The sequence below is a fragment of the Boleophthalmus pectinirostris genome, unplaced genomic scaffold (assembly GCF_026225935.1).
Source record: "Boleophthalmus pectinirostris isolate CB_2022bp ecotype Guang Dong unplaced genomic scaffold, ASM2622593v1 HiC_scaffold_1, whole genome shotgun sequence".
Taxonomy (NCBI): domain Eukaryota; kingdom Metazoa; phylum Chordata; class Actinopteri; order Gobiiformes; family Gobiidae; genus Boleophthalmus; species Boleophthalmus pectinirostris.
In genome coordinates, this window is record NW_026570970.1 from 34,692,385 (window position 1) to 34,949,641 (window position 257,257).

Consider the following 257,257-nt stretch of genomic DNA (forward strand, 5'->3'; position numbering starts at 1 on the left):
TTTTTTCACGGTTTGGGTGTTTCCTGCGACTTATACTCTGGTGCAACTTCTATATTAAAATTTTCAGACTGACAGTCGCGAGAGGGCGCTCTAGGCTCTTGTGTCAGTTTTCTGCGTATGTCTCCGGCAGAAAAAGACGCTGTCCTGCTGCAAGTAGTTAAATGCAGCAGAAAATACTAATTGAGCAGCAGAAAGAAAGTTTGGAATGAGCAAGAACCTTGTGAGGGACTGACAGAAAGCGGGAATGGAGATCACAGCTTCACGACAACCGGGAGGGTGCACCATGCAACTTTCCTGGAAGTCATTGGATGACAAAGCCTGGACTACAGTGACAACCAAAGCTGCCTCAGTTGCTCAGAAGTGACACCGAGGATGAAGATTTCAATGGATTGAATGGATTTAGTGATTTGGGTTTGGTAAACTTATGTTCTGTTGTTTATGCTACAGTTATTTGAAGAACTGTTAATATGTTACCTTAACCTTAAACCCTTAAACCTTACCCTAACCCTAAACCAGATGCCTATTCAGCCTGTTGTTCTCTGTTCTATTGTTATTGCTATAACTTGCCTTTCAAGATAAAATGTCTGTTCCTGGTCCCTGCATTTATAAAATGAATTTCCCCCAAAAAGTGCGACTTATATAAGTTTTTTTCTTCTTCAAAACGCATTTTTTGGCTGGTGCGACTTATATTCCGGAGCGACTTATAGTCCGAAAAATACAGTATACATGTTTTTAGGTTTAGAGGGTCTAAAACCTTTTTGCCTGGAATATTCCACAGAATGTCATTAAACTTGGTTCTCTCCTTGGTAACAAGGTGTCTCCACCAAACCGAGTATTCTTCTGTAAGCCTGTAATAGAATTTACAGATAATTAACAAAACTGTGGAACATTCCAGGCAAACATTTTCCTCTATAGAGTACAACCATAGACTGTATGTAGAGCTTTGCAGATGTAGACTGAAACAAAACACAGCTCCAGGTAACTACATTCTAACATGGCTATTGGCTAAAAGCTCACAAGAATCCATTTTGTGTAATATCGGACCTTTAAATGTCATTCTTGTTTTCTTTTTCTTGTTGGTGCAGAGAGGCCATGACTTCTACGAGGGCGTGAGAGCAGGTACGTTCTGTTTACACATCAGACCCTGTGTCTTCTCTGGCTCAGACTTGTTCAGTTCCATAGATTCGCTGTAGAAAAGGTCTCAGAGGTGGTTCATCTGGACACTTTTTGTAATCAAAACGTTCAGAAGCCATTGTCACATGTCCTCCACGCTTGTAAGAAGCTACAAGCGCTGATACTTTAAACATAATTTCAGTAAAATAAAGGTGTTTTCTTATAGATTCATTATATTATATGTACATTCGGGGAGTTTTGGCCCAGCGTACTACATGGATGCTGTGGAATTCTTTAGTGTGATGCCATGTTTTCAACCATGAAGTAACATATTAAACCTAAAAAATGGAGAATTGCATTTTTGTTTTTAAGTAAAATCTTAAATATTATTATCTTAAGAGTGTTTTTGTAAATGGAGTTGTCCAACGCGCAACGAGCTTTAATATATTTATGAGGTTTATGAGGTAATTGAAAAACAGAACAAATAGCGTGAGGCTGTGACATCATGTGAAACCAGCTCAGTGAAAAGTTTCCATAAACAGACGACAGAGAGTTTACGTGCGTCTAATAGTGTACGCTCTGTGTACGCTCTGCACACCATTACCAACCATCTATGGTACATTTACTGTAACTGTGCTGTGTCTGGAGAGCCAACACAAAACACACACTACAGCTCAAATCCTCCAGTCCTGATCAAGACTAGTTCAACATCTGGAGATGGTCCCACTGCTCCTGACAGGTTTAACCCAGACTCACTGAGGGACGGGTCAAATGCAGGTTTAACCCAGAGACATTGGGCATCATTAATTAATCTTTTCTTAACACTTTTGCGTAACTTCCACTTTAAGAAGATGCTGAGAGAACTTTGCGTCAGAGTCTCAAAGCGTTCTTAAGGTCCCAAATTCCTTCTTTAGTGGCTGTTGCGCCTAATTCACAAACATCCAGCTACAAACACTTCACACTCATTTATATTCAATTTACATAGAAAATTACTATGTATTTGGTTAGAAACTCCCTCTGAACTTCCAAATATGGCCAGTATGGGATGGATGTTATGACATGTGAAAGTGCGAGGGAGAGAGTGACTGATGTTTTTCAGCATCAGTGGTGATTTCAAATGTCCAAACTCACATGAACACACTCAGGGAGGGAATATTTAAGTTATAAACTTATTGAGATAAGCCAGCACTTTTATCATATTTATCACACTTTCCACGGTCGCGGGGCACATAAGAGTGTGCTCTGATCATGTGGGGGTGGTGTGAGTGATGGGGGTGTTGAGTCCAGCGTGGTGACCAGGCACAGGGCTGTAACTGAAGCACATATGGAGGCACTTGGGCTGGGACAGACTGAGGCTCACTGCAGCCTGGAGAAAGTCTGTTCGACCCAATAAACACATGCTCTATAAAACTCCTCATAAATGTTATTTTATCACATAGAGATCTAGGTATAGGAAATAATTTAAGAAAATATATAATTTACAATCATGGAGGAATTAGATTTTTTAGTTCCATTATCAGAGTAATAATATTCTAAAACAGTAGAATTTTTGTTCTTATGTCCTGACCGTTCGTAGGATTTGTTCTTCCAGAAGAACATTTTCAGTTAAGAAAAAGATTTGTGAATGCCAAAATGTTCGTAAGAAGGACTTAAGTACAAATTTATTCATAAGAACGTTTTATGAATGAGATCTACTGAAGGATGGGTCAAACACAAAGGACAAATATGGACAGCAGATATGACATGTAGCAGTAACTTCATAACTGTTACCTAGCAACCATCAAGTTGATAAAGGCCAAAAAGGGTCTAAATTACACAATAGTTATGATTAGCCTTATACAAATAGATTGTAACACTTTTAGGCAAAGACAAATGCCTTTTTCTTGTGTAACTGTCTGCACTGTGGATGGAATTGATGACATAGGTAGATGGATTCTGATTAAGAACTCAGAGCTACTTCCTGTATTTTTGTACTTTTCTTCTCACCTTTTTTCACAAACTGTCACTTGCATTTGCAACTGTCTCATTGCATTTGAATGTGCTGTCCTTCTCTGCCCAGTGCTGGTGGATAAAGACCAGAGTCCTCACTGGAGTCCCAGTTCTCTGGACCAGGTGTCGGACCAGGACGTGGACCGCTGCTTCTCTCCTCTGGGACCCAAAGAGCTGATTTTATGAACGAGATCCGGGTCTGAACCTGCCTCTGCAAACACCATATAAAACGCCTTGGACTAACAGAAGCACTTTGCACACTCCTCAATACAAACATGGACTTGGAGCTTTTTACTGTTTTATTTGTCAAACTCATACCTGGGTTTGTGCTGAACGAATCTGGAAAAAATATCAAATAGTGTTTTTTCTGTAGTGTACCAGTAAGTTATGGATGCACCCGTCCAACACTGATACACTTGAAATTTCAAATATCAGTTCAGTTGATTAGTTGGACACTACCTGTAAAAAGTTTGAGCACACCTTCTCATTCTCATGTGTTTTTTCTTTATTTTTACTACTTTTTACATTTTAGATACAAACAGAAGAGATCACATATATTATGAAGATATATGGAATTATGTGAGGAAGAAAATAAATAAATAAACTCAATTAAATATATTTAATACTGTAATTTATGTTCAAATCCTCACAGTCTCCACCCTTTGCTTTGTGGACAAACCTGTGGCCTTCTCTCAATGAGCTTCATGACGATGTCTTCTGAAATGGTTTTTACTTCACAGTTGTGCCTCATCCGGGTCAAGAAATGTCAAAATTGCAAAGCAGCGATGAAAGCAGAGGGTGACTACACTCTACACGTGTCATTCATAGTTTTGGTCTCTTTCAGTGAGAATCGCAGTGTAAATCATCGTGAAAATAAAGAAGAAACATACATGAAAAAGTGTGTCCAAACTTCTGACTGATGCTGTACAAAGCTGCTCTGTAGTTACTTCAATTTAAATAACAATTACATGTGGATAAATTTTGACTTATTTTGTTTAAACTAAAAGAAATAAATGTTGTTTTCAGTTTCTGCTCTGGTGTCGGTTAATATCAGGATTTGACAGATACTTAAAGTTATAGTATCGTATCAGAACAGAAAAGCTGGATCCCTTGTATGCAGTTAGTATTTTTACCATTAGATTTGTGGTTTTCAGAGTTACTGTAACACTCCTAGTATCCTGTAAAAATCTGGATTTAAAGCACATTTCAAGACACTGCATTTAGGCCTGTCAGGAGGACACATTTTGAAGTGTGATTTATTTTGCTGAAGTAAATAGATGATAAACAATAATACTGAACCCAAATCATAAGGCTAAAGTATTTCAAAAGTATTCTAAATGTACAATATTGTTAAAAAATGTGAGCCGCAATAAATAACACTTAAGTTTTGTATCTATCATGAGTCATAGAAGTTCATTGTGCAACCTTCTACAGCTCAAATTTAATCATCGTACAAAAAAATCAATAAATAAAACTAGCACAAAGAAAAAGTACCCATGATAAATATTGACCTCACAAAAGTATTGTTCCATCTGTTATGTACTGAACAATAAGCTGATATAGTAATTATCACGACAGACCTCAGTGCAGTATTCATTCACTCTACACTCTGTGGTGGTAAGCTTCTATTGTAGCCTCAGCTGCCGTGGGACAAATGCGTGGCTGCCAATCTGCTCCATCAGCCCCTCTGACCAACACCACTCACACTTTCACCCACAGCCCGGGCCCAGTGCAGGGAGGGGCCCTCACAAAGTGCATTTTTCATTAGACATACAAACATGATTAATATCCAAGGCTCAGAACTTGGTGCTACACCCCTGCACACACCACATTCACACTAGGCATTGTGGGTAAGTGTCTTGCCTAAGGACTCAACAATGGTTTGCTCTAGAGTCTAGACCAAGGGTGGGCAAACTATGGCCCGGGGGCCATATGCGGCCCTCCTATTGTTTTAATCCTGCTCGCTGAACTTAAATAATGACAATAATAATTTTCAGTGTTTTTAAAGTCATTTCAGTAAATAGTAAATACCGTGGGACTTGAAAGACAAATATTTTGTTGTAATGATTTGTAATGATTTTCAATTATGGGATATATATATGTTATATTTATATGTTTTCTACATATCCCATGTTATTTTTTTCTCTTATGAGGTGGATTACCAACAAACTCCATCCATCTGCCCCATTTCTGGCCCTTCCATCAAATTTTAGAACCCTTTGTGGCCAACGAGTCAAAAAGCTAAACCCACTGCTACCCCACGGTGGCTCTTGATTTTGCCAGTGGTCTCCCATCCAAACACTAACCAGACCCAGCCCTGTTGAGCGTCTGAGATCAGAGGAAATGAGGTTTTCTCCTGGTGGTTTGGTCAGCAGTTCCACAGTTTTGAACAGGAAATCTGTTGATACTTTGCAGTGACATCACACTGGGGGTGTTCTACATGTATGTGTTTTGAGGAATATTCATCAGTTAACACAGGGTGACCAAACATCCGTTTTTCCCCGGACATGTCCGTTTTTTGTTTCCTGTCCTGGGCGTCCGGGGTTTTAATTCATAAAGTGATGCAACTGTCCGTGTTTTCATTATCTTTCATGGGGCTTTAAATTGAGCGTCTCTTGTATCTCTCTGCACTCAGAAGGAGCGAGCAGACACAAACAGTTGGTCAGTCTGCAACATGCCGAAGCACAAATGCCCATTTAATGATGATTGGACAAGAAATTCCCAGTTTTCCGTCCTGGTCGAGACAAGTGGGAGGCACAGTTTGTGAGGTGAGAGTAGCTCAGTGTTGACCCGGTAAGGTGTTCAGGTGTGCACATTAGTAAACACTGCCAAAAAAGTTTTAAATTTGTCTGAAAAAAAATTACAAAATTGATTTAAACAGCACATTTTCCAGAGGCTTTTGTTGATTTCCAGCAAAAAGGTGAAAGCTGGCGAATGCTAGATTCAGACTGTAATTTTAATTGAGAGAGACTTGTCTTTCTGGTCAGATTGTGTTGAAATAAAGATCAGATTACAGCCTAACAAAGCCTCAGACAGAGCAGTGCCTATAGTTAGCATCACATCCACAGGAAATATTGATGACATCAGCTGAAAAGTATCAATACACCAGCTTCAATTATTCAGCCATTTTAGACCAATATAGCTGTTTATAATGAATACTGACATGTAATTGGATATATAATTGTTTATTACTAACTACCAGAAATAAAGCAATTGTCTATAATATTATAACATAAAAAACACAGAAATAAACTAAAGCTAAGTGATTAAAGCATAACATGGAACATCGTAAGGACATGACAGTTGAATTAGATAAGCCAAATGCATTGTTTTGAGTGCTAGTTTTCAACACCTATAAGCAGAGAAACTACTGGCTACACGCATAAAAACAGACAAAACACATTAGTGACATACAGATAAGAAATACATGGCATTATTACATTGTCAACGAGAGCATTTTTGGTTGGAAACATACAATAATTTTAATTTACTTTTAAATTTGTTGCTTTTTGTTTCCAATTTTAAAACAGTTCCACTTTGACAGAGAAAGAGGATGGAAGAAGAGCTGTCCTGTACAATTACCTCTTGTCCACCTCCTGTAGTAGCTCTGTGTGGACAGTTTGTTCACCAAAGTCTGATATTTTGAAGCTCAACAAAGATAGCGACGGGAATTTGAGTCTCGGTTCAGCCTTTCTCAGTTTCGTGTCCTTGAAAATGGCAGTAAAGTGAATTAGAGCGAAGTGATGTGAGTCGATCTGGTCACTAAGAGCTTTTGGACATTTCCTCTGCTCAAAATGGACAAAATGAAGAGTGGATTTTAATAGGAGTGCACAATGTAAACACAGCCTACTTTTACTCCTGCTTCAGTAATATTTTTATTGAAGTAACAGTACTCTTGAGTAAAACTTCCCAATGTGCGTTTCTGCAGCGCAAGAAACACAAATGATTTCTTTTCGCTCATTTTTGTGTCTGTCCTTTGAAAATACCAGGTTTGTTTTGTTGTTCAAATCACTTTAAATTCAAATTATTAGTTATTCTTTATTTTATTCTTTTTTTCCTGAGCTCCATGTATGTCATAAACTTCACCAAAATAAAAACAAATAGAAAAAAGATTGGGAAGATTTATTTTTGATGGTTGTCTAATTTCTACTTAAAGCTGCATTGTGTAACTTTTCTGGTCAAATGCTTTTCTCCATGGAGACATTATTGCTTTGTCTGGAATGTCTCACAGTATGGCATTAAACCTTTCTATCTTCATGGAGACAAACCAGACCAAGTTACAGGTCAGACCTGTGGAGAGGCGAACCTGCTCATAGTCAGAATGTCTCTTTTTCTAGATATTTTTGAGCTATTAACCCACCTGTAATTGAATAAATGCAAAGTAGAGCTGTTTAATGTCATACTGTGGAACATTCTAAACAGAGCAATGACATCTCCATGGAAACAAGCAGTTGATGGACCTCCAATGAAAAAGTTTTACACAAATTAAGAAGCAGTTTGTGAAGAAAAGTTGAAAAATGTGTTGCAAATGACAGGAAGAGAGTTCTAAAACATGGATGAGAAAAATTCTAATCAATGTTTTGTTTTGTTTTTCTGATTATTTCAACAAAATAAAGGTGTTATAATTTGTCAAATAACAATTTCTGTGTTCATCGGAGGAGTTGTGGCCCACTGTAACAGAATTCCTTTGTGTGATGTCACAATTTCATAGCCTCATTCATCAGCCGGTTTCATTTTGTAGAAACCATCTGACCTCGCAGTGTTAGAATTCACCACCTTCCACCTTCAAGACACTCAAAGCCTTGAATTCATTCGCTCGACAGTCGCCAGATACTTTTTATCATTTAACCAATCGCTGCTATTTGGTTGTGATGTATGTAATGCAACGCTAACAGGCCTAACTGGTATATTAAACTTTTCCCAAATCCCGTAAGAAGAAGGACAATAACATCTTTCCCCTTGATAAAATTTACCAAACATTCTCTTGGTTCTGGCTTTAAATCCTCGATCTCCTGAATCGTTGACAACACAGAATGTATGGCTCTTCGCTGTTTGGTTGGTGCCCGAACTCGCACTTCCGGAGTTTTTGCAAACCGTCTAGTGTATTCTGATTCCTGACCTTGTTGCTGAAATGAAATTGAAATAGAGGAACTAAAATTTTAAGCCTAAAAATATTGCCAAACCTGGAGAAAATGCTCAAATTTTTTTGCGAAATCTTGAAAATAATGATGTTAAAGGTACATTGTGTAACTTAAGTGAAGTTTAAGTGTGTTTTAACAAAATGAGTAGTCGAAACTGTCATGGGCACTTTCAGAGAAGAGTAGTTGAGTGTTTAGGTGCACTTTGAGCCCATGCACTTTCTGTTGGAGTGTTTGTTGACAGTGCGTGACACTCGTGATAAACCACTTTTATGACTTAAGCTCGTAAAAGATAACAGCTAAAGTGGCTCTTATCGCTCAATACAGCTTTAAGTGCACCACCGTTTGATTTCACGACCTTTGTTGACAGCTCCAAACTTTTTTTTTTCTTTAATCTATGTGGTGTAATTCTTTGTAATGCTTTTGTAAAGAAACTTGCAAAATGTATTTACACAGAGAGATATCAGTCCAGTCCCACGGCCTCCATGGAGCTCAGCAGTGATCGCCCAGTCTGGTTCCCAAAGTCAATTTTCTCATTCATTTTTCCCATAGATTTTTTTTAAAAATTCAAAAGTTTAAAGGCATCACAGAAGTTAACCTGTGATTTGTTAACTAATAACATAACACAGTTGTTCTAAGTCCAAAAAGCACATTTAAAATAAAAGATTCCTAGAAATGCTTTAATAACGTAACAGTCATAATGTTTCTGAAATAAAGTTATGAGCTCCATAACGTCTCGAGTCTGACTAAACATGATTGTCCAATCAGATTCATTTATCTCAGTGACAAATGAAGGATCTCATTGGTCACCTTTGATTTACAAACTAAATGACACAATCTCATCAGATAAACGTGCTTCACTCTTTGATTCTGCAGAAATCCACAATGTTTTTCAGTTCACGGTGGGTTTTATTTTCTGTCTTTTTCCCTCATGAGCAGCCATTATGTGTGTTTAAGATGACGAAATCCTCTCCTGGATTGTCCACAAAAGCAAGAGGCTGCAGCCGAAGGGAGGAGGAAAAAACACAAATCAGTTTGGACCATAGACTCTGTATATGTATACATAACTGTATATATGACTCTATATGTTACTCTACTGTATATATGTCTATATATGACTGTTTATATGACTGTATATAACTGTATATATGACTATATTTGACTGTATATAAGACTGTATATGTGACTCTATATAAGACTGTATATATTACTCTATGACTGTATGTATGACTCTATATGAGACTGTATAAATGACTGTATATATGACTGTATATCATGACTATATATGACTGTATATAAGACTGTATATATGACTATATATGACTGTATATATAACAGTATATTCTTTCTATCGTTTATGTCTTGGACACTAGTTGTGCCTGAGAAGAGCCAGGCTCCTCAGATCACACACAGTCTCACAGACACGACAGATCTCATGTTTGTTGGAAGTGTTGCTCTGAATAAAACTACATGAAACTTTGTGAATGCATTCTTCTGTTTCCACTATAGACTATATATAAATGGACAGAGTTAACATGCTAGCCACTGCGTTCCAGATAGGAAGAGTCCATGCAGCTTTTCTGGCTCCTACTGACCCTGGCTCCCACTGACTTGACTTGGTGGTAGAATATTATCGTCCCTGTCTCTGTACATGCTGCTGTGAGACTCGTCATTTTGGTCTTAAAATATTCATATTAACCGCTCTACATGATAATGTTTTGTTTTTTTTGTCTATTTTGTCCCTCAAAAAAGTCCTAATCATAATATAAAGTCTGACTCCAATTTTGCCCCTGTAACTGAACTTCATGTGAGTGGAGCTGAACACTATGGGTGACGTCACACTGGCTTAGTCCACTTCTTTATACAGTCTAAGGTTTCACACACACACCACAGTCTGACCCCACATCACCAGAGTGCATAATAAAGTCCACACACTTTGGCCTGATCTGCAGTGAAAATTGCTTTTAGCTCATGGAGATCATACATTAGCTGTGTGTGTTGTGTGTGTGTGAGTGTGTGTGTAGTGTGTGTGTGTGTGTTGTGTGTGTTGTGTGTGTGGGTCATTTTCTGTCTCATTTGAAGCAAAATTCATTTAAACAGCACATTTTCCAGAGCTGAGTGTGTTTGTGCTGTGAGCCGCTCAACTCTTCACCTCTCTCTGCCGCTCTATCACTACAGATCTGTGCGTGCGCCGGGGCCAGACCAGGACTATTCAACACAGGGCCCGTGGGCTAAAACAGGCCCTCCAAATGATCTGATCCGGCCCGCAGACCATCTTCCAAGTGTTAAAAAATGTGTCTTGTGTTTACTAGTTTAGACCTGGTTGGTTTAGACCTGGATGGTTTAGACCTGAATGGTTTAGACCTGGTTTAGACCTGGTTAAGACCTGGTTTAGACCTGGTTAAGACCTGGTGTAGACCTGGACAGTTTAGACTTAGTTTAGACCTGGTTGTCTTAGATCTGGTTTAGACCTGGATGGTTTAGACCTGGTTTGACCTGGTTGATTTAGACCTCGGGTAAACCTGGATGGTTTAGACCTGTTTAGATCTGGTTTAGACCTGGTGTAGACCTGGTTGGTTTAGACCTGGTTTGACCTGGTTGATTTAGACCTCGGGTAAACCTGGATGGTTTAGACCTGTTTACATCTGGTTTAGACCTGGCTTAGACCTGGTTTGTTTAGATCTGGTTTAGACCTGGTTTAGAAATGGTTTAGAGCTGGTTTATTTATTCTGGGTTAATTCTGATTAAGTCCTAGTCTAACTCTCATTTAGTTTATTACTGTATAGCCTGTGGACTGTACATATAAATGGCCAAAACTAACCTGCTAGCCGCCGTATTCCAAATAGGAAGTGAACGTGGGGGCCCTTCTGACTCCATCAACTCTGGCTCCAGTTCACTTTACATCTCTCTGTAAGAGCTGCTCTGAACCTCCTCCTTTTGGTTCTGGTTTTAAAATGTTCGTATTTACCCGCTCTACATGATTCTGGTGCTTTTATTTCATTATTGTGTCTAGAAATCAGTTTCTATTCCTGAAATGAAACTCGGCTCCAAATTCACCCCTGTAACTGCAAGCCTTGATGAGCTTCACTTGACTGGAAGTTATGCAGAAAAGCATTTGATAGATCCTCCATGACAAAAGTTACACAATGCACCTTTAAATGACATCCAAAACTGTAAAAAAAAAAAACATTCTAATCATTCTTCTCCCTCCTTTTTTTTCCAGTCCATATTTTGGCTCTGGTCATCTTGGTGTTAGTGTTGAGTTGAGGTGCAGGCTGGTTCATGGTTTAAATCCTCTACAAAAGTGTGTCAATCCTCTTTAATGCCAGATCAGCTCTGAGCCACGGCACGCTGTGAAAAGTTACCAACGGCAACCACAACCGGATTAAAGAGACAGTACACAAATATAAGCCCCCAGACAGAGGAGGGGCAGGGACATTTACTTGAGTAGCTTTATGTTCTAATGTTGTTTCTTCATCACAAACAGACCTGGAGCTGTGTTTTGTTTCATTCACACATGTTTAACACACAAACTCTGCAGATTCAGGCTGAGTTCTTCTCTCTAAACCTGAAAACACTCTGTTCCACCTTGTGATGTCATGTGGTGATACAGGAAGTGCTCCATTGTGTTTTTAAACTCCATACACCTTTAATAGAATCATTTGGATGATTTCAGCCCTGGAATCGACAATCTCTGCTGAACAAAAGGTAAAAGGCAGCCTGATTTATCAGCTGGTTTCACCGTCTGACCTCACAGCATTAGGATTCGTTAGTTCGCGCGACGGTAGGTGATGCTTTTTTATTTAACCAGTCATTGCTGTTTGGTCATTCCACTTGATAAAATTCACCAAACATTCTCTTCGTTCTGGCTTTAAATCCTCGATCTTGGGAATCGTTGCCAACACAGAATGTCTGTCTTGGTCTACATCCATCTCGATGCTTTGTTCACTGTTGTGCTGTTCCACAAAAGGGACCCAGACAGACGCAACAAGTTTGACATCATGGATTCACAGCTCTTCACTGATTGGCCGGGGCGCGGTCTACAACTTCCGAGATTCTTGCAAACTAGTGTATTCTGATTCCTGGCCTAGTCGCTGGAGAGAAATGAAATTGAGCGGAGACACTAGGTGGTGACAACCTGGCTATGTAAAAGGAGCTGTTCACTTGAAAACTATCACTACATGACATCACAAGGTGGAACAGAGCATTTTGAGCTTTAAAAATGTAAGCGGACTAATAATAGAGCTACATGAAACAATGAAACAAAACACAGCTTTTTTTCTTTAGATCAATATTGCAATTTAAAAATCTCAAGTATTGTCATGATACTAAAATTTCAAACTCGATGATATTAAGAAATAAACTTGATACTCAATACTAATTCCAATACCGCAATGATAATAAAAACATTCTTTATTTAAACAAAACAAAAGAATGTGGTTTTCAACATTAAATCATAGTACTTTCTTTTCTATTTCCATGTGTCTTTTCCACAGGTTTTCCAGGTTCCATAACAGTCCATGGGCGCATAATAGTCTATGTGCTCTTATATTTGTTCTGATCCAGCTCAAGATCATTCTAAAGACATTCAGGAAAGGTGCATTTCTGTCCTGTGAATGTGACTTTTTTAGTATCGACTGCTTAAATGAGTATCTAGTTTCGATATGAGTTTTAGTATCGATTAGCGCCAGATTCTCGAAACTTCTGCCAGCCCAAAATGCCCAAAACATAACATAATAATCCACGTGAGTCATCGATTATAACTGTAGAGCTCATCTTTTTGTGCATTGTCTGTAACCACGATTTCCTGGACACATTTGAAGCGGTGGCTGCGGTCAGGTCTAATACTCGTACGCAGGCGTTCTGGTGAGATCTCTGTAGGTCTCTGGGGACGCCATTAGGGGGCACTTTACTCAAACACGAGGAGACAGACTGACTGACTGACCCAACGGCATTAGGGATGATGTTGAGCGTAAGTTGTGTTCATGTGAAATCCCAATATCGTAGAGTTCCTATAGTTTAAAGGTTCTTCTATATTACGCAAAATGGACTCTTGTGAGCGTTTAGCCATGTTATAATGTTGTTACTTCATCAAAAACAAAACTGGAGTTGTGTTTTGTTTTATTCACACATGTCTGAGTAACCCTTTATTATTATTCTGTCTGCATCTCACAATGTTCTGTTGCACCTTGTGATGTCATTAAGCGGTAGTTTTCACATTAACTAGGGTGACCAAACATCCGTTTTTCCCTGGATATGTCCGTATTTTGAGTCCTGTCCAGGGCGTCCGGGTTTTTTTTTTTAAGTGATGCAAATGTCCGGGTTTTCATTATCTTTCATTGGGGGCATTAAACTGAGCGTCTCTCATAGCGTCTGTGACTCAGAAGGAGCGAGCAGATACAAACAATCGGTCAGTCTGCAACATGCCGAAACGCAAATGTGCTTTTAACAATGACTTGTACAAGAAATTCTCCATTTTCCCGCCCGGTCGGGACAAGTGTGAGTCCATGTGCACAGGTTGCAAAATGTGGTCCCTCGTTTATAGGGGGGGTTACGTTCTAAAAATAACCCACGATAACAGAAATCTGCAAAGTATCAACTTTATATTTTCCAATTATTATATTTGTTTTAAGGCTGTAAAACCCCTCAGCACACACTTTATACACTTTTCTCAGACAGGACAGGTGAAACCCTTTATGCATCCTTCTTAAAACTTATTGCTGCTGTTGTCCTTATGTTATTTTACTCCTTCTTTATGTAACGAACTGAAGATTAATTTATTCCGTAATGGAGCCTACAGCGCAGAGTCCTGCACAGGTCCATTTTGGAGACCCCCATTTTTGGAGTACAGCGCAGTACAACGCCGCACTTGCCCATTAACCCGAGATTATATCAAACTTTTGCGCTGCCTACGCCCTGGACTGAATTAAGACTAACCCAGGACTAACTAAGGACTAACCTAGGACTGAAGAGGAGGACTAATCCAGGACTAAACCAGGACTAAACCAGAACTGAAACAGGACTCACTGTCAGGACGGGCTTGGAGGTGACCGCAGGAGACAGGAGCGATGGAGAGCTCTGCACCTCACAGAGGTAAACATGGCAATTGCTCAATTGCGCTTTGCGGACAAACTGCTTGGCGTTCTCTCTCTTAAGTCAAAGATTAGTCCTGGTTTAGACCTGGTTTAGTCCTGACCCACCCGTGTGAAAAAAGAAAAAAAAAAAACATGCAAAATTTACACACACACACACACGCACAAATCTGCAAAATGGTGAGAGCGTTAAAGGTGAATGTCCAGGCCCTACCTCTCACCCCCGGTAAGGTGTCTGGGTTTCACAAATGGAAATATGGTCACTCTACATTAACAGCTACTCTTTTACCTTTAGTTCAGTGGGATAAGTGATTCCAGGACTGAACAACAAACTGGAGCACTTGCTGTACACACATTTGCGAATCGTAGGACGGTACGGGAAGATACCGCCTTTCTTGCCTCTGATTGGCTAGAACAGCTCTCCTCCAACTGGCTATTTCATTTGTCCACAAAAACGTCATCATCAACATGCTATAACCTATCCATGGGTTTCAAGAATGAAGTCAGTTGCCATAGAGATGAAGAATTGAAAATAATATTTAAGAAAAAGTTCTCAAAACACTTCAAATTTCTTTGATCTGGCCAAGATTTTAAAACGTAAATCAGGTTATTCATCTTGTTTTCAGATTTATTATCTAATTAATAGTTCTGGGATGCTTCATTCTAGTCTAGACGTCATTTATTTTAAGAGAACTTGTCAAGTAAAATGATCTTGCTGCATGGACAGATAATTTCACTACTTTTAAGACATTTTCTGATAGATTTAAATGTTTATATCTCACATTTTGGCCAAGCTTTTGTGCAGTGCATCTTTAATTATGACTTTACTGAATTCTAGAAATGAACACAAGCTTTATCATAACATTAGTCCATAGTTTTATTGGTGTATGGAGTTTATTTTGCAGTTTGCATTAGGGCTCCAGGAATACACAAAGGCTGCAGTTTTTCTAGGACTATAATTTCCTCCACAAACAATTCTCAATCCTTCTGAGTTTAAAGGGCCCATGTTACGCTATTTTATGATCTATGTTATAATGTTGTTTCCTCAGAAAAAAACAGACCTGGAGTTGTGTTTTGGTTCATTCACACATGTTTAACACACAAACCCTGCATATTTAGACTGAGTTCTTCTCTCACACTGAAAACACTCCATTCCTCCACGTGATGTCATGTGGTAATACAGGAAGCGTTCCACTGTGTTTTTAACAGGGTTCCTACTTTTTTTCACAAAATTTCTAAACTTCTGTATGCCTTTTTTTAGCCTGATTTGCTGTTTCTACGAAGTGAAACCGTCTGATCTCACAGCGTTAGGATTCGTTCACTCGATGGTAGTTGGGAACTTTTTTTAATTTAACCAATCGCTGCTATTTGGTCGTGACGTATGTAATGCGTCGGTAAAGGGGCTAACTGGTATATTAAGCTTTTCCCAAATCCTGTAGGAAGAAGGACAATAACGTCTTTCCACTTGATGAAATTCACCAAACATTCTCTTTGTTCTGGCTTTAAATCCTCGATCTCAGGAATTGTTGACAACACAGAATGTATGACTCTTTGCTGATTGGCTGGTGCCTGAACTCACACTTCCGGGGTTTTTGGAAACCGTCTAGTGTATTTCCATTCCTGACCTAGTCGCTGGAGAGAAATGAAACTGAGCGTAGGCACTGGGTCAGCCTGGCTAGACTTTTTCATGACCTAAAATGAATTTTCCATGACTTTACGGCATCTACATGTGTAGAATTGATCAGACTTTTAGGGCTAAATCTGAAATGTTAACTCTTTCCACTTTCCATGGTTTGGGATTATAGTTTTTGAACATTCAAAATCCTGTCAGTGCATTTATTGTCGTCTCTTTTAAACAAAAGGTGCAGACGTTCAGAAATAATCATAACAGCCTAATGAGAACTTAACAAAACGCTGCAGTTGCGTGAAAGAGATACTAAAATTTCATGACTTTTCCTAAACTTCCATTGAATTTACTAAATCTCATGACTTTTCCCGGCCTGGAAAATGACATTTTCAATTTCCATGACTTTTCCAGGATTTCCATGATTGTGGGAACTCTGTTTTAAACCTGACACACTTTCATTAGAATCATTTGAATGATTTCAGCCCAGGAATTGACTGTTTTTACTGAACAAAAGGTAACTTAAGGTAACTACCACTTCATGACATCATAAGGAGGAACAGAGCGTATTGAGCTTTGGAAATGTAAACAGACTAATAATAAAGGACATGGGTCTGTTTTTGAGGAGGTAACAACATTATAACATGGCTTAAAGTTCACAAGAGTCAGTTTTGCGTAATACAGGACCTTTGAAATACAAACTCTGAGCCAGATTGTTTTATTGAAAGACAAATGGCAAATATTACCGCAAAGCTCATCAGAAAAAATGCAATTCCATATTTTACCCAAATCATTCAGCCCTAGTTCGCGATTAAAAACAAAATCTTCCAGAGTTCGACCAGCGCTGGCGTCGTCAGGGCACGTCGCACTCAATGTACGGTATATCCACGTATCTCCTGTCCACCTCCACCCACTGCTGCACCGCCCGGCTCACGATCTCCTCCGACAGTCTCTGAGCGAAGTCCAGCAACGCCGGGCTCACGGGAGGGCGGCCGTCTTGGGAATGCTGATCCGAAGGCACCAGGTAAACCTTCTCCCCTCCTCCCACTCCTCCTCCTCCTCCTCCTTTTCCTCCTCTGTGACCGCGCCCCTTCTCCGCGGCGTTCGCGTTTTGGTCGCGCTTTTTGGACTTGACGCACCCCATAGTTCGGAGAAGTCTGTACATCTAGAGGAGCGCTAGAAGTTCATAGACGCAGTGTCATGGCGATGATACAAAAATGAACCCAAGATTGTCAGAAATGTAGAGGGAAATCCAAAATAGTAAATGGCATCAAAATTGTAAATAAAATAAAATTATTCTATAGAAGTAAAGTAGAAAGTAGCAGTAAAAATGACTTAAAATTCAAAATATATGAGGAAATCGGGATAAATATTAAGTTGTTGAGTTACCTGAAAAGAAATTATGAATAAAATTATGTATTAAATATGTATCAGGAGAGTAATGTAGATTATAGCACTAAAATTTCAACGATTTAAAAATACTTATATCATGATTTTGGCAATTCAAAAATAAAGTTTGGCGGTAAAAGAAATGCTCATAACACAGCTACAACTTCCTAATATAACAAAATAGTTATAGTGCAATATGTATTTATATAATTTTAAAAAATCAGTTTATGGAATTGTTTTGAGTTTATAAAAGTAGGCTACTATGGAATATTTTCAAATATGTAATTTAGAATTTTTTTTTACCTAATTTTGAAGGTTCAGGTTTATGGCTTCAAATTTTAAGTGTTACAAATTTTGATGTGGTAAAAATAAAGTTTTAGCTTTGAGTTGATCAAATTTGAAAGAAAAAAGTGTGAAAATATTTGGAAGATGAAGCTGGTTCAAAAATAGTTATAAAGTTGCCAGATAATTAAGGAATGGCTGCCTTTCAGAGTAAAGCTTGAAACAAATAAAACTGATTCTACACTCAACAAATAAAGTTAGAAAAATCCGGAAGACAACAGTGAAAAAACCTATTGAAAAAAAAAACTGGTGCCAAACAAACAGATTACAGAATTCGTAGACGTTTTCCCGCTCAAATGGATTCCGCCATCTCGAATACAAAAATATAAAGTAGCTCCGAAGTTAAACACACATTTCCTCTTCTTTGTCCTTGGTTTTGGCGTATCATCCGCTCTCTTCCCTTGTATCCGTGTTAACAGTTGAAAATGATGTCATATTATTCCTTATAAGGCGGCTGCTTGGAGTCCAAATTCCCATCGTGTAGAACTGGAACAATCCTGGAAGACTTCAGCTTTCTTCATGGCAGATTCAGATCTGGCAACTGCAAAGAAACATGGAAAAAATAGTATTAGAACGATTAAAGAGCTTGTACCATAGACTGTATAAAGACACATTAGACTCCAGTCAAATAAAGCTCACTGAGGTTTGCAGTTATAAGAGAGAATTTGAAGCTACTTCCATATTAGGAATTGATTTACGGACAAAATAGCGAAATAAAAACACCAGGGACAATGTTTCAATGTAAAGTGTAGTGAGGCCAGAGTCCATGGAAGCAGAAGCGTGCCCATGTTCACTTCCTGTTTGGAGCACGGCGGCTAGCAGGCTAGCTATGTCCATATATATGTATCGGCAGAACATTTTGTCGGTAACATACAAAACAATATACATTTTATATAATATTTTCTAATAACTAATACAGAAGTGACTGACAGGATCACCTTTTTTCATCCAATCAGGTGGATTGTTACTAAGAATCATGGGAGAACAACTGTTCTATTCCAGATTAGGGACTTTCGGCTCTTTCATGAGATCCGAATCTTTTGAATCTGTTCATGTAAAAGACCGGCTCTTTTACTGTTTATTTATATGACAGTTTACCCTTTGAAATGATGAAATCCTAAATGGATTAGGCCTGAAATTTCCAATCTCTACTGAACAGACAGTAAAAGAAGCTGTTAGCCTCCTGGAATCTGGCGTCCACATGTGTGCACATTTATGTCCAACACATTTTGGGTTGTTTTGCAAATCATTATTCAACTATGACTTTACTGTGTTCCATCAAAATGATTAAAACATAAAATTATTGTTTTATATATAATATGTGGACATATCAAAATATTATAAAATATAATTATTTGTTTTTGCACTAATCAGGTCCCAATCAGCCCAAATAACAAAGAGAAATCAATAAAGCATGTCAGACAAGAATTCGGGCCTTAGGAGGTTAACTTGAAAACTACCACTTCATGACATCACAAGGTGGAACGGAGCATTTTGAGCTTTGGAGATGTAGACAGATCAATAATAATGAATTACACAAACATGTGTGAATGAAACAAAACACAACTCTGTATGTTTTGAGGAGATCACAATATTAAAACATAGGACCTTCAAATAAATTTTCTCAAAAAAAAAAAAAAAAGAAAAAAATCGTTGATTAGCGGCTTAAATCAGTTAAAATATATTGAGTAAAATCAAAAATGTTGTTGTTTGTCTATCACCATTATCAAAATAAAACTTTGAAAAAGAGCTTAGAAAATAAAATAATAAATGGTAGTCTTCCAAACAAGAGTACTGTGTGATTATTACTTTTTTTTTTTTTTAGTTCATTCACTTGATGCATCACTTGAAGCTCATTTACACACAGGTCTATGGTTTTAACAGAGTATTGATGGATTGCAAAAAAGTGGGTTCTGATTTTTATTGTTTTTGTTTCAGTTGGAAATAATAATTGGTTTATTCAGACTGTGATAAAGGAACTGACTTAGAAGAATTTTAAATTCTATAAACATGGTCTATGTGTGTCCCCAGATACAGGATAAACATGTTTAAATATAGCTTTTACTGGTAACTACGGTAATGCTGAGTTATTCTTAATCACAAAAACACTGGACATAGTTTTCTATTTATATATTTATATAAATATTTCTATTTCCAATAGCAGAATGAACCTCATATGAATCTCTCATTTGGGTTGCCAGTTTCAGTGCTGAAATGTGTTTAAACTTAAAATGTCTCTCTGATCTGAACGGTCACCACCTAAACCCCAGAAAATGCACCAGTCATAAGTCAGTGCTAGTGCAGCTTCTGCAGCTCAGGGAGGGAATTCTGGAGGTTCTGAGCTTCACATGCGGCCTGTTCATAAACTATTTTTTTTGTAGTACTTTTTATTATCCCTGTAAGGAAATCCTCCTTTGCATTTCACTCATCCTTTCAGGAGCAGTGGGCAGCACATGGGGCGCCAGGGGACCCATCTCCATGATCTTGTTGCTGAGTTGATGGGGGAAACCCATGAAAGAGAATGAGATAACTGCAGTGTCTATCTGCAGGTTAAAGGGCCCATATTATGCTGTTCTATGTTCTAATGTAGTTTCCTCATCACAAACAGCCCTGGAGTTGTCTTGGAAGACAAAATTACCCTTACAGGAAAATGTAAAAATGGGTAAGGTACAAACCCGAGGCACTCCGACTGAGTATATTTAAAGTCCTTTATTACATGAAGGGATGCCAACGCATTTTGACCAGCAAGGTGGTCTTCGTCAGGGCAAAGTAGTCAACATGGAGTTGTGTTTTGTTTCATTCACACGTTTAATCCATAAAACCTGCATATTTAGGCTGAATTCATCTCTCAAAACTCTGTTCAACATTGTGATGTCATGTGGTAATACAGAAATTTCTCCATTGTGTTTTTAAACTCCATACACCTTCACTAGAATCATTTCAGTGATTTCAGTCTTGCTATTACCCATCTGAACCTTTTCTGACCAAAAGGTAAAAGGAGCTGTTAACTTGAAAACTACCGCTTCATGACATCACAAGGTGCAACAGAGCATTTTGAGCTTTGGAGATGTAGACAGATTAATAATAAAGGATTACTTTCCCACATGTAAACATCCTATTTGGAAGCAAGAGCATTAGTCGTTTATATATACAGTCTCTGAGCGTACCAGAGTGTAGGATCCATACAGTGTCTTTAATTATGCTAAAAGTTTTGGCCAGATTTTTTTATTTCTTTATTTTTTGCTTAAAATTGTTGTAATGGGTTGTGAACATTCTACTTTCTCATCTACTGTCTAATAAAGAATAAATCAAAACTGCGTAACATTTCAAGTAGAGGGTCTGCCAGCTGGAAATGTCATTGCTTTGTCTAGAATGTTCCACAGTATAGATCATTGTTTCCCAAAGACTGGGTTGTGATCCTCAGGTGGGTCGCAAGAGATATTTTTGGGGTCGCCTTGTCATGATCTGCATGTCAGTCTGCAATATACAGTTCTGACACATGAGAGAGCAAGTGAGTCAGCAAATCCTCTCTGTCTGCCCTGAATGAGTCTTTCTATGCATATTCCTTTCACTACTACATATATGTGAGAACTGGGATTTTTTTCTGCACTCACAAAAATGAAGACAAAGCACAGAAACAGACTGAATGCTGCACTAGGGTTGGGTGGTGTCCAAATTTTGATACCGTTAAGCCTTCTCAGGATTTCACCGGGGTATGCGGTATTACCATATTACCAAAATGTTTTAGTACAACTTTGGTAAGCTACGAAACTGCACCGCTGTACGATCTATGCATATGACCTGCAGACTTACACATGAACCATCTCCAACGCGATAAAAGAACAGAACAGACTCACCGTCAGGCGCAGTCGTTTCTGTAAAATTTAACTGTAATAAACAATAATAAACAAATGTTGCCTGAAGCCAAAATGCTGCCAAATTGTAGACTTGTAGACTGTACTAGTAGTTTTTTGGGACCAACTCGCTTGTGGTTGGACTTGCTGTCTTGTCTTGATCTCCCTTATGAGCGTCACGCGACAGTGGAACGAAACTAATCGAATGTCATCTCCCCACGCAGTTAAAAGAAACATTATAGACACTATTAGTTTTAAATCGTGATGCATTAAATTGAAAATACAACCACACATTCACTTGTGCTGTGCAAACAAATTTAGGTATCAATGAATTATAATATTATCATAGGTCCTTATGTGCTGCTGATTTTTTTAATGATGCAAATGAAACTGATACTGTTGCTACTTTTTGATACCGTGGAATACTGTAATATCATATTAACTTCCAACCCTGTGCTGCACCTGATGTGTGTGCTGTGCTCTCCCCCTGCACACTGGACTGGAACACGCTACAAAAACACAGACAGACCCACCCATCTCATTAGAAACATGTTTTGTAATTATTTTATTGACTATTTTGTTTCAGTATTGCTGGCTCAATTGAATGCTGAAAAGAAAAAGAAACAAGCTACATTTAATGTCCAAATAGGCGACTTATGGATCCTTTTCTTGCTGCTTCAGTGTCTGTTTTTCATTGTTTAAAACTTGAGTAATACTAATTGTTCAGAAAAACACGATCACTCAGTCAACAATAAAATATCTTCATTAATGTTCAGTAATGGTCAAATCCACCTTTATTTTGTAATTTATGACTAATGTTTATTGACTTGGGTCATGAAGGTTTGTGACTTTTAAAATATGTGACCCCAGAAAAAAAGTTTGAAAACCACTGGTATAGATTAAACCTGTCTATCACAAAGGAGAAAAGCAGGTTACAGCACTACGCTACATTACAGTTCAGATCTGTGGAGAGGCGCCCCTATTCACAGAAGGAATTATTGTATTTTTGAGCAACAGAAACACCTGTAATGAACAAATGCTAGATGTTTAAAGTCAAGGAACATTCTAGACAAAGCAATAACATCCCCATGGAGACAAGCGAGTAGCGGAAAAGTTGCGCAGTGCTGCTTTAACTCATAGGGATTCTCATTTTTCACAGCGAAGCCAGTCCCTACCGTTCTATCGTCAGGGGAGTAACCTCTGTGTGAATTGTACTGTCACAATCTAGGTCAGGTTTATTTATTATAGTTCATTTATACCCACAAGCCCCAGCTGAGAGCAGGGGACGGGCTAACCACTCTGCCACAGTAACGCAGGGACATCAGGAGACAGGAGCAGAGGGGAGGTGGTTAGACACGCGGCTCTTGGGGGTCATTCGAAACCCGATCGAAGCCTCTCGTCACCTCACGTCGCCTGAAATATTCCGCAGTACGGCATTAGACTGATCTATCTTCCATTTAATCAACTACTGATGTTTGAACGTTCAAAATTAACCTCGTAAAACATAAATTCTTACCAGACGTGGGTTAGGGTTAGGGTCAAGCCTTTGACCTCAAGTCCAAGTCGAGTCTCGAGTCACTGGCCCATAAGTCCAAGTCAAGTCCAAGTTGTCTGCTTTGAGCTTCAAGTCATTTCAAGTATTTAAACCAAAGTACCCAATATAGCTTAGATTTTTGCAATTTATATGACTTTTAAGATCAATTGTACTTCAAAATTCATAGTATATTTATATATGAGTATTTATAGAGTATATTGAAGTTGTAGAAATGCTACTTTTTTCCTTTTTAAATGTCTTGTCAAGATCTTAGAGTGAATCATTACAGTCAGAACAGAGCAAATTCTGATTTAAGTGCTTCTCAAGTCACAGGCCTCAAGTCCGAGTCAAGTCCCAAATTACTGACCTTTAAGTCAAAGTCGAGTCCCAAGTCTTTGTCCATTTTACCAAATCAAGTCTCAAGTCCTAAAAAATAGTGACTCAAGTCTGACTCAAGTCCAAGTCACAACTTGCATGTCCCCACCTCTCTCTGGTTCACCTCTGGTTCTCATTGTGAGAGGTAGTGGGCTGACTCTCCACAGATCTGACCTGTAACTTGGCCTATGGCGATCAACTCCCGGTCTTCATTCAGATAGATAAGTTAAAGTGATAAAGATAAGTTAAAATGCCATGCTGGGGAACATTCCAGGCAAAAGGACATCATCTCCATGGAGACAAGCAGGTGAGCAGACCCTCCACCATAAAAGTTGCATATGCAGTAATAATTTTAACTACAAATATAAAGATCCTTTTTTATGCAAAATTGACCTTTGTGAGATTTAAGTCATGTTCTAATGTTGTTACCTCCTCAAAAACAGACCTATATCCTTTATTATTAGTCTGTCTACATCTCCAAAACTCAAAATGCTCTGATCCACGTAGAAATAATCATTGGTTTATTCAGATTGTGTTAAAGGAACTGCAAGAAAGAGTTTAAATTCTATAAACATGGTCGAAGTGTGTGTGTGTACAAGATAAACATGTTTAAATATAGCTTTTACTGGTAACTACTGTAATACTGAGTTGTTTTTAATCACAATGTTCTATTTATAATTTGGTGTTTTGGTTCTCAAGACGATTATCCAGTCAAAAAGCAGAATGAGCCTCACATGACTCTCTCATTTGCGTTGCCAGTTTCAGTGCTGAAATTCAATGTGTTTAAACCTAATTGTGTGTCCTAAAACCAAAAATAATGTTGTTACCTCCTAAAAAAACATACCTATATCTTTTATTATTAGTTTGTCTAAATGTCCAAAGCTCAAAATTCTCTGTTCCACCTTGAAATAATCATTACTTTATTCAGATTGTGTTGAAGGAACTGTAAGTAAGATTTGGAAGAATTTTAAATACTATAAACATGGTCTATGTGTGTCCCCAGATACAGGATAAACATGTTTAAATATAGCTTTTACTGGTAACTACTGTACTGCTGAGTTATTCTTAATCATAAAAACATTGGTGATAGTGTTCTATTTATAATTTGGTGTTTTGGTTCTCAAGATGATTCTCCAGTCAGAAAGCTGAATGAGTCTCACATGACTCTCTCAAACTGGCAACCCAACTGACAGTTTCAATGTTGAAATCCAGTTGGTTTAAAGGTAAAATGCATGTCCTAAAACCTAAAATAATGTTGGCACCTCCTCAAAAACGTACCTATATCCTTTATTATTAGTCTGTCTAAATCTCCAAAGCTCAAAATGTTCTGTTCCGCCTTGAAATAATCATTGTTTTTTTGAACACTGAACATTTTTACTGGTAACTACTGTACTGCTGAGTTTTTCTTAATCATAAAAACATTGGTCATAATGTTCTATTTATAATTTGGTGTTTTGGTTCTCAAGACGATTATCCTACCCTGATTCATCAGCCGGTTCCACTTTGTAGAAATCGCCTGACCTCGCAGCATTAGGATTCGTTCGGCGAATCATTTAACCAATCACTGCCATTTGGTCGTGACGTATGTAATTCTCTAAATCCCGTAGGAAGAAGGGCAATAACATCTTTCCCCTTGATAAAATTCACCAAACATTCTCTTTTTCTGGCTTTAAATCCTAGATCTCGGGAATCATTGCCAACACAGAATGTCTGTCTTCGTCTACATCCATCTCGACCTTTTTGTTTACTGTTGTGCTGTTCCACAAAAGGGACCCAGACAGACACAAAGTCATGGCTTCACAGCTCTTCGCTGATTGGCCGGTGCACGGTCTACAACTTCCGGGATTCTTGCAAACCGTCTAGTGTATTCCAACTCCTGACCTAGTTGCTGGAGAGAAATGAAATTGAGCGGAGGCACTAGTTGGCGCAATTCTCCAGTCAGAAAGCAGAATGAGCCTCACGTGAGTCTCTCAAACTGGCAACCCAATTAACAGTTTCAATGCTGAAATCCAGTTGGTTTAAATGTAAAATCTATGTCCTAAAACCTAGTTACTTCCTCAAAAACAGACCTATATCCTTTATTATTAGTCTGTCTACATCTCCGAAGCTCAAAATGATCTGTTCCACCTTGAGATGTCATGTTTTCACTCCTTTTACCTTTAGTTCAGTAGAGATCGGCAATTCCAGGGCTGAAATCATCCAAATAATTCTCATGAATGTGTATGGAGTTTAAAAACACAGTGGGGCACCTCCTGTATTACCACATGACATCACAAGGTGGAGTGTTTTCAGTTTGGGACAAGAACAAACAAACCTTCAATGTGTTTATGATGAGGCGACAACATTATAACACAGATCAGAAAACGTAGTGTAATATGGGCCCTTAAAATGAAATCAGTTGTGTGCATGTTCTCCCTGTGCTACTGTGGCAGAGTGGTCCCCTAGGCTCCTGATTTGTCCCCTAGGCTCCTGATTTCTCTGAGGGGAGTGTGCATGTCCTCCCTGACTCCAAACGAGAATAGAATTTTAAGTTTTGTCTACAGAGTGAAAAAAAATCCCAGTTTTGAATCAGCCCTGGTTTAGTTTTGGTTCATTTTATTTTAATTTTTTTAACATTTTACCTGTCATTGTTCCTATTTGCTTGTTCTTAGCTCGCCCCACAGAGGGTCACTGGCCTTAGCATGACCAAACTCGGCGCATATGGCACTGACAATCGTATTTACGTTACCTACTTACCAAAGTGCGCGAAGGTCACGTCCATACCGCCAGAAAATAATCCACGCACGAATAAAACCAAGGTCGTCCATGTGGATAATAATAATTTGCTTCATCTAACGCGGGCTGTTCCGTCTTTACGTCGCAAAGCAAAACTTGACAACGTCCAATTCGGAATGCGTCTCACGACCGAAGCCCCCGCGATCCAAGTTCCAGTGTCTCTCTCTTTTTTTTTTTTTTTTTTTTTTTTTTTTGCGAGATTCCTCAATGATAAACCTCTCCAACGTGAGCCAAGAGCGAAATGATGCGCGTCCCGAATGTTAAAGCGACAGAGCGGGTACATCCAGGGCGCATTGGCGTGTCGTTTACGCACGGAGACGCAGGTGGAGAAGTGGTGAAGCGGTCAGGGCGGGCTCCCGTGCTCCAATCCCGAGTCCGAGGCGCGTGCGGGGGGGTAAAACTGTAAAACATAGTCCAGACGCCGCAGCTGAGACGATCCGAGCGAGTCTGGAAACGTGAGGTCCGCTGTGCGACAGTGCCATCTGCTGGTCAAGTGCGAGAACTGTTGTCTGAGCTTTGTTATTTAAAGTATTTATTGCAATTCAAGTCCAACGAAGAGCTTGAAATGGTACAAAAGTAAGAACTGAACAGACAGAGGTTAAAAAAAGAAGATAAAAGATACAAAACACAAGTCCAAGCTCTGTCAAAACTACCTCAGGAACAAGATGGTAAAGCTTGAAAACATGGAGTGTCCAGTAGCACAGTGTCCAGACTTAAACCCCACTACTTTTAAGTCATTTTCTGATAGATTTAAGTGTTTATATCTTTCATTTTGGCCAAGCTTTTTTGCAGAGTGGAGGAAGGTAATGAAGTACAAGTAGTAAAGTAATAACATTTTTAGCAGTCCATACTTTACCTACACTTACAGTCAAAAGTTTTAAAACACCCTCGTTTTTTCAGTTAGTTATTGCAATTCAAGTCCAGTGAAGAGCTTGAGATGGTACAAAGGTAAGAACTGAACAGACAGAGTTTACAACAAAAAGATAAAAGATACAAAACACAAGTCCAAGCTCTGACAAAACGACCTCAGGAAAAAAGAACGAGATGGTAAAGCTTGAAAACATGAAGTGTCCAGCAGCAGCACAGTGTCCAGACTTAAACCCCATGGAGCTGGTTTGGGATGAACTGGACAGAAGAGTGAAGCAACCTACAAGTGCCACACATTTATGGAAACTTCTGCAACAGACTTGGAAGAACTTTCTGAATAATATTTGATTTCTATTATAAAAAGAACGAGCCACGAGTGTGTTCAGCTGTTCTATCTGCCAAAGGTGGACACACACATCAATCAAAAGTTTAGAATATGTTTTGGTCAACAGTAAACAGTAAAAAACTGTAAAAAGTGTGGTGTTCTAAAACTTTTGACCGGTAGTGTAGTTCCAATGAATATCACAACACGTACTAGTTCTGAAACTGCTTCATTCTAGTCTAGAGGTGGTTTACTCTAAGAGAATTTGTGAAGTAAAGTGATCTTGCTGCATGGACAGATAGTTTCACTACTTTTAAGTCATTTTCTGATAAATTTAAGTGTTTATATCTTTCATTTTGGCCAAGCTTTTTTGCAGACTGGAGGAAGGTAATGAAGTACAAGTAAAGTAATAACATTTTTAGCAGTCCGTACTTTACACTGCCAGTCAAAACTTTTAAAACACCCTCATTTTTGTAGTTATTTATTGCAGTTTAAGTTGTGTAAATCCAATGAAGAGCTTGAAATGGTACAAAGGTAAAAACTGAACAGACAGAGGTGAAAAAAAGATAAGATTCATTCACTTTCATGAATCAAAAGTTGAAAATATGTTTTGGTTTACAAATTGATTCCATGATTTATTTTTCAACTCAAACTGCTTATTTATTCTATGCTTTTTTTTTTAAGTACAGGTTTCTTTTTTGTCTCATTGCACTCTGAAATGACATTTCAAACACAATAAACAGTAAAAAACTGGAAAAATGTGATGTTCTAAAACTTTTGATCGGTACTGTAAGTTAACACAATTTAAATAAAATAAATAAATAAAAATGCTTGAATGTTCTTACCTTATCATACCTGTATTATGTTTTGTTTCATTCACACATGTTTAAGTTAATAATAACTTAACTTTATTATTAGTCTGTCTACATCTCCAAAGCTCAATATGCTCTGTTCCACCTAGTGATGTCATGAAGGTGTTTTTCATAGCAGCTACCTTTTACTTTGTTTTGTTCAGTACAGACTGGCAACCCCAGGGCTCAAATGATCCAAATGATTCTAGCGTCTAGTGTTTGGTGTATGGAGTTTAAAAACACAGTGGAGCACTTCCTGTATTACCACATGACATCACACAGTGGAACAGAGTGTTTTCAGTTGGAGAGAAGAACTCCAGGTATGTTTGTGATGAGGAAACAACATTATAACATCAGAAAATCGCATAATATAAATTAAGATTTTTGTAAAAATGTAAAATCTTACCCTGTTTTTAATGTTAGTTTTAATTGATGAAGTTTATCTTTTTGTTCCTGGTTGAACATGGGCAGCAGGTAGATGTAAAACTGTTCAAAAGTGAAAAAATGTATATCACACTCAGATCGTGGACCACAGTACACAAAGAAGAAATCCAAAGCAAGAAAAATATTTGACGTGCTGTGCATTTTTTATCCGCTTTTGTCTTGCTGCTCCCTGCATTTGCACCTCTACAAGAATTTTGGTGTGCGTTCTCTGTTTCTTTAGATGTAAAACGGTTACCTATAGCAACCATACTAGAAACTATTCCACCAAACCAAATCAGAATTTTAGAAAATCATGAAAACATCAGGCAGGCACTACAAAATAAACAGGGCTCTGATCTTAATTTGAGCTTCAGTTAAAAGAACTGCCAATGGAATGAGTCCTGAGGAGACATGTTCAGGTTATTTTAACACACACATACATATCAGAGAGACAGGTAGTGCTCACTGACATCACCTGACCCCATATTTTTACTACTTGAGTAATATATCAAACATTTATAAGAAGTGACTGCAATCACAGCTGAACCTGTGTCCCCAGAGCCTTAACCTGCAGACACAGGACACATACAAGTTTGTCTCATTCTCAGTTTATGGACATGTGACATGTCGTGCCATTTTTTTCTATCACGTTGCACTTCTATTAGTTTATGTAATGTCACTGTTAAATTTTTTTGATGCAGGTAAACAAACCTCTGTGTGCAGTCTGCTTACATTAGGATACTAAGTGTTTGTCACAGGAAAAGTGAATACTTCCATCAAACACTCAAAACTGAATCGTTTGGTGTCGTCGCATCTTCACCACGCGCTCCTTCGATGTACTTCACTGTGCCACTGGAGGGCGCCATGTCTTTACACGCAAACCTGAGTGAACTCTAGTGACCCGTGAGCAGGTTGAGCTCGGAGGAGCGCTTGTTTGCATCAAGCACCTGCAGCAAAGACGGGATCGGACAACGCGCGCACAGCCCTGGGCCGCGCGCACAGGACCAGGCCAGGCTCGTGTCCGCAGCTGAAAGTGCTTCATCCAAACCAATTTTGTTTTGGAACGGAGTTTGACAAAGTGCCAAGAGTGTTGAGTTGAAGCACACGTGACAGCCTGACCTCTGCATAAGTCTGCTTCATGAATGTCAGTGTTATTATTATTCCCGGGGAACCAAAGTGAATCAAGTCATATGAAGTTAAAGTATCTTAAAATTTATCTCGCGTTTAGTTGAGCCCAGCGCTCGCTGGGCACTTGTTGCGCACGCACGCGGCTCACGCGCTCACAGTCCCATTGGACAAAAAAGTGTGGGTGACTGTCGGTCCGGAGTTGTTGCTGTCCAGCCAATCAAAGTTTCAGACGACACGAAGCGGTGGAAGTTTCGGTATAAAAGGCGCGCGCAAATGAAGCGTGATGCGACATTTCTCCATCTCCTCGGTCCAACAGAGAGATGCGCGTGTCGGAGCTGGCGCTGTGCGTGAGTGTGCTCGTGGCTGTGGGGCTGCTGGTGCTCGGTGAACCGGAGCCTGTCCCGGAGGAGGCGGACCGGCCGTGCTCTAGCTGCGAGGCCCGGCAGCACATCCGCACTCTGCGGCTGAACGCGATCAAGACGCAGATCCTGAGCAAACTGCGCATGAAGCACGCGCCAAATATCAGCCGTGACGCGGTGCGCGCACTGATGCCACGAGCGCCGCCGCTGCAGCAGCTGCTGGACCAGTACGACGTGCTCGGGGATGACAACCGGGACCCGGGGCTGCACGAGGACGACGAGCACGCGACCACCGACACCATCATGTTCATGGCCACGGAGCGTAAGTGTTGCACGGCTTTTACGCACGGCTTTTACGCACCGAAAAGTCCAGTTTAGAATAAACTCCACAGCCTGGAGAGCGCATCGTTTCATCTAAATCTGCTTCGTATGTCTGGAGGCTGTTCCGTGATATATTCTTTGTGTCATGTGTTCTGTGTGATGTGCTGTGCTGAGTATTTAGAGCTTAACAAAACTTTACTTAGTCATCATTCTGGACGTGGACCAGTCGCGTTCACTTAAAACCACCAGAATCTGTTTAAAACATAAGTAAACGCGTCAGGCCGCTGATTCGTTTGAATTCACTTATATAGACTTTAATTAGTTCTTTTTCTGAAGGCTTAGAGCACCGCTTAGATTTAGTTGCACTTTCTTTTTCTTTTACTAGAAGCTTAAACAAAACAAAGAAAAATAACAAGTAAATTATAAACAGGAGAGTTTAAAACCACAACGCTCAAAAAGAATAGGAAGAAGTTTAAAAAATCACGGTGTCCTTCCCCTCTCGTTATGACTAGATATATATTTAGACTATATATTGCTTTAATAAATTGTTACTTTTAATTTGAACTATTTAGAACTGGTTAATTAATCTACAAATAACAAGAATAATGTCATGTTGCTTTACTGAAAACTAAATACAAAGCAGGACAATGTATCCTGTTTCCTTCTTGTCGTGCGCTCTGAGGTAAGCTGGAAACTCCACGTGCGTGTGGATAGAATAACACTCATGACTCACGCGCTTTCATGGAAATTAATTTAATGCCAAACAGAGATTAGAATGTTAGAATGTAAATGTGCTTGGCTCTGGCTCCATGACTTTTATGAGTAAAATCACATTACGGTCCGCTCTCTCCTCACAGCGGACCAGCGGGTGCAGGTGGAGGGCCGGCCGCAGTGCTGTCTCTTCTCCTTCGGGCAGAGGCTTCACTCCAGCCGCGTGCAGCGCGCTCAGCTGTGGGTTCACCTGCGCCAGTCCCCGGAGCCCACCACGGTGTTTCTGCAGATCTCGCGCCTGGCTCCGGGACATGCGGGCGGGAGACACATCCGGATCCGCTCTCTGAAGATCGACGTGTCGGCGGGCGTGAGCTCGTGGCAGAGCATCGACGTGAAGCAGGTGCTGAGCGTGTGGCTGCGGCAGCCCGAAACCAACTGGGGCATCGAGGTGCGCGCCCTCGACTCCAGAGGCCGCGACCTGGCCGTGACCACCGCTGCGCCCGAGGAAGAGGGGCTGGTGAGGCGCTGCTCTCTGCACACATCACGGGTTTAGCTGTGGGCTGGTTGAGGTATGGATTTATTCAGGGTATCAAGGCTGTAGATCTTAGACTATAAGCTACAGCAATCACTGCCAGTGCGCAAAGCAGACCACAGCTGCCCTGGGACAGACAAACAAACATGGCTGTCATTCAGTGCCCGTGGAGTCTCCAGCGGCTGTCCACATTACACTGAAGTGGCACCAGGCCAGTCCGTCTCTAAGGCGATGACTTAGATTACATATTTGAGTGTGAGTACAAACAAATAGGCTTTGTCTGTCATTTTATAGATACAGCATTATTAGTCAAATGTGTTTAAATATTTATTTATGTGATGCTGCCTCAGCCTCTGTGTGTGGAGTGGCGTCTGGAGCAGCCAGTCAGATTTCAGCGGTGCCCTGTGCCCCTCCCTAAACACCTAAACAGTCATACATCACATACACTACAGTATATGAATACAGTGAGCTGCAAACGCCTTGCTCAAGGACTTTAAGCAATGCAGTAATGGGATTGAACTGCCAACCCGGTCAGGCCATGTGTGGCTCTCAGTTTTAGACTCAGGATATTTGAGTGTAGAGCTCCTCACAGAGGCACTGGGACCGGGCCAGACTTGTACATGTGAAGGACTGGGTGTTTTGGTCCTCTTTCCATGAAAGCCTCTGTGTGCTGTGCCCAGTGCTCAGTCAGCAGCTTTTCTCCATTCAAGCTCAAGACTTCAGTGAACTGTGCTAATCAACACTTCACCTGCACATTCCTGTGAGTCACATCCACTTCACTATCAATGACACAACACAGCCACAGCAGCAGGGCCCCATCTACTGTTTCATATCATTACTGACATGTATGAAAACTGCTGCCAGAGGTGGTGTAACAACTGCAGCCAGAAACAAGAAATACTTGGATGTGTGCTACACATTAGCAGGCTATATTTGTCCAGCAGAGAGTTACACACTATGGGACTGCACTGCTGTCAAAGGCAGTGAGTGCACTGGTCTCATAGCCCTCTCTCTCTCTCACAGATGCCCTTCCTGGAGGTGCAGCTGGCAGAGCCTCCAAAGCGTCAGCGTCGAGACGTGGGGCTGGACTGTGACGTGAACTCCTCTGAATCGCGCTGCTGCAGATATCCTCTCACCGTCGACTTTGAGGACTTTGGCTACGACTGGATCATCGCCCCCAAACGTTTCAAAGCAAACTACTGCTCAGGCGAGTGCGAGTACATGCACCTGCAGAAGTACCCCCACACCCACCTGGTGAACAACGCCAACCCCCGAGGCACCGCCGGCCCCTGCTGCACGCCCACCAAAATGTCCCCCATCAACATGCTCTACTTCAACCACGAGGAGCAGATCATCTACGGCAAGATCCCGTCCATGGTGGTGGACCGCTGCGGCTGTCTCTGAGACCGCACCGGGACTGACCAAAGATGTGGCAGGTCGGCACCTGTAGACAGTGACCAGAGTTTTTATCAAAGGAGGTTGCACCAGGTTTCCATATTTAGGACACTGCAAAATCTGTTGGGGCCAGCACTTAAGATTCAGGGTTTACTACAAACTAGTATCACCTCCAGACACAGAAGGAATTGGCTTCAATCCAACTCCCATCATCCCCTTTAATCATGCTGATGTCCCCTGGTGGTCACTGTTGGCAGGTGCAGCTGAACCAAAGTGGAGGCAGGAGCCCAGGGCTCAAAGTGAATGTAGGAAAACAAGTGCAATTTACTGAAGTCTCATTTTCACAGCACCATTCCACTCCAGCTTCAGCGCTTGTGAAACCTTGTGACTAAAGGGCTAAATCACTGCAGTAGCACCTCTGGGTAAAACACAGCCTAGTTTAGCTTCGCTCTTCTCATCTCAGACACCTCGGAGGGACTTGAATCGGCCGCCACACGGCTGTGTGCAGAATGACGCAGTTTGCACTATGGCACGCCAAAGGACTTGGTGGCTAACAGAGTTGTAAAAAGTGATTTTGTTGTTCGCTAACTTGTATTATATTCATGTGCCATTATTTCCAGTATAGATGCCTTTCAGCGGCACTAAATGTACAAATGTCAGTCTAGAGTGATGTAAAGCAGCCACTGTATATGTGCAAATAAAGTCTCTATAAAGAACCAGTGCTTCTGTCATCTGTGGAGCACATGAACAGAATTCATCTGACTGATCAGACTAATCAGGTTTCTCTGTGCCCGCTGCCCTCTCTCCCTCTCCCTCTCTCTGCAGCAGCTGGGAATCTTTACAGCTCTGACACATGGACCTGAGGCTGATTATGAGCTGCCTGCACCTGTCGCTCCTGCCCCTCTGCACCTGTCGCTCCTGCCCCTCTGCACCTGTCACTCCTGCACCACTTCTCTGCACCTGTCACTCTGCACCTGTCGCTCCTGCCTCGCTGGCTCTGCGCCTGCTGCATCTCAGTAACCACCATCAGTCACTGGCTGCATTTACACATACACACCGAAATCTGATTATGATCTGATTTGTGCACCCTCAGTAATAATCAGATTTTGAGTCTTACGACCTATCTCTTTCCTCCCTTCTCTCTCTCTCTCTCTCTTCCTTCACCCTCTCTCTCGTTGCCTCCTCTCCCTCGTCCCTCCCTCTCCACACTGCCCCCCTTTCGCCCTGCGCTGTATCTGCTGGCTCACACTGAGAGGATGTGAACTGTTGGCCCTGACAGCGGGAGGAAGATCTGACTTCCGTCCAGTAGAGGGCGCATTGAGACACTTCCTGTCCTGCTGAGAGCTGGAGCACAGGCACAGTTCCCAGAGGCCTCACTGAACAGAACAACAGAAGCTAGAATAATATTTAGGTATGGCCAACAGAGGTGGGTAGTATTCAGTTACAATTACTCTCAAGTTACTTTTACTTGAGTAACTTCTTAAAGGTCCTATATTACACAATTAACTCTTGTGAGCTTTAAGCCATGTTAAAATGTTGTTACCTCATTGAAAAACAGGTCTGGAGTCGTGTTTTGTTTCATTTACACATGTTTGAGTAATTCTTTATTATTAGTCTCTCTATATCTCCAAAGCTCAAAATGCTCTGCCCCACCTTGTGATGTCATGAAGTGTTAGTTTTCAAGTTACCAGCTCCTTTTACCTTAAGTTGAGGAGAGATGGGCAATTCCAGGGCTTAAATCATGCATATGATTCTAGTAAAGGTGTATGGAGTCTAAAAACACAGAGGAGCACTTCCTCATGTATAACCTCATGATATCACAAAGTGGAACAGTGTTTTCTGTTTGAAAGAAAAACTCAGGATTAATATGTTAAACATGTGAGAATGAAACAAAACACAACTCCTCTGTTTGAGATGAGGAAAGCACATTAGAATATGGATCAGAAAATGTAATATGAGCCCTTTAAAGTAATGTTATTTTACAGTGTACTTTTCTAGCAGCATATTTTTACTCCTACTTCAGCAATATCTTCAGAAGTAGCAGTACTCTTACTTGAGTAAAAGTTATGGTTCCTCTTTTCCTTGTGAGTGAGTACAAGTGACAAAAGCTTTATGTTGACAATTAAAAATTATTTGAACATTTGTGTCTCATTTCTTCAGATATGGTTTAGTTTTTTCCCACTTTTTGTCCATCCTTTCAGAATACCAGATTTTGGGCATTATTTAATTTAATATTTTGTTCTTCTGATAAAATTTACTTTAAATTATACATCAGATTTTGTCCCCAACAGTTACTCTTTATGTAACTCTTCCTTGTGTAGTGGTTTTCCCAAATAACTCTTATTTGAGTAATTTCTTGGACCAGTAGGTAATACTCTTCTCATCCTTGATGGCCAGATAATGATTCCTAAAAATATATAATTTGGGGAACAAATGTTTTTTTTTTTAGGACTGTGATTAGTTTTAAATTCAATGTTCAGTTCACAAAGCCAAATCGTTAAGACTGAAGTGTGGAATAAACAAGAACCACGGGCATTTAAGAAGAGCTCTGTGTCTAACCACTGACGGATGTTAGGATTTATCTCAAGTGACCTTACAAAAGACATTAGACATATAATGCAAAATCACTCACCCCCTGTCCCCACCCATAGCTTTGGGTGGGTAATACAAATTATTACAAAGTATCAATTAACCTTCAAAGCCCAGTAATTTTACTTTTTTCATTTTGGTTATTTATTGCATGAGTTAATTGCATCTCCACAAACCTGACTCTTATTTGACCTCGTCCTGCTTGTTTCTATGCAAAGGTCGTTTCTTAGGCTCTAATGTTCCACACTATGGCACCAAATGCACCTATGTTCCAAAGTATGGACTAGACTGTACCTGTGAAGTCTTGGTTGATAATCAAGTATTGTGCTACCTCATTTAACACTGTTTGGGGTTGCACAAAATATTCCCAGCAATCCCCAAAACTCGATCTGTTTCAATAATAATAATCATAACATCTGCTGTATTAGAATTTAAAAAATAAAATCCAATAATCCAGTCCAAAAGGGATTCAACATTGCTCTGTGAAAATGTCAGTGCCACAATTCTACAGTTAAACTAGGGCTCAACCAGAACTAACTCAGAATGAATCCAGGTCTATATGATCAGTTTTCACACACATACCGAGTTAGTGTTCACAAAGGAGTGAGAGGTGAGCGTTGGTGCAGGGGACAGTGAGACAAACAGCCCTGTGTGAGTGTCTTCCTGTCATTGATCTTACAGGAGCAGCTTTGGAGCTCTGGGGGACTCCTCTGACAGCATCAGCACATCTGCGCAGAGGGCCACGTGCCAGTGACATTCCTCTGAGCGGAAGAGCCAGGCAGCTGCAGACACAGTTATGACACTGCCCCAGTCACTCACCCAAGTCAGAGCAACCTGCACATCCATCATCCGCGCACCGCCGATCCACACACCGCCAGCCGTCATCTACACACCGCTAAACATCATCCGCGCGCCGCCAATCCACACATCTCCAGCTGTGACCTACACACTGCTAAACATCAGCCATACACCGCCAATTGTCATCTACACACCGCTAACCATCAGCCACACACCGCCAATCCACACACCGCCAGCTGTCATCTACATGCAGCTAAACATCATCCACACACCGCCAATCCACACATCTCCAGCCGTGATCTACGCACCACTAACCATCAGCCACATACCGCCAATCCACACACCGCCAGCTGTCATCTACACACTTCCAGGCATGATCTACACACCTCCAGGCGTGATCTACACACCGCTAACCATCAACCACACACCGCCAACCGTTATCCACACACCACTAACCATCATCCACACACCGCCAGCCGTGATCTACACACTGCCAATCAACACATCGCTAACTATCATCCACACACCTCCAGCTGTCATTAACACACTGCCAATCCACACACTGCCAGCCATGATCTACACATCACTAACCATCATCCACACACCGCCAATCTACACACCACCAGCCGTCATCTACACACCGGCAATCCACACCCCACCAGCTGTCGTCTACACACTTGCTAACTGTCATCCACACACCACTAACCATCATCCACACACCACCAATCCACACACCACCAATCCACACACCGCCAGCCGTGATCTACACACCGCTAACCATCATCCACACACTGCCAATCTACACACCACTAACCATCATCCACACACTGCCAGCCTTCCTCCACAAATGACCAACCATCATCAAAACACAACCAATCCTCACACCAGCAACCATCATCCAAACACCGCCAGCATCCACACACGATCAGCCATCATCCAAACACTGCCAGCATCCACACACAATCAGTCATCATCCAAACACAGCCAATCCAAACGCCACCAGCCATCATCTACACACAACCAACCATCATACAAACACGCCAACCATCATCCACACACCGCCAGCCATCATCCATCACCCATCACCGACACAAGAACAAGCACCAAACCAATATGAGGACATCAGAGGAACAGTCACTATTTGGCTCGTCACGATTACACATTTTAAATTGTTTGAAAAAAAAGTTAAAATGTTGAAATGTAACAGACATGATAAGTTACAACCCAACAGTGTTGTTAAAAAACAGCTGCAATAAATAAAATAAACTATGTCATAGAAGTGATTTATTCAACCCTCTGCAGCTCAGACCTTAACATATTCATATTTTGATCACTATATAACCTTTTATTGTTTTGAAAATGCTATACACAATGAAAACAACATTTCAATGAGGGTGCATCCTGCTAATGACACCTACAAATCACATCAGGTTTGTCAAGTTGTGTATAATTTTGTATCATGTTTTTGTATGTTTATGGCTTGTGGGCTAAGCACTGCACAGAATCAGGACAGTTCAAACAGGACCCAGGAGAGATTGTTTAATTACTGAAACATGCGTGGATGACATCTAAAACTTTTTTAGGTGTATTTTTTTGGTGAAGGAACAATGTTATAACAAAAGCTCAAAAAATCCATTTACCATAAAACCCCCTCTTTGAGATTCATTGAAAAAAGCTAATTCTTACTTGTCTCCACAGCAAAACATCGAGTTTGAACTTGTGCAAAATGAGCTATTTCTGTTTTTCACATTTTTGGAAGAGGCATTATCAGGTGCACGGCCTTTAAGACAAATAATGACGGGGTGAGGGGCAGGTGCCTAGAGTAAGGAGTGTCTTCCTGAGTAGAGATTGTCAAACAGCTCCATAAACATGTTAAACTCTCTTAAGCGCTATTGGAGAGGTGACAAAGAGCTCAGAATAGAGCCGCTGCTCATATTTGGGACAGGCTGACAGGGTTTGTTGTGGATCTTGATTCTGTTGAATGTAGTAGAATGATTCCAGGTTTGTTGTCTTAGCGTATTAGACGTTTACTACGTAATTTCTTAAAATAGTCCCAGAGCTGCAGTTAAAGTGATGCAGCAGACAGCAGCACATGTGGCTGTGGTCAGGGAGAGGCAGGTGGGAGAGGAATGGGCTTTTCCAGGAGACCCTGAAAACATCTGGAGGAGCAGAAACCTCAAACCATCTGGAGGAGCAGATGTTCAAACCAGGAGGCTGAAGTGTGAGTGTGACAGGCCCCAGAGACCAGCCCCAGGTCGACACGTGTCTATCAATCAATCAATCAATCAATCAATCAATATCACTTTATTTGACCCCGAGGGGCAATTTAGGCAAATGAAAATACAATAATAAGAGAAAAGCTTGTAAAATACAGTAATAATAGAAAAAGCTCAAACAAAAGTCTCAGCTCAGCAGGTCATCAGATCCACTGTCAAGGCAGTTTGAGGAGCGTAGCAGCCCTCAGGACTAAAGTGTCCCTCCTCTGTTTAATGTAGCATCACAGCAGCCTTCAGGGGGCACCAGGTGAACTCTGGAGACACAGGGAAACCTCTCCTAAGCTTCTGTCTACACTGAACAAACCAAAACAACAGTGTTTACTCTGGAACATCTTCTGTCATAGTTGATGTTAAAAGTCTGCATTCCAATCTTGTAAAAAGTCTAACATTTCAGAGCTAGCTGGTTAGCGTCGCTAGCTCCATGTAGAGTTGCCATAGATAAAGGAAAAATAAAACTGCTGAAATCACCAATCAAATCGTCTTAACTTTGTTGTTTGATGTGTCCATGTCCAAATAGTTATAAGTACAAAATTTAAGGAAATCATTTTAAAAATGCCCAGTGTGTCAGTCAGTCACAAGAGCAGCCAATCATCAATCACCATGGCAACCACAGTCTGTGGACTGTTCAGACCAGAGCTCCAGGAACCAGACACAAGAACAACACCTGTCCATCACAGGTGTAAGACCTGTCCATCACAAACAAACTACTCCACACTTCAGAGCCACAAGATTCATCTCATTCAAATCTAAATGACTCAGTCAATTTGAAAAACGCAAATAGCAAATGACAAAGGCTGCATTTTTTTTTTTAAAGTACCATAATTTCCTCTACAAAACAATTAAATCTACTGTCACACACATAGAAAAGGTTAGTTAAATTGAACATGTGCCACAGATGCTCAACACTCACGCCTCAAGGCGAGGAGGTCACAGGTTGAATTAGCGCTTTATAATATGCAAGTAAATAAGTAAATAAATAATTAGCTTTGCACAATTTCCATCCCGCTAGTCTTGGTCAGGACTACCTTCACTGGAAGATTTGACTTGTTGTGCATGTTTTGGGTTGATGGAGGAAACTGGAGTGCTCAGAGGAAACTTACCCAGACACAGGGAGAACATGCAAACACCACACAGAAAGGTCGAATCAGAGACAGTGCTGTGAGGTGAGAGGTGTTTACCACCACCGTGCGGCATTCTTCTTCTCTCACCTCATTCAAGTTTCTCCCATGAACCCAAAACATGCTGCAGAGACCCTGAAGGTTGGGTCAAATGCAGAGCACAGCATGGACATGGTTTGGGGATAATTATGGACAAATCAGAACTCAAGATAAAAACAGCTCTGGAACATTCTGAATTTGTGTTTGTGAGCAGACTTCATTGTGAGAGTATTGCAGTGAACAGAAAACATAGTGTGACCTGCTGCTCAGCTCCTGATTGTCGACGGAGCCCAATGAAAAGTCATAAAGTGGGTGTTGTAGCGGCGAGGGAGCCGGGTTCCTCCTGCTGCTGTCTGCACCTCCAAACTGATTTATCCTTTCCGTCTGCTCGGCGCGTGCTTTTCCGCTCAGGGACCACGGCCTCTTCCGATCCCTCGCCTTTGGGATAGTCTCTGATTTATAGAGGGACGGATCGCTCCAGTCCAGGTTTGTTTATGGACTGTTTGTTAGGCACATGGATGCAGACACGTACCAGTGTCCTCCCTAGTGCATTTTTACATCTCACAAATAACACAGGATTTTACAGATTATCATGGTGAAAAAAGAGCTGGACACTCGCTGAGTGACATTTATAATGTTGATGATTAGAACTTGGTCCATAAAATGCAGATACTGTCTAGACTTTACACAGAACGGAAAAAACAAGATCACAAAAACATATTGCTGGCATCATCACCAGTGTTGACATAAATGTGAAACATTGCTCCTGTCGATGAATGATGAGGTCACAAAAGGTTGTAATTTTTAATACTGATGCATTTGATTCGCAGCTGTTTTTTAGACACTCAAAGAGGATTTACCTTGTGTTACTCATTCACTCTACATGTAGTGGTAAGAAGCTAATACTACTATAATCCTGTTCAAGTGGGAATCGACCCCACGACCTTCAGGATGGTGGATGAGTGCTCCACCAGAGCCGTCGCACGCCCTGCTTTATACCAAAGTGCAAAATGTGGACCAGCCTCATCTCTGAAGGACACAGCTCGAATCTTTTTGTGAACAGTTGAGGTGGTTGAGTAAAGCAGCCCTTTGTTATGTCACTTTTAAACAAACTAATATAATGTATCACTTCAGGCTGCAGAGGTTCCACAGGAGCAGGAGCATAAAGCTGAAGTGTACAGGTGGAGGGACCTGATGATAGAACACACAAATCTGATTCTTCTTAACTATTGTCATCTGAGATTTATTTCATACTTCATATTAAGTCAACTCAAAGAAAATTGGCTTTATTGCATGTAAATTATATCTGTAAATTATATCTCTGATATAATTGTTGATGACATAGAGTGAGAGATTCTCTTTTAGAACTCGGCACCACTTCTTGTATTTTTTACCTGTCTTCTCAACTTGTTTCCAAAAACTGCAACCTAATTTCTACAAAACTATGACAAATATTGATCCCAGGTACAAAGTCAGAATTAGAAAAACATGAAAACCAGTTATTGCACCGAATCAAAGCTACACACAAAATGCTAAGAAAGGATTGGCTTGTGATTCGCATACAGGTCAAGTACAGAATGCCTGCCCTACTTCCCACTCTTGTTTTTATGTTTGCGTGAGTGCTTTTCAAATGCGAGCAGGTGTCCTCGTTGAGTAGGAACCGCCTCTGCTCTTAAATGGGACAAAAATAGAGAGAGGAGGGTTTAAATTTAGTCACGTCGTGTTATTTTGGATTTGATTTGATGACGCTGTTAAAGTCCAGCTCTTTAACTGCTACATTCGAGCTGTAATTTCAAACTGAAACATGTGAATGACGCGGCCTGGGTGGATAATTCCAGAGTCAAGTTGGGCGCCCATATTCCCACCTGAGAGAGAGCGGCTTTAGGCAGGATTGATTTCAACTTCAGGTGTCAGGGGATGAAACAGAGAGCTGCACGCCGACACTGCAAAAACCACAGTATGACGACATTTCAAATCAGGGCACATTTCAGACCAGGACAAACATGGGATCACAATGTTTATTTAGTTTTAAGTGGTTCAGATTAGTTTCAGTTTGAGCTGCAAGATGTGTCACAATTGGGTCAAAATCCGAGTCTGAGTGAATGCTAGGACTGAATGAACAAATAAAATTGTAAATTTTTCTCAAAAAATTGGATGTTCTATCTCTGAACTAAAAATGTTCTGCAAACTACAGAAAACTGTCAAAACAAATTATTTGAATGAATACATTTTTTTCCAGCCCTAGCAGATGCAATTAGCAAATTGCAAAAGATTAAATTTTTGCAATTTGTTAAGTACGAAAACTTCCTCCACAAACAAATCTCTTTTTGTTCTTATTCTGCATAAAAACTGTGAACCCTGTAGTTTAGATCTGTACAAACATGTTCTGAAATGTGATTCTTGGGTTTGTTTGTTAGTTCATAACTGTCTTTTTGTCAGTTCTTTTTGTCAAAACTTGGAACAGAATCCTGTTATTAAAACAGAAACTGCAAATATACTCGCAAATGAAATGCTTATCAGAAAATTCACATGTAGGCAGTTTCAGTTTGTTTTGTTTTTTGGATAGATATGTCAAGTGAGATTGACAGTTTGAACCCCGCTTGAACCAGTGCCTTTTGGAGAAGTGTCCTTGGGCAAGACACTTTGCCCACATAGCCACAGCCACATAGCCACACAATGAATGTGGTGTGCGTGAGTGACGTTGGTGGTTAGAGGCGCTGATGGTGCACACCGGCAGCCTCACTTACGTCAGTCTGCCACAGGGCAGCTGAGGCTAGTCCACTGGCTGGTCTGCAAATGAGTCAGAGTTTTAAAATGGAACTCTTACAGTTTAATGAAGTTTAATTCTGATTCATTCAGTTTCATCATCAGAATCAGAATGTGTTTTTGCCATTATCAGTGAATATAAACTACGATCAAATAAAAATAAGGCCATGCATTCAAATAAGGTAAATAAAACCTGTCTCAAATATGAGGCCACAAATTATAAAAGAGACACCCATTTGCACCCTGTAGACCTGACTCTGAGCTGTAGAAGTACACAGCTACAAGTGCTGCCAACAATAAAGAGTGACTGAATCATGCACAAATGTGTAATGAGTTTCTCTGGAGTAATATTACTATTATAATGATTAAATCATCTTAAATTACATGGAGCTTTTCTATTGGACGCTCAGAGCTCTTTACACCAAAGACTCTTTCACACTGTTGCTCAGGTGAAGACAGACAGTGCAGGACAAATGTGTCCTTGCAGCACCAAAATGAAGAAATCTCGAAAGGAAGAAGTGATGTCAAGTTAAGAAGTTAGGTCTATGGAGCGTCGCTTTGTTGTGATGCCGTCAGCTCCCATTGGGCACTGCACTTTTCACTTTTACATACTGTGGAACATTCTAGCCTAAGCAATAACGTCTCCATGGATACAGCAGGTGGTGGTCACTCCACCAGAAAAGTTCCATAGAGAGTTTTAGGAAGTGTCTTTTTTTGCAGTGTGTCCTGCAGGGCGTCCGTGAGAGGCCCCAGGTGTCTGTATCTGTATTGGAGCGTTCTGCTGCGGAAGCCGTTTTCCCGGACAGCGATGCACATGTGAGAGCTTTTACACAGAGGAGCAGGCGACGGAGGAGCTGAACTTTCCACGAGGTGATTAGCGGAGCATTAGCCCAATGCTAAAGCCATCTGTGGCCTCTGAGCGCAGCACGTAAAACAAGACGCGCTAAACCTGACCTTTCACGGCCTAACTATAATATTATCATAAGACAAGTGTCCAGTGACAGAGGAGGAGGGTCCATGTCTGTGCACAGCGCAGGGAGGGGGACAGAGAGAGGGAGAAGAGAGGGAGGAAGAGGAGAGAGAGAAAGAGTGACAGAGAGTGAGAGAGCAAGGAAGAAAAGAAAGGGGGAAGAGCAAGAGAGAGACAGAGAGGCAAGAGATTATGAGAGAAAAGCAAGAGAAGGAGAGGAAAGGGAGAGAAAGAAAGAAAGACAGGTAGAGAGCAACAGAAATAAGAGGGTCTACAGAGAGAGAGAGAGAAGAGGAGGAAGAGAGGAAAGAGAGAGGGATGAGATAGATAAGAGTTATTGGAGTGTGGAGTTTGGCTCATCTTGTGTTTAAATGACGGTGCAAAGTCTCCAGGGCCGCTGGATCTGTCAGTGCAGCCTCAGAGTCTCTAATGGGACTGGAGCATGATACATTTCAGGCTGTTAACATTCTCTGGCCCCCAAAACTATTTAAAGTGCATATGACAGGTTAGACTTCTCATTTCACTCTAACACAGTTAACATAAGGTATTTCTGCTAATTATTTAGAACGTATATATGTTTTCTGTTCTGTTGTTGTCATAATCTATTGTGAAGTGTGAGGCGCTGTTACCTACCAACCACAACAGTCTGCAGTCATCCAAAAGTTATTCCTAAAAAGCTTTTCACAACTTTTGGAGGCCAGAGAGGAGTTTTGCCTTGACAGTAAATCTAACAACTAGCATGCTACCACGTACTTCCTGATTATCGGACAATAAAAGTCTTTGTAATTAGCAGACAGTGCAGACAGACTTACCGTATTTTTGGGACCAAGTTGCACTTTTTTCATGCTCTGGGTGTTTCCTGCGGCTTATACTCCCGTGCAACTTATATATTAAAATTTTCACCCTGACAGCTGCGAGAGGGCGCTCTAAGCTTGAGTGTCAGTATCTGCTACTCCTATACCTGTACCACTGTCACTTGGCTCTACTGCTCATGTCTCCTGCAGAAAGAGCCTCTGTCCTGTCTGTATCATGTCATGCACCATTACTTCTGTACCACTGAAAATGTAACATTTCACTTCAGTGTGGGGATTCAGAAAGGCCTGAATAATTCTAACTGGAACTGATGTTGAGTCTGAGGACAGCTACACAGAAGAGGAAGAGGTGCTCTGTTTACCTCCGGAGGTCGAGGAGTTGTTCAGAAGTGACACCGAGGATGAAGAATTCAATGGATTTAGTGATTTGGAGTGAGATGGAGAGTTTGGTAAACTTGTTCTGTTCTGTTGTTTATGTTATAGTTTATCTGAAGAACTGTTCATATGCGACGTTAACAGTCTGTTGTTCTCTCTTCTATTGTTATTACTAGAACTTGACTTTCAACATGAAATATCGGTTCCTGGTCTCTGATTTTATAAAATAAATTTCCCCCAAAAAGTGCGACTTAAAGTCCGGTGCAACTTATATATGTTTTTTTCTTCTTCATTACGCATTTTTGGACTGGTGCGACTTATACTCCGGAGGGACTTCTAGTCCAAAAATACTGTACATGAACCTCAAGAGCTGCTTATAAAATATATCTGTACTGAGGCAAGACACAGACAAAAACCTTGAAGTTTAAACATATGTTTATTCCCAGGGTTCGCACTGCAGAGAATAGTCTAAATGTGTTAAAATAAAGTGATGAAGACTTGGTTTGTTTAGCGTTATATTTCTTTATGGTAGCTTGAGTGGTAAATGTGTGAAATGGGTATCATAAAATCATAGAGGTGAGCGTGACAAACAGCAGCACCAGTGTACATATTATACGCAGGCTTCTCTTACCACTCAATGAACGTAACTCTAGACACTCACAACAACTCATCAAGTTCAAAACATAGAAACCAGGTGCATTTGGTCTGAAAAACACACTGTGCAACTTTTCTGGTAAAGGATCTGCTACCTGCTTTTATAGTAAAAACAAAAACAAAAACACACTGACAAACATGCTTTCTTTCGTGAGCTCTGACCTGTAACTTGGTCTGATGTGAAAGCAGTTACATCTCAATGGAGCTCACCACAGCAGAAAAGTTGCTTAATGTGCCTTTAAAGTTCCTATATTACGTAAAATTGACTCTTGTGAGCTTTAAGCCATGTTAGAATGCTGTTCCCTCCTCAAAAACAGACCTGGAGTTGTGTTTTGTTTCATTCACATGTGTTTGAGTAACTCTTTATATTATGAGTCTGTTATTATTAGCAGCTCTTTTTACCTTTGGTTCAGTAGAGATCAGCAATTCCAGGGTTGAAATGATCCAGATAATTCTAGTGAAGATTTATGGATTTTTAAAACAAAGTGGGGCACTTCCTGCATTACCACATGACGTCACAAGGTGGAAAGGAGTGTTTGCAGTTTGAGAGAAGAACTCAGCCAACATATGCAGGATTTGTGTTTTAAACATGTGTGAATGAAACGAGCAAACAACATTATAACATGGATTCGGAAATAGTGTAATATCCTATTATGTAAATTATGGCTGTAGTCCTTTAGTCATTTGATTAATTATTTGATTATACAACAACAGAAAGTAAGTGAGAGAATGAGAAATCTCTGTAAAAAGTCAGATTAAATTCATGATTTATTAATTTTATCTGTCTTAACATAAATTCACTTTTTCCTAGTACTTTTCTCTGCATAAATAGTAGTTTTTGTGTGACCTCTCCCTGCAGGTGTAGTGTTGTGAGTGCACTTTGAGTGAGATAGACAAATATACTTTTTATATAGATTTGAGAACTTTTGCCTCGCCTCCTTTTTAGTTGACTAATCGATCTGCGGCACGTGTCTTTAAACCAAGAATTTCTTTAGTCGAATAGAGGCCTATGAAATTCATATTTACAATTCACATAAGACAGGCTTCTTTGCTTTACCAGCTGACAGTCCATGTTGCTGGTTCGCACAAATATCCCGTAATGTCTTTATTCTGACAGGATGGAGATGTCCCACCTGGTCAGAGAGCGGCAGGTGCAGCCAGGGCGAGGGCCTCGTGGTCAGTGCAGGGCAGGTCCACCAGGGGGAGCAGGAAAGGTCGCCCGTGGAGACAGGTCCTGTGGCTCTGCTCCAGCTCAGTGTGCATCCTCTGCAGAGTCTCTGTCACCTCGGCTCTGGAGAAATGGGAGGGCATCTGACGCACCAGTCGCACAGCTTCACCCTGAGGAGGAGAACAGTGCAGAATGTGACCAGGGTATCTCCAGGTTTAACTACCCCAAATTTAAGACTTTTTCAAGACCTTTTTAAGACCACTTAAAAGAAAATTAAGATCAACATCGCACCCATTATGCAGGCGAAAAACATCAGATTCAATTCTATTAATGACCAACCAACCAAGACCAAGACCTTTATCAAAAAAATAAGATTTGGACAACATAATTTAAGAAATTTAAGACCTTTTTAAGATTTTTAAGACCCTGCAGCTACTCTGGTGACAAAAACATTACAGAAAATAATCGATATAGTAGCAGTGGGAAATATGCTTAAACAATAATAATTTGCAGTGATATCACGCTGGGGGTTTGTCACTGAAAACACTGAAAAACGATTTGACGAATGTGTGAGAGACTTGTTTAACAGCACAAATCACCTGTTGTAGTTCTAAGTAAATCAATTCTTTTTGGTCAGATTGTAAAGTCTAATTTGTGTAACAGAGCTTCAGACAGAGCAGTGCCTCTAGTTAGCTCCACCTCCAAGGAAAAGTTAATAACATCTGCTGCAAAGTATCAATAAAATAATAGCCTTAACTATAGAAGACAAAAAATATAGTATCAGTAGTAAGTAGGGATCTATCGATATCCAAATATCTTGGTACGATATCACGATATGCATCTCACGGTAAGATATTTATTGCGGTATTTTGGAGAGGCTAATAGAATTGTAGATAGGAAACGTATTTACTTTTAAAATGCCTTGACAAGTTTTTGGTATGAATTATTTCTGTCATAATAGCAAGAATTCAAGTAAAAAACATTTTTCTTCATGTTGTTTGCAGTGAAATGAATCATGGGATATGTAGTTCCCTATGTTCATAAGCTGTTGCTACTATAAAACCATGTATTTAAGCAAAGGAACTTGTAATTCAATGTTGTGACAGCCCATGATATTATCGTGAGACTTTTGACGATACAATATCACAGTATTTCAGTTATTGTTACTTCCCTAATAGTAAGGCATTAATCTTTTTCATCACTAGACCAAAATACAGGTCAGATCTGGGGTGAGGTGAGCCAAGTCATAACAAGAGTAGGTGCATTGCTCTTAAGCCTCCAACCCTATCAAAAAAACGACTGCACACCCTGCAATCCAGAGCGCCCTATACACAAATCCACTCGGGTGTCCCAGCACGACTTCAGTAAACTACATAGCCGCACCAACCGCAGCGCACACAAACACGCATGGAGCAGACAGCGACTGCGCAGTGAAAAACACCCGCAGCCACACTCGTCACTCCACGCAGACGAGGAATGAAATGGAGGAACGAACCGAAAATCGAGTGCAATGTGCCACTTCTAGCCACAACTGACCAACTGAGTCACTGCAAACCAGTGCGGTTTATTTGTGAAAAAAGTTCGAAAATAGACCATTTAATGACAGTGCGCCTTATAATCCAGAGCGCCTAATAGTGCGAAAAATACGGTACATGTATAAAGCCTGTGTAACAGTCAACACAGTCTATTTTTTCTGCTTTTTTAATTCATCCTCTTGGTTGGACACATGCAAAAGATACAGCATAAATAGAGGCATGTTACCTAGCAACCACAATGTTAAGAAGGACCACAACTTGACTAAATTATGTTACCAATAAAAATTTATGACACCACTTTTATTTTGTCAAATCAATGTTTAAATTGTGAGAAAAATGTCTTCCTTGTGTGTAAATTGTCTCTTCATTTTGGATGGAATTGATGACAGCTGCGGGATTTTTAGAACTCACTGCTACTTCCTGTATTTTTCAACATTTTGTTTTCTACTTTTCTTTGCAAACGGACACTTAACTGATGTAAAATGATGATGAATATTTACCACCGGTACTATCCCACCAAACCAAGTAATACTCTGAAAAATATATGAATCTGTCAAATGCTCTTCCAAGGCTAACACAGTAAAACATTGATTTACTTTGAGGTAGTTGTGGACTTTGAGCGGCCTGCATTGGGACACGGCTCTGCTCCTCTTCTGCACCACGGCGACGAGGATCTCCCTGAGGTCCGAGACGCCCACGAACGGCACGCACGTCGCTGCGGCAACCACCTGCACCTGTCCCGCACCTGTCGGCCAAAACAAGCACGTGGCTCTGTTAATGCACCCTCCAGACCCCGCCGATCTCCAGGAAAGAATAATAAATAAATGTTGTTGTTCACGGCCGAGACGGAGACCAAGGTAAACACGAGCGGGGCCAAATGGAGTGTTACTTTACTGAGAGGGGCCCCGGCGGCAGCAGTGAGAGCCAAACACATGAGTTATGACAGGCAGAGGCGGACTAGGCCGGTGTAAGGCAGAGGCTCTCAAACCTTTCACACCAAGATCCATCTCATAACCATGTGCAATTATTTTTAAGTCTATTTTTTAATTATTTTAAGCTATTATTTATTATCTGTGTTACCTTTTCCTGCTGTTCTGAAATTGTGCGTTGCAACACTGGAATTTCCCCACTGTGGGACTAATAAAGGCATATCTTATCTAAGTAAGCCTGTCATGATAATTACTCGAGTTTATTTAGTTTATTTTAAAAGGGGCCGTGCACAGAGTTTATATTACCTTCTTTTCTGATCATTTTATAATGTTGTTTCTTCATCACAAACAGACCTGGAGTTGTGTTTTGTTTCATTCACACACAAATCCTTGCGTATTTAGACTGAGTTCTTTTCTCAAATAGAAAGCATCCTGTTCTACCTTGTGATATCATGTGGTAATACAGGAAGTGTTTTTAAACTCCATACATCTTTATTTGAATAATTTGCGTAATTTCAGCTCTGGAACTGTAAAGATAAAAAGGTAAAAGGACCTGTTAACTTGAAAACTCCAGCATAACATGCCATAACAAGGTAGAACAGAGTGTTTTGAGCCTTGGAGATGTAGATAGACTGATAATAAAGGGTTACTCAAACATGTAAACGCACTCAAGCAGGACAGTACAGGATTATTCAAACAACTGAATTAATCAAAATAGAACCTGTTGAGGTTTCAGAATTGTACAAAAAAATTAAGGGCCTTTAAAATTTAACACAAAAGTGCAGAAAGATTTACCTTCAAGTTTTTGTTCTCTGTATTAAAGAAAAACTTATGCAGGCTTTTTTAAAGGTGCACTACGTAACTTTTCAGCACCTCCTTATCTCTGCTTAGCCCATAATGCCAAATTATGGAACATTCTCAGCAAAGCGAAGACATTTCCATGGCAACATGCAAGTGGACAGAGTGGGCAGACATTTCAATGACTTGATCCGCCTTGTAACTTAAGGCCAGAGTTTTTCCTCGAGTCCCTGATTGTTTTGAGCCAAATAGAAGTTGCATAATGTCCAGTGTTTTGCTCCTGAAGTGTGCCGTTACAGCCCCTCTCGCTCGGAGCCAAATTCTCCACATTTCTGAGAGGGCAGTGGCTCTGGTCCTCTGTACCCCACCGAGAGGCAGTGCACGCGGGCAACACGACACGGTCAGCTGGGGTCAACCACCACAACTAAGGCTGCACAATATATCTCCAAAGTATTGTAATCTTGGCTGACGCATTAATAAATATTGCAACCATAGACTGTATAAAGAAGTGGGCTGAGGGAGTGTGATCTCATCCATACCATTTGGCTCCAGCCAAATGAAGCCAATTGAGGCTAGCAGTTATAGAAGACAATTTGGAGCCAAGACCTACCCCAAACTCCTCAACCAGAGTATGTGTATCACCGCAACCAAAGAGCCAATCAGGAGCAAGGGTGTTGAAGGCAACGTCCCCTTCCTGCTTAGGTGCTTGGCAATGATACTTTGTCCTTTCTTTTTTCCGTATTAGCAGCCATATTTGTTCCAACATGCACAGACCATCTTTGTCCCTGACTGGCTAATCATTGATTGGCTAATTCTGTATTCCATAAATAAAAAATAGCCGAGACCACATGTACCTGGGTAGAGTTTGATTTTGAACCCGTTTGCCACGAGCCGGAGGTCTGAAAAGGGAATGCTTCCGTCCAGATCTGGGCTGTGCTGCTCCATCCCACACAGAGCCTCCAGGAACTCTGCTCCACCCAGGATCCTGTGGAGAGAAGAGGGCTTTAAAGAAGACCTATTGTGCTTGCTATATAGTTCATTAGTTGTTTATATATATTTGTTGTTTATATGTATATAGACACTTGTGGATCATTGTTATAATTTTGACAATTTAAATCACAATATTGGTCTAAAACGACTTAGTAAAACAATCCACTAGCTAGAAAACTGTGGTGTTCAGTGGGAGCTGATGTTGCCGCAAACGTTATCACAACAAAGAATCATCTCCTCCAATGCACTGCTGCAGATCATACTAGTGAACAGCAAACTTTTTTTTTTTCATTTGTACCATTAATACATGGTGGTGCCAAATCCTACGTGTATTATTGATTAAAAATAACATTGGAGAAGTAAGTACAAAGAAGTGGTTGTATATGTGAAAATGGTAGTTGAATGGCAATATGGCATCATGAAAATAAGCAATGTTTGAGTACGTTTTAATACTCAAACATTCACAAATCACTCTAAAATGTTTGGTGAGTAAAGGAGAAGGGGGAACAACTACAACTTGGTTAAAAGCTTTAATTTTGTAGAATAAGTCTGCTTGAAAATGGCAGAATGTTATACTGCTCGTTGGTGGTTCAATTCTGCTTTTGACATTATGTACTCTTGTTATGTCAAGATACTGAGGCTGATAATGGTTACTGGGAGTACTGGGAGTATGGTTAAACAGTTATCTTGTTAATAACATGGGACATCAGATTCTGCGCACATGAATCTTAAAGGTGCACAATGGCACTTTTCTGGTGAGGGGTCTGCCACCAGCCTGTCTCCATGGAGATGTTAATGCTTTGCTGGAAAAGCAAATGTTCCTAAATATGGCATGGAACGTCTCTCATGGAAACAAGAAAGGTCAAGTTACAGGTCAAATCTGTGGAAAGGCAACCCCACTCACAGTAAGTATGTTCTTCAAAGCAATAAAACAACTGTAACTGAATAAATGCAATTTAGATATGCCATACTGTGAATATTTCCAAACAAAGTGATAACTTCTCCATGGCAACAAACAGGTAATGATTAGCGGCTAATCTGGAGCAGAGTTCCATATTTGGAAATCCAGGTGCGCAACCTAAAGAGCCAGTCAGGAGCAAAGTTGTTGAAGGATCTCACCCCTATCTTTAGCAATGAGGCACACAGCCGTCAATCACATCTGACCTTGGGAAAAGAAGGCACCCAACTGATCTGTTATTAATGTTTATATCTTGATTTATGGAGAAAATAGTGAAATGAAAACACCTGGATCATGTAGAGTGGCTTAATATGATAATGTTAAAGAGGGCGTCTTTAATTTCTATGGGTAATATGTGCTAAAATGTAACATATTTTGATCACTATGTTTCCTTATAGTTTTGAAAATGCTCTATTCATTGAAAACAACATATAAACATTAGGGATGTAATAACAACTGAAATATTGTGATACTGTATCATTCAAGTTGTCACAATAATATCGTGGACCATCACAATATATCGAATTACAAGTGTCATTGCTTAAATGAAGACTTATGATGCAGCAACAGCTAAAAAAAAGACAGAGGGAACTACATAGACCATGATCCTTTGCTCCATTTCATTGTAGACTACATGAAGAAATAACAGTTCTAAGCACTTTTAAGTCTTAGTTCTTTGGATTAAGTCTTGTCAAGGCTTTTTTTGTTAGCCTCCACAAAAAAATCGCAATAAATACTGTATCGTGAGATGTATATCGTGAAAATATCATACTGAGAGATTTGGATATTGTTCCATCTCAAATCATGAGCCTCTCCACCATATCATGAGCTGTCCCACGATATTGCAATAAATATCGTACCGTGAGGTTCATACCGTGATGATATCCTTATCGTGAGACTTGGATATCGTTACACCCCTAAAAACAGTTCGCTTTGAGTCTCCCCTCCCTTTGCTCCCTGCATTATGATGATTGACCCCAACCTGAAAAGTTACATAGAATTAGATGTAAAATGCATTTCATTGCCACATACTCTTCTGTTAACTGTATGGGGTCCTTCAGATCTTCAGCAGGTAGTATGTTATTCTCCATCAGCCTCTTAAACAGCAATGCCTCCTCCACTCGGAACGGATTCAAGACTTGGAGTTTACGCCCAGAAAGTACCAACCATGATCCCTGTGAGGAGAGCTTGCAGAGGGGGGACAGACCCTGCGGAGGAGAGGGTGGGGGAGAAGGGGAGAGGCGGAGGAGGTTCTGCCTGAGAGAGAGCAGGCTACAGCGGACCGAGCGAGAGGGTTTGGAGGGCTTGACCTTTATCTTTTTTGGGGGCTGAGCAGAGAATAGTTCATCTAGGAGCTGCTGGTTGGACAGGGGGGCCGCCTTACGTTTCTGCCCTTGAGCGTTGACTCGTTTGGGGGTTTCGGCAGATGCAGATTTGGCCTGTTCGTGGAGGTCTGCCTGTTTTTGGGCCTTATCTTCAAACCTGAGGGAGAAGACAGGAGACAGATTAACTATCAGTTGCAATGTTTATAGCTGAAACTGAGCTTGGATGTTTCTTTCAACAATAAATTTCCCATAGAGTTATACAGGCCCCTGCCCTCCATCCGAAAATATGACATCAAAATATATATATAAAAAAAAAAATGAAGGCCACCTATTAAACTAGTCATACACACTTTGTTTGTACGTGTCTTGCCAAACCATCAGAGTATAATGAGTCTAACCCACAACCTCCATATCCAGAGGAGACAGGATAACTATCTGCCGCAGTAACACAGGAAGAACACACATATAGGCCTGTCACGATAAATACTGTATCGACATAATGTTCAATACAGAGATGTAACAATGACCGAAATATCGTGTCGTCAAAAGTCTCACAATAATATCGGGGCCATCATAATATATCAAATTACAAGTCTCTCTACTTAAATTAATAGTTATAGTAAAAAAAAAAAAAAAAATAAATATATATAATATATATATATATATATATATATATATATATATATATATATATATAGCTCGGGAGCTACCAGTAGCTCTCCACCCCCTTTCAAGTAGCTCACCAAAACATTTCTGAATTACATGTACTGTTCTGAATAACTCAGACTTGATGAATTAAATGTCTTTTGCCCATTATTATTGTCAAACTAAAATTTTGATCCCTGACTTTGTGCACTCATAAATAAATAATGGTTTATGTTTTATCTAACTGTACCCAAACTAAGTCTTGCCATGGTTCTTATGTACACTTTATTTTCTGCGATTGTTAAAATGAGTAGCTTTCTGGCATTTTCGTTTTGTAAAGGTAGCTCACCGGAGGAAAAAGGTTGGAGACCCCTGACTTAGACCATGGTCCTGTGGTTCAGTGCTAATTACTAGAACATGAAGAAATATATGAAAGATAATTTGGGTCATCACATTTTGAATTTTAAATGCCACTAAATTTCTCACACAGATTTTTTTTACTCTAACAAAACATGTTTGAATAATTTTTTATTCTGTCAGTTAATGAAAGTGTTTAAAATTCAATATAATTAAAAAAAAAATATTCATCCTATATTTTAAATCCCTCAAGTTTCAAGCAAAGATCCAAGATGCCAAGGCCTAAGGAATCGATCCAGTGATCTGATCTGATCTCATCTAATTTAGTAACAAGCAGAAAATGGTGCAGTGAAGCGATCTGATTGGTCAGAATGAGCCTTATCGAAACCTCATCTCTTTTATTTATTTTATAAGCCACGGGGCTAAAAAAAAAAAAAAAAAAAAATAGGAAACAGCCTCTGTCCTACTTATTCACGCATCAATTCTTTCTACCTTGACATCTTGGATTTTTTTGGTGAAAATTTTCACTGCGAATTTTACACTCTGAATTTTGACTGTTGAAAATATATGTGCTGAATGTTTAAAAGGTGAAATTTTTATTTTTTATTTGAAACATACTGAAAAAGTATAGCAACTGAAATTCAGAATAAGTATCGTACCTAGAGATTTGGATATCATTACCTCTCTAGTTCAAAACATGACAAATGGAACAATTGTGGCGGAGGGTCAGTGTTTATTTATTGTAGCTTTAGAATCGTTTTTGTGGTTTCAATCTGCTCTAGTCATCTGTATTTACTTCAGCAACACATCACGCTTCAAAATGTATTATCAAGACAAGCCGACATATGCACTCCACTCAGAGAGATCAGGAGTCTAACCCGTAACCTCCTTACTGACGGGAGACGACAGGATAACCACTCTGCCAGTTTCTGTAATATTTAGGTGAGAGGTGAGACAGATGGTCCCATAGTTTTCATGTGTTAAAGATTAAGTCAAATTTTCTGGAGCATGTAGTTCCTAGAAATGCAGCACCACTTGTTCACACCGGCATTAGGAGAAGCCAAGTTTCTGCCACGTCATGTTTTAAAAGGCCATATGTCTTTTTCCATACATTATATAAGCAAGAGCGGGCCCTGAGCAAGCACTTCCTATAAAGAGGGAGTATTACACGTCTATGGGGTATTAACTGCTAACACATAACATATTTAGATCAAGTTGTTACCTTTGATTGTTCTGAAAATGCTATGAGTGCCCTGTCCCTTTGCTCTCTGCGTTAAGTCACTCACCCTGGACATCAGGTTTGTGAAGTTGCAGTATGATACAGTTTTGTATCATGTTTTTGTATATTTATGGAGGATTGTTGTGTGGGAGTGTGGGTTACGTAGGCTTGTTGACGGAGTTTTACACAGAAACATTCAGCTAACGTGTTCGAAGGAGGATTTGAGTAAGCCAGGTTGACGCCACCTAGTGCCTCCGCTCAATTTCATTTCTCTCCACTGACTAGGTCAGGAATTGGAATACACTAGGCGGTTTGCAAGAACCCTGGAAGTTGTTGACCGTGCACTGGCCAATCAGCAAAGAGCTATGAAGCCATGACGTCAAACTCATCGCGTCTGTCTGGGTCCCTTTTGTGGAACAGCACAACAGTAAACAAAGCGTTGAGATGGATGTAGATGAAGACAGACATTCTGTGTTGGCAGTGATTCCCGAGATAGAGGATTTAAAGCCGGAACAAAGAGTATGTTTGGTAATTTTTTTCAAAGAGAAAAACATTATTGCCCTTCTTCCTACAGGATTTGGTGCATTACATACATCATGACCAAACAACCGCGATTGGTTAAATAAAAAAGTACCCACCTACTATCAAGCGAAAGAATCCTAACGCTGCGAGGTCAGCCGGTTTCCATGAAGTGAAACCGGCTGATGAATCAGACTAGGTTTGAGTAGGACCTGGGAGAGATTGCTAAATGACTCAAACATGCATGGATGACATCTAAAACCGTGTTTTTTGATGAGATAACAACGTTGGTACATGGTAGTAAGTGTTCTAGTGTTGAAATGAATCATACACTACAGCCAGTTTTTCACTAATGAAACTCAAACTCAAATTTCTGTACTAAAGAATAGACTTGATAATAGGGATGTAATGATATCTAGATCTCAGGGTATGATATTTAGTGCGAAATTTTGTGGAGGCTAACAAAATTGTGAATATGCTACTTTTTCCTCTTAAAATGCCTTGACAAGATTTAATTCAAAGAACTAAGATTTAAAAGTGCTTCGAACTGTTATTTCTTCATATAGTTTGGACCAAAACACAGCAAAGGATCATGGTCAATGTAGTTCCCTCTGTTTCTTTTAGCTATTGCTGCACCATAACAGTGAATTTAAACAAAAAACCTCATGATTCAATATATTGTGATGGTCCACAATATTATTGAGACTTCTGACGATACAATATCACGATATTTTGGTTATTGTTACACCCCTACATGATAATACTGATTCCAATATCACGTTGATAATAAAAAACACTTTTTACTTAAATGATAGAATGTGATTTTCAATATCAAATTGTAGTACTTTCTTTTTTATTCCCATGTGGTCTTATATCTGTGTAATCCCTCAGGGGTCCAGGTAAATTCCATAGTGGACCATGGGTGTATACTAGTCTATATGCTCTTATATTTGTTGTGATATAGCTCAAGATCATTCTATTCAGGAATTTCATTTCTGTCCTGTCAATGGGACTTTTTTAGTATCGGTATCTGCTCAAATGAGGATCTAGTTTTAGTATCGATTAGTATAGGATTTTCAATACTTTGGACAACTCTAATAGGCACATAGTATAGGTTTAGTATAATCTTTATGCAGCTACCGGCATAAAGATAACTGAGAACAGGTTGCATTCACAATATTCTCTTCAAATGCCAAATAAGAGTCAGGTTTGTGGAGCTGCAAGCCTGCTCACAGTAAGTTTTTCAGTTCAAAAAAGCATGCAGGTTTTATTTTAGACTTTTTTTTGTGGCTAAAAAGTTACATATTGGCCCATTGTTCAATAGAAACTTAAAGGGATTGTCAGATTATTTTTTTTCCTTCTTAGAAAGTATTTGTCCGGGGCAAGTAAAGTGAACATAATTCTTAACCTGCTTCCCCTTCAAATTATGACGCAGTTTTTGGTTGATTCCGTTAAGATTTACAGTTCGGATCAAATTATTGGAAACCCGGATTTTCCCTGGAAAGTTGTGTCCCTCTCTGGGTTTTGGCCCGGCACTTCCCCTGGACCACAGATTATGTTAAATGTCTCAAACTTCCACTCCCAGCCCTCCATTTGACAGACAGCTCTGCGGAAATGCGCGATTTGGAAAACTCACCTCCTCTTCTCCTCCTGGCTCAGGGTTTTCCATCTTTCGCGGACGGATTCGTTAATTTCGTGAAGAGACGCTTTGGGGTTTTGGGTTATGATTTCGGCTCTCGTCTCCTTCTCGAACAGAGCGGCGGGGGAGACTGGCGCCCTCACTCCACGGTTCGCCAAAACATCATAAGCTGTTAGCGCGGCACGTTTTTCAATGATAGAATTTGAAACGAGCTTGTTTGAAATTTCAGCTTCCTTATTCGCATCTTTTTTAGACGTTTCTGAATTTGGTTGAAGAATGGTAACAGGTAGCAATGGCTGATTCGACTCTGGATCTCTCAAAGCTTTCCCTCTGCTCCAATCTTCTGCCGTAAATTTGTCCTTAGATGTTTCTTTATTGTTAAATTCAAGTTTTTCTGGAGAATTTCTGGTTGAATTTGATTCTTTCGCACAATTCTGAGACAATTCTTCATCATCACAAATGGAAAAGTTTGAAGGAATTTGATTAACGATCCAGTCTTCAGCTATGGAGGAGGAGCTACTGTTTGAGGTTTGGCTCTGTAACGAGATGTCGCTACTTCTGTTATTGGGAATTTCCTTGTTAGAAATGTGAATATTTTTGTTGGTAGTTGTCGAAGATTCTGTAGAAATGTCTCGACTCTTCACTATTGGGTCTTGTTCTAAATCTCTGGTTGAATTCGATGCGTTATTGGACATTTTGGGACCAGGTTGCTCCTCCTTTGAATGGTGATAGGTTTGGGGCCATAAAGAGAAACAAGTAAATCTTCTACTGCAGCCAACACAGCCTCCTGGAACACAAAAACACCATAATAAAAAACAGCAAAGTACTACTGTGTGGACTTAACCCCATGTCAACTAAAACTACTTAAATAAATGTTGAAGATGGCAAAGCATTTTCAGTATTTCAGTAATACAGTTTTTGTAAATTTCAGTAATACAGTTTAAATATTGACTAAAAAACTGTAAAAATTGTTGACACGTTTTCTTTCTTTTCATTACTAATTTCATTGACTGACATGGCACAGCTGTGAGGTGAAAACCATTTCAGGAGACTTCAATTCATATATTCAAAATAACTCAAAACCTGTTTTAAATAAAAATAAATAAATAAATAAATAAAATCCACCCTTTGCTTTGATCACTGCTTTGCACTTTCGGCATTTCTTGACCCTACAGCTGTGAAGTGAAAACCATTTCATGTGAATTCATCAATTATTCATAACTGAGCAAGGGCCAAGAGTTTGAAGCACTGTCAACAAAGAAAAGGGTGGATACTTTGAGGATTTGAATTTACAATATAAAAAAATCGTCATTAGCTATACCGGCCTGTCAAAGCCTGATCCTGCCAGATCTCAGAAGCTCAGAGGTCGGGTTAGTACTGGGATGGGAGACCACTGTGAAAATCAGGTGCCACAGGGGGGCGCCAGTCACAAAAACTGTCACTGTGTCCTTAGGCAAGACACTTCACCCACATTGCCCAAAACTGGTGTGTGTGTTTGAGTGATGGTGGTGGTTGGAGGGACCGATCGCGCCGATTGGCATGGCAGCTGCGCTTCTGTCAGTTTGCCCCAGGGCAGCTGTGGCTACAATAGTAACTTACCATCACTGGGTGTGGAGTGAATGAATAATACTGAATAATGCTCTGTAAAGCGTCTTTGTGACATATGTCTGTGAAAAGCGCTATATAAATAAAGACTTAATTACTTACTATACATTTTTTCTTTTCCTACACAATCCCAAATATCTTGCATCATATATTTGATGTCTTCTGAATGTGTGTAAAATGTAGAAAGTAAACCAAAAATCACTGAATGCAATGGTGTGTCCAAGCAGTTGACTGGTAGTGTAGTTACAGTTTAGGTGTACCTGACGTTTTAGTCTAGTTTTTGTTTTCACAAGCAAAGTGGATTCTGTTGTTGATGCTGTTCATAAACTGATGTTATGTTTGTGATTATTCCATAAGCTCCTCTCCCTCACCTTGTGGTGCAGCAGGACCTGGGTCTTGTCTGGAGTCACGTTCACATCAACTGCTGCTGCAGAAACACAAACTCTGAGCATGAAGGTGGGAAACCTGCTCCTCACCTCCTCTGAGAACTGAGCAGAGTATCGCTCACGGATCAGCTGAGGGACAAAGATACAACATGATTTACTTAGTTTTATGTTGAAAATGGGAAAACGTAAGGTAAACTGGCAGATTTTTCTATAGCGCGTTTCCACCTTCAAGGCATTGAAAGCACTTTACATCAAGGAACCACTTGCCCATTCACACACACACACACACTCATACACCAGACACTGGGGGCAATGTGGGCTAAGTGTCTTGCCCAAGGACACAATGACAACATTCATCTGTGGGAAATGGAATAGCACCACCAACCTTTGGGTCAGTGGATCTGGACTTTTGAACAGTGGACAAATACTCACTCAAACAACTACACTACTGTCGCTCCATCTGGGGCTCGATCCCCAGAGGAACTGCAAAACAACAAAAGAAGTACAATGACACAGTATTTTTTTTATTTTTATATTTAAAAACTGTATTTTTTTGTGAAATTGGGTCTAATCACACAATAAATTAACCTGGCTCACACCAGATTGATGTGTATCACTCTGAATTGAGTTCTACACATTGTCCATCAGGAACGGCTCTCTCTGAAATCGTTTAGAAAAAGGATGGACTTGCAGCAAAATGCCTCAAGCTGATTGAGTGTACCACTCCAAAGTGCCCACTCACCAATTTCTTTTTAGCCAATCATGGCAAACCTGTCAAAATGACATAACCAACTTGAGCCAGGTATAACCAAAGGTGTCATGCTGGGAAGGAGAGATATCCATAAACGAATTCTGCAGTTTTTGAAATAATTAGCACATTAAGGGTGTTAGAAGACACCATCACTATCTCCAAAATGTTTGTTCTGCTCAGTGTAGGCCATAGACTGTATATATAATATATATATACAGTCAGTGGTGTAGACCTGGAGCTTGGGGTTGTCGTCATGTTGTCTGAAACTCCTCTCCCTGCCACAGAAGCCCTGTGATTGGGCCGACCACTGCTCAGGTCCAATTTAAACAGATGGAGTCGACTCGAGATGGATTCTCCTGAGTTTGTGAACTCACAAATATCACAAGTATTCAAATAAACAATATTAACTCCGATTTAACATGTTATCTCGGTGTTCATTTATGTCGGCATTGTTTTCATTTTGCAGTGGGAGTCCTGAGCTAGTTACATACTTATTTTGGGGTTTCCCAGTGTCAAATGTTTGGAATCCACACATTCAATTACAGGTGTTTTTTTCATGATCATTTTGAGCAATAAAGAGTATGATTGCCTCTCTTCAGATCTGACCAGTAACTTTTACCATAAGGTGTTTTGATTACATGTACCTTGCTGATGTCTTTGTTGTGCACAGGACGGTCGTTGATGTAGATGAAGTTCTTGTCTGGGCTGGAGGAGCTGGTGGAGCTGTAATCTGCACCAGGTTTAGGAAAAAAACCCTCCAAAACAATCTGAAAATCAAGCAAGAAAAATATTATTCAGGTGAAGGAAAACTTTATCCTCAAGGTGAAATATTTAATCCTTTTATCATGATCTGTATTAATTTATAGTATAACTTCAGTGTATTAAAGAGGGGTTATGATGCAAAATTCACTTTTTTTTTTGCTTTCGACCATGCTATAATGTTGTTCCTACATACATAGGTTTTAGATGTCAGAACCCTCCTCACGGTTAACTGTAAGATTCTGTACAAAGCTCTGCCCACAAGTCTACATCACCCATGTTCCCACATGACAATTCTCCATTGTCCACAGAGAGATTTGTGATTTATATTTTAATAATGTAGGATTCCGTTCAAACAGAACTGACAAAAAGACAGAAATATTAACTGACATACAAATAAAAGAATCACATCTTAGTAAAAGCTGTTTTTGAATTGAACTGTTTTAATTCATATCTGGCACTGTTAGGTCATGTTTATGTAATCTAAAATCAAAATGATACACACAGTTCCTTGAAGAGTCCAGTTGACCTTCTAACCAGTAACAAGAACCACATTCAGGTCTCAAACTGGACCTGAGGCAAAACTCCACTGACCCCTGTCCACCTCATATAAACTTGAGCACGTTTGGCTTTAGCCAGCTCAACATTATAGACCCATAAAGGTGCCACAAATGTGGACGGGCCTCGGGGTACATCACAGAGGTGAGCTCCTCTGCCACATGTTTCACCATTAAAACTCACTACAGATGTTTAAAGAGGCGGTAATACACTTCTATGGGGTATAAACTGCTAACACACATGTATTTAGATCACCATGTTACCTTTTATTTTGAAAATGTTATATTCAACCAAAACAAATTATTAACATGTTTAAAAAGTTTCACTTTCATTTTTAATGCTCTGAGTCTTCATTCCCTTTGCTCTCTACAAGTCACTCCCCCTTCAGAGCGCCATCACAACACAATATCATAAATATATTTATGGAGAATTGTGATGTGGGAGCATGGACTGTATATATAAATGCCCATAGCTAAATCTTGGTTCAGCCGATGTCTTGGTTGGGCTTTTTACTGAATGTAATTACTGTAGTTCCTGGCTAATGTTACTCTAGAATGCTTCATATTGTTTCAGCTTTTTGTTCAACAGCACTAGCTGGATAAATAACACAGTTGGATAAATTCTGTAGTAAGCAAACTGTGTTTTGATGGGAAAAAAATCTCTTTCTCAGCCCTTACATTGGTATTGTTTATCATCGAGTATTGGCAGATACCAATAGCAAGTATCGATATTGGAACTGAAAGAGCTGTATCAGTGCATCCCTAGTTCGAATATGGTGCAGGAGAGACACTAGATTACTCAAACATTCATGGATGAGGCCATCTGGTACGCCAAACTGTCATTCGAGGAATCTGAGTTTCCAAACTTGTTCTCCTTACGGACTTCTTGGGGCTCCGCAAGAGTTTTTCACGAACTTGTTCGACCTTCTACCAGGTCCTTTAGCCCTGCATAAGTAGCCTTCCTCTTTAAATTTTTGGTACCAAGTCCAAATTTGTTTGCCAGTTGGTGAAGTTTTTCAAATTTTGCACTGAAGGGAAGCTGCAAAGTCTTGGGTGACTGCATGCAAGCAAATTCCAAAATGCAAAATGACTTCTTTTTTTGGAGTGAAAGGCATGGCTCAGTGTGATAACAGAACAAAAATAAAACATTAAATAAAATTCTTGATCTGTTTCTATACATACATACAATACAAGAATTGTCAAAGTTATTGGCCTGCAAAATTATGTCAGCTTTTTTGGACAGCATGTATAACAAAAGTATAAAATCATGATTCTCAAGTTGAATCTGTCTTAGATAAATATACTGTTTTCTAGTATGTTTTTCTACATAAATAGTTGCATAGCTAGTTGTGTCCCCCTGCAGGTGTAGTCTTGTGAGTGCAGGCTGGATCACATACACAGAGACAAGTAATATTTAGATAGACTCACCTCAGGCTCGTGGTGCTGATGATAAACACGGAGCAGGTTGGACACAACACTCGGACCCAGAGTTGCCACCAGGGCACTTCTGAGATCAGCCATTTTGGATTTCTGCCAAACCACCACCTGTAATTATATTAAACTACAGGATTATCAAAACTTAAGTACTGAAAATCAGCTACTAATCAATACTAAAACTAGCACTGAAACAAGATCCTCATTTGAGCAGGTATTGATACTAAAAAAGTCCCATTGATAGGACAGAAATGAACCTTTCCTCAATAGCTTTAGACTGATTTTGAGCTGATTTCGTTGTGTCTTAAATTATGACTTAGATGTTGAAAATTACATTCTACTGTCTAAATAAAATAATATGTTATTATCATCATGGTATCGAGTCTATTTTTTAGTTTCGAAATCAAGTTCAACATTTTTGTATCGTGACAACACACACTGAAATATGGACAGAAGTTTCCATAAATGTAGACAGCCAACTACATTTGATAATTATTTAGCCAAATGTTTCAATAATGATCTTGATTTTTTTTTTTTAAATCAGCATAGCGCCCAGCTCAAATTACATTCACTGTGCAAATTTTACAACACATCCAAGAGAGAGAAGACGACTGAAACTGAACTGCTAAGCTATCACATGAATTTTAGAACATGAATGCAGAGGTCTAAACTACAGGGTGAGCACATTTTTACACAGAATAACACCTTATAGAAACAATGGGACAGTTAGTTCTCATAGGGGACATTATGTTGCCAAATTACTGCAGCTTTTGAGGGTTGCAATTTATGATAATTCTAATTTAGACTCAATGGAAGTTAATCTGGCAGGTTTAGACAGTCTGTATTCCACGCACATGAGCTCGAGGCACGTAGCAGCTCTTAAAGACACATTTTGACACATGTAAATTGAGAACTGTAGTAAAACTGATCGAGAAGAAGTTGTGAAATGAGACCCAGGGCCAAAAGTTCAAACCGCGTCAGAGAGAGAGAGAACCGAGAGAGAACTAAACCAGGACTAAACCAGGACTAAACCAAGACTAAACCAAGACTAAACCAAGACTAAACCAAGACTAAACCTGAACTAATAGGACCAGTGTAGTGGAGTGAAATATATATATATATACTGTATATAGTAGTCAGTTTCTTAGAAATAAATCCTAACTAGGGCTGCAACCATAGACTGTGTAATAGAAGTGGACTAAGGGAGTGTGGTGTCAGCCATAGTGTTCAGTTGCAACCGAATAAAGCTCATTGAGGCTAGCGTTATAGTGGCTAATCTGCAACAAGGAACCATATTTAGAACTCTGAGAGGGAAACCAAAGAGCCAATCAGGAGCAAGGCCTTTGAAGGCAACACCTCCTTTCCTGCTTAGCTGTCAATCAGTGTTGATAACACTAGTGGGAGCAACCTTGGGGAAAGGGGGCACCACTGGTCTGTTATTAATGTTCATATCTTGACATATGGACAAAAAAGTGAAATAAAAAACCCGGGATCATATAGACAGAGTTAATATGAACACTTTAAGGTCAGAATGATAAGCCTGACAGCAGCAGTAACAGAGAGAGAGGTGATGCTTTTTCAATAGAAGTCAACTGCAACCAGAGTTAAAGGAACCACTCTCAACCCATGCTCACTTCCTGTTGGGAACGAGGTAGCCAGCACCTCAGCCATGTCCATTTATAGATGCAGCCGAGACTGTAGACTGTAACTCTGCGTGGTGGAGAGGAAGGCCCTGCAGAGGCTAGTGAGAGCTGAGGCTATAGATACCCTGGACTGAAGACATCTACATCAGCAGGTGCAGGAAAAAAGCCTACAGCATCATGGAGGACTAGAGCACCCGCCCAGCACATGGACTTTTGCAGGTCTTCCATCAGGCAGAAAACTCCGATCATCTCTGTCATGCCGCCCTGGCACTAACCCAAAGCACTAGCTCAGAAGCACTTTATGACATGGAGGTGGGCGAGGGCTGTTTATGGACTGCACTAATTATGACATACAGTGTTTTGAACTATTTATAGAGCAGTTTTTGTGCTGCTAAAAACCTGTATTTAAACTGAAATGACAAATAAATTCTGATTCTGAACTAAGGCTAATCAATTGGAACTATCCTTACTTTACTTAATCCTTTAGTTGTGTAGATCCCAAGATGCCCGTGAATATTCGTATTTTCATTGTCCTGAATTGTATGCAGATAAAGCTGAAGTGAAGTTGATGGAGGACCTCCTGGTGGAACATATTTACAGACAAAAGAGCTTTCATCCAAAGCACAATAGCTACATATTACCTGTGTCATTTGTTTGTAATTCCTAAAGTCCTAAACCCTCTTCTCTCAGCTCATCACAAGTTTTGGAACCCAGGTATAAACCAGTTAATGATTATTTCATTACTGCAATAGCTGACAACAATTTCAATAATCGATGAGTTGGGATTAATTGATTAACTTGTCAAATCTAACCCTAACAAGACATACTATAATACAGTTTTCTCTTGATCCGATATTCATCTGAAACATGGCTCTCGATACTAATATGATTTCTATTGTTTTTATAGGAAATATCAATAAACATAACACTAGATTCAATGCCACTATCTCAGTCCAACTGTATGTGTGTGTATGTGTGTGTCTGCTGACTTGATTTTCTTGTTTTTAATGTCAGGTACAAACTAAATATTCAGCAGATTTAAACACTTTTATATTTCTTATTAAACTCTTATTAAACTGTAGCAGGTGTTTTGAGTTGTTTACGGAGGAAAATGTCATTATTCATCACTGACACTCATATACTGTTGCCTTTCTCTAAAAAAGGTCCAAAAGTTATGATGTCATCTGCATAACCTCTATTGTATTGTGATTTAAGTAACCCTAACCATGCGAAATGTTATGGTATAAAAAAGATAAATAATTGCAAACCCATATATTATTTGATATTATTGATATTTGATTTGATTATTGATTGATATTATTTGATAGAATTTTCTTCTATCTTTATGGAAAAATATCTTATAACTCAGAAATGTTTCAAGCTAGAACAGCTTATCTGGGGATATTCCAAATGTGGCTGCATGAATTAACACCATGTTCACATTCAGTGATCTTCAGTAGGTTCTAGGGATGAGACTTAAATCCAGTATGGTTCTAATACAGACAAATGAGGACCTCTAGTGGTGACTTTAAATAACTGCACATTATTGAATTGACTGATGAATCATTATAATAGACCTTTTTCACAACAAGTGCAGCGATGTAGCGTAAACATCACTTACATTAATGCTTTTCTATGGCAAAATATCTGTGGAAATGTCTTGCGTATTTTCCACCAGCTTCATAAATCTGCACCACCACCAAATCTTCATCCAATAAGGTCGACAAAGAACATACTGTGTCCATGAAGAATTTATCCACAACTATTAAGGTAAGAAAGATGAACAACAACTAGCATTAGTGAACTACTCCTGAGCAAAACTAACGTTATGGTCATGAATAAGACATAAGTAATAAGTAATTCATTAATAAATAACTTGTTAACTCAGATTGATTCTAGAATTAAAATTAAAAATTGATTTCATGATGTAGATATTATCATAAACGGAGATTTGTGCAGTTTAAATGCTACAGATGTTCACAGATTACATGTCTAACATTTAAACTGCACAAATCTCTTTGTCTATGCTAATATCTACATCATGAAATCGATTTAAAATTTTAATACTAGAATCAGTCTGAATGAACAAGTTACTTATAATTTAGGAGTAGTTCACTAATACTAGTCATGTTAGCCTTTACGCTTTCGTCTTTCTTACCTTAATAGTTGTGGATATATTCTTCATGGACAGAATATGTCCTTTGTCGACCTTATTGGATGAAGATTTGATGATGGGGCAGATTTATGAAGATATTTTGCCATAGAAAAGCATTAACGTAAGTGATGTTTACCCTACATAGCAGCATTTCCGGCCGCTGTGAAAAAGGTCTGTTGGTATGTTGAAGCTGATGTCATCAATATTCCCTGGAGGTGTGATGCTAACTGTAGGCACTGCTCTGTCTGAACCTCTGTTACTCTTTATTCTGAGCTTTGTTTTTAACACAATCAGACCAGAAAACACCGACCAACAGTTTTTCAGTCACTCTCACCATTGTTGAAAATCAAACTCCTAAACAGGACCATGAACACTTGGACTGATCATAGGCTCCTGAAAAGGTGCTGTTTAAATCCATTTTGTCATTAGATTGATGTTTCATTAGACCCCAAAAGAAAACCATGTCTCTGGGGTTTAAAAATAACACCACAGTCTGAGAGGATTTTGTGATTTTTTTTTTTCTCTGACGTTCATGTGATGAATGAGAAGATGCTGAACTTTGTGCCAGTTTCAACCTAAAACATCTGCACTTTCAAAAGTCAAACTTTTACCATAGAATTCTTATCTCAGATATGAATCGATTATAAAACTAGTATTGAAACTACATCCTCATTTAAGTAAGTATCAGTACTAAAAAAAAGCCCTGTCAACAGGACAGAAATGGAGCTTTCCTGAATGACTTTAGAATGATGTTGAGCTGTATCAGAACAAGTATAAGAGCACATAGACTAGTATATGCCCATGAACCACTGAGGGATTATACAGATATAAGGATACATGGGAATAGAAAAGAAAATACTACAAGGTAATGTTGAAAATCGCTTTCTATTGTCTAATGTCCAAACTATGGCTCATGTTCCAAATGTAGCCCTCAGACAATTTTTTCTTGGCCCTCAGGTTTCCAGGTGAATTTGCCCAAATTACCTTGCATCAATTAAAAACTATCTTTTTGCTGCAATTTTTTTGAAAATCTACCCTGATAAAGCTAATATTAATATTTACTGTGTGGTTTAAAGGATCTTAGCATGAATAAAGACTGATGAATCATTCTAACGTGATAAACATGCACATATTTCAGTTATTCACTGTATTGAGCAGCAGTCTACGGCCCTCGATCGGCCCCCTGCTACGTCTGTGTTTAGATATGTGGCCCTTGATGCAAAAAGTTTTCACACCCCTGGTATAAATAAAGTGTTTTTACTATGATAGTGATATGTGAGTCTGTATTAAATATAGAGTCTATTCCTTAGTATCGAAATTGAGTTTGAAATTGTAGTACAGATTTGTGATGACACAAAATACAATACACTATTTTACCTTGTTGTGATACAGTGTGATCCTGAGCTCTGGTTTGACGATGGCGAAGGCAGTGAGCACGTCCTGGATCCTCTTCAGCTCCTCTTTGCATTTCTTTGAGGAGGAGTAGAACTGTCTGCGCACAGGGAGGTTTTTAAACAGCTTCTGCACGCTCACTGTCGTACCTGGAATGAGGACGTGTTTACTAGGGATGGGACAAGATCTCATGAGACAAAATTGACAAGTGAAAAATAAATGATCTTGTGAGATGTTTTTTCTCTCCAGCTACTAGGTCAGGAATTAGAATACACTAGACAGATTGCAAGAACCCTGGAAGTGCGAGTCTGGACACTAGTCAATCAGCGAAGAGCCATATATTCAGTGTTGTCATGTTGTCAACAATTCCCGAGATTGAGGATTTAAAGCCGAAACAAAGAGAATGTTTGGTGATTTTTATCAAGGGGAAAGACGTTGTTGCCCTTCTTCCTATGGGATTTGGGAAAAGCTTAATATTGGTTAAATAAAGAAGTACCCACCGATTGTTGAGCAAACAAATTCCAATGCTGCGAGGTCAGACAGTTTCCACGCAGTGAAACCAGCTGATGAATCAGGCTACATTAATTGGCCCTTACAGACAAATAAAGTCATATTGATTGACTATTCCAGGATTATTCCGCTCACCTGTGTTTTTGATGTACATGCACAATTGTTCTGACTACTATTAAAAACTGCTTCACTTTTTGGATCACTAGCAGCTGCTTCCTGGGCTTTTTATTATTTCTCTATATATTTATACATTATTTCAAATTATAACACAACATACAAAAAAATTATAATAATTTGAAATATAAGACCTATCAATAAAAATGACCCTTCCTTCTCTCTGTTAATGTAAATTAGACTCATTTAGACCCTGAAAATGTTTCTACCACCTGGGCTTCTTCCCTAGAAAAGGATAAGGGTTCAAAAAAGGGCAGCATGTTTTGTAACTGTTGACTATGACTTAAGAAGCAGTATAACAGCTACCAGAACCAGAGTCTTTTCTCCAAAGGCGTGTGTCTCACCTTGTCCCAGGTGAGAGGGCTTTTGAGAGACGATGTTCCCGCTGGAGTCCAGACTGTACTGAGTGCTCACGTCATCGTCTTTTGTCTTTGTGGTCACAGTCACCTACAAGAAATGAAAAAAAAAAAAGGAATACTGTCTTGGAAAATCCAGACTGATATATCTGTATTTTTTATACAGAGGAATATCAGTCTGGTCCCCACTCCCTCTGTGACATCTTGAGCCAGAACCAAACATGATAGTCCAATCAGATTTGTTGTGACACATGTAAAACGAAGAAGCTCAATGGCCAGTATAATGTACAAAGAAAATTGTGTTTCTCAGATTCACAATAATTAATAGATTAAAAGAATAATGTGCTTTGCTCATTGATTCTACTGAAATCTGCCAGAAAGCAGCCATATTTGTTTTGAATATAGAAATATATTTATTTAGTCTACATTTGAATCAGTTCATACATTAAAGTCCTATAACTTGAGCTGGACAACATCTCACAAAATGACCCATGTCCTGATATCAGTGAACATGATAATATAATATAATTGTTGTAGAATAAATGGTAGTCACCAGAGAGTTTTAGAGAAGAGGCATGAAGATATAGGAAAAGTTTATTTACATCAGCGCACGAACTAGAGACATGAACCCTCAAGACATTATAATAGTATGGCTCATTCTAGTCTAGTATACGGTAGTCCAGTCTGGCTATGTTTCTGTTGTAGGGAGTATTATACCTCTGCTGACGAAAGCTAAGATAACAAGGACTGAGCTGGCAGTGAGAGCCCTCAGTACAATGCAGAATAGAATGTCTCTAAAAATAGAAATGACAGATCAACAGTGTTTACTGAATATTTTAGTCATGTTTTAGGCCTAATTTAAGTCTTGTTTTTTGTCTTTGTTTTGTCAATTGTTAGTTAAAATAGCGCAATGATTCACGCATTATTAAATACTATATCTACTATATCTCCAAAGCTCTAACTGCTCTGTTCTACAGTGTGATGTCATGTAGTGGAAGTTTTCAAGTTAACAGCAACCTTTTATATTTTGTTCAATAGAAACTGATAATTCCAGGGCTAAAAACATCCAAATGATTTTAGTGAAGGTGTATAGAGTTTAAAAACACAGTGGATCATTTCCTGTATTACCACATGACATCACAAGGTGGAGTGCTTTCTTTTGAGAGAATGCTGTTTGAGAACTATGCAGGGAGTGTGTGTTAAACATGTGTGAATGAAACAAAACACAATTCCAGGCATGTTTTGATGAGGAAACAACAGTACAATAACAGATTAGAAAACATCTTAATATCAGCCCTTTAATCTGGCAGCTCTACATTCAATGCAAGTTTTAGTATCCTCACCTCGGCCACAGCACAGATAGAGCCCAAAGCCTCTCCTCTGAAACCATAGGTTTGCAGATTCTCCAGGTCATCATGAGAACTGATTTTGGAGGTGAAATGTCGGACGCCCATCACAGGAGCGTCTTCGGCTCTGATCCCAGTCCCGTTATCCCTCACCTCAATGCGCTCCAGGCCAAAGTTCTCCTGGAAAAACAAACACACAAAAGAATACAGGCATTTAGGAAAGTGGATTCTTTTTACATGCATAATAAGTTCAGCTCAGTGCTTTTTATTTGAGCAACATTAAACATTGTGACATCAACATGTAATATTGTTGTACTCAAAAACGAGTAGGAAGAGGTGTAAACTTATAAACTTCTACCCCTCTCTCATTCTAGATGTTGACAGCTATGGCTTGCTTTTGTACACTGAACTTAATCTCACGTACTGTTTAATCTGCAGTTTGTTTTGTCTTTATTACTGGTTCGGACTTTGGGGAACTTGAGTCTTTGCCATGGCTGCATCCACTCTCTGGAACTCTCTCCCCCTTCAGAAACTCATTGAACACCTTAAAAAAAAACCTGCTCAAAACACACCTTTTCACATGCCTTCTCCTCATGATTGTTTTGTCTGTCCTGTCTATTGTCTGTCCTATCCTATTTTTAGTGTTACTTTATTGTGAAGCGTCTTTGTGTTACTGTGAAAAGAGCTATATAAAACTCATGTATTATAAAATAATAATAATACTAATAATAATAACAACAACAACTACAGTCGGAATAGCTGAATACTAATACCAAAACAATTATTTTACCATTAACACACAATTAGTAAGTTCCTATGCAGTAATTGTAGTACATTCTAACTTTTTATTATTGTCTTATTTTGTTTGGCAGGATTTAATTTTGTTGTTTATTTGTGTATTTGTTGTTTAATTTCCATAAATTTTTTCCTTGCTCTCAATTCATCCTCCTTCTGCTTATTTTCTATAAAGTATGCAGTATATATTTAAGCAGTTTTTTAGCTCTTCAGTTAAACTAGCTAGTGTTGTTATGATACAAAAAATTCAACAAAAAAGATTTCATCGCGTGCATAACTATTAGGAAAGAGGGGTATGCAAAAATATTGAAATATTGATATTTTGTATCATTTAATGTGATGATACAGGATCAATCTTGTGGGCTGATGTATCAATATATATCGCCAAGAGTAGTTTTTGGTATATTTTACTAAATTATTTTGTTACAGCACTACAGTTTTCTTGATTGTTCAGAAGAAAGAAGCTCTTTTCTGCAACACATTTGACATTTTCACTGTTTTGATGATTAAAATGGGTGTGCTTCTTTGCATTTTGCACAAGAAGTGGTTTAAGACTTTTAGAGATACATATTGCAATGTATCGTAGCCTATGTATCGAGGTATGTTTCGTATCAGCAACTTCTTAATGATACCCAGCCCTATTAGGCAAGTTGTATTTATGAGGACTAATTTCATAATTGAACAACTACAGTGCTCTTGCTCAATCCAAAATGTTAATAAACCTCAAAACCTGAATAACAAAGAAAGTAAACGTGAAGTTTGGCCTTTCCTAGGAAAAAATGTATGTGTACACAATTATTGGACAACTATTAATGTGCAGAATTATGTGACACTGTTGACTATTTGCAACAAAACTTCTGATGGTTCTGTGATCACGCCTCAATAGCTTTTTAACTTCAATTTCCCTCTGAAAGCCTTTTTGTAATTTTTGACTTTTCAGAGTCAGTTAAATCTCTTTTTTGGCCCAATATAGGGTGCTGATCTCCTTAGGCCACACCATCTCTTGTTAGACAAATACACATCACTTGATATGATTTAAATCAAATAAGAATTCAAATTTTTACAGCTTGGATTTTAAACGAGTCCAGAAGAAACGACAAAAAGACAATTGTGTCAATTCAATTTGCAGCCCTATTATCAACACCATAATGAATACAGACTGAGCTTTACCAGTTTGACATCAACACTGGTGGCCTCTGCGTCCAGGGCGTTCTCCGTCAGCTCCTTCACCACGTTCAGCACCGACGTGATGACCTGAGAGCTGGACAGCAGGCGCACCGTGTGGGCAGAGAGCTGGTGCATCTTCACACAAATCTACACACAACAAAACTGTCACTTAGACTCAAGTCACATTTTAAATATTGAATGCATTTAAATATAGCTCATGTCATGTCTCTCTCTGCAACTGCTGCTGTGAGCCTCATCATTTTGGTTTTAAAAAGTTATTCTGTTTAACTTTTTTAAAATATATTTATATCATAGTACATCATTTTTTAAAGGGAGGATTGTGGTGTATTTATTTACTTTATCTTACATTTCGACCAGTCTTTGCCAACTTTAAGAAACATTCATTTGGATTCATATTAAAGTATAACCATATATGTTACTTACAATAATGTCGCAATTTAGCGATCCATGCAAGTCGTGCACAATCCCTTTAACCATATAAAAAAACGGAAATTCATGCAAAATATCACCATATCAGGATTTAGATTTTTTGGTTCATTCTTAAAACAATTTCAGCAGTTTAACTTAAACTAAAATATGCAATCAAGGAGAAGAAAACATGAACATAAATGCGACTTACCTCTAGTTTTCTCTAACAATGATACTGGACAGAATATAATAGAATAATTATAATAGAATATTAAATAAAGCGTAGATTTTTTAAAGAGTGGCTTTTTCATAACAAAATCCATGAGGCGCAATGCGGAAGTAGAGCACGCTCCCGCCCCGTCTGCTGCGCGCTGATTGGCTCATTCCGGAGGCGAGACAAACGTGAGATAGGTTTTTCCCTGGGTTTGTCTTACAGGCACAAGCATTTTACCATACGCTTCTCCGTTAGACCCTCTCTAGCATCCTCTGCTCGATCTGGCCCTCTCCTCTGCAATTTCTGATTATCTAATTATATCTAAATTAAGAAATAAATAACATAAATATAAAATGTCTATTCAACATTCAAATTTTGATTAGAATATAATTAATTATTGTCAGTTTTTGTTCATAGTATATATAGTTAATAGTATAGTTATACAGTAGGAAATCCCTGTAAATGTTAGCACCGTAAATTCATATTATTTGCACATATTATTTGGTTATTGTACTTTATTATTTATTTAAGTTAAATAATGTATTAATCGTTTTGTATTTTAAACACCCGTGAAATGATACACTTAATCAAATCTACTTACAGGCAAATAGCTCTTGAGTAAAAATGCTTTTTAGTTTTAAGTACGCTGATAAATAATAATTAATCATATAATAACTTTGTACAGTCAAATATTTGTATTAATTTAGTAAAAGCTATTTGAGTTTGATGGGCGGTGCTTAGCCTGACGAGACAAACTCCGGGGTTAAACTATTTTAGTCAAAGGTCCCACGTCGATTTCCGTTCGCCTGCAGACTCAGAGCTGTTTTTGTGCAGAACTCAGAGAAGAAATCTTGCTTTTTCTGTCTTAAGCGGCGTTATTTCACATTCTCCTTCATCTGAACTCGTTTAACAGTAAGTCTGAACAATTAAACCACTTTTATTTGAAAAGAGATCACGCTACCGGTTTGCTTTTTATGCGTAATTAGGCCATTGTGAACTTGGTTTTTAAAAACGCTCCCTCAGGCCACTTCGCATCATTGTTATAACACTGTTTGGTAACTCTTTATTTACTGTATAGTCTTGTCGATGTAAATGAACAAAAGTGACTGAAATAGCATAGAGAACAATTCAGAAAAACTCTTAAAAGCTTTGTGAATATAATTTAGCTAGTAACAAATAACATCAAGATTAAAACAGGAGTGTAATAGAACCAAACCAGGTCTTTAGTTGGACAACATTAGATCTTAAATGGGACCAAACCAGAACTAAACCAAGACCAAGTGTAAATTAGGACTGTAGTGTGTGAAACCAGGTGTGAGATTGGACTTGAGGAGGACTGAGCTGAATTGGTTTGTATTGAAACCAGGGCGAAACCAGGTCAAAAAACATTGCCTGTGTAGGATTTTTCCAGGATAGTTTGTTAACTTCCTAAACATTGAATTAGGTTTTGAGGATTGCAATATTCTTGGGTTCATGATCTAGTCCGGGTACAGTTCAGGTTCAGGTTTAGTGGGTTAAAGTCCTCTTTTAGTCCTTGTTCAGGGGAAGGTTAGTCCTGGTTCATTCCCATTTCAGGGCTGGTTTAGTCCAGGCTTTGTCCTGACTTAGTCCAGGCTTTGTCCTGGTTTAGTCCTGGTTACGTTCTGGTTTAGTCTTGTTCCATTCTTTTTCAGTCCTGGTTCAGTCCTGGTTCAGTCCTGGTTCAGTCCTGCTTCAGTCCTGCTTCAGTCCTGCTTCAGTCCTGCTTCAGTCCTGCTTCAGTCCTGTTTTAGTCTTGCTTTAGTCTTGCTTTAGTCCTTCAGGATTAGTTCAGTCCTGCTTCAGTATTGGTTCAGTCCTGATTCAGGCCTGGTTCAGGGTTAGTTCAGTTCATTTCAGTTAGTCCTGGTTGAGTCCCAGTTCAGTGTTAGTTTAGTCCTACTTTAGTCCTGCTTTAGTCCTGCTTTAGTCCTGCTTTAGTCCTGCTTTAGTCCTGCTTCAGTCTTGCTTTAGTCCTGCTTCAGTCCTGCTTCAGTCTTGCTTTAGTCCTGCTTCAGTCCTGCTTTAGTCTTGCTTTAGTCCTGCTTTAGAGTTAGTTCAGTCCTGCTTTAGAGTTAGTTCAGTCCTGGTTCAGTCCTGGTTCAGTCCTGGTTCAGTCCTGGTTCAGTCCTGCTTTAGTCCTGCTTTAGTCCTGCTTTAGTCCTGGTTCAGTTTCATGGACAAACATGTGCTGAACTTTGATATTAAAAGTTAAAATGATTTGTTCCATTCAAGACGTTAGTTATAAGCTGCCGTTTCAGTTACATTTTCACCTCAGACCATAAGAACGTGCCTTATGTCATTGCTCCTGTCGACTGCTCCAAAAACTGAAAGTGTCTCAACAGTTATAGAACAGAATGTGATACCTTTCCAGAACCTTCTTTCCAATAGACTTCCTTTTAAAATGAGTTACAAAACTTACAGCTCCAATGGAAATAATATGACCTTAATTACAAATCCGGATCAGACTTTTTGTCGTAGGTTAAAGCTGCACTGCATTACTTTTCTGGTGGCTGCCTGTCTCCATGGAGATAAGTTAATGCTTTGACTGGAATTTTCCACAGTATGGCATTAAACACATCTTTTTATGTTTCGATGGCTTATAAAAAGCTTGGAAAAACATGCATTCTTTCTGGGACTGGGGGTTGCCTCTCCACAGACATGTCTCTTGTATCTCAGATTTTATTTTTTATTTTTATTTATGTTTGTGACCTAAATATAATACTACTACTAAGAGTACTCCTCGCAGATTTTGATTGATTTTGTGTTTTTGATAAAGATTTGTGTTGAATTTTGTTGAAACGACTGTTTTCAGCAGGCCTCAGACTATAATAAAAAATACTTTTACTTTGCAGTTCAGTTCAAAAATGTTGTGTAGAAAGTATAGATATGTGTTCTCTCAAATGGAGTGAAGTAAAAGTATCCACAGAACAATTTACTTAAGTACAGATAACTAAAATGTATACTGAGCTGAGGTAACTGGCTTATTGTTGCGCAACAGAAGAACTTGTTAGTGAGATGAGTTAAATTGTGTTATTATTTCACACCTATCACCCAGTTATCTTTTTAACATTTCACTTTTTTTATCCAAGTGGTTGTGTGAGTATTTTTTTGTGTGTTACTTTTTGGTATTTTGGACATGAAGCGTTACCCTGTCAGCAGTATTCTTGTAAGTGTTTTTGCACATTTGTGATAGTCGCCGGATGCCATCAATCTTTATGACACAAGAAAAAAAAGTGGCAAACTGTCCAGGATTATTTCTCATGCCTTGGGTCATATCAGTCATGACCTATATAATGTCTTCCCTGAGCACAGACTGAGCTGTTACAGTGAGCACTTCATGAAACTTAAACTCAGTAGATTATTTAGTTCTGCTGAGGAAAGTGTGCCAAAGGTCAAAGTTTAACCACATTATATAAGATGTTTGTTATCACCGCTTCTCAGACAAAGTCCAGACTGAACCATGTGTCAAAAAGATAACATTTTTATATCTTTTGCATTTTTAACTTCTCTGCCAACACACACCGTATTTAGATCACCATGTAATTTTTATTTTTTAAAAGGCTATATTTGAAAAGAACATATGAACGTGTTTAATAAGGTTTAGTTTCATGTTTTGTCGCTCTGACACCCCCTCTCCTTGCTTTGCATGTTAAGTCACTCCCCCTTCAGTGCGCTGTCATAACACAATCAGCGTGCATCCCGCTAATGAAACTACTGCACATTGGATCAGGTTTGGGAAGTTGCTGTGTAGTTTTGTGCCATGTTTTTAATAATGCTTTAGTCCTATACAGCGCTTTTCCAGTTGCTCAAAATCACTTTACAATATCATGCATTCTTCATTCACTCCACACTCTGAGGTGATAAACCACTATATGTAGCCACAGCTGCCCTGGGACAGATTGAGGGTCGCCCTTCTGACCACCACCAACACTCACGACAACAACCGTTTTTGCCACTGGCTGCCCACTGTGGCTTCAAAGATTAGACTAGATCAGGCTTTGACAAGGAGGTTTTTATGGAGAACTGTTGTGTGGGAGCATGGTTGACGTAGGCTTGTGGGTGGAGCATTGCACAGAATCTTACAGCTAACTGTAAAGTGTTTGAATAAGACCCGGGAGAGGACCCTAAATTACTCAAACATCCATGGTAACCTCTTCAGACATGTTTTTGATGAAAAAACATGTTATAATATAATCGATTTTGCATAATACCCCCTCTTAAAAGTAAACATTTAATTCAAGAAGCATTTTTATAATCCACTTTTGCTTTCCATCCATAAGATATGAGCTCTTTCAAAACTGTGAGTATGTAACAAATATAAACTAGACTGCATTTCTGGAAGTATCTCTAAAACCTGTCTCTGTTTTTGTGCAGGTGGAGATGAACGTGGGCGTGGCACACAGTGAGGTGAACCCAAACACGCGAGTCATGAACAGCCGGGGCATCTGGCTTACTTACACTCTGGGGGTCTGCACTCTGCACGTGGTCCTGCTCAGTATCCCATTCTTCAGTGTCCCTGTGGTGTGGACCCTCACCAACGTCATTCACAACCTCGTAAGGATCCTATGGTTTAGTCCCTGGTTTAGTCATTACTTTGGTTCCTGGTTCAGAATCTATTTTGGGGCAGTATCTGAATCAGCCTCATGTGTCTCTATGAGGAAGTCCTTAAGCTGCACAAAACAATTGGACTTCACATAGTTTTAACATGACACAATTACCCCGTCGCTGGGTTAAAAATAGAGCTGTTCTATAAGCATCAGAGCAGGCAGGGTCTTATATAACTTTTGTTTATTTATACTGACTCTGACACAGATGTTGAACTTTATGCCTTTTTTTGTTTCATGTGGATAGGCTCAGTAATTAGAGATATGAACCATAAACCAAGTCAGCAAATCTGTGATCAGACAGTTACACAGCAAACTCCACCTGAGAGTTATTGCGAACACTTACATAACCTAGACCAAATTTGATTAATTACTATTGTAAATAGGGCTGGGTATCATTAAGAAGTTGCCAATATGATACATACCTTGATACATAGGCCTTAATATGATAAGTTTTTTGATACAGTGCACTTTCAATTCAGTACAAATCAATATGATATATTTCAGATTGATTTGATATGGTTCAGTGAAAAATTTGTGGTGATACTAAAAGGCTACGAAGTCTATTAAGTCGACTAAGTTTGTGCAAAGTTAATATGAAAAACACCCATTTTATTCATCAAAACAGTGAAAATGTCAACACAATTGTAGTTCTTTCACTAAATAATTTAATAAAAAATACCAAAAATTACTCTTGGTGATATATCGATACAGCAGCTCACCATATCGATACTGCATCATCAAACTAAACGATACAATATATCAATATTTTTGCACACCCCTAAATTTCAATGTGTTATTTTGAACTTTGCACACTAATAAATTGACAATGGTTTTATGTTTTAAAGGCATCTAACTGTGCACCATCTAAGCCTTGCCCTCTTACATCAACTCAGTTTTTTGCCATCGGTAAAATTAGTAGCTCTCCGGCATTTTCGTTTTGTAACGCTCGCTCACTGGATGCAAAAGGTTGGAGATCCCTGTCCTAGAGTAAAGTAGATTTTATTCAGAATAACAAAAAATTTGCGTCATGTAAAAATGGTTTATGTGAATGATTTGTGACATGGAATGAGCTCCTTACTTTGGGTTGCCAGATCCTACAGCTAAAACCTATTTGTCATGTTATTTTAAAACCAGCAGGGTTCAGATCCTAATCGAGTAGTATTGTATGCTAAAAATATTTGTAGCTTTTAGAATGATCTTGAGCTGTATCAGAATAAGTGTAAGAGCACGGACCACTATGGAACCTACCTGGACCACTGAGGGATTACACACATACAATAAGGACACATGGCAACACAAAAAGCACAATTACTTAATGTTGAAAATCACATTCTATCATCATATTGAGTCTATTCCTTAATATTGAAATTGAGTTTGAAATGTTAGTATGGATTCGTGACAACACTAGTAGGAGTGCTAGTTTTGTGTTTACTTTGAGAACAAGTGTAACATGAGTGTAAAGTAAACATTGACTTTAAAATAATTAGCTTGCACAGTCTGGACGATAACATGTTTATAGCAACTTGGAGGATATTAAAAGAACCCCACAGGCTTTTAATATTTTTTTTTAATTAGTAGTTTTTATGTAAGTATTTAAACCCTGTTTCTTATTTGCGGGGTTTCTATGCATGTTATTGTTGAATGCAGATAATTTTCTCAGTTTCTTATCTTTATATTATAGTTTAATCTAGATTTTTCCCCATTTCTTGTCTGCAGGGCATATATGTATTTTTTTTTTTTACCAAGTTATGCCACACATCTGCCACTTTCCACTGGTATCTGTGCTAGCAAATGTAGATTTTTGACAATATTTCTTCACGACCAGGTTAAGGTTAAGGTTAGAATTAGGGTTAGGTTCATTTGTTTAAGGTTAGAGTGTTGTGACAGGTTAGCAAACCGGGTCTTGGCAGAATTGCGTTGGGGGAAATAATGTTAAATGTAGTTTGGTATTTCTCCTTGTTCCTTGTCTGCAGGGTTTATGTGTTTGTTATTGTTGAATGTTTTTCTTTGTTCCTTGTCTGCAGGGCTCATTATATTTAAAAGTACACTGATGTTTCTTCCTGGTCTTTGTCTGAAGGGCTTATGCGTTTGTTATAGTTGAATGTAGGTTAAGATTTGTCCCTGTTTGTTGTCTGCAGGACATGTTTGTATGTTATAATCATAGATATTGAATGGTAGATCTCACATTGACTACCACCGTCTATTGGAACGAATGCGTCAGCAAAGCCGCCATCTTGGTGCATAATTAAAGTAGCCTACCTTAAATTGGCAAGTTTTATTTTCTTAGTCTCTTACCGATGTTAGACGTGTATTTACAACTGAGTCGCCAATAAAGTGATAGAGAAGAGATTTTTGTTAACATAGCCTACTTTTATATTCAGGATGTCCATCCATCCATTTTCTTCTGCTTAACCTGGGGCCGGATCACATTCAAAATGTTATGGATATTATGACATTTTTCACATTCTTCCATTTGAAATAAACAATACAATACAATAAACTACTCCTACTACATGCAGGACAATGCGAACATCCATTTACATGTAACCAACCATTTGCTTGCTTGTATAAGAGCTGTAGACAGTGATGCAATATACAGGTTTGAGTACAGAAGCTGCTTGTATAAGTTTGAAAAGAACACTGACAATGAAATAACTACTGTATACAATATATACAGAAGCTGTCTGCTTGCATAAGTTTGGAAAAAGAACATTGACAATGAAATGACTATACAGTATATTCGGAAGTTTTGAGGCTGCTTGTATAAGTTTGGAAAAAGAACTATATACAACATACTAACTATACAACATATCGTTGCTGTCCAATGAAAACCACTAGGTCAGTTTTTTCTGACATACATACTGTTGAGTTGAGCATTGGGGGTGGCTCTGTGTCTACTATTAATATCCTTGTAACAACACTATCTTACACAGCTTCTCCCGCAAACTGCTGCGCTGTAGTTTTAGAGTATGCACTTTAGCCACATGGTGCTTTCTCAACTTGTAAAAACAAGACACGATACGTGAAATTAGATTGTAGAAAATTGTCGCAAAAGTGTGGCATCTCTGCTCGCTGATACTGTGACTATTTAGATCATGGAAGCGCTGTACCAAGAGGCTGGCAGTATTAACACATGCCAAGAGGCTGAACGCGAACTCTACCGTTTAATATTTGTTTAATATCTATGTGTTATAGTTTAATGTAGATACTTTTCCCTGTTCCTTGTCTGCAGGGCATGTACGTGTTCATGCATGCGGTTAAAGGCACTCCGTTTGAGACTCCTGACCAGGGAAAGGCCAGACTCCTGACCCACTGGGAGCAGCTCGACTATGGCATCCAGTTCACCTCCTCCAGGAAGTTCTTCACTATCTCACCCATCGTCCTGTGAGTCCAGAGGAAACACTTATGTCTAACTCTACATCACCTCCTTAAAGTGGATATGACAAGTACACTTAAAAACATATCATGAGTCCACTATTTAGTTATAATTTATGTCACCTGTCGATCATTATGCTCTAACATGTGCATTTTAAATCACAGTATTCCTCTAAAACTACTTAAAGAAACAATACTACTGACTTCCATGTTAGAAAACTGCAGATGTTAGTTGGTGTCATAATAACAAAGTGCCACATGCAGTCAGCACCTCTATTGGATAGCTGCATATCACATTAGCGAGAAGCAGATTTTTTTTTTTTCCATTTATACCAAAATGACCACCTGACGCTGCTGAATCTTAAGTTTATCACCGATTAAGAAAATAAAACTGGAGAATGAAGTAAGTACAGAGCAGAGCAGTTGATCGGCAAAATGCAGAGCCCCTGTTTTAAGCGATTAAAGATCAGTTCAGTTTAATTTCTACTTCAGATTAATAGATCCAGTAAAGACTAAATGTGCAGCTAATTTGGCATAAACACTACATTCAAATAGCAGCTTGTCTTTTTGTCTTATTCTTGTGAGGCTGGGGATGCGCGCTCAAAACCTGGCAACCTTGACACAAGCCTTCATTTAGTCAGTCAATTGTACTGGTCACAATATAATCACAACGCAAACGCAAAATATAATCATGTGAACATTTTATAAACAGAGACTAGGCTTGTCATGATAATTACTATACCCACTTATCATTCAATACACGACCGACTGAACCATAGTTTTTTGGGCTCACCCTTTATGTACATTTTCTGTGCACTACCACCGTACTATGTTAAAGGGACAGTCCGGAATTTTGGACATAGGACCTCATTTTCTAGTCAGCCAGAGTGTTGGAGACGTGTGGAGACACTTTTTAAAATATTCCATCCAGTACTTGTATTTGCAGAGGTCACTGGTGCTAGGCTAGTGCATGTCAGTGGCCATAGTTAGCCTGCCACTAAAAACAGTCTTACCCACTCCACAAAACACCCGAAGCAAATCTTTATTACACCAGACTGTCTAGATGAATGTCTGTGTCAACAGAATAATTTTAGAAGTAAAACCAACCTTGCATTTGAAGGATTTATGTCTGATCAGCAGCAGTGAGTTGTACTTCCTGATAGAAAGCTTGGCAGCGGTTGACTGATATATGAGAAAATAGTCCCTCAGCATGTGACAATTCACATAGTTTTATTTCACACGTTATTTTATCAACACAGACATTTACATCGAGAGTCTGGAGTAATAACAGATTTGCTTCGGGTGTTTTGTGGAGTGGGTAAGATTGTTTTTAGTGGCAGGCTAACTATGGCCACTGACATGCACTAGCCTAGCACCAGCGACCTCTGCAAATACAAGTACTGGATGGAATATTTTAAAAAGTGTCTCCACACGTCTCCAACACTCTGACTCACTAGGAAATGAGGTCCTATGTCCAAAATTCCAGACTGTCCCTTTAAGATTTAAGCCATAAATGGTTGACTACATAACTTCTATGACTCATTACAGATGCAAACTAAGCACTGAAGTGTTTCATTCTGCTGTTTATTTGTTGCAGCTCATGATTTTTTTTTTTAGCAATATTGTACATTTTAGAACTGTTTTTGTGGTTTAATTTTGCTCTTGGGTTTTTGTGTCAGTGCCATAAATTATTTTCAGTATTATTGTGTATTGTCTATATTTTCTTCAGCAGACTGCATGCTTCAAAAAGGGAAATCTAAATGTTAATGTTTTTTTTAACTGTCCGTTTATGTTATATTCATCATTCAGAAGGTTTGATTTTTGTGAATTTATGAGTTCCCTATATTTATTATAACATTCATTTCTTTGTTTTTTTTTAGATATTTCTTGGCGAGTTTTTACACAAAGTACGACACGACGCACTTCGTCATAAACACAGCGTCTCTACTGAGCGTGCTCATCCCAAAACTGCCCCAGCTACACGGAGTCCGCATCCTCGGCATCAACAAGTACTAGAACTTAACCAAGTCCTGGTCTAGACCTGGTCCAGACCAAGACCCCAACTCCACAGGATCCTCAGCTTCAGCAAGAACTAGACCTGAATCAAGTCCGAGTCTAGACCTGATCCAGACCAAGGAGTCTGCATCCTCAGCATCAACAAGGACTAGACCTAAACCAAGTCCTAGTCCTAGGTCCTAGTCTAGATCTGGTCCAGACCAAGATCATGGAGTCCTTATCCTCTGCATCAGCATGAACTAGACCTGAACCAAGTCTGAGTCAAAGTCTAGACCCCAGCTGCACACTGAGTCATAGGCTTCAACGAGTACTAGTTCTGGTCCGACTCTAGACCGTGATCTGGTCCAAGACCCCAGACTCCTTAGCTCCCAATCCTAAATCTCAAATCCCAAATCCTAAACCCAGACCAGTCCTCTCCTAAATCTATCCTCTCATATCCCAAAGTCCGGAATCTTCTATGGAGACCAAGAATTAAGACTTAATTTGGGACCAAGTCTAGATCCAAGTCCAGACCTTGGTCCTGGTCTGTAAGTATTAGACCCAGTCGATTCTGTGCCTGTGTGAGTCCCAGCTAACCCAGTATGATACATGTACACCGGCCTGTCACGATACACGATAAACAACAGAGGTGGTAGAGGAGCCATAAACTGTACCCAAGTAAGAGTAGCGCTACTTCAAAATAATATTACTCGAGTAGAAGTACAAAGTATTGATCCAAGAAATTACTTAATGTATTTAGGGGAAGTGAGAGTAACTTGAAGAGTAAATTGGGTATTTTCAAATGACAGACACAAAAATGAGTCCACAAGCACTGCAAGAAACACAAATGTTCAAATCATTTCAAGTATCGTGCGGGAAAAGTACTCTGAAAAGTATAATTTCTTTAAAAATTAACTCAAGTAAATACAACTGAGTACTACCCACCTCTGATAGACTAGTATACTAGTAGTAGTCCTCTTGACAGGCTTGCATATACACAGTAAATACATTATTATTGGTGTTTAGAAGAAGTAAAGGTTACGCTATGAAGAGAGTGGGGTGTAATCGTTTGGCAATATTTAAAGGTACACTATGTAACTTTTCTGATGGAGCGTCTGCCACCCGCTCGACTCCTTGGAGATGTTATTTCATTGCCCCGAATGTTCCAAAGTAGGACAGTATCTCTACGAAGATGATAACGCCACCAGGTCAAGTCGTTTTTCTGTAAGTAAAAACGCTTTTATTGCATAAAAGTGACAGATGATTTTAATGCCATACTGTGGAACATGCGTAGCCAGGCTGGCGCCACCTAGTGCCTCCGCTCTATTTAATTTCTCTCCAGTGACTAGGTCAGGAATCGGAATACACTAGACTGCAAAAAACCCGGAAGTGCGAGTTCAGGCACCAGCCAATCAGCGAAGAGCCATATATTCAGTGTTGTCAACAATTCCTGAGATCGAGGATTTAAAGCCAGAACAAAGAGAATGTTTGGTGAATTTTATCAAGGGGAAAAACGTTATTGTCCTTCTTCCTTCGGGATTTGGGAAAAGCTTAATATACCAGTTAGTCCTGTTAGCCGTGCATTACATACATCACGACCAAACAGCAGCGATTGGTTAAATGATAAAAAGTGAAACCGGCTGATGAATCAGGCTAGCAAAACTATGGACTGCAGCAAAAAAGAAACTTGTCCACTTGTAAAAAAATATACAAAAACTGTAAAAAGTCACCCTTTGCTTTAATCACTACTTTACACTTTTGTCTTTCGTTTCATCATTACATACGTCACGACCAAATAGCAGCGATTGGTTTAATAAAAAAAGAACCCACCCACCGTCAAGTGAATGAATCCTAATGCCGCGAGGTCAGACAGTTTCTACGAAGTGAAACCAGCTGATGAATCAGGCAAGAACATTCCGGGCTAGGCAATAATATTTCAATAGGGGTGCGACAAGATACAATTTCCACAAAGCGAGACAAAACATGAGATTAGATCTATGAGAACAAGACAAGACGAGCTCATGACATTCTTTACAAGAATTGCGCAATCAATTTCCCCAATTTTGGTCTCACCATTTTTGATTTACTTTTTGTGCAGGTCATCGTAGCAGCACTTTTTGGGACTACAGCTTCTTAAAAAAAAATTAACTCACCAGTACTTCGTTTTGTTATGCAATCCAAACATAAAAACATGGGGGGAAAAAATCCCACAAGATAATTTTCAGTTTGTGCACATAATCTCGCTGTAGTTTTGTCTCTTCTTGTCTACATTCCAATAGTGGCAGACTCTACCGGAAAAGCGACATAGTACACCTTTACTTTTTCAAACGATAAATTTTTCGAGTTGAAATGTGACAATAATATGACCTAAAACTTGAGTCTGTGGTACAGCTGGTTCTGTATTTTGCAACATCAACAATTTATTCCAAGTTCCAAGTTTTTTTGTTTTACATGAGCCGCGGCCTGTCCGTATACTGAGAATGAAAATGTCCTCTGTCTGCAGGTGAAGGCTCTGGCGACACGGGTTCAGTTACGATTGATGCGTTTTACAAGTCAGAACGTAGACTGCAGACGGTTCCTTTTAGAGTTGTAATTTGCTAAATGACTTTTTTGCTTTGGTATTTCTAACAGAACCTGATAACGTTTCACTTTTCTGTCGTATTTTTGCAATCCATCAGAAATGTTCTAATGTTAAATGTCTCGGTTGAGGTTTAAATATTGCGTAGAGTGAATGGTTTGTAATATTAACAGCAAACATGGAGAAACTTCACTTTATTCTTATTTGTTTACTGTATTTTCCACACTATAGGACACTCTGGATTATAAAGCGCACTGTCATTGAATGGTCTATTTTTGAACTTTTTTCACAAATAAACCGCACCGGACTTTAAACGAAACACAACGGTTGGATGGGTCAGTGGGACTTTGTTTGTTTGTGGTGTTCACGGTGACTCTGGGCTTTGTTCAGTTGTGGCGTGTAGGGAGGGTGCTGTCTGGGACCGCTGGATTGTTGGCATGTTCGGAGTGACTCAGTTGTTCAGTTGTGTCTAGAAGTGGCACATCGCACTCGCTTTTTCGGTTCGTTCCTGCGTTCCGTTCCTCGTCGGCGTGGAGTGATGAGTGTGGCTGCGGGTGTCTGCTCCATGCGTGTTTGTAGTTTACTGAAGCCGTGCTGGGACACCTGAGTGGATTCGTGTATAGGGCGCTGTGGATTGTGGCGCGTGGTCGTTTTTTGGGGTTGGAGGCTTAAGAGCGTGCCCTATAATGCGGAAAATACGGTACGTTTCTTTTTGACCTTTTTGTTTTTTTTTTACAACCATTTCAAAATGATCTTGTAGACATTTTTATCTATCCCCTCTTGTTCATATCTTACCCTGTTGAAGTGCCTATGACAGGTTAGACTGCACAATCTCTTCATATATAATTCACATCATAATATTTGAGATTTGACCGAAAATCTTGCTTAGTTTTCCCTAATTTGACAGTTTTGGTGAGGTTTATGATTTTACCTCCATAGCTGTTACCTAGCAACCACTACAATACTATAAACAATGACTAGAACTCCTCTAATTTACACAATAGTTATGATTCGAGGACTGAAAATAAATTACAACACCTTTTACTTTGACAAATGAATGTGTAAACTGTCAGAAAAATGTGTTTCTTGCGCGTAAATTGTCATAAAATTTTGATGGAATTTTCTGACGATGTAGGTACAGGGATTTTGTTTTTCACAGCTGCTTCCTGTATTGTCAACTATGGAGCTCAACAGTGACCACCCACTCAGGTTCTGAAAGTACATTTTTCCCACAGGCTTTGTGAAAAATTCTAATGTTAAGAGCTCAAAGACAGACAGCACATTTAAAAAGCAAGATTATGTGCAGTGCTTTAATAACTAAATACAAGTTTCAGAAATGGGTTTTAAATGAAATGATGAGACTTTTGGTCATTAGTTTCCTCAGATCATTCAAACTTTTAATGTTTTTTTTCCCCAGAGTCTGTGGGGAAAAATTAACGGGAATTTTACTTCCAGAACCGGGGTGTGGACAGTCACTGCTGACCTCCATTTGATTCCACAAAATGACCACAGGTACAATCCCACCAAACCAAGTTCTAATGAAATAAATGTGAAAACCTGTCATACGCACTTTCAGTCTGGATCTGTATCTAGTATCAAACGACTGGTTGCCATAAGCATTACGAACTCATGTGAATGTAATTATGTACTTTTAGCCCGAGCTGTCCCGGGCTGGCCTGGGACAGGTCTAAGGCATTTTGTGTTATTTTTGTCCTCACATTTACATGACCAGTCAAAAGGGACACACTTTTTCATGTATGTTTCTTCTTTATTTCCATTATTATTTCCACTGTAGATTCTCACTGAAGGCAGCAAAACTATAGCCAGGCTGGCACCACCCAATGCAGGGCGGACAAATTCAAATTCACAGAGGCCAAAATTAAAAACTGGGACCAAGTCGTGGGCCAAACTAAATATTTATTGAAAAATTTGAACAGCATCTGCATGTTTTCTCTTCTTTTGAGATATGTAATGTTAAACCTTTTCTTATTAAAATAAATGTTTAATAATAGTTTTTTTTTTGCTTAAACATTGAATCCAGAACAAGCAGAATATAAAATAACATTTTAGATAAATAATGTCTCTATAGTCTATCTGTAGCCGGTGGGCAGCTCTAATACATAATACTCTAATTATATCACGGGCCAAATTTGGTACTTGGGCCTAAGTTTGACATGTTTGACCTAATGTCTCTGCTCAATTTCATTTCTCTCCAGCGACTAGTCAGGAATCAGAATACGCTAGACGGTTCACAAAGCCCCGGAAGTGTGAGTTCGGGCACCAGCCAACCAATCAGCGAAAAGCCATACATTCTGTTGACAACGATTCCCAAGATTGAGGATTTAAAGCCGGAACAAAGAGAATGTTTGGTGAATTTTATTGACTTGAAAGACGTTATTGCCCTTCTACCTAACGGGATTTGGGAAAAGCTTAATATACCAGTTAGCGGCGCATTACATACGTCACAACCAAATAGCAGTGATAGAGGTTAAATTAAAAAAAAAGTACCCACCTAACATCGAGCGAACAAATCCTAACACTGCGGTTTCCACGAAGTGATGAATCAGGCTAACAAAACTATGGACTGCAGCAAAAAAAGAAACTTGTCCACTTGTACAAAAAGATATAAAAACTGTAAAAAGGTACCCTTTGCTTTAATCACTACTTTGCACATTTGCCTTTCGTTTCTTGACCCTGACGTGACGCAGATGTAAAGTGTGAACCATTTCATTAGACTTCATCAAAAGCTCAAGGGGTTACTGCTCTGTCCACAAAACAAAGGCTGGATACTTTGAGGATTTGAATGAAATATTAAAAAAAAAAATCTAGTTGAGTTATTTACCTTGTTTTCTTCTCTATATAATTCCATGTATGTTGCTTCATATATTTCACGCCTTCTGTTTTATATTTACTGCTTTCTACATTTTAGATGCAAAGAAAAACAACACACTGAATGAGAAGGTGTGTCCAAACGTTTGACTGGTCACGTGTACTGGGTTGTTCCACTTTCAACATGTTTACTTTCCATTAAAACTAGGTGCCAGTGGTGCCTAGAGTGTAGGTACTATAGTGTTTATGTTTTGTAAATGGGTAACAAACTGATTCATATGAAAGTGAATAAAATAGTTGTATTTAAATGTGTTTTTGTGTGATTTTTTTATTTATTTATTTTTTTCGTGAAACACAACTCCAGGTCTGTTTGTGATGAGGAAACAACATTAGAACATAGAACAGAAAATAGTGTAATAAATCACTTCTATCTGTAGAGTTTTCTTAATTGCAAATATTGTGAGTGAGATGTCCGGGATGTGATTCAAGGCAGTTGGATTTCAGGCTTTGTTTTGCCCACAGCTCATCCTCTCTCTTCATACTTTTCTTAATCGTGTTAGAATAGTTGAGGCCAGTTTGTGCTCGAGTCATGTGTTAAATAATGACACTATTTCAAGAATGTAAAGCCAACGTGGGCACATGTTTGTAGAAATGCTGTGGTAGCTTTAATAAATCCTAACAGAACACAGGTTATGCAGATGACATCACAGTGAGTGTTAGTGGTGAGTAAAGACATTTTCTCCCATAAAAGTTCAAAACACAAAATCTAAAGCTGCTCCAGTTTTAAAAAAAACAATATCAAAGTCCACAACTCTGCACAATATTTAGTTTGCACCTGACATCTGAAACAAGAAAATCAAGTAAACGGAAGAAAATCAGAACAGTTACACTACAGGACTACCGCACACACATACACTTTTATCACTGATAGAGACTTTGGATCAGACCATTTTGAACCTTTCTCTCCTTAAATCACATATTTCTGAGTCTGTGTTGCGGAAAATGGCTTTGTGGATAAAAATAAAGGAGAAACAAATCAAAGAAACACATTTAGTCTGTGGTGGAGCCCATAGTTGTACCTCAGCGCCTCTCAGTCAGAATGTTCAGGGGCATTTTTCAAATCAAATTGTCAGTGCAGAACTTCTGTATCAAAAACAAAAGGCAGACACTGCGGAAAAATATTTTATAACTTCAAATGTTCATATTAAAACAGGAAAAATCACTTGGTTTAAAAATGTATTCGTCTAACAAAGAATCAAAAACAGACTTGGATCATGAAATAAAAATCTTCTAGAATCTTCAAAAATGCTGAATTAAATATTACATTAAATAAAAGGTGCACCATGTGCTATTTCTGTCTTTATTTTAATGTTAGAATTTTGCCTAGAACGTTCCACAGTAGGACTTTAAATGCATCTATTTTGTGAGCTACTCATTTTTTGGTGACAAATACAAAAGTGCATATCCGTACTGTCGAATATTTCAATTGTATGTACAAGGAGACATGCACACTGCAAAAAAGCTTAAGATATAAACACTTAAATCTATCAGAAAATTACTTAAAAGTGGTGAAATTATTTTGCTGCATGGACCGATAATTTTACTTGACAAGTTCTCTTAAAATAAACTACCTCTAGACTAGAATTAAGTATTTTCAGAACTGGTAAGTAGATAATAAATCTGAAAACAAGATGAATAACCTGATATAAGTTTTAACATCTTGGCCAGAAAAGTTACATAGTGTACCTTTAACACAAATAATTATGAAAATGTCATCCTTCACAGTCTGAATTCTGCTCCAAAGAACAAATTAGGAGCAAGTATTTTGAACAAACAACAAATAACAAACTAAATAGTGCAAAAAACACCAGAATCATGTAATGGATTAATACAAACATTTAAGGACAAAACGAAGAGGCTCACAGCAGCAGTTACAGAGAGAGGGGCCCCAATATTCCAGTGTAAATCAATGGGAGCCAGGGTGAGTAGGAGCCGAAATATTTGGAACACAGCGCCTAGAGTATTAGCTATGTTAATTTATATATGCAGTCTATGCTGTGTCCTCATGTGTCTTTTGAGATGAAAGCTTACAGCAAACTCTTTCTTACAGACTGAGCAGCTGAATGGTTTCTCCCCTGTGTGTGTCCTCGTATGTGTTTTGAGAGCAGAGTTTACAGCAAACTCTTTCTTACAGACTGAGCAGCTGAATGGTCTCTCCCCTGTGTGTGTCCTCATGTGTATTTTGAGATAAGAGCTTACAGCAAACTCTTTCTTACAGACTGAGCAGCTGAATGGTTTCTCCCGTGTGTGTCCTCGTATGTGTTTTGAGAGCAGAGTTTACAGCAAACTCTTTCTTACAGACTGAGCAGCTGAATGGTTTCTCCCCTGTGTGTGTCCTCATGTGTCTTTTGAGAGTAGATCTTACAGCAAACTCTTTCTTACAGACTGAGCAGCTGAATGGTTTCTCCCCTGTGTGTGTCCTCATATGTGTTTTGAGAGTAGAGCTTACAGCAAACACTTTCTTACAGACTGAGCAGCTGAATGGTTTCTCCCCTGTGTGTGTCCTCGTATGTGTTTTGAGAGCAGAGTTTACAGCAAACTCTTTCTTACAGACTGAGCAGCTGAATGGTTTCTCCCCTGTGTGTGTCCTCATGTGTCTTTTGAGAGTAGATCTTACAGCAAACTCTTTCTTACAGACTGAGCAGCTGAATGGTTTCTCCCCTGTGTGTGTCCTCATATGTGTTTTGAGAGTAGAGCTTACAGCAAACACTTTCTTACAGACTGAGCAGCTGAATGGTTTCTCCCCTGTATGAACTCTCCTGTGTTTTTGCAGTTTATATTTAGAGACAAATCTCTTTTTACAAACAGAGCACTTGTGTTTCCTACTCTCAGCTCCTTTGCCAGTTCCTGACATGTCTCCATTGTCCACAGTGGCTCTGGTCTCTGGTGTAGACTTGGATTTGGGGGACAGACGTGGGTTTTGTGCAGTGGTGCTTCTGCCTCTGGCCTGGTCTTGGTTGCGGTGGTCTTCATCAGCCCCTGTGTCCATGTGTGCAGGTGAACAGTTGAGTGGAGCTCTCCAGTCTTCATCACTGTCAGTGTCAGAAGAGTGACCTGTTTCCCCCTCTGTCTCTAAGTGGACGTGTGTCTCTGCACTGATGTCCTCTCCCTGTATGTCCTCTCTCTGCTCAGTTTGTCTTTGTTGAAGCAGTGAGGACTCTTCTGTCTTCACGCTCACAGCACTAAACTCTGGGACAGACCTGAAAAATAGAAGATACAAATTGAAGGTACATTTCAATCTGAATATTTGTAATAGACATGAATAAGAATGATTAACAAATTAAAGAAACTGCAGTTTGAAAGTGTTTGAGACTCACACTTGCAGCTGATTGTCCTCTTGTTTGATGCTGGGTTCTTCTTTAATTTGTGGAGTCAGATCAGGACTTGGAGAGGGGAGATGAACAGCTGCAGGAGACAAGAGAATACACATTTACACAAACATGTGTAGTCTTGTGATATGAACACTCTGTGAACTTGTCTGTAGTCTTTTACTCAAGGTGACCAGATTTTCAAATTCAAAAACTGGGATTGGTGGTTGTGTAACATAGTTAATATGAACGTTGTTAAATCCTTCTGAATTGTGAACTAGCACCATGTCCTGGTGTCCACCGTATCTGCACTCACTAAACTCACGCGAACTCTGAGTCCTCCTCATTGCTATGGAGAACTCGAGACGAGGTAACGTGGCTGGGAAATTGTGTGGACAAAAATATTAATTCACTCATGTGTAGTTATTTTATTGCTAAGCTGACAGTTGTGTGTTGTACTGGAGCTATTTTATGTTTGTTTGGCCATGATCTGCTGAAGTTTGTTTACATTATATTTGATATGACTCTGTTTTTCTTAGTTTTGCTAGCGGCTAATAAATGACTTGTTTTCTACAGATGAAACACATGATGAATGTCCACTACAAATCAGTTCACAACAACTGTTTTCTATATTCTGTGCAGGTACGTAAGGTACAAATGTTTCATGTTAATGTATATCTGGTTATATTCTAAGTGCGTTGCACTTTACAGATAGAAAATATAAAAAACATGACAGACAGGCTAATTACATTAAAAGTACAGATATAAATTGCCCATTGGAAAAAATGCATTTTATTTTATATTATTGTTTTATGAAAATCCACTATGCAGTCACAAGAACTATTTACAAAGTATCGAGTAATGCTGTTCTATTTTTGTTATTACTATATTGTAAAAGACTTAAATGCTGTAATACCCTGAATATTATTACATGTACTACTCATTGCTATGGAGAACTCGAGACGAGATGAAACACAAGATGAATGTCCACTACAAATCAATTCACAACAACTGTTTTCTATATTCTGTGCAGAATAAACTGCTGTCACACCAAACTCCAGCAGCTTCCGTGGGTCATTGAAATAAAAATGAGAGGGCAAGACACTCCGGTCACAGTTGGTAACAATAAAATTGTGAAATAAGTGTGTAATTAAGGAGTAATTAAGGTTCTGCACTCGGCCCATTCATGACTAACACGAGTCAGTATAGTCAGATTTTCTTTGTGTTTTGGTCATTTGTAAGCAGCTTTTCTGTATTTTATCTAAGCAAATGGCAATCAATGCCTCTCTTTACTGTTGGCAGGGATCAGATTGATCAAAAATAGGGACACCAGGGATTTCTTGTATAAAAATGGGACAAATCAGTACTTTTGAATATATCTGAGGGGACAGGGGACAAAGTGCTCAAAACTGGGACTGTCCCGGGTGAATAGTCACCCTACTTTTACTTTAAGGGTGATGGGGTGTCTTTTCTGTCCATGAAGTTGTAAATACGTTTGAGTCAGTATCTGAAGTGATTTGGAGTCATACAGGTTCTTCTGCCGTTAGAACCATGGCGCATGTTTCTAACGAGCTGGTTTCTGCGTTCTTCATACTTTTTTTTAACACCCATGGGCTAATAATAGGATTGAGAAGGATCCAGAAGACTTACCGGCTGTGACGAGCACAACTCTCGGGCTCAGAGCCCTCAGAGCCGAGTCCAGGAGCCGCTGGATCTTCTGGTTTTCGAGTTGGGTGCAGCGCAGTTCTTCCTCATAGTCCGCTACTATGTTCTGAAAGAGCGCACATATGCCCTCAGCATCCGCACCCAGCCTCTCCTCCACAAAAGCTCTAAACCCTTCGGACATATTTGCCATATTTGTTTTACCGGTGTCCGCCTCTGCTCTACCGTTAGGCGCTGCTAGCGTTAGCGGCGCTGCTAGCGTTAGCGGTTGGTAAAAGCGAACGTCAGTTCAGATTTGAGTTGCTAAATTGCTAAACTGTTTGAACATAAACAAACTGTTGTTTTGACTGTTCTTTCAATTCTTGTTATTTTTATTTATTTTATTTTATTTATTTATTTTATTTTTTTATTTTTTAATCTTTTTTAGATCTTTTAACCTGAGACTTCAGGTTACAGTACTAACAAAATGTTCACATTAACATCCGAAATAGAGTGTAACAGTTTTTAAGGCTCAAGCTTCACACCATAGAAGTCTAATAATCAAATGTTTATTATAGATCCATGCTGCACATAGAAGTATAATAATCTAATGTTTATTATAGATCCATGCTTTACACCATAGAAGTATAATAATCAAATGTTTATTATAGATCCATGCTGCACATAGAAGTATAATAATCTAATGTTTATTATAGATCCATGCTGCACACCACAGAAGTACAATAATCAAATGTTTATTATAGATCCATGCTCTACACCATAGAAGTATAATAATCAAATGTTTATAATAGATCCATGCTGCACAGACTCTAGGAGCACGGTGGCGTGTTGCTGCCATCCACTGGTGGTCTGTGGTACTGCTGTAGACAGGTTTAGCTCACACTTTCAAATGGAGATTACTGACACAATCAGAGCTCTGGGATGATTTCATGAGAGTTTTGGTCCGTGTTCAAATAGAGGAAGATTTAATGTTTCCTATTTGTTTGTAAAGGGGTCAGTTTTAGACTAGAGTGAAGGGAAAGCTCCTTTAAAGCATTCTCATTTCGACAATTGTAGTGACTCTTTGGCACAGCACAGTGTGTTAGTAGTAGTGATGGTAGTAGTATCTAAAATAACGACTGAAAATAGACCACTTAATAAAAAAGAGGCAAGTTATGCTTTTCATTGCTTTACGGTGCTGAATGCTATGACTGACATCACACTCTCTTAGTCGACTTCTTTTTACAGTATATGCTAGTACTAGTAGGCCTGTATTTGACTTGACTTGGACTTGTGTCGGACTTGAGGTTAAAGACTTGAGACTTACTTGACTTGGTCCCAGTGAAAACAGGAGTAAATGGGCTGTCGGGATGGTAGTGTCATTTCAGCATCTAATTGCTAATTGCTTATCGTCTTCTGTTAAAAAACAGAAATGTGCACGATATGTGACGATAATATTCAGGTTCTGTCTTTTCACACAGCCCTGGACCCTCGGAAAGACCTGCAACATGAATAAAACCAAAATCTTATATAAAATCAAACTAAACTAATCCTAAAATGACTTAAAACCCAAATTCATTTGTGTGGTTTATTAATCAAAACAAGCAAAAGTATTAAGCCCTGAGGACAGGATGAAGAAGACTCACAGAATCATACATTCAGTTACACCAATAAACACATATTTGATTATTTACATGTAAATTCAAATTGATGCGTGGATTGAACACAACTCGATCCAGCTCAATATTTATCTGTGAACAGGCAGACTAAACTCTTGATTCAGAAATTTAAACCATCTTTATACAAATACATTGCATTCCTACTTTTCCCCCCATAAATAGTTGTGCAGGTGTATCTTGTGAGTGCAGTTTGGGTCGGTCAGATAGAGATACGTAATAGTCTTGAAAGCTTTTTTCCCACCCCATTTTTAGTCGACATGGGTTTAGTGAATCATGAATACATGAATCATTTCTTTAGTCCACTACAGCCTTTCAGATGTGAATTTGACTGTGTAATCAGACAATCTGAGCAGCACATATTGACCTGGGCTATATAATCCAGTATCATATATTCCACTGTGCTTAACCTGCAGTCACGCTCTGTATGGCTGCATTTTCTGACATTATGGGGACGTTTTATTGAGGGAACAGCTGTAGTCTCTCCCCTGTAGGGCTCATGGTAGGGCTCTAGTCCTTTAGTCTGTCACTTTATTAAGCACTTGATGGTGTCTTAGTCGAATAATCATTTTATGTCAATTATAAAGATTTATATGGTACAACAGAAAAGGAGAATTTAATGAGTGAGCGATCTAACTCAAGATGATTTTTTTTTTTATGTATATATGTAAAAAGGCAGATTAAAGAGATAAAATTGGGCACTGTGAGTAAATGTTTACTCAGTTTCCCAGTACTTTCTTCTTGATTTGCAGTCTTGCTAGGGCAGTTTGCAGGTTTGAGAGTTTTTGTCATGCACACTTTTTATAATAATAATAATAATAATAATAATGATAATAATAACAACGCATTGGCTTGTGTCTTATAAAACAAGACATAAGACATTTTTCATCCACCACTGTATGGTTGTATGAAGTATGGTGTGAATGTAGTCCTGTATCCCTCACTGTTTGAGTAGAGCTGTAGGAGCCTGTTGAAGAATGAGCAACTGTCCCCCCACTTTTGTCTCTAAATGCTCCTGTTAAACAAGAATCCCATTCATGTTAATGGAATTTTAAATATGACATAAAGTAGATTCATTTGTGTAAAATGTTCTTGTGTACACTGCACTGATTCTCTGAGGGGCTTTAAAACAACTTTATGATCCAGATACAACTTATTTTCTGTCAAGATCAGCAGCCCCATTCAAAATAATACAACCCCAATGATGTTTGTTTGATTGTTTGTTTGCGTGTTCATAGCTGTGATTTGATTGGTCCTTTCCAATATGCTCCACCTTCTCCTGGGCTTGTCGTTGATTAGCCTGGTGGCAGGTATGTGCATTTTTACAACCAGTCAGATTTTATTCAATGAAAAAAATACTAAGATCTTTTTGTAAGTAATAAAGTTCAGTGGTGGAACATAACTTAGTAAAAGTGGTAAAGTACTTAAAATGCATTGTGTAATTTTTCTGGTTGGGGGATCATCACCTGCTTGTTTCTGTGGAGATGTCATTGCTCTGCCTGGAATGTTCCACAGTATGACATTAAACACCTCTATCTTACATTTATTCAATTACAGGTGGCTTTAGAGCTCAAAAACACCTTGATAAACAGGCATCCTGACTGTGAGTGAGGATCTGACCTCTAACTTGGTCTGGTTTAGTCTCCATGAAGATAGAAGGTTTATATACCATACTGTGGAACATTCCAGACAAAGCAATAACATCTCCATGGAGAAAAGCTTTTGAAGGACCCTGCAAATGAAACATAACATGATGCGCCTTTAAAACATTTTTGACAGCATTTGCTAATATGTGTATTGTGTCACCGTAGTAACTGCTAAACATTCCACCAATAGATATACATGTAGAACACCCCAGTAGTATGTCATTGCAAAGAATCAACTGTCCATCATGCATATACACATTTGTTCAAAAATAAAAGTTTTAAACCTAACCCATTAGATTACATTGCGGGATTCTTCTGCTGGTTTTCCATTGACTTCATCTCGTCCATTGAGTCTAGTTCTTTACAGATTCGAGCCAAGACCCCTTTAAAAACCTCAAACCTGTGATTCAGATCTTTTTGCGTGTGAATTTTAAACTTCGTCCCCATCGCTCCATCTTCCGAACTTATCCCGAAGAAAACCCGTCCGATTCTGGAATGTACCAACGCCATCGCACACAGAACGCACGGCTCCTTCGTCACATACAAATCATACCCTGTACAAATATACGGTTGGGGCGCGCCATTTTCCAAATCTGGGGAAATGAACTTGCAACCTGGGTATTTCTCATAAGAACAGCAACCTCCACCTTGACTTTTCGCCACTAAATCTATACAAACCATTACAGCGTGTTGAAGCGGGTGATCTTTGCTACAATCGTGACTTATTGCAATAATTTTATCAGTATTTGGGTCAACGATGACTGCTCCGACAGCATTCATTCCAAGCTTTTTCCCCTCTTTTGCGGAATTGACTGCTAGCGTCATGTAATCTTGCATTTTCGTTTTTTGTTTGGCGTTAAAAAGTTCGCCCCTCAAAGCTGTGGTCACCAGTTTGTCCTCGTGGAAAGATGTCGGCCAGTGCTTGCTCGCCTGTTCAAACTGTGGCCGAGTCAAAGGAGCCGTACGAGGAATTTTCACTGCAAAAGGTTCACCGAGACCTAAATTGGAATAGTCGAAAGTACACGGTTCATTTGTGCTGTTATCCAGGCAAATTAGAATCTCCAAAGAGTGTAGGGAGTCCTTGTTTTTGCAAGGACGGACGCGCTTCAGATGAGGGAGGCTGGTGAGCGGGTGCATGGCGTTGAGTTCGAGGACCAGTTTTGAAGTTTGTTTTTTGTCCAGAATCGGGGCGGCGAAGGCGTCGATGAGTTCGATGTCTTGGGAAAGTTCATCTGACAGAACAGGAACAGCCTCCCACGACGCTATGTCACAATGTGAGATCTTGAACCGTTTCCTCTCAGGCTCCATGCTTCCAAATCCACCTCGAAAAAAAAAAAAGAAGTTCAAGAACATTTGTAACACAGCTGTTTCAAGTCCAAAATGTGCATGTAAAATGCAAGATTCAGTGAAATGCTTTAATAACTTAGCAATTTTTAAAATTTCAGAAACAGATTTTAAATAATATCTCAAGTCTTGCGCTCATTAGTTACCACAGAGATTAGCCCTGAGCTTTCAAATTTTATATATATTTTTTTACATTTTTCAGAATGTCTGTGGGGAAAATAAGCAATCTAGTTCCAAAACCAGGGATTTGGCGGTCACTGCTGATCTCCATGTTACTTAGCAATGATGTTAATAAGGCCCAAGCTTATAATATATAACTAAAATAAAGTTATGATTAGACTAATAATGATAGATGTTAATAAAGATAACACTAAAACATTAGAGATTTATTTTGTTAAAACAAAAAAAATTAAAGTGCCAGAATTTGAGAGAATTTTCAGTGTTGATGATGTGGGTAAAGATTCTGTTTAAGAACTTTTGAACTTTTCTTCTAAATTTTTTACCCCCCACAAACTGACATTTGTGTGGATGGATGTATTTTTGACTGAAAAGTTACATACTGTGGCTTTAAATTGTTCAGTCTTGAGTACATTTTGGAAAGTCAGACTTTACTTGACAGATGAACAGGACCAGTAGTAAAGGGTTTTAGAGTTATAGAAGTATGGACAGCTATGGAGCTCAATAACAGCCCACCTGTAGTTCCACATGTGAATCTCTCATTCATTTTTAAATTCTTATCTATGAGAAAAATGTATACAAAATTTACTTCGGAACCAGGGTGAACAATGAAGAGGGCAGGACTGTTTAGCTCCATTGAAGGCATCTAGTCTTGCGTCAGGATCTGGTTCTGATATCGCCCTCTTGACTTAGCTCTGGTTCATTCAAGAGACTTTTATGAGGTTTTTCTAAACCAGAGATTTCCTTTACAAACTTGTGTGTGCCTAAAAAAAAAATCACAGACTCACACATAAAATTTAAAGCTTTATTGAATATGGCATATGGTATATTTCCTCTGACAAGTAAGAATAATGAAATACCAAAGCCTGATGCAAATGGTAAAAGGTTTACAGTGCAATTTTTTCTGTGTCTTTCTAGTTACAGTATATCAAACAATAAACTGCTCAGTGTAATGTAGTGTAATGAAGATGCAATAAAGGATTAAGGAATGCAAAAAAGGCATCTAGACTGCAGCAATCTACATCTATACAAGTATAAATATCACTTAGATCTTAAACATTTTGTTACAGAGTTAATAGTGCATTAGTTTTAACATCTCAACAATGTTGAAAGTAAAATTTTTCAGTTTTCAAATTCAAGTTATTTCACTTTCAATCATTTTTACATTTTTGTGTTCAGGTTCAGGATTCCATCTCAACAACAAAAAAACATTTATTTTTATCAAGGAGCTCATTACAAATAAAGGTATGCAAAAATGTAATTGATTTCACGCGTTTTTATGTTGTGAGAATGTAATGTTCCTTCTCACAACTGATACTTTGCAGCTGATGTCATCAACCTTCCCTAGGGGTGATGCTAACTGTAGGCACTGCTTTGTCTGAAGCTATGATACTTAAGTGAAGACTTTTACCATAATCTGACCATAAAGATCTGATTTACTGGGATTATAACAAATGAGCTGATTTGTGCAAATTAACATTAGTCTCAAGCCAGCCACTCTCACCTAAACAGGACCATGAACACTCAGTATGAACGCTCAGCATGAACACTCAGTATGAGTGTTCATGGTCCTGTTTAGGTGGACCGTGAATGCTCAAATATTTGTTTAAATCCATGTTGTATCTTTCTTAAGCTTTCAGGCTATGTTAAAACTTTTTTGACAGTGGCACAGCAAAGCATCATTAATCACAGGAAATATATTACGAGACATTTGTACTTTTTTAAACTTTACTTTCTTCCCAGCACAAGCTTGTTCTTGATGACTTTTGGCACATGTCGTATTGTGAGTGAAACTCTGGTCCCTCGGCTCAAGGTATCTCCTGTTTCTCCTCCAGCTTCAGCCAAATTCACCACTTTCTCCGACAGCACGTCCTCTTCGCTTCCCTGTATCCCGTGTAGCAGTGATGTGTACATGTCCTCTTGCAAAATCAACAAACTCCTTGGCTTAACCAGCAACGAAAACAGGTAGCGGTTTTCTTCTGTCTGCGGTGGTTGCCCCTCTTGTAAACTACTGTTTATCGGACTGTAAAAGTCTAGTAATGTATGCGATCCCAAGCTTATCGTCGTCACAGTTGGGTGGTACAGTGGTCCGTCTTCATGTGGCATTATTCCTTCTCCTGCTTTGTACTCGTTGACCAAAATATGGTTAGCCGTTTTGCCGCTAAATGCACCAAGATGTGAGATTTTTTCACAGTACGTTTGCAGCCATTCCGGTATCTTTTCAGTGATCATTCCTTTTGGGTGCGGAAGTCCTCCCCAGTTTTGAAGACGTCTGCCCGAAAGTTGTGTCCATTTTGTTTTGGGAGATTTGTAAACTTGTTGAAGCAGGTACGATTCCTCCTCCTCTGTTATGAAATCAGGGATGTAATAGACCACCGGAGGAGCAGAGGTTACGATAAACGTCTTCAGATCTTCACAAATACAAGATGGTGTCTCGTCCATGGCTTCGCTGGGAAGATAAAATGCCAAATGAGTTCCTTGTCTTCACTTCCTGCTGAGGAATGAACTGAGGGGTTGTACTATTACTCAAAAGTGAACTAAAATTGCAATTTCACTTGGTCCAAAAAATACTTAGATCATAAAATGTCCTCTGGAATTAACTAATTATTCTGTCTTTTAAAGGGCCTATATAACACTATTTTCTTATCAATGTTAAAATATTGTTTCCTCATCACAGACAGACCTGAAGTTGTGTTTTGTTTCATTCACATGTTTAACACACAAAGCCTGCGTAGTTGAGTTATTTTCTTATATTGAAAACACTCTGTTCCATCTTGTGATGTCATATCAGGAAGTGCTTCACTGTGTTTTTCAAGTCAATACACCTTCACTAAAATCAATTGGATTTAATTTAAGACCTGGAATTGCCAATCTCTAGTGGACAAAAGATAAAAGTAGCCGTTAACTTCATCTGCTTCACTTCAACTACCACTTCTTGTCATCATAAGGTGGAACAGAGCATTTAGAGCTTTGGAGATGTAGACAGACTAATAATAAAGGATTACTCAAACTTCAGATATGTTTTTGAGGAGGTAACAATATTCTAACAGGTCTTAAGTTAAAGCTTACAAGAGTCTATTTTGTGTAATTTAGGACCTTTAATAGAGAAATCTTGTTGTACCTATAGTTTAAACCTCTCATAGCATTCTGAAATTAATTGAACACTTGCTGTTAATATCAGTCTTTTCAAACTATAAAATCAAATCACAATCGTAATACTTGTCCAAATTTTTTTTAAACATTTAAATTTCAAATGGATACATTTTAGAAAGAGACAATGAAAATATCACAAATAAACCTAATAAAAGTATAAATGTATAATAAATTTTGACAAATTTTGGAGTCAATAATATTTTCCCCATCTAAGCGACGTTCACTAAATAAACGTATCAGCAGATCAGGAACCAAACAGGTAGTTGAAGGAAGGCTTAGTTTACAAAACTGTGAATCACTCTCAGTGGAATAAATTACTAAATCATCAGCCCCATTGCGGGACAAAATTGTACCCAAGAAGGTGTCGAATGCATTACATTATTTAATTTATCTTGAGATAGCTTTGAATGTCTATACTTTACCACGTTTTGACATAACATTGGCAATCTAACACACCAAATAGACATTTTGGGAAGCATCAATTCATCCAAATGCATGACACGAATGCGCACAATGAGGAAATAATGGATAGAGTAAGAATATTCATTTACCTATTGTCCTTTCGACGTTTTTTAATGACAAAACCGAAACAGAGCAAATCTTCCCAAACTCCACGCCATGAGATTGCCCTGCTTCCGCTTTGGTGCAACAGTGGAAAATGTCCGTCTAAAAGTGTAACATTTTTAACACCCCAGACTAAAAAATACATGCCATTATCTTTTTTTAAATACACATACTTAAAATAAGTAATTATTCAAGTTACATGAGATCTATTATTATTATTGTGTGTGTGTGTGTGTGTGTGTGTGTGTGTTGTGTGATCGCTTGTAGAACCAATGTGATTAATTACTTTCAACTCGGGTTTATTTTTGTGTGACACCGAAAAACAGAAAGCATGGATGGACTTATTTGAGCAACTTTTTGACCATTTACAATGAAAAACACATGTTAAACACTTATTTACATATTTAGCTAATGTTTCGATGTATGCAATGTTATAGAAAAGTAGTTTTGCTTGCGATTGTGATACAAAATATTTGTTTAAAGCATGAACTAACCTTGAAGAGCTAAGCTGAGGTAACTATAGCCATGTTTCGGTCAATCTTACGCCGGGCTGGAGTGTTCGGACGCGGCTGTGTGCGCAGACAGAGCCGTGCCAAAGCCTCCTCTCTGGTGCTGGGAATCGAGACGAGTTGCGATGACACCGGGGCTGCAGTACTGGATCTCAACGGGACTGTCCTCGGGGAGTCCCTACACTCACAGAAGGAAGTTCATCTCAGGTAAAAAATGAATGATTGTTGGAGTCTAAGGAATGCGCTGAAATACACATAGCAGGGGGGAGTAGGGGGGGGAATCATCACGTATCACGATTATTTTCGGTCAATATTGAAATGACTTATTCAAACGATTATTTTTTTTTTAGTTACACAATGTATTTATTCAGTATTTCTCTCTCTCTCTCAAAAAAAAAAAAAAAAATTATCGAAAATTTTATTATTATTGAAAATTTACACAAAATTTCCAAAAGGAAAAGCAATATAGGGTACAAATTAGGGCAGTTTTGTGATGTATAAAGCATAAAATGAATAAAATATACTTTGAACATGAAATAAATCATAGAAAAACATAAATGTATCCTATGTAACTATATATCCAGCTTTTCTACATATTTCTAGAATAAATATACTTATTTATATTTTTAAAATTCCCAAATAAACAGTTAAGCTTTCATTTCAACCTGATTAAATGAGTTTGGAGATCATCTCAAATACCTAATCGAAATTGCATTCAAAATGTTATTAATTGCACAGCCATAGTCCTACATTACACAAAATGGATTCTTGTGATCTTTAAGTCATGTTATAATGCTACCTCATCAAAAACATACCCAGAGTTGTGTTTTGTTTCATTCACACATGTTTGAGTATTATTATTACTGAGTATTATTTGTCTGACTAAATTTTAAAAATACTTTTATTACAGCTAATAGTAGTACAAAAGTATAGTGCAACATAGGTATACAAAGTGAGTGCATATCAGTCTTACAGTTATTGTTATATAGGAATGATTCTGTTATATTCAAATGATTCTAATGAAAGTGCACGGAGTTTAAAAACACAGTGGAGCACTTCCTGTATTAACACATGACATCACAAGATGGAACAGAGTGTTATCTATCTGAAAGAAAAACGCAGCCCAAATATGCTGAATTTGTATTTTAAACCTGTGTGAATGAAACAAAACAAAACTCTGGGTATGTTTTTGATGAGGAAATAACATTATAACAGATCAGAAAACAGCATAATATAGGCCCTTTAATGACTGTATTTTATATTTAAATGTAGTTACTTCTATGCTAATGACAATACAAGGAACAATAAAGTGAGATTTTGTTATGCCATTGTTCTACTCATGGAAAACACTGCAGAGTAGACTGGATGTAACAGTGACATAGGGAGAACATGCACACTCCATTTAGAGAGATCAGGAGTCTAACCCACAACCTCCTTACTGGAAGGGGAAGACAGGATAACCACTCTGCCACAGCGTATTTTCTTGTATATTTTCAGAACTGGAGGCATCATCCCCACAGTTGCTCAGCAGTTGCACCGGGAGCACATTGAGCGTGTTGTGAATGAAGCTTTGGCTCTCAGCGGCGTCTCTCCTCACCAGCTATCAGCCGTGGCCACAACAGTAAAACCCGGACTGGCCCTGAGTCTGGGGATCGGACTGGAGTTTAGTCTTAAGTTTGTGAAGCTGCACAGGAAACCGTTCATCCCCATTCATCACATGGAAGCTCACGCACTGACCGTGAGGATGGAGGAGCAGGTAATAAGGTTGTTAAAATGATCGATATTCAGATACTAATCGATACTAAAACTAAACTTAAAAGTAAATAGTAATATCGATACTACATACAGGACTGAATGTCTTTAGAATGAATCTTGAGCTGTGTCAGAACAAGTATAAGAGCACATAGACTATACTATACGCCCATGAACACTATGGAACCTACCTGGACCACTGAGGGATTACACAGATGTAAGACCACATGGGAATAGAAAAGAAAGTACTACCATTAAATGCTGAAAATCGCATCCTGTTGTTTAAAGAAAGAGTATTTAATCATGGTACCAGATTAAGCATTGAGGATCTAGTCTGTTCCTCATTACTGAAATCGAGTTTGAAATTTTAGTATTGTCACAACGCTAGCAGGTAAAACTACTACTAAAAATATATATTTTATTTGTAATGCACTTTAAATTTGAAAAACAAATCTCAAAGTGCCTGTTAAAATCATTCACAGCATCGCAACTACACACAAATTTACTGTAAAAACAGATAAAAAATTGTCAAACAATATCAATTACAGTGTGTGTTTTGAATAGGTGGAGTTTCCGTTCCTGGTTTTGTTGATTTCGGGAGGTCACGCTCTCATCGCCGTGGCTAGAGGCGTGGACGATTTTCTGCTGCTTGGACACTCATTGGATGAAGCGCCAGGAGACACACTGGATAAGGTGAGATGCATTATGTCACTACCAGTCAAAGTTTGGACAAATTTTCATTTTGTTTTTATTTCCATGATTATTTACATTGTAGATTCTCACTGAAGGCCTCAAAACTATGAAGGGACACATGTGGAATGTTGTGAACAAAAAATACTCTGCAGATAACTTAAATGTCCCCCCTTTGCTTTGATTATTGCTTTGTACTTTTGGCGTTTCTTGACCCGCGGAACAGCTGTGAAGTGAAAACCATTTCAAGAGACTTCATCAAGAAGCTCGCTAAGAGAAGACCAAGAGTTTGCAGCCATCCACAAAGCAAAGGGTGGATACTTTGAGGACTTGAAAATAAAATATAAAAACATATTTAACTGTATTTTTCACTTTTTTCTTTGCTACATAATCGTGTATGTCTCCCAACATATATTTGATGTCTTCCATTCTAAAATGTAGCAAGTTTCTGGTGGAGGGTCTGTCACCTGCTTCACAGAGATGTTAATGCTTTGTCTGGAATGGTCCTCAGTAAATCAAACCTTAACCATTAAACCTATCTATTTTGCATTTCAATTACAGGTGTTTTTATTGTTAGAAAAAACAAAAAGCTTGGAAAAACCTGCATTCGTACTGTGAGTGGGGTTGCCTCTCCACAGATTTGACCTTAACCTTAAGCAAGTAACCTTGATTGGTACCACATTATTAACCTATAACCTGTAACTGTAACCTTCTATTAACCTGCTTGCCTCCATATTATTTATTTATTTTTATGTATTCAGTCTTTTTTAAAGACACAGGTGTGGACAGCAAAGCGAAGATATTCTTTTAAGTAAAAATCTGTAAATCCATTGACAATAAGCATTATTATAAGTACAGAATAAAAAAAAATAGAAATAAGTACTAAATAATAAGTAATACGTAGTTTAATGTCATACTGTGGAACATTCCAGACAATAACATCTCCATGGATACAAGCAGATAGAATATCCTCCACAGGAAAAGTGACATTGTGCATCTTTAAAACTGAATACTGAACCTGAAAAAAGCTGGACTAGTGCATCTTTAGTTTTTTTGATAGGCTAATTTCCTCCACAGATAAAAAAAATCTCCTGTCTTATTCTACGTAAAAATTGTAACCCAGTAGTTTAGATTTGTATAAACATGTTCTCTAATAGTTTGTCAGTTCAGATTTCTTTGTGTCAGTTCTTCTGGACGCGTTTAGAATGTGAACCTTAAACAGAATCTTATTGTTAAAGTATAAATCACAAATCGAATCTCAGTCTTAATACTTGTCAGAAAAATCACAATTCATTATTTTTTCCCAAATCGTTCAGCCCTGATCCTTTCATTATTTTTAGTTAGTACAATTATTCCTTTTGTTTATCTGCAGATCGCCCGACGCCTCTCCTTGTTGAAGCACCCCCTCTGCTCCTCTCTGAGTGGGGGGCAGGCTGTGGAAGTCCTGGCTCAGACCGGAGACCCAACCAGGTTTAAGTTCACGACTCCCATGGGACAGACTCTGGACTGTAACTTCTCCTTCGCTGGACTCAGAAACCAGGTGTCTATGGCCATCAAGAAGCAAGAGGAGGAGGAGGGTGAGAGTTACAGATGGTTGGAATGTCCTCCATCACACAAAATGGATTCTTGTGTTAAAAAACTTCTGTTGTTAAAAAACTGTCATTGTGTCCTTAGCCAAGACACTTCACCCACATTGTCTAATATGAATGTGGTGTTATCGGGATAAATAAACAAAAGTTACATTATTTTTTCTTAGCTTTAGAAAGTGATGTCATTATTTAACAAGAAATATGTGATTATTTTCAGAAGAAAGGACTTTAAGCCATAAGAGTAATGTACATTTGTGACAGTCATTAAATTCAGAAACTTGAACACAACTTTTACAACGTTTACATTGCACTTTGCCATTAAAACGTATCTGTATTAAATGTTATAGGCCTATAGAATGTTGTGATGTCATCTGAAACCCACTAACTCGTCTTGCAGGTGTAGAGCCCGGGACCCTGTTGTCTTGTGTGAATGATCTCGCTGCCTCGGCTCAGCACACTGTCGGCGCCCATCTGACCAAACGGACTCATCGCTCCATTCTTTTCTGCAAAAAACACCATCTACTGCCCGAACAGAACCCTACTTTGGTGAGAAGATGACACTTTTTACACTGTCCTTTAAAGAGGGTAAAACATCTAACGCATCACATATTTAGCTGTTACCTTTTATAGTTTTGATAATGTTAGATTTGCCAAATACAACATATTAATATGTTTCACTTTCATTTTTGATGCTCTGAGTCCCCCCCTGTTTTGTATCATGTTTTTGTATATTTGTGAAGAATTGTGAATCATGAATAATGAAGAATTGGAACCATGGGTGTGGCCCTTGTCCACCCTTGTCCTTGTGGGTGGACCCTTGCATAGTATTTTACAGCTAACCATAAAGAGGGTTTGAATAGGGAAACATTGATAAAATACTGATTTTCAAACATGCATGGATGACATTCAAAACCTCCTCAGGCATGCTTTTTCAGACATAGTAGAAAGCTCAAAAAGTCGATTTTGCAAAATACTCTCCTCTTTAAACACTAACAACTATCAGTGTTGTCAGATTTTCAGAGAGAAACAAGCAATGAACTCTTGAAATTCTCTAAAAAATAGAAGCAGTCATTTGAACGGTGTCGCTGCTGACAAGTAAAGAAGGTGGTCCATATCCATTTCTGTAGGTTCAATATGTAGAATTTCTTGAAGTTTTTTGCTTTACTTAGAATGTTCCAAAGTATCTATCTCCATGAAAACAGGAACAACCAGGCAAAGTTACAGGTTAGATCTGTAAGATTGCACCTTTTAACTATAAATTTTCCTGAAAAACAGTGTTATAACCTTGATTAAAATTGATTTATTACTTAAAGCCACAGTACTCAACTTTTTTAGCAAAAAAATTGACTAAAATAATAGCTTGTGTTTACCGCTCCAAGAAAAACATGTGTCTTTATTGTGAGTGGGTTTGCTTGATCCTTTGACTATGGTTTTATGGTTTTAATTAGTGCTGTCATGCGATTAAAAAAATTGAGAGATTAATTAATTATGATCTGTAATTAATTAATCTCATTAATCTCATTTTAATCTCACCTAAAAATTGCTGAGAAAAGCCTTCAATTTGAGGTATTTTCATTTAAATTCATTATTACATTATTGTGGCAGATCAAAAGACTGATATAGAAAAAGTGACTTTATAAAGTCATTTATTGTTTAACAAATCTCTCCAAATTGTCTGTTGAGCCCAAGTCTCCATGAATAAGAAACTGTTTGCTGTAAAGCAGCAAAGACGAGGAAATCTGAACATAATAACTTTTGTCTACTTAAAGACAATAAAAAGTCCAGTCTTTCCTTAACCATATTAAAAATATTATTGATAGAGAAATGCTTTATATATGAGATCACTGGTTTTAGTCCTTGTTTTAGTCCTGGTTTAGACCTGCTTTAGTCCTAGTTTAGTCCTGGAATGGATTAATCCTGTTTTAGTCCTGGTGTTAGTTCTGGTTTAGTCCTGGTTTAGACCTGGTTTAGACCTGGTTTAGACCTGGTTTTAGTTCTGGTTTTAGTTCTGGTTTTAGTTCTGGTTTAGTCCTGGTTTAGTCCTGGTTTAGTCCTGGTTTATTCCTGGTTTAGTTCTGGTTTTAGTTCTGGTTTTAGTTCTGGTTTAGTCCTGGTTTAGTCCTGGACTGGTTTAGTCCTGGTTTAGTCCTGGACTGGATTAGTCCTGGTTTTAGTCTTGGTGTTAGTTCTGGTTTAGAGGCGATCCACACGCGGCTCACGGGAGCACGTCGGTGTCCACGCAGTAACTACGGAAGGAAACGTGGTCCGCGCGTTCTCAGGTTAATGACGATGATGAAGGTGTGTGTTTTGTGTGTTTGTGTGTGTTGTGTGTGTTTGTGTGTGTGTGTTTGTGTGCGTGTCCCCTCGTGTCGCAGGTCACTATAGGACAGTAGTGCAGACATCATGAGCCTATGCAGGTTGTTTTCACCAGTGACATTTAAGTTGTAGGCGATTTTATATTTGTTATTTTCTTTTATATTTCACGTCGGGAGAATAATTTCCAAGACACGAATGCGTTTTTAGCTGTGCACTGCTGACTCTGTTCTACTGGCTCTTCGACCTCGTCCATTGTGCGACTGACGCCGCCAACGTTAACATGACGTTTACATCGCTGTTGCTGCGCACGTTTTGTGCGGGTTTCCGGCAATGAGTGGAATTACCGAAATAAAAAAATGTATAAATGTGTTTTGTGTGTGTGTGTGTGTGTGTTGTTGTCCCAAGAACACATAAAAACAGGTTTTATAATAAAGCAACTCGCATACAGAAACAGTAAAGTTAGAGATTAAAAATGAGATTAACGCGATTAAAAAACATAACGCGCTAAATATGACTGTAATTAATTAATCGCAATTGACACCCGTAGTTTTAATGTATGTGTGTATGGTTTTAACTTTGTGTTTCCACTGAATCAGGCAGCTGACATACCACCTCCAGAAAGTTACATAGCTCTATAAATTTTTTTGTGATCTCAACAAACTTGTCTATTGGAATTTGGCAGTGTACTAACATATTCAGTAAGACAATTTGAAGATATCATCTGGATGTCATAGTCCCAGATAGGGGCAAGACAAACTTTTTCCTTTTGTTTACATTGTACTTCATTTCTATTATTGAGATCAAAGTGATCTGCAAACATTCTTGTAAACGCTTCTGTGTCCAGTGCAATTTATTTATTTATTTCATTTTAGAAAAAGTTTTACTCTGTTCTGTCTCAGGTTTTGTCTGGAGGAGTGGCAAGTAACCAGTACATAAGAAAAGCCCTGAGTGTGATCACAGAGAGAGAGGGTCTGAGGCTGCTCTGTCCTCCCCCAAAACTCTGCACTGACAATGGGGTCATGATCGCCTGGTGAGGTTCCTCAATGAGACAATTCAAAACTAGTTCATTTTATTCCATATTTAAAGGAAACATATTCAACCTTTTTATTTCATGTTCAAATCAAATATGGCAACATTGTTGTTTATGATATGTTATGTTATGTTTTGGTTCAATACGATTATAAATCAGAAAGCAGAATGATTCTCACATGAGTCTCATTTGGGTTGCCAGTCTCAATACTGAAATCCAGTTGGTTTAAACCTAAAATGCCTAGTGAGGGAATTCTGGAGGTTTGAACTTTCACTTGAGACCTGAACATAAACTGTGAATGAGACAATGTTGGATGTGTCTGCAGGTTAAGGCTCTAGATTTTAATCACATTTTAGCACCATTTAGTACAGGTACATACACCAGTGCAGGCCACATACAGTTCCTTAACGTAAAATTATAATTGTAATAATTTAGTTGCTTTTTTATATTTTCATCCAGGAATGGTGTGGAGAGATTCAGAGAAAAGAAGGGAATCCTGTCTCCTGATGTGGACATCCGCTATGAACCAAAGTTCGTCTTTTTTATTGATTTTATTTTAATTAAACTTGAAGTGTTTTTGAATACTACTCAATTTCTGTTAAATATGGGGATTAAGGCTGTGAGGACAGGACATACAGTAGTAGTCCCAATTATAGTAGTTCCAATTATAAGTCTCAATACTGGATAGAGCACCAACCACACGGATGATTTTAAAAAAGTACTCGAGGATGGGAGGGCATCTGACACACAGGGCTGTAGGAGGATGGGAGGTCATCTGACACACAGGGCTGTAGGAGAATGGGAGGGCATCTGACACACGGGGTTGTAGGAAGATCTTAGGACATCTGACACACATGGCTGTGGGAGGATGGGAGGTCATCTGACATACATGGTTTGTCTTTCAGGGCTCCTCTGGGTGTGGACTTCACGGCTCAGGTGAGAGCGGCGGCCATTAAAGTTCCACCAGTGAAGATGAAGATCACATGACCAACTCCAGAGCCCTTATAGATTTATATATGACACTGTTTTCTGATCTTTGTTATAATGTAGTTTCCTCATGAAAAACATACCTCGACGGCGGTATGATTTGAGAGGCGATCACTAGCTCTAGCTGCTGTCAAATATTTTTGTGGACTGAAGACATGCCCTGCTGTATTCACCCTACAACTGCACAGGAGTTTATACAATAACAACTATTTATGCAGAAAAGTACTAAGAAACTGTATTTATTTAACACATTAAATGCACTTAATCTGCTTTATAAATATAAATACCAAAAATACAAAATCTTCACCTAACTCACTCACTTCATCTTTCAGCTGTTGTCCCATAGAAATCATTATAATCTCATTAAATCATCATATAAATCGATACACATTTTGATTGACTGATTAATTGACTGGATGACCTGCAGCCCTAAAGATCACAAGTCATTGAATACATTTGTAGTATAGTATTTTTAAATAAAGTTGTTTTTTTTTTTGCAGCATACAACATGCACACAGATATTAGACAGGATAGTACAATTACTACATTACAAAATAACACAATACAAATGCATACAGCGCCAGAGCACAGACAAGGTGTAAAGTGTGTTTGTGTGTGTGTGTGTGTGTGTGTGTGTAAGTGTGTAAGAGTGTGTATGTATGAGTAAGAGTGTGAGGTTTCAGCATTAGTAAATATAAATTACTAATTGTGTATAGTTATGTAGAGACTCTTAACGGTGTATTGGAGGGATAAGCTCCATGTTGAGAATAATGACAACTATGGAAACAATAACAGTACATATGCCAGTGTTTAAGCCTCCCACTTTTTCATGTGTCCAAAAAACTTTACCTTAAATGACAGTGTAAGAAAATGTTTATTTATTTATTTATTTTTCCCAATGTTCATTAAAAACTGTGTGGTGCATTAAAAAAAGAAACATTTGGCCACTTGAGTAGTGGGATAGGTCCTTGTTTGCCAAATTTAGATTTATTATTATTATTATTATTATTATTTTTATAGATCTGTCTACCTCTAGCTAAAAAAGGCCTTTGTTAGTACCGTTTTTAGATTGTGTACTAACTGTTGACAGAAGATGATGTTCCAGCCTTTGCCACCAAAACCAACTCCTGGCTCTCTGTCCAACAGAAAATGCCTCGGACACAGAGAAGCCAGGTTAAACTCCTGGTAAAACTGACACACCTTCAGTTCCCAGTTCTGCTCCCAGGTCCCAGACTTTGCAAAGCAGCCAGAAGTCTTCCCCTAAAATAAATGTACTTATTTACAATGTAGTTTGCATAGAAAGTGGCATTATTAAATTTCACACACACACACACAAAATTCTTTATTGAAATGCTCAGGAAAAGGCAGTCACACATTCTGTGTCTGTGACTGTAAACTGTCACAGACTCATTTCAACTCTGATAAAACGTGTGTGCCTTTAAGAGCTGCCACTTAATAATCAGATCTACACAGAGCTGTGGGTGTGGCTCCTCTCACAGCTCTCACTCCACTCTTAAGTTTTGTTTGTGTCAAACTGTAAGTGTTTGTGATCCAGGAGAGATGGCGCAGAAAACACTCGACCAAGAAGCCTTTTCCTGCTCTGTGTGTTTGGAGCTACTGAAGGATCCTGTGACTATTCCCTGTGGACACAGCTACTGCAGGAACTGTGTCCAACAGCACTGGGACCATGAGGACTACAAGCACCTCTACAGCTGTCCTGAATGTCGCTTCAGCTTCAGCCCCAGGCCTGTCCTGGGTAAAAACATCATGTTAGCAGGTTTAGTAGAGCAGATGAAGAAGACAGCGCCCCCTGCTGCCCGCTGCTATGCCGGACCTCAGGATGTGTCCTGTGATGTGTGCACTGGGAGGAAGCTGAGAGCTGTCCAGTCCTGTCTGCAGTGTGTGGCCTCTTACTGTGAGCGCCACCTACAGCCTCATCATGAAGCTGCAGTGTTAAAGAAACACCAGCTGGTGGAGCCGTCTCACACGCTCCAGGAAAACATCTGCTCTCAACACCACAGACTGATGGAACTATTCTGCCGCAGTGACCAGCAGCTGCTCTGCTCCTTCTGCTCTGTGGACCAACATAAGGGTCATGACATAGTAACCTCTGAATCAGAGAGGGCTCAAAGACAGGCAGAGCTGCCGGCCAGGAGGGCCCTGCTCCTCCAGCACAAAGAGACAGACCTGAAGAGGCTCCAACAGGAGGCCCAGAACATCAGACGCTCTGCCCAGACAGCAGTGCAGTGCAGCGGGGACAGCTTCACACAGATGGCCCTTCTCCTGGACAAAAGACGCTCTGAAGTGGAGCAGCAGACCGCTCCCAGGAGCAGACCCAACTGAGCCGAGTCCAAGAGCTCCAGGACCAACTGCAGCAGGACGTGAGGGGGCTGAAGAGGAGCCTCTCTGAGCTGGACACACTGGCCCTCACCCAGGATCATAACCAGTTTATACAGGTCTACGCTTCACTGTCCGCACACACACAGAGCACAGAGACACACACCATTCACACAGGGGACCGGAGCTACTTTGAGGAAGTGACCAGAGCTGTGTCCAAGCTCAGAGACACACTCCAGCTCACTCTGAGTTCAGTCCAGGTTTTACTGGCACCAGCTGAACCCAGCTCCAGAGACGACTTCTTAAAATATTCTACAGAAATCACTCTGGACCCAAACACAGTTAACACATGGCTGTCTCTGTCTGATGGAAACAGAAGAGTAACACTTATGAGTAAAGAACAGAGTTATCCAGATCATCCAGACAGATTCAATTTCTGGTGTCAGGTCCTGAGCAGAGAGAGTCTGACGGGTCGCTGTTACTGGGAGGTGGAGTGGAGTGGGGGGTGGGCCCATATAGGAGTTTCATACAGAGATATTCAGAGGAAAGGAAACTCTACTGAATGTAGATTTGGAAACAATGATAAATCCTGGGCTTTACAGTGTAAATCTAACAGTTATTTGCTTTGGTTTAACTCAGTCGAGTCCCAGGTTTCAGGTCCGGTCGGGTCCAGAATCGGGGTTTACCTGGACCACAGTGCAGGGGTTTTGGCATTTTACAGCATCTCTGAAAGTACCATGAGCCTCCTCCACAGAGTCCAGACCAAGTTCACTCAGCCTCTCTACACTGGGATCTGGGTTGGAGGGGGTAAGTTTGCCAAGTATAATGCTGGAGCCACTGCACATTTCCCTAAACTCAAATAGCAGCTTTGCTCTCTACAGTCTTGTATCAAATTTGTGTCTTCATATTTGACTTATTTGCAAAAATGTTTCCATAGAAATTAATGGCATGGACTGTAATGAAACAGCTTTATGAGCTTGTTAATTAAACCATACATTAATTAAACTATAAATGTATTTTTACATTTTTTCTCTGTATTTTGTTTCATTTGAAATTCAGTTCAAAAAAGTTTGTGTATTGTCAATTAGCGTTAAATAGTCTATTAATGAGGCAGAGAGACAGTAGATTAATAATAATATTTATAATCATAATACATAACACTTGCATGGCGCTTTTCAAGATACTCAAAAACGCCTTACGTGAAGAGACAAACAAAGGCAAACAAAAGAAATAAGAAAAGTTAATGAAAGGTGTGGTGTTAAAGAGATGGGTTTTCAGGGTCAGATTGTAGAGAAACGATCCCAAATGCCTTTTGCTGAACACTGTGGTTAGCGTTAACTGATAGCTTCGAAATGTGGATTGTAGAAAATAAAATCTCAAAAAAAGTTAAATCAATGATTTTTGTGTTTCTTTATTTAGCTGCTATGTAGCTACCACATTGGCACATCAGTCAGAGCGGTATTTTCGCAATTTCACCAATTTCACATCATTTAAACTGTCAGCGTCAGTATTTTTCACAAACATCCCCAAGGACCTTTCTGATGATAGAAGAAGGTGAAAAGTAAACCAGATGTCCAGATACAGTAGAATTAAGGCAAAATCTACTCAATCTATTCTCTTTAAAATAACATCCGTGTCAGGTAAGGGTCACTCATGTTCAGTATGACTACTTTTAAAATAAATTATTGTATGCATTGTCTATGGATATAGGATAATATGTTTCAAAAAAATCATAGGAGACTGCCTTATCCACAATACTGAATGGATACTGTGAATACTGTGTTTACATGGACATTACAAAACCAGGATCATCAAAAAACCCAATCATAACCAGGATACTAGGGGGCATGTAAACCTACTCATTGTTTCCTGTGAGTTATACATACTAACATTGTTCATACTATTACTGGAAAAGCTAAACTCAATCTCTACATATTTTACATCAAAGTGTTTTTAACTAACTTCATTTAAACTTTCACTTCCAATGTTATTCCTTATGTAATGTAACTGTATGTAAGAATTTGCCCTGTGATTCTGTTATATCATATCAAACTAGAGCAGTGATGGTGTGTGTGCTCTGTGTTTCTGTGTGCACATGGAACTGTGTTTTGTGTCGACTTGAATCAGAATTTTAAAAGTTGCTCAGGGTCACAGAATGAGGAACACTGGTTATATAATGATGGAGACAAACAGCACCATCTTTACACTGGAACTTTTCAATCACAAATACATTCTGAAATCAGTCTGTTTTATGTGGGTTCTTCTGACTCAAAATATATTATTATTCATTTATAGTATGAATAGAAAATAAAATTTAAAAAACCTTAATTGAAATTGCAGTGACGTGTGGTGAGGTGTTTTTCATATCCAAGCTGCTCGTCTCAAAGAAGTCACTCACTCAAAGAAGTGAGTGAGAAGTTATCTGGTCCGGGATCATGTGGGTTTCCTGGGCCATGTGGTTTCTGGCCTTGCCCTCCAGATCCCAGGAACATGGACAAGGTCAAGGTCATGGCCCACACCACAGTTGCCAACAGAGGTGAAAGCTTTCCTGGGCCTGTGCTCTTCCTATTGGCGTTCTGTTAGACTTCGCCCGCTATGCTGCCTTGCTTCATAATCTCACATGTAAAGATGTCCCTTTTGTAGGGATCAGTGACTGTGATGCTGCTTTTTTCCATTTCAAATCTGCACTCTCATCTGCTCCTGTGGTTACCATAAGCCTCTTTTAGGGTGAGGGGACATGTCCATTCACTTGGATTCATCTGGAAAAAGAGCCAGGTGGATATTGGAAGTGGACCCTTACAACTGGACTATGCACCACAAAGAAGGCCATCTTCACACTAATGCGGATGCCCTCTCCCAGCACCTTGATATGACTACAGAGGGTGCTACCACACTGGTTATTGTGGTGGATTCTTCCACCACAGGACCCCACATCCCTTCTGGTGACATTCCCCACAGTGCAGTTCCTCAGCCTGTGTCTCCTGACCCTAGGGGGCAGCACTTGCAGGCACTTATCGATGACAGTGATTTCCTTTTAATACAACAGCAGGATAGTTCAGATAAAAGTATTGTGTTGGACTGGATCAGGGCTTGGGGCTCTCGTCACCTAGGGAGTCGTTACATGGCTACTCTCGGAGACTTCAAAAGTTATTGTTGGTTGTAGACTCTCTGCCAGACAGTCTACTCTTCTCCTGTTTGGCGGAGCTCATTGTCAAGTGCTGGTGCAACAGATATGTGTTTGTTCTGGAGGATTATTTAAGTTTGTCAATCTGTATGCATTACCTATTCAGACAGTTGCTTAGTGTCTGTTTGTCTGTGAGGAATCTGGAAATGGCCTTTGCTAACACTAGGCAGAGTGCTGCTGTTGCTCATGAGAACCAGAACCTGTATCACGACTCTAACACCTGTCACAAGCTGTACTCTGCAAGGGACTTGGTTTGGCTGCATAACCCCAGAGAGGATAGGATGAAACTGGCTGCCTACTGAAGGGGTCCCTTAAGGTCATTAGTGCTGTAGGCTCTGTAGGTGCCACAGGGCTGACATACAGAATTTGTGGTCCCCTAGTTGATAATGGGCCCAAGCTGGTTGTTCATTTTGTCATGCTAAACCCTTGTAATTTAGGTGTCCTTCCCAGACACCCCTCTGGTTCCCGCTAGTCTGACCCTTAGTGTACCTGACCCTCAGGAGGATCTCTCTGCTGGGGATCCTTCTGGTGAGTATAGGATCAGGCTACAGACTCACTCCCACTCCAATTCTGTCTGTTCTCTCCATTTAGAGATCTGCACAGATTTTACGTCACACATTTTCCCCTGTAGTAATTACAGCACTGACTCGAAGCTTCATATTACTCAAGTTTAAACTGTTTTTATCATTACCAGTATGAATTTAACTGTTGCAAGTGGTGTTCTTCAAGACTTTAAACTCATTTTGTTTACATGGAGCTGCTATGATTTTGATATAGGACTACGGGTTGGCACTACTGAACTTGTTTTGAAACATTTTCTTCTGGATTTTGAGACAGCTTTGGACATCCTGACTGCGCACGTTTTGGGGGCTACGGTAGGCCTACAATTGCCATGAACCGGATCCATGGTAGAACTAGGTATAAATTTCACTAGGTACACAGTATATGAACCAGCATGGTGTCGACATGTAGTATATTTTGTTGAAATATGCGGCTCCTCATTACTGCTCAAGCGTAAAGCACTGAAGCTATTTGTACCCATCAGTTTTAGCATGTCTTATGTGCAAACTCTGTAAGTTTTGCTTCTATAAAATATATAATGCTATAAACTAACACTTATTACGTTCATCATCTAACTACATGATGGTCCATGGACTTCCGACAAACTTCACAACAATTAGCAAGACGCAATATATGTTACCTCATCATAAATGTAGTTAATATGATTAACTGAGATTCAGGAGCAGGACCACGCCTCAGCTGCCCTCTCCACTCACCAGCTAACCACAACTCACCTCGACCACGCCTCTAATTTCCCAGAAGCCTATTTGTAGCAGCCTTTCCCATCATCCCAGTTTGTCTCAGCTAACTTGACCCCACCCTCCCATCCCCTATTTTGTCTTTCAGTCATAAGACCCCTACAGGGGGGGTCCCGTTCCGGCTGGGCCAATTGAAGATTGAGACGGAACCCCCACCTAGAGTCTCAACCCAACCATCTCTGCCTCGCTTCATATATCAATAAACTTCTTCGCACTATGTCATTGTTGATGTGGTCCTAGCTCGTGAAAATGGATTTGTGTACATATTAAATAACAAAAAACATGCATTGATCTGTGCTACGAAGAGACAATACTCATGATAAAAGATTCCTCAGAATGAGAAATGGGGAGAATTGACACATGTCCAATTGTCTTTTTATGACAAAGTATGCATAGAGCATAGAGACACATATCTTAACAAGATGCATATGTCGACATCACAGAGGTGCCAGGCTAGAAATTCCATTAACAACTGTAGTTTTGCGAGGATCCATGTGGTTCGAAGGGACATAGTCAAGACAGGGCGCAATTGTTGTCAAGGCGATCACCCTAACTATAAAGCACTGCCTGAAACACTGCCACCCCAATCACGGACAAGTTCCCTCATGAATATTAAAGAGCCAAGCCTTCTGTGTAGCTGCACATGTAGTGGTGCTGTCTACTATTACCACTCACTATTACTTTTCACTATTGCTGCCCACTATTAGTGCACACTATTGTTGCTTACTATTAGGGATGGGCATGATTGGTCGATTAATCGATAATTGATCATTAACAATTTCATCAATTCATCAATTTTCATCATTACGTTAATTTAATTGACAAACTGAATGTAGGTTGCTGTGCGTAGCGTGACCAAACAGGGGTTCGTACATGTAGCTCTCTGCACTCAGAAGGAGCGAGCAAACACAAACAGTCGGTCAGTCTGCCAATGTACCAAATCGCAAATACGTATTTAACAATGACTTGTACAAGGAATTCCACGCTTTCCGTTCCGGTTGAGACAAGTGTGCACAGTGTATAAAGCAGCACATATGTTTTGGTGTCCAGTGGGAAAAAGCTTTGCCAGGTGAGAGTCGCTCAATATCGATAACGAGGCCCCACCTCCCTCCCCCCGTACAGTGTCCTGGTTTGACAAACGCAAATATGGTCACACTAACCTGTATTCACCTGAATCCGACAGAAATTGACCGCATCAGCGTACAAGAGCTGTATTTTTATCTTCACTTAGTTTATGCAAAGTAGCCATATGGTTTTAAGTTTTGTTTCTGTGAGAGTTGCGCAAAACTGAATTAAACACATTATAATCTAAAACGGGCTGATGTGGCTCTAGAGTGGTTATGGTTTATATGTCGTAAAGTTGAATTTATTTATGCAGATTACTAGTGCAGATACTAATAATAATGATGATCATTTAAATATAAAAACGTTAATGATTAATCGATAATCGATCATTAATTCTTCCGACGATCGAATAAGAAAATTTCATCGAATGCCCATCCCTACTTACTATTGCTGTCTACTATTACTGCTCACTATTGCTGCTCACTATTATTGCCTACTATTACTTTTTTTTGCGGGGTCTGGTTTATCATTGCGGGAATGATACAACTTTAGCAAGTTTATGTGGCAAATGACATCTTGCATTTCCAGTCTGGAGTACTAATTACATAATTAGTGTCAGTACATTTTTGTTTGATCTCATAAGGTCCAGAAAATTTAGCAGCAAGCACATGGCATTGGATTGGAAGGAGGATAAGCACTTTGTCACCTGCGCAAATGTCATGTTTTACAGGTTTTTGTCAAAAGTCAAAGTGATGTTTCATTTTTAAATTTTTTCATTTTTAGTTGAGTTGTTGAGTTGTTTTGGTGATTTCATTGACTTTCAAGACATGTTCATGAAATGTACTAAAATATTTCAATATATTACTAGGAACAAGAGAGGACAGGAAAAGAAACTTCTTCAATGCCTTTAGCGTACCATGAGGAGAATGGACAAAGACAACTTGGACTGGAAGTCACCAGGTGTACACCAGGGGGAGCACAATACGATGAAGGCCCTGTCTAAGCGCCACAGTTGGTATGGTGGGATAGTGTGTGGTTTATATTTATCATAGTTTTACATCAGTTAAGTGGGAGTTTTTGGGAAAAAAAAGTGGAAAAATTTAAGTTGTAACACAGGAAGTAGTGCTCAGATGTAAATCATAAAAAATATACTTATGTCATCAACACACAGACTTCCATCCAAAATGCAGGCACAATTTACACACAAGAAAGCAAATTTTAATTTCATTTCAATACATTCATTTAACAAAATAAAGACGTTAATTAACCTGCACCGCATATGCACTTTAAAGTAGTGTTCAATGTTGCAGCTATAGTTCATCGTGTTCATAAATGTTGTACACACTGCCTTTTACCACCTAAAAAACATAGCGAAAATCAAAGGTTTACTGTCTAAAGCAGACTTGGAGAAACTTATCCACGCGTTTGTCTCCAGTAGGTTAGACTACTGTAATGTTCTGCTCACTGGTCTCTCCAAACGAGCTGTGAGACGCTGCAGAACATCCAGAACGCTGCAGCTCGGGTCCTTACTCGAACTAGGAAGTACAAGCACATAAGTCCTGTGCTCAGGTCTCTGCACTGGCTTCCTGTGCCTCAGAGAATAGACTTTAAAGCAGCTCTACTTGTGTACAAGTCTCTCCATGGCCGAGCACCAAAGTCCATCTGTGACATGTTAGTGTCATATGAACCATCTCGCACTCTGAGGACCTCAGGGACCGGCCTCCTGCTGGTGCCCAGAGTCAGAACTAAACAAGGGGAGTCAGAGTTTCAGGTTCATGCAGCTAAAACCTGGAACAGTCTTCCTGAACATGTGAGACAGACTCTTCTGTGACGCTGTTTAAATCCAGACTCAAAACATTTCTGTTTAACTGTGCAAATAACTGAAAGGTTTTCATTCCGCACTCTTCTCTCCAATTTAAGTCTCTCTTTTTAAAAATTTTAATCTTCATGATTATTTATGTTTTGATTTGTTTTTATTATGATTTTAATATATTTCTTATTCTGTAAAGCACTTTGAATTACTTTGTGTACGAATTGTGCTATACAAATAAACTTGCCTTGCCTTGCCTTGCCTTGCCTACTCTTTGGTGCTGATCTGTCCGTCGCGGTTGTGGTCATTCTACATAAAAATGTCCGCCATCATTTTGCGGTAAAAAGCTTTGTCTCGAGGATTCACCACTTTGGTGTAGTCCTGTTTTCTTTCACCTGCAAATACAGCAAATGCATAACTCATTATTTGGGCTGCTGATTTTATTTTGGAAATCATTGTACCATGCAAAAACTATAATAGTAACTAGACACATAAAATGGTAAAATTTATTAAGATATTATCCAGTACAAAGCCTAATTGGTCTTAACTGAGACGAAGATGATGTTTGCCTCCTCACACCAAAGCACTGTGGCACTACACTGATCCTTTACACTGTCTTCCTCTTTGATTCTCTTTTGGAGAGTTTGACTTGTGCCTAATGACTCTGTGTCTGTGACTGTAAACTGTGACGCACTTTCATTTCAACTCTGATAAAACGTGTGTGTGTCTTTAAGAGCTGCCACTTTCTCCCCACATCTACACAGAGCTGTGGGTGTAGCTCCTCCCACAGCTCTCACTCCACTCAAAGGTTTCGTTTCTGTCAAAGTCCAAGTGTTTGTGATCCAGGAGAGATGGCGCAGAAAACACTCGATCAAGAAGTCTTTTCCTGCTCCGTGTGTTTGGATCTACTGAAGGATCCTGTGACTATTCCCTGTGGACACAGCTACTGCAGGAACTGTGTCCAACAGCACTGGGACCAAGAGGACGACAAGCAGCTCTACAGCTGTCCTGAATGTCGCCTCAGCTTCAGATCCAGGCCTGTCCTGGTTAAAAACATCATGTTAGCAGGTTTAGTAGAGCAGATGAAGAAAACAGCGCCCCCTGCTGCCCGCTGCTATGCCGGACCTCAGGATGTGTCCTGTGATGTGTGCCCTAGGAGGAAGCGGAGAGCTGTCCAGTCCTGTCTGCAGTGTGTGGCCTCTTACTGTGAGCGCCACCTACAGCCTCATCATGAAGCTGCAGCCTTTAAGAAACACCAGCTGGTGGAGCCGTCTCACACGCTCCAGGAAAACAGCTGCTCTCAACATGACAAAATGATGGAACTATTCTGCCGCAGTGACCAGCAGCTGCTCTGCGCCCTGTGTGTGGACCAACATGAGAGTCATGACATAGTGACCTCTGCCTCAGAGAGGGCTCAGAGGCAGGCAGAGCTGCCGGCCAGGAGGGCCCTGCTGCTCCAGAACCTCCAGCACAAAGAGACAGACCTGAAGAGGCTCCAACAGGAGGCCCAGGACATCAGACGCTCTGCCCAGACAGCAGTGCAGCGCAGCGGGGACAGCTTCACACAGATGGCCCTTCTCCTGGACAAAAGACGCTCTGAAGTGGAGCAGCAGATCCGCTCCCAGGAGCAGACCCAACTGAGCCGAGTCCAAGAGCTCCAGGACCAACTGCAGCAGGACGTGAGGGGGCTGAAGAGGAGCCTCTCTGAGCTGGACACACTGGCCCTCACCCAGGATCATAACCAGTTTATACAGGTCTACACTTCACTGTCCCCACACACACAGAGCACAGAGACACACACCATTCACACAGGGAACTGGAGCTACTTTGAGGAAGTGACCAGAGCTGTGTCCAAGCTCAGAGACACACTCCAGCTCACTCTGAGTCCAGTCCAGGTTTTACTGCCACCAGCTGAACCCAGCTCCAGAGACGACTTCTTACAATATTCTACAGAAATCACTCTGGACCCGAACACAGTTCACACCGAACTGTCTCTGTCTGATGGAAACAGAAGAGCAACAGTTATGATTGAAGAACAGAGTTATCCAGATCATCCAGACAGATTCTGTCACACGTGTCAGGTCCTGAGCAGAGAGTCTGACGGGTCGCTGTTACTGGGAGGTGGAGTGGAGCGGGGAATGTGCTCGTATAGCAGTTTCATACAAAGATATTCAGAGGAGAGGAAACTCTAATGAATGTTTCTTTGGACACAATGATAAATCGTGGGCTTTACAGTGTGACAAAACCAGTTATTCATTTTGGTTTAAGTCTGAGTCCCAGGTCTCAGGACTGGTTTCAAGTCCAGTCTCAGGTCTATTCTCAAGTTTGGTCTCACGTCTAGTCTTCAGCCTGGTCCGGCCCAGAATCGGGGTTTACCTGGACCACAGTGCAGGGGTTTTGGTGTTTTACAGCGTCTCTGAAAATACCATGAGCCTCCTCCACAGAGTCCAGACCAAGTTCACTCAGCCTCTCTACGCTGGGGTCTGGATTTATAATACTGGAGACACTGTACATTTCCCTAAACTCAAATAGCAGCTTTGTTCTGAAAACTGTGTTGATAAACTATATGTAGAGAGTTTAGATTATGACAAAAACCTGATCTTTTAAAACATACCACATTTGACACAATATTATGTTCTTTATTGTCATTATAGTCATTTTTATAATTTTTTGTCACTGCTGTTCTCTGGTCTGACTGTCCACCATCAAGCTCACGGACCTCACATCAGAGCCTCTGTCAGTGCAGGCCACTGTGACCCCAGCATGGTCAACATGACTCGAACTGTGGTTGAAGTCAGGCCAGAAGTGCTCACGTTATGTCTGAAATGTGCCTTGTATCTGTTTTATGCCTTATGTAACTGTTTACTTCTGAGTATACATTTTTACATTTTAACATCCTGAATAGAAAATAAGAAAACATTCATCAGAAATACAGTATTGTAACAGCCAAAAGTCAAATAAAAAAATGTTCTAGATAAATAAGTATTTAAAAAGGCCAGTTAGATGCACAAGTGGAATTGAAAAACATGATGAAATACTGAAATATACTTGAATATAATAAATACAGTAAAATACACTAAACTACACTGTACAGTAAATAACTATGGGCAGCAGAAGTGGGCCTCCTAGTACTCAGTTACAGTAACTAACTGTACTTAAAAAATGTAACAGACTGGAAAGCATGACAACAAGAACACTGCCATGTCCTACAAAAGTATAGACTTCTCAACTTTGACAAAATACATAGAACATTGGCATAGAATCCTGAATAACTCTGCAGCCCTAAAGCACTTTGATCAATCCACACCTACAGTGTTAACCAAAACCTCACATGCTTCCACCAGGGGGCAGTGTACTGTAACAAACTGCTAAACTTAATTTGCACAAACAGCCTTCTTTTATTCATACTTTGCAGCAACATGATTATAGGGGTGTTCTACAGCTGTCTCTATGGCAGTTACCATGGAGACACAATGCACACATTAGCAAACACTGACAAATACTCATTTAGAATGTGGCTTAGACCGACTTTTGTTTGTTTTCTACTGATCACTATAACTGTTCACACTATTTCAAACACATAAACACCTGTTTATGTAATTATAATTATACATGCAATAAACAGTCACATTTGGTAGCATCAGCTGTGTTTGTTTATGAATGTTTTGCTTAATGTACTGTGTAATGCTTCTGTCTGTGCTTAAGAGCTGTAAAGCATGAATGTGGAAAGCTCTCGTAAGTGCTTTTACTTCTACTTACTCCATTTGAGCATCATACGATATTGTCAGCTTTGTATGGAATTGTCTGACTTTTCACTATTACTGCTCACGTATACTGGTCACAGTACCACTGGTCACTATTATTCTTCACAATATTACTGTTCATTATTACTTCCCACACTGTTACTGTTCACACTGTTACTGTCACACTATTACTGTTCACACTCTTACAGGACACTATTACTGCTCACTGTTTTTATTCAGACTATTACAGTTCACTATTACTGTTACTGTCACTCTTTTACTGTTCACTATCACTGTTCGTCATTGCTGTTCACACTATTACTGTTCACTATTGCTGCTCACTGTTTCTATTCACACTATTACAGTATTAAGAATGATCACTGTTCACTATTAAGATTCACACTGTTACTGTTCACACTCAGTGGCAGGTGGTATAATTTTTGGGGGTGCGCATAGGCCAAAATTATAAATATATATTATAAATATATGTATTATACATAGGCTGTATTGGCTGAACTATATCCATCAGAGCGCAACACAAGCACAAAGTTTACGCAGCAGCACAACCTGATCCACAGCTTACACCCAGCGAGCCTCTTATCTTCTTCAGAGGAAAATAATGAGTTTATACTTTTTTTTTTTTTTAATCTAGGTCAAGTTAGGGAATGCAGCGCACTTGCACCCTCTATTGACCAGTCGCTATTGTTCACACTATTACTTTTACTGCTCACTGTTACTGTTCACTATTACTGTCCACTGTCACATAATTACTGTTCACACTATTGCTGCTCACTGTTACTGTTCACACTATTACTGTTCACTATCACTGCTCACTGTTACTGTTCACAATATTAACTGTTCATTATTAATTCTCACAATGTTACTGTTCACGCTGTTACTCTTCACACTGTTACGATTCAGCATTACTGCTCAGTCACTGTTCACTATTACTGTTCTATTACTATTCACTCTCACTGTTCATCATTGATGTTCACACTATTGCTGGTCACTCTTACTGTTCACACTATTACTGTCTTCACTATTGCTAAACATACTATCCCTGTCATTTAGTTATTTTCTGTGATTGTTCAAATGTGTTTACCAGCCTGGTTTTTATTTAGTTTTTCGTGTTTTTATGAGTTTTGTTTTAATGTATTCATTTAAGTGAATGAGTCAAAACTTAAGTAAGAGTACTGTTACTTGAAAATAACAAATACTCCTTGACTGTTTTTATGTTGAACACTACCCTCTACTGGCGCATGTGGTGAGGTGTTTGGGAACAACACAAATTAAAACATTAAACCAAAGTTCTTTATTGAAACATTCAGTAAAAATGCAGTCACAGATTTTTAAACACACAAATCCACAGGAACAGGAGCCACTATCAATGTAACAGCATTTCTCATTTCTCATTTTAGATTCAGAAACAAACAAATCACTCTCTTTTTTTCTTTTCTTTTATAATACCACACACATTATTCATGAACTGATCGGCACAGTGACCAAAAATTCTGCCAGTCTGTCAAATAAAGAAATGATCCATATTCATACCTAAAGTTAAAGGTGCACTGTGTAACACTAAGAATGCTAAGAATGTTCCACAGTATGACATTAAACCTATCTATCTCCATGGAAACAAGCACCGCCAGCCAGGCCAAGTTACGGGTCAGATCTGTGGAGAGCAGACCCATCTTACAGTAAGAGTGAAGTTTGTCAAGGTATTTGATTTTAAGAAATAAAATACCTGTAACTGATTAAACAGAAGCTTGACAAGTTTAATGCCAAACGGTGAAACATCTCCATAGTGACAAACAGGTAATGGACCCCTACCAGAAAAGTTACATAGTGCACCTTTAATACGTCTTCTAGCACAGTTGTTCAAAAGCGCTAGAACTGGTTGCACATTATGAACTATTGAAGACATTTTTAGAAGAGACTAAATTACAAAATTACTACCTGATGACATCATGCAGTGAGGCCAATCATTTCCACATATATAGGATTATTACAAACCTGTTACACATTGAATGGATTGGCCCTTGTGTTTGTCTTAATAATAATAAAAATTCACCACATTCACTCAGCACCATTAGAATCAGTGTGTCCAGCCAGAGCCTCCTGCCTGTAATAACTGAACCTCAGTGTTATAAGAGTGTCAGTACATCTTTAAGTGCATATGACAGGTTTTCAGGTGGTTTGGTGGGATAGTACCTGTGGTGAATATTTATCATAGTTTTACATCAGTTCAGTGAGAGTTTGTGAAGAAAAGTGGGAAAAATGAAAGTAATGTAATAGTAATAGTAATACTGGAGATGTAAATTGTAATAATCTACCTACGCGATCAACACACAAACTTCCATCCAAAATGCAGGCACAATTTACGCACAAAAATTTTCTGGTAGTTTAAATTAATTTCAATACATCCATTTAGTTTTGTCCTTTGTTGACATTATAGTTGCTAGGTTACAGTTACAGAATTACCTCTATGTATGTGCATTATCTGCTGTCTGTGTCGAACAAGGAAGTCAAATGATAAACTTCAGCAATATGGTTAAAATGGAGAAAACTAGGCAAGACTATTAGTAAAATCTTGCATAAAATCCTGTTTTAAGGACAGTGTAGTCTTCTAACCTGTCATATGCACTTTAAAGTGGTGTTTAATGTTGCTGCTACAGTTCATCGTGTTCATAAATGTTGTACTCTTTGGCGCTGATCTGTCCGTCGTGGTTGTGGTCGTTCTTCATAAAAATGTCCTCCATGATTTTGTTGTAAAAGGCGTCATCTCGAGGGTTCCCCACTTTGGTGTAGTCCTGTTTTAGGTACTCTTTCACCTGCAAATACAGCACATGTATAACTCATTTATTTGGGCTGTTGATTTCATTTGGGAAGGTCATTGTACCACACTAAACTATACTAGTAACTAGACACATAAAATGCTGCAGTTATTGAGGTATTAACCAGTACAAATCCTAATTGGTCTAGACTTAGATTAAACCAGGACTTAACCAATAAACACACATGTCCTTCTAGAAAAAATCCTGATGAAGATGATGTTTGTTGATATGTTTAGAAATCCTGCCTCCTCACACCAAAGCACTGTGGCACTGATTACTATACTGATTCTTTACCATACCATACCACACCAACTTTATTTATAAAGCATTTTATAACCTTTACAGTTGGCCAAAGTGCTGTACACAAACACAGGACAGACAATGACACCGCAGTAGCAGAAAATATATGGTACAAACACAATACAGCTACTAAAAAACATAGAAAACAGTAAAATACTCAACAAGAAATATATATGTCACTTATTAAAAGCCAGTGAAAAAAAGTGAATTTTTAGGAGTGATTTAAAAACAGGTACAGACTCGGCCTGTCTAATCTCTAATGGCAACTGGTTACACATCCATGGGGCAGCAATAGAAAACGCATGAAGCTTACGTTTAGTTTTTGGGACGGCGAGCTGGAATTGGTCTGCAGACCTGAGTGTGCAAGAGGGGACATAAGGGTGGATCAAGTCAGTGAGGTAGGAGGACACTAGGCCGTGCAAACACTTGAAAGTAAATAAAAGAATTTTAAAATGGACTCTGGGAGCCACTGAAGAGAAGTTAAAATAGGTGAGATGCTCTCGTGTTTCCGGGTTCTAGTTAAAAGTCGAGCCGCTGAGTTTTGGACACATTCCAACTGGCAAAGTGCATTTTGGCTGACACCAACATAAACTGCATTACAATATTCCAATCTATTTGTCACAAATGCATGTATGACCATTTCGAAGTGTTGTGTTGACAAAATAGGCTTAATTTTGGCCATTTGTCTTAGCTGGAAAAAACTAGATTTTACAACAGCACTAATTTGCTGATCAAGTTTTAGCTCTGGGTCCATTTTGACTCCTAAGTTTGTAACAACTGGCTTCACTAAATGATTTAATGAACCCAGATCCACAGGAATAGAAGAAGAGCTAGGGCCAAAAAACATAACTTCTGATTTTTACACTGTGTTCCTCTTTGATTCTCTTTTGGAGAGTTTGACTTGTGCCCAATGACCCTGTGTCTGTGACTGTAAACTGTGACACACTCTCATTTCAACTCTGATAAAACATGTGTGTGTGTTTAAGAGCTGCCACTTCCTCCTCACATCTACACATAGCTGTGGGTGTGGCTCCTCCCACAGCTCTCACTCTACACAGAAGCTTCATTTGTGTCAAAGTCCAAGTGTTTGTGATCCAGGAGAGATGGCGCAGAAAACACTCGACCAAGAAGCCTTTTCCTGCTCCGTGTGTTTGGATCTACTGAAGGATCCTGTGACTATTCCCTGTGGACACAGCTACTGCAGGAACTGTGTCCAACAGCACTGGGACCAAGAGGACGACAAGCAGCTCTACAGCTGTCCTGAATGTCGCCTCAGCTTCAGCCCCAGGCCTGTCCTGGGTAAAAACATCATGTTAGCAGGTTTAGTAGAGCAGATGAAGAAGACAGCGCCCCCTGCTGCTCGCTGCTATGCCGGACCTCAGGATGTGTCCTGTGATGTGTGCACTGGGAGGAAGCTGAGAGCTGTCCAGTCCTGTCTGCAGTGTGTGGCCTCTTACTGTGAGCGCCATTACAGCCTCATCATGAAGCTGCAGGGTTACAGAAACACCAGCTGGTGGCGCCGTCTCACACACTCCAGGTAAACATCTGCTCTCAGCATGACAAAGTGATGGAACTATTCTGCTGCAGAGACCAGCAGTTGCTCTGCTCCTTCTGCACTGTGGACCAACATAAGGGTCATGACATAGTGACCTCTGCCTCAGAGAGGGCTCAGAGGCAGGCAGAGCTGCCGGCCAGGAGGGCCCTGCTGCTCCAGAGCCTCCAGCACAAAGAGACAGACCTGAAGAGGCTCCAACAGGAGGCCCAGGACATCAGACGCTCTGCCCAGACAGCAGTGCAGCGCAGCGGGGACAGTTTCACACAGATGGCCCTTCTCCTGGACAAAAGACGCTCTGAAGTGGAGCAGCAGATCCGCTCCCAGGAGCAGACCCAACTGAGCCGAGTCCAAGAGCTCCAGGACCAACTGCAGCAGGACGTGAGGGGGCTGAAGAGGAGCCTCTCTGAGCTGGACACACTGGCCCTCACCCAGGATCATAACCAGTTTATACAGGTCTACGCTTCACTGTCCCTCCACACACAGAGCACAGAGCCACACACCATTCACACAGGGGACTGGAGCTACTTTGAGGACGTGACCAGAGCTGTGTCCAAGCTCAGAGACACACTCCAGCTCACTCTGAGTCCAGTCCAGGTTTTACTGCCACCAGCTGAACCCAGCTCCAGAGAGGACTTCTTACAATATTCTACAGAAATCACTCTGGACCCAAACTCACTTAACACATGGCTGTCTCTATCTGATGAAAACAGAAGAGTAACAGCTATGATTGAAGAACAGAGTTATCCAGATCATCCAGACAGATTCAGTCGCTGGTGTCAGGTCCTGAGCAGAGAGAGTCTGACGGGTCGCTGTTACTGGGAGGTGGAGTGGAGCGGGGAATGGGCTCGTATAGCAGTTTCATACAGAGATATTCAGAGGAAAGGCTCTATTGAATGTAGATTTGGAAACAATGATAAATCCTGGGCCTTAGAGTGTGAATCTAACAGTTATTCATTTTGGTTTAACTCAGCTGAGTCCCAGGTCTCAGGTCCGGTCTCAGGTACGGTCTGGTCCAGAATCGGGGTTTACCTGGACCACAGTGCAGGGGTTTTGGCATTTTACAGCGTCTCTGGAAGTACCATGAGCCTCCTCCACAGAGTCCAGACCAGCTTCACTCAGCCTCTCTACGCTGGGTTCTGGTTTGGTGGGGGGTGGATTAGTGCTACTGGAGCCACTGCACATTTCCCCAAACTCAAATAGAAACTTGGGATAAAATCAGTGCCTTTTTTATTTGACTAATTTGAGAAAAAAGTATCAAAAACTCAAAAACAAACATAACTATTATTTTTGTGTTTAAATTTTAGTAACTGAAGTTTGTAAATTTTTTATAAACTTGATCAAATAAGAGGGAGAGTTTAAAACATGACACAATACTGTGATACTGTATTACCAGATGTTGCGTGCATTTTACTCTTTTTCATTTCCCTCCTTGTTTGTGCGTGTTTTTAGATGCTTTCTAATATTTGCCTGGCATCCAAAATCCCAGAATTCCATTCTGGTCACCAGTGAATCTCTGTTTTCAAATGGGCATGACTGATAGGTGGATTAGCCAATCAGGGTTCATATTGGAAAAAATAAAGGAAAAAATATTAGAGGAGGTTGAAAGACATTGCAGATTTCTGCAGAATCAATGAGCCACGCAATAAACTCAGTTCATCTGAGGTGAGATCAATGTGATTTTATTTGTAAAAGATAGATGACCAATGAGCTCCATCGTTTCACATTGCATCACTTAAAATAAAAACAAATCTGACTGCACCATCTGTTTGGCCAGGCTTCAGATGTGACAGAGTGGCTGGTGACTCTGATGTCTGATATCAGTCTATTTTGTTTGTTAAAAAAATCCTATTCCTAATATGGACCTAGCTCTAGATTTGCTCCGTAGCCGCTGGCATTGTGAGCTTGATTTGACTGGAGCCCAATCGACTCGCTTAGTCCACTTCTTTAGATATAGACTATGATTAAATGTTACTTTTCAGACAGTTACTCTTACAGGTTTTAGTAGTTTACCTTATATAACAATGCTGTACTTGACTAATAATATTTTTAAGTAAAAGGTACTCTTTCTTGGGTAAAATTTTTGTATATCTCCACTTCTTGTTATGCAAACTGTTAACTGGTGAATCTAAAATTGCATTTGCAAAAGTAATTGTGGTACTCCTTGTGAAGCTATACTGCCCTACAAAGGCAAAAGACCTTAACTCGCCAGATTGTGATACTGAGAAAAATGACTTCAAAGTTTCTGTTTTGTCCAGACAAAAGTATAATAGGTAAGGCTCCCAAAATTTGACAGCTAGTTGCTATAATGAAGAAATATTTGTATGCAAAAAATGTTGAGGTCAAAACTGACCTTTGACCCTTATTTGGCAGTTCTTGTACTCTGCCTTTATATCATGAGCCAAAAATAAGGAGTTGTGCAAAGGCAAAAGGAAGAAACTGACATGATCATTATTTGCTTGATTTTATTATTTGTTTGATTTTCACCAGACTTCCATCTATTATAAGAACACCTCACCAAGGTTGAGTCATCATGTTTGTTCGAGTTTGTTTGAAATCAGATAGAAGAGCTTTGGATTTCCTATTTAGTGTTGATCAGTATAGTGCTGATCACTTACACAGTTAAACAGTTTGATAGACAAGTGACTTTGCAGTATAGTATGTACAGTATGAATAAATACACCAAATATTTTCACATTTAAGTATAACTGAAAACAAAGGTATATTTATTGAATGTGTTAAGACCCTGTGCCAAGGCCGCAACAAAAAGAAGGAGGCAAGAGGTTAGATTTTAAAATAAAATATATTTATGAACTAAATCACAAACAAAACATACACTGTTACTGCCTTTTGCCTTTGCACGACTACTCATTTTTGGCACATGACACAAAAGCAGAGTTCAGTAGCTGCAAAGGTCAAATTTGAGCTCAATATTTTACACGATATTTATTCACATGATAAAGGAGGTCTCAAATACTACCAAAATGATATGAACTCATTTTTGACCAAACATTCGGCATTCAAACACGGCGTTCTGCCTTTGTAGGGCAGTAATAGTTACCTCGTCTTTGGTGAGTTTTCTGTCCTTATTTTGATCCATGTTACTGAAGGCCTCCATGCTGCGAGGGCCTCTGGACACAGCCAAAGCTTCAACCTCGAAGATAACAGTGGCATTTGGAGGCACCGGGGCTACAGACACAGAAACAAAACAAAGAGGCATTATTAAGGGCTAGAGAGATCGTGGGTTGTGTTGGCAAATGAGGCGGCAGTCTTGTGAGTTGAGGAAGAGCAAAATTCTAACTGATACTTTGCCGCTGATGTCATAAACGTTGTCTGGGGTGTGATGCTAAATGTGCAGTGTGGCCTTAATCTGTTTAGCATTCATACAGTTAGAGGTTATGGTAGTGCTAAAGTATTGTTAAAAAGTACAGATGGAAGCTTTAAACTGTACCTTTTCCCTGAGTTCCAAACGCGAGCTCGGGGGGGACAGTGATTTTGCGTTTCTCTCCAGCACACATGTCCAACATTCCAGCATCCAAACCACGGATCACCTGACCCACTCCCACCACCATCCACTGAGGGTGCCCTGCTTTGTCCGAGCGGCTGCAAAACAATAAGGACCAAACTATAAGGAATTTTTCTGTGCAAAGATTTAATTTGATTACTGCTAACACGTCACATATATAGATCACCATGTTTTCTTTTATTGTTTTGAAAATACTATATTCTGAAATATATACAGCTGAAAACAACGTATTAACATGTTTTATAAGGTTTACTTATAAAACTACTTCCCTTTGCTCTCCTGCTAATGAACCTACTGCACACCACATCAGTTTGTCAAGCTGCTGTATACACTTTTGTATCATGTGTTTGTATATTTATGGAGATTTGTCGTGTGGGAGCATGGGTGACGTAGGCTGGTGAGCAGAGCATTGCACAGAATCTCACAGCCAACTGTACAGAGGGTTTGAATAGGATCCGTGAGAGATCTCTAGATTACTCAAACATGAATGGATATCTAAAACCTAAAATCTAAAACCAGGCATATTATTGATGAGGAAATGTTATAACATGATAGAAAGCTTTTTTAAACAAAGAAAAAGATTTTGCATAATACCTCGTCTTTAAGGATTTGACTGTTTGTGTTTTGGTTTTGTTTATTTATTATTCATAATAACTTGTAACACTAAAATTTTATATGATGACACCCCTAGACTTCACAAAACATTGTATCTGAAGGCAGTTTTGCCATCATATATTTGTATTTTTAATTCTGTAATCCAGTGATTCCCCAAGTGGAATCGGAGCCCCCTGGGGGGCTTCAGAGGCACTGCGGGGGTCTCCAAATGTTGTCCACACAACAAGCATCAAAGAAAAATGAAATAATAAAAATACATTTACTACTAGTATATTTAGTATAAAGCCCATAGACATTATGAGTTGTATTGTTCACATTTCAGAGGAAATGTTACATATTGTTTTGAACTAAGTAGGCATTGTTATTCTTGTACAATCTTTGGATAAATAGACTGATGTAATAATAATACCGATGTATGTATAATATGTACTGTAGGTATAATGTATAGTAAAATACTTTTTGGACACTCAAAGTTGCTAGTTTAAATTGCATTATTGAATCATTATTTGGTGATATTTCTCACACTCCTTCTCTCACACTGTGTAACTTTTCTGGTGGATGGTCAGGCTTGTTTCGCCTGGATCGTTTCACTATATGGCGTTAAACTCACAGATCTCCATGGAGACAAACCAGTGATGCCAACAGGGCAAATTACATGCCAGATCTGTGGAGAGGCAAGTACTCTCAAAGAAAAACACTGCTTTTCAGTGTATTATGGAGCAACAGAAACACCTGTAATACAATAAATGCAAGATAGACAATTTTAATGCTGTACTGTGGAACATTCTAGGCTGAGCAATAAAACCTCCATGGGGACAGGCAGTTACATATTGCAACTTTAAGTGGGAGAACCTTTGCCCACAACCAAACCAAAAAGTTTACATTTCTGCAAAGTGTGCACTGTTGTGTCCTTGAGCAAGTATGAAAGTGCTGTGAGAGTGAGTGATGGTGGTGGTCGGAAGGGCCGATGGTGCAGATTGGCAGCCTCACTTCCGTCAGCCTGCCCCAGGGCAGCTGTGGCTACAGTAGTAGCTTACCACCACTGAGTGTGGAGTGACTGAATAATGAACTGTAAAGCGCTTTGGGCATCTTGAAAGGCGCTATATAAATGCTATCAATCAATCAATCAAGACACTGTAACCACCTTGCCTAGATGTGAAGTGGTGTGTGAGTGATTGGTGCTTATCGTAGGTGTATACCAGCATCAAATGTGAAGACACACAGAGGTAGAATCGCCACAAATTTTACTAATGTAAGAATAACATAACTTCAAAATAATATTACTCAAGTGGAAGTACAAAGCAGTGGTCCAAGAAATTACTTAAGTAGGAATTTTAAAAAAGTATTTGGGAAACCTACTACTCAAGTCATGTAAGAGTAACTTAATGTAATTGGAAGAACAATGCATTAAATAATGCACAAAATCTGGTATTTTCAAAGAATAGACACACAAATGACAACCTAAATCATATCTGAAGGACTACTGCAAGAAACACAAATGTTCAAATCATTTCTTATTACATAAAGCTATTGCATAAAGCTTTCGTCACTTGTAGACTTACTTACAGTGGGAATAGTAACCACAGCTTTTACTCAAGTAAGAGTACTGTTACTTCAGTAAAATTTGACTCCAGTATGCTGGTAAAAGGACTCAAGTTGTAACTGAGTGCTATGAAGGCGTGATTTCAGATTTATGCATTACTGTTATAGTAGTCTGTGAAACTGTTTGTATCACAGCACTCTCTAGGATTCAAATTAACAAAAACTTTAGTTGTTTAAAGGCGCAAAAGATGTTTAAAAGGGGCAAATTTGCATAACTTCATTTATTCATTTTACCTGCAGTAGAATTGTGTCCCATCCAGCAAAAACCCGTCGTAGTGCACGTTCATCAGGTCTCCTTTCTTACTCTTTTGTGCGCACTCCAGTGGTTTAAACACAACTTCTATTTTCACCTCGGCTTCATCTGCACTAGCGCAAAAAGTCCGCAAAGTGAGCAGCGCAAACAGGCACAGAACAGCGCTCATTGATTTGCGCATCGTGTTATGGCGCTAGTCACTGATAGAGTGCATTCGTGGCAGCTCCTTCCGTCTGACGCCGCTAGAGGACGTGGAAAACTCGGGGAAAACTTTTGGGAGAAATTTGAGACGTATGGCCCTGAGTTTGGACTGCAAGGAACGCACTGACAGTTTAGGCACCGTCTGTTCTAATGACAGACAAGGGATTGGGCATACATTGTTATTATTCCAAGACAGACGCTGCTAAATAAAGGATTATTAAATAGCGCTGTTTAATCCCAAATAGACTCCTCTGAATTGAAAATAATAGTAAGTAAATAATTTAAATGCTACAAAACAGTAGATAGGCCTGTGGACAACAGTTGAAAAGTTTGGCTTACAACACTTGCATTTTGTTTATCCAATTATATATATATATATATATATATATATATATATATATATATATATATATATATATATATATATATATATATATATATATATATATATATATATATATATATATATATATATATAATAGAGACATTTTAAAAAATGAAATAAGATGCTTGACAGTTGTTGAAAACTTTTATTGTCATTTTAGTCCCAAAAAATATAATTTTATGATGTAGGCCTAATGTTAAAGGACATAAAGAACAGGATCCTCTTCTTCTTAATCTGAGTCACTGCTGCTGCATGAGCTGCTGGAAGACTGTGGAGAGAGACAGGGAGAGATTTAGGACAAAATACTGAACATTTGTTTAAATACTGTTTAAACAAATGTGTTCAAATGTGTTTAAATAAATGAATGCAATTTTTAAATGGCCAAAAGGTATAACATTTTCTTCTGCAAAAGCTAAATCTAAAATGTGAAAGAGCTGCTACACTTTAATGACAAACAACAGAGAAACTACTTTTACTTTCGATTTTGTTCTGTAAAAAGCTAACTTGAACTAAAAAAAAAAAATGAGGGCAAAAAAAAAAAAAAAAAGCAAAGAAACATATTTAGTCTGTGGTGGAGCCCATATTTGTCCCTCAGGGTTTCTCAGTCACTTTTTCAAATCAAATAATGGTGCAAAACCTCTCTAAGTAGTATTACGCTGAACAGGAGAAAGTATTCATTATACTAGTTAATCCGGTTTGTTTAGTGGTGAACCACAGCAGTGACAACAATATCATAAAACGACAATGTACTTCTTCCATTGACTATTGTTTATTTTAATCATCCTTAATTTTCAAAATCAAAGCTGTAAAATTATGTGTAATAATAATGTCAATGCTGTCAATCTGTTTATCTCTGTCAATCTATCAGTATGATGACATATAAATGATATCTTACCCCATGACATTCTTTGCCTTTCTTGTGGCACTTGCGATGCTTGTGCCCCTTCTTGCGCCTTCGTCTCTTCTCCCTCTTGCCACCACCGTGTTTGCCCTTCCCTCCTCCACACTCTCCATGCCCAGATTCGTAGCCACCTCCACAGCCGCCATGGCCGTGACCTCCTCCTCCTCCTCCACAGCTGCCTCCATGGCCGTGCCCTCCTCCTCCACAGCTGCCTCCATGGTCGTGCCCTCCTCCACAGCCGCCTCCATGGTCGTGCCCTCCTCCACAGCCGCCTCCATGGTCGTGCCCTCCTCCACAGCCGCCTCCATGGTCGTGCCCTCCTCCACAGCCGCCTCCATGGCCATGCCCTCCTCCTCCTCCTCCACAGTCTCCATGCCCTCCGCCTCCATGCCCATGCCCATGTCCGTGGCCGTGGCCGTGGCCGTGGCCTCCTTTTGGACTGTGGTCTATAAGGAGAGACAGGTACACATTAAAGGGCGTACACTATGCTACTCTCTGACTATGTTCTAATGCTGTTTCCTCATCACAAACAGACCTGGAGTTGTGTTTTGTTTCATTCACACATGTTTAACACACAAACCCTGCAGATTTAGGCCGAATTCTTCTCTCAAACAGAAAATACAGATATTACTTTTTTAACTTTCGGGGTCAATCTCAACTGAACAAAAAGCACAACGAAAACACTTAAAACAACTTCAGGTTATTCAAGTGTATTGCAGAGGAAAGCAATTTCAAATTAGGTTAAAAATAGCTGCTAACTTTAAAACTACTACTAAATGACATCACAATAATAATAGTAACAGTAATAATGCAGGATTACTCAAATGTATGTGAATGAAACAAAACACAACTCCAAGTGTTTGAAAACTTTTCAAAATGGTTAAAAGTTCAAAGGACTAAACTGTGCATAATATTGGACCTTTAAATTATGGATGCAACTTCTACCTGAAAAATTTGTTGGATTGTTTATCAGTTCCATGGTATCGGTTCAGTCAATATCCTGGTTGGGCCTTTAACTGGATGTAAACATACTATTTTGGCTGATTTTGGCCTAGAATGTCACAATGTTTGAACTTGTATTCATACAAAACTGTTCAGGAGTGATTTGAAGGATAAATAACAGTTACATAACATGTTTACATTTCTAGTGCATTAAGTTAACTGTGTTTTAAGGAAATAAGTGCCATTAAGTGCCATCTTGGATATCCACGATATTGACAGTTATACTTTGAATCGACAGAAGTATCAATAAAGGTACTGGAACTGAAAAAAATGGATGGGTGCATCCCTAATTTAAATGTCACCACCATGAAGGATGTCTTACCTCGCCGGTGCATCTCTGCAACTCCGCACTCTAAAAATGAACAAATTCAAAGATATTTTAAATCTGTGCAGTGACAATGGGATTTTTAAAATATATTTAGCAAAAATTATAATATCAGAAAAAAAAAAAAAATGCAATAAATTTTTTTGGAATCCGCCCACCTGCTTGTCTCTATGGAGTTTTTCTTGCCTGTAATGTTCCATAGTATGACATTAAACATATCTCTCTACATGGCAAGGCCAAGTTACAGATCAGAAAGGTGGCCCCGCTCACAGTGACAATGCATGTTTGAAGGTATTTCTTTATAGATAAAACATGTCTGGTTTTAAAAATGCAATTTAGATAAGTTTAATACCTCTGTGGAATATTCTAAGCAAAGCAATATATATATAATATTTCCATGGAGACAAGCAGACCCCCACCAAAAAGTTACTTAGTGCACCTTTAAGAATTCAAAATTAGAAACGAGAAAACTTTATTATGAAAGTCAAAATCTATAATCCATAAATGTTCAGCCTAATCAGGGCAAAACCAGGACTAAGCCAGGACTAAACTAGAACTACACCAAGAGTTTACCAGAACTAACCCAGGACTAACCCAGGACTGAAATAGTTGTATGTAATATATCTGATAAAGTACTCACGATCAGTTGGAGCCTGCAGGACTGTGTTGTGTCTCACCTGCTCATTTTTTATAGTCTCAGGACACACCTCCTCCCACTCTATCCCTTCCTCCCTCTTCCCCTCACCCCCCCTCTTTATTCTCATCTGTCACTCAAATATTCAAAACATCCGTGTATCTTGAAGACGTGGAGTTAGAGCAGGTGATCAACAACAATAGCAACAATAGTACCTTTCAGTCATTTGCATCTACAACACTGGACTAACCGGGACTAAACCAGAAAAAAACAGAACCACACCAAATATAAACCAGGTCTAATCCAGGCACAATTCAAGACAATTAATCATCCCTTTATCTAGAACGTGGTTGCCATGTTGTGTTTTCTTACTTGATCCTTTATGATTATTATTATTATTATCATTTTATTTTACTCAACAGTATTTACATTCAAGGTTCAGTAACAATAGTGTTCAGTATGGCGGGATCACTTACAACAACACTGAGTGAGCAGAGACAACACAGAGGCTCCAGAGGGAATGTGGCAAAACAAATCTATGGTCTGTCTCATATTTACCTATGGCTTTTTTTTACATACCAGTAATATAAGACAAATGGGCAATTCAGAGGACACAAGTAAGGGACTGTTGAATTGTCAAATAAGATGTTTGTTTTTTCTGTATCCATGGAGACTGTGCATGAGGCGAGCTAAGGAGCCAGCTATAGACCTCTGAGATGTTACAGACTTTCCCACCAAATGTGGCAGAAGACCTTCCAGAAGAAATATTTCAAAGTAATGGATCATTTCATCACTGATCGAAACAACAAGGCAGTGTGAGAGAGAGGCTGAGGGCTGCAGGACACAGACTTTTGTCCAGAGGGCTGTTATGCACCTCAAACTACCCTGACAAAAAATCTGCTGATCCTACCTGACCAAACCTCCACTATGTTTCTGCAGCTAAACTTAAATTTGTTCTCAAGACCAATAAAGTATCTCTCTCTCTCTCAAATATAATATTAGGTCTAAAACAACTTTGATAGATCCTGACTACTACAGACAAGAAACCCTCTCAAAATGAAAGCAACAGTGAACAGGACTAAACCAGGACTAAAAAAGACTAAACCAGGCCTAAACCAAGACTAAACCCGGAATACACCATGACTAAAACAGGTCTAAACCAGAAAGAGAGAGAGAGAGAGAGAGAGAGAGAGAGAGAGAGAGAGAGAGAGAGAGAGAGAGAGAGAGAGAGAGAGAGAGAGAGAGAGAGAGAGAGAGAGAGAGAGAGAGAGAGAGAGAGAGAGAGAGAGAGAGAGAGAGAGAGATACTTTATTGATCCCATGGGAAACTCAAATTTTGCTACATCAACATTTACACTGTGCAGATCCCGTGTCAGGGCAGTTTGAGGAGAGAAGAGCCAAAAGTGTCCCTCCTCTGTGTCCTGCAGCATCACAGCAGTGTCCAGGGGGAGCCAGGTGAACACAACAGGAAAGGCCTCATTCATTGGTGTTTCGGTTGGTGATGAAATGATTAATTCCCTCAAAGTATTTCATCTGGAAGGTCTTCGGTCACATTTGTTGCCACATATTGCAGCCTGTAGCATCACAAATGCCCATACGTTGCTCTTTAGCTGAGTTAGCCTCTTACACGGTCTCCAAGGGTATGGGAAAATCAATTCAGTTCATCTCACACAATCTTTTCAACACATTTCAACAGTAGGTTACTTGTGCCCTTTGAACTGCACTAAACCAGGACTAAAACAGATTAAACTAGGTCTAAACCAGGACTAAACCAGGACCAAACTAGATCTAAACCAGGACTAAACCAGGACTAAACTAGGTCTAAACCAGGACTAAACCAGGACTAAACTAGGTCTACACCAGGACTAAATCAGGACTAAACCAGGACTAAAACAGATTAAACTAGGTCTAAACCAGGACTAAACTAGGTCTACACCAGGACTAAACTAGTCTAAACCAGGACTAAATTAGGTCTAAACCAGGACTAAAGTAGGTCTAAACAAGGACTAAATTAGGTCTAAACCAGGACTAAACCAGGATTAAACTAGGTCTAAACCAGGACTAAACTAGGTCTAAACCAGGACTAAACCAGAACTAAACCAGGACTAAACTAGGTCTAAACTAGGTCTAAACCAGGACTAAACCAGGATTAAAGTAGGTCTAAACCAGGACTAAAACTAGGTCTAAACCAGGACTAAACCAGGACTAAACTAGGTCTAAACCAGGACTAAACCAGAACTAAATTAGGTGTAAACCAGGACTAAACCAGGACTAAACTAGGTCTAAACCAAGTCTAAACCAGGACTAAACCAGGATTAAACCAAGACTAAGTTTGGCCTAAACCAGGACTAAACTAGGTCTAAACCAGGACTATACTAGGTCTAAAAAAGGACTAAAGTAGCTCTAAACCAGGACTAAAGTAGATCTAAACCAGGACTAAACCAGGACTAAACCAGGACTAAAACAGACTGGGAACACCCAATAAGTTTTGGAGATCACAATTAGTCAAAGTCACTCAAAGACCATTTCCCTTGTTTTAACTCCTAAACGCTGAGAACTAAACATTGACTTGCTCCTATGCGGTGTTGCTGCTGTTGCTGATACTGTTGTTGCTGTTGATGATGAGATAGTTACTAACCTGTCATAATGTTCTGGCTGATTGCATATTACTAACGAAAGGAATTGGGACATGCATATTTGTCCACCCACACTGTTCTAAAGCAAGACACAGCTACACAGATAGAACTTTGCTTTTGTCTTAAACCTGTTTTAGTTCTTCTACTTCAGTTTCTTTGACCTACTTTTAAACATATCTGCTGAATTGTTTTTGTCAGTAGAGCATGTACTATAAGAACCAAACCAAAACCTTTGTTAGATTACAGTAGGTTTAAACAGGACTAAAACAGGATTAAATATAACTATAAACCATATGTAAACCAGGTCTAACTATAATGGCAACTTTTCTATTGGAAGGTTGCCTGCCCGTTTTTCTCTATGGAGATGTTGCTTTGACAGGAATGTCCCACAGTAAGACATTAAACTTATCTGCAGGTTAGATGTGGAGAGGTGACTCCCTGCACAAACCTTTTCAATGAACTTTTGAGCAATAAAAACACATGTAATTGAATTCATGCAAGATAGTTAATGCCATACTGTGAAACATTCTTATCTGCATGGAGCCAAGGAGGTGGCAGGTGGCAAGTTATAGAGCAGGGATCTCCAACCTTATTCCTCTGGTGAGCAACCTTTATAAAACGAAAATGGCAGAGAACTACTCATTTAGCGGTCACCAGAAATTAAGAAAGTAGAAGAGCTATGGCAAGTCTTGGATAGGGCTGGGAATCATTCAGAGGTTGCCGATACAATATATTTCAAACCGATTCGATATGGTTCAATAAAAAAATAATGGCTAAATCATGACTGTGGTACTAAAAGTCTTTGTTAAACCGCTTCTTGTACAAAGTGAATATGAAACACAAACATTTTAATCATCAAAACAGTGAAAATGTCGAATGTGCTGCATAAATGAGTTTTCTTCCTCTGAACAAGCAACAAAAAAAAATACAAGCTTGCTGATATATTGATACTGTATCATCACATTAAACAATACGATATATCGATATTTTGATATTTTTGCACACCCCTAGTACAGTTAGATGTCCATTAAACATAAACCATTATCCATTTATTAGTGCACAAATTAGGCATCAAATGACACTTTTACAATGGTAATTAATCAGATTTTAGTTATTGAGCGCGATACATATAATTCAGAAATCCTTTGGCGAGCTATTTGGATGGGGATGGAGAGCTACTGGTAGCTCCTGAGCAAAAGGTTGGAGATCCCAGTTATAGAGTAAATCTTTAATGCAAAACTATGCATGGTGACATTTTTAGGACAGCTGACTATTCAGAACATAGATGATTTTGTTTTAAATGAATCCATCTTCTTCTGCTTATCCGGGGCCAACTCGCGGAGGCAGCAGGCTCAGCAGCGAGGTAAAGACTTCCCTCACCCCAGTCACTTCCTCCAGCTCCTTGGGTGGTGTGACCTGACACAGAGGGTATCTGACACACTGGGAGGGCATCTGACACAGACCGGCTGGTATCAAACACTCCTCTCCCTTTTTCACAATGCCCAGAAGTGTTGCGATGTAGGGTAAACGTCACTTTCAGTTAATTCTTTTCTATGGCAAAATATCTATGGAAATGTCTCACGTATTTTCCACCAGCTTCATACATTTGTCCCATAGTTGGGAGGAAATTTGTGAAATATCATAAGGATTGTGCACTTCTGGAAAATTTTTAGATTTTTAGCAAGGTGTTAGGTAAGGGGCTTAGGTTTTTTTAAATCCTCGTCTAACTTAGGGAAAGCTCTCTGTCCCTGGGTAGAGAACTGGGACTCTCCCGCTGCCAGAAGGTTAGGGTTAACCTGCTGGAGCCAGCATACCAGAGAGGCTCCAGGGGCCCAGCCTGACTAGTCTGACCCAGGGAAGGCGCACATGTCTCTGGTTGTGACACATGGAGTACTCTAGCACCATGGACCAAGACAAAACATACTATACAGGTCTCCAGGAAGAACAGTTGATAGTTAAGGTCAGTTAAATACAATCAATGAGCCTGCCCAGGGACTACAGGTGGAAATTACCACTGGTGCTACAACCTGTACAATGCATCTTTCCTGTTAAGGTTAATGTAAAAATTGTGTGCTGTCCCTGCCTCATTAAATACATCAATAAATAAAATGGTCCTTTTCCTCACCACATGTGATCTTTGACACTAGTTAAAGGTTAAACACAGGTATTTAGCAGACATTTTTACCCAAAGCGAACTGGGGGTAAAACTATGGGTCTCCTAACCCTGAGTAATAAATGTGACTTTTTCAGAGATATTGACAGTTTATTTTAGTTAAATATGACTATGATAATAGATTTAACATAAAAAAATACTAAAAATAATATTATATCAGAATTTAATTCCTTGTATCAAACAAAGTAGAAAAATTACATTATACAACAATTTAAGACTAAAGGAAGATAGGAGATATAACCTTTTCTCTTTTCAGCGGGGGCCATTTTAGATTTTACGTACACTGGCCACTAGGGGGCGCACTCCAATTTGTATCTGTGGATTTTTGAAAACCTTAGGCCCATACCTAACACCCTGCCAAAAATCTAAATCTTTTCCAGAACTGCACCATTTTCATGAATTCCCCCCTGGCAACCATCACAAAATGTTCAACCAACAAGGTCCACAAGACATTTTGTCTCCATGAAGAATTTATCCAGAACTATCAAGGTAACATAAAGGTATTAGTGAACTACTCCTGAGCAAAACTAACATTACGGTCATGACTAAAATATAAGTAACTTGTTAACTCAGACAAATTCAACAATTAAAATTAAAAATCGATTTCATGATGTCGATATTAGCATAGACAGAGATTTGTGCAGTTTAAATGTTACACATGTAATCTGTGAACATTTGAACTAATGCTAATATCTACATCATAAAATCGATTTTTAATTTTAATTCTAGATTCAGTCCTAGTTAACAAGTTACTTGTTATCTAATTACTTATTACTTATGTTTTATTCATGACCATAATGTTAGTTTTGTTCATTAGTTCACTAATGCTAGTTGTTGTTAGCCTTTGCGTTTTCGTCTTTCTTACCTTGATGGACCTTCATGGACAGATTCCTATCAATTTTGGATACTCGCTAGAAAAAACAATTCGAAATGACTAAATTCAGAGGAACAATTTGTTGAAACTTGCCTGTTAAATGACAAATGTTCCTGTTAAATTATTGCACAAGGTCTTGGTCCGTGAAGAGGCGCCACATGTGATAATGATCTGCATCAGGCTGGTCACTGCACAAACACCCCCCTGGTCTGAGCACACGCCCCGATCCTCAGACCCCCTACCTCTGTCCTAGACGTCCTACAGCCCCAAAACCAGCACACCGGCACTTCAGAGGAGCTACGTCCCTTTTTAACTGGATTGTTACATTTTAAATTAATAATTTATAATTTTCTATAAAGCTATTATTGTCTGTACTCATTTGTCCACACACAGAGGGCACCTGACACACAGAGGGGCATCTGACACACAGAAGGGCATCTGACACACTGAGAGGACATCTGACACACAGAGAGGACATCTGACACACAGAAGGGCATCTGACACACAGAGAGGCATCTGACACACACAGAGGCATCTAACACACACAAAGAGGGCATCTGACACACACAGAGCGCATCTAACACACACAGAGAGGGCATCTGACACACTGAGAGGACATCTGACACACAGAGAGGGCATCTGACACACAGAGAGGACATCTGACACACAGAGGGGCATCTGACATACAGAGAGGGCATCTGACACACACAAAGAGGGCATCTGACACACAGAGAGGGCATCTGACACACACAAAGAGGGCATCTGACACACAGAGAGGACGTCTGACACACACAGAGCGCATCTAACACACACAGAGAGGGTATCTGACACACAAAGAGGGCATCTGACACACACAGGGAGGGCATCTGACACACAAAGAGGGCATCTGACACACACAGGGAGGGCATCTGACACCAGTGCATAGTCCCACCAGTATGTCCTGGGTCTTACTGGAGCTTCCTCACAGTGGGAGGAAATTCATGGATAGCATAAATACTTTTTAATTTAAACTGATGATAATGAACTTTTAAAAAGGTCTCCTCACATGATGCTTTACCATGTGCACACAGAGATACACAGAAAGTTACAGCTCTACTTCAGATCCGCCTTCACTTTCTCCATTCAAAACAATAGTGTAATGCTCCAAGTCATTTGTATTGAACAAGGCAAAGATAACACTGATGTTTCTACTGAGGAATGTTAAGACAACAATACACACCTGCTATTTAAACACACAGGACACACCTCAATACAGTCGTATAAAGAATGTTTGAGGAATAGGTAGTACTGAGGTCACACAGCCACATTTTTACTGCAACTGATACTATAATTATAATTAATTATAATAATATGTGAATCATTTGTAAATTCATGAAGAGAGTTAAGCAGAGCCAACTAGTAGTAGCCCAAACTGCTTCTAAATAATAATAATACAAAGCAGTGGTCCAAGAAATTACTGAATTAAGAGCAATTTAATGGTGCACTGTGTATTTTTTTGGCTGGGGGTCCGCTCTGTCTCTGTGATCTTGTTTCCATCCTACCACTTTGGATACTTGCTAGAAAAAACTATTTGAAATGACTAAACGTACCTGACTAAGCCGTTAAATGATGAAACTTACCTGCTGAAACGTATCTGTTAAATGATTAAATTTACCTGCTGAAAGTTGCATTTGCTCTTAGGACCCTTGGCCCCACAGAGAGAAATGGCAAAAATAATTTTCAAGCTTCAAGCTGGATTTTTTAGTCCTGTCTTGAGCTGTGACTAAAAATTATCATTTTATTAAATTCTCTTGGGCAGTACCGACCTAAGATCAGAGAGTAAATACAAATTCTGAGGTACAATTTGTTGAAACTTGCCTGTTAAATGATGAAATATTTAGTTAGTTATTTTGTTAAATGATAAATGTTCCAGTTAAATGTCAAATGATCAAGTTAAATGTCAAATGTTCCTGTTAAATGACAAATGTTCCTCTTAAATGATTGCACTTACCTGTTCATTGGCTAAAACGCTCTCTGTGCTTTTGTTTCCCACCCTGTGAGGTGTGCTGGAGGAGAGAGCGAGGGCTTGGTCTGTGAAGAGGAGTCAGATGTGACCATAATCTGCACCAGACAATAGTACAAAGTAGTGGTCCAAGAAATGACTGAAATAAGAGCAATTTAAAGGTGCACTGTGTAACTTTTTGTTTGGGGGTTCGTCATCTGCTTATTTCTATGGCGATGTCATTGCTCTGCCTGGAATGTTCCACAGTATGGCATTAAACAGCTCTACTTTACATTTATTCAATTACTGATGGTTTTATAGCTCAAAAACACCTAAAAAAACAGGCATTCTGACTGTGAGCGGGGTCACCTCTCCACAGATCTGACCTGTAATTTGGTCTGGTTTAGTCTCCATGAAGATAGAAAGGTTTAATACCATAGTGTGAAACATTCCAGACAATAACAATAAGCAATAACATCTCCATGGAGAAAAGCATTTGATGGACCCTCCACCAGAAAAGTTACACAATGCACCTTTAAAGAGTAACTAATAATTTAAGTTAATGTAAAGTGAAAGACACAAAAAAGGGTATTTTCAACAGACAGACACAAAAATGAGAAGAACTAAATCACACGAGAAAGACAGCTGCAAGGAACATAAATGTTCAAATGATTTTTTTGTTGTCACATAAAACTTTTGTCACTTAAGACTCACAGGGGGAAGAAGAAGCACGGCTTTTACTGAAGTAGGAGAACTGATACTTCAATAAAATATTACAAAAGCTACAAAAATACTGAACAATGACGAGTACAATTTCATTACAAAGTTACTCAAATAAATGTAACTGATTAACCAAGTGCCTTGCCCAAAGACTCAACAACCGTATTCACACATTTCCACATGAAGCTTTAGATTTGGTTAACTTGGCCAATATAATTAACACTAATATAAAGGTTAGACTTTAATCTGAACTTTGTTTTAAAGGGACAGTCTGGAATTTTGGACATAGGACCTCATTTTCCAGTTAGTCAGTGTGTTAGAGACGTGTGGAGACACTTTTTAATATATTCCATCCAGTCCTTGTATTTGCAGAGGTCGCGGGTGCTAGGCTAGTGCATGTCAATGGCCATAGTTATCCTGCACTAACAACAGTCTTACCCACTTCACAAAACAATTATAATGCCAGACTATTGATGTAAATGTCTGTGTCGATAGAATAATTTCAGAAGTAAAACCAACCTTGCATTTGAAGGATTTATGTCTGAGCAGCAACAGTAAGTTGTACTTCCTGACAGAAAGCTTGGCAGCAGCGGACTGATATCACCTAGCACCTATCTTACCAACAAAATAATATTCCGCTGCTGCTGACAAAATAGTCCCTCAACATGTGACGATTCATGTGATGCAAGGTTACTTTTATTTCAAACATTATTCTGTCAACACACACATTTACATGGACAGTCTGGTGTAATAATAGATTTGCTTTGGGTGTTTTGTGGAGTGGGTAAGACTGTTTTTAGTGGCAGGATAACTATGGCCACTGACATGCACTAGCCTAGCACCAGCGACCTCTGCAAATACAAGGACTGGATGGAATATTTTAAAAGTGTCTCCACACGTCTCCAACACTCTGGTTCACTAGGAAATGAGGTCCTATGTCCAAAATTCTGGACTGTCCCTTTAACGCAATATAAGCAGAAAGACCTGATTTAGTTATAGCTACAACATGTGATCTAATTTGTGCTTTTAAACAAACAATAGCATTACAGTCACGAGCTAGCTAGCATTAGCCTACAGTTTTTCAGTTAATCACTCTCACCTTTGAGTTGAAAAACAAAACATCTAAACTGGACCATGAACGCTCATATTGATATCCTGTAAATGTGCTGTTTAAATGCTTTTTGAAAATTTGGATGAGTTTTCAGACAATATTAAAACATTTTTGGCTGTGTTTGTGAATTATGTCACCATGTTAACTGCAGAACATTCCCCCATAGGCGTACATGCAGAACACCCCCAGCGTGATGAGCGTTATAAAGCTTTGTGTTGCATTTTTGTATGAAAAGTGCTCTATAAATACAGTTTGTTGTTGTTGTTGATGTCACACAGTCCTTCAGCTAAGGTAGTCTTTAACCCAGATACACTGAAGGATGGGTCAAATGCAAAGGACACATTTCTCATTGCAGATCAATATACCTGCATGGTTTAAAGCTGAAAAGTCAATTTGCAGAACAGATCTGCTTTAAATTCAATGTGCTGGGAGGGACAACTACTCAATTGTTTCCATTTGAATGAAATAAAAGTATACGCAGTGTTGGGAAGGTTACTTTTAAAATGTAATCCCCCTACAGATTACAGATTACACACCCCAAAATGTAGTTTGTAACGTAATCCATTAAATTACTTAAAGTGAGTAACGTAATCTGATTACTTTGGATTACTTGATATTGTCATGTTTTTTTTAAACGACATGAATGTAGCAACCACATCCTGAGAATTCTTGTTTGTTGTCTTCAAATTGTCTGAGCCCAAGTCTCCATGAATAAGCAACTGTTTACTGTAGAGAAACAAAGACCACGAGATCTTAATATAAGAGGTTTTGTCTGTTAAAAGAAAGTAACAAGATCAGCTTTTCCTTAATATTAAAAAATATTATTGATAGAGAAATTATTTTTTATATGAGATCACCTTAAATTATGTCAACCTACTATTAGGTGTCATGTTGTTTAGACCTGGTTTAGTCCTGGTTTAGTCCTGATTTTTAGACCTGGTTTACTCCTGATTTTAGACCTGGTCTAGAAGACCAGGTCTTTAGTTCTGGTTTAGTCGTGGTTTAGTCCTAGTTTAAACCTTGTTCAGTCCTGCTTTAGTCCTGCTTTAGTCCTGGATTAGTCCTGGTTTAGTCCTGGTTTAGTCCTGGTTTAGTTCTGGTGTTAGTTCTGGTTAGAGGCGCACAGGAGGAAGCGCGTTTACGCGAGAAAACACGGTCCACACGCGGCGCACGAGACGGCGGTGTCCGCGCTGTAACTACGGAAGGAGACGTGGTCCGCGGGTTCTCAGGTTGATGACGATGATGAAGGTGTGTGTTTGTGTGTGTTTGTGTTTGTGTGTGTTTGTGTGTGCGTCCACTCATGTGGCAGGTCATTATAGGACAGTAGTGCAGATATTATGAGTCTATGCAGGTTGTTTTCACCAGTGCCAGTAGCTCCTGTTTCACATTTAAGTTGTAGGCGATTTTAATTTGTTTTTTATATATATATCTCACATCGGGAGAGAATTTCCAAGACACAAATGCGTTTTTACCAATGCACTGCTGCTTCCACTGTGTGACTGACACCGCCAACTTTAACATGACGTTTACATCGCTCTTACTGCACGCGTTCTGTTTGGGTTTCCGGCAATGAGTGGAATTACCAAAATAAAAAAATAAATAAATGCGAGATAGCACAAAATGTGAAAACAGGAAAATACCGCCTTGTAATTACCACTCATTGAAACAGTAACTGTAACGGAATACAGTTACTCATAATTTGTACTCTGATTACGTAACGGCGGTACATGTAATCCGTTACTCCCCAACACTGAGTATACGTGATTATTTACTGCTCAACTCTAAACAGACTAGCTCGTGATAGAACTGGTCTGACCTGTGTCTTGTTCAAGCTTTCTGTTCAGATGAAAAAAAGTGACTAAAAATAATAGATAAGAACAAGTTTAACCTCCTCTACCCACAGAACCTCCTTACTGCGAGGAAGAGACAGGATAAACCACAGTAACACAGGAAGAATAACTTCATTATAAAATTATTTATTCTTAAATTATCTGATAGCAGCATATTACAAAAACATTCCTAATTTTCACTGCATTACATGCAGAAATCTTGAAATGAAAGTAGTCTGGTCAGATCCTGGTACACAGTGTTTTGCTTTGAGGAATCCTGTGATAGAATACGTTTGATTGTTTAAAGTGCATATGACACGTCTTCAAGTTTTTCTAATTCTGGCTTGGTTTGGGGAGATAGTAGTGTGGTCAGTATTTATCAGTTTTACATCAGTTAAGTGGTAGTTCTAAAATTGAACCGCCACATACATTTCCATCCAAAATGCAGAGACAATTTACAGGTTAAACCGTCCTTTAAAGAGGGGGTGTTTTACTTCTATGGAGTATTAACAGCACAGAACATATTTAGATCACCATGTGACATTTTATTGTTTTAAAAATGCTATATTTGCTGAAAATGTTTCACTTTCATTTTTCTACGCTAAGTCTCCCCTCCATTTGCTCTCCACACTAAGTCACTCCCCCGTACGAGTTCTATTACAACACAATCAGCGTGCATCCTGCTAATGAAACTACTGTAAATCACTTCAGGTTTGTGAAGTTGTAGTATACAATTTTGCATCATGTTTCTGTATATTGGGTGGCGTTAGGCTTGTTGACGGAGCCTTGGACAGAATCTTACAGCTAACCTGGGAGAGATCACTAGATTACTCAAACATGCATGGGTGACATTTAAAAAATCTTCAGGTGAGTTTTTGCTGAGGGAATAATGTTAAAACAAGGTAGAAAGCTAAAAAAAAAATCTATTTTGCATAATACCTCCTCTTTAACAAAAGGTATTAACATAACTATTACGCAATATAGACAAGTTTTGGTCCGTGCTCACAGAATGATTGCTATATACAGTTTACCTCTACGTATGTCACAAAAATTTAGGGAAATTAGGGAAAATTAGTGTAACCTTCTGTCTAATTATGTTAAAAACATTTTAGTAAACTGTGGTGTCTAACCTCTCATATGCACTTTAAGTTTTGTTCATATTTTGGTTTTCCTGGCAAGAGGAGAGGAGGGGTACAGAGAAGAGAAGCGACCTAAAGTCCAGATGGGGAACACGTTTCTGTATGAGGTGTAGCTAATGGCACAGGATTTGTTGAAAACTCCTGCGATGTTCTCCTGAAAAACAAAGGAAAGGGAACAGTGTAAATTAAGGTGTAAATGGGACTCATCAGTGACCACCCACCCTCCAGTTCCGGAATAAAATTTCCTAATCATTTTTCCCACAGACTTGCCAAAAACTTAAAAGCTCAAGACTAATGGGCTCTTGGTAACTAATGACAATAAGATCTATCATTTTATTTAAAGAAGACCTTCCAGAGGAAATACTTAGAAGGAATGGCCCACTTCATCACCAAAGAAACAACAGAGAAGAGTGAGGCATTTCCAATTGTGTTCAACTGGCTCCCCAAGAATGATGCTGCAGGACAGAGGAGGGACACTTTTGTACAGTTTTTACACTTTTGTTCCTTTTCTCAAAACTGCCCTGACTCAGACCTACTGACCCTCTCTGACCAATCCTCCTGTTCAACTGCACTGAGACCTTTGAGAAGTGCAGTATGTTGCTGCAGCTAAACTTTGTCTCAGGATCAATAAAGTATCTCTCTATAACAAATGAAAATTTCTATTCTGTCAACTGAACAAAAGTTTTTTGTTGTCAAACTTGAATTTCTCCTTTGCTATGGATCATGTATCTAAGAAAGAACCAGACTTTCTTTCTCTAGAGCTGTAGGATATTTTGCTGTGATCTTTTGTACCTGGGGCCAGTCTCCGTTGGGCAGCTGTTTGCTGATGAGCAGTTGGACTCCTCTCTCTATGGCCTCTGTGTCTGGATGTCTGAAAAAGGAGAGACAAATATTAAAGTGGAAATAAACACTAAATCACGTTTTTCTGCTACTAAACTGTGTATATGGTGTTTTAATAGGGTTGCCTACTGTTCCATAGTGCTTTTTGGCAACTTTAGTGCAAACTGAGTGTATTTTGTAGTTTTATGTTCAAAACTCCTGTCTCCAGAGGCCACTGCGATTTCAAGTTCTACATGACATCACACAGGAAAGCCCTAATTACCGTCCAGTTTATTAGCTTATGTAACATATGGTTGCTGGTGGAGTTTAGGTGTTTTGTTCGACTTAAACAAACATTGTATTTTATTTATAGCCTGTAATTAGTAGAGGATTATACCAGATAAAACAGTTTAACATCAATACTATGTTGTAATTATGGGTTTGACGTGTGTATATGTGTGCATGTGTGTGTGTGCATTTGTGTGCGTGTGTGCGTGTGTGCGTGTGTGTGTGTGTGTGTGTGTATGTGTGTATGTGCTGGTAGATTTTGTCAGTGTTAGAAAGTGGAAGGTTGTGTGGTAAGTTTGTCTCATTCTCAGTATATGGACAGGCTTCATGTAAAGCTCAGAACCTCCAGAATTCCCTCCCTGAGCTGCAGAGGCTGCACTAGCACAAACTCATGATTGGCTGCAGAAGCTGCGGTTTAGGTTCACCTGTGGTAAATATTTATTGTAGTTTTACATCATTTAAGTGTCAGTTTATGGACAAAAGAGTGAAGAAAAGTATAAAAGTACCAGTAGCACTTTCTAGCGAGTTCTAAAACAAGAATTAATGTACAGGGAATGACAGTTTAAACAAAATAAATCCAAAACGCCTAAACGGGACAATGAACGCTCATATTCATCACGGGCTCCTGACATGTCCTGATGTGTTGTTTACATCTATTCTATTCTTTTTTTTTTTTTTTTTTTTTCAGACTTAAGATCTTAAAAGTTTTTTGGCATTATTCCATAGACATGCATGGAGACTACCCCAGCATCACAGCAAAGTATCAATAGATACAGCATGCTTTGTACCTGACCGCCATGAGGCCCAGCAGAGCCCAGCAGGTGTTGTGGATCTGAGGCTCAGAGCTCTGGACGTATCTCCTCTCCTCACATGACTCGAAGTCCTCTCCCCAGCCTCCCCCCTCCATCTGCTGGGACAGGAGGAATCGGCACGCCCCCTCCACCTCTGCACACGCAAGACTAGAGGGGGAGAGAGAAGAAGGGGGAGAAAGGGGAGAGATAGAGGAGAGGGTAACAGAAGGGAGGGAGAGTTAGAAGGAGAGAAGAGAGCGACGGGGAGAGGGCGAAGAAGAGAAGAATAGAGGGAGGGGAGGAGAGAGGACGATAGGAAAAGGTAAGAGAGGGGGGAGGTGAGAAAGAAGAGAGGGGGAAAGAGAGTGAGAAGAGGGGGCAGAGTGGAGAGAAGAGGAGGAGGAGGAGGAGGAGGAAAAGAACGGCATGGAAAGAGACAGCGGGGGAGAGAGAGGATTGACAATGCAAAGAAGTCATATTTCTTGATCCTAAAGGCTAATATTAAACAATCTTTAGTAATTCACGTTGTCATAGGTTCTTATTTGTTAATGAGATTAGGGCCCAACCAATAAATCGGTTGACCAATATTATTGGCCGATATCAGCTATCGGCCTAAATCTTCACGATATGGGCCGATAGTCCATGTGGACATGTTATACACATTATAAATCTTATTATTATATATAATAATATATATAATATTGCATCCATGTAATTCACAATTTACAAACAGATAAATGTCCTGATATGTGGTGCAGCATCAGTGTTTATCAGAGGAATAATTTGTCTGTGTGTAACGTCATACTGAATGAACCCCCCAGAGTCACGTCACATGACACATGTACTCTTGTTTACACCAGTACTGAGGCTCTGGCTTTAAATGCTCTTGTGTCTGATCCATGACACTGACTATAAATAAAAGTGAACTTGAGCGCAGTTTGGGCCAGCAACAAAACTACAGCTGTTTTTATCAAAGTGCGAGTGCGGAGCAGAGGACTGTCCCGCAGACAGAGGACTGTCCCTCAGACAGGGGACTGTCCCGCAGACAGAGGACTGTCCCGCAGACAGGGGACTGTCCCGCAGACAGAGGACTGTCCCGCAGACAGAGGACTGTCCCGCAGACAGAGGACTGTCCCGCAGACAGAGGACACACACACAGCTGTTGTAAACATGCTGGATTATGTTCTTTTTAAGGATGATCATTTTGAGTCAGGATTAAAAGGACACTTATTTGTGAAGACTTGTGATCTGAGAGGTGCCTGAGTAGTGAGTGTTGCTAATGTGTCATTTTGAAGTTACTTTTGGTTCTTTCTCATTGGTTAACACTTTGCTGCTGTAGCTCCCACACATAAACAACCTGTTTTCTCTTCCATTGGCCTAGTGTAAAGTGACTATAGTGTCTGTACACATGTTACTGAACCTGCCTTGATATGTAAATGAGCCATGAATAGAGATGTGAATGGTTTGCATTTATGCATATACCGTAATTAATTATCACATTTATGATAACCGCTAAAGGCTAAGGAGTAATTTACTTAGGCCTACTTACTGTCTTTAAATATGACCACAAAGAGGCAAAATAACAGGAAATGTAGCCTAAATAAACCCTAAAAATCTAATAGAGCTAAACCTAAGTTTTATAACAAGTTGAAGATTTACAATGAATTTTAACATCAGTAAATATATCGTCTGTTATATTGGCTATCAGCACCTCCAAAACCTGTTATATCAGTATCATATCAGATCCAGAAAAATCCATATTGGTCGGGCCCTACTAAAGATGCTATGTCACTTTTCTGGTGGAGGATCCATCATCTACTTGTCTGTGTGGAGATGTCATACTGTGGAACATTTCAGGCAAATCAATAACATCTCCATGGAGACAAGCAAGTGTCTGACCCTCCATCTAAAAAGTTACATCTTGTGCATCTTTAACCAAATGAAGTGTAGTTTGTCTGTAGAAATCTTGTCTATTTATTTAATAATAGTTGACTGAGTTTAGTTGGATTTAATAAGAAACTGAATAGTTTAATATCATATAGTTATTTTGCTAGATTTTAAACTATATGCTAATAAAAAACCTTAACTAAATGTTGTACACTGTGTGGCTCCGAGTACTCACCCGTCCTGATAGACATGACCCATGCAGGCGAAGGCTTCCAGACCGAACCATGTCCCGTAAGTGAAGCACACGCCCCAAGACCTACACACACACACACGCACACAAACACACACAGGCACACAAACACACAGGCACACAAACACACAGGCACACAAACAAACACACACACTTTTAGGTTTAAAATCATCCGTTTGGAACCTACAGACACAGATAAAGAGAACAAAGGGGAGGAGGAGGGAAGGAGAAAAGGAGAAGGGGGAAGAGGGAGAGAAAGATAGAGACGGCACAAGGAGAGATAGCGATAGAGGAGAGAGGGGGGCACTGACAGAGAGAGAAATGGAAAAGGAGAGTGAAATTGTGAGAGAGACACAAATAAATGAACAAACAGAAACAGATGAAGAAGGGAAGAGGGTGAAGGAGGAGAAGAGGGAGAGAGGGGAGATTGGGACAGAGGAGGAGAGAGGGAGACAGAGGAGAGGGAGAGCGAGAGAGAGGAGAGGGAGAGACGGAAAGAGTGGAGGGGAAACAGACAGACAGACAGATAAAGAAGAGAAGGGAGGAAGGAGGAGAAGAGAGGGAGAGAAAGAGAGGATGGGGAGAGAGTGGAGAGGAAAGGGAAAGAAGGAGAGAGAGGAGAGGAAGAGGAATAATAAATAAATTAAGAAATAGATAACAAAAACAAATAAGGAAGAGAAGAGTGGGAATGAGGAGAGGAAGGGGAGAGAGGGAGAGGAAGAGAAAGGGGGGGAGAAGGATAGAAGAAGAGGAAGAGCGAGAGAAATTTAAAATCATTGGTTTGATATAAATTACAATATAGACACACTGACCCTTCCCAGGATCCATCGGGCCTCTGCACTCTCCTGCAGTAGTCCAGACCTGCTTTGAGAGTCGACCTGCACAAAATACAACCTTTATTTTTATTTCATTCGAATATTTGTACCGCCACTCTACTATGCATTTGTTTGCTATATTTTAAGGGCAATGTACCAAATTTTCCAATGTATTTGTACTCCGGTACTGATTTATTATTCAGGTCACAATAAGTCTGCTGTGTACTGTCCGCATCTAATTATAAAGGGTTTTGTTGTCCAATAATCTGGTCTCTGAATGCATACGGTAAGAGACGGATAACTTTGAACCACTGCAAACTGTTTAAATTGAACCAGCTCTGGTTTTTATGTTTTTAAAATGAAAAAAAATCTGGTACAGCGGCTTTGAATCTCGATATTGATCTAAAACAACTTGAAAAAAGAAAAAAAGTCAGTCAACGTAGATGTCATCACAACAAAGTTCCGCTCTCTGTTGGACCTTATGAATAGTTGAGGATAACTACACCAAATTGGCTATGCAATGCTACCAAATCCTCTGTGTATCACCAATTACAAAAAAAAAACTAAACTAAAAATGAAAAACGTACAGAACAGTGGGTGTGTACTGGTGGCGGTGAAAACGCGGGCAGATCGCAGCAATGACGAAATGTGTACAGGAGAATAAAGATGACTCAAACATGCACTATGTGGTGGAAATTTAAAAACTGGGTGTTGTTCTTTCCGTTGTCCGAGTAATAAGTGTTAAAAGCCATACTATTCTTTGTCTAATCCTGTCTTTCTCAGGAAGGCTATAGGTACTTTTGCGTTTTCCATTTACATGTCTGCTGTTTATGTCACATGTTAAGTGTTTGATTATTCTAACCTGTACACAGATGCTCATGTAAAGGTGTTATATTTCAGAGCTAAAAAAGCCAAATGGCCAGACTAACTTAAATGCAAACTGTTGGATGGGCTTGGGTAGTATTTAAGTGTTGTTACCCCACTGCTCTGGACTCACTGCAGCAGACACTGTCAGTCAGTAGTGAGACCGTCTGTTACCGGAGCAAACGTTATAAACCAACCTAGACAGTCTTCTTGTATGTTTTGGTATTATTTTATTATAGATAATTTCCACAACAAATACACATAGTTCGAGGGGGTCAATGAGAAGGAAACTACTATAACATGGTTAAAAGCTCTAAAAAGTCAAATTTTCATGATATATCCCCTTTAATATCTTTCTGTCTTTGGTGTGAGAGATCCAGTGGTGGACGGTAACAGTAAAAGTAGTTAAGTACTCTACTTAAATACAAATTTTAGGTATTTGTACTATACTTAAATGTAGTTAATATGATTAACTGAGATTCAGGAGCAGGACAACACCTCAGCCGCTCTCTCCTCTCACCAGCGAACCACAACTCACCTCAACCACGCCTCTAATTTCCCAGAAGCCTATATATAGCAGGCTTTCCCTTCATCCCAGTTTGTCTCGGCTAACTCAACCAAACCCTCCCATCCCCTATTTTGTTCGTCTTTCAGTCATAAGACCCCTACAAGGGGGGTCCCGTTCTGGCTGGGCCAATTGCAGATTGAGACGGAGCCCCCACCCATAGTCTCAACCCAGTCATCTCTGCCCCGCTTTATACATTATCAATAAACTTCTTCGCACTTTGTCGATGTTGATGTGGTCCTAGCTAGTGAAGTATATTTTAAAGTGATACTTTTTACTTTTGCTTTACTACATCTGAGAGCAGATATCTGAACTTTCTACTGCACTACATTTTTGAACAGCACTGAAAAGTAAAAGTATTTTTTATTCTTCTCTGAGGCAAAATGAAAAGGCTGAGAGTTTATTTTTAACACATTTGTAGTTTGAACAAACAACAATACACAAGTAAAACAGCTAAAAAAAAAGATTCATTCTATTGTTTCTGCTGAACAAAATTCAAATACAAATCTTTATTAACGCCTCTACATTTGTACATTTGAAGTATTATTAGATGTCAAAATCTGCATGACAAACTTTTACTTTTTACTCTTTAAGTACATCTTAAAAGAGGTACTTTATTACTTCTACTTAAGTAAATTATTTAATGTGATACTTTTACTTGAGTATTTTTTTTGCTCTGGGATCTGCACTTTTAGGTAAGTAACAAAATGCAGTACTTCTTCCACTACTGCAGGAATGTGTACCTGATCTCTTGCGTTCTGTGCTCAGGGTGTTTGTGGTGGAAGTGTTTCAGGGCCTGTATCACTGCTGAGGTGCACTCCACATACGTGTAGTCGATCATTATGTCTCCTGTACAAACACATAAAGGACCATTTTAGAAGTAGTTTTAGAGGCAGAAACATATTCAGTCTGTTTCCTTAAAGGTGCATTGTGTAACTTTTCACCTGCCATGGACATGTTATTGTTTTGTCTAGAATGTTTCACAGTATGGCATTAAACCGTTCTATATTCATGGAGACCAAACTAGACCAAGTTACAGGTCAGATCTGTGGAGAATGTCGCTCACAGTCAGAATGTCTGTTTTTCTAGGTATTTTTGAGCTATAAAACTACCTGTACTTGAATAAATGTATCATAATGCCATACTGGAGTAATTGGAGTAATTTCCACTTCTGAGCTTAACTGTTCACCGCAATCAAGTCTAACTAAGCTACTTTAAAGGTTTTGGGTTGGGGGTTAATCGCATGCTTGTTTCTATACATGTCATTGCTCTGCCTGGAATGTTCGACAGTATGACATTAAACATCTCTACTTTACATGTATTCAATTACAGGTGGTTTTATAGCTCTAAAATACCTAGAAAAACAGGCATTCTGACGGTGAGCAGGGTCGCCTCTCCACAGATCTGACCTGTAACTTGGTCTGGTTTAGTCTCCATGAAGACAGAAAGGTTTAATACCATACTGTGAAACATTTCAGACAAAGAAATAACATCTGCATGACGAAAAGCATTTGACAGACCCTCCATCAGAAAACTTACACAATACACCTTTAAGTCTTATCTAAACAGCTTAACATGCATGCACCCTCAATCATTAATTTTTGATATATATAAATTTAGTTAAAACCAAAGAAATTGTGTTCAGAAATAGAAACAAAACTAAATAATGCAGCTTAAATATAGCTGAGATTCCAGGAGACTGACCAAAGACCTCTGAAGGGTTGAGCAGCTCCAGAAGTTTTCCCCCTCGTTTGGTTTCGTATGTCGCAAATCCTCCGTCTGAGTTTCTCATGCTCAGCAGCTGCAGGCACCAGCAAAACAATACAAAACATGGGGTATTTCTTTTCATAAGGGTAAATGTTTGTACTTTTGTGATTCCAAATGTGTTTGTCCCACAGACTTTTCATGAGATTATAGAAAATAATAATAGATAGATAGATAGATTAAAAAAAAAAAAGATTTGGGCTGATTTTTAAAAAAGTAAAAACTCTTTGGCACTTCCAATGCAAACTGCGCATTTCTATACAATTTTTTCACATTTTTTATCTATCTATACACTTCTTGTTCTGTCAGACATAATACGTCCTTCAAAGATAACCAACTGTGGTTTCTGATTAAATACCCTAATTTTACCATGTATATGAACAAAATGTGTCTTGCCCGAGTACAGATATACTGTATCTCTTGAGGTCAAAATAAGTCTGCTGTCTACTGTCTACGTCTAATTTAGGGAGACCAGATTTTCAAAATAAAAATCTGGGACAGCCACAGTTTGGGTTGATTGGTAATAATAAAATTGTGAAAAAAGTACGTAATTAAGGAAAATTGCAATGCACGCGACACTAATGTGAGTCAGTATAGTCACATTTTCTTTATGTTTTGATCATTCTTAAGTAGCTTTTCTGTATTTTACCTAAACGAACAACAATGTATGCCTCTTTTTACTGTTGACAGGGATCAGATTGGTCAAAAATAGAGACACCTGGGACATTTCTTGTATAAAACTGGTACAAATCACTGGTTTTGGATAAATCTGCTGGGACAGAGGACACAGGCCTCAAAACTGGGACTGTCCTGGGTAAACGTCTGGTCACCCTAATCAAATTATAAAGCATATTGTCCAGGAATCAAGAAGTGTGTATTAACTTGCCAACAATGGTAACTGGTCATATTTATATAACGTTTCTGTATAAAAGCACAGGACAATATAATGACTCCGCTGTCAAGGCACTCAAAGCGCTTTCCATCCGTTTGCATAGACACTGGAGGTGAGGCAGTTGTCTTGCCCAAGGACACGTTACGACAGTATTGAGAGCTGGGATCGCACCGCCAACTTGCAGATCAGTGGATCTCACCGCCATTCAATGTTTATGTTGCGAGCGGGACTGTATAAGGTAAGTGAGGAATAACTAAAAGTGTTTCAAATGAAGTTCTGTTTTTGATGTTTATAAGAGAGTTAAAATCAAGTAGAGCATTTCAAACACACACACGTTGTATATCTTTCCTTATCTCACACTTACCACGTTGACGGCGTCGTAGAGCCTCTCAGGACTCACAAGATCCGAAATAAAAGCACATTTTTCTTGCAGCAGCATCACAGACTTCAGGCCCTCGGCAGTGCAGTCGGCCACGATCCAGCCACAGTCTCTGGTGCTGAAGGGGAATCCGCCCTGCATAGAAGTTACAGCGTCTATGACCAAGTGGACTACACATTTTACTAAAACACTGTTATGATCATATATTTCAGATTTGACGAAAACATTTACAAAACAAGTGCTAGTTTGGCAGTTGATTAGTAACCTGATTCATCAGCCCGTTTCACTTTGTAGAAACTGTCTGACCTCGCAGCAATAGGATACGTTCGCTCGACGGTAGGACAGGTTTTTTATTTTTATTTAACCAATCACTGCTATTTGGTTGTGACGTATGTAATGCACCACTAACGGGGCTAACTGGTATATTAAGCTTTTCCCAAATCCCATAGGAAGAAAGACAATAACGTCTTTCCCCTCAATAAAAATCACCAAACATTCTCTTTGTTCCGGCTTTAAATCCTCGATCTCGGGAATCGTTGCCAACTCAGAATATATGGCTCTTCGCTGATTGGCTGGTGCTTGAATTCACACTTCCAGGGTTCTTGCAAACTGTCTAGTGTAATACGATTCCTGCCCTAGTCACTGAAGAGAAATGAAATTGAGAGGAGGCACTAGGTGGCACCAGACTAGCTAGTTGATTAGTGCTAGATAATAAAACATACATTTGATATTATCCCACCAATTTAAGTAGAAATTTGAAAATCATCCACACCCGTCACACGCACTTTACCACAGCAATTTTATCAAATGTATACTCAGGTCATTTACATCCACAAGGTTTGGGAAAATCTATAGCTGAAATTAGGTCTGCAAGATGAATGGGTATCGAATGGAAATTGCAGACATGTTCTGAAATGTGACTCTTTTATTAGTTTGTCAGTTCATATTTCAGTGTTTTTGTCAATTCTTCTGCACATGTTTAAAACGTGAACTTCTGTTTCATTCACATTTTTGAGTAACCCTTGATTATCAGCCTGTCTACATCTCCAAAGCTCAAAATGCTCTGTTTCTTGTGATGTCATGTAGTAAAGTGTTTTTAGTTTGAGAGATGAAAACACAGCCTAAATCTGCAAGTTTGTGTGTTAAACATGTGTGAATGAAACAAAACACAACTCCAGGTCTGTTTGTGATGAGGAAAAGTTATAACATTTTAACAACATTATAATACAGCTCAGAAAATAGAAAAGAGTAATATGGGCCCACAAAAACAAAGCATAGTTATGAGGTTATTAGTACCTTGTTCATTTGTCTGTAGTACTTCTTGTATTCAGGAGGGTTCTCTGGGATCTGTGGAACATAAAAATATTACAATATGACATCAGCACATTGTAGAATCTCTATTAAGGCTGACCTCGTGTTTATGCCACCATATTGGAGGTCAAACTATCCATCTGGACAAACATGTAGTATTTTTGTGTGATAAAATTTGAATTGAATAACAGTAGTTTTGACCTGTGTTGCTACTGGATGTTCTGGCTGGAGTAAATCTGCTAATGAAGGAGGCCAAACTATCTTTCTATCGGATCCCGGTTGATAAAGATCGCAGATAGAGGTGGATAGAGGACATAAAACGAGGGATGGAGCCCACTGAGTACAGTTGTCTGTACAGTCAACATTTTATTTCTGGTGAGGGACCATCTCCACACAAACGAAGAAGGGATTTACACTAAATGAAATGATATATACCAAAAGTATTTTTCTCGCCGGTGTACCAGCACAGAATCCCCCCCCACCCTCACTTTCGCCGGCAAGGAATCCCCCCCACCCCAGCCTCTATTTCCACTGTCCCTGATCGCTCCAGCTCTGATTTTGACCCCCATTCTACTTTCCCTGGCTGTTCAGGAACAGATGTAAGGGCTTGGTGATCAACAAAGATCTCATGCATCCTGCTACAAAATATTTATAAGCTTCTAACGATGTGCAGCTTTTCAGTTCTTGGTTAGTGTAGGACAATATCAAATGAATGAAGTAGTTAGAAATATCTGGATACTAAAGGCTGGGCACAGAGTGAGCGTTGATTAAACTGACAAAACGCTCCATCGGAATTAGATCGGGATCTATTCCACAACCCAGGAGGACGACTTCAGCTTTATACCTTTGACGGCTGATCTAACGAGCTGGTGATTTTGGACAATTTTATGTCATTTGCGCTGTTTAAAGTCACCATGATTATACTGAAATAAACTGAATAATCCTAGTCTTGACCTCCAGTATGGCCGCCAAAACATTAAATCACGTGACTGCCACATCACAAGCAAATCCTTAACAGATACTTTGCAGCTGCTGTCATCAACATTCCCTGTTTAAATCCATTTAGTATTTTTTCTTGGGTTTACAGACTCTTAAAACTTACTGGACAGAGTTTGATAATGTGTGCATTGGGTCACCATTGTAATTGATAAACATTCTGCCATAAATGTACATGTAGAACACCCCCAGTGTGGTGTCACAAATTTTCTGTTTAACTATCAGATTGCAGATTTGTTGACCTGGTTTATGGTTCATTTCTCGGAAAATTACTGGGCCTGTCCTCATGAAATAAAAAATGGCTCAAAGGTCAACGTTTTCTCTGCCAGTAAAAAAAAAGCAAACAAAAAATTATTCATTACTCGTCATTATTTGTTCACAAAAGATTTAGACAGTGGTGCCATTATTCAACTGTACACCTTGTAATTGTTGTCTTGTGGCAGGACTTTAAGACATAAGATTAATGTGACAAGTTTTTGGAGTCAGTCCCAAACAAACAAAGGCAAAGTTCAACATTCGTGAAATGTAAGAATGGAAAATAGTAAATCTCCCATAGTCTCTTCCCTCCATCTGGGACGATTAAACAGGTTCTATTCACACTTACTGGAAGATGTTTGGAAACACGCGGATGACGACTTTGGGTGTAGTCACCAACACTGGGCAGGTGATACAACCTTGCAACCTGCCAAACATAACCTGCCAAAGTTTTTCATGGGGGACGTGACCCTAATCAAGTCTTCAATGTCACTTACAGGTAGCTGGTTGTAACTGTTGATATGACGAACATAAGAGAATGCTACAATGACATCTTTTTTTAAAAATTTAGTTACAAAAATTATAATACACAAATTACCAAAGGCAATTTATGAAAGTAAAAAAACAAAAATACAATGAAATCTAGATGAAGAAAACCATACTGTTGCCAAGAGAGCCCAAAGGGAGTCGTTATCCTCTGATTCTGGCCAACCTTCTGCACTAGTGCTTTTAGATTTAACTGCAGCTTTTGATACAGTGGACCATGCCGTCCTCTTAGCTCGTCTGGAACAAGTGGGCATCAGGGGCACCACACTGAAATGGTTTCAGTCCTATCAGACAGACAGGACCTTCTCTGTTCAGTTAGGGCAGTTCATCTCTGTGGTGTCCGTGTTAAAGTGTGGTGTGCCCCAAGGAAGTATATTGGGCCCTGCTTTATTTGGCCTTATATGCTTCTTTTGGGATCAGTATTTGAAAGGCACAATGTTACTTATCACTGCTATGCTGATGTGCAAATTTACCTGCCACTTCAGACCAACTGCTCTGTACAAGCACTAGTGAATTGCTTAAAGCAGGTTCAGGAATGGATGCAGTCAAACTTTCTCAGTTTAAATAAGTAGAAGACAGAAATAATTGTTTGTGGTCATTCTGATCTGTTGATAAACTGTGACAGTGCCATTACTCCTCTGAACTTCTATGAAAAAGCATTTTCTAGAAATCTTGGTGTCATTTTTGATTGCAATTTTAAATTTGAAAAGGTTTTTGAGGTAAATCAAATCGTACATTCCGCATCTGCACTTTTAAAAGGTCATTCATCATGCATTTGTGACGTCATGACTTGATAACTGTAACTCTTTGTCTGCTGCATTGGCCAAGCCCAGCTCAGTTGCCTACAGGGTCTAGACTGCAGCAGCTCACCTTTTAACTGGAAAGAAGCAGAGGGACCATATCACCCCTGTTCTTAAATCCCTGCAATGGCTCGCTGTACATTTTAGAATCCATTTTAAAATTGTAATAATCGTTTTTAAGAGTCTTAATGGCATGGCACCTTCCTACTTATTTGAACTCCTCCAGCCCCATGTCCCATCCAGAGGTCTGCGCTCTGCAGACGAGCACCTCCTAGTTATTCCCAGGTCCAGGCTGAGAACCACAGGAGACAGGGCCTTCTGTGTGGTCGGTTCACGACTTTGGAACACTTTGCCTTTGCACATTTGAACTGCACAGTCACTAGAGCACTTAAAATTCTTGCTCAAAATGCACCTTTACTCCTTGGCATTTGCCCACAGTTAGGAAGAGACAACTTGGCACCTCACTGTTATTATTATTTTATGATTATTATTCTGCTTCATTTTTATTGTATGTTTTATTTCACTGTAAATGTTGTTCAGCACTTTGGTAAACTTTGGCTGTTTTAAATGTGCTTGACAAATAAATTTGATGTGATTTGATCCGCATGTTTCCAAACCTCTGCCGGTTTTGTGACGTAAGCATGAATAGAACCCATTTTAAAGCACTAAAACATGAACTTAAAAGTGCATATGACAGGTTGGATTACTCATTTCAGTAAAGTTCACGTGACTTTATGTAAGGTTTGACCGGATTTGCCCAGATTTTAAATTATGGTGTTGAAGTGTATAATTTTCCTTCCTGGGTGGACACGGGCATCAGATATGACTTTAATAATACTAATACTGATACTAATACTAATACTAATAGAGACTAATAAAAATACATAATATCACCTTTATTTTGTTAAATGAAGGTTTAAACTGTCAGAATTTTTTTTTATTTTGTTTTAGAATTCACCATTACCTACAGTTTTTTTTTGTACTTTTCATGTTTTTTTTCCCCACAAACTGCCACTGAATTTATGTAAAACTATGAGAACTACTGACCATGAGTACTATCCCAGCAAACCAAATCAGAATTAAAAAACATGAAAGCGTGTCATATGCACTTAAAGTCACTTTTAACTTCAATTTCACTTTTACCTGAGTGATGTTGAGGAAGTGGTGAGCATGCTTTAGACATTCTGTTAAGGAAGGTTCATCCTGAGCCCCAGCCTGGAAAATTACACCAAGAAAGATAAATATGTTTATAATACAATTAGAATAATGTCTAAATAAAAGATGCTGACACTTAATTACCTCAAGAAAAGCCTGAACTGCAAAACATGTGTCCCAGAGCTGAGAGCCATTGGTGCCCTGCAAAAAGAATGAATGAATAAATAAACTGCAGTTATAATGTTGACTTCAGACTTTTTGGTATAGACAAAGTTAAAACTCTACTCTACTCTACAACTCTACTTACTGTTCTATAAATCTATGTTTTATAATCTCAACAGAACCTTTGTCACCACAGTCTTAGCCTGCAGAAAGAGATATATCCAAGTTTGTCTCATTCTCCGTATCTGGACAGGCCATGGTTCATGTGAAAGTTCAGAACTTCAGAATTCCCACCCTGAGCTGCAGAGTCTGCACTAGCACTGATTCATGATTGACCATTCATATCAGAGAGGAATTTTAGGTTTAAATAAACCAAATATCAGTATTAAAACTGGCAACCCAAATAAGAGAATCTTGTGAGGATCATTCTGCTTTCTGTTTGGACAATTGTCTTTAGAATTTGTAACTAAGAATAAATCAGCATTACAGTTGTTTTCTGGAAAAGCTATATTTGATTTGAACATGTTCAGCTCATGTCTGAGGACATAGTTAGGTCATGTTTATGAAATTTAAAATCTAAATTATATACAATTCCTTTCTCACCTGCATTTTCATCCCATCTAAGCCCAACCTGTAACACAAACACAGCATAACTAAAGAGCAGAGTTATTATGATAAACTTTTCTTCATAAAATGAGCCAGACCAGAGGTAGTCGGGGATCCTGGACACATGCTCTTTGAAAGCTGCAGATGCTGGACCCTCTGCGTACCAGCGCACCAGCATGTTTATCGTCTTAGAGATCTGAAAACACACACAAGGGGCAGAAGAAAGGCAGAGTTCAAATTCACACAGCAATAACCACCAATCACAGAGCAGCATTTGGTTTGGGCGGAGCCAAAGGTGAAGCGCACAAACAAACATAATTGTTGTTTCATTCACATATTAACACAAAACCCTGTATATTTAGGTTGAGTTCTCCTCTCAAACTGAAAACACTCTGTTCCACCTTGTGATGTCATGTGGTAATACAGGATGATTTCAGCCTGGAATTGCCCAATTTCTACTAAACAAAAAGTAAAAGGAGCTGTTAACTTGAAAACTGCCACTACATGAGATGTAGACAGACTAATAATTTTGAGGAGGTAACAGCATTAGAACTTGGCGTATACCTCAGAATCTGTTTTGTATAATATAGGACCTTTATAATACAGACTAGTTAGTGAACAGATATAAATCTGGTGTGAGCTTGGTTAAGTAGATTACATCCAGAAGTACAGCAATTCCACAGAAACAAGCAGAAGGAAGTCAAATAAGAGTCAGGTTTGTGGAGATGGGTGCCAGCTCACAGAAAGAACACATGTTCTTCTGTTTTTCTATAAAAGATCCACAATGACAAAATATGCTTTTATTCTATTTTATAGCTAAAAAGTTACATATTATGGCTTTAAATTAGACGGCAAACAAAGCTATTATTTTAATACTTTGCAAATCTAATCGATGGCAGTCACAGTGTTGGTCAAATAAATGATACTGATGTATTACTGCAGACAGTTCGCCAGCTCTGTTCACCAGACTAGAGCTGTAGTCGGCTGCCGGTCGATTAGTCGAGTAAAAATGGGCCGTGGCAAAAACTCTCAAAACTATTATGTATCTCTGTGTATCTGATCCAACCTGCACTCACAAGACTACACCTGCATGGGGGAGTTCACGCAAAAACTACTATTTATGCAGAAGAAGTACCATGAAACAAGGACTGTATTTAAAAAAGGACAGATTAAACTTGTGATTCACAAATTGATAGACACTAACAACCAATTAGTTAACAAAATAACTATTGATACTTTGCAGCTGATGTCATCAGCATTCCCTGTGGGTGTGAATCGAGCCAGGACAGACTTTAATCTGAGTTTAAGTTTAACACAATCTGGCCAGAAAGAGCTGCCTCAGTTCAAACTACAACAGGTGAGATGACTCATGCTGTTAAACAAATCCCTCTAAAATAACATTACAGTCACAAGCTCGCGAGCAGCGTGAAGTCAAAGCACAGTATACTTTATACTAACAGTTCCGATTAAAATCTAACTCAAGTAGCAGAGCTTCAGCCTGCACTAACCGGTCCGATGCTGATGCACTTGGTGAAGCGGTCGTCGGCCTGGATGTGGTCATACAGTTCCTCTACAGCCCTCTGTCTCAGAGCAGAGCTGTGGTGGGACTCATACACGTTTAACATCACTGAAACAAAGAACAAGCAGCAAGAAGATTAAAGGTCTTATATTACACAAAATTAACTCTTGTGAGCTTTAAGCCATATTATAATGTTGTTATCTCATAAAAATAGACCTGGAGTTGTGTTTTGTTTCATTCACACATGTTTGAGTAACCCTTTATTATTAGACTGTCTACATCTCCAAAGCTCAAAATGCTCTCTTCTACCTTGTGATGTCATGAAGCAATAATTTTCAAGTTAAAAGCTACCTTTTAATATATTTCTTATTCTGTAAAGCACTTTCAATTACTTTGTGTACAAATGGTGCTATACAAATAAACTTGCCTTGCCTTTAACCTTTTGTTCAGTTGAGACCGGCAATAGAGTTGGGCTGGAATTATCCAGATGACAGTGGAGTGCTTCCTGTATTACCACATGACATCACAAGGTGAAACAAAGTGTTTAAGTCTGAACTCTAAATATGCAGAGTTTGCGTGTTAAACATATGTGAATGAAACAAAACACAACTCCAGATCTGTTAGTGAAGAAAACACAACAAGTACTAGTAGTAGTAGTAAATACTGACTGTATGCGATGTTGAGCAGAGTACTGTGAGGTGTGTACAGGTCGCATTGGGCCACGTTGTTTCTCTGAGACGGCCAGTGGATGGCATTGTAGTCCTGAGTGTACAGCTCCTGGGAACATAATAGAATGAACGTTTCATATTGTTGTTCCATTCATCTTAGACAGAGTAACAATATACAGCTTCAGTCTAGATCTAATCAGCAAAATATTACATTAACAAAAACTGTGACAAAAAATATCAAGATAATCCCAGAGAGATCTGACAGATAAAATATGATCCTGTAGCGCCCCCCGGTGGTTTGCTCCGTGGCTGATTTGCTCTAGTAATCCCATAACACAATGAGAATACCTGATCTGGTTTCATCCCTGAAGCGAAGCAGGGTTGGGGCTTGTTAGTACTTAATGGGAGACCTGGTGCCACGGTGAGGCAGCAGTGGCTCTACTCTTAAGCATACTGCTGTTGTGTCCTTAGGCAAAGCACTTCTCCCACCTTGCCTGTGTATGTGTGGTGTCGTGTAAGATTGTGCATCTCTCAGTGGTTAATTAAACTAATAATGCATAAGTGTAAAGTGGCTTTGATCTTATGGTAGTAGAAATAGTAGTAGCAGCAGCTATAACTACTGCAGTGCAGTAGAATCTATTGTAGTAAGTAGTAGTGGTAGCAGCAGCAGCAATACTATTAGTAGTAGTAATAGTAGTAGCAGTAGTAGTACCTGTCTAAGGTTGAGTACTACCTGGTCCTTGTCTGCTCAAAGCTGTACAGTGTAGTCATTTTTATAGTAGTAAGAAGTAGTAGCAGCAGCAGCAGCAGCTTTAGTATCTGTAGTAGTAACAGTAGCAGTAGCAACAGCAGTAAAAGTATTAATATTAGTATTAGTACTAGTATTAGTAGTAGTAGTAGTAGTCGTTGTATTAGTAGTAGTGATAGCAGTAGTAGTAATCATACTAGTATTAGTAGTAGTAGTAGTAGTAGTAGTAGTAGTAGCAGTAGTAGTAGTAGTACCTGTCTGAGGCTGAGTACTAGCTCGTCCTCCTCTGCTCATAGCTGTACAGTGTAGTAATATCTATAGTAGTAAGTAGTAGTGGCAACAGCAGTAGTAATAGCAGTAATAGTAGTAGTAGCAGTACCTGTCTGAGGCTGAGTACTAACTCATCCTCGTCCGCTCGTAGTCGTACAGCGTAGCAGTAGCTCATGGGCAGATAGACCTGTCGGCAGTGGCACCAGAGCGTGGAGGGGTGAGCGGGCATCCAGGACGGGAACAGCCTGGGGACAAACAAGAGCCAGCTCTATCCAGCTCAACAGCTCGAGGTCTAAGTGTACTAAATCACTGCACAAAAATGAGCCTCACCACATCTCAGGCAGCAGAGTGTTGAGTCCATCCCAACTGTAAACATTTAAAACGGCCAACCAGAACTTCCCCCACGACGGGATCCCCACAGCTCCTCCTGCAGCAACATATATGACAGCTCTTATTTGATGTAAAACTCAGCTGCATTACTGCCAGACTACAAGGGTTAGAATCTCATTGTTGGAGACAGTGTGGCCACTCAAATGCCAATCACTCTCATATTTTTTGGACATGTACAAAATTAAAATCATTCTTGGACAATGTGTTTGAAAAAACAGATACGATCTTGACTTATGTTGTCCCCAAGGACCCAAAGATATTTTTGTTAGGCCTTCTGCCTGGAGAGGTGATCAGAAAAGCAGACAGATACCTTTTTAAAATTCTGACTTCTAATTCTAATTCTAGTATAGCTCTGTCTGAAGCTATATTACTCAAGTTAGACTTTAGTCTGAGCTTTGTTTTAACACAATCTGACCAGAAAGAGCTGTCTTAGGTAGAACTAAAACAGGTGAAGTGATTTGGGCTGTTAAACAAGTCCATCTCAAATAACATTACAGTGGGCACATTTACATGATGTTTTTCAATTCCGAATTAATTGTTCTGAATTAAATTGTTTACATGGAAATAATAATTCCAAATTGAGGTTTACATAAAAAATACGTTAAATTGGTTTATTTATTTCCGCTCAGCGTGTGGGGGTGGGGAAGGGTTCTGATTGGCCAGGGACATGAACGTATTTACATCTACAGGAAGAAAACACACACTTCAGCTGCTACCGGCTTTTTTGTCATCTTGGTTTGTCTTTACGCCACGGACACAAACAAGATATAAACTGTTTTCGCAGTTGTACCGATGATAATTGTGGAGCAGCTGGAGAATTTTGTCATCACACTTTATGTCTGTGAGCTGAGGAGGAGAAGGGAAGAGTGTCGGAAAAAGTCAACGGCTGCTCTACCTCAGCCCACTCCCACATCCCGCTCGCAAATCCAAGGAGCAGTGGATGAAAGTCCGAAGCCAGGACTGTTCAGGTCAGAAGGGCGACACAACGAGCAAGTTTACATGATCGAAAAATTAATTTGGTTTTAAAATCGGAATAAGCCACCCACTTACTACAGAATTAAGTTTAATTCCTCATAATCATTTTCATCAGGAATAAAGTGTTTACATGGTCTTTTTAAAGCAGAATTTTTTTTAATTCAGAATTAATTTATTTTTATTTGAAATTAAAGCTCTCATGTAAACATGACAAGTCACAAGTTAGCTTGCATTAGCCTATCCTTTTTCAATTCATTCTCACATTTTGGGTTGAAAATCAAACTTCCAAACAGGACCATGAACACTCATATTGATCAGAGAAACCTGAAAATGTATTGTTTAAATCCATTTTAGATTTTTTGCTTGAGCTTTCAGACATCAGGTGGTGATTGCAAACGTGTAGACATACATGAAGCTCAACTCAAATTGAGTTACTGCAAATAATCAATATTGCGTGATCTATGTTTGGTGACACATATGGGTCTTCTTTTCAGTGTGACAGTATTCCCAAACCTTTGCTGTGAAGGTTGTTTCTGGCCCGGACCATATCTGGATCATCAGGGTCAACTCCTAAAATCCTCAGCGACGTGTAGCTCAGGGCAGTGCCAAAGACTGTAGATTTATCCTCTATATGTCTGAGAGAAGAGAAATGCATTAGTCAAATCCAAAAATGTGCATTTTGTCTTCTTTTAACATGAACAATTTTGGTTCTTTTTAGGACAATACAGCAAAAGATGATATTGTCAAATCTGGAATATGTATTAGTCAAAGTCAGAGTTTATAATATAACTGTATATCTCAGAGTAGTTTTCAAACCCCATACTTCTACTCCTACTTGTTTAATATGTTGTACAGCTCTTACTTGAGTAATATTTTCAATTAAATCATAATACTCTTACAGTTAAAGTTGTGGCCACTCCTACACATCTACACGTCTACAAGTGAATCTACATGTGACAAAAGCTTTTTATAATAATATGAAATAATTTGTACATTTGTGTTTCTTGCAGCTCCTTCAGATATGATTTAATTTGTCTCATTTTTGTGTCTGTCCTTTGAAAATACCAAATTTTGTGCCTTATTTAGTATTTTGCTCTTCCAATTATATATCAGATGTTATGTCCTGAGTTACTCTTTAAGTTACTCTTACTTTTCTCTCTTTTTTGCTCTTACTTATAATTTTATTATGAAGTAATTTATCATTTTATTTTGAAGTACCATTCCTAATGAAGTAAAATGTTACCTCTGCAAAATATACGTAATGTTACTGTAATAATGGCTTTAATAACGCTTCTGTCTATAATAAAAATGTATTTTTGTAAGCATTTCAAAGTCTGTTTAGTCCATATAACAGTTACACTTATTAAAATATGTGTGATTATTTTTTAAAGTTACAATGGTCAGATAAAACATACAGCCCCCAGCCTCCGTCCTCCAGCTGAACCGATCGCAGGTATCGCACCATCTCTTTCCTCCACTCCTCAGGTAACTGGATCTTAGCCACGTGACAAGTGATCAGCAAACCTAAAACAACACAACAAAGATATTCAACAGACAGTGTCACCTGTAACCACAGCTGCCCTGGGGCTGTCTGACGCGCACATGGCTGCCATTCTGTATCAACAGCATCTTCAGCATACAAGTGCCTGAAGAAGATTCTCTAATTTCTACTTAAGTGGGTGGGATAATACCTGTTGTAAATATGAATTATAGTTTTACACAAACCAATAAGCAATTTGCAAAGAAAATTACTAGAAAATTACAGGAAGCTCAGAGTTCTATTTTAGAGTTCCATATTCACACTAGGGAGAATTCTATCCAAAAGTTTGGCATAAGTTACACACAGGAAATATTTTTTCTGATATTTTAAACATGATTTAAACAAAAGTAAGATGTTTCATTAAAACTTTCTTATAATTTTTATTTCTGTGTACATTAGAGGTGTTTTGGCTCAGTGTACAATATGGTTGCTCTGTAGCGGTTAACGAATTCCCAAGCCTAATGTCATGATTTCCTACCAGGAAGTCAAAAAATGGCCAAACTGGGAAAAAAATTATAAAATTGTGAAATTTAAAATATAATAATCTTAACTGTGCTTTAGCAAAATTAGTGGTTTAATCTGTCACAGGCACTTTAGCCAATCAATCAAGGACAAGTGCCTCATGAGACCATACTGATAAGTGCAGTGTGATACTGTGGCAGAGTGGTTATCCTGTCTCCTCCTCTCAGTAAGGAGGTTGTGGGTTAGACTCCTGATCTCTCAGTGTGGAGTATATTTTGTACCTGGCAGCAGAAACAGTGGTCCCCCGTAGTCTCCGGCCCAATGTCCGTCTTCAGCCTGGAGCTGTTTGTAGAAGTTCATTCCTTTGAGAGCAGAGTCCACAGCTGTGAGAGCCGGAGCAGAGGCAGGCACGAACTTACTCTGGATAAAAAAAAAATCATACTGGCAAGTTAGCAGGGGTGGTGGCTGTTACCAATAACTGATATTTAGCTTTTCAAATCCAAAGAAAAGCCCACAAATCTATCAGAAAGGGCCTATATTACACTATTTTCTGAAAAACAACTGAACAGAAGGTGAAAAGGTAGCTGTTAACTTGAAAAGTGACGCTTGTTGAAATTTTGTGTGAATGTGTGAATGAAACAAAACACAAACAGGTATCTTTTTGATGAGGTAACAACATTCTAACATAGCTTTAAGCTCAGCTAAGGGGGTCCTAATAATAAAAAGTTGTAGTAACAACCAAAAATAAACTTTTTTCACTTTCTTAAAAATAATCTCTAATAATAATAAAAGTCACATGATTGTGTAAACATGTCTCTTCTGTGTTTAATTTTGGTGCAACGTGACTTATGCAGCTTTCACAGTAGAGGGTCTGTCACTGGCTTGTGATTTGAGCTAATGTAATAAAACATTATATAATGCAAAAAATCAGGTGTTTTTAAAGGACAGACACAAAAATAAGACAAACTCAATCATATCTGAAGGAGCACTGCAACAAACACAAATGTTTAAATCATTTCGTATTGTCACATAAAGCTTTTGTCACTTATGCACAGCCAGAAGAGGAATCAAACCTTTTACTCAATTAAGTTAAATAATAAATAAATAAAATAAAATAAAATAAATATTACTCAAGTAATAATAAGAGCATGCTGCTAGAAAAGTAAAAATTTCTTTAAAAAGTTAGTCAAGTAAATGTATCTGAGTAAATACAACTGAGTGCTACCTACTGCTGGACTTACCTGATAAATAACTTCTTGTTCATGTTTCACAAAGTTTTAAGAGTTTTCAGGAAGTTAGGATATTATTATATAAAAAAACCTTTATGGTAGAGGGTCAGTCACTGTCTAGTTTCTATGAAGTCATTACATTGGCTGAAAGTAGATTAAACACTAATTAATCTCCATGGATACAAGCAAGATGGTCAAATTACAGGCCAGATCTGTGGAGAGAGGACCCCCTCACAGTATGAATGCATGTTTTGTTAAGGTACTTAATATAGGGCAACAAAAACATCTATAATGACATAAATGGAAGATAGACAAGTTTAATGCCAAAGCAATAATGCAACCATGTTTTAATAATACAATTTGTTCAAAGTTCATATTTGAATGGTCAGAGAGTGGTGTCTTTGCTCACCGTGTCCAGTCCAAGTGAATGTGCCTCCAACATCGTCTGCTCCCTCTCCTCCTCCTCCTCCTCATCCCTTGAAAACCTCCACGTCTGTCGGCCCTCCTCATTTTTCAACCTCCACCTGTTTAAATCTGTGACCGCTTCAGTCTTGTACGGACCCCCACGCCGACGCAGACACCTGGGGAAGAGAGTGCGCCTTCAATTTATTGAATATGTTTTTTTGATTTGTCTGATCTCATGGTTTGGCAAAAAAAAAAAAAATCGCTTTCCCAGATGTTCAAATGGTCCTGTAAAGTAATGACTGTACTCCACACAGCTTCAGTTCTCGTACCTGGTCCCAAGACGCAAAAGTATTTTCAAAACAACTGTAATCTAGCAGCGGTTTGTTTGCCAAATAAGATGAACACTGCACCTTAACTCTTGACATAAACATCACTGACACACAGGTTGGCGGTGCGATTCCAGCTCCCACAGGTGAATGCTGTTGTTTTGTCCTTGGGCAAGACACTTAACCCACCTTGCCCCCAGTGTCTGCGTACACTGGTGTATGAATGTGCGTGTGAATGGAGGACTGTTTCATTGATAAAAACAGTGAAGGTAGAAAAGTGCTATAGAAATATGACCATTTACCACATTTTTAGTTATGGGTTATTTTGATTATTTATCAATTAAATTCTAAATCTTATATCAGCGTGTAAAATCAAAGAAATTCTACATTCTGATATAAATAAAGCTACCTGAACCTGATGTCCTCTCTCTGTCTCTGTCAGGGTTCCCACACATTGCTTGAAATCTTTTACCAAGACTTTTCAAGGATGTTTTTTATTAAAATAATCATGGCATCTACAAATACATGACTCCTATTTTTCTACTAAAGAGGCAGTCTAACTAGAGTCAAAGTCCACAGAGATGCAAATGAATTCCACTCCACAGCAAACACACTATGATCATGTAGTTTCATATATTCGCTTTGTATTGTGGCGGGATAGTGTTATATATTTAAACTTATATTTAAACAGATTTTCAAAAGGTTATAGTGTTGAACTCGAATTAGACGGAGAACATCTATGAACATATCTGTTGGCTACAAATTATTCTTATTGAATAGTACTGTGACCTTATGGTTGCCCTTATAAAACAGAAAATTATAGACAAGAAAATTTGTGCAAAATTTCCTGCATTTTGGTGGGGTTTAGTAGCCGGGCTGGTGCCACCTAGTGCCTCCGCTCAATTTCATTTCTCTTCAGCGACTAGGTCAGGAAACAAAATACACTAGACCAGGGGTGCTCAATACGTCGATCGCATCTACCAGTTGATTGCCAAGGTCGTGTGGGTAGATCGCCGTGTCTGGTTTTGGACTCGGTCTTGTCTCTCACTCAAGGTCTGACACTCAACAAGTGCGATCATATTTCATTACGGCCGCTGCTGTTGGTAATAAACTTGTAGCGGGGTGCAGGAGCGTGTGGGGCGTCTCAGTGCAGCCTGTGCGCTCATTTGAAACCCGCGGAGACTCTACGGCACAACACAAACACACACGCTCCCTATGCACGGCTCGTCTGCAACAGCGTGTGCCCTCGTGTACCAGCGTGCATCACAGGGCAGGTTCAACTTCCTAAACATCCTACCTGTCCATCTGCCTCACGTCAGCACGCCGCCCCTCGCCTTTTCACGCTCTCGCTCCTTCCTGCGTACAGCGAACACAAGCCCCTCCCACAGTGCGCACTGATTAGAAGAGTAAGACCAAACGTGAAGCAAAAACAAGTCTAAATTTGTGTTCCATTGTTGGCACAAAGCAGGTCTACAGCATAGAGCAGATCTACAGAACAGACCTGCTGCCACATTTGGCTGAAGTTTGCCTAACAAAAGTGCACAAATGCATCTGTGTTTGTCACGATGTGCATTTGGTTTGGTAAATGTGCAGAGGCTGGTAAATATCACTGCAAAACCAGAAAAAAATGCAACTCCAGTTTGGAACTTTAATAAACAGGTTTAAAAATCTTCCTTCACTTTTTTCACAGTTTTGTGTAAAGTGCCAGAGGAAGTTCTCTAAAGAAGGGGTTCACAAACTGTGGGTGAGGGTCCAAAAAAGGGGCACAGAGTGTTTCAATGCAGTTTGCTTGGCTTTGTATTAGGTAGATCTTTATGACTTGGTCATTTTGTAAGTAGCTCGCATGCTGAAAAAGTGTGAGCACCCCTGCACTAGACAGTTTGCAAAAACCCCGGAAGTGAAAATCCGGGCACCCGCCAATCATCGAAGAGACATATATTCTGTGTTGGCAACGATTCTCGAGATCGAAGATTTAAAGCCGGAACAACGAGGATGTTTGGTGAATTTTATCAAGGGAAAAGACGTTATTGTCCTTCTTCCTATGGGATTTGGGAAAAGCTTAATATACCAATTAGCCCTGTTAGCGGTGCATTACATACATCACGACCAAATAACAGGGATTGGTCAAATGATAAAAAGTACCCGTCTACAATAGCGTGAACGAATTCTATCACTGCGGTGTCAGACGGTTTCTACAAAGTGAAACTGGCTGATGAATCAGGCTAGGGTTTTAGAAGAGTTCCCAACTTTTTTGTTTTTTTCTTAACTGTGATGGCAATAACAGTCTCTTACTTAACCATAACACTGCAAAGCAAAACGGGGAGAAATTTCAAAGACAACAAATGTATTTTCCAGAACATCTGGCTCTTTATATCCCTTAATTTTCCATGTGTTTTGCATTTCTAGAAAACAGGACAGTTATTTTCCAGGTTTTCCAGGACGTATGGGAACCCTGTGCTGTGTTTACCCTGTTTCCTGCTCTCAGTAAGAGGTTGTGGGTTAGACTCCTGATCTATGAGTGGAGAGTCCATGTTTTCCCAGTGACTTAGTCCTCTGTCACCCTCCACCCAAATACATGCCAAATATACTGTAGCATGACTAGTGATGTAACAGTAACCAAAATATCGTGATTTCGTATCGTCAAAGGTTTCGCAATAATATCATGGACCATCACAATATATCAAATTACAAATCTGTTTGCTTAAATGAACAGTTATAGTGCAGCAATAGCTAAAAAACAGAGGGAACTACATAGACCATGATCCTTTGCTCTGTTTCAAGAAGTTAGAAGCACTTTGAAATCTTACTTCTTTAGGTTAAGTCTTGTCAAAGCATTTTAAGAGGAAAAAGTAGAATATTCACAGTTTTGTTAATCTCCACAAAATATTGCAAAAAATATCATACCGTGAGATGCATATCGTAAAAATATCGTACCGAGATGCGAATATCGTTACATCCCTAAGTATTACACCTGCAATTGCATAGTATAGCGGTATATAACTGTAAATAACCTATATTGAAATGGTTCTGAAATTAACATGGCATCATTTAGATTAGAACTTCTAAATGAATGTATTCTATATTTCTACTAATTAAATCAGAGATCGCCGAAGTAAAATAAAAAAATACAATACTCACGTGCCCTCAGTCATGACAGCAGGTTGATAAACAGATGGTAAAATGTGTATTCTCCGCAAAGTATCGTGTTTTGGGTCAAATTTGAAGCACTAAAGACGAATTTATGCGGAGTTTTGGACTTGAAAACTGTAGAGATCCGCTGGAGTTATTCTGCAATGGAAAGACATGAGCAGAGAGTCCAGTGACCAATCAGGAAAGAGAGAGGAGGGGAAAGGGGAGGGCCTTACGCGCAATCGACCAATCAGAGAGCAGCTACGACATCACTACACATGTGTTCAGATCAAGTGACGCTTGAAAATTCTGCATCAACTTTACCACACTAGACTTAGACTTAGACAAACTTTATTGAACTACAAGGGAAATGATTTGAACACAGTAGCTCACACACCACAATATAATATAATAAAAAGTAAAACATTTAAATAGTGTGATGGAAATTTGTATTGTGAAGAAGATTTCTCAAATCAATTTATTAATAATTAATTAAACACAGGTGGGTAGAGTTGCCAAGCACCCAGGACATTTCTTGTATAAAACTGGGACAAATCACTGGTTTTGGATAAATTTGCTGGGACAGGGGACACAGGACTCAAGACTGGGACGTCTGGTCACCCTAGTATAGCATTCAAGTAAGAGTAACGTTACTTCAAAATAATACTGCTCAAGCAGAAGTACAAAGTAGTGGTGCAAGAAATGACTCATGGTGTGTGCGTGAGTGATGGTGCTGGTCATAGGGGCTGATGGTTCAGATTGGCAGCCTCACGTCAGTCAGTGTGTCTTTGTGACATATGTCTGTGAAAACTGCTATATAAATAAAAACTTACTTATATATTAAGTATAAGATCTGATTTATGATTTGAGCTAATGTAATAAAACATTATATAATGCAACAAATCTGGTGTTTTTAAAGGACAAACACAAAAATACTAACTCAATCATATCTGAAGAACCACAAATGTTCAAATCATTTTGTGCTGTCATAAAGTTTTTGTCACTTTAGACTCACTCACAGTGAGAACAGGAACCAAACCTTTTACTCAAGTAAGAGTACTGTTACTTCAATAAAATGTTACTCAAGTAGGAATAAGAGTATGCTGCTAGAAAAGTACTCTGAAAAGTACAATTTCTTTAAAAAGTTACTCAAGTAAATGTATCTGAGTAAATACAAGTACTAGCTTGTATAAATACAGCAGTAGATAGTACCGAGTACTATCTACTGCTGGACTTAACTAATAAATAACTTCTTGTTCATGTTTCATAGAATTTTAATAGAGTTTTGGTTAAACTTGTACAGTAGGCTTCAACAAGTCTTTCAAAAGTCAGGAAATTATTATATAAAAAAATATACATGATATATTTAAAATTCCATTCAATTTCACATTTTACAGCTGATGTCATCAACATTCCCTTGGAGTGTGATGCTAACTGAAGGCACTGCTCTGTCAACGATTCTCCATAAATATACAAAAACATGGCACAAAACAAATGCGCTACAACTTCACAAACCTGACATGATGAGAGTTGCGATAGAGCTCTGAATGAGGGGTGACTGACCAAAGTGAATACATTACATTACAGTATTTTCTTAACAATAAAAGGTAACACGGTGATGGTGGTGGAAGTGTAACCCCCTCTTTCATATTGGATGCACCTAAACGATTATTGTAATAGTTGACTAGTCAGTGATTCATTTTTTGATCAGTCAAACTTCTGTTTTACATTGAGACTTTTTAAATAAATCTTTGAATTAAAGGTTGAAATACGGTGGCTGAAGGCTTCTAAATAAAGAATATTTACAGATAAACTGGGTTAGTGATTATAACAGGTCTGTGTGGTCCAGATAATGATTTACGATGATCAAAACATGATTTGGAGTATTTTTAAATGTAATAAATAGCTGCAGCCCTGTTTATATTTATAACAAAACTATTATAAGACCAGATAGTAATATTAAGAAACTACAATGATTGAGTTTTGAAAATGTTATCGTATCATTTAAAAAAGGGATTGTTTGTTTTTATTATTATTATAAAAACATATTGAAAATCAGATATTACTCGATACTAAAACTAGTATCGAAACTAGAAACTCATTTGAACAAGTATCCATACAAAAAAGTCACAGTGACAGGACAGACATGAAGCTTTCCTGAACAGTTTTAGAATGATCTTGAGCTGTATCGGAACAAGTATAAGAGCAGAGCCTAGTATACACCCATGGACTACTATGGAACCTACCTGGATCACTGTGGGATTACACAGATATAAAATCACATGGGAATAGAAAGAAAGTGCCACGATTTAATGTTGAAACTCACATTCTATCGTCTAAAGAAAGAGTCTATTCCTTAGTATTGAAATTTTAGTATTGTCACAACACTAACTTACAATAAATCATTTGTTTCTGAACAGCCGTGGTTGCGGAGATGCCTCTTTAGCCTGAACACTCTGCCACAGACAGAACAGCCGAATGGTTTGTCCGCTGTGTGTGTGGCTCTGTGCATGTTCAAACTTCTTCTGTAAGCAAAGTTTTTCTTACAGACTGGACAGCTGTAGGGCCTCTCCCCCGTGTGCGTCCTCATGTGCACTTTGAGATCCCCTTTTTGAATAAATGTTTTCACACACAGTGAACAGCTGTAGGGTTTCGCTCCCGTGTGCGTGGCCCTGTGCTTCGTCAGGGCATAGTACGACGCAAAAGTTATCTTGCAAACTTTACAACTGAACGGATTTTCGCCCGTGTGGTTATTTTTCGTATGAATGTCGAGCGAATATTTGTTGGTGAAACTTTTTTCGCAGAGTGCGCAACTGTGTTTCTTTTTAGCGTTATGGCATTTCTTTGTGTGTGCCTCCAGTGCATTTTCATCGACAAAGGTTTTCCCGCAAACTGAACAGCTGAATGGTTTTTCAGCAGCGTGCGCTTTGAGATGCATTTCGAGATTGCACTTCTGAAAAAATGATTTTTCGCAGAGGGCACAGCTGTAAGGTCTAGTTCCTAAATGAGTTTTCATTTGCTCCAGAAGCTCGACGTGAGATTCAAAACTTTTCTTACAAGTTGAACACCCAAATGGCTTTTTATCAATATGGTTATTTTTCATATGAACATCTTGCAAATCGTCGCAGGCAAATTTTCTCCGTCTGAATGATGCCTGGCTATGAGATTCCACGTGTTTTCTGTGATTGGACTGGTCTGCAAAGGTTTTTCCACAGACTGTACAGCTGAAAGGCTTTTCTCCTGTGTGAACTCTAAAATGAACCTGCAAAGTATATTTTGCACCAAATGTCCTGTAGCAAACGCAGCACTGGAATTTGTTCTTTTCAGGCCTTTCGGCTGTTCCTGACACCTGCACATTCTTTGCGCTTGTCTCTGGAGCGGGACTGTGATTGAGGAAGAGGTTTGTGTACAGTGCAGGGTCAAGGTTGTACTGGTCTCCGTCGGTCTCCACATGTGGATCTGAACAGCTGAAAGATGCACTCCAGTCGTCATCATTGTCGGTGTTGGAGGACTCTTTGGCGGTGTCTGGGTGGAAAAGTGACTCTGCGCTGAGGTTCTCTCTCTGCGTCTCGTCTCTCTGCGTCTCGTCTCTCTGCGTCTCGTCTCTCTGCGTCTCGTCTCTCTGCGTCTCGTCTCTCTGCGTCTCGTCTCTCTGCGTCTCGTCTCTCTGCGTCTCGTCTCTCTGCGTCTCGTCTCTCTGCGTCTCGTCTCTCTGCGTCTCAGTTTGTTGAAGTAAAGAGGATTCTTCTGTCTTTACACACTCAGCGCTGGACTCTGGGACAGACCTGAAAAATTTTAAAATATTTTAAAAGTCCTATATTCCTATATTACATTATTATTATTATTATTATTATTATTATTATTATTATTACACAAACGTGACTCTTGTGATCTTAAAGCCGTGTTAAATTGTTTTAACTTTATCAAAAACATAACTCGAGTTGTGTTTTATTTCATTCACACATGTACATTTTCAAAGCTCATTTTCCTGAAAAAGAATAATGTTTAGTGTAGATCTCTCCATCTTACTCTTGCTTCTCTTCCTCTTGTTTGACCTTCGGTTCCTCTGGCTCCTCTTTAATCCGAGTCTCGGTGATTTCCTGGTCCAGCCCAGGCCAAGGACTCCCCGGGGCGCTCTGCTCCTCCACAGCCGCCCGCAGCAGCACGACCCTCGGGCTGAGCACAGTGTGGAGGAGCTCCCGGCTCTTCTGGTTCTCGTCTTTGGAGCGGCACAGTTCTTGCTCATACTCCGCTATCGTTCTGTCAAACAGCGCAAAAATCTCTTCCGCAGCCGCACACAGACGCGCGTTCACCAAAGCTCTCAGCGTTTGGCCTTTCGACATGTTTTTATTTCTTTTACATTTGTGTTTTAAGCTTTAGGTAACAATAAACACAGCTGATAGGGCTCTCACAGAGCTTCCGGTCCAATGTCTGTCACTTCCGGAAAAATAAATGCAATCTAACAACTTTAAAATTTATTCCATACAAAACACCGAATAAATAAGATGCTTTTTTTTTTAGAAACCTGCATTTAATGTTTTTTTTTTTACAAATAAATGGAAATATATTTTAAAAGTATTCGGCCTAAAATCCTAGGCTTTAAAAACAGTACTATGCTGATCATTTTATGTGTCTTTTAGTTATTTTTATGCACATGTATAAACTTTCTCCCAACAGTTATTGTTGTCACTTTGTATTTTAAAAAATAACTGATAAATATACTAAAATAAAATATAAAAATAAACTATAGATAAATAACAAATCTACCTGCTTGTTTCCACGGTAATGCTATTTCTTCTAATATTCCACAGTATGGCATAAAACTCTTCATGGCTTTCACTTCAAGCATGTCTGTCCAAAAAGTCCTATCCTCTCTGGACCAATAATGCATTCATGACTGAGCTGACTCGAAGAAATTACATGAAAAATATCACTTTTATTCCACTTTTGTCCCTTTACAAAACTAAACATTAACATTTATTCACACTTCAAATACAGTTAATTGATAAAAAGGCATTAAACAGGATTCACCGTTTTATGAAAAACAGTTTTAAAATAAGCCAGTGAAGTAATAAAAATATAAGATGTTTCTGTCCTTGAGAAACAGACATTATTTAAAGTCAGTCTTGTACGATGTTTAGCAGTTCACTCAGGTGCAGTTTTGTTGCTAGCTCCTCCTCTTGACTCGCTAAAATCTGACGCTCCAGTTCCTCCATTCTCCAGGACAGAGACGGACGAGGAGTTTTAGGCAAATCTGACCCAGCTTCCGTCTCGAAAACCTGTACAAAAGGTAGATTAAAGTTTCACTATGTAACTTTTCTAATCAGAGATGGAGGTGTGTTTGCGTGGCCTTTCCAACTTAGATACTCAATTTTATCAGTTATTATTGTGAGCGGACTCACCTCTCCATAGATATGATCCACAAAGATAAATGAAATGTATTGTGGAACATTCGAGGTAGATAAACAGACCCACCACAGGTAAAATAGTAGGAGAGCATGTCACATCATTTTTCTTTAAAACAACTGTGGTGAAAAGATCAGATGAGAGTATGGTGAGGGTGAATGCACACAGAGGAGTAACTCTGGATTACCATTTAAAGTGTGCATGTCTGCATTTGAGGCTTAAATGTACAAAAATGTCAGTTTTCACCTATCCCCTATCCACGCCCACAGAAAAAGCACGCAGGATAAAAGTGTATGAATCAAAATCACTCAAAATACCTGAGCAATAGAAGTCGCTTCTCTGGTCCTGCCTGTAGGGGGCGGCACTAGTGTGGGCAGGGTCAGCAGAGTGGAGGAGGGCATAAACAGAGGCGTGCACAGCGGCTCCCGAGCACCACCTTCAGACCAGCGCTGGAACTGCTCCATCATCCTGGACACAGGAACAATTCAAATGGAAATTTTAATGATATGGATTATTTGGTGAGACATCATTTGCCCATTCCCTAATCTATATTATGGTTCATTAGATTAATTTGTTTTTTTTAGGATTATTTTATCGTCCCTTCAGTTAAATCTTCACGTCTAAGAATGTTGAATCATATTATTATCATATATCATGAGATTAATATGGCAAGTTTTTGGAGCCAGTCCCAAACAAATCATGTCTTAAAGTCCTTTAAACTGACAATAATGCATTTGGGGCCATTTTTGAAGCCACTGTGAAAACATATTTCACTCTTGTTTATTTATACTGACAGAGAAGACAATGGACTGTCAGTGCCAGTTTTTGATTCATGTGGATAGGCCCAGAAATTAGAGGTATGAACCATAAACAAGGTCAACAAATCTGCAATGTAGGAGGTAAACAGCAAATTCTGCCTGAGAATTCTGCCCTGTCCTCCAGCTCAGTTTAAACTATAAGGATTCCATAACCTTTCTACAAAAGTAAGCTATCAGCAGCAACATTTAACGGCAGGATTAGGCATTTGTGAATGTTTTATGCGGGACCCCCAGCCAGACATGGAAAAAACATCCAAACTCCACAGAAAAAGACTTTTCAGGTCTTTTGCTGTGAAAAGAAAGTGCTAATGACTCTGCCACATTTGCAGTCTTACCTCTTACTCTCCTGCTTCTCCTCCTCAAGCTGCTGCAGGACTCTGTGTGCTAGCGCCTCCTCTGGTGTGGGAGTGTAGCTGAAGTCCAGGCTGGACTCAGGGGGCTGCTCTGGATCCTTCAGGCTGAAAAACAGTCTCTTCTGCAGGGACAGAGAAGGGAGAGGGACCCTGACAGCTTCATTTGCCCTAAAACACAGTGAAGAGGACAATTTAAATGCATATTCATACGTATACAAAGGTTTTACTTCATCCCTACAAACCACCAGAGTGCACTGCTTAAAGCACTGAAGGATACCATTTGGCACTATCGCAGCTGGAGTATTTATTACAAACAAAGTCAGAGCCGTCTCCTGTAGGAGCTGTCTCCTCCCAGAGACAGACTGCATTGGCCAATCTCTGGGCTTGTTTGGTAAGCATCAGAGTTTGCTTGTCACAACTGAAATAAAGTCCTGACCCTCCGAACTCTAGTCCATTTTAAGCAGACAAAACCCGTAGGTGTGAATATGTCCTAACTCTCATATGACGTACCGTTCTTGTTGTTGATGTTTTTCTCTGTGCGTTTCTTTCATAGCCTCAGTCCATTCGTCTGGAGGCGTAAAGGAGCTCAGAGCTTCAGAGGGGAAATACACTAGGATCTCTCCATCTTCTGTCATAGCGTCTTTGAAAAAAACATCAGTCTCTGGATTAGAGGTGCTCAAAATGTTCTTTATTAGATTCTGCCTCTCTCGCCCCCTCTTCTCTCTTACCTTCGCAGACTGGGGGTCCGGGCAGTGTCCAGTCTTTGAGTTTGTGGTCGATGCAGATTACCAGAACATCATCCCAAGGAACAAACTCGGCGTCTGGGCAGACCTCCTCCTCTGTGTGGGCCCACAAGCTCCATGGGACCTCAGGGAATTACACAAAAAATTTATCAAAAAATTGACAATATTGCAATTCTTGGTTTGGCCTCAAAAACGGAAACATCTAGTGTAATCTCCCAAACAAGGGTATAACGTGACATATCTCTCATTTTGTGATTAATTCTGTGGTTCATTCATGTTTTGTGCAAACCTCAGCCAAGAAGTTCACGTTGATGCACTGTTAAATTAACAAACTACTCACCTACACCCACTCACACATCCCAGACCTGACAACTGCCATGATTCACAACAAAACAGTAGAATGTGGCAATCACTTCAAATATGTCAGTGACATCCATAAACATTCTCAACAAAGACTGAACCTCCTCCACAAGCTCTGTGCCCTTTCTGTCTCCTCACACCTTGTGTTACTGTTATACACCAGTATTATCCAACCCATCCTTCTCTACTGCTTATATCTTCCAACCCTATTCATAAGTTGGCCATATAAAATCCACTCTGTACCTTGGCTCCGGGGGTCCTTCTGGTCTGGTCTCTGGTCCGGTCTCTGGTCTGGACCCTGGATCGGACTCGTTCCAGCAGGTTTTCGAGGCGGGACACAAGCAGAGGCTGAGAGCGTGGTGACACTGGGATCTGTGCCGCGTACAAGAAGATGGAGGAGCACAGTTCGGACCAAGAGTCTAGAAAAAGACCAACAATGAAATTAGTTTTGTTGAAATAATCTCTTTTTGCAAGTTACACAATGAATGAAAAGAAAGTTAAGGCAAGAAAGAGAACAACTAAAATCATACCATGAACATTTTAAATGAAACATAATAATAACAACACATAATAAGTATATGTGTGTAATCCCTCAGTGGTGCAGGTAGGTTCATAGTGGTCCATGGATGTGTACTAGTCTATGTGTTCTTATACTTGTTCTGATACAGCTCAAGATCATTCTAAAGACATTCAGGAAAGGTTAATTTTTGACCTGTGAATGGGACTTTTTTTTTTATTTTTATTATCGATACTTGCTCAAATGGCTGTCTAGTTTTGATACTAATTTTAGTATCAATTAGTAGATTTGTGACAGTTTTTAAACAGAGTGCTGACTGACCTGTAGGAGACTCACTGTCCCACTCTGGCAGCTGCAGACTCAAGATGGCCTCTCTGATCCACTTCAGGTGCTCAGAACAGTTCCACCCGACATGAGGCACAAACTCCCTCATCTCCGGAACAGAAAACTCCACCGGCGGCCACGACAGTCTGCACAGCTCTGGAGAGGAGATGGCGTCAGCGATGTGCTTCAGGACGGCGTTGTACAGGGTGATCACAGGTAGGGGGCCCAGCGGGGGCAGGCCAGCAGAGGCACGCTCCTGTCTGTGGGAGTAGACTCTGGAACTGAAATCCCGACCCAATCTGGTTTCGACGAGTCCGACCAAAGTTTGGCAGGAGAGAGGGAAGGCAGGAGGAGCGCGCAAGAGAAGCCACTGCAACGAATCTGTTAGCTACAAGAAAAAAAAGCAAGAGACAGTTTAAAATAAAACTAATTAAAAATACTGTACAATTACTATACAATATGTGAGTGATTATTCTGTCTCTTCCTTTCAGTAAAGAGGTTATGGGTTAAATTCCTGATCTCTCGGAGTGAAGTGTGCATGTTTGTCCTGTGTCCTGCCTCTTGATAAAGATGATTAAAACATTAGTAACTTAAATACCTTTTTGGTGCCTTGTAGATCACTAGTGGTCTCCGGTAGAAAGAAAAATGTATACTCTGAGATTAGTCCGTCTTCCACCAGTTTTGACAACATCAGAGCTGAAAGAAAATAAATAAATTATACAAACTGAAACTAGATGCAGCTTACTGGGACAGCAGTGAGTGACAGGGCCTTTCAGGCTGTTGTTCAAGTCTGTGGAAATGGGCACAAAGTGTGGAGGTCTTCAAAAAGGCTTAAAGATATTTTTATTCAACAAAGGCCTATTAAGACATTTTATTAGAATTTAAATGTGCCTTCCATTTCTTATGATGCTGAACTTGATGCGTAAATGTTTTTAACTGTAACATGACATAACTGACGAGGGAGGCTAAGTTCAGTTTTATTTCAGTCTGTTTAAACCAATTTAAACATAAGAACTTTACTACAAACATGTATATGGTCCTAGTGCCGGTGGCTGTTTGTACAGAAGTGGAGCGAGTTCGTGTGCCTCTGGTGCCAATGGAGCACTGTGTTTAAAGCTCTGTAGACATTCGTTTAACTTTACTTACTTATGATGAAAATAGCAGCAATAATATTGCAGTGAGTGCAAAGATCTGTTTGAGTTGATAGCCACTGCACCTTTAAGTCGCCTACTCATATGTTCATAAGTTAGTCCTTGTCACAAAAGAATATTGTAGCAAACTGCACTATAGCTTTGTTTGGAGTTGTGCCTCCAGATTTGTCACTGACCCCTCATCAGGCGGATGCAGTACAGTTTTTAATTTTATTTTAAAATTTAAAATTTAATTTTGTATTCTGTTTTTCATTATTCTAATTTTTAAATATTGTAACAACAATTTTAGTCCTAACCTTTTGTCATTTCTGGGTGCAGGGGACCCAGGACTAACGCGCTTCAGAATCCAGGTTGTGGTACTTTACATTATACAGCAGAAAGAACTGGAGTGGGTGGATAGATATTCAATAATATTAACGAGTTGAATAGCGAAAGTTAGACCACAAGTCAGAGAGAGGTAAAAATCATGTGACCTCCTGTCACCCATACACACAGTTCACTGTGCGTTCATATAGAGCTTGACTCCATCCTGCCCCCTTGTGGACACGCCAAATATAGGTCACCCTGTGCCCAGACATAAACAGTGACCCAAATTGACCCTAGCCTAAACGAAAGAAGAATGGCTCCTACAAATATATTTATATAATTTAAACATTTTTACTGTATTAAATGTTTATTATAATGATGTTTTCTGCTAATTTGTGTCTACTATATTCATCCAACTGTATTCATTTTACACTGTTGTAAAATTGTTTTCTCATCGACCGATCAGTATGTCCAATTCTAGCCTAATTATTTTTCATGTTATTTTATATTCTTTGCCTTTTTCAATTTGAAAGTGGCTGCTGTTTTGTTGTGTTTTGTGTAATGTCTAGTGTGTAGTCTTTAAAAGTCAATAAAACCAACTTAATAAGTTAATCCTTGTCAAGCCTTGTTTTAACCATTGTTTTTTTTGTTTTTTTTTAAGACTTTCAGATGTGACCCTCTACCTTCTGCCAGTCTTGCCGTGTGCCCTTCGTCCCTTTCCTGCCCGGGCACCAGTATCACGAGGGGCAGAGGGCAGTGCCACGTGCAGGCCTGCTGGAGCTGTTTGAGCTGGAGCAGGGCGGACAGGAGGGGCACGTCCTGGTCGCTCCGATGGGGGTCGAGGAGCGCCGAGGCTGGGAGCAGCATCAGCAGACCCCCGGTGCCCTGGAGCTCCGAGCCCTCCTCCATCTTACACAGGCCGTCCTCAGACAAAGGCCCATAGGAAACCTGAGAGGAAAGGTTCATATGATTTAGAGTCACTCCACCTGTACAATATAGCTATTATTTAAATTATTATTATATTATGCCATTCTTTGATCTCTGTTATAATGTTGTTTCCTCATCAAAAACAGAGCATTTTGAGCTTTGGAGATGTACACAGACATTAATGCAGGGTGACTCAAAGGTGTGAATGAAACAAAACACAACTCCAAATATGCTTTAGATGAAGCAACAACTTTCTATCATAGATCAGAAAATTGTGTAATATAGACCCTTTGAATGGCCAAAAATGAATCAATTTAGTCTAAAATCTAATCTTGTTTTTCTATTTACGTTTTGACACTAACACAAAAAGTTAAATGGTGATCAAATAAAGTAAAAATAAATATTTAGGCCCGTGATACATTGCATTACTACAGTAAATGGAACCACATGATATGAGCCTACCTTGACTCCGATGTGCAGGGTGTGTGTGTCCAGTCCCTTTTCCTGAACTGAGCTGGAGACACAGAGGCTGTGAAGAGTCCCATCACGACAACAGGCCTCTGAACCAGCCCCCAGCTTCACCTCTAACCAATCACAGAGGATCCTGCACAAAATATACACAAATGATTATATAAACAAACGTCCAATCAACAGACGGTAGTGTTTTTGGCTATATCACCCAAACGTCTTTATTCGCTGGAGCTGATTTTTATGGTCTTAAAGCAGAACTATTCTGCAAGATCAACTTTTTAGACATTTTGACCATGTTATAGTTGTTTTTGCTCATTATTTACCCTCTCGAAGTTGTATTTGGAGCTTAGACTGTATAAAGAAGTGGACTAAGAGCGTGTGACATCACTCATGGCGTTTGGCTCCAGTCAGCTCACCGAGGCTGGCAGCTGTCAACTCCCGTTTTCACCGTCCTCAGTACACACTTCTCTGTACTTACTTCATTCTCCAATTTTATTTCCTTAATCTGTGATACATGTAGGATTCAGCAGTGTTGCATATTGATTCAAAAAAATGTTAATGTGCGGGTATGGATAGCCAAATCCTTGTTGTGATGAAGTTATAGCAACCTCTTGTTTCTTTTATTAAGTCGTTTTAGATAAATATTGCAATTTAAAATGCGCAGTTTATAACAATATTCCACAGGTGTCATAAATTATAACTTTATAACAGACACAAACACAATATTTCTTCTTTAAAAATGTGAAAATCATTTGTAACGGTTTGCAGTGGCAGAAATGTATTCAGAGCATTCTAATAATTCACCGCAAGTTATAAGATCTGAATTTATAAGCTCTTTTTACAACTCTCAGAGAAAGACTGGCAACAACTAGCAAGCCGACGGTGCACTTCCTGATCATCTAACTCTAAATTGTTTTATAATTAGATGTAGACAGTACACAGTGGATTCATTTTGACCTCAAGAGACTCTTAAACAATATATCTGTACTGGGGTAAGACACTTTCGCTGAAATAGATGGATGAAAACCAGGTACAGGGCCTTTAAACATATTCCTGATAAATCCTCTCACCTGTCGGCCACGCTCTCTCCGGTCTCGTGTTCGCTCGGTAAAAGGAGAAGAGTTTTCCAGAAGATTTTTGGAGGAGGATTCGGGAGGTGCTGCATCACTAAAGCGGTAAGGTCCAATGGAGCCCACAAAGCCTCACTAAAAAACATGTGAATATCAGCATTATTTTTTATTTAGAATTTATAGGGCCTGACCATATCGGGGGCCGTTCCGATACTGATATAAGGGGCTTTGGGGAAGACTATAGCAGACATATTTAGTGATGTAGAACTTCACTATAAATCTTCTGCTGATTATGAAACATAGGTTTTAGCGGTCAGCCCTAATAACTTTTTACTTGATTTTTTAAGATATTATAAACCATTATTTCTTACTCGAGCAGAAGTTTGTAGAAGTACTGGACTCTCATCTGATGGACCACCTCGTCTCTAATTTTCAGCAACCTTAGAATAGAAAAAAAAAAAGATTAAAAAAAATAAGAGTAAGACAAATAAGACAAAAAGAAATAAACATAATAATAAAAAATAAAATAAACATAATAATAAATCTTGTAGTCAGAAGAGTGTAGTCAGGGTATCCCCAGGTTTGACTACCCCAAATTTAAGACTTTTTAAAGACCTTTTTAAGACCACTTAAGTGAAAATTAAGACCAACATTGCACCCATTATGCGGGCGAAAACCTCCAGATCCAATTCTAATAATGACCAACCAACTATGGTACTACATCAAGAATCTAAGAGCCACTGTGGATTAAACCTACACTTCCCCATGATCCATCCTTCCTCCGCTGTACTGGTTATTTACTCATTGCCACCGGCGCCACAAACCAAAGTACTGTTTGCACATACTCTAAATTAGACGTTCATTCATGTGATTTCACATTGTTTTTTTTTATCTCCCACCATTTCACATTGCACTGCAGACCGGATGAGTATACAGAAAAATAGGTTAATGAAATTTAAGACCTTTGTGAAAAAAATAAGACTTGGACAGCATAATTTAGGAATTTTTAAAGCCTTAATTTAGGAATGTGAAATTTAAGACCTTTTTAAGACTTTTAAAGACCCCGCGGCTACCCTGGTAGCGACATTTCCTAAAGAAATTGTACTGTTCTGCATACATTTACTCCTACTTGAATAATATTTTCATTGAAGTGACAGTATTCTTGAGAAGAAGTTTTGGTTACTCTTCCCATTATGTGTAAGTCTACAAGTGACAAAAGCTTTATGTTGACAATATGAAATTATTTTTTGAACATTTGTGTTTCTTGAACCTTTCTTTTCAGATAAGATTTAATGTCTTATTTTTGTGTCCATCCTTTATAATTGATTTTTTTCTCCTTCCAATTACTGACAAAGTATCTTTACATTGCCATGTAATCTTGCAGATGGCTTTCCACCTCCTCAAAGTTACATACTACCACACAAGGAACTCAAATGAAATTAACTTGACAACTTAACAACTTGAAGGCAATAAATTGTGTAAAACAGCAAATGATTGAAGATAAGTGAATGCAAAGGTGTGTACCTATAACTATGATGGACCGTTTACCTGTTGGAGGACACAGTGAGGTTCCCGGAGTGGCCCAGGTTCACCAGACCTTTGGAGAGCAGCTCGATGGAGGTGTGATCTGGAGCGCTGGGAGCCAGAGCTCGGAGTCTGAACCGAGGATCAACGAAACACGGAGCAGCCGGGAACGCCCTCATCTGCCTCTTCAACTGACGCCGCAGGAACACCACATCACGCCACCTACACAGGACCAAGAGTATTACAATTTATAACACCACATCACGCCACCTACAAAGATGCAGACTTAAATAAAGGACAAACTGAAGCCACAGCAATAAGGCCAGAAGCAACAGGGGATGGTGGTATAATCGTTAAGATACATACACCTCAATAAGTATTAATACGTAAACATGTAAAAACTGTTAAAAAGGTTGATCTACTAAATCAAATGATAAAATTGTTACTACACTTTTTTCCATTAAATACCTAGCAGACAGTGTTGCCAAACCCAAACAGAACGCGCGCAATAAAAGCTGTGTAAATGTCTTGTTAACGATGGTGGCGTCACACAATGGACGAGGTCGAGGGGCCAGTAGAACAGAACCAGCACGGGCAAAAATGCATTTGTGTCTGCGAAATTCAGACATCACTTTGTATTTACAGAAGAGAGGGACCGTGCTTCCTCCTGTGCAGCTCTAAACCAGAATTAACACCAGGACTAAACCAACACTAAACTAGGACTAAAACCAGGTCTAAACCAGGACTAAACCAGTCCAGGACTAAACCAGGACTAAACTACGACTAAAACCAGGTCTAAACCAGGACTAAACCAGTCCAGGACTAATCCAGGACTAAACTAGGACTAAACCAGGACTAAACCAGTCCAGGACTAAACCAGGGCTAAACTACAACTAAAACCAGGTCTGAACCAGGACTAAACCAGTCCAAGACTAAACCAAGTCTAAACTAGGACTACACCAGGACTAAACTCAGGTCTAAACCAAGACTAAACCAGGTCTAAACAATATGACACCCAACAGTAGGGTGGACATAATTTCAGGCAGCAGTGATCTCATGTAGAAAGCATTTCTCTATGAATAATATTTTTAATATGGTTAAGGAAAGACTGGACTTTTAATTTTTCTTTTAGCAGACAAAAATTCAGAACAGTTCATTTTAAATGTAATAACCTCTTGATGTATTTATGTATTCGCTGCAGCTCCACATCCAGAATTTGTTGGACTAAGATAGCGATGTCTGCGTCCACAGTCTCCTCCAGTAAAACAGAACAGACCTCCTCAGTGCAGCGGGACACACGTGCAGCTTTTTCATCCAACGCCTCCCTGAAAAAACAAAGAGATACGATTAGACATGCAAATTTAACCAGAGAACAAGAAAAGAAATCAGCTTTTTTAAGGTATGACACCATAACAGGCATGGAACATTATGAATCAGCAGTTTTCATTATTATGAGGGAACACTGTTAAATGGCATCTAACTTGTGTGTAACAGCGGATATATCTAAACATTACTAACAGTATTATTATTATTATCTAATTGCAAAAACCTAAAAAAAAAAAAGTAGGATTTTGTTTATGTAACAACTCCAGGAGTTAACATTTGAGACAAGATGAAATATGAACTGATAAACTAACACAAGAATCCCATGTATTTCAGAACATGTTTGTACAGATCTAAACTACAGATACAGGATTTTTCTATAAAAGTCTAAAAGATTTTGTCCTTTGCAGGAGACATTCTTTTATCTAAGTAGCTACAGCCTTTGAGATTTGATAATTGCACCAACGAGTATGCGATTTCGATTCAGTAATGATTCACTGTGCAGCCCAACTACATATACTACAAATGTTGGGTATTTGTTTTCATTTTATTACTACATTTTCAGATTTTGACTGTCCATGAATTATTGTTTCATGTTTGCGGGAATATTGTTATTACCAAAAGTTTTTAGGTTTGCTGGGATTCTCAAGTTCGTTGTGTACTAAAAGTTGTTAAATGAGCTGTAAATGTCTGTATTACTGTATTTCAGATGCTGCGGTTTTCTCAATGGTCTCGTCCAGAACTTCATAAATGAGCTCCGAGCAGAGAGAGAAGCTGTAGTCGACCAGGAAAGCCTCGTGCTCCTGCTTCCTCCTGAAAGAAAAATGGAAAATAGGACATTTTACAGCAAAGATCTTTTTTTTATTTTTTATTTTTTTTCAATTACAGACAAGACTTTAACACTGATAGTAACTTTACAAAAACAAGAGTTATTTTTGATGTAATGCAAACCCATATACACAATACTCAATTTAAATATTAAAAAGGAGTATTTTACTTCTATGAGGTAGTAACTGGTAACCCTGTAAGAATTATTCTCTTTGTTAACGTTTCATTTTAATCATGTTAATTCACCATGCAAATATAGAAGTTGTTCACTCAATGTTCCTTGACATGTTGAGATATGTTGTTCACCTATGGTTAGATAAGAGAGGTTAATGTTTGGACTTTGGAAAGCCAATGAGACAGCAAGGGCATATTTGAACTCAATAACATGAGCAAGCATTCCATGAGCTGTGCATTCTTCTGCTGAACAAGCTAATCAATAAGTTAGTATTTGACAGGATGTTCAAGTATAGCTGCTTACTTTGCTGTGCTTATTTGAGATGTTTTGAGATGTTTTTTGAATCAACTGAATCAATACCGGTACCTGCTTGAACCAATAAAGGGACCTATTGTGGACTGTACCATCTCTCCTGGACTCTTTTTAGGACTCTTTTTTAGGCCGCCTCCAGAAAAGCTGACAACACATAACAGGTGCCTTGTATTGTTTGTAAAATACTATATTCACTGAAAACAATATATTAAAATGTTTTTCATGCTTTGAGTCCCCCCTCCCTTTGGCTACGTCACGCCCCCCGTATATTTATGGACATTTGTCATTTGGAAGCATGGGTGACGTAGGTTTTGCATAGAATTTGTACAGAATCTTACAGCTAAGTGTAAGGAGAGTTTGAATAGGGCCCGAGAGAGATCATTAAATTACTCAAACAAGCATCGATGACATCTAAAACCTCTTCAGACATGTTTTTGATGAGGGAACAATGTTATAACATAGAAAGCAATAAGTTAATTTTGCATAAATATTAAGCTGAGTCTAGAGGGATATTTGTGTTTTACCTGGCCTCCTCCTTGAGACGTTTCTCTTCTGCGATTCGATCTTGCTCTAGTTTGATTTCACTCACAGAAATCTCCTTCAGAAGATTTTCAGTCACTTCAGCGACCAAAGACTCCAACTGCTCCGAGCTCACCCTGGGAATGAAGATAAGAATACATCACAAACTGATAAGACTTCTGCCCTTTTTAATCAACTTCAGAATGTGTCATTATAGATATGTTCGTTTTTCATTTAGACTGGGCTGTTCAAAATAAACAATGGAGAGTCCATCACCTGCTTGCCTCTATGATATGTTATTGTTTCAACTCAAGATTTCAATTAAGCACATATAAAATAAAATAGATAAAAACAGCCATAAGTGAATAAACACTGGCTAGATACAAGGCAAGCAACATGGTCAAACATCTAGCAGAAAAGTTACATAGTGCACCTTTATTGAACAAAACCAATAAATACTCCTCATTCATTATTTAAAGGTGCTGTACCTGATTTTTACTGCCTTGGAAAAAAACAAAAAACTGTTCATTTTAAACAGTTTGCAGTAGTCCAAAGTTATCCCTTCCTTACATTATATATTCAGAGCGTCCAAATTATTCATCACAATGACCAGAACGGAGATTTGTCATCATGGTGAAGTGAACAATAACTAGCACACTAACCATGAACTTCAACTCTAAGACAATAGAACGCTTTTTAAGTTATAGATAAGAGCAGCTTATACAGTATATCTGTACTGAGGCAAATTCTGCTCAAATACATGTGGAAAAAATTCAGGTACAGACCCTTTAAATGATTTGACTAAATTCACATGACTTTGTACTGACTCTAGTGCAGCTGTGGTGTAGCAAACAGCAGCTTCAGCAGTCTCCTTCACTGCAGCATCAACAACCTCCTCCACCATGTTGTTCAACTCCGCCTCGATATCCTGTAAAAAAATAATAATATTCATTCACTACCAGTCAAAAGTTTGGACACATCCTCTCATACAAAGATGTTTTTTTTTTTATTTTTACTACTTTCTACATTTTAGATATATATAGAAGACATCAAATAGATGACGCAAGATATATGGAATTATGTAGCAATGTTTCTACTCCAAGCCACATGCTTTTGCACTAATTTTAAGTTGTCTCAAAAAATGTATCAAATCAATGAGGAAAACTGTAAATTGTGATGTACATCGTGTGACATTTATGTGACATTTTCATATTGCCCCACCCCTATATAGAGTTGTTAAGTGTGATGTTTCTTCTGGGGCCAAGACAGGCAGAAATGTGTCAAAAACAAAACAAAAAAAAAAACAACAGTTGTAGAGTTTCTAGTTGTGACATAATCACCTAACAGCACTATATAAAACCATACCTCATTGCTGTAGACGGGTTTGGGAGGTGGAGGAGTGGGGACTTTGACTGGAGCCGGAGCAGGAGGAGGAGGAGAGGGCTGTGAGATCGGCTGGAACTGCCTCTCCGGTGCTGGGACAAACAGAGTGGACTCCCCGGTCTCCTCCGCTCTAGACACAGGAGGGGCCGACCTGACTGGCACTTCCTTGAAGTCAGAGAACGCCGCAGTACGCTCCAATGACAGCATTGCCTCTAGATCCCTGGTCTCCTCCACTCTAGACAGAGGAGGGGCCGACCTGACTGGGACTGCCTCAAAGTCAGAGAACCCCGCAGTACGCTCCAATGACAGCATTGCCTCTAAAGCCCCGGTCTCCTCCGCTCTAGACAGAGGAGGGGCCGACTGCACTGGCACTGCCTTGGAGTCAGAGGACCTCACAGTACGCTCAGTTGACAGCACTGTCTCTGGAGCTGGAGGTCTGGAGGTGAAGGGAGTGGCTACAAGAGAGATAGACATAATTCATTCATAAAGTCAAAAGAGGACAAAGTAGTAAGTCATGATAATTACTTTTCAAGAAATGATAAATGGAACAATCATTTTTGGGAGTCAATATTTATCGTGGGTATATTTTCTTTTTAGTAGTGAGATTATGGGTAATTTCCTTGCAATATGATAAGATTTGAACTGCAGAAGGTGAATTATAAACTTCTATGACTTATTATAGATACAAACTAACTACTAAAGTGTTTCATTCTGTTATTTATTTTATTTTGTTTATATCTAGAGATAGGTTTGGGAATATAATTCTCTTTAAGGGTTTGGATTCAGTATTACTGTTTATCATCTATATTTACTTTAACAATATATCGCACTTCAAAATTTGTTAACGTGACAGGCCTACTAAGCATGCATTACAAACTACTGATCTACAAGAGAAATGACTTGGACACACTCAAAATTACTATGCAAGAAAATATAAAAAAATATATAAATAGTATAATATATAAAAAGTGGGTGCAATTGTATGTGAACAAGTAAAAAGTAAATGATATGAAATTGATGATTTTCAGATTACACTTTAGTCATATAATATTTAAAGGGTCTATACTGGATTTTAAACTGTGACTCAGGAACATGTTTTAGTTTTTTGTCACTTTTGAAAATGCACCATGACAAAGGATAGTGGTTTTCATGCAGAAGGTTGTCTGTGGAGGCACTTAAAAATGGTAGCCTATGTGATTTGCTAATTACGTTCATTCAAACTGTGATTTTGATTAGACTGCTTTCAATCTTGCAGTCCTTTTCCAAGTAAAGTTACACAGTGCACTTTTAACCTCAGTACCTTTAAACTGCTTTGCCTCGGTGACATCTCTGTACTTGTTCTGGACGTCGAAGCTGCAGACTGGGGTGTGTTGAGGAGGGTTTGGGAGCGGACCCCCATTCACCACTTCACCAATCAGAACGTTGCGTTTGGACAGGATGACCTCTGACCTGCGTGACGAAACGGGAAGCTCCGGGTCCTGGAAACTGATCCGGCTCAGCTCCACCACGCTGGAAATATGAGAGAGAAATGAACATGATTCAAAAAGAGTGGTAATTAGTGACTAATTAAAAGCAATGATGTAATTAAGAAAAACATAAAAAACTATTACAAAAATTAATCACAGACTAGTTGACTACTAAAATAACCGTTAGCCGCAGCTCTAAACAGAATACTGTAATTGGAATAATCCTCAAAAATACCAAGAACTACATTTTTATCATAAATAAATAAAATAAACAAAAAACAAAACACATGGAACAGTGTACATGTGAAAATGATGTATAAACACAAAATTTTATTCTAGACCAATGCTTGCAGACACTTTTTCCCTCCTCTCCTGCCCCTTATCTTCCCTGCTTTGCTTTTTTGTCTCATCTAGTCTAGGGTCTAGTGTCGTATACTTTTGAGAGACTCTCACTACTTTGCTCTTCTAAACCTAAATTAACTATGGATTTGATAAGTTGGTCTCTCAAGGCATTTGACATCTTTTTTTCAACGAGGAACAAAGGTTCAGGGGGAACCTGTTTGCCCCAGTCCATGGAGGACATAGAAGACGTTTACCTGTGTGGAACCATAATAGCAGGACTTTAGCTGACTAAATTAAGCATGGTCCTGATTTTTTGGAAAATTCGAATTGCTGAGGCAGCTGTTCAAAGCCCCACTGTGCTGCCTGGAATGACTGAAACGAATGGCATAGCTGCGAGCACTCCAACTTGTGACTATGGGCAGAGTTCGCAGCCATTGACCGTTGGTTGGATGGACATGGTGGCTCTAAATCACAATACTGGATAATATCTTGGAGCTCATACACTGTATAAATGGACATACCCAACTCTCCAGCCGCTGTGTTCCAAATAGGAAGTGAGCAAGGGGGAGCTTCTGGCTCCACTGACTTTCCAACTGATTTTACATTGAAAATTTGTCATCCCTCTCTCTGTAACTACTGTAGTGAGCCTTGACATTTTAGTCTTAAATTGTTTGTATTAACCAACTCTGCATGAGAAGAGGGTGTTTGTATTTCTGTTTTTTCCATGAATAAATTCCTATTCCTACTATTCAAATTCACTTCCTATAACTGCTATCCTCGTGAGCATCATTGGACTGGAGCCAAAGACTATGGGTGACACCACACTCCCTTAATCCACTTCTTTATACAGTCTGTGGGTGAGCCACTGCCTCACATCTGTCTGAAGGGAGGATCTATCTACACTGAAAATAACACACCCTCGTTAATCACAATAGTATCTGTTAGTGAAGTACATCCTAATGTATTGTCTGTTTTGAGTCTGTGGATGGAGTTGTAAATGGGTGACAGGTTTGATGTCGAAAGCGTTGCTCAGCTTTCCTCTCTCACCCATCGCTGACGTTGAGTCCGTATTGTTGAATAAACGCAGAAGCTTCGTCTCCGTCTCGAAACATCAACATTCGGACGATGTCGTCGAGAGGAAAGGTGGTGGAGCGCGGCCCAACTGTGTGCGCTATGTTCAGCGTTTTCAGAGCCAGAGAGCGCACCTTCACAGAACACAGGGGCAGGACAAACACGCTGTTAGCTGGAGCACTATTTTATATGTGGAAGCCCACATTTCTCAATTTTTTGTATTTTCAGCTAATCACTAGTTGACCTATCTGTGTCCCCAGATACAAAGTAAACATAAGAGCTTTTACTGATAACCATTGTAGTGCTGATTTATTCTTAATTACAAAAACATTAGACATGGTATCCAAGTTGTTCGTGTTATAGTTTGGATAATAGTCTTCAGAACCAAAACAATCAGAAAGCAGAATGAGCCTCATGTGAGTTTCTATTCGGTTTCCAGTTTCAATGGTGAAATCCAGTTGATTTACACATAAAAGTCCTCTCTCTGATCTGAATGGTCACTACTTAAACCCCAGCACCTACAGCCAGTCATGAATCAGTGCTAGTGCAGCGTCTGCAGCTCAGGGAGGGAATTCTGGAGGTTCTTTATGTGCTCTATATGCTATCTGCTCTGGCAACCCAGGTTCAGTTGTAACTGTAGTAAATGTATTAAATTAGTAAAAGCACAAGTCACATACAGTTCCTTTAGATACTATTTAACCAAACCTTCAAATATTTTTTAACCAGATAAAGTAAAAAAAATATACTGACTGAGTGCTTAAAGATAGAGAATATTTATGAATAAAGTTATTGTGACGTTACATTCATGTTGTATCAAGGTACCTATATGCACTGTCCCAATCAAAAGAATAAAAAATAAAATTCTGCTGTTGTCTTTGATATAAAAGGTCTTTTGGCATGTATACTCCAGCTAACTAGTAACAACTATTAAATTAATCTTAATCGTGTGTTGATAGCTGGCTAATTCTGATGAATCATTGTAGCTTTCATGTTAAAGTGTAAATACCTGGTTGAAGTATCCGTGGAGCAGGCAGCTGGACAGGTACGAGGCGGACTGAACGAGTTTGAAGAACCGGACAAAGTTGTTGCTGTTGACGGCACTAAATGCGTGAACGGCAAACTTCACCTCCACAGAGTTACGGACATCATCACGAAACTGCTGCACCTCCCTGAAATATACAAGACAATTATCAAAAAAAACAAGACTTAAATCACAAGGGGATTTTCTGGACTCCAGATTAGGGCTCAGTGATTCAATTATCACAATGATCATTAAAAACAAACTTTCTTTAGGCAATAGAATGTGATTTTCAGCATTACTCAGTGCTCTGGGTAAGTTCCATAGTGGTCCATGAGCGCATACTAGTCTGTGGCCTTATACGTGTATTGGAAAGGTTCAATGTGACTTTTTTTTTGTATCGACATCTGCTCAAATGAGTATCCAGTTTCAGTGCTAGTTTTAGTATCAATTAGTATCTGTTTTTTGATATTTTTGACATCCCTAGTTTAACCAGTCATATGCACTTTAAATCGCAGAGGGACTTTCTGTGTTTAGTCTCCTTGTGGTTTACCGTAGGATGTCGCCCTCGTTGAGATTGAGCAGGATCTTGTACTGCCTGAACTCGGCCTCTCGGGGGCAGTAGACTCCTCTGTTGGATAGGTCCTGGTACATTTCCTTCAGGCTCTGGAGACACTTGGTCATGTTTTCTTTGTTGATCTTTGGGTCAAAGGAGGAGAGGTGTTCCTCGCAGAGCTGGTGAGCGCAGTGAATGTGGAACCGAGTGCACTTCTCAATCAGAGCAACTGTATCAGGACAACGCAAGTCCTGCTGAATAATGTCCTACAGGAGAGAGGGACAGAGGTATTGAGAAATAGAAAGCTATACAATTTGAGACAATATAAGGATACAAACGCAATGCAGTACGTGTTGGGGTTGTCTGATCTAATTTGTGCAGTTAAATAAGCCCCTCTCAAATAACATTACAGTCACAAGATAGTTACTCTCACCTTTTTGTTGAACATCAAACTCCTAAACAGGACTGTGAACGCTCGTATTCATCACTTACTTATCACCCTCACCTTGCGGATGGCTCTGGTGCGGTTCCACACAAAGTCGTACCAGTCCCTGTAGTTGTCCTGACCCTGGTCCAGGATCTGGGTCACAATGTAGTCCATGGTCAAGGTCAGAACCGGGAGCGGCCGGAGCTCATGGGGCAGAGGCTCCTCCTGGTCTGCGGACGAGCGGCTGTACTCCTTTATGGCCGTGCAGTGGTCCACCTGAAAGTATATATGGACGAAATTAGTATCACAAGGTTTATCACAAACTAATCTAACACTCTATTTGAATGGGGGCAAAAAAAACAAATCCCAAAACTGCAATTATTCCAAGTAACATCATTTCATTGTGTAAAAAATCTAAATATTCTCATCTTATTCTGTATAACATCAGTTAAACCTGCAGTTTAGACCTTTGATTAACTGTAAAAACCAACAGGAGTTCTTACTGTGAGTGGGCTTGAATGTTTGTATTGATCACAGCCTCCTGAAAATGCTGTAAACTTTCTAATTCCATGGTATCATGCAGGTGATGTACCACCTCCAAAATTTAATTTATTGCATATGATGTCTCCTTTAAAATCTCATAAATGTCAAGATATACCTGCCTATCAAAATAGTCAACTATTATTAAGCATCATTGACCCTCACCATCTCTGTGTTTGGGAGGACTTCGTAGATGCTCAGCTGGTTCCTGGTTTCTCTCATGTACCTCTCTTTCTCTGGGCACATGTCAGGGCAGGTCCCAGCAAAAGCCTTTGACAGGTTCAGGTCTGCCCTCTTCGGTCGCCCTGGAAACAAATCAATCACATTATTATTATTCAGACATAAAGGATGGAGCCATCTGAGAGCACAATATATAATTTCAGTGTTCACATATTGAATAAGGGGATATGGTAATTATAGTGATAGGTCCAGCACTAGCTCACCTTGTCGCAGTATCTTGTCGCGTTGCTCCAGCAGTCTGTATTTCTCTTCTGTGGTCTCAGCTATCTGTCCAATCAGGTGGAGCAGGGAGGAGGGCACTGGGCGGTCGGGAGCCCTGTCCACATTCTGATCTGAGGACTGGGGATCTGAACCAGTCTCTCTCTGGCTATCTTCAAACTGGAGTGAGCGCGCCATGGGGGGCTTCTTCACAGGAGAGCTGAGGAGAGGAGATAACATTTAAAAACTGACCAACTTTATGCCTTTAAGTCTTTTTTTGTAACTAACTAAATTAGGTCATAACAGCTCTGGTTTAATTACACAATTGGAACTATTTTGAACTGATATTTAAATTTATCATTAGTAAGAATTTATTTTAAGGCACCCAATCATTCTTCACGTAGAGGGATTGGTTATTTTTGTGCTGTTTGTCCTCAATGCATCAGGTTAAAGGCTGATGAGTAAAAATAAAAGTGTGGCTGTATGTTTTGCCTGGCAAATTCAGAATGTTTAAACAGAGGGATCAGTCTGGTTCACAATCTGTCAGAAGAAACAAACATGACATCCAATCAGATTTGTTTATTTCATAGACACATGCGAACACATCCATCATTTACAAACAAAATCCCATTTCTCTCTCCTCACGTTAACGCTTATTGATTTTTCAATCCACCATGTTTTCCAGTCCTGTTATATTTTTTCATCTTTTTTCCTTCAGAGCAGCCATATTTCTTTTGATACGGATGGACCATGTGAGTCCCTGATTGGTTAATCTACCTGTCAATTACATCTGCCTGAACTTTGTGTTGACTCACAGGTGACCAAACTCACATCTTCAGAAAGTATTGGAGTGTTTTCTGGATGCGACAATTTATTTAGAATCAAATCTTTAAAACTGTATCTTTTCTCTCTACACACATAAACACATATAAATAAATACAGTTTTGAAAAAGCTTTGATTAAATACATTATACGCTAGGGCTGGGCCCTGAAAAAGTCAAATGTTGATTTCTTGCACACCTTGGAGGCTTGATGGTGATTTCAATAGTTAGAGCAGTGACTACAGGGATTGATCATGTTTCAAGCAGGGGAAGATCTTTATTTATCCTATCCTATTATTTGTACTTTTCAATTTGTAATTTGCACTGTAAACTATCTTCAGTTACATTTGTATCTTGATATTTAATCTCATTTGAATAGTTTTACCTGACGGTCACAGAGGTGCTGTGGGGGGGTCTGAGGGCAGCTCTCTTCAAGGGAGACGAGGCTTTGATCAGTCCCTGCTCCTCCTCCCTCCTTCCCTCCCCTCCCCTCTCCTCCTGCTGATGCTGCTGCTGCTGTCCAGTCTGTCCTCTGGGCCTTGAGTCTCCAAGACCTGTCCATCAAAATGAGCATGACATTAAAAACTTATGAAACACCGCAGAGTGGAATGATTGTCCTGAATGATTTTGGTTAACACAGACAAACAAAGTGATTAAATCTGAGATTTATGTTTAATAGGACTCAGTTCAAAATTCACATTTTAAACACTTTCGAAAGTTTGAACTGACAAACTAATACAATAATCACATTTCAGAACATTTTTGTACAGATCTAAGCTACAAGGTTTGCAGCATTTATGCAGAATTACAGAAGATTTTGTTGTTTGACTGCTATTAATCAGACAGCTTAGTGGAATATTTAATTATAAAGATAATAAAAATGTATTTACTCTGTTTCTTCCTTTGCCAGTGAAGAGTCAGTGTATGTTTGTGGAGAATCTGTCCTTTCTTCTTCGCATTTGCAGCTGAGGCCTATGACATAAATAAAACATGTAATCATGCAAAACTGTAATCAAACCATTTTCTTTTAACATACAAAGAGGGTAAGGCATTATTAAAGTTGATTTCAGCCATAAAAATATCCCATGTGATTTTCATACACCTGGGTATCAATTGCAACACATTTAGAACAGTTGTGCATATGGCAAAACTCATTCCTTATTCTAGTACTTACATGGTTGTCAAAGTGTACGATGGCAGAGTTCCGTTGTATTCTGCAGTAGATGCGCAGAACTTTGCCAAAGCGTCCAAAGTGTTTTACCAGGACATCTTTCCTATTGAGGTCTGGGGGGACATCTCTGCAGTGGAGCACAGTGCACTCATTTGGGGACAGGCCACTGAGAGAGTCTGTGCTTTCTCTGCGAGGTCCAAGACGTGAGGATGGAGAGGAGAGGAGTGGAGCAGAGGAGGAAGAGGGGGATGGCTCTGTGGAGAGAAACAAACATAGAGGTTATGATACAGCTACATAATACACAATGTAATTTAGATGGTTTTATGGTGAATCAGTGACTGCTTAATGCAGATCAAACAGACACACTTCAGGTTAGTGGACAAGCGCTGTTTGGAATAGTCCACAGTGGCATTAAACTTATCTTCATGGAGACAAGCAGGAGGAGCCACCAAATTGCATTTTCATTTTGTGGAGAGGCAACCCTGCTCAACAAGTTATTTAAAAAAAATCATTTAAAAACCTGTAACAAATCAACACATGCTGAGGTCAGAAAGTGACAACTGTCTGTATCACTTTAAGAAAAGTCTTGTGACTGATACATCTCCATACAGAGAAAAAGAAGATAGGCCTAAACTTCTATGTGGGACCATTTTAACCAGTCCCAACAAGAGCTCACTGAACATCTACCGAAAGCATTGTACTACTGTAATCATTTTCACAGCCCTTCACCTCCTCATTGTATCATCTACAGCCTACATACTTTATTGTACAATAGGCTGTTATTTGCAAAAGCCCGGATTACCTTCTTGGTCAGTTCTTTCATTTGGTGCATATCAGGGCACATTGAGCACACTGATCACAAAGAGCACATTCATCACCCTCCACCAGAAAACTACTCCTCGGTCGCTTCAAACCCCTCAAACAGGGCTGACTTTAGATAACTTTAGATAGTGAAGATAGTTGCGGGCTCCAGAGTGAACCAATGGGAAAAAGCTGTAGCACACCTTTTAGAGTAATGCAAATGACACATCTCACCTGTCTCCACTGGCTTCTCCGCAGTCTCTCTGGTCACTGGTGGTGCTGAGATTGTCGGAGGAGTCGCTGCCCTCTGCCGCTCTGTCTCTTCTCCCTCGGGCACTTTCCAAACCTGCTCCTTCGCCTCACGCTTGGGCGCTCCTGACGTGTCTCTCCGCAGTCCGCTCAGAGCCCGTCCGAATAACCCGGGAGGAGGGCCACGGCTCCGCACCAAAGGCCGCTTCGGAGGCTGTCGCGGCATCTCCGTCTCTCCCGCGGCCTCCTCCTCCGTTATCTCCTTTTCCACATTCAAACCCGGCGCGTCCTCTTTGCGTTTCGGCGCTTTGCCGAGTCTCGCGAATACGTTTGTCTCCGTTGTTGGTTCCACGCTGCTTTGCTTACCATCTGCCTCTATATCTTTCGCGTTTCCAAAAGTTTGCCCAAATTTGCTAGCCCCAAATAGCGGTTTGGACTGCGTTTGTAAGAGTTTTCGTGGTAAAACTGAACGAAGACGGGGTTGTAGGCTGGGCGACAGCTGAAGTTGCCTTGTTAGGAGTAGCAGGTTGCGAAAATGTGAATTGATAACTATTTGCACTAGGCACGACGCTTGAAGTAGATGCTGTAGGCTGTTGGGCAGCGGGTAAGACAGCAGGTTGGGAAAAACTAAACCCACCAATTCCAGGTTTGGCACTTGAAAAGAGACTTGTAGACGAGGATGTTGTCGAAGCTGACTGCGCTCCTCCAAAAGGTGAATTGGACATTGTTGTAGTAGTCGGTTCTGGGCTTGCGCTAATAATAGGTTTGAACAGCGCCTCATTTGGTTTAAAACTAAACTCAGCAGTACCAAACCCTCTGTTTTGACTGGCATTTGATGAAGCCATCCCCAAAACACTCGTAGTTGGCGTAGTGGTGGTTGGTTGTCCGAAAACAGGCTGACTAAACCCGAGTCCCGAACTTGATGTGGAAGTTTGCCCAAATTGTGGAGCTTGTTGCGCCCCGAAAGCGCTAGTCTGCCCACCAAACCCTTGCCCAAACGCGCTAGATTGTCCAAAAGTAGGACCAAAAGACGGCGCTTGTCCAAAAACAGAACGCTGATTTGATGATGTCGTATTTTGCCCGAAAGCTGGTGCGCTATTGCCTCCAAACATAGAACCACTTTGCTGACCGAATGCCGGTGGAGCTTGCTGCGGGGTAGTGGTGGAAGTTTGTCCGAAAACTGAAGCTTGCTGCGGGGTAGGATTTGCTTGCCCGAACGCTGGAGGTTGCTGGGTGGTAGTTGAAGCTTGCCCGAAAACAGGTGCTTGCTGCGGGGTAGTAGTAGAGGATTGACCGAAAACAGATCCTTGCTGCGGCGTAGAGGAGGTTTGCCCAAAAGCTGGAACTGCTTGAGGAGTTGTAGCCGCTTGCCCGAACGCAGAAGCCTGTCCAAAGGGGCTTGAAGACGAAGCTTGTCCGAATCCAGACCCGAAGAAGCCCATCGTTTGCTGCTGAGTCTGGCTGGTGGAACCATGTTGCCCGAAAATTGGCTGGAACAGACCCGGTTTGACGGCGTTGCTCGGGGCTTGAAACGCACCGCTTTGGGTACTTCCAAACGGGTTAGATGGATTCATTTTTGGTGTAAATAAAATGACACTCCTTTGCAAATCCGCAGGAGAATTAAAAAAATAAGACTGAAATGTTATTTACACTAACCGCATGATCGCAGAAGCAGCACAGCGCTTACGAGCAGCGAGTAAACAACCAAATATGTGTGAATCACGTCTTAAATTTGAGTTTAAAAGCAATTAACAGAGGCATATCTTGTTTATTATGTTTTGAAATAATGCCAATTGTACTTGTAGTATTTACTCAGGAATTAATCATTGAAAAAAACAAGGCTTTTTAACTTTACAGCTCCGAGGCGCCCAATCCTTGATATCTTCCTGTCCTTTGCATATTTTTGTCCCCTTTCCGCTCGTCACCAACGTTCTGATTGTTGGTTCCGCTCTTTGCCAAATTTCCTAAAATACATTTTATTAATTCTGATCAAGTAATATTAAACACTAAATTAAAAAAAAAAGTTCTACTATAATTATTACTACTTTAAATATACATGCATTTATTCTTTTATTCCAATATAGGCTACTTTTTACAGTATACACGTTTTAATAATATACAGTTTTCTTTATTTTTCATTCATTATTTTATGTGCCATTTTTGTATCTGAAAGTTTTAATGAAGTCTGTTTTTTTTTTTTTTTTTTTTTTTTAAATATATTAAACCACGACAGCCTTGCAGTAGGTGGCGGTGATACTCATCTTTACCTCAGTTATCAACCAACATTCAACAGAGGAAGACAAATTACAAACCCAATGGACTTTCAAAGCATGGATGTTTTATTCGCTAATCTTCTCAAATAAGTATTCATTATTATTACCGTATTACATGCTATTTACTACGCGTATTTAGGTAATTACTGTAGCCAAAAAGCAGCGCATTGAACTACGTGTCACCTTGAATGTTCATACTCCGAATTGTCAACATTATCGCGCGTAAAGGAGCTAAAAGCCTATTTTTCCATGTATTGTAAACCACAAATGTTGGTTATTTATGAATTATATAGGCTTGTACTTGTATTATAGGATTATAGCAGTTTGAAAGGTATCGTAATAAAATAGTAGCAGAGTTAGAATGGGTGTAGTGCTGCGTAATCTCCAAAAGGTGGTGCCAATTCGTCGTGCCAGGCTGCGTAAAGACGTGGACATGCTCCGCCACATACTTGGGATCCAAAAATTTGATCTTGGCATCATTTGTGTGGACAACCAGCGAATACAGCAAATCAACAGCCTATACAGGAAGAAAAATGTGCCTACTGATGTCCTATCGTTTCCCTTTTACGAGGTATTTTGAGTTTCAAGGTATATTTTTCTATTAAAGTGTAAATTTGATTGTCATTCTGTGCATATTCTGGTGGAGGGTCTGTCACCTGCTTTGTCTCCATGGAGATGTTATAGGTTTGCCTGGAATGTTACATTAAAGACCTTTATCTAGCATTTATTCATTAAAGGTGTTTCTATTTCCCAAAATACAATAATTCTCTCGGTGAATAGGGTTGCCTCTCCATAGATCTGACCTGTAATGTAGCCTATAGTTCCCTTGAGATAGACAAGCAGATGACAGACCCTACAGCAGAAAAGTTGTGCAATGCATCTTTAAGTTATCCCTAAAAATTATTCATGAGTTCATAATTTGGGTTGCTCATTAGATTAATTTAGTTCTATAAAGAGGAGGGATAGTAAATATATGGTTAAAAGGATGCTGAAGTTCGAACTGCCAGGAAACAGGAGGCCTAAAAAAGACCAAAGAGGTGATATATAAATGCAGATGGTGCAGAAGATGCAGAGAAGAAGGTCAGAGGAGTAGTGTAGAGGGTCAGAGGAGCAGTAAACGCAGAGGGAAGGTCAGATAGAGCAGAGGAGAAGGTCAGATGGAGCAAACGATGCAGAGGAGAGGGTCAGATGGAGCATAGCTAACTCACCAGCCACCACATTCTACATAGGAAGTGAACATGGGAGCACTCTGCATTTCACTTTGTATTGAAAGAACGTCCCCCCCTCTCTAACTGCTGCTGTCAGGCTCCTCATTTTGGTCTTCAAATGTTCGTATTAATGCTCTCTACATAAACCTGGTGTTTTCTTTTGCTGTTTTGTCTTTAAATCAACTTTGCGTCATAACTGCAAGCCTCAGTGAGCTTCATTTGACTGGAGCCGAGCGCTATGGGTGACATCACACTCCTTCAGTTCACTGCTTTATATAGTCTATGGGTCAGATGGAATGGGGGATACAGAGGAGAGGGTCAGACAGAACAATGGAGTAATTTACCCTTAAAATAATTAATGAAGAATTTTCTATTCCAGGATATCCGACCGGGTAAACTCCCCTGCCCCCTACACAGAGACGAGCTGAATTTGGGAGATATTTTTCTTGGAGTCGAGTTTGTGATGAAACAATGTCAAGAAGAGTCCTTAGATTTCCATGGCGCTCTTACCGTAAGTACAGCAAAAATGTGTTAATCCGAAGTTATGATGGTATTAAATTGGACTCTTTTTGACCATTCGTTCACAAAAGTGTACGTTAGATAGCTCAGTAAAGTGTTCAGCATTTGACCAAATTTCGACATTATCAACTCTCTGTAATATGACTGGTAGAGATGGAAGGGCATCTGGCGTAACATCAGTAAACTCACTGTGCCAATTCACTAATTTGCTTTGACAACACCTGAGAGGAAAAACAGAGCTGCTTATATTTGATTTTGGATACAACTTTTCATATACGAGGAGAATTTATTTATTTTTTGTTGGCATTTGTTTGCAGGCAGTCACGGCTCATGGCATCTGTCACCTGTTGGGTTATCGACATGAAACTGATGAAGAGTGGGCGGAGGTAAAAATCGGCTTTAGAAAAATAAAAATATGTTATGACACCTATTAATTACACTGTTACTGAACTTTACCTCATTTAATGCATTTGATTGCACCATTAAAGGGTTCAAATTACACTTCTGATCTATGTTATAATGTAGTTTCCTCATCATAAACAAACCTGGAGTTGTGTTTTGTTTCATTCACACTTGTTGAACACTAGGGGTGTGCAGAAATATCGAAATATTGATATATTGTATCGTTTAATGTGATGATACAGTATCATATCGTGGGCTGCTGTATCGATATATTGATACAGCATAGCATTTTTAGTATATAGTAGTTTTTTGGTATATTTTACTTAATTATTTTGTTAGAGCGCTACAGTTTCGCTGCTTAATTAGACAAAGGAAACTTGTTTATGTAACACATTTGACATTTTCACTGTTTTGATGAGTAAAATGTTTGTGTTTCATATGAACTTTGCACAAGAAGTGGTTTAACATAGACTTTTAGTATCACAGCCATGATTTAGACATTATTTTTGATTGAACCGTATCAAATCTTTTTTAAATATATCGAATTGAAAGTGCACTGTATCGAGATATGTATTATATCGTGGTCTATGTATTGAGGTATGTATTGTATCGACAACTTCTTAATAATAACCAGCCCTATTTAACACACAAATCCTGCATATTTAGGCTGAGTTTTTCACTCAAACGGAAAACATTCACTTCCACCTTGTGACGTCATGTGCTCCACTATTTTTAAACTCCATACACCTTTTTTAGAATCATTTAGATGATTTCATCCCTGGAATTGCCCATCTCTACTAAACAAACGGTAAAAGGAGCTGTTAACTTGAAAACACACGGTTTATAACATCAAAAGGTGGAACAGAGCATTTTGAACTTTGAAAATGTAGACAGGCTAATAATAAAGGATTACTCAAACATAAATCAAAAACACAACTCCAGATATGCTGTTGATTTGTTTTTGATGAGGTAACAACATTTTAACATGGCTTAAAGCTCACAGGAGTCAATTTAGTGTGATATGGAACCTTTAAAAGTAAATCTGGCAAATTTAAAGCTTCACTATGAATTTTTTTTCAACACCTACTTGTCTCTATGGAAATTCTATTTCTTTGCCTGTTATGTTCCACGACGTGCCACCAGGCCAAGTTCAGATCTGTGGAGAGGCCTGCATTTGAGCCTTGAGTGCTGAGAAATGTTCTGTTTTCACCTTCCCCCTATCCCCGCCCACTGCTTTGTACTTACTGTGATTATTCAAATGATTTACAGTCCAGGTCATACAAAAATGTTGCATAGTCATTTTGTCCGCAATAAAAACACCTGCTGCTTTGAAGAGGTGGGTGGGGGTTAGAGAATTACTTCTATTTTGAACAGGAAGTCAGTGGTTTAGTTTTTATGAAGTAATTTTACATCAAAATTACATTTCAAGATGAACAAATCCTAAAATAATGATATAACGATATAACACACTTTTTAATTTCCATTGGTATTTTCATTGTTGAAGCAAAAAAAAAAAAAAAAACTCTAAAATAATTAAAAAGTTGTCTTGTAGATACTCTGAAGAACTTGAATCTAAACCATACAACATATTTAGTTGAAAAAAACAAAACAAAAAAACATTGCCAGAGTAAGTTTTATATCTATCTTAATCTTTTGTCTCCTCAGATGTCTCAAAGGGAGCAGTACATTTTGAGTGAGTTTAACAGGCTTACAGGGCGCCGCCTAGAGCCCATGATGAAGAAGTGCAGCCAGGACTCGAGATGAAGAACACAGACTACAACTAACGCTGCTCTCAAGGCCTCTCGGAATTCAGACTTCAGGTTTTCGAAATTCTGAGAACGCATCATAAGCCTAATTGTTAGCTTGTGTGAAAATGCACCCCTGTTCAAATCCAATCCACCACTACAACAAACATGGTCCAGTAGATTTTTTTTTTTTAACAAAGATATTTACAGTTATTTTATATTAAGTAAACAAAATCTACTTGGGCTTCTTTCTAGAGAAGTAGTTTTTCAAAAATGTACGAAGTTTGTTGTTTTTAAAATGTTTTTAAAAAGAAACCAGAACTGATCAAAGACTGACCAAGGACTAAACCAGGACTAAACCAAGGACTAAATCAGGACCAAACCAGGACTACACCAGGACTAAAAGCACCAAACCAAGACTAAACCAGGACTAACCCAAGGACTAAACCAGGACTAAACCAGGACTAAAGTAGGACTAAACCAGGCCTAAACCAGGACTGAACCAAGGACTAAACCAGGACTAAACCAGGACTAAAGTAGGACTAAACCAGGCCTAAACCAGGACTGAACCAAGGACTTAACCAGGACTAAACCAGGACTAAAGTAGGACTAAACCAGGACTAAACCAGGACTGAACCAAGGACTTAACCAGGACCAAACCAGGATTGAACCAGGACTTAATGACTAGGGCTGCTTGATTATGGAAAAAATAATTTTCACGATTATTTTGGTCAACACTGAAATCACGATTATTCAAATGATTATGTATTTATTTATTCAGCATTTCTCTCAAAAAAACCCCAAAACATTTCATTATTGATCATTTATGCAAAACTTTCAAATTGAAAATAAATATAGGCTACAAATATGTGCCTTTGATTGCAGTTTTGCGATGTATAGAACATAAAATGAATAAAATATATTTTGAACATGAAATAAGGTATAGTAAAACATAAATGTATCCAAAATAAACTATATATATCCAGCTATTCTACAATCTCTATATTAAAAAAAAAAAGAACTTATTTATATAAAAAATATTCCAAAATAAACTTTGTTAAGCTTTATCGTTTCAACTCGAATATATGAGTTTGGAGATCGTTTGACACACAAATCGAAATTGCGATCAAAATTCAATTAATTGCACAGACTTAATAATGACTGCGACTACTTCTGAACTGGTTACCAAAAGACAACTGTTTTTAGTTTAGTTTTTTTTTTTTTTGTATTTTTTAATGGCGGTACCCTCAATCTCCAATTTATGTAAGCAAAACAAACTATCGCGTCTACCTGTATTACTAGAGTCACTGCTAAAACCATCATACTACTACCAGTACTACTACTACTACAACAACTACGCTGACCAGTACTATGTTAAAAACAGTACAAGCTATGGGTGCCAGTTTCACACAGGTTACATTGTTTACGTTTCCTGATGGTGCTTGACTAAATGTAAACTACTGTGATAATCCAGATGAACTGCCTTTAATCCACCACAATGTTTGCACTTGTTCAAGGTCCTATGTTTTGCCGTTAAGCTTTTTTTTTGTTTTTTTTTAAACCATGTTATGACGTTTTGATTTTAAGTCACTCACAAATGTTTCGGTAATCCTGTATATTCCATATCCCTCTTCAAATGTGAAACACTTAGACTTTATGACGTCACTAGGTGTTAATCTAGGCCATACATATTCATAACAAAATTTAAAGTGCATATGAAAGGTTACACTTCTTCTAATTTCACAAAAAACATATTTAAAATTTAACATGAAATCTGTTTTTCTTTTAATTTTGTTTGAAGTTTATAATTTTACAGCACGCATAGCATATGTAGAGGTAATTCTATAACTGTTACCTAGCAACCGTAATGTCACCAAGGGCTACAACTAGTGTAAATTACACAATATTTAATGAATAATAATAATAATAAAAAAACATCTTTATTTTGTTAATTGAATGTTTAAACTGCCACAGAACTGCTTTTTTTTACTTCTTGTATTGTACTTTTCCCCCACAAAATTACACTTGAATTAAAACTATGAGAAATTTTGACCACAGGTACTGTCCCACTAAAAAAAAAAGTAATTATTAGAAAAATATGAAAGCCTCTCATATGCACTTTAAAATACCAATGCTTTAATACTATCAAGATGTGGCCAAAAAGGCTGTAAAATGCACAATATGGGACCTTAAATCAGCTGTAGAGAATGAAAATACCTCACGATGATAATGTTGCGTAATTTCACTTTATCTGACACATGATTGCTGCATTTCAACAAAACAAAAGTACTATTTGGGGAACAGTTGTATTACTTTAAGTGCACAATGTACGATTTTGATGTCTGCGTCTCCTGAGAAATCTGTAATATCGACAATAAAATATATTTTTTCTGTGCCGTTGATGAGTAATAAAACAAAACCAGCTTTTTTTTTTAACTTATATCTACAACTCCTTACTACTACTTCTGCTACTACTACTACTACTACTTCTGTGACTGCTGCTACTACTACTACTACCACTAAACTTGGGAGTAACTTTTCTGGTGAAAGGTCTGTCACTTGCTCGTCTCCATGGAGATGTTACTGTTTTACCCAAAATGTTCCAGTCTAGAATTCTGCTTCTCATTTTGTTTATTTTAAGCAATAAAAACACCTGTAATTGAATATAAGATGGATCAGTTTAATGACACACTGGAATATCTCAAACAAAACACATTTCCATTGAGACAAGAACGGACTCCATGCCTGAAAAGTTACATAGTGCACCTTTAATATGTGCCGTCCCTTTGCAAATAAATAAGATAACATTAAAAATCAGTCTGGAAATGTAATAACTGGACCACAGAGTCTCATTTCAATAGTAACTTAGATCAACATAGAATAAAACTTTATTTATACTTTGAAAACATACAATCCATACAGTCCAATAGTCGCTTTGAAGAGAACAGCAATACATCTGAACAGAGAACATTTGAACATTTACAAAACATTGTAAATTCATAGCAAAGAAAAGTCCCAAAATCCCCCCGAAAGCTTATAATGGATTCACTAAATATTAACAGTTATTTCTGGGTCTATTGTTGGCAGTATCCGGAGTTTTGGTCTAAAAGTTGCAGGACGGTGGACAGGATATATGGGAGATCTAGAGCAGTTTGAGGTGTTTTTGTAAAGTTATTTTGAAAGTGAAGTTTTTTTTTGTTTTTGTTTTTTTTAAAGTGGCTGTAAAACATTTCTGGCTGCGTCGGACGAACTGCTGGGACCGGTCCTCTCCATCTCGGACAGCTGCTCGAAGACGTCCCTGAAACACAAATTACAATTACGTTTCACACAAAATCTGCCCTCGCATGTAGAAGCTTTCTTTGTACAACACTAAGTCTAACATGGGACTACCGGTTCATTTTAAATAAAACTAACCACTTTGTTGGCATACTGTCTTATCCCTTTGTTTTTGAGTCTGAGGATAAGTCAGTTGGCTATTATTTATCCAAAAAGTACCTATATTATGCCAGTTTGACTCTTGTGAGCTTTAAGCCGTGTTAAAATGTTGTTCCCTCATCAAAAACATATCTGGAGTTCCACCTTGTGATGTCATGAAGCGGTAGTTTAAGTTAACAGCTCCATTTACCTTTAGTTCAGTAGAGGTTGGCAATTCCAGAGCTAAAATCATCCCAATGATTCTTGTGAAGGTGTATGGAGATTAAAAACACAGTGAAGCACTTCCTGTATTCCTTCATTTGTTTTCTATTTGAGAAAAAAACGGAGCCTAAATATACAGGGTTTGTCTTAAATGAAGTGTGTAAATGAAACAAAACAACTCCAGGTCTGTTTGTGATGAGGGAACCTATAACACAGATCAGAAAAATACATAATATGGGCCTTTAGGCAGATTACCATATTTTTTGGACTATAAGTCACACTTTTTTCATGGTTTGGGTGTTTCCTGCGACTTGCAGAAAGTGGGAATGGAGAACATAGCTTTATAGCAACTGGGAGGGGGCACCATACAACTTTCCTGGAAGTCATTGAATATTGGACAAATCATGGACTTCAGTGACAACCGAAGTTGCGCAGAGTTACTCCGAAGTGACACCGAGGATGAAGAATTCAACAGATTCTAAGGATTTAGTGATTTGGAGTGAGATAGAGAGTTTGGTAAATTTATATTATGTTGTTTAAGCTGTAGTTATCTGAAGAACAGTTCATATGTTACGTTAACATATTAACTATTCTGCCTTTTGTTCTTTATTTTATTGTTGTTACTATAAGTTGCCTTTCAAGATAAAATGTCGGTTCCTCGTCCCCGATTTTATAAAATAAATTACCCCCAAACGTGTGACTTATAGTCTAGTGTGATTTATGTTTTTTTCTTCATTACACATTTTTTGGCTGGTGTGATTTATACTGCAGAGCCACTTAGTCCAAAAAAATATGGTAACTGGTTTCAGTCTGACGTCTGAGCAGTGTCTACTCACTTGTGCATGTAGAAGAAGATGTAGCCGCTGCGGTCTCTGTCCCTCTGAACAGCAACCTCTTGAGTCCGAGACACGTCCAGGTCATTGTAGGTGAGCCAAGACTGTTTCTTCATGTCGTACACGTCGCTGATGTAGTGGCCTGAAGGAGAAATGCAAATAAAAATACGACAAAATGAGCCAGTGAAAGCAGGAGTTATTTGGTTCAATCAGAGACAGAGCTCACCAGAGGAGGAGCTGCTGCCGATGTGACTAACCACACTGATGAGTCGGAAGGAGTTTGGTAAAAATCCACTCTGGACAAAAAAAAAAGATTAGTTAAACATCATCCTTCCACTGAGCTATGCAAGCTGGCATACAGCAATTACTGAGCCTATCCATCTGAAATAAGAACAGGTTCAAGTTCAACATCTTCTGTTAATATAAAGAAACAAAAGTTAAATGATTTTCACAATAGCTTCAGAAAGTGGTCCCATTAGGAGTGTATTATTATCAGGTCATTATCACATGTATTAGTGTAGTGTATGTATTTCATCCCTCCAGTCAGTACCTCTGCGTTCCTCCTCAGGTTCTCGGCCTCAGCCTCAGTATACTCCATGTCCAGGACGTCCTCGTTTCCAGAGTCGTCTGAACACAGCAGCTCTGGCAGAGAGTTATTGAACTCTGAGGAGAAATGTACACAGACAGATTCAGATTAGAATTAACATAGTTTCAAGGAAGAGCTGTACCTATTTTTTTAATATATATATTTTTTACATGTATTTGAGCACAATTTGCCTCACCCCAGTACTAATAAATTTTGTGTGGGTCTATGTTTGAGTTAGTGTGCTAGTTGTTAGCATTATTGTCATGGCAAAACTCCACCCTGGTGTCTAAAAGTTGTAAAAAGTGCTTATAATCTCATCGCTGTGAATAATTATGCTTTGAATGTAACTGAAAGGTAAGTGAGGAAGAACTTTGGACCACTGCAAAACTGAAAAAAAAATAACCCAGCTCTGTTTTTTATTTTTTTTAAATCAGTGACAGCACCTTTAATATAAACAGTTGGAAGTTAAAAATTCTGCGTGCATTGTCCTGTGCTCACCTTGTAAACTGAGCTCTGTCGCCCTCTTCAGGTCATCATCCTCTCTCATCTCCTGAGCCTCCTATAGATTCACAGTGAAAGGAAGAGATTATTCACTGGTCTGAAAATTAATTCAAATAAGAGCCACTTTCTACATTCAGACATTTTAAACACACATTTCAGTGTGTCTCCTGCTCCAAACGGCACAGTATTTATGTACTGTTTTATGGTCTAACTCTAGTGTTGCAATGTGTGTGTATATGTCTGCTCTATGCTAGACTTTCTCACATTCTCTCTGTAGGGCCTGCTCTAGCTCCTGCTCCAGAATGTACATTTACTCTATGGCAGGGTTATCTAAAGTATTGAAACTCAAACAAAATGATACTAAAACTAATATTGAAAACAGATACTAATTTGAGCAAATATCAATCCTAAAAAGTCATATTCATATTCCTGAATAGCTTTATCTTAAACTGTATCAGAACAAGTACTAGTAGATTGCTATAGAACCTAGTTGGACCACACATAAAAGGCCACATGGGGATAGAAAAGAAAGTTCTACCATTTAATGCTGAAAATAAACCAGTGTCTATTGTTTTTTTTGTTTTTGTTTTAATAATCATCGTGGTTTCAGAATCAGTAAAGAGTATTGAAATAGAGTTTGAAATTGTAGTATTGTGACAACACGAATGATATGACTGTAGTGTTGTATATATATATTTGAAGTTTTAGGATAGTTTCTCACATGTTCTTGTAGACTCTGTGCTAGGGCCTGCTGTAGCTCCTGCTCCTCTCTCTCCTGCTCCAGACTGTACTGTTGAACCCAGTCGAGCTCCTGAGCCTCTGGGGTCTGGTTTTCTTTGTTCTCATCCATTGTTAGGTCCAGAGAGTCCAACACGTCTAAGAAAAGAAAGACAATTTACAGTTTGAATGGATTTATGTCTTATGTGTAAGATGACAAAGAAACCTATAGTATGGATAGTTTTATTTTAAAACTTGTCTGGCAAAAGTCGCCTGGCAAAACCTGACCAACACACACCCTCTCCCTTCATCAGCGTGCTATCCACTTGGACTTTTGCCACACCCAGAACCAGAAAAGAGGCTATAGTTGTGTGCAAGTTCAAAGTTTGGTTTTCAGTTGAATTATGTAGAGTATTAGGATCCTGCATGATTATCAGCATGTTGTCATAATTCTAACCTTAGTCCTGTATAAACACACATGTTCCTCACCTGCAGGCGGTCTCTCTGTCTCCAGCTCAGTGTGATAAACCAGCTCTGGTCCAGGCTCCGTGTCTCCAAACCCAGTGTCAGGGCTGCTACTGGGCTCTTCACATAGCCCCGCCCCCTCATCGGACCCTGCCCCCTGTAGCCCTGCCTCCTGCCTGCTCATTTCCAGCACTGCAGCGAGCATCTCTTCATCATTTAGATTGAAGTCTGAAGACTCCATCACCGCTGTGGGCTGAGAGACAGGAATGTTAAAGGAGACATTAAGCAAAAGAGCTGTTAAGAGTTTTTAACAAGTTATAATGTTGTCATTATTAACTAACTCAAGAGTTGGATTTTTAGATACAGCATTTCATAATGCTTTGAAGTTAATTTTTCACATATCCCCTAGTCCATAATGCAACAATTTCTCTTCTTTTAGAAAAAGGTGATATAGGGCTCACAAAGCCCACAAAGTATATAGTGTGCCTCAACTACAGGCTCCCTGGTCTTCCATGAGTTCGTAAGCAGATCATAAGCATTGTTTAAATTTGTTGTAAGAAACAAACCTTTATTGTTTTAGGCTTTTTAAATGACTGTAATGTGTCTTGGTTTATGTAGTTAAACACTGCGGTAGCAGCAAGATGTTCTTCTCTCTGGTTCCTGTCCTCACCTCCTCCGCTCTCTCCTCGCTCTCTTCGGCTAAACAGCTGCTCAGACGCCTCTTTCGGCTCAGAGTCACTTTTCTGTTTGACTCTTCCTCTCCATCTGAGTCCAAGAGCAGAGATGATGCGACAGCTTTCCCTCCTACCCGCCTGGAAAACACACCAGTTTGAAGATTTATACAAAACAATTATTTAAACACAAGGCGTGGGCAAGACAAGACGAGAGGGTCCACAAGATCAAGACGAGATTGAGATCATTTACAATAATCAGATCAATTCCCAATTTTGGTCACACGTTTTTAAATTGGTTAAATTTTGTTATAGTTAAAGAATAGTTATGCATAGTACATAGTTAAAGAAACTACTAAATTAAGTCATATGTCTGACTACTTGACTAAAGTAAGTCATGTGTTTTTATCGCCTAAATGCATTACACACCCTTTATGGTTTAAACACCAATTCTGCAGTGAAATCCCCACATTAATGTTCCCTCTACGGTGCGCTAGAGCGAACATTGCCCCACACGCATCACTACTGATTAATACCATATACTCAATATACAATATTTTTATTATTTAAATGATTAGATTAAATCTGGGCCACAGTGGGACACGGAGGAAAAGGAACACTTCTCTCTCTCCTCCTTTCTCACTTTAAACTAAGTTATGCATGATGATGCACGTTGATGAGATCTCGTCTCATCCCCATTTATCACTTTTATGTTTAACTAATAAACTAACATTTACCTTGGGATTAAAGAAACAGGTGCCTGTGAGGCCTTGAGCGTTCTGGCCCTTTAAGAGAAATAAGATTTAAGTTAAAAACATTTAAAAAGCAAAACATTAACATTACAAATTAAAGGGCCCATATTATACTCAAGCCATCAACTGTAGCATAATTAGTATTTCTTACGCTGTGGTCCAGTTAAGGCTGACAGGGGCCCGTGTGGCCTCTGTGCAGTGAGACGAGAGCGTGAGGAAGCGAGGGATGACCACCTGCTGCCCCAGTTTAGAGTTTAGGGAGAGCTGTGCATTAAAGCTGTACCTCTTCAGATGCAGGATCAAGACTCTGCAATGAAAACAAGTTTCAAGTCAAAATGGACTCTTGTGAGCTTTAAACCATGTCATAATGCTGCCTTATCAAAAACACACCTGGAGTAATGTTTTGTTTAATTTAGATGTTTGAGTAACCCTTTCTTATTAGTCTCTCTACAAAGTTCAAAATGCTCTGTTCCACCTTGTGATGTCATGTAGTGGTAGTTAACAGCTACCTTTTATGTTTTGTTTAGTAGAGATTGGCTGAGATTCTAGGACTGAAATTTTCCACATAATTCTAGTGAAGGTGTATGGAGTTAGGTGGTAATACAGGAAGTGGAACAGTGTTTTCAGTTTGAAGGAAGAACCAAGTTTAAACCTTAGGGTTTGTGTGTTAAACATGTATAAATGAAAGAAAACACAGTTCCAGGAGAAATTACTCCAACATAGTGAAAAGCTCTAAAAAGTTGATTTTGTAGAATAAGTCTGCTTTAAAATGTCTCTTGCAGATACCTCGGTAGCTTGCTGAACTTGTGAGTCACAGTCGCTGCTTTACCGTTGCACTTTTCACATGAGTACTCAATCTCCTCCATCTGAAAAAAATGATTATGTTAGACTTAAACCTGTGAATGATGGATAAAACATTTAAATGCTGAAACTGACTCTGAAGAACAGGTCCAGAGAGTCTTGTATGGAGCGCAGGGGCAAAGTCTTCTTCCTTCGAGGCAGATCTATGGACAGGTCATTGAACACCTCACGTTTGGTCACCACTTCACCACAACTGCAGCAAAAACACAAAGACATGTTAACATAATAATTTATCATAATGAAAACTAAACACCGTCAAGACACGGGTTTTGAAAAGCACTAAAACAATCAAAGCTATTCATATATGATACAAATAACAATAGATATTTTCTTGCAAGCAAATCATTTTAAATGCGCAATTCAGAAGAAGATAGTCACTAAAACGTAGATATCATAAATACATTTTAAGAATTTTTAAATCTTGCTCAGTTTTTCTTAGTCTTACAATTTGTGACGTTTATAATTTTACTTCCTGGTTGGTCTCAGGCAGCAGCTATAACATATGAACATATGTAGGGGGACTTCAATAATGGTTACCATAAGCACTTTGTGTTACATTTTTGTATGAAAAGTGCTTTATAAATAAAGTTTGATTGATTGATAAGGTAACCACAATGTTAACTAGAGCCAATAGTTGTCTAAATTTCATAAAGGTTATCGTTATTGTAAATGCATAAAAACACCTTTATTCTGTAAAGGTATTTTAGATCGTTCCTTGTGGAACTGCATTTTGTTTGAAATTTTGTGTATTTTTGACATAGATGGAGGAATTCATGCAATTTTATCCTTTTCACAAATGTCCACCTGACTGACTGTACTATCCCACCAACCGAAACAATAACATTAACCTGTCATATGCACTTTAAGCCTGACTGAATGTAAACACAAGTCTTACCATTTGCATGTGATGGTGTGCTGGACCTCAAACTCCATGTTGACAGCCACAGGGCAGGTGTAGATACGTGAAGTATCAGCCTCCTCTCCAGGTTCTACTCTCACTGGAGCAGAGACGCTGCTTTCAGCAGAGGCAGAGGAGGCAGAGGAAGAAGAGGCTTCACTCGACCAGCTCTTATTCATCTTTTCAACGTCATCCTTCAGCTGGTCCAGACACTGGCTCAGGAACTCATGAGCATCCTAAGGAAATATTATCAACATTAAAAGGGCCCATATTATGCCATTTTCTGATCTATTATGTAATGTTTCCACATCACAAACATACGTGGAACTGTGTTTTGTTTCATTCACACATTTAACACACAAATTACACATATTTAGTCCAACACTCTAATGTCATATAGTAATACAGGTAGCACTCAACTCCATTTGGATCATGTCACCTGTGAACAGAGCATTTTGAGCTTTAGAGACATAGACAAATAATAAAGGGTTACTCAAACATGTGTGAATGAAACAAAACAATTCAAGATATGTTTATGAGGAGGTAACAGCAGTAGCAGTATAAAATGGCTTAAAGCTCACAACTGCCAATTTTGCATAATATAGAAGTGTTAACAAAAAAGGACTTTAGTTCAGTGTGACATACGTTGATTAAACTCTTACGTTTTGCATGTTTCCAGAAAACCTTTCAGCCGTTGAAGAAATTGCACTCTTCACTTTTCTCAGTAAATCTTTCTTTGTCTCAGGGCAGCCAACGTCCTTCTTGGCCATGAGGTGAGCAAAACGCCTGGAAAGGACAACATGAAGGGAAAAATTATAACTTCAAATGTCTACACAACTTAGGGCTGCATAATGTGAGGAAAACCTGTGCTCTGTAAATTCAGGTTTTAAGAAAAAACAAGAAAGACCTAAACTTATGATCATGGTCAATCCGTGTATCATTTGTTCATTCGTTTTTCAATATAAAACCAAAAATAAGAAAATGAAAAAACAACAGTTTTCTTCGTTATTTGTCTCCAAAACCAAAATGAAAAAACGGATAACGATTCGTTTTTTCAGTTTTCGATTTTGTGTTTAAATGAAGAATGGAAAAAACGGATAACGGCCGTTTCCCGTTTATGTGACTTCCGTGACTGCACCACATATGGACTGAACCAGGACTGATCCAGGTCCGAGACCAGACCGGGACCAGAGCGGGACTGAGACCGAGACCAGCGGTCCGAGCGGTTCCGTGTCATCGTCCCACGGAGGCTCAGAGTCAAAGCTTGGAGTCCGCCCCAGTCCCGCTCTGGTCCTGGTCTGGTCCCGGTCTGGCCTCGGACCTGGATCAGTCCTAGTTCAGTCCGTACAAGGTGCAAAAGTTCGGCATCGCAGTCACGGAAGTCTCGTAAACGGGAAACGGCCGTTATCCGTTTTTTCCATTCTTCATTTAAACACAAAATCGAAAACTGAAAAAACGAATCGTTATCCGTTTTTTCATTTTGGTTTTGGAGACAAATAACGAAGAAAACTGTTGTTTTTTCGTTTTCTTATTTTTGGTTTTATATTGAAAAACAAATGAACGAATGATACACGGATTATGGTCTATGATCAAGACAAAAGCTTCACTTAAGGAAAAACTCTATTGTCATGCGTCACATGTTGCCTTTACATTTACATGTTTAGATATTACCTGAGCAGTGCGTTAATGGGCACTTTCTTCCAGGGAATGCTCTGCTTTAACATGTCGTTGGAGAAAGACGGGAGGCTGAACAGAGACTGCAGAATCGCATTCATGTAGCATGTGTTGCCCAAGTTAGAGAAACTGAAAACAGAATAAGGTAAGAATGGATGATTAGATAAGTAAAAGTAAGTAAAACAAATGAGTTTCATGTTTCATTTCATCCAGCACTGAATGAGAGCTATTATAAACTAGAAACTATTATAATTTAATTTATTAGTCACCTTTCTAGACACTCAAGTCAGCTTAAAACTATAACCAAAAGCATCACTATAGAACAAAGTTAATAGAGTAAAAACATACAGTTAAAAGCATGCAGTTGTGTGGTGTGGTGGAGTGAATAGGCCAGTCTAAACAGATACATTTTGAGTTTGGATTTGAAGTAGGGTGACCAGACAGAAATCAATCAAATATGGGACTAAAAATAAGGAATATCTTGTTGGAAAAAACATATATATTTTTTTTCAGTGGTTCTCCACTCCCCATTTTAACAAGATGCCTTGATTCCTGTATTTAGCTGCATTTTGGTCATTATTTTGCTCAAATTCAGGAAACAAAGCAATAATAAAAACTTCCCAATTCCTAAATACTAAGCACACTGGATCTGACAGCGTGCCGTTTGTGCAGTTTGAACCATACACATTGTCAGTGATTTCATAATATGGCTTGTTCAGCAGTGGGTAAACAGAGCTTTTATTTTGACAGGGTCACAGGAAGTTTTTACATTGTCATATAAGCAGCGTATTTTCGAAGCTTCAGGATAACTAAAGGAATAAACAGGTGTTTGTGTGAAGTGGGATTTGAGTTGAAAATGCTGTGCAGTACATCTGGTCAGGCTCATCTGAAGAGTGTGAGTGGGTGTTGCGGGGGTCAGGAGCTGAGGAGCAGAGAGGCTGAAGGCTGTGCTCCCCATGGTGACGACATGAGCAGAGGAATAGTTACATTGGTAAATAGATTTAGCTGAGCTTTACCCCTGCAGAGGAGGCTGTGGCTGGGCCAGAGCAGTGGGCCTCTGCTTGTTCCAGCCTCCGTAGTCCAGAGACGGTCGGACCTTTTTGAATGGAGTTGAATGGTTCGGCAGCAGAAGACTTCTTTTAGCAGAGGATGACTGGGCTGTGGACGAAGGCCTGTGCAGAGGAAAAATGAACAAAAAGGTACAAATGTTATAACAAATGTGATATTGTTCCAAGGTTTGACAATATTTAAATTAGAAACAAGCCGAGGTGTTTTCAGAGAAAATGCAGATATCCGACATTCATCGACAACATTTGACAACAATATTTGCCAATTATATTAAAATCAATATTTGCCTAGAACTATATGTCATGTTGAAGTAAAGTTCATAAATTGACTTTTTAAATTAAAAGATATTTTATCTGGGATATAAACTTTGTTACCTGACTAAAACATACAGGCATTTTTAGCCTAATTAGCCCTGTATTTCTATTTTCACTCTAATCAGTCCTGATTCACAGTCACATACACCGCTAAAGTGAAATTTTACTTGTATCATGATTTAATGCATATTTTCATGTTCTGTAAAGCACTTTGAAATACTTTGTATAAATTGTGCCCTACAAATAAATATGCCTAAAATATGTCAACATTTTGAACAATTGTTTAACTGTATTCACCTGTCGAGGAAAGAGTGGCTCTGGCTGTAGTCCTTGGTCACTGATCTGCTCCCATAGAAGGAGGTGGGCTGAAGAGGAGTCGAACCCAGAGGAGCTGAAAAATGCATATTTAGATTAAAACATGAGATAATTAACATTTAAAAAGGTGCACTGAGTCATCAGAAAAGTTTCATACACCTTTAAAGATAAGTATTTTACCAGAGTTTCTGTTTTCTTCCTGTTGCTTGAGTTTGTCTTTGCAGCTCTGAAGAAATTTCCTAGATGGGTCTGAAGTGGCCTTGTTGTTGCTAAAAGTAAAAAAAAAAAAAAAAAAAAAAAAAAAAAGTCGAATCTTATCATTTAAATTTAAATGTGTTTTGTTGTTTTGTCATCTGTCCCACTGACAGATAGTACTTTAGTTAACTCATTATGTGCAAATTATTCATGTTTAATTTGATGTATTTTTGGAGTTTTTACCTGGAGGAATCGTTCTCTTTGGGGTAGTCCTCTGTCAGGTCACTTTCAGAGTTCATGAGTCTCTTTCTCTTCTCACTCCTGGAAACAATGCACATGCTTAGATTACAGATAATGTAGTAATACACATTGTGGTCCATTTTTCAATCATTAATTCTGTGTATTTTATGAAATTCTATATTAATAAATCACAGTATATTACAGTGTTGCATGTATGTTTGAGTAATCTTTATTCTCTCGCATTCAAGATGTTTTCATTGGCACACACCCACTGCTCTGTATTTAGTTGTCCAATTCTATTTTCTTACGTCACCATGGAGATCAATAACAGTATTTCTGTCTTGTAATTGTTCTGAGAAAATTTACTTGGGCTATTTCTTTTTTAGCATTATGTTATCGTTACCTGTTCTCAGACAGAGGACGCGTGGGGGTGGAGGCAGCTCGGCTCGGGCTGCCCAGAGGTTTACGCGGAGTTGAGTCTTCTCTACCCTCTGAGCTCTGTCGACGAGGAGTCGTCTGAAAGAAGAGGAAAAGAGGGTCAGACCGAGCAGAGGAGAGTAAGATGGGGGATAAGATGAAGAGCAGAGAGTCAGATAGAGCAGAGGATGCAGAGGACATCTTGTCTCTCACCTGTCTCTCTCCTGGAGGGTTGGAGTCATTCTTCACGGGTCGGCAGCTGAGGACACTGAAGTTTGCGCTTCCATAAGAGGTTTTTAAAACTACAAATACACAGAAAAATATTCCATCAATAAAATGCTAAAGCTCACAAGAGTCAGTTTTGCGTAATAGGACCTCCTTCGCACCAGGTTTGCCGAGTTTGAGTCTCTCCAGGTAATCTTTGGTCTTCTGAGCCAGAGTCAAAGGAAGTTTATCCAGAAAAATGACACTGTTGTCCTTCAGAGTGAGGGTGATTTTATTCGCATGAGGAGCCACTTTCTTCACATTCTGACTCAGCTAGAGAGAAAAAAGGGATGAATTTAAATATCAAACACACTGCACTTTAATCACAATTGCAATTCTTAACAGCATTAAAGTTGAGATTTATTTTTAATAACAGAATTCTGTCCAAAATTCACAATTTAAAACACAACCGGAAGAACTGACAAAAAGATTTAAACCTGAACTGACAAACTAATACAAAAATCACATTTCAGATTCTTCTAAACTACAGAGTCAAGGTTAGACAGTTCTAAACTACAGGGTCAGTTGTTTTTTATGCAAAAAAAGAATCAAGATATTTAAGGGTTAATGGGTTCTGGCCCATTTATTGTGCGGGAGGAAGCTCGGGCCAGGATATCCCCGGACAACACTGGGCTTCATTACGGTTCCGAGTGCCGTGACGGGCACAGATGTGTGCCCGCGTAGACCGTCGGGTTATTGCAGGTGAAAGGATTGGCGCAGAGCTCCGCGTCCCACAGGAATAAGTGCAAGTGTTTTATAAGTTTACCCCCACTGACATATATGCACAGTTGCTGATCTTGCTCTCTCTGTGTGTGAGTGAGCGAGAATGACAGAATCACGGTGAAAAAGTGAGGAATCAATTTGTGGCACTGCGCCACAGAATGAAAGCTACATATGAGAAACACTGCATTGTTACAGTTTGTTATTTAGCTAGGTCTATAAGCTAGCTAGGTCATTAAAAACACTTTTAATTGAATAAATGCACAATACACACTTTTAATTATTTACTGAGGAACATTCCAAACAAAGCACCTACAAATCCACTGTGGTGATAAACTTTTTTATAGTTCATTTGGGGATGGGCAATGGCGAATAAGGTTAAGGGTCCACTATTGTCCCCGTAGGGTGTCATCTGCATTTGACTCATCAGCGTCGCTGGGGCACTTCAGTGCAGTGGGAGCAGTGGGACCCATCTTCAGATCTTGAGCTAGTCTTGGTCAGGACTACGTGGCTGGAGGATTTGACCTATTATGCATGTTTTGGATTAGGCCAGAGGCCAGAGAGACATGGAATCAAACCCAAGACTTTCTTAAAAGGCGTGACTCACCCACAGTCAAGATTTCATTCATAATTTTGTGTAGTTTATAAAATGTCTGTTTTATTTCGCCCTAATGTAAATTGCAGAGGATATACAAGCACCTTCGACCGAGTGAATGAATACAATTCTGAGACATACTTAAGATAAGCAGGACAAACCATCTATTTACTACTGCACATCTAAGTCATGCCAGAGTATTTCCAGTCTCCCTTTAGTAATTCATAACCATTATTGTTACCCAGCTCAGAGGGTGGACAGCTGTATTGTTTTAAGCGATTATAAATAAAGACAGATTGAATTAGGGGCTGGGATTGAGTGGTACATACCTGAAATGTTTTGGCCGCTCCTCCACAGTTAAACCGCAGACAGAGGCTGGCCTTGTTGTCCTTCTCCTGGATCTCAAACGTGCCCTCCTTCCACTTGGTCGTGCCCATGTCCAAACTGTTGATGCGGATCTTCACCACCGAGCCACTGGACAGTTTTGGGGCTAAAGACGTCATCTCAGCAAGTTTAGATGGAGAAGCAAAATGATCCAGTGGGAAATTTTAGACCTAAACAAGAGGAAAAACAATAAGAAATTAAGTCATTGTTATAACAAAAGGGAATACAAAAAGTCAGGTCATATTTCAGTTATTGGTGCTGGGTTTCAAGTGATATCACAACATTATACAGGCCAATTAGAATACAGATGAGGCCCGCTAAAATGGAAAAAAAACATTGCAACTATGATTAGATTTAATTTGTGTTTTAATAATAGGATTCTGTTCAAAGTTCACATTTTAAACACATCAGAAGAATTCACAAAAAGTCTGAACTGGCAAACTAATACAAGAATCACAGAACATGCTTATACAGATCTCAACTACAGGGTTAGCGACTTTTATGCATAATAAAACAGGAGATTTTGTTGTTTGTGGAGGAAATTAATTGAGCCCATTGACACTGCAAAGTCTATTCAACTTGGATTAAACTTGTAGCCCTAATTGTAGACTAGATTGGCCATTCATAATTGACTACAACACAAAAACAAAAACAAACACAAAATAAAACAAGAGCCAACTCTGACTCATTTCACCAGGTCAATCAATACAGCCTCATTAACATTGGCACAGATGATTAAATCTGGAGTTGCTAAAAAACTGGCTTAATGAATTTGTTTTGATATTGATAAGTAACTTGATCTGAAAACAAATGACAGGAATAAACGTCAAGGTTTCTATTTTAGCAAATGTGTGAACAAACCCAGTCTAATATAAACCGCTAAAAAGCATGCGTTAGTGTTGCCGCAAGTTAAATTTAGAAAGTAGCTGGACAATACAAAAGAACGCAATGAATAAATAACGCATTATTATCACTACATGCAAAGCATAAATGGCTAAAATTTAAATTTAAAAGTTAAGTTTTTTGTTTATTTATTGACTTTCAGATTAAAAAATTCCCACCAAAATATTTAAACAATAGCCACCCTCTCCTTGTCTCTCTTTACAATGTATGAGACGCATGTGAAGTTGAGACAATGCATCTGAGTTGTAAATAGACTCCGAAAATGCTTAAACTTTATGTGTTACATTATAATAAAACATAAAATAAGGCATAACATTAGTTTAGACTATTTACCATGTTAAATGACCTTCCCAGTGGTGTTTTTGTTTAGGAAAGCGTGGGAATTAATGGGTTAATAGTCTTAAAACGTCATTATTGCACAAACAGAATGGCTTATGCAACACGTTAATAAGTTTATTACAGATATCCAGTCAAATTTATCAATAACAGATAGGTATACATGGTGAAATGCAAAGCTGAACTGCTGTTGGATCCACAAAACTCACAACAAACTCGCGGGGAAAGTGATCCCACGCCACATAGGAACACAGACACAACCAAAACATTGGGCTAAAATAACTACTAAACGCCATTGGGACTCGGGTCCACAGACATGCAAAGTCGTTCACCTTGCATCTTGGATAAATTTAATTTCCTGGTCCCGTTAGGAGACAACGCAGCTTTGCATCACATTAGCATTTAGCCAATTTACATCGCAGTAAATGCACAACTTTAATACGCAACGGCAACAGTTTTGCGATTGAGCGGTTTATTCCAGCCTAAAGTGCGCGTTCGTTTAAAAAGTCGATAAGTTTGCGCGCAGAAACGTCACTTTGGTCGAGTTAAATGCCCGCACATCGCTGCAAGTACATGGTGCGTGCTCCTGTACACAGAATGGATGGACGAGGCCGACATTAGCGAGTCCGTTAGCATGTTAGCACACGAGCTAACTGTGCTAAGCGTACTCATATAGTGACAAAAACACAACCGCGCTCAAATCACACCGCCGCGGCCGCTTACCTGTCGATGCTACACAGGGGTCTCGACAGTTTTAAGCCGAAGGGTCTTTTTCCGAAGTCATGCGAAGGCAGAAAGAGAGTTTTACCGGCATTCACGGGCTGCTGCCAGTTTGTTGACAGTGGAGCACGACGCCTCACAACACTGCGCGGTGATGGCGGGAACCAACATTTGCAGCGGAAATGATGAACCGACACACTTCCTCTCCCAAATCTCGCACTTTCTACAACGTTCTGCACGTTTTGTATATATAATTCGATGTTTGAAAGCACGGTGTAGCAACTTTTTTTTTTTTTTTTTTAACGATGTATGATTATAATCCAATGAAAGTGGCTTGTGTGGATCATATAGTCTATGATGTGGAAGGAACGAGGACAAATACATAAATATAATTACACACAGTTATTATTTTTTCGTATTTATACTATTAACGAGATCATACATGTAAATAATATTACAAATAAATTAATAGCACAAACATTTAGTCAAATAAAAATTGCTTCTAGAATAAATTATCTTAACCAAATCTCGCGAGACTTCCTATTATTTATATTCTGAATGGCTCGAATTTTTGGGGTTGACAAAACATTGAATGAGTCACCTCTTTTTCATGCTCCACGGTGATTATTTTCACTTAAAGATACACGTTTTGACATTTTCTAATATGTTGCGCTTATGTTTTTCTTTATGGCGCGAACGGATATCGGTTTGTTTGGAGGTTTAGCATGAGGTAGCTGTTAGCATCTGCAGCTACCGAAACCCCCAACATCCCCCCAAAACTGTCTAAAGTTCATTATTCTGACTATTAAACGTACAAGGATATATTTTACAAGCACTTAAAGGCATAAACACTGGACATAATGCTGGCCACGGGAGCTGTAAGTATTTAACTCAAGATAAACGTGATCTTAATTCTCTCTCTTTTGTTTATAGCGCCATAAAACTTAATATAGTAATTTTATGGTGTATTACTCACTAAATCCAATGTATTTTATTTAAGACTGTAGTTCTCGTCTGTTTTAATGTATACCCAGGAAGGTATTTGTATAAAACTATATTATAAACAGCGTTTTGTCTCCTGTATTCATAATTTAGAGTGAAAGTTATTATTGTTAAGCTAAACTATAAGTAATGCAGTCAGTTACAGTGTTTCCCATTAATTACAGTGTACAACAACAAGTCAAACTAAATTTGCTTTTTAATTAATCTAAGCTCTGTTCTAAGCTAAGTTCTGAGACCTTCTGAGCCACCTTTCACTGCTGCCTATTGTATTTACTTTTCACAGGCTGTGAGTAACGTGACAGCTCTGGCGCAGGTGGACAGGGAGAAGATTTACCAGTGGATCAACGAGCTGTCGAGTCCAGAGACCAGAGAGAACGCTTTACTAGAGCTGAGCAAGAAACGCGAGTCTGTGCCTGATTTAGCCCCCATGCTCTGGCACTCCTGTGGCACCATCGCTGCCCTCCTACAGGTAATGGACTTAGACTTAGACAAACTTTAATGATCCAGAAGGGAAATGACTTGGACACAGTAGCTCACACATCACATTATATTATAATAACAGAGAGAAAAAAATAAATGATAGTAATAAATTCTAAATAATTGGCAACAATAGCAAGAGACTGGTGTAATTAAGGCATAATTATATAAATGTATTTGTACAAATAAAAGTAAAATAAGTAATAAAAATATCTCAGTAATATACAAGAGGTCATAAGGAAACAGTGCAAAGAAGATATGATGATTGACAGGACATGGGGTTATCTGTTACATAAAGGTGAATTGTTGTACAGTTGTAGGGAGTATTATCTGTTACATAAGGGTGAGTTGCTGTACAGTTGTAGGGAGTATTATTGTATGATTGTAGTCCTGTATCTCTCACTGTTTGAGCATCCCTCTATAGTCTGGTGCAGTGGGTGAGTTGTACAGTTGTAGGGAGTATTATCTGTCCCTCTATAGTTTGGTGTAGTGGGTGAGCAGGAGTGTCCATGAGGGAGAGCAGTTTGTCCAGTGTCCTCCTCTCTCTCTGTGACAAGTATCTCAAATATATCACAGACGATCACGTGACCAGCTTTATGGATCAGTTTGTCAATCTGCCCAATTTAATATAGATAGTAGTTTTTAATCTAAGGCTGGGATTATTTGTTTGTCTTTATTAAATTAAAACATTCTATAGGCCAATAATATTTAATACAGATGAGGGCACCTAAAACTAATGTTATTAAAATTCAGAAGTTTGAATACCCTCTTGATACATAAAATCCAACAAGCCACAGTAACAAAGAAGAGTTAAGCTCTTCTTTGTTACTGTGGTACAAGCCAAACTGGCTACCAGCATTTGCTTAATTGCCTCTTGTTTATGTTTGTCAAGACTTAATTATTTCACTACCATCTGCAGAATTGAGCATAAATGATACTCACAATATAGGACATACCTTAGCTTACAGTTTTATATCAACATATTTTTTATGTTTTATCTCATTTATGTTTTTGATAGGAAATAGTGAACATCTACCCATCCATAAACCCTCCCACACTCACAGCTCATCAGTCCAACAGAGTCTGCAACGCTCTGGCTCTTCTACAATGTGTCGCTTCACATCCAGAAACAAGGTGAGAAATGACCAATTACAAATGTTTATGTAAACATAGACAATAAATGACAATATTGAAAGCAAACCAAAAAGCAGAATCATCCAGAAATTAATATTCTAAATGTACGATATTGTTAAAAATATGAGCTGCAATAAGTAAATATCAGAATGCAACAGTTAAGTTTGTATCTATAATGAGTCATAGAAGCTCATAATTCAACCTTCTACAGCTCAAATCTCATCATAGTATTGAAAAATAACTATAATTTTCTGACTAGTCCAAGGAAAAAGGACCCGCAATAAATATTCATCCCCCCAAAAATTATTGTTCCATCCATCATGTATTGAAAGATAAGTCAATATAGTAATTATTGTGACAGGCCTACTTATGTCCTCCAGGAGGCGCTACAGGTCCATTACATCCAAGGCAGTTAGATTCAAAAATCATTTCTTTCCCATAGCCATTTGGACTCTCAACCAGTCCCTGATGGAACTTGTTTATTTACCTGTTGTGTGTTATGTATGTATATTGTCTGCCTTTTTTTGTTCTCTAATAAAGTTGTAAGAGTTGGGCATTTTTTGCTGTACTGAAACAAATTCCACCAACTTCTTGTGTGATCATTAATACACAATTCTGATTTTGTTTAGCTTGTCAGCAAAGTCATCCAGCACTGTTCAATAGTAACAAAGGATTTTAAAACCTGTGCTGGTCTTGGATTCGAGGCAAAATTATGTTAAAATGAGTTGAAAATCTGAAAAAAGATAATAATAAATAATACTGACTATGGTTTTAGAGTTGAAAATGGTTGTGCCTACAAAACTTCTCATTAACTCTGCATCTTATGCTTTGATTCAGGTCGGCGTTCCTGGCAGCCCACATCCCTCTGTTCTTGTACCCGTTTCTTCACACTGTGAGCAAAACGCGACCCTTTGAATATCTGCGCCTCACAAGCCTCGGAGTTATAGGTACAGACTAATACTACTACTATTACTACTATTACTGCCACTGCTAGTAATGCTGCTAATACTACTAGCACTGTTTCTACTATTGCCGCTACTAATAATGACTATTATTTTTCACTATTATATTACTAATGTTAATATAATTGGGAATGTTACAAGTTTAATTTTAAGGGGCCTCTTGTTGATAGCTCTCTGACATATCGGTATGTAGTCAAAACATTTGGATTGAAATTTCCTCAATAATTTCTTGGTAAAGATTTCCTGCATTTGACAGTGACAGTTTAGTTCAAAGCAGTGCAGTAACCTAAGGGGTAATTGTTATGTTTACTTAACAAAGAAGAAAGATGTCAGTGTCACTTTGCTCACAATAATCTGGCTGCTAATAATATTGTAAATCAGATTGAACACAAGTTCCCAAAATGGTCCAATCATTGCTTTTCTATACATTTATTACTGTTTATTTTGTATAACTCAGTGTTGATATAATGCTGTGTGCTGTAAACGTACTGTAATAAATGTGTTTTTGCGTCTTCTTTAACAGGAGCTTTGGTCAAAACAGACGAACAGGAAGTGATCAACTTTCTGCTCACGACTGAAATCATTCCTCTGTGTCTGCGCATTATGGAGTCAGGCAGCGAGCTTTCCAAAACGGTAATGCACTTTGTTTTAGATTTTACTTTCCTTATAGTAACAGTTCCATAACAGTTCCTTATACCCTCAAACCCCACCCACCTCACTCTCTCTCTCTCTCTCTCCTTCTTTCTCTCTCTCTCTTTCTCTCTCTCTCTCTCTGTCTGTCTCTCTCTCTGTCTCTCTCTCTCTCTTTTCTCACTCACTCACTCTCTGTCTCTCTCTGTCTTTCTCACTCTCTCTCTCTATCTGTCACTCTCTCATTCTGTATCTCTCACTCTAACTCACTCACAGACTCTTTATCTCGCTCTGTCTCACACTCTGTTTTACTCATTCGCACTCTCACTCACTCACTCTCTCTGTCTTTCTCTGTCTCACTCACTCTCTCTCTGTCTCTCACTTTTCTCTCGCTCGCTCTCTCTCTCACTCTGTCTCTCTCTCTCTCTCACTCTGTCTCATTCTCTGTCTCTCCCACTCACTTTCTCTCTCTCTCTGTCTCTTTCACTCTCACTCACTCACGCATGCTCTCATTCACTCTCTCTCTCTCTCTTGCTCTGTCTTTCTGTTTGTCTCACTCTCTCACTCTCATTCACTTACTCACACCCTCTCTCTTTCTCTCTGTCTCTCTCACTCTTGTCTCTCTGTCTCTCTCTTGGTCTCCCTCTCTCTCACACTTGCTGTCACACACTCTCACTCTTCCCCTCAAGTCCTCCAGGTACTGTCCAGTTTAGCAGCTCAATTTGAAATGTGATTGTGGGCTGAGTTTAGGTGTTTAGTTCCACTTTAAATAAATTTTTTTTTAAAAAAGTAATAAAATGTCTTCATTGTTTTTAGGTTGCCACTTTCATCCTGCAGAAGATCTTGCTGGATGACACTGGACTGGCTTACATCTGTCAGACGTACGAACGCTTCTCTCACGTCGCCATGATCCTGGTATGAACCCAATGTAAAAGCGAAATATTATAATTGCAGTATATAATAAGTATATTGACAATTAAAAAATAATCATATTTATTTGTATCCCAAAAACAGTATAGAAAAAAATTGTTTAGTTTATTGGTTTATTTCAGGGACCATGTTCAATTTCAACAACTCACCTTAATGTAATAGATAATACTCCCTACAACTGTACAACAACTCAACCTTATTTAACAGATAATACTCCCTACAACTGTACAACAACTCACCCTTATGTGACAGATAATACTCCCTACAACTGTACAACAACTCACCCTTATGTGACAGATAATACTCCCTACAACTGTACAACAACTCACCCTTATGTGACAAATGATACTCCCTACAACTGTACAACGATTCACCCTTATGTGACAAATGATACTCCCTACAACTGTACAACGATTCACCCTTATTGAACAGACAACCCTATATCCTGTCAATCAATTAAAGCTAAGATAGTTTGGCAATCCATGAGAAATGTGCTAAAATGTGCTAAATGTGTTTTGTTTAGGTGAATCTACTCAAAATAACTAAATAGAAAAGTTTGTATTTGATTTTGAGGTTATTATATTTAACTTAATCTAAAGAGTGTCTTTGTTATTGTGATCCCCATAATTATTTTACTGAATATGGTGCCCAGTTTTTACTTACTTGTGTGTAAATTTTGTTTCATGTTCATGGCATAGATAGAGAGATTCTGTTTTACAACTCAGCGCTACTTCCCGTATTTTTGAAACTGTCACTTCACTGATGTAAAACTATGATAAATATTCACTACAGGCACTATCCCATCAAACCAATTGTGGAAGAATTAGAAAACCATGAAAACCTGTCATGTACACTTTAATTGTCTGTGTGTTTTTCTCACATATGTATTGAATTCTTTCAGGGTAAAATGGTGCTGCAGCTGTCCAAAGAACCATCCGCTCGCCTCTTAAAGCACGTGGTCCGCTGTTACCTCAGACTCTCCGATAATCTCAGGTAAACACCACCACGTCACCACTAGTGCTGTCATAATACAAACATTTCAAACTCTATTTCCATACTGAGAAATAGACTTGATACTGGATTTTTTTATTTCAATACTGCAATGATAATGGAAAAAAAAAAAAAAATCCTTTATTTAGACAATCTTCAATTAAGTATCTAGTTTTGATAGTAGAAGGTGCCATCTCCAAACAGGCTCACAAAATGACTTTTTGTTCATGAATTATTTATAGATACTTAAAGCCGTATAATTTCAAAGTCATACAGTAGTCAGAATGCGATAAAAAAAAAAAAAGCCACACATATTTCTTACCATTCAGAAAACTATTTACTAGAAACTAAACTAGATATTTTTGCCTTAAAATGGTAATCACTTAGCCAGGCTGGTGCCACCTAGTGTCTCCACTCAGCAACTAGGTTAGGAATCTGAATACACTAGACGGTTTGCAAGAACCCCGGAACAAAAAGAATGTTTGGTGAATTTTATCAAGGGAAAAGATGTTATTGCCCTTCTTCCTACAGGATTTGGGAAAATCTTAAAGGGACAGTTCGGAATTTTGGACATAGGGCCTCAGTGCTGTAGATGGGTGGAGACACTTTTTGAAATAATTCATCCAGTCCTTGTATTTGGAGAGGTCGCTGGTGCTAGGCTAGTGCATGTCAATGGCCACTGTTGGTCTGCCACTAAAAGTCTTACCCACTCCACCAAACACCCGAGGCAAATCTATTATTACGCCAGACTGTCCATGCGAATGTCTGTGTCAATAGAATAATTTTAGAAGTAAAACTAACCTTGTATCGCATGAATTGTCGCATGCTGAGGGACTATTTTCTCAGCAGCAGTGGAATTTTACTCTGCTCTAGTTAGCTATGATGAAATCAACAAATAGCAGCGAATGGTTAAATTAAAAAAAGTACCCACCTACCGTCAAGCGAACGAATCCTAATTCTGCAAGGTCAGACGGTTTCCACTAATGATTCAAGCTAGTAATCACGATGGCAACGGTCTTAATTTTTCATCATTCTGAAACTTATAGATTGCTCATGCCGTTGTTGTTAAAAATGGCTCGTAATTATGCATTTGTAACCAGGACTTAACCAGAATTTAACCAGGACTGAATTAGGAGTAAACCTGGACTTAAAGGTGCTGTACCTGATTTTTACTGCCTTAAAACCATGAAACGTTACATAACTTACCTTATGCATTCAGAGTATCCTCATTATTCACCGCGATGAGTTTAAAAGCGCTTCTCACAACTCTCGTAGACCAGAACAACAACTACCTCCTGATTCTCAGACAATAAAACGGTACTCGGATACGGACAGAACTTGGCAGTCTTATTTTTTACCTTAAGACAAATTTTGCTCAAACACATTGAATGAAAATCAGATAAGTACACTTCCATTTCAAAAGCTATGTTTACAAAAATATATATGTATGCTTACCAATGTAGACTTTACCGGTCTTATTTCAATAGAACTGCACAAGGTCAGTGTTAAGTCCATTAGTGCCTGTGTTAATAATGTATAATAAGCAGTCATCACATTACAAAGGAAGACAGTTGTATAAGTTTATTGACTGAATCTGATTGTGCTTCAGCTGTTGATGCGCAATGCAATATTTATGTGGTAAGAACAAGCTGGAAGTCATTACGATTTAAAAAAAAACAAAAAACACTGCTTTGGTTTTGGTTGGGTTCGAATGTTGGTAACAGTACAAGATCAGTATTAAAGAGAGGGTATTCTGCAAAACTGACCATGTTATGACATTGTTCCCTCATCAGAAAAATGCCTGAAGAAGTTTTAGATGGCATCCATGCATGTTTGAGTAATCTAGCGATCTCTCCTGGGCTGTATCAGAACCCTATTAAATGTCCCTCTTTAAAGAATGTACAGGGTGATATGACAAAATAACTTTTTTTGCCCATTTTTTTCAATTAATATTAACAAAAATGTCTTCCTGAACGTGAACAACACACTTTTAATAATTGACATTTGTTTTTACTGATAGACTAAAAAAGTTGATCACTGACGATTAGAAATGACACAGAATTGCGCAGAGCTTGTTTAATCCCAGAGACTCTGACTGATGGGTTAAATGAACGGGGCAAATGTTCGTATATGGATAGTAATTCTAAGGGTTTTGTTTTTATGTCATGTTGTTGTGTTTTATTTCCAAAGCTATGCAAATTCAAGCAAAGTGAACCATTGGTTAAACATGACTTCAGGCCGGTTTTTATGGCGCCGAGGTAAATGTTGGTTTCACATTGACCTTGTAATAAACACAAGGTCAGTAACCAACATGGCGGCCATGTAGAACGTTCTTCAAGCTGTTCCACTTCAAAGGTGCACTGTGTCTCCATGGAGATGTTATTTCTTTGCCTAGAATGTGTCACACTTGCCATGTTCACATGAGAGTTTTAATTCTGAATAAAAATAATGTAATTCTGAATAAAAATTCTTTCAGTTTTTAAAAGCCCATGTAAACTCTTACCGGTAATTCCTACTGAAAATGATTATTTGGAATTAAACTTAATTCCGAAGTGGGTGGTTTATTCCGTTCTTAAAGCCGATCTGACGCGATCCGGATGATCTGGCTCAACCAGTCCTGGCTTCGGACTTTCCTCCACGTCTCTTTGGATTTGCAAGCAGGATGCAGGAGTGGGCTGAGGTAGAGCAGTCGTTGACTCAGTTTGTCTTCTTCTTCCCTTGTCCGACACTCTTCCCTTTTCCTCCTCAGCTGACAGACATAAAGTGTGATGAGAGAATTCTCTAGCTGCTCCTTAATTATCATCAGAACGACTGGGAAAAGTTTGTAACATGTTTGTGTCCGTGGCGTATCGACAAACTGAGATGACAAAAAAGCCGGTAGCAGCTGAAGTGTGTGTTTTCTTCCAGTAGACGTAAATACTTTTAATGGCGTCCTGTAGAATATTCCAGACAAACCAATAACGTTATCACAGAGACAAGCAGGTGGTGGACCCTTCCCATGAAAAGTTACACAGTGCATTTTTAATACATCAACCTGAAACTTGTCTTTGGACCGAAAACACACTGGGGTGATCAGTTCATTATATTGGACTTTAAACTGTTTCTGTCACATTGTCTCGTCTTTATGATTCAGAAAGTGTGATTTCATAAAGCTGGTCACTTTTTAGAGGAATGGTCGTCTATTTTATAAAACTTTGTGAGACCGAAGAACTGTCGTCCAACAGAAAATATCCCAAGGACATCCCATCCTACACCAGAACATCGCAGTGCATTCTGATTTTGAATCCATGTTTATTACCAAATTCTAATGGTGTTTATTTGTTATACTGGAGTAGTGGTATTGATCAAAGCCTAAAAAAAAAGTTGTGATTCATCCATGTTTTAAACTCCTCATATCCATGACTCAGGAACCCCAGTTTGGGAAATGTCAGTGTTCTGCAATATTCAAAACTCTAAATATTTTTATCATGATGTCAGAGTCATCTATTTAAAGGGACAATTCAGAATTTTGGACATAGGACTTAATTTCCTAGTGAGCCAGAGCGTTGGAAACGTGTGGAGACACTTTTAAATATTCCACCCAGTCCTTGTATTTGCAGAGGTGGCTGGTGCTAGGCTAGTGCATGTCAATGGCCATAGTTAGCTTGCCACTAAAAACAGTCTTACCCACTCCACAAAACACCCAGAGCAAATCTGTTATTACACCAGACTGTCCATGTAAATGTCTGTGTTGATAGAATAATGGTTGAACTAAAACTAACCTTGCATTGCATGAATTTTCGCATGTATAGGGACTATTTTTTCATATATCAGTCCGCCACTGCCAAGCTTTCTATTAGGAAGTACAACTCTCTGCTGCTGCTCAGACATAAATCCTTCAAATGCAAGGTTGGTTTTACTCCTAAAAGTATTCTATCGACACAGACATTCACATCGACAGTCTGGCATAATAATTGTTTTGCTTTGGGTGTTTTGTAGAGTGGGTAAGACTGTTTTTAGCGGAAGGCTAACTATGGCCATTGACATGCACTAGCCTAGCACCAGTGACCTCTGCAAATACAAGGACGGGATGGAATATTTTAAAAAGTGTCTCCACACGTCTCCAACACTCTGGCTCACTAGGAAATGAGGTCCTATGTCCAAAATTCCAAACTGTCCCTTTAAAATTCTTTTAAAGGGTCCATATTGCGCTATTTATGGATCTATGTTATAATGTAGTTTCCTCATCACAAACAAACTTGGAGTTGTGTTTTGTTTCATTCACATATTTAACACACAAACTCTGCATATTTAGGCTGAGTTCTTCTCTCAAACTGAAGATTTTCTCAACCTGTTCCACCTTGTGATGCCATGTGGCGATACAGGATGTGTTTCATTGTGTTTTTTGACTCCATACATTTTCACTAGAATCACTTGGATGATTTCAGCCCAGGAATTGTCCGTTTCTACTGAACTAAAGCTAAAAAGTAACTTGAAAACTATCGCTTCATGACATCACAAGGTGGAACAGAGCATTTTGAGCTTTGGAGATGTAGACAGACTAATAATAAAGGATTACTCAAACATGTGTGAATGAAACAAAACAACTCCAGGTTTGTTTTTGAGGAGGGAGCATTCTAACATGTTGTGTGTGTGTGTGTTAGTGTAATAATGCCCTTGAAATGAGTATATCCTGTGTCTCTCGTGCAGAGCCAGAGAAGCCCTGCGCCAGTGCCTGCCTGACCAGCTCAAAGACTCGACGTTCGCGCAGGTTTTAAAAGATGACACCACCACAAAGAGATGGCTTGCCCAGCTTGTCAAGAACCTGCAGGAGGGACAGGTCACGGACGCCAGAGGAATCCCGCTCGCTCCACAGTGACCCCAGCCCCGCCCTCACATGCCCACAGACACGCGCGCACAGTGACTCCGCCCACACCCACACGTGCACCCAGTGACCCCCCACCACCACCACTACTGTACACTGTAAAAACACACATCTGCATCAGTTTAAATGACTTGGATTCAAAATGTTCATCATGTGAGTACTTTCAGCGGTGTGTAATCTTCTGCTCATGATGTTGCTTTGCCAAAAATATTCCAGAGTAGGGCACTAAACCTATCTATCCCTATGGAGACAAACATGTGCCAAGTGTTTACATGTCAGATCCATGGAGAGGCAACCCCACTGATTAAGAATGCATGTTCATGTATTTAGCAAAAGGCTGAAAATGCGCAATGGTTTGGTTTAATGCCATATTGTGGAACATTCTAGAGAATACATTTAGAGACAAGCAGGTGTCAGACTCTCTACCAGAACTACTACTACTACTGCTACTACTACTACTACTACTACTACTACTACTACTACTACTACTACTACCACTACTACCAGAATTACTAGTACTAGTAGTACTACTACTACCAGAACAACACCAACAACTACTACTACTAGAATTACTACTACCACTACTAGAACTACCACTACTATTATTACTAGAATTACTACTACCACTACTAGAACTACTACTACTATTACTTCTACTACTACTATTATTACTAGAACTACTACTACTACGACTACTACTAGAACTACTACTACTACAACTACTAGAACTACCACTATTACCAGAACTACAACTACTACTGCTACTACTATTACCAGAACTACTACTATTAATACTACTACTGCTACCAGAACTACTATTACTACTGCTACCAGAACTACTATTACTGCTGCTACCAGAACTACTATTACTGCTGCTACTAGAACTACTATTACTACTACTACCAGAACTACTGTTATTACTGCTACCAGAACTACTATTACTACTGCTACTAGAACTACTATTACTACTGCTACCAGAACTACTACTACTACTACTACTACTACTACTACTACCAGAACTGCTACTATTACTACTACCAAAACTACTACTATTATTACTACTACTACTACTTATACTATTACTACTGCTACTACTACTGCTATTACTATTACTTCTAAGATGAATCATTTGAATTCAAGTCATTTTCAACAGGATGTATGATTTCAGTTTTCCAGTGATCTCAATTCAAAACTGCAGGTGGACTTGTACCATTGTGGTGAATGCAAACGAATGGACTTTTGCATTTTCATGAACATGTCTAAACAGCAGACCAGCATCACGTCTCATAAAGTGGATTTTCAACAATAAAATCCAAGACAAGCATTTGGAGTAAAGTTTGGTTATTTTTGTATTCAAGTCAGTGTCAATGGTTGGAGTTGCTCTTAAAGGAAGTTTAGTGATGTATGAATGATTTTTGAATAAACCACTTTTTTGGAACATTTGGACTTGGGACACTTTTTATGATTTAGACCAGTCAGTTTCAATGTTTAAAAGTCTTATGTTACACAAAATGGATTCTTGTGAGCTTTAAACCATGTTATAATGTTACCTCATCAAAAACAGACCTGGAGTGTTTTGTTTCATTCACACGTTTGAGTAATCCTTCATTATTAGTCTGTCTACATCTCCAAAGCTCAAAATGCTGTTTTCCATCTTGTGATGTCATGAAGCAGTATTTTTCATTGGCAGTGGTAATTGCAGGCCTGAAATCATCCAAATGATTCTAGTGAAGGTGTGTGGAGTTTTAAAAGAAAATAACCTAAACTAAGAAAACAACAGGATTAACATACAACAAGTTTTGTGCCACAAAACGGGTCACAGAGGCTTACACAAAAAGAAGTGGTTAAACAGAGGGACACGCACAAAACCAAAACACAAGTGCCCCAACGTAAACCCACACAAAAGAGACACACACAAACGCAAAATGGCAGACTGGCCACCAAGGCCAACAGCCCCGAACAGGTGCAGGAGTCTCCTTAAATAGGGGGAGGAGGCTGGAGGTGCGGCAGGATTGGCCTGTGCTCCACCAATCATGGACCAGAACTCACACAGCAGCATTCAGGACATCCAGCAAAATAATTTAAAGCACACAAAACAAATTAGAACTGAAGGCCTGAATACAGCTATCCCCCCAAATATTAATAAACTCTCTAACCTTGCTTTCCCTCCATTGACTAGACTCTGAGCCTGACGTGTAGGTGGGATGAATGTGACCTGGCCGTTCAGACTGAAGTTACATGTTAAAAGATCAGATATGTATGGGCTTTAGGAGCACATATCCAAGTGACCTGGGTCACATTTGAAAAAATCAGATCTGTGTCATTAAAAGATCAGATACAGGTCGCATAGGGGCGAAAAAATCAGATTTGGGTCACTTGAGGCTGCAGTCTGAACGTAGCCTAAGTAACCTGGAAGCTATGATTAGAGTCCCGTCTCCCATGGAAAGTTTTGGCTTGTTTTGGCTTGTTTTTTGGTTGTGAAGATGCTTTTGCTGAAACCATGGTTTTATCACATGCCCAGTGTCGGGAACTACACCGGAATTCGTCCTCTGCATTTTTCCAATTGTCTTCCAGTAGGCGTGAATAGAGCCTATTTTCCACATTATGACATTACACATTCCTATGTTGCAGTTACTCAACAAGTGCTTTTAATGCCCACGTAATACAGAGCACTTTTAACTTTCACTTGAGGTCCAGACAGAAGAGACAGCTGCGTAAAAAACATCTAATATTTGATTTAAAAGAACAGCATCGGAAGGAGGCGCATGTTCCTTAGGTTTATGCAGCATCCCAGAGAGCGAGGGATGGAAATGTAAACAAAAGAAGGAGTGGAAAAGGAAGAGGTCACAAGATGTTAGAAGAATAGGTTGTCTGTTAGCCCCACACAGGCAGGAGTTGGGAGTCAGACTTGAATCAGTGCTTTAAGAATTTGCAACTTGAACTTGGAGTGGGGTGACCAGATTTTCAAAATTCTAAACTGGACACACCCAGTTTGGGATGGTTAGTGTAAATAAAATTGTGAAAAGAGCATGTAGGATTGTGCATTCTTATGTCAGTCATAATCTGAGGGGCTTCTGTCGCTGCATTAAATTTTTTATTTTTTTTTGCAATTTTGTATTTTGGCAAAACAAATGACAATTTATGTTCCTCTTTACTGTTGGCAGGGATCAGATTAGTCAAAAAAATTGTGAGAGTCCTGTTTTAGATCTGATGTAGTCCTGTTTTAGTCTTTGTTTTGTCCTGGTTTAGACCTGGTTTAGATCAAATTGGTCAAAAATAGGGACACCTGGAACTGGGACAGGGGACACAGGGCTCAAAACTGGGACTGTCTCGGGTGAATAGAGACATCTGGTCATCCTAACTTGGAGCCTGGTGGACAGAAGAAAGAGGGAATGAGAGGAAAGAGATAGAGAGAAACAGGGAGCTTGAGTGTGACGGAGAAATAGAGCTGAAGAAGGACAGAGAGAGAGAGAGAGGTAGAAAGACAGGTAACGAGTGAAGAAACAGAAGAGAAGAAGGAATGAAGGAGAAAAGAGGAAAGAGAAAAAGAGAGAATGTTTAGAAGAGAGGGAGGAGTGAAAAAAATGACGTTTTCAATGAACAGTGTCTATTGATACTTTGCAGTGGCATCAAGTTGAGGGGATTCTTCCTGTATGTGTATGGTGTAATGTTCAGCAGTTACCGTGGTGACTCAGTGCACACCGGTCACATTCACATGGTCCTGTTTAGGAGTTTGATTTTCAACAAAACAGTGAGAGTGACTAACTAAAACCTCTAACAAAGACTGACATCTAAAAAAGCTTCAGACAGAGCATGCCTCCAGCTAGCATCAGACCCCCACTGAATATGGATGACATCAGCTGCAAAATAGCAATACACAAGCAAATTTTTTGCCCCCAGTCGGCCTGTCACCCCCTGTTTGATAACATTATAACATTTCATTACACTGCTATTGATTTGAAGTATTTTTACAACCTGTATTGTTGTGTGTGTGTTTTTTTTAATTCTAAGGACACATGTCTATTGTGTTATTGTGTATTTTGGCCCTGACTCTGTGAAAATAAAGGAGGGAAGTCACGGATAGGAAACTGTTGTGAGGAGGAGCCCTTGAGCAAAGAACACAAGGACACCGAATAGAGTGCATATTTTTAGAAAACATGAATGCCATTTAAAGTTTCACCGTGTAACTGTCACAAAGTGAGGGTTCTTTATTTCACCAAAATGTACGACTGAGTAAAGAGCAAAACCAGAGACGTTTCCAGGAGTTTATTACAGTTTGTTAAAAAAAAATATAATAGCTGAAAACTTGAGTCACTAGTTAAAAGCTGTCTGAATAAAAAATGCTTTGTCCTGAGGGGCAGGGGTAGTTATAAAGATTTTTTTTTGTAAGGGGAAAAGGGGCGTCCTGTGCTGCCCTCGTGCATCCAGGTGCAGCTCTTCGGCATCCCGCTTTCGCTCTCCGCACTACCGTCAACAGTTCTCTCATCCCCACTCAGACAAGCCACACACACGAACACCCAGAGCGCTGTGGGGTGCAGACAGAATACAGCACTCCACTAATGTCACTGCAGCTTCACAATTCATTTACAGTCACACGCATGCAGGTTCTAGGGACACAGCACTGTACTCATTTATCTGCAGGCATTGTACAAGCTCATCTCAGCTCCTGCCAGCTCTTCTTCATCGATCGTTCACGTTCCCCCTTTCCGGGTTCTCCCTGTCGCAAGCTTTTCCCAGATCTCGCGTCTCCAGTCCTCCCACTCACCTTACCTAGTGGCCTTTTTAAGTCTTTTTGCTAGACTCAACCAATGTGCAATGTCTGAAGAGGTGTCAGCCAAATTATTCTATTGTCCATCTAAAAACAACTTCACTGCAACTGCACACACACTTCAAATAAAAAAGAAATTTGCAGTCAAGTGTCTGAACAAAAAAAGAACCCGGTGCAGGTGTTCGGGTAAAGACCGATCAGATCAAAGAGAGACATTTTAGGTTTAAATCAACTGGATTTCAGCACTGAAACTGACAATGCAAATGAGAGAGTCATGTGAGGCTCATTCTGCTTTCAGACTGGACAACCGTCTTGAACCAAAACACCATATTATTTACCTGGACAAATCCAGACTCATCGCTGTACCAGCGGCTGATATGATATGGATCTGTATAATAAATACAGAGAGATATCCTTCTGGATCTCCAGGCAACCATATTATAAGTTGAAAATTCAGTTCTATGTTTTTGTGATTAAGAATAACTCAGAATTACGATAGTTATCAGTTAAAGTTGATTTGAACATGTTTGCCTTGTACCTGTATCTGGGCACAGTTAGATTTTAAATTTCATAAACTTCTGTTTTACATACAGATCATTTAACTTACACTTCATAAATTTTGAAGATACACACTAAATAATCAGATGTTTTCACATGTAGAATTATCGGCAAACGGTAAACAATGGCATGTTGAATCTCATATTGGTCACAGTTGTATGCAGCGGTTTTCCACTTTCAAGTCACTCAAAGCATTTTAAAACAAGGAACCATTCACACACACGCGCACACACACGCACACACACACACACACACACGCAGGCACACACACACACACACACGCAGGCACGCACACACACACACACGCAGGCACAAACACACACACGCAGGCACGCACACACACACACACACACAGGCACACACACACACACGCAGGCACGCACACACACACACACACACACACGCAGGCACGCACACACACACACACACACACACACACACGCAGGCACGCACACACACGCAGGCACACACACACACACGCACACACACACACGCAGGCACACACACACACGCACGCACACACACGCAGGCACGCACACACACACACACGCAGGCACACACACGCACACACACACACACACACACGAACACGCACGCATGCACACACACGCAGGCACACACACACAGGCACGCACACACGCAGGCACGCACACACACACACACACGCAGGCACACACACACACGCAGGCACGCACACACACACACACACACACGCAGGCACACACACACACGCAGGCACACACACACACACGAACACGCACGCATGCACACACACGCAGGCACACACACACACACGCAGGCACGCACACACACACACACACACGCAGGCACACACACACACACACACACACGCAGGCACGCACACACACACACGCAGGCACACACACACACGCAGGCACGCACACACACACGCAGGCACACACACACACACGCAGGCACACACACACACACACGAACACGCACGCACATGCACACACACGCAGGCACGCACACACACACACACACACACACGCAGGCACGCACACACACACACACACACGCAGGCACACACACACACACACGCAGGCACACACACACACACGCAGGCACACACACACACACGAACACGCACGCATGCACACACACACACGCAGGCACGCACACACACACACACACACGCAGGCACGCACACACACACACACACACACACGCAGGCACACACACACACGCAGGCACGCACACACACCCACACGCAGGCACACACACACACACGAACACGCACGCATGCACACACACACACGCAGGCACGCACACACACACACACACACGCAGGCACACACACACACGAACACGCACGCAGGCACACACACGAACACGCACGCATGCACACACACACACGCGCAGGCACGCACACACACACACACACACGCAGGCACACACACGAACACGCACGCATGCGCACACACACGAACACGCACGCACACACACACACACACACACGCAGGCACACACACACACACACACACACACACACACACACGCAGGCACACACACACACGCAGGCACACACACACACGCAGGCACGCGCACACACACACACGCAGGCACGCACGCACACACACACACACACACGCACGCATGCACACACGCAGGCGCACACACACGCACGCACGCACACACACACACACACACGCAGGCACGCACACACACACACACGCACGCACACACACACACACACACGAACACGCACGCATGCACACACACACACATACCCACACACCCACACACACACACCACTTTCATACTAGGCAATGTGGGTGAAGTGTCTTGCCTAATAGCGACTGGCTCCCCCTGTGGCTCCTGATGTTCTCAGTGTCTCTCATCCACGTGGTGATCAGACCTGGTCCTGCTGAGCAAAAAACATCTGACAGGATCAGACTCTGACAAGTCGATACGGCCATGTTCAATTTAAACTCATTTTAGAGTGTTTTTCTCCGTCTTTACTGTTCCTGGACTCTGTGCAGAATTGTGATGCCATTTCAGACGGTGCAGAATGTTCCAGTTCATTTTGTCTCAGCAACTGGAAACTGGAAACACACACAAAGGTGTAAAACATTTCCACTTCAACCTGTGACTGAGCCACAAGAAGCTACAGGTTCTCCACATTCAAACTTCAAATGTCAAACTTCAAATACAAAAGCTTTTCCCTGAATAACACACAGAACCCAAAACATGCTACAGATCTCCAGGAAGAACAGTTGATAGTTAATGTCAGTTAAATACAATCAGTCAATGAACCTGCACAGGGACGACAGGTGGAAATAAGCACTGATGCTACAACCTGATGTACAATGCATCTCTCCTGTTAAGTTTAATGTCAAAATTGTGCGCTGTCCCTGTCTCATTAAATAAATAAATAAAAATCAATCAATTCCATGACCTTTAATAACGTCATTTTCCTGTGTCTGTGTTGACGTCGACATGATGTCCAAAACTGTCTCCTAGTCCACAGTTCAAATGTTTAACTGCAGACTTAAACGTCCAAATAATGGACATCATTTTGTATGTAATTTTTTTAGTCCAGAATTAGTCTCAGACCGATGGACACAATATAAACATGATCTGCACATCCATAACACGTCTCATGTTTAGTGAGATGCTTCAACCAATCAGATTGAAGTACTGATCTGACCTTTTGTCTTCGTCCAATCACGACACAGAGCTGCTCCAGACTGATCATGTGTAGAAGTCAGTTCACAGCTGCACATCTCAATCTGCTGAGTCTGTTCACACTTTTGCATTTTTTCCTCTCTCTTTCTCTTCCTCTCTCTCTCTGTCTCTCTCTTCCCCTGTGTCTCTTTCTCTCTCTTTCCTTTCCTCTACTCTGTCTTTCTCTCTCCTCTCTCTCTCTCTCTCGCTCACACACCTCTCTGTTATCCTCTTTCTCTCTCATTTCTTCATCACTCACGTTTTATCCTTACTCCTCTTTTTTAACTTTCTTGGTCCTTGTCCCTCTCTCTCCTCTGCCCTCTTTCTATTTTGTCTGCCCCACATTTTCTCTCTCCCTCCTTCACTTCACCTTCACACGTGCAGTTGTACTTCACAGTTTGAGGTTTTCTGGACCAGATCTTATGCAGATGTTTTTCTTTTTGTGTATATTCCACTTTGTTTTTTTATCCTGACAAGGAAGACACTGAACTTTATGTCAGTTTTTGTCCATCACATCCACACATCACTGAATAATTTCATTTTCTTTATCTTTTATTCATGTATGACTGATATATTATTTGATTTGATCCTAATCTGTTTGTGTTTTATTGTAAGAAAAGATTTGTATCGTGTTTTTCGACACCACAGGAGCATCATGGGTAAACCTGAGCTGCTCTGATCTCTGGAGCAGGATGAATCTGGTGCCTCTGGGAATATTCACACACAGATACATGTATACACTACTGACAGTGTTGGGCAGTAACAGATTACATGTACTGGAGTTACGTAATCAGAGCACAAATTCTGAGTAACTGTATTCGGTTACAGTTACAGTTTCAGTGAGAGGTAATTGGATTACAGTTACTTTGTTGAAATAAATGGATTACACAGAGGTATTTTCCTGTTTTCACATTTGGGGCTAAATCCCCCTTATTTTTTTTTTATTTTTTTTTTTCGTAATTCCACTCAATGCCGGACACTAAACTAGGTCTAAGCCAGGTCTAAACCAGGTCTAAACCAGGTCTAATCCAGGTCTAAACCCAGGACTAAACCCAGGTCTAAACCAGGTCTAAACCCAGGACTAAACCAGGTCTAAACCAGGTCTAAACTTGTTCTAAACCAGGTCTAAACCAGGTCTAAACTTGTTCTAAACCAGGTCTAAACTAGGTCTAAACCAGGTCTAAACCCAGGTCTAAACCAGGTCTAAACTTGTTCTAAACCAGGTCTAAACCAGGTCTAAACCACGGTCTAAACCCAGGTCTAAACCAGGTCTAAACTTGTTCTAATCCAGGTCTAAACCCAGGTCTAAACCCAGGTCTAAACCAGGTCTAAACTTGTTCTAAACCAGGTCTAAACCAGGTCTAAACCACGGTCTAAACCCAGGTCTAAACCAGGTCTAAACTTGTTCTAAACCAGGTCTAAACCAGGTCTAAACTTGTTCTAAACCAGGTCTAAACCAGGTCTAAACCCAGGTCTAAACCAGGTCTAAACTTGTTCTAAACCAGGTCTAAACCAGGTCTAGACTGGGTCTAAACCAGGTCTAAACCCAGGTCTAAACCAGGTCTAAACTTGTTCTAAACCAGGTCTAAACCAGGTCTAAACCAGGTCTAAACTGGTTCTAAACCAGGTCTAAACCAGGTCTAAACAGGTCTAAACAGGTCTAAACCAGGTCTAAACCTGGTCTAAACCAGGTCTAAACCAGGTCTAAACTTGTTCTAAACCAGGTCTAAACCAGGTCTAAACCCAGGTCTAAACCAGGTCTAAACTTGTTCTAAACCAGGTCTAAACCAGGTCTAAACCAGGTCTAAACCAGGTCTAGACTGGGTCTAAACCAGGTCTAAACCCAGGTCTAAACCAGGTCTAAACTTGTTCTAAACCAGGTCTAAACCAGGTCTAAACCAGGTCTAAACCAGGTCTAAACCAGGTCTAAACAGGTCTAAACCAGGTCTAAACCAGGTCTAAACCAGGTCTAAACCTGTTCTAAACCAGGTCTAAACCAGGTCTAACCAGGTCTAAACTTGTCTAAACCAGGTCTAAACCAGGTCTAACCAGGTCTAAACCAGGTCTAAACTTGTCTAAACCAGGTCTAAACCAGGTCTAAACCAGGTCTAACCAGGTCTAAACTTGTCTAAACCAGGTCTAAACCAGGTCTTCTAAACTTGTCTAAAGGTCTAAACAGGTCTAAACAGGTCTAAACTTGTCTAAACCAGGTCTAAACCCAGGTCTAAACCAGGTCTAAACAGGTCTAAACCAGGTCTAAACTGTTCTAAAGCAGGTCTAAACCAGGTCTAAACCAGGTCTAAACTTGTTCTAAACCAGGTCTAAACCAGGTCTAAACCAGGTCTAAACCAGGTCTAAACTTGTTCTAAACCAGGTCTAAACCAGGCCTAAACCAGGTCTAAACCAGGTCTAAACCAGGTCTAAACCAGGCCTAAACCAGGTCTAAACTTGTCTAAACCAGGTCTAAACCAGGTCTAAACTTGTCTAACCAGGTCTAAAACCAGGTCTAAACCAGGTCTAAACTAGGTCTAAACCAGGTCTAAACCAGGTCTAAACCAGGTCTAAACCTGTTCTAAACCAGGTCTAAACCAGGTCTAAACCAGGTCTAAACTTGTTCTAAACCAGGTCTAAACCAGGTCTAAACCAGGTCTAAACCAGTCTAAACTTGTTCTAAACCAGGTCTAAAAGGTCTAAACAGGTCTAAACCAGGTCTAAACTTGTCTAAACCAGGTCTAAACCAGGTCTAAACCAGGTCTAAACCAGGTCTAAACTTGTTCTAAACCAGGTCTAAACCAGGTCTAAACCAGGTCTAAACCATGCTGCATGGACATGTCTCCTCCTCTTCTATCAATCATATTTTTTATTTGGTTCAGTAAAGTCTGGGCTTTTCATTGTCTTTTAGCAAACAAAACATCTTATGTCTTTGCTTTTCTACAGCAAATCAAATAATCCAAAGTATTCAGATTATGTTACTCACTTTAAGTAATTTCATGGATTACGTTACAAAATACATTTTGGTGTATGTAATCTGTAATCTGTAGGGGAATCCATTTTAAAAGTAACCTTCCCAACACTGACTACCGATCAAAAGTTTTAGAACACCACACTTTTTCCAGATTTTTACTTTTACTGTTGAGCAAAACATATTCTAAACTTTTGATTGATGTGTGTGTCCTCCTTTGGCAGATTTAACAGCTGAACACACTCGTGGCTCGTTCTTTTTACAACAGAAATCTTCAGAAAGTTCTTCCCAAGTCTGTTGCAGAAGTTTCCATAAATGTGTGGCACTTGTAGGTTGCTTCACTCTTCTGTCCAGTTCATCCCAAACCAGCTCCATGGGGTTTAAGTCTGGAGTCTGGAGTCATGTTTTCAAGTTTACCATCTTGTTCTTTTTTCCTGAGGTAGTTTTGGCAGAGCTTGGACTTGTGTTTTGTGTCTTTTAGCTCTTTTTTTAAACCTCTGTCTGTTCAGTTCCTACCTTTGTACTATTTCAAGCTCTTGAAATGACAGACTTGCACAACTTGAATTGCAATAAATAATTAAATAACTGGAGAAGCTACATCAGATACCAGGAAAAACAACAAACATCTCAGTCCATAAAAGTGCAGTACTGGGAACAGCAAAGATACTGCGCAGAACTCTCAGGCTCCCAGGCCTCTGGTAGACGACCCGAGTAGAATGAGGGTGAGAAACCTACCATAGTGGAAGGTGAGAAACACATCATATATATATATATATATATATATATATATATATATATATATAATTTTTTTTTAAAAAGTGCTCCTCACCTTCCACGGTGGTTGGTCAGTATCTTTGCTGTTCCAGTACTGCTACTGAGATGTTTGTTGTTCTGTAGTAATAATTGCTATAAGTGTATTTAAACATGTACAACAGAGTAGATCATCAGAATGTGATCATCATGTGTTATTCCTGTGTCCACAGGCAGAGACCAGAGCTTCTTCACTGGAATAAATCTTCACACTGTCCAGCTCCAAACTGTGTATCTCTGTCCCTGTGTGCTCTGTGTGTTTGATTCTGTTTAAGACAAGACAGAACTGTGGAAAACTAAAGACTGTTTTTGTATTCTTTTACAGAATTAGATCAATTAAATTTAATTATACATACTTATACATTTCATGATAAGGTACCATAAGATAAATATGCATATTCAGCATGATTTGTTCAAATTTCATCAACATGAAAAAGTGATGTTCATGTTCTGAGAAAAATATGTGTAGAGGGGTTCGAAAAAAGTTTCAAAGCCTAAACATAATTTTATTGCGTGCAACCGCTGTCCATAACTTTTTTACGCAAATCCAGCAACTTTTTTTTTTCAGTGTATATTATTATTATTCCATATATGATTTGAATCTGATTGATGGACACGTCACAACAGTGGAACAAGCAGAAAAATCAAACTTTGTTAAATCCGGTTGTCCACAAATGCACAAAACTCTTATCTTCTGCACAGTGTTCATAAACTAAACAGTATTGACACTAAAGATACACTTTGTTGTATTCCTGAGGAAATGTGACCTCTGCATTTGACCCGTCCTTGACCAGACCAAGACCAGACCAGACCAGACCAGGACCAGACCAGGACCAGACCAGGACCAGACCAGACCAGACCACCAGACCAGACCAGACCAGGACCAGACCACCAGACCAGACCAGACCAGACCAGACCAGACCAGACCAGACCAGACCAGACCAGACCAGACCAGACCAGACCAGACCAGGACCAGACCAAGACCAGACCAGACCAGACCAGACCAGACCAGACCAGGACCAGACCACCAGACCAGACCAGACCAGACCACCAGACCAGACCAGACCAGACCAGGACCAGACCAGGACCAGACCAGACCAGACCAGACCAGACCAGACCAGACCAGACCAGACCAGACCAGACCAGACCAGGACCAGACCACCAGACCAGGACCAGACCAAGACCAGACCAGACCAGACCAGACCAGAAGACCAGACCAGGACCAGACCAGGACCAGACCAGACCAGACCAGGACCAGACCAAGACCAGACCAGACCAGACCAGACCAGACCAGACCAGACCAGACCAGGACCAGACCAGACCAGACCAGACCAGACCAGGACCAGAGACCAGACCAGACCAGACCAGACCAGACCAGACCAGGACCAGACCAGGACCAGACCAGGACCAGACCAAGACCAGACCAGGACCAGACCAGGACCAGACCAAGACCAGGACCAGACCAGGACCAGACCAAGACCAAGACCAGGACCAGACCAAGACCAGACCAGGACCAGACCAGGACCAGACCTGGACCAGACCAAGACCAGATCAGGACCAGACCAGGACCAGACTGGGACCAGACCAGGAGCAGGACCAGACAGGGACCAGACCAGGAGCAGGAGCAGGAGCAGGAGCAGGAGCAGGACCAGGAGCAGGAGCAGAGCAGTAGCAGGAGCAGGAGCAGGAGCAGGAGCAGGAGCAGGACAGGAGCAGGAGCAGGAGCAGGAGCAGGAGCAGCAGGAGCAGGAGCAGGAGCAGGAGCAGGAGCAGGAGCAGGACCAGAGCAGGAGCAGGAGCAGTATACCGGCACAGACACAGACAGCCCCTGTAGGTGGAGTGTGAGTGTCTTGTGGTGGTCCACGCTCTAAAGGTTCACAGAGTTGCTCCTGCAGAGTTTGAGGAAGTGCGCTGGATCCTCTGTGTTTGTGTTACATCAGAAAAACGAAAGGACTTCTGCTCCACTGTTCTGCAGCCTCAGACCCCCTCCCCTCCTCTCTCTGCTGCAACAGGAGGTAACACACACACACACACACACACACACACACCCCTAACGTCACATATTTGACAGTTCTTCAGATAAACTATAAACAACAGAACAAGTTGAACAAACTCTCCGTTTCACTCCAAATCACTAAATCACTTCAATTCTTCATCCTCGTGTCACTTCTGAACAACTCGACCTCGACCTCCGGAGGGAAACGGAGCCACACAAACTCTTCTGTGTCGTTGTCCTCAGACTCAGCATCAGTTCCAGTTAGGGGTGTGCAAAAATATCGATATATCGTATAATTTAATGTGATGATACAGTATCGATATCGTGGGCTGCTGTATCGATATATCACCCAGAGTAGTTTTTGGTTTGTTTTACTAAATTATTATGATACAGCTCTACATTTTTGTTGTTTCGATTCTCTCAGAGTTTCAGGAGAGCTCCGACTTTGTGTGTGATTTAGTTTTTTTCAATAACTAGATTTAGAAATGATGAAATGTTGATATATTTTAACATATTTAGAATAGTTTATTTATTTTGTAGTCACAAATATAAAACATGTTGTAATACCGGCGCGTCTGAATAGAAACGGCGCTTTTTGTCACAAAGATATTTTACAGAACATTATTCAGCATTATTCATTCACTCTACACCTGCTGATGTAAACTACTGTTGTAGCCACAGCTGCCCTGGGGCAGACTGACACAAGCACGGCTGCCATGGCAATCGGCGCCATCGGTCCCTCTGAACACCACCATCACTCACACACACACACACACCACTTTCATACGAGGCAATGTGTGTGAAGTGTCTTGCCTAAGGACACAATGATTGAACTGATTGTGGTTAACTGTCCTTGACTATCAACTGTTCATGGACCTGGAGCAGGTTTTGTGTTGATGGAGGAAACCAGAGGAAACTCATCCAGACACGAAGAGAAACACAAACTCCACACAGAAAGACCCGGGTCACCTGGGGATCCAACCCACAACCTTCTTGCTGTGAGGCATGAGTGCTAAACAAAAACAGAGTAAATAGAGACATGTCGTAATACCGGACGGATGTCGTAATACCAGCAGGTCTAAACCAGAACTAAACAAGGTCTAACCCAGGTTTAAACCAGGACTAAACAAGGTCTAACCCAGGTTTAAACCAGGACTAAACAAGGTCTAACCCAGGTTTAAACCAGGACTAAACAAGGTCTAACCCAGGTCTAACCCAGGTCTGAGCTGGGGTTTCATCTAGTTTGTCCCGTCTTCCTCCTCCTTCATCTCCTCTTCCTCCTCTCCTCTCGCGCTCTCGTCCTCGTCTTCTTCTTCGTCGTCGTGGAGTTCGTATTTGTCCTTCAGTCATGTGAGAAATTGGTTTCTCGTCTTCGTGGAGCTCTCCAGCTCAGCGTGAGCTTTCAGCTCTTCACGCATCTGCTGGATTTGCTCTTGCAAATGTGTTTTCTCCTGTTCGATCTTTTCATGTTCATCAAAGAGATTCTCCATCTCCTCCAACAGTTCTGTGATCCTCTGTCGTTGTCTCTCTGTCTCTCTACGCTCATCCGATAACCTGTTCTCCACACTTTTCAGATCTTCGGACATGCGCTTCTTATAAGATTTTAAAAAAAAATTCCCGGAGGGCCTGAGGAACCGAATCCTGTTGTCAATGTTTCGAGCTCCTCCTTCAAATTCACCTTCTCTTGGTTGAGCTGGGTGACAGCTTTGAGGAGCTCTGAATGGGAGTCTTTCAGCTGAGCATGTTGTGTTCATCACAGCTCATCTGAACTTTCTCCAGCAATTCGTCTTGCAAGTGGATCCTCTTGGTCTGTTCTTCTAAGTGGCAGTCGAGCATGTGTGAGAAAAGGTTCGGATCTTCTCCTGTAGCTTCTGGTTCTTGACCGAGGACTTTTCGATCCTTTTGCACAGATCTTTGTTCCGATTGTTTAAGTTTTGGATCCTCTCATTGTGTTCCTGGACCTCATTGTTTAATGTTATTAGGTTATTTTTTTTAGACCTAGAGTGTTATTTCATACCAGACCTCATTGTTTAAGTTTCGGATCCTCTTGTTTTGTTGCTGGTTCTGATTTTCTAAGTTTCGGATCCTCTCGTGAAGTTCCTGGTTCTAAGCCTCTAAGATTTGGCGCTTGACCTTAGGTCGGGATTTTCTATGAAAACGCCAGGGCAGATCTTTGTTCCGATTGTTTTTTTTGGATCGTCTCGTTTTGTTCCTGGACCTCATTGTTTAAGTTTTGGATTGTCTCGTTTTTTTTCCTGGACCTCAATGTTTAAGTTTTGGATTGTCTCCTTTTTTTCCTGGACCTCATCGTTTAAGTTTTGGATTGTCTCGTTTTTTTCCTGGACCTCATCATTTAAGTTTTGGATTGTGTCGTTTTTTTCCTGGACCTCATTGTTTAAGTTTTGGATCGTCTTGTTTTCTTGCCGGTTCAGATTTTTTAAGTTTTGGATCCTCTCGTTTTGTTGCTGGTTTCGACTGTTTAAGATTTGGATCCTCTCGTTTTGTCGCTGGTTTTGATAGTTTAAGTTTTGGATCCTCTTGTTTTGTACCTGGACCTCATTGTTTAAGTTTTGGATCCCTCGTTTTGTCGCTGGTTCTGATTGTTTAAGTTTTGGATCATCTTGTATTGTTGCTGGTTCTGATTGTTTAAGATTCGGATCCTCGTGTGCAGTTCCTGGTTCTCAGCCTCTAAGATTTGGCACTTGACCTTAGGTTGGACTGTTCTAATAAAACGCCAGGGCAGATCTTTGTTCCGATTGTTTAAGTTTTGGATCCTCTCATTTTGTTCCTGGTCCTCATTGTTTAAGTTTTGGAACGTCTCATTTTGTTGCTGGTTCTGATTTATTAAGTTTTGGATCGTCTCATTTTGTTGCTG

General features: G+C 39.4%; 17 protein-coding genes and 1 pseudogene across 20 annotated transcripts in view; 8 read left to right on the forward strand and 10 right to left on the reverse strand.

Annotated features, from left to right (window-relative positions):
- Window positions 1–4,498, forward strand: part of hibch (3-hydroxyisobutyryl-CoA hydrolase) — a 33,061-nt gene extending 28,563 nt beyond the window's left edge. Inside the window, exons 13-14 of the mRNA XM_020933287.2 lie at window positions 1,086–1,119; window positions 3,173–4,498. Of these exons, the coding sequence (XP_020788946.2) occupies window positions 1,086–1,119; window positions 3,173–3,288 (150 nt within the window). The 3' untranslated portion in view covers window positions 3,289–4,498. The remainder of the gene's footprint in view (window positions 1–1,085; window positions 1,120–3,172) is intronic.
- Window positions 4,499–30,136: 25,638 nt separating this feature from the next.
- Window positions 30,137–33,850, forward strand: mstnb (myostatin b). Its single transcript, XM_020933276.2, has 3 exons — window positions 30,137–30,497; window positions 31,354–31,724; window positions 32,763–33,850. Exons 1-3 carry the CDS (start codon window positions 30,137–30,139, stop codon window positions 33,141–33,143), a joined length of 1,113 nt encoding a protein of 370 aa, XP_020788935.1. The 3' UTR covers window positions 33,144–33,850.
- Window positions 33,851–45,294: 11,444 nt separating this feature from the next.
- pms1 (PMS1 homolog 1, mismatch repair system component) lies at window positions 45,295–73,411 on the reverse strand. Its single transcript, XM_055163714.1, is given in 15 exon segments — window positions 45,295–46,869; window positions 48,831–48,979; window positions 50,816–50,946; window positions 52,942–53,391; window positions 57,611–58,337; window positions 58,340–58,400; window positions 59,590–59,733; window positions 61,000–61,122; window positions 63,100–63,216; window positions 68,281–68,444; window positions 69,324–69,426; window positions 70,679–70,861; window positions 72,647–72,790; window positions 73,088–73,131; window positions 73,284–73,411. Coding segments are annotated over 15 exon segments (2,853 nt in total). The 5' UTR covers window positions 73,396–73,411; the 3' UTR covers window positions 45,295–46,668.
- Window positions 73,412–74,073: 662 nt separating this feature from the next.
- ormdl1 (ORMDL sphingolipid biosynthesis regulator 1) lies at window positions 74,074–88,999 on the forward strand. Its single transcript, XM_020933286.2, has 4 exons — window positions 74,074–74,198; window positions 77,682–77,861; window positions 81,147–81,298; window positions 83,170–88,999. Exons 2-4 carry the CDS (start codon window positions 77,688–77,690, stop codon window positions 83,303–83,305), a joined length of 462 nt encoding a protein of 153 aa, XP_020788945.1. The 5' UTR covers window positions 74,074–74,198; window positions 77,682–77,687; the 3' UTR covers window positions 83,306–88,999.
- A 1,836-nt stretch (window positions 89,000–90,835) lies between these two features.
- LOC129408743 (zinc finger protein 180-like) lies at window positions 90,836–93,905 on the reverse strand. Its single transcript, XM_055153126.1, has 3 exons — window positions 93,710–93,905; window positions 92,069–92,156; window positions 90,836–91,951 (listed from the first exon to the last, which is right to left on the reverse strand). The coding sequence occupies exons 1-3, from the start codon at window positions 93,903–93,905 to the stop codon at window positions 90,964–90,966; spliced, it is 1,272 nt and encodes a 423-aa protein (XP_055009101.1). The 3' UTR covers window positions 90,836–90,963.
- A 1,369-nt stretch (window positions 93,906–95,274) lies between these two features.
- adat3 (adenosine deaminase tRNA specific 3) lies at window positions 95,275–102,344 on the reverse strand. The gene is made up of 2 exons (XM_020933288.2): window positions 102,248–102,344; window positions 95,275–98,344 (listed from the first exon to the last, which is right to left on the reverse strand). The coding sequence occupies exon 2, from the start codon at window positions 98,328–98,330 to the stop codon at window positions 97,320–97,322; it is 1,011 nt and encodes a 336-aa protein (XP_020788947.1). The 5' UTR covers window positions 98,331–98,344; window positions 102,248–102,344; the 3' UTR covers window positions 95,275–97,319.
- Window positions 98,365–102,351, reverse strand: alkbh6 (alkB homolog 6). The gene is made up of 2 exons (XM_055164919.1): window positions 102,248–102,351; window positions 98,365–100,992 (listed from the first exon to the last, which is right to left on the reverse strand). The coding sequence occupies exon 2, from the start codon at window positions 100,983–100,985 to the stop codon at window positions 100,272–100,274; it is 714 nt and encodes a 237-aa protein (XP_055020894.1). The 5' UTR covers window positions 100,986–100,992; window positions 102,248–102,351; the 3' UTR covers window positions 98,365–100,271.
- Window positions 102,352–102,568: 217 nt separating this feature from the next.
- On the forward strand, window positions 102,569–111,519 carry osgepl1 (O-sialoglycoprotein endopeptidase-like 1). The gene is made up of 8 exons (XM_020933290.2): window positions 102,569–102,976; window positions 104,267–104,525; window positions 105,086–105,214; window positions 106,584–106,788; window positions 107,198–107,346; window positions 110,016–110,146; window positions 110,606–110,677; window positions 111,052–111,519. The coding sequence occupies exons 1-8, from the start codon at window positions 102,786–102,788 to the stop codon at window positions 111,131–111,133; spliced, it is 1,218 nt and encodes a 405-aa protein (XP_020788949.1). The 5' UTR covers window positions 102,569–102,785; the 3' UTR covers window positions 111,134–111,519.
- Window positions 111,520–112,661: 1,142 nt separating this feature from the next.
- Window positions 112,662–124,488, forward strand: LOC110167884 (tripartite motif-containing protein 16-like). Its single transcript, XM_055163970.1, is given in 3 exon segments — window positions 112,662–113,241; window positions 122,245–122,943; window positions 122,945–124,488. Coding segments are annotated over 3 exon segments (1,683 nt in total). The 5' UTR covers window positions 112,662–112,693; the 3' UTR covers window positions 123,381–124,488.
- A 1,473-nt stretch (window positions 124,489–125,961) lies between these two features.
- fkbp7 (FKBP prolyl isomerase 7) lies at window positions 125,962–135,486 on the reverse strand. Its single transcript, XM_020933277.2, has 4 exons — window positions 135,255–135,486; window positions 132,729–132,880; window positions 132,339–132,466; window positions 125,962–127,422 (listed from the first exon to the last, which is right to left on the reverse strand). Exons 1-4 carry the CDS (start codon window positions 135,452–135,454, stop codon window positions 127,261–127,263), a joined length of 642 nt encoding a protein of 213 aa, XP_020788936.1. The 5' UTR covers window positions 135,455–135,486; the 3' UTR covers window positions 125,962–127,260.
- LOC110167888 (tripartite motif-containing protein 16-like) lies at window positions 128,794–130,480 on the forward strand (annotated as a pseudogene).
- A 509-nt stretch (window positions 135,487–135,995) lies between the features above and the next one.
- Window positions 135,996–142,808, reverse strand: LOC129408822 (uncharacterized). The gene is made up of 4 exons (XM_055153150.1): window positions 142,737–142,808; window positions 138,085–138,114; window positions 136,755–137,206; window positions 135,996–136,127 (listed from the first exon to the last, which is right to left on the reverse strand). The coding sequence occupies exons 1-4, from the start codon at window positions 142,806–142,808 to the stop codon at window positions 136,037–136,039; spliced, it is 645 nt and encodes a 214-aa protein (XP_055009125.1). The 3' UTR covers window positions 135,996–136,036.
- Window positions 142,809–150,175: 7,367 nt separating this feature from the next.
- On the reverse strand, window positions 150,176–178,158 carry lss (lanosterol synthase (2,3-oxidosqualene-lanosterol cyclase)). Of its 2 annotated transcripts, XM_055163831.1 has the most exons (23): window positions 177,999–178,158; window positions 176,158–176,216; window positions 174,539–174,710; window positions 173,182–173,320; window positions 172,314–172,422; window positions 171,412–171,533; window positions 169,864–169,960; window positions 169,643–169,778; window positions 168,516–168,624; window positions 167,837–167,955; window positions 166,427–166,524; window positions 166,326–166,353; window positions 165,705–165,761; window positions 165,549–165,620; window positions 161,794–161,844; window positions 160,483–160,632; window positions 159,167–159,263; window positions 158,206–158,311; window positions 156,031–156,096; window positions 155,204–155,284; window positions 153,079–153,249; window positions 151,976–152,054; window positions 150,176–151,337 (listed from the first exon to the last, which is right to left on the reverse strand). In XM_055163831.1, the coding sequence occupies exons 2-23, from the start codon at window positions 176,163–176,165 to the stop codon at window positions 151,200–151,202; spliced, it is 2,205 nt and encodes a 734-aa protein (XP_055019806.1). In that variant the 5' UTR covers window positions 176,166–176,216; window positions 177,999–178,158; the 3' UTR covers window positions 150,176–151,199. The 2 variants fall into 2 exon arrangements, with proteins under 2 accessions (XP_055019806.1, XP_020788939.1); XM_020933280.2 differs by lacking the exon at window positions 176,158–176,216.
- A 1,134-nt stretch (window positions 178,159–179,292) lies between these two features.
- On the reverse strand, window positions 179,293–182,394 carry LOC129411802 (gastrula zinc finger protein XlCGF57.1-like). Its single transcript, XM_055163898.1, has 2 exons — window positions 182,019–182,394; window positions 179,293–181,774 (listed from the first exon to the last, which is right to left on the reverse strand). The coding sequence occupies exons 1-2, from the start codon at window positions 182,330–182,332 to the stop codon at window positions 180,382–180,384; spliced, it is 1,707 nt and encodes a 568-aa protein (XP_055019873.1). The 5' UTR covers window positions 182,333–182,394; the 3' UTR covers window positions 179,293–180,381.
- A 511-nt stretch (window positions 182,395–182,905) lies between these two features.
- Window positions 182,906–207,290, reverse strand: mcm3ap (minichromosome maintenance complex component 3 associated protein). The gene is given in 30 exon segments (XM_055163024.1): window positions 182,906–183,268; window positions 183,713–183,863; window positions 184,549–184,734; window positions 185,077–185,206; window positions 185,295–185,433; window positions 185,913–186,088; window positions 186,508–186,898; window positions 187,109–187,206; window positions 188,651–188,915; window positions 189,357–189,498; window positions 190,436–190,570; window positions 190,807–190,875; window positions 191,984–192,181; window positions 193,132–193,284; window positions 193,982–194,095; window positions 195,122–195,253; window positions 195,944–196,044; window positions 196,482–196,954; window positions 197,800–198,008; window positions 199,355–199,512; window positions 200,385–200,547; window positions 200,950–201,218; window positions 201,458–201,655; window positions 202,085–202,224; window positions 202,363–202,577; window positions 203,564–203,732; window positions 204,069–204,150; window positions 204,353–204,603; window positions 205,385–205,847; window positions 205,849–207,290. Coding segments are annotated over 30 exon segments (6,654 nt in total). The 5' UTR covers window positions 206,974–207,290; the 3' UTR covers window positions 182,906–183,109.
- Window positions 207,291–207,645: 355 nt separating this feature from the next.
- ybey (ybeY metalloendoribonuclease) lies at window positions 207,646–213,965 on the forward strand. Its single transcript, XM_020933292.2, has 4 exons — window positions 207,646–208,243; window positions 209,260–209,391; window positions 209,717–209,785; window positions 211,467–213,965. Exons 1-4 carry the CDS (start codon window positions 208,034–208,036, stop codon window positions 211,563–211,565), a joined length of 510 nt encoding a protein of 169 aa, XP_020788951.2. The 5' UTR covers window positions 207,646–208,033; the 3' UTR covers window positions 211,566–213,965.
- A 240-nt stretch (window positions 213,966–214,205) lies between these two features.
- On the reverse strand, window positions 214,206–229,799 carry usp37 (ubiquitin specific peptidase 37). 3 transcript variants are annotated; one of them, XM_055163580.1, is made up of 24 exons: window positions 229,700–229,799; window positions 227,598–227,822; window positions 226,076–226,226; window positions 225,903–225,991; window positions 225,676–225,788; window positions 225,276–225,353; window positions 224,997–225,106; window positions 224,820–224,913; window positions 224,157–224,312; window positions 223,138–223,269; window positions 222,129–222,252; window positions 221,464–221,702; window positions 220,644–220,761; window positions 220,494–220,573; window positions 219,859–220,014; window positions 219,693–219,740; window positions 218,955–219,096; window positions 218,309–218,537; window positions 217,824–217,978; window positions 217,100–217,160; window positions 216,566–216,678; window positions 216,242–216,311; window positions 216,019–216,157; window positions 214,206–214,844 (listed from the first exon to the last, which is right to left on the reverse strand). In XM_055163580.1, exons 2-24 carry the CDS (start codon window positions 227,769–227,771, stop codon window positions 214,757–214,759), a joined length of 2,859 nt encoding a protein of 952 aa, XP_055019555.1. In that variant the 5' UTR covers window positions 227,772–227,822; window positions 229,700–229,799; the 3' UTR covers window positions 214,206–214,756. The 3 variants fall into 3 exon arrangements, with proteins under 3 accessions (XP_055019555.1, XP_055019617.1, XP_055019497.1); XM_055163642.1 differs by having other exon boundaries at window positions 225,018–225,106; window positions 229,615–229,775; XM_055163522.1 differs by having other exon boundaries at window positions 229,615–229,775.
- Window positions 229,800–230,132: 333 nt separating this feature from the next.
- Window positions 230,133–242,038, forward strand: LOC110167894 (CCR4-NOT transcription complex subunit 9-like). Its single transcript, XM_020933289.2, has 8 exons — window positions 230,133–230,489; window positions 230,897–231,082; window positions 232,109–232,224; window positions 233,062–233,171; window positions 233,710–233,819; window positions 234,633–234,731; window positions 235,648–235,739; window positions 240,426–242,038. The coding sequence occupies exons 1-8, from the start codon at window positions 230,472–230,474 to the stop codon at window positions 240,592–240,594; spliced, it is 900 nt and encodes a 299-aa protein (XP_020788948.1). The 5' UTR covers window positions 230,133–230,471; the 3' UTR covers window positions 240,595–242,038.
- The last annotated feature ends 15,219 nt before the right edge of the window (window positions 242,039–257,257 follow it).

Coding starts and splice junctions, on each gene's coding strand:
- mstnb (XM_020933276.2), top strand. CDS start 30,137: ATGCGCGTGTCGGAGCTGGCGCTGTGCGTGAGTGTGCTCGTGGCTGTG. Junction 30,498..31,353: donor CATGTTCATGGCCACGGAGC/GTAAGTGTTGCA, acceptor CTCTCCTCACAG/CGGACCAGCGGGTGCAGGTG. Junction 31,725..32,762: donor CGCCCGAGGAAGAGGGGCTG/GTGAGGCGCTGC, acceptor TCTCTCTCACAG/ATGCCCTTCCTGGAGGTGCA.
- ormdl1 (XM_020933286.2), top strand. CDS start 77,688: ATGAACGTGGGCGTGGCACACAGTGAGGTGAACCCAAACACGCGAGTC. Junction 77,862..81,146: donor CCAACGTCATTCACAACCTC/GTAAGGATCCTA, acceptor CCTTGTCTGCAG/GGCATGTACGTGTTCATGCA. Junction 81,299..83,169: donor ACTATCTCACCCATCGTCCT/GTGAGTCCAGAG, acceptor GTTTTTTTTTAG/ATATTTCTTGGCGAGTTTTT.
- LOC129408743 (XM_055153126.1), bottom strand. CDS start 93,905: ATGTCCGAAGGGTTTAGAGCTTTTGTGGAGGAGAGGCTGGGTGCGGAT. Junction 92,157..93,709: donor AGTTGTGCTCGTCACAGCCG/GTAAGTCTTCTG, acceptor TGTCTCCTGCAG/CTGTTCATCTCCCCTCTCCA. Junction 91,952..92,068: donor GAGGACAATCAGCTGCAAGT/GTGAGTCTCAAA, acceptor TCTATTTTTCAG/GTCTGTCCCAGAGTTTAGTG.
- adat3 (XM_020933288.2), bottom strand. CDS start 98,330: ATGGAGCCTGAGAGGAAACGGTTCAAGATCTCACATTGTGACATAGCG.
- alkbh6 (XM_055164919.1), bottom strand. CDS start 100,985: ATGGACGAGACACCATCTTGTATTTGTGAAGATCTGAAGACGTTTATC.
- osgepl1 (XM_020933290.2), top strand. CDS start 102,786: ATGTTTCGGTCAATCTTACGCCGGGCTGGAGTGTTCGGACGCGGCTGT. Junction 104,526..105,085: donor CCGTGAGGATGGAGGAGCAG/GTAATAAGGTTG, acceptor TGTTTTGAATAG/GTGGAGTTTCCGTTCCTGGT. Junction 110,678..111,051: donor GACATCCGCTATGAACCAAA/GTTCGTCTTTTT, acceptor TTTGTCTTTCAG/GGCTCCTCTGGGTGTGGACT.
- fkbp7 (XM_020933277.2), bottom strand. CDS start 135,454: ATGCGCAAATCAATGAGCGCTGTTCTGTGCCTGTTTGCGCTGCTCACT. Junction 132,881..135,254: donor GGGACACAATTCTACTGCAG/GTAAAATGAATA, acceptor ATTGTTTTGCAG/CCGCTCGGACAAAGCAGGGC. Junction 127,423..132,338: donor GAAAACTCACCAAAGACGAG/GTAACTATTACT, acceptor CTGTATTTGCAG/GTGAAAGAGTACCTAAAACA.
- LOC129408822 (XM_055153150.1), bottom strand. CDS start 142,808: ATGCCCTCCCAGTGTGTCAGATACCCTCTGTGTCAGGTCACACCACCC. Junction 137,207..138,084: donor TGCAGAGATGCACCGGCGAG/GTAAGACATCCT, acceptor CTCTCCTTATAG/ACCACAGTCCAAAAGGAGGC. Junction 136,128..136,754: donor AAGGCAAAGAATGTCATGGG/GTAAGATATCAT, acceptor CTCTCTCCACAG/TCTTCCAGCAGCTCATGCAG.
- lss (XM_020933280.2), bottom strand. Junction 169,961..171,411: donor AAACAACCTTCACAGCAAAG/GTTTGGGAATAC, acceptor ATGTTGCTGCAG/GAGGAGCTGTGGGGATCCCG. Junction 151,338..151,975: donor CCAACGGAGACTGGCCCCAG/GTACAAAAGATC, acceptor TTTGTTTTTCAG/GAGAACATCGCAGGAGTTTT.
- LOC129411802 (XM_055163898.1), bottom strand. CDS start 182,332: ATGTCGAAAGGCCAAACGCTGAGAGCTTTGGTGAACGCGCGTCTGTGT. Junction 181,775..182,018: donor CAAGAGGAAGAGAAGCAAGA/GTAAGATGGAGA, acceptor AAAATTTTTCAG/GTCTGTCCCAGAGTCCAGCG.
- ybey (XM_020933292.2), top strand. CDS start 208,034: ATGGGTGTAGTGCTGCGTAATCTCCAAAAGGTGGTGCCAATTCGTCGT. Junction 208,244..209,259: donor TATCGTTTCCCTTTTACGAG/GTATTTTGAGTT, acceptor TTTCTATTCCAG/GATATCCGACCGGGTAAACT. Junction 209,392..209,716: donor ATTTCCATGGCGCTCTTACC/GTAAGTACAGCA, acceptor ATTTGTTTGCAG/GCAGTCACGGCTCATGGCAT.
- usp37 (XM_055163580.1), bottom strand. CDS start 227,771: ATGACGTCTTTAGCCCCAAAACTGTCCAGTGGCTCGGTGGTGAAGATC. Junction 225,992..226,075: donor ACTCAAACTCGGCAAACCTG/GTGCGAAGGAGG, acceptor GTGTATTTGTAG/TTTTAAAAACCTCTTATGGA. Junction 225,107..225,275: donor AAAGAGAACGATTCCTCCAG/GTAAAAACTCCA, acceptor TTTTACTTTTAG/CAACAACAAGGCCACTTCAG.
- LOC110167894 (XM_020933289.2), top strand. Junction 231,083..232,108: donor CCATCGCTGCCCTCCTACAG/GTAATGGACTTA, acceptor TGTTTTTGATAG/GAAATAGTGAACATCTACCC. Junction 235,740..240,425: donor AGACTCTCCGATAATCTCAG/GTAAACACCACC, acceptor TCTCTCGTGCAG/AGCCAGAGAAGCCCTGCGCC.